Source organism: Pteropus medius, unplaced genomic scaffold, assembly GCF_902729225.1.
Source record: "Pteropus medius unplaced genomic scaffold, Ma_sr-lr_union100, whole genome shotgun sequence".
Taxonomy (NCBI): Eukaryota; Metazoa; Chordata; class Mammalia; order Chiroptera; family Pteropodidae; genus Pteropus; species Pteropus medius.
In genome coordinates, this window is record NW_024340848.1 from 8803481 (window position 1) to 9091838 (window position 288358).

The window sequence follows — 288358 nt, forward strand, 5'->3', positions numbered from 1 at the left end:
CGGTCACAACTTGAGGGCCCTTAAGATGGTTAAGGGCAAGATGTGGCAACAGTGGAAAGACAGGACACTGAAAGTTGTGTTTCATGATGGGGGCGCATGGACTTGCTGGCTTCTACTAGGATTAAAGCAGACAGTGGGAAAGAAGGATAGTGCGGGGGTTAAGAGACAGGCTCCGCAGCTGAACTGAGTTTGCATCCTTGGTGTTATCTTGGCTTGAGAAACTGTGGGCAAAATATTTAAATTACAACTATTTTATCAGTAAAATGTAGATAATTATAGTTTCTACCTCTTGGGTTCATGTAGGGATTAAATGTGATAACCAAGGTAAAGTGACTGGAAATTACTAGGTAGATGCTATCTATGATGAATGTCACTATATTAAGTTCTTTGTCTTCTCAGGCCTTTCTCTATCTATCGACCCTCCTTCTTTTCAAGTGCTCCCTGACCACTGACTCATTCCTCTTGGCATATACACATGCTGCAATTAGTTCCATGTTTTAACACTCCAAACCAACCCTGCTTTAAAATGAAGCTGCTTGAAAGATTCGTCTATATCCTGTCATGTCCTCTGCCCATCACCCTTCAGCTGCTCTTGCCAGGGTCTCTCATGATATAATTGCCAAATCTATAGGCACATCTCAGAAGGTTGCATCTAGGACTCTTTGCCATCTCTGGCACTCATCCTCTGCCTTTTTCTTGGGCATCGCTTCCTCCTTGCCAGCCACTCTACCAGATCACCTCTTTCTCCATTTCATGAGCAAATCGTACCTTCTCAATGTCTTGAAGCTTTTCCTTCACTGTACTGCACTTCCACTGCGTTTGCCAGGAGCGCCTCATTTTTCACCAGCATTTGTCCCTATTGTAGTCATTTCCTCAGTGTGTTATGGCAGAGCCTCCTGAACCTTAGAATGTTAAATCTTCTAGTGCCTGGAAGTACTCCTGCCTTTCTCCACCTCCCAAATGACCCGCAGAGCTTAGTAAATCTACCAAATCACAAATAAGATTTTATTTCTAAAGTATAAATTTATTACGCTCCCTGTCCCACTCCACCCACAGTTGTCCACGTTTCAGTAGACGCCTTCATCACTGACATGGTTATCCAGGCCATAAAGCTAGGAATCATCTGTGATTAAATGTTTTCCCCCATATTCTACAGCAATGTTGTACGAAGACACAAGAGCTCCCTCCAAAGTGTATCCACTTCCTGCCATCTCTCCTGCCACCAGTCAAAGTTCCAATCAACATGACTTTTTTCCTGCACAACTGCCATGTTTGGTCTTCCTGATTCCATTCTTGTCTATCTGCAATCCATTCTCAACCTGGTAGCCAAGGTCATGTCATGTCACCTCACTGCTCACTGCCTTTAAATGCCTTCCTAGTGCATCTTCAGTGATTCAGGGGAAAACATTTGCCCTGAATCAAGGCCTCCTGAGATCCGACTCCTGAACACCCCTCTAGCATCGTCTTGGTTCACTCTCCTCTCTCTTGTTATGCTCCAGCCTCACTGGCCTTTTCATTTCTGGAGCAGGTCTAGCTCCTTGCTGACCTCGGGGTATGGCATTACCCAGAACATCCTTCCAGAATAGTCTTCTGCCTGGAACATTCCCTACCCTGCTCAGGGTACAACTGAATCTTTTTCAGCTTTCAGGTTTTTCTTTTCATAAGAACTCCTTAAAGGGTCTTCTCCAAAAACCCATCCAAAGTCCATTCCCGTGACCCACATTAACAATAAATTGTACTTATTTTACTCAATAAAATTGTTTTTCTTTCAGTGTTCGCCACACCACACCTGCTATGGAATCTAAGTTCCATAAGTACAGGGACCTTTCCCCTTGTATCTTCAATGCCTAGCATAGTACCCCCCTACACAAGTAGGCTCCTTCAATACTTGTTAAATGACCAGATGAATTAAATTGATTATAAACTTCAGTGGTCTCCGGAGATTACACAGCACAAATTAAAGCCCTGGCACACAAAGGCCCTGCCCACCCACCCAGACCCCTCTCCTAATCTACTATCTTGGTGCTACAGCCATATTAATTCCTAGGCAACCTCTAAATGGAACATCCTCTCTCAGAATAGTACTTCTACCTGGACTATTTTGCCTGTGTCCTTGTCCTGTTAGAGAAATCAGGCATTATCTCCTCTATGATTTCAACCATCTCCCAGACCACCCCAAAGATGCAGCTCACACACTCATACCCCCTCGTACTTACTCCACTATGCATGGCTCCCTATTTAGAACTATTCGTCTCCCCCCAGCCCCACTCTTCTGTGGACGGTATGTGCTTCAAGGACACATTATTTATCATTGTATCACTAGAATCTTCCACCTAACATAGCACATAATTGGTGCTCAGAAAAAAATGTCAAATAAATAAATGAATGAATAAATATCCCTCTCTGGAAAGTTTTTAGAATAACTGTATTGGACTACTCATTTACTAGTCTTACTGAAGTCACTACATTGATAATTTTAGAATAGAAGTTCAATATGACATATATGGTGAATTAACATGATGTAAACTATGGTACTAAAATTATATATAATAGCATGATTATACCTACTATCAGATAATTAGATGTGATAAGTGACTTTAAAATGTTTTAGGTGCATTTCCACTAATGGTTGATTCGTGGTAATCTTGGACATTTTTAATATTGCCAATAGACACGTAACTTGGTGATGATCTATTTTAGTTGTGGGAGCCTCATATTCTTCAGCACATTGTTTTTCTCTCAAACGATACAGCAAATGTTCCTTTATACATTCATTACTGGACAGCATCTGCCAAAGGTAAGTGAAGGATAATCTCCAAGGACTTCCATAGTCCCAGCAAAACAAATGTGTACAAGTGGCTGCATTTGCTTCGCCTAGAGAACATTAGTTTTCAAATAATTTTGACCTTAATCTTTCCCTTGCCATGTCCTATGTCAATTTCATAAAACAATAACAAATATAAACCACCTTTTGTGCCTTGCAAGGTTGAAGTTCTGTCTCTCCAGCATCCTCTGGGCATGATAGAAAACCTCAAAGACTGAGAAATTACCATTCTGAGGGGGAGGTGGATCCAGTTGATATAGTAAGCAAACAGCTTTGTACAGTGCCTACAATGCCCCAACAATTTCTACATGAAAATATTAAGATTGCACTGCATTTGTAGTATCTTAGAAGTGTTCTGGGAAACATAAGACAATACAGTCCCTACCCTTCAATTTTTTGTTGCCACTTAAAAATTGCTTAGCACCCTCGTGTCACTTAGGGAAGCAGAATCCAATTTAAATTGTTCAGAAGACCAAATGAGGGACTGTCTACAAGAGCGAAAGCAGGGTAAAGGCAACCTATAAGAGAAGTTGAGGCACCCAGAGATTAGCAACAGTGGGAAGCCATTATCACTTTAGGTCTGAAGGGGAGAGGAGAGGAAAAGTTTTGTGGGGCCATGGAGGAGGTGCCCATGACAGCAGCTATGGAGGGTCTCAGTCACTTCCAGAAATGCAACGCAAAACAGTGAAGGAAAATACCTTCTCCTGGGTGTCCAGGTGATTCAGTCCATAGAGTATCAACCCCAGGGCACAGAAAGATGGGGATGAGGGAGAGACAAAAGGAGAGTAACCAGCTAAATTCCACAATTCTATTTACCATGATCGCCCTCTCTTCCACACACACACACACACACACACACACACACACACACACACACACTTTCTTCTGAACGTTCCCTATATCCAAGACATTTTTTGCTGCCATATGTTTCTGAAGGTTGATCATTGAGAACTAGCAACCTAGACACATGCAATTTAAATTGAATGTTCCTCTAATGTCCCTTTTGTGATCTTTGTTATTCAGATTGTTTACACAGACCAAGGGTCACCAATTACTTTGCCCCTGAGCGCTAGATTGTGGAATGCCAGGAAATTGCTTTCAGTGATACTGCAAATTAAAAAGCAGAGTAACAGAAACTCAAAAGGCATTGATTATCCAGCCTGTTACTTGACTGGGGAAGTCAGATACCTCCCATATAACTCTTATCTGCAAACTCAGCACAAGATTTTTCTCTAGTTTGAATAACAAATAAACTTTTTCTTATGTAGATAAATTGTCTTGATATCATGCTTCTATTTTTATTTAAAAATTACTGTTCTTTGCATGCACAATCATCCTGTCTTATATCCCACACATTTACCAAATCAGAAGAAACTGAAGAATGAATTCATAATCTTTGCAATGGATTTATATTTTTATCAGTGAAATTATTCATTACCCATCCTTGCTTGAGACGATATCTCATATTTCTATTTACCAAGTTCCTACATTTATTATATTAGTGTGTCAAACTTAACTTTATGTTTATTCATTTTTCTGGAATAATATTGATAATCTCTAATGTTTTCTGCTACAACTGGTTTTCTTTTCATTTGCCCTAGAGGTACTATTTCATTTGTTCAGGCGTTTTTTGATTAGCCATTTTTTTTTAGCCAGTTATTCTCATGCTTTCTTTCTTATACTTAACTCTTGATAAAAATTACATGAACAACATATTTCTGTTCTTTGATCTATAAATGCACTACAATTGACAATTTCCTTAATTTTGATTTCAGTAATGTAATGTTTCTCTAGAGAATCACATTAACAGGTATTTAGATTATATTGGGATCTAATTAAACTAGTTAATTTACTAACTCCTTAAATATTTGCCTGATTTTTATCCTTAGTTGCTGGGTTGCTGGTTGTTGCTGTTGTTGTTATTGTTTATTGCAGTTATGTATGGAACTCTTACTTCTATGCTGGAGACTAGAATAGATCCTGCTCTCAGGAAGATTGTTGTATAGATAAGACTCACAAAATTGTGTCTCCTGTCCAATCCTCTCCACTGAACCTCAGACTCACATTCAGCTGCCTTCTCTTGAGTGTCTAATAGATATCTTACACCGAGCATATCTCCAATCAAACCCTTGGCTTCCCTTCACTGATCTGCTTCTCCCATAGACTTTCTTTTCTCAGCAAATGAGAACTCTATTTTTTCTGGTACTCAGGCCAAAATCCTTGGCGCCATCCTGGGCTTCTCTTCTTCTATCACATTCCACAACAATCCTTCAGAAAGGCCCCTTGGTTATGTCTTCAAAATACATGCAGACCTTCCACCCTGATCCAAGCCACCATTGTCTCTTGCCTACTGCAATAATCAATAGCCTAATTGGCCTCACTGTTCCTACCGTTGGCCCCCACTGTCTATTTGTAATGTGTGTTGGATCACATCACTCTTCCTTTCAAATCCTCCAGTGACTTCCCATATGACTCACAGTAAAAGCAAAGGCCTTACGAATTGCTTGCAGAAAGTCCAATATGCTTTTTCTTTGCTACTTCTTCAGACTTATCCACTCCACTCTCTGCCGTGTTCACATGTGCTGGTCGCACTGGTCTCCTTGCTATTCCTACAATGTGACAAGACTCCTTCACTTCAGGCCTTTGCACATGCTGTTATCTCTTCCTAGAATATTTGTGTTCCAGAGCTCCAAGAGTTGCCTCCCTTCTTTCACATCTCTACTCAGGTATTACTTTGTCAGAAAACCCTTCTCCTCTTATTGAAAGAGCAACCCTCTCCATTGCTTCCTATCAATCTTATGTTATCACAACCTCACATATTGCATATGCACTCTAATTTGATGTATCACCACTAAAATGTAAGTTCATAATTAATATTGGTTGGCTGAATGAATAAACATATGCATAAATGGCCATTGTTGCATATTAAATGTATAATTGCTATACAAGACTTATGAGATAAGTGCTGTGCGTGTGGAGATGAGAGATTACTTTTGGCCAGAAATATCAAGGACAGTTCATGCCCCAGGAACCTCTCATCCACTTTTTGATAGAATAGAAGGCTGACAGCACAGTGGTTGAAAGCTCAGGCTTCCTATCAGGCACACTGGGATTCAAATCCCAACCTTGCCAATTACAAGCGAAGGGACCTTTCCGACCCTTCATTTTCTTAACTGGAAATGTGAGTAATAATGCCTGTTTCCTAGAGTTAATGTGAAGACTGAAGGGGTTAATATATGTCATGTTTATCTGATGCAAGAGGCATGCCTCAATGCATGGTCACTCTTATTAGACAAGCAAAAACTGCAGGAGGTGTCTCAGGTGTAGAGACCAGGGAAAGCGAGCAGAAGAGGCAGGGAAGCACAGGATATAAACTGTGGAAAGCAGAATGGTCTGATGTTTCTGAACGTGAGAAGTATGCACAAGGAACGTGAGATAAAGAGGAGATGGTCGTGGCCAGATCATTTAGGAACTTGGATGGCAGCCACAAGTGTGAACTTTATCCAAAGGAACCAGGGAGTCATTGAAAATGTTTTGCAGAGATGTGGCCGGAAATAACATGGTTGGAATAAACTGATTCTAGTCAGTGTGAAGGAAGGATTTGAGATATCCACATGCAAGTTACTACTGTAGGGTGGAATTTATATAATGCGACAAAGTTGGCTTCCAGCTCTGCAACATTCTAGCAAGTTGCTTCCTGGAGGCAGTAATGGTGCCTATATCAACAGAGTTGATATGAAGATCAAGTGAGTTAATACATATAAAAAGCTTAGACTGTTCTGACATATGGAAAGCACCTTATTAAGCTATTTTCAGAGCCTTACTGGGTATTGAGATTGAGAAAGAAAAAGACAAATTCTAAAGACATTTTTCAGGTACATGCAAAACAACTCAGATCTTGTGACTGCTTAGAATTGAAGAGGATTCTGATGTTTTACTCTTATGTGTCTGCAGCAGCCAGGGTTCTGAATTGCAAGTATGTAAGGGAAGCCATCCTAATGGTATTAAACATTTAACCTTGCCTACTTAGATCATAAAATCTTAAGAATGTCCAAAGAATCAGGCTTGAAGACTATTTAACAGGAACAGTACACAAAGCATACTGCAAAGACTCTACTTTAGCCTTGGGGAGCAGACACCACAATTCGCACCTCGGAAGTGGGCAAGGGAAGCCAGAATTTCTATGCTTGCTGTTCTGGAATGTCAAAAGCATCCAATGCCATCATTGACAGAAAGCGAACTCCAAATATTGCCTACTCTATCCCATTAGTCTCCTCTAAATGGAAATCACACCTGGCTGCAGCTTATGGGGGTAGCCTATATCAAATACCTTTACCAGAGCTTCAAGGAAGCCAAGAAAGAAGTGACTTTAAAAGATGCTTGGAGACCACAAATCATGACAAATATCAATTTCTAAAGTTAAGAGAAATTAGGAAGTCAGAAGAGAGACCATATTTGTCCTGTGGATAGGAGATGTTGAAAAGTTGAATTTGAGGTTGAGATTCCAATGGAATGCTTAGTGGAATACATCTAGCAGACATTTGGATGTGGATTTGGGGTTCAGAGTGGCATTATGGTGATGGTCATACAAAAGTAGAGACTGCTGAAGTAATGAAAGTACATGTAATTGTTTGCTAAACTCCTAGTGGGTGGTTTTTAAACATTTCTCCTTGATATTTTTCTTTAATTTTGAGAATTTACTTATGATTGGTAGAGTAAAAATACACAATGAAGCTCAAAAATCTACGATGTTTCATTTTGTTAAGTGACAAATTTATCTTCCCGTAATCTCTCCAATGGTCAAATAATTAATTTAAAAAGTCATTTTTATTTAATGGTCAAATAAGTATTTGGTTAAATAATTATTTAATTTTTATTTAATTAATGGTCAAATTCTTGTTTAATTTAAAAATTAAATAATTTTTATTTAATGATGAAATAATTATTTGATCATTAAAAAACTTACAGGAAGGTAAATTTGGCACTTAACAAAATGAAGTATCATTTTTGAGCTTCATTGTGTATTTTTGAATTATTTAATTTTGAATTAGATTTAAAGTTTAATTATTTTATTTAATTTAGAATTATTTTTAGAATTAATCGATTTTTAGTAAATTAATTATTTATTTTAAATAATTTTTATTATAATTATTTAATTATTTAGAATTATTTGATTTTTATTCTTTTAGTCTTAAGAAAGAGCAGATACAATTTTATACCTAGCATTCAAATCATTAGCCAATTTGGGAGTCTATATAAATTTATATAAATTTTTTTATATAAAAAATTTAAGCACCAAATGAATTTTAGTTTCTGAATAGCTTTCCTACCTCATGGGATTGTTGTATCAGTCTAGGTTTGATTAAGAAGCAGAGTTGCTATGTACAATGAAACATAAGCGATTCATTACAGGGGTGAGCTTTGTAGGCAAGTGTAGGAGCTGGGGGTACAGTCTCTGCAGACTTTTGGCTCTGCGCTAATGTTGAGCCTGGAGCTTTTGGATCAGCCAGACTGGCAGATGGAGGGGAAAGCTGAATGTGGTTGAGGGCAAGGGCAAATGGTAGCCTACACTGATGAACTGGATCCCCACAAAGTCAACTGGAACCTGCAAGACAAATTGGAGCCTGCATCTGTCTCTTACCATCTCCAGCCCTAATACTATAGGGGTCAGGGAGAAGCTGATGTCTTTCAGCACAGAGGTGCACATGCACCCACATCATGCCCTGGAAAAGCTGAAGGAGCAGATCAGATCTTATGGGAGCTGGAGGTAGGATGATTTGGGGCGCTGCATCACACCAACCAGGCCAGCTAGTGGATGAGCCAAGATGTGTATAATCTGCCACAGTGCCTGGAGCCTTCCTTCAATTCTGGAAGGAAATATGGCTGTTGTTTCACTTCCATGTCTGACATCAAATGTCTCTTGTGGCCAGCACTAACCCAGAACCATATAAGGAAAGGAATCTGAGAAAACATAGTTCCAGCTTAGCTAAGTTGACACACCACAGTTGTAAGAATTTCTACTCATAATATTTGCATCTTATAAGTTATCTCTCTGTATAGACTATTAATAGACATTTGACAGCAAAAAAAATTGTTTTGGATTACTTTTTTATGATTTTGACTGCGGTTTTAAATAAATTCTGGCCACATCTCTTTAAAATTTGCAACTTGCTTAATCACTCAAATATGACTTGTATTTGAGAATTTCATTTAATATTCTAGCACCTACAGACAACTAAAAGATGAATGAAGCAATCGTGGAGCATTTCAAACTAAGTAGACTTATTGAATTGCTGTACGTTAAGGAAGCACTTTGCTTTGCCCTCTATTTCTGGAGATAAGATCCATATGCTTTAGAGAGTGGGCTAAATGGTTCCTTAGAAAACCTAGGCTGCCTGACCTTCCACCCGAGGTCCTGTAGGAGTTCCATGCTTTTACTTATTTTCTTTTAAACCCTACCTTTGTTTATGAAAGTTCATTATTCATCATTGATCCTTGTTCTTTTTCCTTACTTTTGACCTCAGACTCTCCCCTCTTTCTTACTCAATTAGCTAATAGCCTAGAAAGAGGGGAGAAAAAAGTTCTTCAAAAGCCACTTCTTTCTTGAAGCCCTTGAGTGATGAGCTTTTAATGATCTATCACTTACTTCTTGATAAAATGAAGCTGGGAAAGAGTCATCTATCCACAAGAAGAAAAGTAGAACTTCAGAGACCACCTTATCTTTAGAAACACATAAGCCCTCCCGTCTGATTCTTATCTGAGCTCGCAATTATTTCTATTTTCCCCCATATTACATAACAAAGCAATCATAATGATAATGTTTTAATTCACATGCTTATGTTTTGTGTTCTGTTAAAAATAATAGTTTCTTTTCATGTATTATAAAAAACTACTTTGAGACATATGTCTTGCTAGATATATAGGTAAGCACATAGATTGATGGATGAACAAATGGATTAGTGGATAGGTAGATGGGTAGGTGGACAGATAGACAAATATACTGAGTGTCGGAGGGGAAGAGGCTATTTGAAATTATTTACCTATTATTCCTTTTTAACATCAATGATTCCACTTTTCAAGTTTAGAAAGATTTTTCCACTAAGGAAATCTTATTTATGAAATAAAATCCTTTGGGGCTTTATGTGTATATATATATATATATATATATATAAAAAAATATGTATATGTTATAAAAATTATAACTTTCAGAATGTTTTAGAATTTTAGAATTCTGAATTATAACTCACCAATAGTTCAAATTCCTCATTTTATATATAGGAAATGGAGGGAGTAAGAATATAAGTAGAAAACTTAAGCATAGAAGCCAAAATTTAAACTGATTTTCTAAATTCCACTGCTTTCTACTATGCCACTTGAAGAAATATATAGCCTAAGAAACTTGCATGTAAAATAGTCTCATTTGATCCAACCCCATTTAAGTGTTAATGCTAGAATACAAATGATACGATTACTGGGTTAGTAGATTTATTTCTTCATTTGTTCCAAATCACATTACACCTATAAGATTATGGCCTTGCAGTTAAATCACAGCTTGAGACTGGATATGTGATGTTTTTGATGAATTATTATTAATATTTTTAGATGCGATAATGGTTTTATTGGTTATATTGTTAACATTTTCTTTTAGAAATACTGAGATGTTTATAAAAGAAATTATCTGATGTTTTAGATTTGCTTCAAAACAAAATAGTGTGTTGGGGGGTAATGAAATAAGACTAGTTATATTTGGTAATTATTGAAACTGTGTTGCATACATAGGTGCTTACTACACTTACTATTCTCTCTACTTCTGTTAATGTTTGAATTTTTTATAACAAAAATTTAACTGAAAAAATTTTTTATAACAAAAATTTAACTGAAAAAAAAAAAATACTGCCACTGGAGCATTAAGGTGATGAGCATAGGTTCTGGAGTCAAAATGAGGGAGATTTCCATTCCAGATCTGCCACTAACTAGCTCTCCATTTGTAGAATTGGTGTAAAGTAGTTTTCTCAGAGGGTTGTAAAATTAAATGAGATAATACATGTAAAACCCTTAGAACAGCCTCTCCTAGCACATTTGTAATTACTAAAATTTTACCTAATATATTATTACTGTTTTCGTCATTGTTTTAAAAGCTGTCTTATCTCCATGGCTCTCTGTTCCCCGCCACGGCTACTGCAATGGTTAAAAAAAAAAAAAAAAGTTAAATAAAAGACGTGAAAACCATTATCCTAGGTTTTGAGATAGAAAGAGTGCTTGCTAAAGTTTTCAGAAGACAAGCAGAAAGGAATTCGAAAGTTTAGTTTGTAGAATGCAGAACGTAAAAAGAAAGAAATGCTCTTGATTTTAAAGATGAACTTTAAGGAAAACCGAAGCAATCTGATATCCTACACTCATCTGAGAAGTGGGCACCACAGGTGACTTTGTTCTGGAGCTGGGTGATGTGCTGTCATAGCCAGCAGATTTTATTCATTACCAAAGCAATTGTACAACATTAACTCCCTTTAGCTACTCTTCTTTCATTTCTTCCTCGGCTCTCCTCCCACTACTGATCTTCTTGTCTTTTCTTTATGGAGAAGTGATATGGTTAGAGTAATGGGTAGACTAGAAGAATTTTTCTGTAGGGGCTATGCCTGAAATGGGAATATTATAGGAATGGATGCCTTTAAACTAGAATTAAGGAACCAGCACATAATTCATAGTAGAGACCACTTTCAATAAAAGGGTTAAGATCCATTGTTCTGCAGAAGATTTTTGGGGATCATAAGTATTTTGCCAGTGCCCATTTTAAACACTGATAAGTGTATAGCTGTGGAAACAAAAACCTGGTACTGTTAATTCACATATATATTGATAAATGCAAAATAAATTAATAATCCTATGAATAGAGGCCAAAGTCTTTAGAATATTAAATGAGTCTATACACTGTCTGGAGCACACTAGCCATCACTTCTCCTTCACATAATAACTAGTCTAACCTCTTCTCCTACCACTTCCATTGCCACCCTCATGTGTTCCAGGAAAGCATGCCCTTATTTCAAGATCTCTGTGCTTGCTTTTTTCTCCACCTCAAAAACAGACCGCTCAGGTATCTCTATGACTTGCTTCCTGAGTGTTTGATCAAACACAACCTTCTTGGTGTGGTCTCCTGTGACAACCAATTAATACTGTCAACCACTGCCTGAATCTTCATTGGTCCATAGAAAGTTTTCCCTAAGGTATGTGATTGGATTTAGTGCCTGGATTAATTATTAAATGTCTTAGGAAAAGGCTTATCTGAAGTAATGAAACATCTATTTTAAATAATTTACAAAATATATTCCAAAGAGGACAATTTTGTTAATTTAAGTACTAGAAACAACTCAAGCTGTTAAAGTATTACCAATAGGAGGAAATCCTAGCTTTGTTTCCTTGAACGCATTTAGTTTATTTACTATGGAAGCATTTATTTGCATAAACTATTTAAATTTACTGTTTAAGGAACAAAAATCTATACTTTCTTAAGAATGTTGAATAATTTTTAAGAAATTATGTAGCAGTTGAATGATGTGTCAACTTATTTAGGAAAACTTTTCTTCTGAGGGAGTGGGAAGAAAATTGCACTTTAGCCTGTCAACCTACTTTAGCCTGTCACCTCATGCCTTCTAAAGGTTGAGTCCCCAAGTCAATGCAGTTATCTATAAAGCAATTCAGTGGTTTCAACAGTGTAATTTTCTGCATATAAAGTAAATAACAAGCACAGTGTTCTCCTTGAACTCTTCCCTTCACCAATGTTCTTACTTAACAATAAGTTAGGATCTCTAAGTCCTGCATTTTATAACACAGTATCCTCTTAAAAGATTCTAAATATGACATTTCTGTTAGATCACAACGTACCAACTTTCCTCTTGTAAGAAGAAAACTCTCAGAATCAGATTTGTCAGAAGGTGACGGCTGTTTTTTGTTAGATGTGGATTTAAGTAAACAGTTAAGACAGTGGAGCTTTTACTAAGATGATTTAATAAAGCTCATTAATGTGGTTGATTTACATAGCTGACCTGAATAGAATATAAAAATTCATCTCTCTGCTGCAGTAACATGTCATCAAAATATATCGATGTATTAAATGCACCACCGATGTTAAATTTTAATTCTAAATTTAATTAAACTTGTTAAGACAAAAGGCAACACAAAGGGAGAAATCTTGAAAATATTGGAAAATAGTTTCCTTTTATTTTCCTTTGTTTCTAACCTATGCAAAATGCTTTGTCTACCTCATCAGGAAAGTATTAATAGCATTTTCACTGTTATGAAAAAAAGAAACAACAACACTGAGTTATTTTTGAGATTATACATCAAAGCTATTATATCAATCAATATAAAAGCCAATGAGTAGTTAGAGCAGGGCTTTAGCTCTCGGCAAACATCCCCTTGTCTCTATCAGCTATATTCACAGTAATGAATCAGCAAGAAAGCATCTGACCCAGCAAAACTCACCCTTATGTCTGAATTGTGATTCATACAATTCTGAGCCTTGCTTGGAGTGCAAGCCGCTTGGCTATTTTTTATTTTCTACTTCCATGCTCAATTCTTTTGCTTTTCCTTCACCATGCAGTGACTGAGGATGTCATACAGCCTGCTTGATAAGTATGTGATTTTTTTTTCTTTTGCATATTAAGATCTCCTAGTCTTCCTTCACCTTTATTGGAAAGGAAGGAGAAGGGGATTATATTTTATATTTGATTCCAGTACTTCCTGACAGTTGATAGTTTGGCCTTGGCTGTGAAACTTGTAAAATGTGAGAATTAAGCTATCAATAGTAATAATAAAAACAACTGGCAACATCTACTGAGTACTTATTTGAATGTTGACAAGAAGAATTCAAAGTATTTTCTGAATACCAATTCCTTTAATCCTCTCAACAATCCTATGAGGATTACTACTCTCCATTGCAGAGATGAGGCATCCTAGGTACAGGGACACCAGGCAAAGTCATATACATGCTAATCAGTGGGAGAGTTGGGACTTAAACTTGAGAACTGGTTGCAGCCTTCACTCAACCATTATAACATGAGGCCTTTTCAATAACAGCAATGTCAAAAATAGTGTAATATTATGACAAATGGGATGAAATACAGGAGCATGGGATTTGGAGTAAGCAATTATGGGTTCAAGTGAAAACTAGAACCCATTTGAATTAGAGCAAATTATTTAACTTAACTAAATCTCTTTCTCAATATGTAAGATGGATTCGATTCAACAAGGCCGGGTAACAGGCTTACCTTCCTCAAGTTCCCTCTGTCACCAATCTGTGGAACCTTTCCCTCTACTCACCTCTGTTTCCCTAGTTCCCTGGATCCCTTCTTTTCATTCCTGCAAGCAGGCCGTTGAGAAGGTCAACTTATTACATAGTGAAAACCTGTGAAGTGATTGAAAAAACCTGTAATGGTCAAGGTTCTGATTAACATTATGGATGGTAAAAACTAGCTAACCAGTGAGGGTGAGATCAGAAAAGAGTTTTACATCATGCAGAGAAACATTGTTTGCAGAATTTATTTTTCTGTGGATTTACATTTCTCAAAGTACATTATTGATATTAGTTAGAGCTACCAAAAGTAAATATATAAGTTTGGGGATGAACAAAATCAAACAGATTTCTTTCTTGCAGGACTTTTCAGAGCCTTTAATATGCGAATGTATTATGTGAGTCTCCAAGTGAACAATGTAATATGCAGCCTTTCCCAAATGTATCTAAAAGAGAATCCTTTTTTATTTTCCCAGATTGTCTTGCAGGACTAGTATTTAGCAGAAAAAAAAATTGGGGAAAGTTTTGAACACTTGTGGCACCGATTAATAAATGTAAGACTCAATGCTTAGGATTGTTTCTGTGATTTAGGGAGTAGAACAATGAGACTACTTCCATACCTTTGATTCCTTTTAGAGCTGGAACTCGAGCCGTTTGAAGAAGCTGCAGCCTGGCCCAGATTGTACAACAGAGCTAGATTTTTCCTAGAACTCTAGAAGTAAAAGCTGATTTATGGATTTATCTTATCAGTTTCTTGGGATATAGAAACCCTGGATACTAATCTTTAGACTATTAGAGGCAGTATACGAAAGTCTCAGGTGTAGATGTATATGGGTCAGAGAATAGAGAATGATTTGAAGAAATAATGACAAGATTACAGAAGACTAGAAAAAGAGTCAGAGAAGAAACACAAAAATTATCTAAAAGTGGTCAGTCTGTAACCAGCCTCTATGAGTATCCACCCACCCTGACCTTAATCTGAGGATGTGAACTAGGCAGACATGTACAGTTAAACAGATTGTGTATTGCATCACTCTAGGGATGCACTTATTTCAAGAACGATGACTATAGAATGGAGATTTGCCATGCGAAACCGCCCTGGTCATACACAAAGGTCCTGAGCATTAACCTCATTGACTAAATAAGCTATCTGAAAATGTCTTCCTACAAAGTATTATCTTTATCAGGCTGTAGCTGGTTAGTCCATTAAGCAGAGTTCTTAAAGGTAGGGGCAAAAAATCCAACAGGCCACCCAAGAAGCTAAAATCACACAAGAAATGAATTCTAAATACCATAAAGATATGATTTGAGTAATCCTGATTTTTTAAATTGGACCTCTATATTTTAGAACATTTCAGGAAGTTTTCTATATTTCCATGTTTCCAAGACAATCTCTTCCCTTATTATTTTCCTCTACAGGAACAAGAGAACCCATCAAAATTTCACTTGCCAAATCCCTGTCAAAACACGTCAACCGAGTATAAATCTTTGCTCAAGTTTCAGGATTAGATTGTGCCTGAGTATTTGTGCCACTGAGGAGCTAAATTTTACACAGAACCTGGGTCCATCACTCACCTCAGCCACAAGGTTCTTTAGAGACCCAAGCTGAAGTCTTCAACCTTCTGTGCCTTAGTTTCTCTACTTGTAAAGAAACCTCCCAGATTGCCTATGAATATAAAGTGATAAATTATTGTAAAGTGTTTTTCAAAAGAGAATGTGCAATGAATGCTTAATAATAAGCTTTCCAATATTGAAGACATAAAGATAAATTAGGCAGTACTTTTGCCTCCTCTGAGAACAATGATAGAATCCTTATTTGGGTGTCAGTTAGTCTAATTAGGGCAATAAGTACTTATTAGTTGATTCAGTATGAAAAATGTGTTCTAATTGCCCATTTGGTAAAATTTACATTTTTCTAGAAGTTTGGGAATCTTTTGTTTTGCTATTTTCAATATTAAAAAGTCCTTTAAAAGGAAGATATTGACTTCTAACCAAAAGCCAATTTCCTCATTATATTTAAATGTGAAATCTTGAGAATAGAGAATTTTATAAAGTATGGTCCAAATTATTAGCTCAGTGATGTTATATAACTCAAAGTATATATAAGGCAGAGTTATAAATGCTTAATTAAGTTAAAAATAACTTTAAGATTAAAAATATCATCTGTGCTTCTTAGTCAGGGATCCAGCAAATTGAGAACTTTTAAAATTACTTTTGGAACACGACGGTTCATGGGTGATGAAAGCCTATGAAGGAAGTCTTTGTCTTTGCGGCATAGCTTGCAGTTTTGAAAGCTGAGAGCCTGATTTGGCAAAAGTGTCATGTAGAGAGTTTTCTATTTCTTGACAGCGAATTTTTCCTGTCAATATAGTCAAATGTTTATTACTTTAAGCATAACTTAAATGATTCTACACAAAAGCCAGTATTTGACACCAAAGCCAGTATTTAAACCTCTAAGTGGTGCAGGAAGGATTTCTGGCTGCTGTGTTTTGGCGACTTGGGGTATGGAAGTTTTGTGTTTGGAGGAGACCGTGGAGGGGACCGAAGGGGCAGGGGGGTAACATCTGATGCATGATCTGACAATGTGTGAAAATCCTTGCTGAAATTTTGAAGAACCACAAACTTCCAGAGGGTTAAAATCTTTTCTGTCTTTATAAAAGGCAAGCATTGTGCTTTTGTCTGTTTCGTTGCCTTCAAACGAGGGGCTAGAATCTAGATGTATAGTAAGATTTCTTCCAGCCCTGGATCCATGAGTGTAATCTCACCATAATCTCATCAGGACTGGACTGCTTTGCAAAATAAAATAATTACATGTGTAAGTGATCAGGCTTGCTGGGGAGACTAGTGATCTGATGAGTTGGGGGTACAGAGAGGCAGTGTGTGGGCATCAGCCTGGGAGATACAAAGGTACAGGCAAAGCTGTAGCGAAAATTGGAGTGAGTAAAAAAAGAACAATTCTCATTTTGTTTTGCTGTAGAAGAGAGACCTGCTAACAGAGTTCAAGATTATAATGACTCAGAGAATATTTAAATATAGTTCTTTCTTTCTTTATTAAGACTTTTAAATGCAGAGATTTATAAAGCTTTGAGATTTTAAAGGTTTGAGATTTTAGAGAAAGAATGCAGTGACATGAGACCAAAATGATGTAAGGTGATGACATCAGCATCAGAATGCTGTTGCTAAGGTGAACCTGTTTTTCTCTCTAATCCAGATGGAAAGCTAAATAATTGCCCATTTCTGGTAAGGAATATATCCATGACATGATTCCTTTTCTGTAACAGATAAAACAAAGCCAGATGCTTTCTCTTTCCACAAATTATTTTTTAAAATAAAGATAAAAATTTTATTATAAAATATAACACATGTTCTTGGAAGAAAATTGAGAACATTTTATATAAATATGATATTTTAATTTATCAAGAATATGTACTGAGATCTAAATGGATAAGAATGAGATAGTTTGATGAATCAACCTGAAAAGAGGAGTATTTTGAATTTAGTGAAAAGGGAGATGGGGAAATATCTAGACGAGAAAGAAAAAATTTGTCAATCTGATGATTGTTGACAGAGGAAAGGCAGCTAGTGGAGTCCTGGGTTTGAAGACAGAGAGACAGAAGCAGTCATTTTATGGCTGTTGACGGATCGGAACTGAATAATGGATTATGCCATTAGTACAGACAGAAGAGGGCATAGCCGAGAAATGCTATTAAAGAAACAAGGGGTGGAACTTAGCAACAAATTGGAGGCCAAAGCAGTTGAACACAGAAGTCCCTCCCACATGAACATCTTCCAGAGTTCTCCCTGGAGTTTGAATCTTCTGCTTGAAACATACTCCTCCAGTGAAGCCATGACACACTTCCTCACCTCTGCAAATCTCTGCTCAAATGGTTCTTTCTCGAGGAGTCCTGTATTGTATAAACAATGTAAGCTGTCAATATTCCCTCCTAACTCCACCTCAGCTTGTCTGATCTCCTTACTGTGTCCTACTTATCTTTTTTCTTTTTTTCCTTAACACTTAACACCTTCTAATGTACTATATAATTTGTTGTTGTTGTTGTATTTACAGCCAATGTGGTATAGTGGTAAAGAAAATGGACTCCAAAGCTCGCCTACCTGGGCAAATGAGCTCTACCACAGGCTAGCTGTGTGGCCCTTGAAAGGTTACTTAGTCATTCAGGTAACTTTTCTCATCCCTAAGATTGGAATAATAAGAGCATATATTTCACAGTGTTGTACTTGACACATAGTAATTGCTATGTAAATGTTTAATAAATAAATGGTCTCTCCCTTTACCCCCCAGAACTATGGAAACTCCTGAGAAGCAGTTGTCATGAGTGGCATTTTGTGGAGGATAGAGATGAGTCACACTTTTTTCAGAAATTGGTGTTTTCTTTGGAACATAGACTTTCTACAGGGTTAAGATTAGGAAAAGTAGTTATGCCCATGGGTCACTATCCAGCCACAAGGGGCCCTCTCACTGGCCAGAAAAACCTGGGCAAAGGTCTCCTAGATTTGACTGAGAAGAAAGGTAGTGAAGGTGTGCTCCAGCCGAGATATCCCGGAGCCGCAAGGACTTCCAGGTAGCTGTGACTCCAAGAAATGACTAGAAAGTAGCATTGAGACTTGGTAGATGCCTCACAAGTTTTGGTGACATTGAAGATCCTGATAAAGTAGAACTATATGGCATCAGATAAATGATGCTGAGTTGAATGAGGTAAGTAGATATGGACATGGTCCAAAAAATAGGAAAGAAAAAAACCCCAGACTTATCTGGTCTAGTGTTTCCCAAAATGCATCCCCTAGAACACCATACCAGTTATATGTTTTTTAAATAAAAAGTCTGTGGTAAAATAAATTACCAAACATGGCAAACTTTGTAATTCTTTTTGGATTTTCACAAAGTATATCCCCAAAATTAAAGCTTTGAGAAGCCTTTTGGCAAAAGCTCATGTTTAATTGGTTATTCTAGAATTTCCCAAACTTACTTGGCTGTGGATACTTTTCCTCAGGAACATTTTGAGGCTAATGTTCATAGATCTTGCTTTTGAGATCACTGTGTAATTATTCAAACTCCTCTGGGTCAGATCCGTTTCTCACTCACCTTCTAAATCTCAGTCAAGACCAACACATAGCAAGTATTTAATAAATCCTAATTAGATGAGTGACAAAATGGATCTTGGTAGAGTGGCAATCCTGGGATAAACAAAAAGAAGTGGTGATGGGAATGAGAACATTGAAAAGAGTCTCATCCAGGAACATTATATTGTAGTAAATCAAAAGCAGTTGCATTTATGGTTTAAATGCAAGCTTGTTATCAAAGCTGCATGTACCATATGCACATGCCATACTTTATTTCCCACATCTAGTTCATACTTTTACTCAAAGATGACAGTGTCTTTTCTAGTCAACGAGCTTACATACTCCCACTGTCACAGAGGCTCACCCATGATCTCACCAAAATCATCTTTTTTCTCAAACTCACCCACTTTTGAATCTTTTTTTAAAAAAAGTTATTCCGATTCCATTAAAGACCCTTTCTAAGGATCTGGGCTGCTCACTGAACTTCAGTGAAACATAAAATTCCAACCTTACAATTGCATATACTATTGGGTAGCACCAAAGTTCACTCTTAATTGTTGTTTTGGACTCTTTCTTGGTTTTCATACATGTGGCTCTCAGGACCTTTGGGAACCCCTTAGGAAGTGCTACTCCAGATTCAATGCTTGCCCTTGTGTCTCAAACACAATTTCCTATTCATCCTGTACCATCTTTCAGTCCTTCCACATTTTATTCATTTATTTAACAAAGAGTTATCATCAGTCCCATGTGTCAGGTACTATAATAGGCACTTGGAATATACTAATGAACAAAACAAAGAAAAAAACACCCTGCCTATGGGGTGCTTACATTCCAATGGAGGAAACAGACAACAAATAATAAACATCAAGTAGATTATATATCATGGCAAAAAGTGGTACATTCTATGGAAAAGAAGGAGCAAAAGTAGAGCAGGGTAACACATCTCCTTTCATCAATCACTATTGGACTCCTGTCCAGTGTGACCCCTCATTTAGAAGATGGGCGGGAGGTAACAGACGGAAAAATCCTTCAAGTAATTCAACGGGAAACAGGCAGAACATGCCAGCCACCTCTAGCATTTTCAGCTTTAGAGGATTATCTTCTTTGTCAGAAGCACAACTGTAGTATAATTAGGTAGAGACAGGGTCTAAGAATACTCATCCTTTATTATAGGTGAAAGGTCAAATTACAGGGAACACAACAATAAATATGAGAGAAACATGGTGATCCCCCCAATTAGCCTAAAAAAAACACTGGGGATGAGCTGCAAGAGAGAGAAGGTAGGAGAGAAGAGAGGAGAAGAGAGGCAGGAGTATATATATATATATATATATAGTTTTAATGAGAGGAATAATAGAAAAAAGACTCATTCCTTTTTCTTTGTACTTATTTTCATAATTCACCATTTTGAAAGGCAAATGATCACTGGCAAGTTCCCCTCCCATGAACAGCTGACAGTATCAGCATCCTCTTTGTCTCGCCATGTTCTGTCTTTGGCCTAAAAACATCTGAAATTCTTAAGGAACATAAGCTTCATCCACATCAGGCCTATCGCAGAAGTTTGTTTTCAAATGACCTCAGTTTCAGGGCTGGGCACATCCAGTAACCTCTGACCTGACCTTCTCTTTGCAACTTCAAATGCCCTTGGGCCTCAGGGCAGGAGGCTTTATGCAACTATTACACCAGAAAAAATCGAGACAGCGGCTGACCAACCTGTTGGGACCCTTGCCTTAGCACCATTGTTCCCAAACTGTGCTATAAGTAACACTGTGTGACTACAGTGAATTCACAGGAGTTCGATGGGATATTTTACATATCCCGAGGAAACACAGCAATACTCAACATTTGTCAGACACTGTGCAAACTACTAATTCAAGGTAATTCTGTTTCAGTATTAGAATCACACTACTTTCATTTTGATGATATCATATATCTTTGCAAAGTTGGATTTTTAGCAGTTACTAAAATGAAAAGCCAGAACTACACAAAAATCAATGTGGAGCAGGAAATGAGTGTTGTAGCTCCAATCTGTTTTCAAGCTCTAGAATTGTATGCAGTGCCCAATAGGCATTCACAATCCATTAATAACTAATTAGGCTTATTTAAAATGAAACAAAAATATTGTTTTTCTTTCAAATATTTTGTATTAACTTTTCAAACAGCTAATCAATTGTTAAAAGATAAACACTAAATTGTTAGGACCTGATTACTTAATAATAGAACAATTTGGTATTTCTTTTGGCCTAGGAGCACAGTGAATAAAAATATTGAACATTAAGAGCACCAAAAACCAAGAAATTTTAGAAATCTCTACTTTAGTCCACTACAACTATTTTGAAATAATAGTCATCACACTTCAGTGACATTTCCCTAGAATTCTAGAAACTAAGGATGATGATGATGATGATGATGATGATGATGATAACAGTAGTAGTAATAGTAGCAGCTAACATATATTGAAGATTTATTATGTACCATATTCCGTATAAAGGATTTCTCAAATATTATTTCATTTACATGCTTTATGCAATTTATTCATTCTATTTTCCTTAACTCAGAAATTTCAGTCCTATTTTTTTCCCAGAGCCTTCTGCTCCTGGACCTGTGGAGAAAATTTAAAAATCAGTTGACCTTTCTTGTGATAAATTCAATTGAAACACTATAACTTTTTTCTGACAATTATAAAACCAATTTTCTATTCCCTGCTGCATTTTCAATAACCCACACTTTTTTTTTTTTTAAATTACCGGTTTCTTCTAAAGTATACAGATTTTCTCAAGAATCTTAAATAAAAATCCATCAACCAATATTAATTCAACACTGTTCCATGCTATGCACCATAGAGGATACAAAAAGACTTCAACGCATGGTCTCTGCCTTCAGGGGACTTCCAACAGGTTTTATACATAAAACAACAAGGAGAAAATTTAAAAAACAACAACAACAACAACGGTATATGCTGAAAGACTAAGTGGGGACATATAGGCTAGAAATATTATATTGAGAGAAAAATGCTGCCGAAGACTGAATTGTCACAGGCCAAAGCCATCTGTAACTTGCTTTGCTGTCTCATTTCTCTCTTGCTGTAAATAACTTTTTCTTTCTAGCCATCTCTTCTGGAAAGTCAACACTTCCATCTATTCTAGGACATCTATCCTTTTCTACTTGAAGGAAAACCTCTGTTTCTGTGGAAATCACCTATATTTTAAACATCACCAGAGATTAATTTTCCTCTTGCTTATAAGCTTGCTAACTTTGCTGTAGCCTATAAAATATATGCTCTCATAATTGCATTTTGACTCTTGGGTTTTATATTATTTCTCCTTTCCCTTCTCTAGTATAATGTGTGTGTGTGTGTGTGTGTGTGTGTGTGTGTAAAATCCTTTGTCTCTATAGCTTCACTATTGATTTTTTGCTTGAGCTCTGCATTTTTCTTTACCACTTTATTACTAGTGCTATTTTCAAATTTGTCCATTTAACCATTCAACAACTATTAAGTGTCTGCTATTATGTCACTACATGTTCTAGATGCTGGAGATAAACTGATGAGAAAGAAAGACATGTTCACTTCTCTCACAGAGACCAGTGAGATACATAAACAAGTAAGACATATTTACAATAGACTGTGATCATTGCTATGATAGATAATATGTCAAGGTGCCAAGAAAGTCATGGTGGTCAGGGAAGCCTTCCTGGAAGAGCTGGTGTGTACATTGATTATTGCTGGATTGAAAGATGTTAGATGGGTATGACAGGAATGAAAGATATTTCGTGCAGAAGGAGTCCAGGCTCTAAATTACAAGGTGCATAACACATTCCAGGAATTAAAATTAGTTTAAGAATCCTGGATATGAAATAGGATGGAAGTAAGTTCAAGAAGTGTAGTAAAAAAATATACTTGAGAATTAGCCAAAAGATTTATCCTGAAGATAATGAGGAGTCATTTTATGCAGATAATAATAAGATTTGTATTTTTATAAAATGTTTGGCTGCAGTGGGGAGAAAAGGATGAAAAGTGAGGGGCAAGGTTGAATGCAGAGAAGTAAAGAAGAGACAAAAGATGGTAGGGACTTGAATTAGGGGCACAGTAGTAAAGATGGAGAGAATTAGATGAATTCGAGATATAGGAATCTATAAGACCTGGGAGTATTTGAATGTTGGTGGTAAGACAGGGGCAGGTATCAAAGATGGTGGATTCCATTCACAGAAATGGGAAACATAAGAGAAATGTTTTTCAATAGAACAAAAAAATGATTTTAGTTTGGGGCAAAGGGAAAATGAGTTATCTCTGATATTCAAATGATTTGGGCCTAGAGGTCAAGAGAAAGGGATGGAGTTATAGATCTTGAATTCATCAACTGATGGACAATAATTGACAACTTCTAATGGACAATCCAAAGGTGGTGTTTTTTGTTTTAATTCCTCTGGCCACCTACTTTACTTTGACATAGTTCATCATCTTCATAACACTTGTTCTATGTTTGGTTTCTCAACCATTCTCCTCTCTATTTACTTTATCATGACTTCAATAACATTAACTTTCTTTTCAGAGTTTCAAGACTTTCAATATTTAGTTACAGAAAGAAGAAAAAGATAAGAAGGAGAAGGAGGGGAGGAGGAGCAGAAGAGGGAGGAAGAAAAAAAAAGAAAAAAATTGGAAAGTCCAGCTTGCCGAATTGATCAATTCATTAATTCAACACACATTTATTATTGAGCATCTCCTCTCATGTGCCAGGCACATACTAGATTAGGTACTGGAGAGACCATGGTCACTTTCGACACTGACAAGCTGGTTGAGAAGATAGATCTTAAGTAATTAATCAAATAAATATATTGCCATACCCTGTAAAAAGTGCTATAAAGTGAACAGCATCTATAAAATCTTGCTACCCAAAGAGTAATCCACGGACCAGCAGTATCAGCATCACCTGGGAGCTTGTTAGCAATCTTAGTATCCACCCAAGAACCACTGAGGTAGAATGTGCATTTTAAACAAGATCCCTGGGGAATCTGCATGCACATTAAATTTGAGAAGCACTACTCTAGAGTGCACAGGGCTATGAGAGAAGACAACAGATTTTCCCTTGAACTCATCTTGGGGTTCAGGGAAGAATTCCCTGAAGAAATGGCCTCTGATCAGGCTACTAATGTAGGCAGAGGCTAAATACCACAGGATTTTGTAGGCCATGTTGGGAACTGTCACCTTTTTTCTAAGAGCAACCCAAAGATGTTTAATGGTTAGATTACTTAGCTCAAGCTACCATAAAAGATACCATATGGATGGAGTAGCTTAAACAACAGAAATTTATTTTCTCATATTTCTGAAGGCTAGAAGTCTGAAATCAGCATGCCAGCATGGTTGGGTTCTGACGAAGGCTCTCTTCCCGGCTCGAAGATTATTGCCTTCTTGCTGTCTCCTCACTTGACTGAGAGAGAGAGAAAAGATCTCTCTGCCCAATATTTTTTCTTATAAGGGCCTCGTGACCTAATTACCTCCCAAAGGCCCTATTTCCAAATACCATCACATTGGGGCTTATGGCTTCAACATATGGACTTGGGGGGGACAGAATTCAGTATGTAGCAGAGTTTTTAAATAAAGAACTTTGGAAAAATCAGAATTCTGTCTTTGAATTTTTATCCTGGCTGACATATAGAAAAGGGATTAAAGGGGTCAAGGATATGTGTGTGTGTGTGTGTGTGTGTGTGTGTGTGTGTGTGTGTCTAAACACTGATAGTTTAGACAAAGTTGCATTGGTAGAAATGGAGCAAAGTAAAACATTTCTAAACATTTCGGTGCTAATTTTGACAGGCTTTGATGATGAATTTCACATGAAGGTTTCGGGAGGCGGGTCAAGAATGACTGCCAAGTTTTTGGCTTGTGCAATTGAATTGGATAGGTATATCAATTCTTGAGATAGGAATCATGAAATCAACAAGTTCGTGCATGGCATTTTGCTAAAAGCAATGAACAGCAGCCATCATTTAATGAACATTTATTATGGCCAGCCATGTATAGATGTTTTAAGTACATTATCTTAATAAACTACACAAACCTAGCCTTCTAAGATGGGAAGATCAACTCATTAAGAGTTTAACAGTCTGGTAAAATGAACAGTTCAGAAAGCTTTCAAAGGAGAAGAATATCAGGGAAGATAATGTGAACAGGGAAGCCATAACAGAAGAAAGGGGATGCACGCTGAGATCTAAAGGCTGGGTAAGATTTTGTTAAGTGAAACTCTTGGGAGTCAGGTCTGTGGATGAAACGTAGGGGCCAGGTCCTGGAGAAATATGCATGACTCCATTAAAAAGTTCACTTAGAAAAACATTGTAGAAGAAGTAGAATAGAAAGGGAGGGACCAAATTTTGAAGGAACTTGAAAGTCTGTAATTTAGATTTTATAGAGAGAAGAATTTAAATATGGAAGGAACATGACTTTACATGACAGGAAAACCTGTCTGGCAACAGGGAGCTTGAACATGCCGAGGCTTGAGTCACAGAAGCCAACTTACTAGTATTTGTGTTACCCAGGTACTAGGTCAGGTTCTAGACGTTAGGCGGAAAACTCAACAAGACTTCATTTCATTGGATGAAAATAGGAGAATGAGCCAAAGATGACTAAAATTTCAGAAATGAAATTAAGGGGATGCTACTTTCAAAGTCAGAATCAGGATCAGGAAGAAGAGATGCATAAGCCTATGATCATTTCCTGACATGCAGTTTAATATTAAATATACTGATATTTAAAAATAAATTTCTACTTGTTTGACCATAGAGATCATTTAAATTTCCAGAAAAAAAAACAAACAAACTAGTAAACAAAGGCCTACGAGTTTTGATATATGTTGGATTTACATTGGGATGAAAAAGAGATTTAAAAATTTGAGTGGAATAAAGCACGGTATTCTATTGAAGAAATAGCCTAAAATCATATGAAACATTCTGTTTTTAAAATAGAATTGGCAAAATCAAAAGAAACCATTACATTCCACCCCACTATAACTTCATTACAGATGCACCGAAGAGTTGCTTATACACAATAGTGCATTGGGTTCAGTCTTTCAGATGAATGGGGCTTTATTCCTGCCTTGGTCAAGTCATGTAATCATGACACAATTTTTTAAAATTCAAAATGTGTTTTGTGGAAGGAAAACGTATGCCTTTTGTGCCTTCAAAATACCATACATTTTTTTTTCAAAGCATGGGGAGTATTGTTGACAGGGAAAATAATAAATAACCCTAACTAATCTTTCCATTTCTCTTTGCCTGCTATATCTCAGGAAACTTAGCACCTCTAGGACAGCATTTGTGGAGTGGCACCTGATGGTGCCCTTTGGATCAAGTGTCGTGTATGTTCAGCAGTAAACACTTTCCTGTATCGTTGTCTCATTAATGACAATGTGGGCCAATACACAGTATATGTCAAATGGTACCCAAGGTACCTTAGGATTAGGTTAAGGCACACCTAATCATCTCATGGATACCTGCCAAGAACACAGAAGAGTAGTGTATGGATATCAATTTTATTGTTCAGAATTCCCTAATTGAAATCCCCAGTGGCCTGAAAACTTAGATGAAAGATATATGGGCTACAGTAGTTAACCATTGCAATAACAGATGTTATACAGGAAAATTGTGTATGCAAGGGTATAATCATGTTTTGACTTTGAATATGCACTTGGGCGTTATAACACATTTTTCCTCACTAATGGAAAATATATGTAAATGTTTTGTAAGATATTAATTTCCATGGCAGACATTGAATTTTTTTCCTTAAAAAAAAAAATATACACACACACACACACATATGCTTCGTGAAATGGGATAATGACTTCAGTTTCATGTACAACCTGGATTTCTTTGGAATCTGCAGAGTTTTGTATTTTCAAAAGTATTTACAGTGCAGCCACAAGCTTTGGGTTGGCTGTCTTCAAGGGTTTTTTTTCTCGAGCAACCCCTCTCTCTGCTCTGCCAATTATGTGCCACTTTGTCTTGGTGCTATGATTGCTTTCTTCTGAGAGGGAAATTCCTCTTTCATCAGTATGGATGCACTGTTTTCACACACTGCAAGTGCTGTGTTGCTGTGTCAGTCATCCTATTAGGGCCAGTTTCAGACGAGTAGGGCTGACGAACTGGCTGTGGATTGGCTGCCCACGGCTGGGAGGGATTTGTCGGAAGGAAGGGCTGCAGCTTACAGCAACAGAGTTTAGACTGTCTTTGCTTCATCATCTGAAGGCAAAATTTTCCAGATACGGCAGACGGCTCTCAGAGTACAATAAACAGGGAACAAGAACTATTTACATGGAAATTTCTTCCTCATGATGCAGGGGAGAAGCTTCAGCCGCTTGATTCTGCCAGATGTTCCTGGGGTTACTGTAGAAGGGAAGGAGAGGCAGAGCTAAACAAGGTAGGAAAATCACCCCCCTCCCTTCTTCTTCTTCTTTCTTCCTTCTTTCTTTTTTTTTTTTTTTTTTGAATGTTTAAAGAGTTTGCTGCAGTATGCTGCATTCCATGTGTGTTGCTTTGGGAAGCCAGGGAAACCGGATTCCACTAATTCAAATGTAATACTTGCAGGGGACCCTGGAGTTTTACGTAACATTTCGATTTGAGAAAAAGAAATGGCAAAGCTTGAATCTATGCCGCCTGTTTGGGGGCGAGGCTTAAAACGAGTTTATTTGTTTGTTTTTTCTAATCAAAAGAACAGATCCATTTATTATTCAACAAAAATATTTGAATTCATGAGAGCATTCTTATTTTTTGTTATAGAAAATTCTCACACAACCATAGTTAGCTCCTGATTAAATAGTTTACGTTGATCCTATTATTTGAAAACAGACTTGTAATTAAGAAAAAAAAAACTTAGTGGTAACTAATCATCAATTGAATGTTTAGCTAAAAATATGTCTATTTATTAGAAATTAGAGACCTACCCAGCTCTATAATGCTATGGCTTTGAGTTTCAAAAGCACATTTTTAACAAGCTGGAAAGAGGTAGCTTTCTGACAAGTTTTCGATACTGTAGTTCAATGTTTACATTTCTTTTCCTGGCATGTCTGAGCCTTTGTTTCCAGCTTAAAAGTGGAACCATTATATTCAAAAGTAAAGCTGGGTTAATAATGCTTACTGCAATTATCTGATCTTTATGCATTTTTAATGAGAACACACAGCCAGCAGAATAATTTAATGAGGGCAGGCTAGCTTTTAAAGCTGTGTTTCCACTATGCCGAACCATATCAACTTTCTTGCCGAGAAGCAGCACTGAGAAATGATGGAGAAGGTTTATTTATAACACACTTGGCCCAAGAGAAGGAAAGGACATATTTGTTAAAGAATTCTTTCTGCCCTTTTCCGTTTTAAATTTCTGCCAGGCATGAGGAAACTGTGCTTTTTTGTTAGGCCTTGGAAGCATGTGTTTACAATAAATGTGTAACATTTTTAGAATAGTTAGCAAGCATTGAAGCGAAGAAAAAAAATCTGACTTGCTTAACCACCACTGTGAGTGTTCTTCAAAAAACATTACTATCCTTTTAAAAGACAAAGGTTAAGTGGAAAGATATTTGTTAATTGAGTAATATGTGCATTTAGGAGATAATAAAGTAACAAAAAAAGAGGACATTCTTATAATCTTTAAATAAATTGAAGTTTCTTCGGCTATCCTGCCTGCTTTGTGAGGAGCAGTAGAAATACTCATTTAAATAAGGCCAATGCCACGTAGATTCTTCTAGACCCACAGTTTTTACTTTCAAGGAGAAGTGCAGGACACTAGCCCAGAACTTCTGACGTCATCTCCCAACTATTTCTGCTGTGTGTTCTTTTATTCGGGCTTGTGGAGAGGAGTATTTCTTTATGTCCTGGCCAGGAACATTCTAACTCTCACTTGGCATGTCTTGAGTTATGCCTCAACCAATCTCCTGCATAAATAGGACATCTTCTACCTGCCTTGCATTGGGCGGGTCAGAGCAGGTTCTCTGCAGGGTTCTGGCTGCATTGGCTAAAAGCAGCAGGGAGCAGAGTACGGCCCAACTTCCCCTTGGTGCAGCCCGGCACTGGCACCTAGGTGAACAGTCCCTGTGGCCCCATTCCCAGTTCCCCTGGAGCCACTATTTAGAACCCAGGTTATGCTACCAAGCTCACGGCTGATCGTGATGGTGGCAACAGCTGCTTTTAGATAAAGAACACCATGTCCTAGTGCAGAAAGAGCTGAAGGAAGGGCAGTTCAATACTGCAGGCTGTTAATCCCTTGTCACAGGTGGCAACCTTGGTTGTAAATATCAGGGGAAGGTTAGTTTTTAATAAGGAACCGTTTAAGGAAGAATTTCCATTAGAACAGAATGGAGTTCTTGGGAGTTCCCAGTTCTAGTTTGCATCCTCTTTCGAACTGCTTGTGTAGCCTCGAGCAAGAGCCCACTTCAATTTTTCTCTCTTAATAGAATTGGATAATACCTGCCACACTTTCCCTCATAATTCTAGCATTTTGAGAAGCCTTAATTGTGTAACAAAAAAAAAAAGTTGTTTATCTCGTGGCAAAATGAGCTATTTAAAGTACAAAAGGATAAAACCTCATATTAATGAGTATGCCTTAGAGTATGAAGATATACAGTCATATATACAAACTCCTTCTCTCTGCTTTGTGCTCTTGTAAATTTTCTAGGCGTATTTATCTTTAGACCAACAAATAAAATTTCCAAGGAAATGAGAGCTTTGCTATTTGCATTTTCTCCATCGATCTAGTGTAATATACTAAAAGCTGTGCAAACCAGACTATTTCAGACATAGGCCTCGTAGTGCCCCAAAGCATTTAGTGCTATTTTTGCTTCGACTTTTTTGCATTGCATTTGTGAAAGTGGAGTGAAGAGAGAAAATAAGATGAAAGGAGAAAAATATGCTTGCAAAATATCCTGGATATATAGCTTTACTGGTTAACAGCCTGCCTTCTCTATGCTAGTTGTTGTAATTTGCTGTTGCTATGGTGAAAACAAATCAATATCACATGGCTACCAGCCAGTCCCGCGCTCAGAGAGTGCCACAGAAATTCAAGATCAGGTACTCAGGATTCCAAGCAAGAATTGAGAGAAGAGGATTTGAGTATTGAGCTTAAGGGAATTCCTTATGGTGGACTGACTAGCTCAGTCTTGCATGCATTTCCTCTTCCTTTCCTCCTGCCCTTTCCCACCGCTAACAAAAGAAGATGAGAAGGAAGGAATATTGATTTGTTTACATTTTCCAAAATGACAAGTCATATCATCAACATAAAAATAGGTTGGTAACATTGCAAGGGGTAAAGGATTCTGATTAATGGAAAGGTTGGTACAATTTCAGGGCCTGTCGGTTGTTGAAACATAGTTTTGCGGCCTTTAAGATCTCCAGGTACAACCGCATCCGAGAGCTGGCAGAGTCAGAAACAGGTACTACTATCATGTCAAGCAGACAAATCTGGCAACTTGGGGAGCAGGTGGGCAGTGAAGGCCAGGGTATTATGGAAAGTAGGAAGGTATGAGCCATCAACATCACCAAGTAAAAAGTCAAAGGAAAGCTACAGGTCCAAGGTCAGGCTAGGTAAGCTCGGAACCCCAGAGGCAGAGTAGAACAGGTAAAGGATGCTTAGTTCTTTTCACAAAATCTGCCTGAGGCCTACCCTGAAGGCCCAGCAAGGAAAGTGAGGAATTGGCTTCAAAGAGAAGTAAAGGTGTTCCATGCCCATCCAGGCATCCTTTCTAGAATGGTCGACTGAACCTAATGTCCACTGTCGTGGAGAACAAAGAACTTGACATTTCATGCTTTGGTTTCTCCCTGAAGAACAAGGCGAGAAGACTTAGTTGGGCTTTGTAAATTAGTTCCAACACTGTTTTTTTCCTCCTCCTTTTAACTCAGTTCAGTTTTTCTGTTTTTTCGTTTGTTTGTTTTGTTATGTTTTTGTTTGTTTGTTTGTTTTTAATGTGTACAAACTGTTAGTTGCAGCTGTGGTAATATTCATAGTAAGGGGTCCGAGGCGACCTCATGGTGGTGTCATGGCTGGATCCGCATCAGGCCTGTGCCTCCCACTCAGCATTGTTTAGCTGAGGTGTTGCTGAGAGTGCAAATAAGTATGAAAGGTGAGTCCCTAGGGTTTCTTTTGTGAACCCGAGCTACAGAGCCAACGGACAAGTTTCCTGCTGCCCTGCTCTCTTCAACATGGCAGAAATGCTTGGTAATAAAAGTGGACCCACCGACTTACCCTAGTGCTCTGACAAAGAATGCATTGTATAGGAAATCCTAGGTCAGTATATTCCATCAATCAGTCAACAAGTGTTTATTAAACACCTCTTTGGTTGTCTGGCTTTTGCTGTTTGGTTAGAAGAAGTAAATTACCCAATACCTGACTTTCTGTGAGTGCAAAATAAAAGACAGAAAAAAATAATGAACAGCTTTAAGTTTCAAAGACTTTAATAATAACTTTATCAACTAATATTCATTTAACATTGATAACTATCAGATACTAACTGTAGGTTTGAGACAGTTTCGCTGTTTCAAGGAAAGTAAGAGAAGGACTTCTGAGTTTTAAATATCTGTATGAACTTTCTTCACCTCTATTATATTTCCCAGCCTAAATGCTGTTTTAAATATATATGTGTATATATATATATATATATATATATGTTATATGTATATATGTGTATGTATATATATGTATGTGTGTGTATATATACATATCTATATCTATATATAGATATATATCTGTATATATATATCTATATATATATATGTCAGATGAGCAACAGACATGGGAGAGTGCTGCAAAAAAAAAAAAAAAAAAATCCAGAATATAAGGCTGCTGAGAGCCATCACCCAGTTTTAGCAAGCTGAGATTCAGCCCTGAAGTGACTGGGAAGCTTGGGCATATCATCTAAAAAGCCTTAACCATCAGTCAACAAAAAGAATTAGTAGAGCCTTTCATACTTCTGAGCCTCAGGGTGCTTGGGAAGATCCTGATACAATTATCTCACCCTTTCCTCCCAGCAAGGAAAGCTGACTCCTGACCCTAGAGGATTAAACTTCCCCCCTTTTATCCTTAAAACGAGTTACTTTTAAAAATCTATTTCCCTCTTTAAACACAAAATTTTTGTTTTGTTTTTTTACCCTAACATCAAAATTAGTGTGTATTTTTTTGTGTGTAGATAAGCTACAAGGTAACAGACCCAGTTTGGGAAGAGCTGGAGAGGAGACTGAGGATGTAACTTCTTTTCAGCTTTGGGCCTCGGCAGGCGGATAGACAGCTGTAAGATTTATGAGCCTCTATGGCCAGCCGGTCTCTGTAGAAGAGCTTTGGGGGTGCTAAGCCACTTCAGAGAACAGGGGGAGGAGGAAGGAAACAAGGAAAACACTGCAGGTTCCTGGTCCTAAGCACTTTGCAATCCACAATCGCTGGGGAGCAAGATACTTACAAACAAGATAAGAATAGGTCAGCACACAAATGTCTTCAGAAGGATAACTAGCATATGTATAGCATCTACTCTTTACAAAGGGCTTTCACAGACATTATCTCAATTAACAGTTCAAATAGAGAGTTAAAAACCAGGAGCCTAAAATTAAGCACTCACCAGGCTGTACTAGGTTAAGCTCCTGGAGGAGATGAGTTATAAACTGGATTTTAAAAACTTTTATTCATTTATTATTTTCAGTGGTTAATTAACTTTAAATGTGAAGAATAGGAAAAACTACAAGTGTCCCTGGTACATGTATGTGTGTCACTATCTCCTGTCCCCAAATGCTTTCTTGGACAACAAGTCCATTTATAACTAGTACAGTAGGCAAGCTAGCTGCCGAGGCAGAGCAAGAAGAGAGGCTGGTTGGTTTCACTTTCTCAGCTCAGAGGCATTAGGGAACAAAAACCTATTCAGGCTTCACACTCCAACCCAGCCACACAGTAGCAAGGTGAGTTTGGCTGTGGATGGCAAGCAGCTGCTTCTAGAACATAAAATTTATTGATGGTTGTAAATGGCCTGCAAGTGGGGGGAAAAACCAAAGTCAGCAATGAAACCAAAATCCAAAGCATTCCATTTGCTCACGAGAGCATCTCATTGAGTTCTCGTGAGCCTGATAAAGGGATGGGGGGAGGAGAGAAATTAATATTTTAGTGACGTGTTATAACTAGGCGCTTTACACACATATCGCTTATAATTTGAACCTTAGAAGAACACATGAAGTTCATGTTATCCCCACAAAGTGAATGTTGGCCAGTAGAAGAGAATTTTGAAAGGTTCTGTAACACACCCATAATCCCACAGCTAATTCTTGGCAGAACCAGGATATAAACTGAGGCCCAATGATACCTCCAAGTTCTATAGGTAGACGACACCGTTTTCACCAAATAAAGTTGAGAAAAGAAGAAGAATTCATTTGCAGGAAGAAATAAAAGCTCAACGTGGAAGTAGGCAGTCAATTATTATAGAAATCTCAGGTGTACTTTATATAGTTTACTTTATAATACATAAATCTTGGATGTTATAATAATATTAACGTCTTACATCATATATCATTTCAGTTAATTTTTGCTTGTCATCTTTTTTAATAGTCACAAAATCCTCTTTTTGTCTCCATTTTATAAATTAAATAAAAACCGAATTTTTTTTGAGGTTATACAGTGTGTCATAGCCAAAAAGTGGAAAAGCTAGTCCTCAAAACTATGGAAATGCGTGCATATGATATTTAATGAGACAAAACCATCTTTAATAAAATTATGCTGCAGTCTGACTTGGAGTTTTCTTGTAATGGATGTTGCATAGTCAAATAGAGCCCGACCCAAGCAATTTTGGGAAGATAGTAATGTTTTTAATTAAGATATTGGATTATTTTAAAAATCTATAAATTTCTGGCATCCTTGTTGCAAGTTTCAATTAATCAACTAAAAAGTATTGGTGAAGCATATATTATATCAGTGATTTACTGCTTGTAATTTTAAATGCTCTAGAAGTTCAGGAAAGTAGAACTCCTTTTGGGCTAAAATAGTAAGTAAAGCTTCATGGAGGAAGAGATACTTTCTCTAGCTCTGAATGGATATGTGTTGTCTAGATCAGTGTTTCTAACATGGGATGTCTACAGCCCAAGCCTAGGGCAAGATCTTCCTCTAGGTAAATAAAAGAAATATTTGAACTTATAGCTTATATATTATTTAGCTTATCCTTTTAAACTGCCAGTTTTCATGTGTTTGGTAATATATATAACATATTAGTATTGTTATGTAAGTATAACATTTATAAATAAGTAACTAGGCTTATAATGGTTGTTCCTGCTTAAGAGTGATTTTTCTGATCAGGGTATGTGATCAAAAAAGTTTGGAGAATACAGTAGTCAAAATTAGAGAAATGAAGGCCGTCTCAAGAAGAAGGAATGACATGATATGATGTAGGGACCAGTGTGAAACTTGACTTGGAGAATAGGGATTAAATGTTGGGGAGCAGTGGAAAATAAGATTAGATAGAGTGGGAAAGTCAGAATATGGGATGCTTGAATTGCCACGTGGAGGAGTTTAAATTCGTTACCTACAACAGCACATCTAATGCTTTATAAAGATTCAATTGAAACTTGTTAAATAAGGTTAGGGGTCAGAGAATTTGTAACAAGTGATGCCACTGGCTGGAAAACTTTTGAAATATTCCAGGCATGATGTGGGAAGGAGTTGAATTAGAATGGCAGTGTGAGGATGGAGGAGAAAGGGCAAATCCAAAAGGCGTCTTAAAGGAAAATAATAGAAGCTAGTGAGAGCTTAGAAGCATTGAAATAATGCTGGAGTTTCTAGCAGGAGAAATATTGATGGGACCCTAACAGAAAATGGGAATAGATGGGAACAAGGGACCAATCAGTAGGAATGGGGTCCAGAAAGGGAGTAAGAAGATGGGTTTGGGTTCTGGTAATGGTGCTTTTAGCTCATGATGGAATCATTCAAGTAGGATATCCCATAGACATTTGATAGTGTGGGAATGGAGAACAGCTTAGACACCAGGCTGCAAATATAAACTGAGACGCGCCAGTGTAAAGCCATAGATGCTCACTACCTCCAATTAGAAGGGAGCATAAATGGAGACGGGCAGAGCCTTGGTGAAGACTTCTGGGGCGTAGAAGAGAATAAGAGCTAACAAAGAATCTGGAAAAACAAATATCCACACTCTCAATTTTGGCAACCCAAAATTGAGCAGCTGAGACTGTTAAGCACCATACCACACTCTCCCTCGTTCCATGGGATGACCGTGCAGTCTCCTGCACTGCATTACCCTACTGCACATAGTTTACCCTCTCTGGCGTGAGTGCTCAGGCTATGTTCCTCTTGAAGGCAAATATTGGTTCACTGAATATTGGTTAAAGCCACAAAATATCAGATTGCTAGGGAGGAGGACTTCGTAGCTCTTTCATACATAGTTGACTTTTTAAAAAAGTAAATCTTAACTAATAACCAAAAGAAAGCATTTAAAACTAATAGTTATGAAGACTCTGGCATCTGTATCTCAAAATACACATTGTGGATGTGTTACTGGTTAAGACAGTAGTTCCAGAATGATTGGAGACATTATTTGACATTGGTTATCCTATTCTCAAAAACCCAAAGGTTCATTATTTATCCTGGATTTAACAAGTCTCAATTGAACACAGGACTACTCTGAGGAAAACGAGAAAGCACTCAAAGTATACAAACGGTCAATGACCTCATACCAGATACCTACAGTGACCAAACCAGACAAGAACTTCTTAAACTTTTACATGTATAGCAGATCACTCTGGGATCTAATTAAAAATGTAGATCCTGTTTCAGTAGCTCTGGAGTGGGGCTCAAGATTCTGCATTTCTAACAAGCTCCCAAATGATGAAGATGCTGCTCATCCGTGAAGATCTAGAATGCAATGGCGGCTTTGCTGGCATAAATGTAGATGGTAGCAGTCCACTGGGTCTGCAATGATTTTAAAGGAGCACTCTGTAGAACTGGGGGACTGGGACCTATCTCCTCAGCACAGTAGGCCTTTTAAGCCGCTCAGGCTCTGAGTGGAGCTAAGCTTGAGTTGACTTATTCCATGAGCCTTGCACCAAAGCTTCTGTGGTTGAGGGCACGAAGGCAGAGACTTCAGCAGTTTCAAGCAGTTCTGTGGCTGCGGACAGCCAGTCTGTGGATGTCTCCCCATGCCCACAGTGGCTGTCTTCTCTGTGGAGGCATACTCTCACCAATTCCTCAGGAGATTTGCTCACTGCCTCCAGGGAAGGCTAGTATGTTTGTTTACATGTCTGCTCCAGAAATTTTTTTTTTTCCTATGAAATATATGTGTTCAAAATCAGCTTTAGAGTTTTTTCTTTAGACAGTGGTCAGAACTAGAGCCTGCAAGTCTGATGTGCCTACTTCATGCCACATCCTCAGTGGGTTCAGGGAACTCTGACAAACTTGCTGTTTCCCTTAAGATGCAGATAATACCATTCTCCTCTCGTTCTCTCCAAAGAATATGAAGAGTATAAAGGAAGTGTTATATGCAATTAAAATTACATTTGTCTAAAAATGTTAGTTTTAAAGTCTTGCAACATGAATGAAAAATTATTAGAAATGATAGCTTATAATGGGTAGCTTCAGTGAAATGTCCAGGCCTGAGTGTTGATAGTTTTATATCTTGTTTTAAGTCTTCCATCTTGTTTGTGTCCATCTGTCTTCCCTCCGCTCAGTGTTTCATTTTTCTCTATGTCCCACATGTGCCCCCTTCTATCCTAGAGCCAGGAGTCCAGCTAAACTGATTTCGAGGAAGTCTTCCCTGCCCAGATGCCTATTTAGTCCACACACAGATGGCTGGTATTTTTATGCATTTTTAATTTACCAATAACCTTTTAGGAATGAAAGGGAACAAGTGTTTATTGGGTTTATTGAGTGCCTACTAGATGCCAAACCCTCTGCTGAGAGCTTCATGTACATCAACTCAGTTAAGCCTTTTTATGAAGACAATAAAGTCCAGGAGGCTGAGTTACTTGCCAAGGTAACACATGAACAAGTGACAGCAAAGGATGAAACCCCAGTAGGTGGTCTCTAAACTCCCAGACCTTTTCCAGTGGTGCTTACTTGGGGGTTGCAACAAAAAAGGGTTTGCTTTTGAAAACCTTCTCCTGCATTTGCACGTACTGTTAGCAGAATTCACTAAATAGTTAAATAGAACACAAACAAGCAATTACCGGCCTACAGTGCAGCCTGTGAGTTCAGTTTAGCTGGGAGGGACTTGGTAAATCGCCAGGGATGGCTAGAGCTTCATCGCCATTGTGATTAGTTGGCCTTTTCCTTACTTTTGAATCTCCTTTGTGTGTGTGCATAAATGTAGACATTGGTATTGAATGTACTTTATAGATACCTTAAATTAATAACATATGCAAAAAGCTCAATATCAACTATGAGGCCTTTACAAAAGTGAGATGTTTTGTGTTATAGCTTTGCTACCCTCTCTGAGAATGCTTAGAAATCTCTTTTCTTCTCCATCAACTTCCCTCTTCAGGTACAGTGCTGTTTTTTGTTTGTTTGTTTGTTTGTTTGTTTTGGACCTGTCACCCCTTCTCCACCAAGGGCATGTGGTTGTTCTCCTGAGCTGCATCTATTGATTATCCTCTCCTTGCAGCCTCTTTTTCTCTCTTGCTCTGTAGGCTCCTGAACTAACCCAGGGTCTCTTTTCCCAGGTTCTGCTCTCTTTACCAAGGCTGTAACTGTCATCCCTACTAAATGGCACACATGGATGCCTGGTGTTTCTGGGTTTTATTCACACCTGCCTCTTAGCTGATAGAAAAGATTATTTGCCCCCTTAGGAAGCCCATCATTTGAACCCTAAAGTATCAACTTCCTGGCAGCCACCACAGAGACCATCCCCTCAGGAAACAAAACAAACCCTATCTCTAGAGTTTCCCTGTTTCTTTTCTTTAAAGTTCCCTGTTGCAACTAGGCTGCAATTAAGAGGCAGGATCAAAGGGACTAGCTGCCTCTGGGGCTGCTGGGATCTGCAGAGAGTTTAGGTCTTTTTAACTCTTTTCTTCCCATGACCTGATACGCCAGTTGCATCTTTGTTCCTCTGGGTGCCCAGGTATAAGCTCTGGGGAGACACATCAGAGCCAGCAGAGGAACTTTTTGCACTACACAAGATTGTGATAGCCCCTCCTCTTTGAGATTCACTCAACCAACAAAAACCACAAACATAAGATGAAAATCAGAAGGGAACCCCAAGTTGGAAGAAGGGGGAGGGCTCACTTAGTACAATTCATGTCTACCCATTACCACAGCCCCGACAAACAGTTCCGAATTACTCCTTGACCACCTCTATTGACTGGACAGTCACTACCCCCAAACACTTATAACCATAACATTTTGTTATAAAATTCTTCCTTGTGCTGAAATGAAATGTGACTCTCCATGACCTTCACACTTCAGCCCTTGTTCAGGCCTTTGGAGTGACTGCAAACAAGTCAAATGCTTCTTAGCAGGAGAGCCCCAACCTCATCTACAGGTAGCAATCAGGCCTCCTCCTGTAGGAGCAATTGGCACCTTCCTTATTCAGGATATAAAACGTTATTATGCAGTCTAAGACACTCTGAGTTTTTTAGCTGTTTTGTCACATTGTTGACCCATATCACTATTATATTTGAACTTTGAACCGGCTGTGTGAGAGAAAGGGGTGGGGCTCTCCATTTTTCCTCAGCTCTGTTTAGGCCTGAGCACAGTGGAGAAGGGGAGGGAGGGGGAAGGAAACTGATGGTTGGAGGTGAGGTGGGGAGAGATAGACATCTTCCCCAACACTATAGAATGCTCTAAAGTAGTCTTCAATCTCAACAAGAGGCTCTAGGCACCTCCAGAAATACTTGGCAAGATGCTGGGTATTGAAATGCAAAACTACTCATAGGATGATTGATAGATATATACATACACACATATAGATAGCTACAAATATAAATTAATATATATATATACAGATGTAGATAGATCTGTAGATAGATACACTGATAGATTTAGATGAATATATATAGGTAGTTATAGATATAGATTGATATTTATATATACAGATAGAGATAGGAATATAGAAATATATATGCACAGGTAGCTTTAGATATAGATTAGTATGTATGCAGATATAGATAGATAATAGATAATCACAGAAGTTGAATACCACACTGACAGTTTTTAGAGGTAAATTAGATGTTTTTGGTTTTGGGTTTTGGCTCAATGAAATGGTGATATTTTAGCAGTAGCTCTCAGTCCTCCTGAGTTTCTGTGTGGCCCTCAGCACAGCCCTCAGCAACTTAGAGACACACTGTGCCATCAGTAGATGCCGAGGTAACCAAAGGAACTAATTAATCCCAGTTCCCGTCCATGGCAGGCTGCACTAACCTGCCCTCTTTCCTCAGAGAGGGAGAAGCCAGGAAGGGTTTTATCTCTCAGTTCCTCCCAGGGCCTGCTTGAGGACACCCTGAGCAAACAAAGGGTGGGTGCGGAAGGGCTGGTAAACCATTTCCCAACTAGCTGGCCTAGTTTTTGTTTTGAGAAAGCTGGGGAAAGCCTCTCCAAAAGCTTTTGAACTTGAGTTGAGACAATCCCTCCAGTTTTTCTCAGGAAAATTCCCAGGTTGGTATTTAACTTAAAGATCCCCAGGCCCTGACTCTATCACAAACTCTGCTTTTTTTTTTTCTTTACTACTAGTTTTACTAATGGCTTATAAACCTAGCCAGCATTCTTTGACGGGCTAAAAATTTGCCTAATTAAAACTACAAATTTTCTAGCTAACCAATAAGAAACATTAATTTTTCCCCCTGGATAAAATTGATATCGTATAACCCAGAACACGTTATATAATTGATCGGAAAAAAGAATTGAGAGGAGTGATTATTTTTGGAAACATCGATGGCCAATAACCCAAGGACTGAAGTTGGAGAGTGTTGCCGTCTAAAACAGTCTGGATACGCGAGTTGACGTTAGTCTCTTAGCCAGATACAAGTTGCATCTTGAGTTAATTGTTCTGCGGCTGTGAATTTTATTTGATGTTCTGATCTCTTCCTTCCAGCTTGATAATTAGTGTAGAGTCATGGAAAAGCACCAACAAGGCCTGTGTGCTTTGTCAGGTCAACAGTATGGAGTCCCTCTCACTCTTAGAGCTATCAGCGTGGTTGCATTTTAGTACATGGCCCTCTGTGGTCCCCACCCCTCTGAGGTCTCTCGAAGCTGCTAAAGCAGGACCGACATCGGCAAGGGAGCTAGTTTCCTGTTACAGTTTGGCAGAACCCAGCAAATCCTGGAGTTAGGTTTGTGACACTCTCCATCTTGCTCACTGCTTAAAAACAGAAAAAAAAAAAGAATCAAAACCATATGTTCAATACAATATCAGGCTTCTAGTGAACACTGTGCTATTAAATAATAACTGTCGACCTATCCACATACTTGAAGGCTGTGGGAATAGGAGCCGACCTGCTCTGGCCGGGGCTAAGGCAGGTAGAGAAGGCGATTCTGTTTGCTTCCTTTCTCAAAATGGCATGTTGCTGGACTCCTTCCAGCTCCTAATGGGGGAAGCAGAACGAGACTGCATTTACTGACTTATTTCCCTCCTTCACATCTTCCCTCTTCCCCGCACATTTTCAGGATTGGAAATTAGAAACACTTTTCTCCTACACACAAAATTACTCCCTCACACACACTTTTTTTTTTTTTTTCTGCTTTGAAACCGCAATTGCTGCCAGAAAAGGCTTCTTGAAGAACATATGCTTTCCTGGCCAGAGCAGTCAAAGGGTTAATTTAAAGTGTAGCCAGCTAGTTAGACTTTTAGACATAGTGGCTAGTTAGGGAGAGAGGTCACCCTTCAGGCAAAGAAGGGTATAACTAGAACAGAACCCCGGGGGACTTCCAGGGTCCTGATAATAGGTTATTTCTCATTCTGGGTGTGGGTAACACAGATGAGTTCACTTTGTAAAAATCCAGTGAGCTGGACACTTAGGATATGTGGTCTTTTCTGTCTTTAATAAAGTTTTAAAAATGTAGCTGGTTACCTAGCACCGTCTATGGTAAGATAAAAGCAAAGCTTGTTGAAAGGTTCTCCTATGTCCTTTCCTAATCTCATTCATGTCTTCCCCCTCCTAACAAACCTCTAGGCTCCAGCAATGGGCTCCATTCCCAATAATAATAACCATGAGGCCCCATCATATCCTACTCCTGGGCCAATGGGAAATTTATGCTTCAAATTCAAAGTTGAGAAGAAAGGAGTCATCACTGTTAAATAATAATGATAATGATAGCAATAATAATAATAATAATAATACCACTTTGTCATGGTGTACAAAACATCTTTACTTTCCATGTTTTTATGCTTTACACACATGAAAATTTTGCTTAAAATGTTTGGGTTTTTTTTTTTTCATCCTATTTGGCAATCAAGACTAGTGGAAGGAATAAACTGGGAACCGTAGATGACAATGCCCTTTGCTCTTTCTTGCTGTATAACCCTGGATTCATGGTAGTCTGTTTAAGTCAAGAGAGTGCAGGTCTCAAAAAATAAATAAAGGTGGCTAAGGATGACAAGAATTCAAAGCTTGCAGGTCATCAATATAGACTTGAATCCTGGGTTCTCCTACTTAGGATGAAGATAAGTTAACAAGTCACTTGGAACTCGACCTTTTGGTTGGCACAAATCAAGATGGTCATGCCACTTCTTAGGATTTTTGTGAAGATTTGGTGAATCGATGTACCGGAAGTACCTCTGCACACAATGAAAATCCCCATGTCGATAAGAAGGAGGCTGACCATTAATTTAATCTTTACCTGCTCTGCCAGGGCAAAAGTGTTCTACTTAGTGAAGTTTTCTTGATGACAGAATTTTGCAGAAAAAAAGAATACTGCGTGAAAGGTCAAGGAAGCATGTCTTAAAATTTCCTCATTTTCTTTCCTCTCATGGAATTTATGCTTTAGTATGATAGATAAGATGTATAAATAAATCTCCAATGGTAAAGGTAATTCATACCACAAGGGTGGTATAAGGTGCCCTGACAGTAGATTACTGTTGTCTAGGTGAGGAACGGAAGGCTCCCTGGAGGAGACAGCCTCTGACATGGCCTGTGATGGAAGAATAAGACTGCAGTGCATGCACTTGGGAAGCATCCATTCAGGTTTCTCTGGAGCATGGGGCAGAGTTTAGGGAGTACCCATGGGGGACGGCTAAAATGCTTGGCATGGACTCAATGGTAGGGGACCCTGAATGCCAAACTATGGCTTTCCGACTTTATTCCAGTTGCAGCAGAGAGCCACCAAATGTTTGTTAGCAGAAGAGTGATGGGGTCAGACAGTACTTTAAGGGAGATAATTCTGCGAGTACAGTTTAGAGCTGAGAATGCATGCATCCAGGAAGTCATGAAGTCATGAGCTGGAATAGTGACAATGAGAATCTGGTAGAAGACAATGTGCCCATGTAGGAGAAACTTCCTAGGCGTGTGGGAGGGACTTAGTGAAGACAAGGGAAATGGAGGGAGTCTAAGATGACCTAGAGACTAGGAACTCAGGTCACAGAAACATTTGTGAGGCCAATGACAGAAACACACAGGAGGTTGGGGGAGATAATGAGACTGTTTTGGGTCATGAGAAGTTTGAAGTGAAGTTGGATCATCCTCATGGAATTGGAGGTCTAGATTTCTGTAGACTGTAGGGCCAGATGTATATTTGGGATTCATCCATAGCAAAGTGGTGTCTGAAATCACAGAGGAGTTGAGATAACTAAGGAGGCAAATGTAATCTAGAAAATGGTTGATGCCATAGCCTTGGGGAATGCTAACATTTAGGGGGATTTCCTAGGCACGCTCCCACTGGCATAGAAATTCGAAGTGAAGAGCATTTCAGAGAAGGCAGGTATTCCTGAGGACAGGTGTGTGGGCCTTTGGATCTGTGAGAAGGGATCATGCTATTCATTATGTCCTAGAAGTAATGCTGATCAGTGATATAATATGCACATGTATTGGGGTTTCCTAAAACCAGTTGATGATGAGAAATAAAGCCAGATCCTAAGGAAAGTTCAGTAAAGGTGAGAACTGAGTCTGGTACCTTGACCTATGGAAGTTAAGACAGCATCCCTGACCTTTCGGAGGTACTAGTGGTGCGTGGCGACTGGGAAGCTGAGTGGCAAGGTACCCGGATTGTGGAAAGTGAAAACGTTAGGGAGTGTGGAATACTTAGAGCAATCAAAGGAAAGATGGAGGTGAGTGGAGAGGAAGCAGGTTAAGATAAGACTTGTGCAAGTTTGAGGAAAAGTGTGCTGGGCTGGCAGATGACGCCTGATGCAGCTTTATGCCCGAGGAAACTGCAGGAGATGGATAGGCTGAGAGCACCAAGGAGAAATGCTTTCTGAAAATTTGTAGGAACAGATCTGATTGTGCTATAACAATAAAGGGTTAAAAACATTAGGTAAATTTGAAAGAAGGTGTAAGTTGAGGTTTAAGTGCTTCTTCTGGGAGACTCCCAGAGGCTTTTGCCTTGAAATGAATCCTGCTTTATTCACAATAACTGTAGCGGGAGGAGGCCAACATACGGCACCAATTCCCAGTTGTTAAAGATGAGCTTTGCATCATTTATGCTTTACTAAAATACAATGACTGCCGCTTCTTTCCAAAGTGCTTTACCAATGTTATTTGTTGTTCCTTTGTTATTTTATAAATTCCTTTAGCTCTTGCCTTCATCTTACTGGGTTAAGCAAAAAGATAATTCATGAGCCTATAGCACCTTCTCCTAAGTAAAAATATATCTGTCGATATAAATGTCATATATGGAATATTGTGAAAGTCTCATTATAGCAATCTTTGTGCATTTTAAACTTGAGTCAATGTCTGGTAAGTAGTAGATCCTCAGTAATTGTTTGTAGAACACAATCGAATGAAGTATCTTATTATTCAGACAGGCATTTCTATAGATGATTATTAGCTATGAGTCATACTTACAGAAACCCATAGTCTGTCATCCACCCAAATACATCTGGAAGTTTCCATTACAGTTGAAGATAGAATTCATTTTCCCCCAAGAGATTGTACATATAGCTATGAAACTGTACTTCAGTATCAAAGAGAGACCAGCTAAGCCCCAACCCCTTCAGCCAGGGCTCTCTTTTGCATTTAAACTTCAGAGAAGAAGTTTAGCTGATGAAGGCAACGGGCAGAGAGAGACTAAGGGCAAAATGCATAAACTGAGGAGTTATCTGAAGTGTCCTAAGTTTTAAAATAAGTTTTAGTTGCTTAATTGCTGTAGGACAGATACTTCTGGTTTTGTTCGGCAGCACAAACTGTACAGCACATCTCACAAAATGGACCGACCTATTTATTTGCCTTTGAGAGCCACTCGAAAACTAAGTAAAAAAACAAGCCTGCCCACAGTCAAGGCCAAAGTGAGCTCTTATAGCCATTGGGACAAGATCATATTCGCTCCCCTACCCCCAACCCCAGGAGAAGAAAGAAGTGTTTTTGTCCCAAACCCATTTCAAAAGCCCTCACTAGTTATGCCAAATGCTCGTTTCATTGGCTGCGCAAACTCTTGAGAAGCTTATTTAAAAAAAAAACAGATGACAGATTTTTTAGGCTTCAGACCTTGACTTGGGGTGTCTTGGGTGGGTCCTAGGAATCTACATTTATTGGGAAAACATAGAGTGGTTGAAACATAAATCATTAATAGACCTCCTGGCACAGGGAGACAATTCAAATCCTGTATTCAAATTCTGGCTCTGCCATAGACTAGATGCACAACTTCAGGCAAATTTTTAAATGTTTGTGAATCTCAGTTTTCTCATCTTTAAAATGAGGGTAATAATACCCACTTCTCTAGGTGATGATTAGGACTAAATGAGATCACTTATGTAAAGAATTTTGTATACTGCACAGAATAAACACTCAATACATAATATTTGGATATATTTCTCTGGGTGAACATGAAGCTGTTGGGGAATAATCTCAATTAATGCTACCAACCCGCTAAACAATTGCAGAAAGAGTGGGGTCTTCGCCATGACTATTTCTGCAATTTCTTAAAGTCTCGTTATCACTCACGAAAACATTACTGTTTCTATAAGATAATTCCATGCCAGGCTCTTGGGAATACTTATATTTGGTAAGAATAATAAGACACTGGAGCATGTTACCCCAGATAAAGGAATGCAGTTGCTTTTGAAAATAAGAGGACTGGGCCACATTTGGAAAGTTTCATACCGTGCATGTGTGAAAATGGAGCCCTTGACCCAGCTCCATTGTGGCTTGAACTGTTTTGGCACTGATAAAATTGATCCTATCCCAACTCAGGCCAGTTTAAGGTGATTCAAGCAGATGGTAACTGGCTCACAGTGGGACCAAACCCCTGAACTATAACTTCTGGAAATGAATGAATGAATGAATGAATGAATTAACGAATGAATTTCCTCTGGGACAGGAAACACTCCTGACATCTGCTAGCCCCTTCTGGCCCTCTGGCTTCTAAAGAAAGGTTGGCCCTTTGTTGCTTTGAGAATAAATAAGCAAGGATTGCTCCAAGGTGTTTCCTGCAACCACATGTTCCTTCCTTCCTGGATGCAGTGACCCAGTTGCCTGTGTTGTAAGACTCAGTATCACATGTCCATTTTGTCCTCTTTTCCCCACCAAGAACCCATCAACAGCAGGGATAGTTCACAAGTTAGATGCTTTCCAGTGCTCCGAGTCGAGATTTGGGTAACACACAAACAAGAAGAAAAAAGTATGGTATGGAGACCATTTGATGAGCACACAAGAAGAAATTTAAAAATTTAAAAAGTTAAAAAAAATATAGAGGGAGTGCAAAGAGAGATGTGTGATACTGTGGGATAGGAAAGCCTCAGTTTCAGCTTTCAGTTGAGGAAGATATCCAAAAGTTTGCAAATCAAAGTATATCTACAGATCCTCAAATCCATTGTTGAACCATTTTCAAAAGGCTCAGTCCATCCATTCCGAGAGTATTGATTAAAATCCAACTGAATGCCTAGTATACCGATGTTATGTAAAGTAGGCAAAACAAAGATGCTTGGTTGCCAGCAATTATATCGAGATGTTAAGATACACATGTGCATACACATCACATACACACACGTGCATGCGCACACATACACATGTACACTGCAAAAGCCAATAGAGAACCCTGACATTAACCCTCTTTGGAATGGGAGCCCCAGACACTTAATGCTTAATCTAAGGCAGGAAGGAGGGAGAGGCCACTGGAGTTAGGCCAGTTGGACTTGACTCCAGTAGTGTGAATTTTGAGTTGAGAAGGATGCCTGGATTTAGATAACTGCAGATGAGAGCGGAAGACAGCCCATATCAAAGGAAACCATTCAAACAAAAACCAATAGGAGGAAATGAGCCTTTATTGTGTGCATACACGGGGTTCCACAGAAAGGAAATTGCCTGATTCAGGATACTTTCGGTGCCTCTTGAAGCTACAAGGAAAGGCTGGGCCTGTGTTCCCATAACCTGGAGAAGGTGTCTTGCTCAGCCTGGGGTTGGCTGTAGTGAAACTGGTAGGATTTTAACAAAACGGATGGTGCATTCCTAGACTTATAGAAACTTTGATTCCCAAATGTGTCCTTGGGAACCCCAAAGGCAATTCCTTATGTTCTTCCTTGTGCTTTAGAGTGCTTACATCTCGGAAAAAGTGGGGAGCGGGCTCTTGGTTGAAATAGTTTGGTCTTTTTATGGGTAAAGCTTGTTCATTCTTCAGGGTACATCAGGCACCTGAGACACAGTCTGTACCCAGCGGGGCCACCTCTCTACAGAGCCCTCGTTGGCTTCCTCAGGTGGCTTCTTGGGATAAGACCCCTTGACTCCTCAGCTAGACAATAGTAGCATCATCACCAATCTTGCTACCTGCCATATTCTATCCAAAATACAATCCTGAACGCAAGGTTTTGATTTTGCAGGCTACAGCCTGGTACCTGCCTGGTGTTTGTCCTGGGCCCCATGTGGAACAGAAACATGCATGTTGTTCCCAGGATCCAAAGACTGTGGGGTCTAGAAGAGAATCATTCTCTTCTAGAGAGAATAAACACAATAAGAAATAGGAATTTCTATGGCCCCTGGAGCCCCTGAGGTGCGGGGTGGGGCACCTCAGAGTTGTTAAAGAGGCGTGCAATGAGCAAGACTTATTTTTTTCTCCTTATGTTATTTGATTGACAGTTTGAGTACAGTTAAGCTTGGATCTGTGGGGATGCTACTTACTATAAGTGGCATGTATTATGGAGTCATTTTCCACTGACATCATCCTCTGAAAGTGGTGCTGGTGAAAGGAAAAATGAAAGAAGACTAAGTAGGGCTGCACGCTCACTGCACAGGACAGTCCCTCCCCCCAGGGCAGAGTGGATGTACTGTGGACGCGTCGCCGTCTTGTTCCCTGCCTCTGCCTCAACCCCAGAGATTTGGAATAAGCTCAGAGCGTTATCACCCCAGTCATCCTCTCCTCTGTCCTCACCCAGCAATGGCCAGTGGCAGGTGTGGACAGTGGATGCAGGAGAGAAATTTGATCACAAGATAATGCTCTTTGAACACATCAAGTTCCCCTGCAGTTTAGGTAGATGGATCTTCAGTTTACTCTGGAGGATGAAAAATTAAGGTCTCAAATTTTCTGATGGACTGCTTTTGGATCATTTATTTATTTATTTAGTCAGTCAGTCAGTCAAAACACCCTAGGTAAGTACCCAGATGCTGTTCTGGGTGCTGTGCTAGAAATATGCATTAGCCTGACACCTGGGCTCAGTAGGCTCATGTTCTAGCCAGACACAACAGCAACAAGGTCAACTTCAAAGGCATGAGGACTAATGAACAGAGGGGCACAGTGGTTGGGGAGGATTACATTGGCTTTGGAGGCAGTGGGAGTAGGGGACAGGGTTGGCAATGATTTTCCAAGAAGGGACATTTGAACTGGGCCTTGGAGGATGCACCAAATGACAGCAAGCAAAGAAAGAGGAGAAGGGTGTCACAATCTCCTAATTAGCGTGCTCCTTCTAATTAGTGGCTTTTGAAGCTTATCATCTCATCTATAAACTAAAACTAATAGGCAGTTAGATTTTTTTTCTTCTCTACCTTTCAAAGGAAAAACACATGAATTAATAGTTCATTTCCCAGCAAACAGCATAATGTGGATGCACAGAAATGTGACTATTTTTTTCCGGCGTGGATAGGACTGGATATTTAGGGAGATTTTTATCTTCTGCATAGATCTTGTTTTGTCACCAGTCATCAGAAGCAGTAGGAGAATGGGTAGGATAAAACTTCTCTTCAGATTCCTATTTATTCTCCTTATACCTTTGTCTCCCACAGCATCCAAAAGGGCAAGAAAAGGTACCACACCCTTCTTCTCAGGCTGCAGTGTGGATAGTATTTTGCTCTCCCCACTGGCTAACAATGACGACATACAGAAACAATTTATCTCACATGACATTGGATAATAGCGGTTTCAAAATTTCTCATAGTTTAAAGGCTAATTTACAGTATTAGGTCACAGAAATGCTTGTAAAAGTCCAATGTGATCCTTCAGTTATGTTTAGTTTATTTCAAATATTACCACATGCTCCCAGGAAAATCCCACTCATGAAGATATTTGCAATGAGTTTAAGTTTGCTTGTAGTTCAAACATCATGACTTTTTAAAGTTGTTCTGAATAAACAGTCAGTAATTTTGAAAGCAACCAACTGAGGGATACAGAGAGAAAAGGAGGCCAGTGGCCGATAATATTGCTGCATAGATCGTGATCAGGAAAGCTAAGGGAAGCATGTCATCTGCGAAGAAAAATATGGAAACTAATAGAGATAAGTCAACTTATATTCAAAATGATACTGCAAACTATTTAAGTTCACTGAGAACCGTGAAACTTTGGCTTTTTTCATGTGTTAAGAGTGCTTTTGTGCCTTTGTTTTACAATGTAGACCAGCTGATAATGTGCCTTGTTCCTCATTGACTTTGCAATCTCATTCTTTCCCACAAATATAATGGCCTGTTTGTTTTTCCGCTGATGCACACTGGCCAAAGAATCAGACATTTGTTTCACAGTGCTTGTTTTGAAGAAATCAGTTCTGGGTACATCTTTTCACTGCCCATAAAAACAGAGGCTCAGCGGAGTGAAAGACACCTCAGGTCTGTGCTGGGGTAGACTTACATTTATCTACTACCACAGAAAATGAAATTGAAATATAATAAAACTTCATTTCAATCTAATTACTGAAGATCCTGAATTATAGACTATTCATAAAGATGTACACTTTTATTAATTTTAACGACATACTGCAATTTGAACTGGCCAAGAGTATTTTATCTCATAATGGCTCTTAAGAAGTCCTTATTAATGAAGAGATAAGAATGATTTATGAGTAGTATTACAGGTATTTATGTCTAAATGAATGGTAGTGAAATGCCTGAGAAGTTTGGTCTCATAAGTAGGGTAAATATTCCCATTAGAATTATGTTAAGACTGTTAATTTATTCAGCAAGCACACCCTCTCTGGCCCCTTTTTTCATAAGTAGTTAAAAGGTAACCTTTAGCCTAGTCTGGGGCTGGTTTCAATTCATAAGGGAGCTCTGATCAGTCGATGGTGGCTGCGTGCCTGGAAACTTGTTTTGAGAAATTTTTGAGTGCCAACTCTAGATTCACAGTAAAAAAGTACTGGGATCAATTAGTCATCCCTGCCATGGTCATGCAAGGTGACAAGGGGGGCCTGAGTGACATCTATTTGCTATCCCTGGCACGGGACTTTCTAAAGTTGGAATTCTTAAAAAAGTCATCTCTGGAATAGACTGCAAAATGATGGTAACTTCTATGATTCTGGTAATACAGTTTCTAGATGTCTCTAAAATCCAGCACTTAAACATTCTTTCCACAAGGGTAGTGAGCTATCTTAATTCACCTAAACTCTAAGTAAGAAAATTAGGTTGAATTTATTAAATGTAGCTATGGAAAAAACCTTATTTTTACTAAGTTTGAGAAACAAAATTATTTTACAACTCTTCTTTGTCTTGAGTGTGATGGTTGGGGTCAGAGTTGGCGGGGGGCGTTACACTGGAAGGACCCCTTTGATATACTATTTTGATATTTTGTTTTAATTTGATGTATAGTCATCATTATGGCAGTTTTTTGGGGAAATAAAGTGAAGAAGTTCTTATTTCTCTCCACTAAAAGGATCCTGAAATTTGGGGCCAAGTCCACATAGCAGTATATTTTTTTCTTTCATTTCGAGGTTAAATAACAGATAATGAGTAGGACAGAAGAGAGGGACTCTTTTCCAGCACCTGTTATGTTCTGGACACCTTGATGATTACTTTCAAATTGTTGGGTTGGTTTTTTTTTTGTCCAAATTTAATGCTCCTAACTTCCCTGAAAGATATATAATATTGTTCCATTTTATAGATAAGGAAAGTGAGGTTTAGAAAGGTTAGATTGTTAGTTTGATGTGGAGCTTAAATTACAAGCAGCCTCTAAAGCTGGCTGAAACTTCTGTTTGGAGTTCAGAATTGAAACGTATACTCCTCATCCCAACTTTTAAACAGGACTTTTGCGGGGATGTTTTATGTCTTGACTAATAAGAATTCTAGAACTTTAATATTTTGAGAGCCCTCAGTAGACGTTGGCTACTAATATTTCTCCCTCACCTCTCCTCCTCTCCCCTTTTTTCTCTTTAGTTATATATATATATATGCTTATTGAACGTAAAATGTTTATTGCAAACCACTTTGCCTTTTTATTTCAAAAAGAAACATGAATGCCTAGTCTTTATGTTAGAAAATTATCTAAACCTAGAAAAGGGAAATTTTTATAGAAGGATAAAGACCGTAAAGTATGCAGTAAAATCAGCAGTGTGTTTAAGAAACCGGAATATCGGCCTGACATTTTATACAGTATGTGAATTGCAGTTCTAATCCAGAGGAAGTCTGCTTTTAGTTAGCACTGTGAATAAACTCCTGTTTCTAAAATTCTCCATCTCTATCTTTTAGTGGGAGGGGGCAATGGAGTTGGCAGTAAAAAGAGGCTTTTTTTTTCCTCTGAGAAGGCTTTTTATTAATTTCTTTTGCTGAATTTTTGACCCTGTGAAGAAAAAGAGAGCTATTGTACTGAACCATAGCACAGGACGGGCTTCCCCAGACTAGATGTTTCCTTCCTGCTGAAGGACACAGATATCAGCTTTATGAGCTGGTTACAGTCAGCTTTATCGCAAAGCTAGTAGATTTTCTTAATATACTTATTGCTGTACTGTAAATAGCATGGGGGCAGTCATGAATCTGAATCATTTTATGGGGTCAAAATGAGACCGATACTGGTAATCTTGGGAAGAAAATGTTGAGTAGCCTAAATAATGAAACTAGTAATTGGAATTCTTTCTAATTGTGCAGGCTGACAGTCTCCAAACCGATCCTTAGAATACCTGTTGTCTACCTCTCAACTTTAATGAGACAGTGAACGCTGGAAGCAGTTTTTTCACTGTATAAAATTCTATATAAATGCAGCTGATAATATTAATGATAATAATTGTATTAAAATTTTAATCGACATAAAGAGAATTCTAAGATTGCTCACTACATTTCTTTAAAAATATGACTCATTAAAAAAAACTGCAGTATGCTTTATTTGTTTCTTTATGTTCAGGAATATTTGGCAGAACGCTTGACTATATGTTAATAATATAAAATCCCCCAGAGAACAAGTGAGATTTTTTTAATGGTAAATTACCCTGATTTTTAAATTTCTGAATTGTCTTTTGATTCCCTTTGAAGGAGGGGCCAGAGAAGAGAGATATTCTAAGGTCTGGGACAGGAGACCGCTAGCTTTTAATTCTAGAAGGACGTTACAATGCTTCTTGCAGAATTCTTAGGGAAGGTGCCATTTCTCTCATATCTGTTTCTCTTGTTTAATGGTTGAAATTAATGATACTATCTGGAACACTAATATGTGGATTCAAATCTAAAGTATCATGGTTATTGAAACAGTGGTGTTGCTTATATGAAAACTGTTAAGAGTTCTTTAGTGTTTTCTTTAGTCATTCATTAGTCCAATAGCTTAAAACCAAAGAGCAGAATGGTTGGTTACTTAACAATGTCACCTACTCTATATTTTAATCACATTTTGTTTTAGTGGCATTGTTTTTAAACAGTCTATAAGTAATTCATATTTGAATCTGCAGTGATTTTTACCCCCAAACATAGGTGTACCTAAGTCTAGAAAACATTTAGTCTGAATCAAATCGTAAATGGCAAATCCTTCATCACACATTCTAAACTTAAAATAATTTATCATCAGATAGTCTCTTTCTAGTGTAATGTTTTTATGTTGCACTAGAAACAATGTTTCTTGGCAAATATGTCTTCCCATATTTATTACCCCAGGATTTAACATGTAATTATTTATTCTTTGTATAACAATTTACTTTTCATAATATTTCATAGTCATGGCTGAGGCTCTTGTATGTGGTTGAATAGCTTAGTTGATTAAAGCATGAAACAGTGATTATAGGTCTTTGATACCACAGACTCATTCTTTATCCCAAACCTTAGCCAACCCTTCTAAAAATATGTGCCATCACATAATATCTTTAACCATTTCAAATACAAGAAGAAACTATGTTCATTATTACTGTTAATAATAATAAAATCCAGATACCTTTTTTCCCTTAGAATCTCCCCTTTTATTCTAAAATCCTATAAACTCAAAGGTAAAGAGAAGGGGAGCCATATTCTAACATGTAGTATTAAAACTGTTTCATTTGGTGCCTTAGTGGTTAATTTTATATTACTTATGTTTTATTATTAGAAATAATAATAAGCAGTTATAATTTAACATTTTATGCTAAGTTCTATGAAGTGTTATGCAAATTTTACTATTATTAGAAAGCTATAATTTGCAAGCCATTGTCACTCTGTTCATTCTTTTATTTAATCTCTTTTCTTAAACGTTGGCCCCCGCCCCAGCCCCCACCCGCCACCACAACCCACTCACTGTGAGCTTGAATTATTCAAATTAACATCCAGTTGTTTAAATATTAAACTGTATTTTACTTAGCGATTTATTTTTCAGTAACATTTTATTATTATAATTTCTGTTGAGCAACTTGGACAACAGGCTATATGATATGCAATGTGCTTATTTTATCATCCAATTGGGCAAAGTTTGCAATATTGAAAATGTATCCAGACTTAGCAAAATAATGTGATTTTCCTATCTTGCTACTTTCTTGAACTTCAGGACGTTCAGTCTGGAAAGTGTATCCACGTTTTAGAAATGAGTCCCTAGATCTTCATAACATTTGACCTATTGTTCAATTTTAAATTAGGAAATAACATGGTTTCCAAGCATAAAAGCCCAGGGTGCATTTTTAGAATTTTTGTCTCAGAATGTTTTTGTTTTATTTTCTGATGATAAAATATTTGCTTCCTGAAGAAAAAAATTATAAAATATTTAATACCTCATGACATACTACATTGTTAGAAAACAGTTTTAAAGAGCTGCTTATGTCCAATAATATGAAAATACTGTAATTTAGTTTAGCATTTTCTGTTACATTGGTTCTAATTGTTTGTCTTCATAAATTACGCTGTGATAACATCCTGATACATAAATATTTAACCCCATGTCTGGTTTTTTTCCCTTTTACTATGTATCCCTCAACGTAGGATTCCTGTTATATTATTAGATATCTTAAATATTTGAGGATATTTTTCATTTTCATGTAGGAAATATGATTGAGTAAATTATTTGGAGTAATAAATTTTTCCCTCAGAATTCTATGGACATTTTTCTATTGGCTTTTAGTGTTTTGTACTGCAAAAGAAAAGTTGGAAGCTAATCAATTTATTGGTAGTTAACTTTTTTTTAGGCAGAAGAGCTAAATAATTTTAGAAATATTCCTTTGTCTTGGCAATTGCTAGGATGTTAGTTCTCAGAGCTTTTCATTGGTTTTGCCTTGGACAATCTTTGGATTTCTTTTCTCAGCTACTTTTTGAACCTCTCAAGATTTCCTTACCTATGTCTTATAATTATCACTTCTATTTCATTTGTTCTTTTCTTTTCCTCTCTCTCTCCAGGTGCATTAATAATTCTTAGGCCGGATCTTTGTTTTCTGACCTCCATATCTGTCAAGAGCTCTCTGATCATTTTAATCTCTTTTTCCTTTTTTTCTATATCGTGTAAATATGTCTTGTGTATTTTCCACCTCATTGATTCCATTTGGTACACTGAGAGTGTTTTACTGCATAAAATTCAGATTTCAGTTCTGCTATTGAAATGTTGGTTTCCTTTATTTTTATTCCTTTATTCCTTTATTTTTTAAAAATTAAAAAAAAAATTTCTGGCTTTAACAAAATCAACAGCAGAAGAAAATGGAAATAACCTCACATTCCTTTCCTATGTCAACCAATTGCCATTTTTATTTCTGGCTATCTCTCAGTCCCTTTTCAATTCGGTCTTTTTGCCTTTTCTTCTCATCATTCCTTTCCTTTTTCATAAGTTCACAGAGAAAAGATGAGCTTTCCTGAACTTTTTTGAAAACACAAAGCGAGATTCTGTCTTAATACTTCTTCATTTTTTTATTGTAAACCTTGAGCTCTCCATCTTGACCCTCTTTTCAGTTTGCAGAATCTTTCCATTGGTTTCATATTGGATCTTTGTTGCCTGTCTTATTTTTTGTTTGTTTGTTTTTTATGCATTTATTCATCATGAGTGTAAAGAGGTCTTTCCAGGCTTGATTCTTTTTATCAAAGACGAGGCAGAGAAATCTCATAGATCCTCACTTGCTGTCTAGAATCCTCTCCTCATGTATTAAGTAGAAGATTCTTTTGTGTAAATTTGATTGAGTTCAGTGGTGCAGCAGCTTCAGTAGGGTGTAGAGTGAATTCTGGCCATGAGGTACCCAGCAGACATATGCCATCTCTCCTCAGTTACTTGTCTTAGAGATTACTTCTCTCCACCCAGCTTTTCCTTTGCTTAGCCTGGATGTCAAGTATACAACTCATTTAAGCCTCCTTGCTGTTGCTATTTCCAGTGCACAAGGGAGACAAATCATTGAACTGTTGGTTTTCAGTTTAATGTAGCTATTGGGCAAAATTTGGGGGTGTTCATTATAACTGGTAGTAACACAAAGACTTCAAAACATGTGGCTGATACATTTTCCTTGTTTCGAACACTGCTTAAAACTCTCTTTTTTCCTTGTTTTTATAAGTCTTTAGTTATTTCACTGGTGAATTTGTGGGGGGAGTTAAATAGCTACCTGTGCTAAAGTTGGCATTGTACTAAGAAATCAGAAGTTTCTAGTTAACATGCACTGAAGCCATTAAAAATAGTTTGACCTTTTAGATCTTATTCTCTGTTTGGCATTCTTTTTTATTCTTAGAAAGACTTGTATGCCTGTTATCAATGAAAGATTCATCTATACATTTTTTGCTCTTTTGTGGCTTATCTTTTTAATCAAATCGATGTGGAATTTATTTGTGGTAATAGTGAAAGTTGAGTTTATCAATTAATTTATTCTCTATTTTTTCCAATTTTTCTAAATAATACTTATTGCATAAGGCATCCTTTTTCCATGTGTAATATTTATTTCTCCACGTGTATACTGGGATCTCTTTCAAGATAGTTTCAGCGAATTCCATTGATTTATCTATTCCTTCAGCAGAAACAAACTGGTTTAATTGTTTTCAATCAATAATATATGCATATAGCTCCTAAGGCTAATTGTATATATTGCAATTCTTTTTCAGAAATTTATGTTCTGATCCCATTATTTCTTTTTTCAGATAAAGTTCAAAATCATTTTTAAGGTCTTTCTCATACTCACAAAAAAGCTCATTCAAAAATGAAAAATTGGAGGGATTTTATTAAAAATTGTGGTGAATCTATAAATTAATTCAGTTAAAACTAATATAATAAGAACTAATATTTTGAAATGATAAAAATGCTAATCTAGAAATATCTCTCCGTTTCATTCAAATAATACTTTATGTCTCCAGGTAAAGTTTGTTAATTTTTATGTCTGTCTGAATATATTTTCAGTTAGCATTATCCCTAATTGTTTTATATTTTATGTAGCTGTTATGAATAATATATTTTTCTATTATATAGTCTACCCAATTATTGTTAGAGAACAAGGAAACTATTGATTCCATTTAACTTTATTTAGTTATCTCATTTCTAGCAGCTTAATAGAACTCATTTTTTTCCTTGTGAGAATTAAACTTAATTCTCTTGAATTTTCTAGGAATGTAATCATATCATCTGAAAAAAACAATAACATTTTCTCCTCTTTTCCAATAGTTATGCCATATATTCCATGTATTGTCTGCACCATTTCTTGACTTTTTTGAAAAATTCGAACAGCTGATCTTCTGAAAATTCTCAAAAATAAATGGTTAGTGACAGAGGTTTCTCTATATTTTATATCCTGCTATGAATGCAAGTTTCTCCAAGGAATTTTATACTAATTATAACAACCAGCAGTATATTTTTCATCTTGCTAACTAAAATCTAAGACAGTTAAGCACCTCATAAATATTAGTTTTATGATATTAAAAACAAAATTTAGACTGATTACATATAAGTTTCCAGATTCATAGAAAATATAACTTTGATATACAAATTTAAAATAAAAAGAACTATTTTTTTGCTCTGTCTCATCCATCCATCCATCCATCCATCCACCCACCCACCCATCCATCCATCCATCCATTTATCTACTAAATGAACATTTATTGATCCCTGTGCTTAAAGCAAAGAAATGAAAAAGTCTAGTCTCAACTCGATAGAAACTCAGCCCAGACTTATTAGAGATGCATAGTTCTGTTCACATAATTGTACCCCAAAATGTTCATAGCTTGAGTAAATGATATCAAGTGAAAAGTTATATACTTAATAAATTCTAATTACATTCTAATTATATTCTTATGAGTTAAAACTTGATCCTTTGAAATAGAAACATCTGTGACACGTGAATAAAAACAAATATCACTTGTGGATCCTGTTCGTTCATTACCAAAGTCCTCCCCTCTCTACTTCTCCAGTTTCTTGTATCTGTAATAAAGGTTTCTGAGTTGAAGAAAGTTTAGAGCTACGTGGATAAATGGAGGGAAATTAAACATGTTTCAAGTTTACTAGTTTTCACATCATTAACAAAATTCATTAGCTAATCTTCCCTTAATGAAATAGTGATACACAAATTTTTTTTTTACAAAACACCATACTTATTATAATATTTATTACAGAAATGATCATATAGTATTCTTTGGAAGTTTACATTTTAGAAAATGTGCTAGATTTTTCTTAGGAGTTTTCCAATTAAAATTTTTCAAGCATATAAAATTTTGACTGATAAATGTTGCAGAGTAAGAACTACTTAGATACTTAGATTAAAATATTGTAACTCTGAATAATTTCCAAATTTGTTAATATTTATGCTTCCTCTTTGAAAAATAAGCTATAATTCATACCTAAAAGTCTAAAAAATTATATTAATCCAATTTTGAAGCATGATGGAGGATTTTCTTACATTATAATGAAAAGGAAGGCATTTAGCAATATTCTAGAAGTAGCTCCTAAAAATTTTGGTTCTAAAAGTTTAAATTAAAACAGAAACCAACATTATTAACTTAGTCTACCATTCTTACTCTAACTTATCTCTAACATGCCCTCTGAAAAGCATTTACCTCCACTTTGAAAATATTTTTTTCAGTCTAAACATTCGATTTGAATGTGCATTTTGATTTCTTTAGATCTTAAACCTAGTTTCCCTTTTACATTTGATTCTTATAATTATAGTGATATATGATGATCTACCATCCCAAATCCATTTTTTAATTACTGTATTATCCTCAGTCATAGTATAAAATTCTAAGAAAAATAGTTAACATGATGTATTTCTTAAAGCAAGATCGACTCTTGTTAAGTATGAGCCAACACAACAAAAGCCCAACGTGTGCTCCTTTTTGGTGGCAGGGACGGCCCAGGTGCTCTTGGCTGGCCTTGATATTGTAGTAAATCAATTGGTACATTATATTTCCCCATCCCAAAAAGCGACACTATATCCAGAGTATACCCCATGATCATTTTAGGCATTTGAATGGTCTGGAGAACCACTGTTTTCCTCTCTGAGGAAAGTTAGTGAATCAGATGAAATCTTTAGCTTTAATGAACTTTGTGTTTCTGCTACAGGGTAACAGATCAAGCCCCAGTGGATCACAGGCATCTCCTTAAAGATCCCTTTCATTAGTAGGCAAGAGACATAATTCCTAGCGTGGCCAAGTTAGAATGGCCCTGAAGACACTGTCATTTAGTATTTCTCAAGTTTTTCTTCCCACTGAAGCATCTTTATAGCAGAGGAGATCTGAATGGGTCTCTTCAGGTCTAGAAGGACTGACAGAAGAAGTCTATTCTAAAGTCTTCTAAGTCTTGCCTTCTACTCCATTATATATGGTTTCTTTAGTATAAAAAAAGTTACAATTACTTGCCCTGTTAGTGACTTGACTTTTCCTTTTACCCTGATAACTTTTTAAGTAAAATTGGTGTTTCCTTAAACTACACTGTGTTTACCTTTGGCTATGTAGCTACTCACGCCTGTGTTTGACATCCATTACTTGGTCCAGCATCTTCTTTTCATGGTTGGGTAAACTGAGGCCTAGAGAGGGATTTTGACTCACCCCAAATCTCCTGGCTAGTATGTGACTTTGCAAAAACTAACACTCAGCTTTCCAACTCCTAGCCCTACCCATTTAATGACAGACAATTAGGCTACTCCCAAAGGGCAGTCAAGTATATTTCAAAGGGCTTTCAGTTTATATGGTTTTACACTTTGAAAAAAGAAATGCTGGTTGCCCTTTCCTTTTAGAAAGTGCCTGTGACCTAAGAACTAAATTCGTTTTTGGTGGAGGATGAGAAGACTGAACCAATTACCAATGAAGCTTCTATAATATACCCCTGGACTTGTCCATGCATCTTTTTTCTGATTCTCAGTAACCAAAGCACTTCTCTTTCTGAAGGAAACCCATTGGGGAAGCCTAAAGCATCGCTTAAGGCAGATAAGAGGGAACCCTTAAAACTACTGCTTTGGGGTCATGGATCTTTATTACCAGCTTTTTGGGAAAACATTGTAACTACCATTTGAGAAGCTAGATGAAACCTCAGAATGTCTGTCAGCAGAACTGATGGCAAGTTGGATATATCAATTAGAACAGTGAAGAACTCGTAGCCAGGCTTAATAAATATTTGCTGCTGCTGGGTCATTCTTACTGGACAAAGTGTTGAGACAGGATCATCTCTGCCAAGTGCTGCAGAGGTTATCAGAATGGCCATAACCGAAATGTCCACTGTCAATGTTGCAATCTTCTACCATGGCACAGTAAGGATCCCAGAAATGAAATGCCTTATACTAGCGTTCTGCCTTAAGTCATCCAAATTCTTTCGTAGACAGTATGTCATGGCAACAACCTAGTATAGATGGGGCAATGGAAATTTCTAGTTATATGGTTTGTAGAAATTGCCTCTTTTAACTTAGCAGTGTGGATTTATATAAGCCATCCATTTCTCATTTAAGTGCATACTTTTGTTAAAATCCTAAGAAAGTCATTTTTATTATTACCAAGGAGACACATTTCAATAAGCAAAACATCATTTACATGTGTACATAGAGTTTTCTTGCAATCATAAAAATTATTTTGCATTTCATCTCTAGTTAAAAAGAGACTACATTAGCAAAATAATGTAGACGTAAAAGCATCACTGTATGGTCAAGTTGCTTTTTCATTCATAGTGTTAATGACAAAACATTTTTGGGGTTATTGGAATATGCAAAAAGTGTAAGTAGGTAGCCATGTGATGATCTGCACACCAGAAAAGGCATTATTCAGACTCTGCCTTTTTTTTCTGTTTCTCATTTTATCTTGTCAGATTTGATTTGATTCAAACCTATTGGTTCTCTTAGAGAAGAAAGTCAAACCAGTTTGAGGAATAAGCAGCGTTTGGAGAGCAATTGAAGTAATGCACATGGGAATACGAGTGATAAAATCATTTTGGAAAATAATGAACAAGTAACTTAAGAGCATGTTGTGAGGGTCGTATCACAGGTTATGCCAGGTTATTAATTTTCTGACTCAGCAGTATGCCTCTTAGAAAAACACTTAAAAGAAAATGGATATGTTTTTGAAAGAAATGCAATTGGAAGGGGAGAATTAAGGAGCTGAGTGAAGTCCACAAGTCAAGAGACATGGGAAAGCAAAACTACTCACATTTAAACAAGAATTGTGTATTTGAAAAAAAATATACAAAACGTAGTTAAGAGAACGTTGTTTAGTACATTAAAATAGATGTCTAAAAATTTCTTGGCTCACCTACCTAATACCAAAGCCCTTGCCCTCTCCTGTGATTTGCTTGTTTGTTTCCCTCACGCTGGATGCTGATTGAAATGGCTCAGTCAACTCCATGTCAGCGAGGGAGCGCAGCCCCATTTGTAGGGTGTGGTCACTAGGTTTTACATTTTACTTCTCCATTCACAGGAATTGGAGAGAGCATCTGGCCTGTTCCTCAGTTTCCCCTTCCATAAAATGGGAAGAAGCGCATTGCCACCTCAGAAGTTACTCGTGACCAGGAGCGGTTCAGCCCTTGACTGTTGCTTTTCCTTTCCCCCAGTTTCCCTGTTGCACTCCTCAAAGTGGTGGCCCTCTGTTGCCATGGTGACACAGCACAGGGTAATGTTGCTTAGAAATAATGACAACTGGTGGCAGCGGGGAAGCAGAGCCCGAATGGTGATTAGCCTCTGAGGAGTGCCCTGTCTGGGCAGAGAGGCAACAAAAGAAGCTGTTTTGGGCATAAAGGAAAGAATGGGAGGCGAGCTTAGTTTAATAAATTGAACAAGGATGCTACCTGTTTCCAGTAATTAGCAATCATGTTACCTAATAACGCTGATATTGATGTTTTACACTTTGTTGCCAGGTTTAGCCTTTTTTATTACTCAGAGCTTGGAGGTTTAAGTGCCATAAATATTTGTTGTTGATTTAGGTTCTAGCAGTTAGCTCAATTTCTTGAAAGATAAGAGGAATCGTTGACTCAGACTCATTTTTGTAGCCTGCTTTATACTTGGGGCTTGAGTCATTCCTTGTCAATGGCGATTAAAAAAAGTGTGGCAGGATATTGATTTTTTTTAACTTTTATGGTGACTGAAATGAGAAAAAAAATAAAAACTTGTCTTAATAGATTGACCTCTCCCTGATCCTGAATTCCTGGGTTCTACTTTTCTGCTAAAGTCAAATGATACTCTGTAGGGAGTTTTTTATTTTGTTAAGTATTAATGAAATGCCATCACCTACATGTCTGACCCCATTGATATCTTCCCCACAGTGTTCAAACAAACAAGTAGCATTTTGCATCCTTCAGGAGTCTTCTGACCCTTTGGAACATCCAACCCACGTACCCCACATCTGGTTCCAAGCCAGAATAGTTGTGTTCTGCAAAGTTAATGGGGCCAGGTTTTTCTCAGCAGGGCTGTATTCAACAGCTGGATTACAAATCTCAAGAAGAAGGGGACATAGCTATAGCCACTGCCTCAGGGGACCAGAACAGAAGAAGACCTGCTGCCTCTGTTCTGACTTCAGAGCTATGTTAACCCTGCAGGGTACCCTGTGTTGAGGGTCCATATGGGTCAAAAATTGGGCCTTGGCCTGTCAGAGAATACCAGGGGCAGGGATGGAGCCTCTTGGAGCCTAGTCTTATCAAGGAAGATATTCACATCCACTTTCAGCAACCTTTTCTGCTGACAGCCTCTAGGAGTCAGTATTGCTCCCATTCAGAAAGCTCAAGACCCTCCTCTAGATCTGAAACCACAGCAGCTCCCACCACCGCACCATAAAGACAGGGCTTCGGGGATGTTGGTGAGCTCTTGGTGCACAGCAGCATTCTGTGTGCTGTTCTACCAGGAGAGAAGATGTAGAAAAGAAGAACGAAACCTTTGGGGCATCAAGCTCCTAGATGTGTGTCCTTTTTGCAGCCTTAGATTTAAGTTTTCAATACCTGCTCCTTCCTGGCTGCCGAGAGCAGAACCCTGCCACTTCTCCCACCTGGATGCCCCCTCAGATCTAGACTCTGGAGCAGGAACACAAAGGACTTCCCAAATGCCACCCCATGCAGAAGCTTCTGTTAGATCTCACAGTTCAAATGGCCTGCTAACAAATCTAGGACAAACCCAGCTGAACTGATAAGAGTTCCTAAAAATACATCTCTTCTTAAATCAGCCTTGCCAATCATTGTACAATCACAGAAATTTAAAAACAGAAGTGGCCTTAGAAATGGTTCCATCCCTATTTTAAAGCTAGAAATCAAAGTCCCAGAGTGCTGAAATAATAGCAAGAATGACAGTGGTTGAGAAATATTTCAAATCACATGATGAAGATGGAACAAAGCAAACAATAAAGGCAGAGGCAGAAGCTATGAGCTGTGCAGTGTATTCATGCATTTATTTGTTCAGTCATTCATCAAATATTTATTCAGTGCTTACTATGTCCTGAAGTTTTGGTGTTGGACTGGATGTCAGGGATACAGACCCTGCCCTCACAGATAATACATTCTGGTTGAGAGAGAAAGTGAACAGAGAAGTAAGTAAATATGCGAACGTCAAACAATGATAAGGACTTTGGAGAGAAGTAAAGTTGGGTGAGCTGGAGTGAGGAAGTAGGACTTATGCAATATTACATCAGGAAAGGCCTCCCCATAGGCTGTCATCTGAGCCTGGTACTCTCTGGGAGAAGCACATTCTCAGCAGAGGGAACAGTGAAGTCAAAACCTTGAGGCAGGCCCATTTTTGGCTGATCAAAGACCAGTTGAAGGCAGGGGTGGCTAAACGGGGGTGAACAAGGAGAAAGGAGGTCGAGGAAGGTGTGGGACTGATCGTAGAGGTCAGTATGATCTATTGTAAGGCTCTTGGCTTAGGCACACAGGAGGTGAGAGCCATCAGAAGTACCTGGGCAAAGAAGTGACATAATCTGATTATATTTTCAAAGGATCAGTCAGAATAATGTGTTGAAATGGGACTGAAGGGGTCAAGGGCAGAAGCAGGGGAGACTGGTAAGGGGGCTATTACATTAATCCAGGTGAGATAATGGTCATTTAGATGCAGGTGGTAGCAGTGTAGGTGGTGAGAAGGGGCTAGATTCTGGATCAAATGTAGGCTATCAAAGAAGGGGAAGGAGGGATAGAGGGAAGAAGAAGTGAGAGAGAGACAGAGAAAGGATTCCAGTTTGGTAGTCATCACTGTCTGGTGGGTTTAAAGCCATGAAACCGGAGGAAAGAACGGTGGTGAAGCAGTGGCCTCGTGGATTTTGTGTTCTACTTCTTCCCTCCGCCTCCACCTTCACCATCCACAGATATGCTAGCAGCCTCTTTCTGTTGTTTACACTGGCCACCAGGTGTAAATTCTGATCTCTCTCATCTTTATTACCTTTCATCTCAAAAACAATATGTCAGCGGTTCTCAATAAATGTTTGTTCTAAGCTGGTACCTCGGGCTTATCTCGCCATTAAAGATGCTAACCCCAGGTTGGTACTGTCGCTCCAGGAATCTGTCAGTCAGCCCAACACACTTGCTTCCTCTAGCACCAGCCTCTTTCCTCTCATTGAGACGTGCCCTCCTTATGGCACCTTTTATGCAGCTGCTCATTCTAATCTAAGGGAAGCCGCTGGCTCCTCTCTCATTTGCAGAGCACATGTGATTATTATGGGCCGAGCCCACGATTGAACCAGTCCCTCATTCAGTCCCTCTTGACTGGGGATACAAGTCATGCCCAGTTCTGAGACCAGGCACACCCATGCACATGCCCATGTTGAAATATTTTATGATACACTCAGAAACAATTATATGATAACAGATACAATTTCCATGAGGAGAGAACAGTGCTTCCCTAACCTCACCTTCAATCAGCTTTAAGTGTATTTTTGTGATAAATCAGACCTCTTTGTTACTTTAAATGGTCCCATTTCCAAGGCCTTGATTTTTGAGATTGGTACCATCCTTACTCACCCCCTGCTCTCGGCTTGCCAAGGGTAGATAGAGATAGGAAGGAAACGATACTTGTTCATTACAGAATGAGTTCATGCAGTCTCACTGAGGTCGTGCCTCCTGGGCCACTTAACATTCTCTGGTTTTATCTCTCCTCTTCTGCAACTGCCCACAGGGGCCGTCCACAACTTCAGGAACGTTCTCTAAGGCCTGAGGCCCACCACTGCCTGTCTGGGCAGGTAGAACCTCCATCTGACTGAGATAGTAGGGGCCACATGACAGAAGTTGTCCAATTTCATTTTTCTGCTCTCCAGCTGAAAGCTAGGCTGTCTCCCTCACTTCCCGCCTCCTAACGAGCATCTTATTTCTCACCAAGGCCAAACCTCCCGTGGAGCTAGTGGTCTGGTCCTGCCCCTCTTTTGGGTGCCCTCCTCTGGCGGATTCCAGCTCTGTGGCCTGCACTGCGATTCTGCCATTTTCCCAAGCTTCAGTTGTGTTTCTTTCCATTCAGAAAAGAAAGGTGGGAAGCGTGATGGGAGAAGCAGATACTCTCCCACATAGCACCTCCTTCCAATCCTGTGAGCAAACCTCAGGTTCGAAAAAGGTAACTTCTCCAAGAGTGCACAGGTAATCAGTGCCCATCTGACTGGAAAGTGTGGAGAGTTCAAAACTTTCCTCGTGGCTACTTGGTGTTCTTGCAGCCCAAACACCCCCAAGAGTTCCAGATGCTGAGCGCCTCCTTTTCCAGCTCCCCTGCTCCTACCCCTGCAGCTAGGAGCTACAGAAACTGCCGCGTGATAAGTCAACAGTGAAGTCCTGGTTATGACATCTAGTCACTACTAATTGTGCCCAAGCCCTTGAATGTTCACTCCTTGTGGTAGTGGGCTTTTTTGGCTACTCCCTCCATCTCGAAACTCTAAACCTCTCTCATGGCATCCTTGATGTTGCAATATTCAGATGATCTTTCATTGCTCATTATTCTTTTTCTGTGTTTTGCTTGCTCCGCTATTTTCTGTCACCTCTAACTGAATGAACTGTCCTTGACCCTGTTCAAGTCTTTTTCTTTTTCCTCCTTTGTATGTGCACATATGTGAATATAAAATCTTAATCTCTTTCTCTGTCTCTCTTTAGCAATTCTGCGGTTTTAGCTGTCCTTTCTATGAACATTAATTCCAACTTTGTATGTATGACCACGACCTCTGTGCCACCGTTTCCAACTGGATTCCACTTCCTGGCATCCTTCCCCCTGGGTAGAGCTTTGGTGTCCTCCTGCCCACACAGGATCCAAATTTTGAAGTCCTCTTTGACCAAACTCTTCCCTGCTCTCCACATTCCCAATCCCCAAAGATGGTTCTTTTCTAATAAATTTACACCAGCCATGATCTAGAATCACCCTCTTCCATCTTCTTCTCACCACTGCAAAATAATTTTCAGTCTAGATTATTCCTTTTTGCTTGGACCATTGCTATAATCTCTAACCAATTTCACCACCCATGAACTCTTCTAATTCAGGTGCATCTTTGATGATGCTACCAGAGAGCTCCCTCCAGCTGGAGCTTTGCCCAGATCCCTCCAGTGCTCTCCAACGTCTACCTTACTAATAATCCTGACATTTTACACCCAAGTCTACTCAAACTTATGTAGCCTGAGACCCTAAGGCACTATTCTCAGTTTTCACTCTTCTCAATACCATCCCCTAAAGAGCCCTTTGGAAATTTAAAGGAGCATTTTTCTCCGTTGTCCAAAGGACTAGGAAGCATCTCTAGAATGTGATAGGCAGGAGTAAAGGATCTTACAATGGATGTGACTCCCTCAGAGTGAAGAACTGGTTTGTATCTCATGACTTTTGAGTGTCCTGCTGGACATTCGCATATATAAAATAGTGATCTGGGTCAAGATCTTAACTCTGTTTTATGTATTTGTACAAAGTGTTTTTTTTATTTTTAATTTATTTTGTATTTTGGGGCAGTCTTAATATGACTGAATTTTTCAAGAATGCAACACTATGTAAGTTGAGCCAAGATTGCGCTTCGACTTTTTAGAAACTTTGACAGGAATTGTTTGGCATTTTGAAAAGCCATATCACTTGTCACGCTGATGTCAATCTGCTTTTGTGACTGTCACACTCAGGATAATGTTACGTATATAGAAGCGTGAGCATCTGGCCACTTCCTTCTTTCTTCTAATATACTTGTGCCTGAGTATTGAAATTTTAAAATATACATTATGTATTTTATAAACAGTTACTTCCTTTGATATATTAGTTATATTTCAGTTATGGCAATCTATTGAATTTAAAAAATATGTTGTCTAGATTATTATTTTCATTTAGTGATAATAAAAGTTATATTACAAAAATCTTGTCCAAAAAAGGGGATATTGGCATTTGTAGGTGTACGAGCAGATGAAATAGCTATTTGGCTGGGGACAATGGAAGAGAGAGAAAAGGAAAAGGATCAGCTAAAAAGCAGTCTTGTCCACAGGAGGCTGTTACCAGGGAAGAAAATAGAAGTTCTGACAAAGAGTTCTCTGGGAATTCAGAGCTAGATTGCAGCCTGCAGCTTGATAATTGTTCTTTCTGACTGCAGCCATTGGGTCCTGGACATCCAGGAAACCGGTAAGTGCTGTCAGTCTTAAATGCTATCAAATACAATTGCTTTTATTCTAATAAGAGCATCTCGTAACTGAATTATAAATGTTTAGATAGAATATACAGATGCAGGGAAAAGACATGATTTGAATACAAATACGTGCTGAATATATTATAACTAACTATATTTTCAGGAGTATATTTAGAAATTTCTCCTCTTCTGATTGAAGATGGGATTTCTTTCTCTGCCCATTCCTGGAAACTACAATGAAAATGGACCAGAAAATTTCACGTGTTAAAACAAACCCTGATTTTATTAATTTTCCACTTGTACTTTAGACACAAAATACAGGAGAAAAAAATTAGTTGGGGGTTTATCCTTTTATTACCGTTGTCACAAACAGTTGACTTATCTGATTCACTGTGTGACCTTGGATATTCCGGTGTTTTATTCCCCCTATGAAAATGTATTTGAAAGTATGGTCAATAGAACAAAGTGCCACATAAAATGAAGACCTCATTATTAGCCATGCTTCTTTTCCTGCTTAAAATGAATATGGGTTTGGAATTAGTCTTGGAAGAGCATCTACCAAAGGTTTGTCTAACTGACATTCTAGGAAAGACTTCATAGAAGGGACCTTTCTACCTTCTTATACTTACACTTCATTTACTTTACAGAAATTTATAACTTTCAGTGAGTAGAAGTTTTTTTCACCTATCATTTGTGTGTGTATACATGCAAATCGATGTAAGGAGTGTAGATAACTTATCTAATGTTGATAGAAGTTAGAGACCATATAGAGTGTACTTATAATATACTATTAAGTATAATTTGGTTGCAGTACATATACTCATGGCTTGGGTATTTTCAATGTCCTTGATTCCAAACAAGGAAACTCATGCTCAGAGAGCTTAGGTGACATTACATAGCCATTCAGGGTAGAGGAGCAAATAGTATACGGGTAGCAAAATTGGTTTTTAGCCCTAAATCACTCAGAAGTTTCAAAGTACCAATACATTTATATTTTCAATAAATTAAAAAGAAAACTAGTTTAAAATGTCTAGAAAGAAAAATGTTTTTAAGGACAATCACTTTCTCTGTTCCCTTCGCTGTTTTTCTTCAAAAAAGTCAATTAGGTTCTTTATTTTTTCGCAGTGAGACCTCTCTCATTTCTGTATTTTTATTGGCCCAATGAAGGACCTCTTCTCAGTGGCTGTGATTACAGGGCAGAATTACACCACTCCTGGAGGTCAAGTGGCTCTCAGCCCAGTACTCCAGCCGTGGCTCCTCTAGGTCCCTCTCCAGCCCAGGCGTCTGCATCTGATAGGTACAGGATGCAGCCGAGTCATTGATCAAGGGAAAGAACACATTGAGAGCTATTTTAAATTAAGCTCCAAAAATAGAGGTGGGATGCCTAAACATGAAGCCACTACAGGAAAGAAAAATCATTTTCGAAAGATATATTTTAAGAATTTAAAAATCAAAGATAGGAAACACAATTCTCAAAATTAGAAATAGGAAACTCAAGGAGAAATAGCTTCTTTATTGTAATTAGATTTATGCAAAATAAAATTAAAGACATCCTATAAATTACTTAATGGATAATGAGTCCTTGACTGTCTGACTCAGAAATCGGTTTGTTTTGCAAGGATCCTTTTATCAGCTCCCTAGGAGGCCAATGTCTGGCAGACAGCTAAATACCATAGATGACCCAAAGTAAACTAGAGGAGCTCTGTGCCAAAGAACTATTTTCCTTAAGGCAGTCTTAAATTTTGAACAACCTCAGTCTCAAGATCGGACATGACGATGTTTTCTCCCTCAACAATGTACAAACTAGCTACAAAACGTTGGCGAGGCGAGGACACCTGGGGTCCAGAGCCCAGGCTTGTCTGAGGGGTGTCTAATGAAGAGGGGTGGCCTCCTCGGTTTACAATGAAAGGCCACGCTTTCCAGACTCACCCTGCTGCATCCCTGAGCGGCTGTAAAAGAATGTGAGAAGCAAATTCTTTTATGCAGTCGAAAGTTGCAGCTTTCTGAAAATATAACATCTAGAAGAGTTTTGAATATATTTTGAAAAATGAGGTGTCATGGAAGTAAAGACCCTAAAAATAGCTTGGGATTGGTTATTTTGTAGCGTCGAATGGCAAGTCCTTTGGCATTTCAAGAAATAACTATAAGAGCCTTGTTTCTTTATCCTTGAACGTCAGTCTTGCCTTTTCTTTGGAAGTGAGTCAAGCAATGAACCTCGATATTCGTTATATCTGGCATTGTCTTCAGAGTTATAGGCACTACAAAGCAGCCCCTCCGTAAAGACTTCCAGCAGTAAAGGATGGAGGACTGAGCTGCTGGTTGCCAAGGACCACCAGCCCCCGAAGACAGTCCCGCTCAGACAAGGGTTCTATAAGCAAAGCCGATCCACCCCCCCAAAGGCCCAAACGAAATCTACAGGCTATGAGTTAGTCTATTTTTTTATTCTCATAGAATGAAGTCTTATCTGGGACAAATCTCTCAGGTGTTTTCTGTTTAGCCTAGTTTTGTTTTGCTTTTATTGACTGGGAACATAATCACTGGGAGAAGCCCCCAGCCAGCCCTCCTGCAGTTGTTTCTGTGAGAATCAGTGAACTCGAGGCCCCGTGATCAACCCGGGGCAGACAGATGTCTTTGTTCCCTTGGCGACCCGCAGGGTGCCTGGCACCCAGGAGGGTGGCAAGAAATGCTCACTACAGTGGTTCTCAAACGTGGGCGTGCTTTAGAGTCATGCCCTGGAGGGCTGGTTCAAAGAGGTTGCTGGGCCCTGTCCCCAGGGCTTCTGATCAGTACCTCTGCTCTGGGGCCTGAGAATCTGCACTTCTGATAGGCTCCCAGGGGCTGCTGCTGCTGGCCCAGGTACTACACTTTGAAAATTGCTGGGCTACGGATTCTGAGTTTTGAAGCTCAAATACTTTATCCCTGGGGCAGCTCCTCTCACTCTCAAGCTACTTGGCAGCAACAGAGTAAGCCAGTGGCACCTGCTGGAATTTTCCTACAAGATAATACTGAAACCCCCTATCAGAAGTCTTATTCCTTTAGGTTAGACTTTGGTTCACATTAAAATGCAAACAATCGTTGGAGGAGGATCAGGAGTTCATTTGACAAACATTTGTTGAGTATATCCCATATACCAGCCACTAACCTGAACTCCAGAGATTTGAAAATCAATATTTACAGTTCTTGCGATTAGGAAATAATGATATCTACTTAAAAATAATTACCAGACAGTGTTAAAAGATGGCCCATAGAGAGGTCCTCAAAAGGAGAATGAAGGAGATCAGGCGGGAGCACCACTCAGGGCACAGAGCTGATGAGGCCTTGTCGTGCCAGCTTAGTGACTCGGCTGAATCTTCAAGGAAAGATCATCTCTCCTGTGTGAGGGGGCTTAGAAAGGCCGGAGGAGGGGAGAACATGAGGTTGCTGAGGGCTTGATGGGCATGAGCAAAGGGATTCCCAGTGTAGCCCAGAAACTTCCAGAAAAGATGAATCGTACCTTGCATATAATCAGGGCCAATGCTGTCACATATGGGACCTTTTTCAGAGTTAGAAAAAGGTGCCCTCTCTACAACAGACGCATTTTAACAGGGGCTCCCACGGGCAGATGAACTAGAAAATGCCACCCTTTTCTCCCCACTCAGCCAGGGCATGAGGGAATGGAATCAGTAGCTGCATTTTCACCAGGCCCTCAAACCAGGCAGGCTCTCTGTCAATGCTACCAGCATATTCAGGCTACACATCACACCCAGAATGACTGCTTGGCCCTAAAACTATTTCGTTCACTTCTGGGTTAGTAGAAGCTGGAGAAAGAAAGCAGACTTCAGGCCTTTGTAGTAACGCTGTGGGATTTGTACTCAAGGAAACTTCGCTGTGGGTTCCTTTCGCCTGCAAAATAAGTCGGTCTGAGAAATGAGAGATGCTCCAGATAAGTGGCCCTGAGTGACCTGTGCAGTCAGCTCTTTGATCTCTAAGGCACTGCCTGCTTTTAGAATCTATGGCTGGAGCAGAGCCGCCACGGATGCAATTCTGGTCATTGATATAGAACTACTGCAAAGAGAGAGGAAGCCTGAAAGTGGATTTATTCAATAAGTATTTATAGAGCAACTCCTTTCATTGCCTTGCATTTGGATAGCACTTTACTGTTTACAAAGTATTTTTATGTTTCCTCTATAATCTGTCCTTGGCAGTACCTGTGTCATATAGGTAGAAAGTATTATCAACATTTTACAGATGAAGAAACTGGATCTCAGAGAACTGACTTACATAAGGTCATATGAAGGAACCTTGGCAAAATGAAGCCTAGAAAAGTTGGCTTTCAGGACAGGGTACTTTCCACCATTCCAGAAAATTCTATGTTGGCTGATAGAAGAAATGCAAAAATCCCTAAGACAGTGCCACCAATAGAAATACAATGTAAGCTACATAGATAATTCTGAATTTGGGAGAGCTAAAAAAAAAGCAAGTGAGTTTAATTTTAGTAATAATATTTAATCCAATTTGTTAAAAATATCAATTCACCGTGTAGTAATTATAAAACAATGACAGGTTTTCATATATTTTTTTTTCATAGTAAGTTTTAGAAATCAATGTGAATTTTACACTTAGAGCACATCTCAATTAGGATGCTGAATTTTGATTGGAAATAGTTGACCCGTATTTAGATTTCATAAAATTTACAACCAAAAAGTAGATTCACATACTCAAGTCAGTCCAAGCACACTTTAAAGTTTTTCAATAACTAAATTGAAAATCAATTTTGTTAAATTTACATTAATTAAAAATAAGTAAAATTTCATAATTTAGTTCCTCAGTGGCACTAACCAAATTTCAATAGCCACATGTGGCTAGTGGCTTCTGTCTTGGAGAGTGAAGCCCTAACATATAACTCTTCCTCTGAGGAATTTGCAGTCATGAAGATCCGATAAGTAATTTAGTCAATGTGTTAGCATAATTTAGTCTTGTCCCTTCATAACCATGTTAAAAGTTGGCCTTCTCTATCCTTACCCATCATTGCCCATCTCCTTGGGTGGCCTCCCCTAACTTAATCAGATCTGCTCTATTTCTCGTTCCCACAGCTGCCTATCTGTACCCACTGCAGAAGATGGAGGCTATGATAGCCCAAGGGAAGCAGTGACTTTGATAACAGTAACCCTACAACTTTTAGTATAGAAACAGTGAACAATCTGGGAGAAAGAGTGGATTTGTGGGAGGTTAGGATAGCAATATATTTAGATGCACCTCCCTTTCGTTCTGGAACACTGTTGACATACACAGAACCCTGGCTATCAGCAAGCTTGGCTCCTCTGCTTTTAAAAGCAAGTTCACCTTGATAGATTCTGACCACCTAAACTTTGGTTGGATTTTCATAGTAACTAAAAATGGCAATCTGTTTCTACCAGAAAAAAAAAATGTCTTTTTTATTTAAAAGCATGAGCAAAAGCATACCCCATTCATTGGACTGGGTTGAGGGCATTGTTTCTTTTTTAGAATACTTGAGTAATTATCCATTTGCCAAATATGCACAAATACATGTTTGCCTGTTTCTTTAACTACGTGTGAAGCTTGGCAAAAAGACTGTGCTGCTGCCTTTGAGGATGTCTCCTGCATCTTTATTTTCCCATAACCTCATCTTACCTTGGTCCATAGGGTTCAGGGACTCTATAAATATCTTGCTAATATAAATTAGACGTGTCCAAGCCATCATTTTAAATCTCCTTATTCTTAGTGTCTCACTCCACTGCATACACAGGCAGAAATGTTTCCTTGTTCCTTGCTTCCTTCATCCTTTGTTCACCACGGGGGTTAGAGGTGGGGGTTGAGGTAATGAAGGTACAGGTCCAGGCTGGTCTGTGAAACCTTACCCAGAGTAAATTTGGTTATTAAACTTGTCTTCTTAAAGGCCCTAAGTTAAGCTAGTTGATGTTAGCTTCTGGGAACACAATGCTGCCAAACAGGCAAGCAGGAGCCTGCCTATTCCCTCAGATGTTTTACAGTTGACATTAGGTATGTGTCATAGCTTTCAAGGTTGCCGATTTCCTTAAATGCACATACTATTAAAACTCATTCAAACACTTCTACTAATAAGTATTAGGATGAAGTAGCATTTCCCACTACTCATGAGAGATGTGCTGCTAAATAAATGCCCCACGATCAGATAAGCTTGAGAGATGTCATTACTTCACTTCCCTTATTAGAGTCAAAGGCCAAAAAAAGCCCTACTGCCAGGAAGCCAGCTAGCTTGGTTTACCTGGAGTTAACTGAACTTAATTGATTGTGGGACCTACTTTTTCAGGGAGCACTTGAGAACCACTGAAGAATTATTGTTCTCTGAACTTATTTGGAACATACTGATTTTAAATAATCTACTTCCAGTCTCTGTTAAGTTCTTAGTCATACACTTTTTAGGATATCAAGGCTAAGCAAGTATCTCAGGTAAACTTGCGGCATGTATAATTTATGAAAATGATCAAATTCTGATATTTAGTTCTTTATTCATGCTTGCCCAATAATGTTAAATTTTAATGTTTTAATAATTTAACAATTTTTGAAAATATTATAAGAAATAAAATATGCTTTTAAAAATCAGAATTTACTAATTATATTTTTGTTGTAGATATTTAACTCCAGCATTCCACAGAACAGAGCATTTTTAGATTCTGACTACATTAAACACTAAACTGAACTAACCTAAAACTAACTTAAATTCATTCAGTCATTGCGTCAATCATCAGTTAAATCAGTCAATAAACATTTTTTGCGAACCTAAGACCCATGAAGTGAGGCATTAGAGATACTTACCTTCCTAGTGCTTACAGGACAGAGGGAAATACCAACATTAAGCAAGTAATAAGAGTAGAGAGAAAGTATAAGAGATCTGAGAATGAAATCAAGAGGCTTCTACCTATCCATCTCTAAATTCGAATCTTTATAAACTAAAAAGGATGTAAAGAAGCCCACACTTCAGCCAAAACTTCAATGTCCTTTTACATAGGAAAGACACATCCCAAATAATTGTTTATAGCATTTCCAACAATAAAATCAATCGCCTAAATGTAAAATTAATTGGAAGCCACAGTTCTAATACACTGTTTTGGCTATTAAGCACATTAGATTGAATTGTTTCAGAATGCATAATTATTGTGTATGCCACACTCATCTCTTTGAGTCATTGCTAACTTTTGGACTGCTGCTTAGATCATTTCTCCGATAGGATTGCAGTTGTGTATTTTTCCTCTCTTTTTATAAATGCATAACTTTCCTCACTATACGCAAAGCGCAAAGCTCTACATTGCATCTTTACAAATTCTAGACAAGACCTAAAGTGCTAAAGAGTTTGATTCTATTGAGTTTGGGTGTCATTTGATATTTTATTGGTGTTTTTCAGGTTCATGATTTAAAAGTGCCTGTGTGAAGTCACTTTTGCTGGAAACTGCAGCTCGGGAACTCTTGTTGTGTTCGTCTTGTTTTTCTGTCAAATACACGTTACCCTGACCTTATGACTGGATGAAGATACCTCAATTGTCTGACTTTGCCAATTGCTTGATTTCAGAATTTTAAAAGGTGGAAGGAAAAAGAAATCTGCTAAGATCTGAATGTCTAAGTGGCTTATTTTCTAGCATCGTCAATAGCTGTGAGCTTCAGAACTAAATATTCTCCCAAGGAGTGCCATGATATTGTAGTCACTTTATTAATAACATTTGTGTCTGCAAAACGGTTGAAAGACTTGGACGTTTACAGCCAGCGATGACACTGAGCATGCTTTTATTTCGGCCCACAGTCCTCAAGTGGGGCATATTGATTGATGAGTGACTGCCTGCCAATAATTATCTCCTCACTGCTTCTTGGATTGGACTTCATTAAGCAATTTATCACTTATCTTCAGACTTACATGTGGGATTTTTCACAATAGTTTTGGAATCATTGGAACTTGGATTGATTTCATCATTTAACAGAAACTAACAGAATCTAAATTACTTTATCATCATGGCTTTGAATGTTGCCCCAGTCAGAGATACAAAATGGCTGACATTAGAAGTCTGCAGACAGTTCCAAAGAGGAACATGCTCACGCTCTGATGAGGAATGCAAATTTGCTCACCCCCCCAAAAGTTGCCAGGTTGAAAATGGAAGAGTAATTGCCTGCTTTGATTCCCTAAAGGTAAGATAATGCATTTTATGTGTACATCAATGCCATATTCTACTTTCAAATGATATGTTCTTCATTGTACTTTTACAGAAGTTTAACAATTGTTTTTAGATTCTGTCTTCTTGTTTGTTGTGACTATTGAGAGATTTTCACTCAGATTTTTTCATATCAGGCATATATAAATTTTTTACAGATCCATGTTTAAATTAAAAATACATGATGGTGTATTTTTGGTCTGGCATGACATTCATGTACCCAAGGGTTTTAAATCAAAATCTGGCTTGTGAAAACTAAAGATAAATATTTTATTAACATTTGATCTTCTGGAGGTTATATAAAGGTGAAAAATTGAATGTGTCACTTTTATGTGCCAGTTACTCTGATTCATCTCTTGAAGAATTTTCTACTCTGCGGATGTCTTTCTTGACCAAGACTTTCTAAAATACTTATTAATATGTTTTTCATTCTCTTTGACAATTTGACGTGGCTCAAAAAAATGACTGAGTACACAGCCAATATTCCTTGAGCGCCTACTGTGTGAAAATTAACATAACACATCACTGAAGAAATGAATGTGATTCAGGATGATGTCCTCGATGATCTCACTGGTAGGGAAAGTACAGCACATCAGCAAATAACTACAACGCAAAACAGAAAGGGGAACGTGCCTAAAGGGAGGAATAGAGAGAAGACTTTGATGGGGGTGGGTCCACTGGCTTCCAACTGACTGTTTCAAGACATGTTTTTGGATACTGTGGCACCTGAGTTGTGTGGAGTTTTGACTTGAAACAATGGAGGAATAATAATGAGAAATCTAATTGAAGGAAATGAGGGTGACTTAGCTCATAATTCTTTGAGGTTTATTTTGCCCTAAAATTATAGATTCTATGAATCCCAGATTATCTAGGACGGTCCTAACATCATCATGACATTGGTTACAGTGGAGATAAGTAAGATGTATAGCTGAAAAAGAGCTTAATGTTTACATCTCTGCAAAATTTCATTTAAATAAGCTTACAAAACATTAAAAAACAAAGTTAATCCATACTCCAGATATATGATTTGGGAAATCACAATGCTACAAGTTTATAAAATAGCCTATTCTTGGGTATTGAAGGGACTAGGTATATTTTGGGGGAGAAATTTCATCTTAAAATAAAAAAAAATAAGTCTTATAAGTCAAAATTAAAATATAAGCCTTCAAATCATATATTTAAGTATACTTTAAAGGAAAAATTTGTCTGTACACTAAAAGCAGAAGAATACATTTATAGTTCAACAGAAGTCTTTTAAGGGTTAAAATTTCAAAAGTTAGATATGCTATTTACCTCAATAACTACCAATATTTTATTCTTTTTTTATCATAAAAAATTAATTAGACTTTAAAATTAAAAGTCATTTTGCCTACACTGAAATGAATAGATTGATAAATCACAATTCATGTAAACAGTATAAGCACATTTTTATATTAGTTTTTATTTTGCTTTTAGTCAAAAAAGTAACCTAAGTATGATTATTACCAATGAAAGCATTCACTATAAAAAGCAGTGTAGATGAAAAACTAGATCATAAGAACTTCAAGATACCAAAATAGGCAGTAATAAGAAATTCATTTTCCAAGTCATCCCCAATTCCTTCATTTTATCAACAAAAGCCTTCTCAGGTTTCATATTAACTATTAAACCAAGATTTTAGCAAGTTTCTTAAAATTTTTAATGTTTTAAACTAGTTAGGAAACATGAGGGAAATAACCCCTACCTACTAAGGGTAAGTATTTCTTGAATATCAACAGGATAACAGATCCTTATAATTTATTACCTCATTCTTGATTCACCTGGATCACAGTTGTTTGGGGATTCCAACTCATGGAGAAAGGATCAAGAACAGTTATGTTTAGCTAGCGTAAAAACATGAACTAAGCCGTGAAAATGTTGAGCACTGTTCAAATGAAAAGGAGCTTTAAAATCATTTTCAGAAGTGTCTAGTAGAACCATTTTCAAGTGTTGAAGCATAGTTATATATTGCCTCAAGTCATCAGTTCCCTTTTAGAATTGTAAATGTTCAGATTATTTAATTTGAGTATAATGTTACATATATTTTTAATTGTCAAACTGTAAAAAATGTGAAAAGAGCCCACAGGCACAGGAGTAAGACCTGCTCAACCACTTCCCAGGCTTGGGTGGTTCATTTATCATTTCTTATCTTTGTTGTCTCATCAGTAAAAAGAGATGCAAAATTGGCTAAAGTATGCACAGTGTCCAGCATGATGCTGGCATATTCACCTTGCAAAAGGGTTGTAAGGATTATGAGTCCTTACAGCAGGGACTGGCAAATAAAAAAAAATCCTCAAAAATAGTAGCTAAAAAGAAAGTGATGATGACGATAATATTGAGGCTATTTAATTTTATTTCATTAAATGTGTTTAAAAAGACAGTGTTGCCCGGTGGAGTCAGCCTACAGTAGAGAGAAGGGCAGGGGTTTTGAAGTCAGACAGGCGAGGGCTTGAACAAACCCTGGCTGGAACACAGGCTTGCTATATCATTTGAGACATATCACTTTACCTCCTTGACTTCAGTTTCCTCTTATTTAAAATTGGTATAATAATTCCTACTTCATAAGATTACTTCAAAGACTAACTGGCCTAAGATATGCCAGATGCCCATCACAGGGCCGGACATGGTGGGGACTGGCAATGTTAGCTTCTTTCCCTTCATAATAAAGTATCACAGTAGAGACATTGATTTTGATGACTGGCTTTATAGGCAAGATGTGTCCAACTTTTAAAGCACCCAACTCTTTGTGGGTCCTAGCTCAAGAATCTACCAGATGAGTTATGATACCTCAGTGATACAAATTAGTCATGACATTAAAAGAAATCCAGATTGAGTCAGACATCATTTTTGTTATTTATTACAAGATATTTTTTTTTCGAAAACCCTGTGGGGTATTTTTATTCACAAAAATAGGTGCAAGGAATTGGTGTCGGCCTATCCATATAGAGACAAGTCAGCTGTGAGCCTGAGATACTCTTTCTTTTGCTTTTTGTTATGAGTTATTCGTAGACATAAGTAAACTTCCATAAGTACTTACTAAACAAGTGTGTGCACGTTTGGAAACGAGGTTCGTTTCAGCCTTTGGGAAGAGAGTTATACATATATAAATACTTTGATAAAAGATGTTTCAGAAAATGTAGCAGAGTTCTTACAGCAACATTTGTATTTTATTCACAAGTCTCGCTGCGTGGCATTTTATATGAAACTGCTAGCATGCAAGATTTTGTGATTTTTTTTTAAGTTATAGTATTATTATAAACAACGGAATTGCTTACATCTTTTCTGAAAGGCCAAGACATTCCAGAACACTGTATTCTACAGGTTAGGTTAACTTAACCAAAATGCAAATTGCTTCGTGAGCAACTAATGTCCCCACAGCAGAGAAGCCTTGTGTTGGCAGAACAGTTTCCCTCGCTGTTGAGATGTTTGAGATTTTTTTCAGGTGCTTCTTGTAACTGATAGTAATTAATCTGGATTGTTTTGTAAATGGAAACATCAGGAAAGATGTAAATGAATTAGCTTTAATGCATATTTACCACTTTCCTCAAATATTTAATATATTTGTTTAAATATTTGAATTTGAATACAGCTTTAAAAAGGAAACAATTTTTAAAAGTAGGTTACTAATGCTTGCAAAACAAAAATAAACCGTCCTAGAGTATTTGGGAAAATTGTTTAGACCTCACACAACTTTTCACAATAAAAATCAGTTCAAAGACAGTGTGATTCTTTTAATGCCTAAATCAGATAATGTCACTCTTCCATTCAAAGCCTTCCAGTGGTGTCCCTTTATAAGAGTAAAGACCTTATAATCCTCACAAGTGTCTAGTGCCTAGGAGATCTACTTTCCACCCTCAATCACATGACTTCAGTCTTATCTCTGTCCCCTCATCCAATTCACTCCAGCCGTCATGCCACTTCGCTGTCCCCTAAATGTGCCTAGCAGGCTTCCACTTTAGGGTGTTTGCACTTGCTCTTTGCTCTGTCTGAAATAGTCTTGCCTCAGTTGTATGAACAGCTTTTTCCCTCATTCCCTTCTGATCAAAAATACCAACAGCAAAGCCTTTCTGCCAACCTTATTTCAAAAAGTAATTGTCCCCTTGCTGAGATCCCATTTCTTCATCACCTTGCTTTACTGTTCTCCCTAGCACTTGTCACTATCTGACAAAGTATATACTTGTTTGATTTTTGTTCATTATCTGTCTCCCTTCTTTACTCTGCCAGAATGTAAACTCCATGTAGATGGGGATTGTGTCTTTTTTGATCATTGTTGTATCCCCAGAGTCTAGAATGGTGTCTCGTGCATAGTAGATGCTCAATAAGTATTTGTTGAATGGCATAGCATGTTCATCAGGAAAGTATTCAAGCCTCTCAGAGCTGCCACACGTAGTTGTACAGGGACGCACTGCACACTAGGGATGCATTTCTCATCATAGCCTGTGCAGTAGGCACCCTCTCCCCCTTGAGTTGTGCAGTGCACAACCTGTGCAGTCATGTGCTATGGCCGGGTTCTTAATATCCCAGTAGATTTAAAAACCAGGGATTGGAAACACAGACATGATTCAGGAAGTATGATGCAACACTGGAAAACTGACCAGGAAATTATTTAATTTTCTCTGAAGCTTCATGTGATGCAGAAACTACTTTTTATTACTTTCCGATTCTTTCTAAATTTCAAAAATGAAAACAAAGTAGATACTGCTCATTTACCTTTGGGATGATGACTATAAGTTGGCTGATGGCAAATAAAATTTTAGTCTTCATATTTATGGATGAAAATTTCAAAATTAAAAGTGGTAGATGTGTGACCATTTTGGACAGTTCTTAAGAACATATCAAAAAAGGTATTAGAATATGTCCTTGGCCTTGACCTTAATTTCAGGTTCTTGAACTGCCACTAGGCTCTTAAATAGAGGCTAATTCCCTGCAGACATTGTTCGAGTGTTTTCTAAGTGATATGCCTAATTTTGGCCCGATTTGAAAATATGATCTTAGACAGCTATTTTATTATCAATAGAAATCACTATAGTCATATAGAGCCTACTATCTGCCAGGCATTTTTCATGCATTATCTATTTCTCACAAAACTTCTATAAGATAACTATTGTTCATTCAACCATTATAGATATGGGTACAGGTTAAAAAAATGTAAGTAATTCACATATAACTTATAAATAGTGAAGAAGAGACCTCATCCCAAGTAAGTGTGACTCCAAAGCTGGCACCATAATTTCCCTCCTAACTCCTCTTAAAGAATAAATCATTGATGTAATTAATTCTAAAACTCCTAATAGCTTAATAATATTCATGTTAATAAGATTACCATATTGAAGCGCGAAAACTTTCTAAAATAGAAGCCCCCAAGAAAACCTGTTCAGGTGCTACAATATCTAATATTTTAAAAAGAGAGAAACTGTGAAAGAAAGCAAGGCACAGATTGTATTTATTTTTGTTCGTATCTGTATACAAATATTATACCATCACTTACTAGGTCTCAGTAACATAAATGGTTTTGGTCCAACGTGTGTGTGAGTGTGCGTCTGTATGTGTGTGTGCGCCCATGCGATTCTGAAATCATGCATAATTTCAGATGTTATAATGTAATAAAATGCAGAACAGGTTTATATTTTAAGGATTCTTGGACCCACCAATTATACTTCTTGCATAGTTTCTATCATCTGACATTTGCCTTCCCAGGTAAATCAACCACTTTCCCTCAACACTATTCAGACTTCCATATAACAGTTAACTCCTCTAAGGATGTGACCCAGTACAAGCTTGTAAACTTCCCCAAATTAGGATTGTGTTGTATTCATCTTTGTGCCCGAGCACCTAGTGTGCCATTTGGCACCTAACAAAAATGCAATAATAACTATCTACAGGCTGCACAAATTAGCAAAGGAATCCCCACAACTTTTCGAAAAGTACTTATTGATGGTTATCAGTTAACTTCAGACCTAAAACTTTTCGGCACGACTGTTCACCATTTTTTAAACATCTCTGTTTTGTTTTGCAAGCCTGGTCACCCTCCTTAGAATTTGCTCCTGCTCTTTTCCCCCATGCTATACTCCTAGTTCTTATACCACTCTAACCTTCCTTCCTATTTTACCTCTAATGCCACCTCTCCCTCCCCTTGCTCCCTAACGTGGAGTCTCTCCAAAATTCAGTACTGGTTTTTCTTAGGTCAGGTTCAGTGATCAGTTCTGAAAGTGTATCTGCATGTTCATGTATTCAATTCCTACCTCTGTGATGATCACCCGCAGTTCTGGTGTGTGCCCTTTCCTTGATAACTTTGTGGCTCCAAATGCCTACTGAACACCTCATATGAATGGTCCATTGCCATCTGCAGTTCAACATATCTAAATCCAAACTCTTCATCCTGTCCTTGCCCCAAGCCATCACCCCCACTTCAACCCTATGCCTTGTTCCCTATGCATAAAACCTTAGTTTGACCCTGACCCCCATGCTAAGGACTCAGTCTTTTTTTCCCTTCTCATTCTCGTTGTAGGGAAGTATAACATCTTTAACAATTAATCAAAACTATGGGATTTTTACCCAGAAAAAGCCATACTTACAGACTATTGCAAACAATTTCAAGATCTCAAGGGTTTTATGTTGGCCTCTAAAAATTATAAACTGCAATTAAGAAACCCTCATCTACAGAGAAATCTGACATATTGAAGAGGGCACAGGAAAATCAGGGGGTCATCAAAGATACTTTTTGTTTTTTTCTCATACTTGCCGAGAGCCAAGATTAGCACCAATTTTTTTCTAATCCAGTCACATTCTTAAGAACAGAGAATTAAGACTTCAATATATCTTGAGGTAGGGGGTGTGTGTGCATATTTCAACTCATAACAATAATATCTAAATCTAGAAAACATTAGAAATCAAACACTAATTGAATGAGCCCAAATTGGATTTCAAAATCCATAATCCATTTCTACCCACTGCCCCAAATACTACTAACCATCATGGGAGCTGGCAAAAGAAGAGGCTTAAAAAATTCCAGTCTTTGAAACTGAGTAGAGAAGGAATGATGATAAACTGGCATTCTAGGAGTACAAAATTCTGTGGTTAAAACATATAAGAATAGATAAAAATAATTCACAGAAAAAAATGGCAAATCTTATAATCTCCCAAAAAACTGTGGAGTAAAATATCAATTTTAACCTTAATAATTACATTTGCTTATTATTCACTTTGCCTTTGGCAATGATGGTAACTTTTGTTAGTCTGTGTAATAGTCCTTAGGAAGCTAATTTTCACCAAAATTTAGGGAGAAAAAAACATTTATATTACAGAATTTGTTTAACATTTTATTTTTTCTAAAAATGGAAATAGTATTTTGTCAGTATACTTCTTTCAATCAAGTGTGTATGTGTGTGTGTGTGTGCGATGCGAGTGTGGTGTGTGTGTGTGTGTGTGTGTTTAGGATGTTTTTAACACAATGACAACTGGGGAGCAAAAATTTTAAGTAAAATCTCTGGCTGAGACTCTATGCGATCCCTGGCTTTCCTGCTTGTAATATATAATTTCACCTCTATGGGCTCTGGGTGCCTCATCAACAAATATTCATTCATTCATTCCCTCTTTCACAAACAAGAGGTACAAACTCAAAATCTTCAATAACCAGCAAGTAATATGAATGAGTGACTCAGCACTCACTGTTGGCAAGACACAGGCATCATTGGAGACTGCAGAAAATTAACTGAAGAGCACATAACCCCTCTAAAGAGGGCAGCTGCCAACCAGCCACAAACAGCTATTGCCTGCCTTGTGCGAATCCTGGAGTTTTTTTTTTAAAAAAGAACCAGAGATACTAATTTTGATATAAAGTTTCCCTATTTTTATTTATTTTTATTTTTTTATTTTAGAAACTAATTCATTAATTAATTTGCAATAACATTGGTTAATAACCTTGTATAAGTGTACATTATAATTCAATATCTATATTCACTGCGGCATGCTCACTTCCAATAGTCTAGTTTCCACCCATCATCATATATTTGACCCCCTTTACCCATTTCATCCTCCCCGACTCCCTTCCCCTCTGGTAACCATCAATTTGTTGTCTGTATCTATGAGTTTGTTTTTGTTTTGTTTGTTTTTTGTTTTTTGTTTTACATTCTTCATGTATGAGATCACATGGTATTCGTCTTTGACTTATTTCATTTAGCATAATACCCTCAAGGTTCACCCATGTTGTTGCAAATGGCAATATTTGATCTTTTGATGGCTGAGTAATATTCTATTGTGTATATAAACCACATCTTCTTTATCTATTTATCCCTTAGTGGACACTTAGGTTGTTTCCATGTGTTGGCTATTGTAAATAATGCTGCAACAAAATTGGAGTGCAAATATCTTTTTTAGTTAGTGTTTTCATATTCTTCGGATAAATGCCCAGAAGTAAAATAGCTGGATCATATGGCAATTTTATTCTTAATTTTGGGGGGAAACTCAACACTGTTTTCCCTAGTGGCTACACCAATTTACAATCCCACCAACAATGTGTGAGGGTTCCCTTTTCTCTGCATCCTTTCCAACACGTGTTGTCTTTTTGATAACAGCCATTCTAACAGGTATGAGGTGATATCTCATTGTGGTTTTGAAGTTTCCCAATTTCTAAATCTTGGCAACCAATTTATTTTTAAACCCTGAAGTTCAAAACAAAACATATCTACAAGATAGATTCAGCATGTAGACTGTCACATTTAACCTCTGAAATAAATATTGATCATGTGACAGGTGCTGCTAAACACTTTTAATAGAACAGCATATACAGCTTCTTCTGTCAGTAGAGATAATTGAGGGCAGAGTGAATTTACAAACTGCTCTTAATCATTCTCGAAAGACTTTATTTACATTGCTTTGGTGATTCACACTCTGGTTTTCTCCTTACTTCACTGGCCACTCCTTCTCTCCCTTCCTGAGTCTCCCTCCTCCTCTTGACCTCTAAATGCTGGCATCTCTCCAGGCTTGGTCCTTGAACATCTTCTCTATGTTTCCTCACACCCACAGTAGATGCCTTACTCTTCTTATAACTCATCAAGCATGTGCTTGCCTCAGAGCCTTTGTACTTTCTGGCCCAAACTGGACTCCCTAATTGGATGACCTCGTTCAATCCAATGACCATAAACATTTTCTATATGCTCACTATTTCTTAATTTCTATCTCTAGCTCTGATTTCTCCCCAAACTTTGGACTCATGTATTCAATTGCCTACTTGAAATTTCTACCTAGATATTTAAATGACATCTCAAATTTAATATGTCTGCTAAGAAGTTTTGATGCCCTTCAACCTACTATTCCCATTGTACCTGTCCTCAATAGATGGTACTATTCATTTAGTTGATCAAATAAAACATTTTGAAACCCGATTTAAATCTTTGTTACCACCGTATCTACTCCATCAGCAAGTCCCATTCTCTCTATGTTCAAAGCTATCCTAAATATGAGCACTTTTCAGCACTATTTTCATGACCACCCTGCCCCAAACCATCATTGTGTCTCATGTGAGCTATTATAATAGCCTACAGTAGCTCTCACTTTTGCCGCTCCCTGCCGCAGCAGACAGAGTGACCTATAAGTCATGTCACTCTCTTATTCGAAACTTTCTAATAGATCTTAATTTCACTTATGAGATCCAAAGTCCTGAAGGCCCCACGTGATCTGGCCCTCTGCTGCATTTCTGCCCCTGTAGATTGACCCTGCTCTCCCTCACGGCCGTCTCCCATCACATTGGCCTCTTTGCTCCCCAGGGACTTTGCAAAGGCTGCCCCTTCCACATGGAATGCTCTTCCCCCAGATAACTGCAACACTCAGTTCTTTACTTTAGTCTGGATTTTGCTTAAATGTCACACAAAATCACCCTCAGAACTTATCCTTAAGGAATGTTCTCTATCTACATATGTCTTCCTCATCTGTCTCCACTGCTAGAAGATAAAGCTGTAAGGCAGAGGGCTCACTGCTTTATCCCTGTATCTGGCAGCTGCTGGTGCTCAATTATATTTGTAAATGCATTAATATATCCATAAATCTTATACTTTTAAATATCACTGTTCCAACAAAATTCAAATCACTTTTTTGGTAATCTATTGCTTAAGTTTTTCCATTAATCTATAGGCAGAAAAATCATCAAAGTTAAAGGCTTTGTACAAATAAGTTCTTTGGTTTTCACCCCAAAAGGTGTTTCTGAGTGATTTCATGTTTTTGGCTGCCCTGATAGGCAGGTCACATGGAGACTTGCCAACAAGTGTTAGCTAAGAGCTATTAAAATCCGTGGAATAGCTTGTTGGGCCACGGTCTGAAGCCTAGCCATAGACTGAGGCCGGTGTTGGACAACATTTCACTAATCCGCTTTAAAATAAGGACACTGAAATACCTTTGTTTTTTATTTTGTTTTTATTGTGTAAAAACAGTTAACATGAGATCTACCCTCTTAATAAATTTCTAAGTGCACAATGCAGTATTGTTAACTGCAGGCATTATGTTGTAGAGCAGATCTCTAGAACTTATTCGTCTTATATAACTGGCACTGCGTTAATACTTTTTTTTTCGTGAAGGTGAATTTTTCAAATTTAAAGATTGCTTTTTCATTCTAAGATTGTTTCCTTCTTATTTTTTCCGATTAGCACAATATTCCTTTCTTTACTAAAATAATTGCTTAATAAATGAGTTTTGGGTTTTTTTTTGCTTGATTTTCTTAACTCGGCAAAAGGAAAGTGGGCAATTGTCTATCAGTTTCCCATTCTTCTTATGAAATATTACTGCTCCATAAAATTTCAAAGGTAGGGACCTACCTGTCTGTGCTATGTGGCCTGAAACCCCACCATGAGACTCATTCCTGTGAGTCATACACACAGGAAAGTCTTTGTCATTAGAAAGTCACTGCTGCATCCGCATGTTACCTGAGAGGACCCTGGAAGTTCTTCAGACCTTTTCCTTTTAGCAAATGAAGACAGCTCTATCCATCGAATAAACTAATTTTCATTCGTTAGGTAAGGGAGGAAGAGCCTGACCAGAGATCTAGAACATGTTAGTTCCAGTGTAGAGGAGCAAGTCCCCAAACTACAACAGGGGGCGCACCCCTGGGGCTGGGAAGACCAAGGTAGCTTCACCAATGACAATCTTCACTGGTTTTATAATTTTCCATGAACTGACTAATACTAAATAGCATATACTTTCCACTTGGTTTGGTTCGATATCCTCTGGCTCAAAGATTATAGTCTAGTGTATATTACTGTCTCAGTATATTACTGTTGCGGCCAAGAAGACTAAAACTGATAGTCAAAGGACAAATTCTCCCCCTGATCACCCACCTCTGAGATTCAAGGAGTGTGTGGATTTGACATATTTATTTGTGATCAACCTTACCTCGCCATCCTGCCTAACCAGCCAGCATTTTGGGGATATGACTGGTGAGACCATTTCCTATGACTTAGGTTGTATACTCATAATGAATATGTAAGCCCTGTTGAACAGGGGTACCCAACCCCTGGGCCACGGACCAGTACCGGTCCATGGCCTGTTAGGAACCAGGCTGCACAGGAAGTGAGCGGAGGGTGAGTGAGCAAAGCTTCATCTGTATTTGCAGCCGCTCCCGTACGGCATCAGCGCCTCAGCTCTACCTCAGATCATCAGGCATTAGCTTCTCAAAGGAGCACTGGTCCCTGGGGCCAAGAAGGTTAGGGACCACTGCCATAGAAAATGAGATATTGCCAAGAGAAAGAGGAAAGGAAAATGACTCAGATATTTTAACCTAGTTAAAACCAAACAAAATGTCTAGATTCAACTTCAGGCATGTTTATATTTCATTTATATTTCATCTTACTGAAGCATTTCATATCCTTAAAAAATTATTACTTGTAATTTTTGACTGAATAAATGATATGGATACCAAGGTACATTAACAATCAATATTAACATAAAAACGTATGTGTTGAAAAGTAGAGTACAGTATATATAAGCTTTTATAAAATGCTCATCTTGCCACATCACAAATCTCTTTCGAAAGAACATTTCAAGTGCTCCCAGCCTTTAGTAAAATCATTAATTACGACACTAAAGATATCATTTCCACACCTGCCATGAAACTAAGTACTGACCCAGATGCTCAGGATCTAAAATTAATTAGCAGAAGCCTCATTTGAGAAATTTAATTCACATCGCTTCTCTTGCATTCCCATTGGGCACTTGGTTGTTAACAGGAACTATGATATCTGGAAAATATTGGGATAGCGGAATTCTTAATGAAGAATTCTAGCAGATCCAGACATTCTGAGTGATAAATAGAGCTGAGGAGAAAATTTTCATTTCCTAGAAAATTCCAGTATGGTTATTCATTTATTTATTCTATAAATAGTCATTGAGCAGAGCACTAGTTTGGGCTTCTAAATAAGACACAGGAACCTTGTTCCAGTTAGAACTCAGAGTGGAGGAAACAACAAGAGAAAAGTAAACAAACTAATCAAATAATCACAATTTATCAGGACTGCTATTTATTCACGAAATTCTGAGTGCCCATAGAGCAGCAGGCATTTGGCCCAGACACTGGCAATAAAGCATGTCATAAAAGGAGACAGTTTTCTTGACCTCGTAGGATTTTCATTCTAATGTGAATGACAGAAAACAAATGGGCAGGAACAGTGTCCCCCACCCTAAAAAAAATTAGTTATTTCCAAGCTGTGAGAAGTGCTAAGAAGTAAAAATAAACAAGGTTCTTGGATAGAAAATGATGCAGCTGGGGAAGAATTGAAACAGAAAGGGTGGCCTGGGACGCTTTCTCCAAGGAGTTGCTTTCTGCGCAGAGACATGAAGGATGAGAAGGAGGCAGCCATGTGAAGAGAAGAGCTTCCCTAGACACAGGGAAAGAGAACTCTGGAGCCCTGAGATAAAAGCACTTGCCCAGTTTCTGCAAACAGGAGGCCAGGGTGACTAGAGCATGCTCAACAGGTCAGGGGAAGAGAGGCCTGAAACCATGAATAAGAGAAACTATGTAGGAGTTTGAATTGTATGCTCCGTACTAAGATTTAAACAAAAAGGGTGACATACTCCAGTTTGCCTTGTGAGAAGGCCACTCAGCCTGGAGAAGGAGTTGCAGGAGGAGGCCAGGCCAGGAGATCAGTTCGGGAATCTTTGCATCATCTAAATTACTGCCAGTGCTGCCTGGCTGGAGTGGTGATGGCAGAAGTAGAAGTGTGTAGACTTAAATTTTGTGTTGGACGTAGAATTATTAAGAAGGGTACGTCATGACAGGTTAGTGAAAGGACTGATCAGTATGCATCCTGGCCCCTTTTGGTCCTTACCTTTATGTTAACTAAAACTGATTGTTTGGAGGAAATTACCTTTTCTTAAGAGTGTTTCTCCTGGCCCTTTTTGCGCTGCTGGTAATTTTATTCTTAACATTCTCTAAGGTTATTCTCTCTGTGGTCACTCAGGAGCTGGGTGTAAACCAGAGCTCCAGGGAAAACTTGGTTTATTATCTGAGCAGATGTACAGCTATGTAAAATCAGACTCCTACTCCTACATTTAGAAAATCCTTCTAAATGTGTCTTGTATAATTGAAGTTCCTATTACTTTTGGGTTTTCTTGGTCAAGTCTTGAGATTGGCTTGAATCTCATGAACTTTCTTTTTAGACATTTTAAACAGAAACTTCTATTGAATTAATTTGTTTCTCAGAATTATTTTTTTTATTTCCAGCTTCAATCTTAAATTTAAAAAGCTAGATTATTCTTACCCACTTTTTTAATTACATTGTAAAAAATGTTGCCAAGATCCAAATTCATCTCTCAGAGAGCCTTATATCCTCCAAATTTCTAAAATCTTTAATTGAAGTAAAAGTAACTTCTTGATAAGTTGTACAGTTTCTTTTTTATTTGTTTATAGGTTTTCTTCTCATTAAGTTCATCTCAGTGTACATTTTTCTCAGATAATTATTTATTTCACCAAAGCTTTCAATTTAATCACTCAAAATAATTTATTTAACTCTGTTATAAGCTTTAATCTTTTAACTGTAATAAATATATTAATACATTTATTAATAAATTTTATAAATTATTTGTTTTCTTTCTATTTCTTCTTTGAATAATTTGTCAGATTTGTGAAAGGTTTTTCTGTTTTATTTGAAGAACATTTTCTTGCTTTCTGCTATCAATTCTATAAAAGATAGATTTCTTTTTTCTCATTATGTTTCTTTTATTTTTTTAAATTTCTATCTTTATTTTCTTTCTCTCCAGCTTTCCTTAATTTCTTCCATCTTTTTTTTCTGAATTTCCATGTATAATATTTTGTTCTCATCTTGCAATTCTTTTCTTTAAAAAGCATTTAGGGTTGTGAGTCTACTACATAAAACAGCATTGGCTCTATCTCATAGGTTTCTGTTTGATAATGTTCTCACATTTTTTATTTTCTAGTTTGCTTATCTCAGTTATTATTTATGTGAATATTTCTAAGTATCCAAGTAATTTGGGATGTTTCTTTTCTTTAAAGTTTCAATAGTCATTTCTAGTAATATTTTATTATTGAAATAATGAAATTGTTAAATTTCTACTTTAGAAATGCATTGAAATATTTATGGTCCATATTACGATCAGTGTTTGTAAATGGTACATGATACTTGAGAAGATGCAGGTCCTATTCTTAAGCATAAAGTTATATCAATGCATAGATATTTATTCAGACATTAAAAAACTCATGTGCTTTATGTCATTATTTATTTTTGCCTTCTTGACTACCAGGGAGTTATAGTAATGCATGAAATTTTAATCCTACTCATGATCCCTTGAATTTCTAACAACCTTTGCTTTTCATAGGCTGATGCAATTATTCTGTGCTTAGTATTTCATGACTCTCTTGGCTTTGTTATGGTTTACCTTGTATCATTATGCAATTAATCTTTCGTCCACTTTATTCTTTAATATAAGTGTACCATTCCTGTTTTTCCTCTCATGCTTTCCAAATATATTTTTATCATTCTTTTATTTTCAACTTTATTATAATTTTTTAATCTCATGTCAGCATCATTTCTTTGAATTTGATTTTTAATTTGAATTAATTTTAAAATCTTATGTGTCTTTTATATAAAAAGAGTCTGTGCAACTATTTAATAGACCCTTTCATCCTTATTTTAGAACTTATCAGAGGCCTACAGTACCCTCACTATAGACTTCACACCAAAAGAGAGAAAATTCATTGACTTCTGGTGTTCAAGATGGGATAGTAACACAGGAAATAATAGACCTACGGGCCATATTTATAAAGATCAGGTTTGCTGGAAGAGGAGAGATCAAGCATCCACCAGGACTTCTATTATTTACACCTGGTAGCAGGCCACAAGCACAATGCAAAGGAAACTTCTTTCAAAAGAAAAAGACTTCTTCTATTTCTCTAATCTTAAACTTTTCCAACTAGACTCCTGTATCTGTCTCCTTTTTGGTTCTAACTTCTTCGTCCAAAACTCCTCACCAGTCATTTAATGACTCTTCAATATTGTGCCATATTCTTGGGAGACACATGGAAATGAAGGTTCAGTTCTTACTCTGAGGGATTTTGTAAAATAACTGAGGAAACAAAAAGCCATGCAAAATTAACAATTAGATACTAAACCACTCAATATTAATTATTAGTGAAAGAGACTGTTTTTAAAAAAGAAAGAATTATTGGCTGTAATAGATAGTCAAAACATGTCACAAAAGGTCGCTTTATAGGCTAGGTAGAATTCAGCTTAGGGGAATGACTGATCTTCATGTTGTGTACACTATCTCTGTGGCTCCCAAATGCTTTTCCTTCGGGGACTTCTGGAGACATTTGTTCAGTATATCTGGGTAAGGATCCCAGGAATCTGTATTTTTAGAAGCTCTCCAGTGGTTCGTAGGCATGGTCAAATTTAGAAAATAATACTTTAAATGATCTCATCACACACTTTGAAACTGTTTGTTCTTATGCTTATAAATCTATTAAGCATCCCTGAAGGTCTTCCTTTAAAGCTTCCATTTGTATTCCAAGGTTCCAATAAGGCACAAAAACTATGATATCTCACAGAATAAAAAAGGCATCTGTCCCATACCCTTTGACTTCTTATTCCTGTGACGAATTGTAGTGTCCAACAATACTACGGCCTGTAAGTCATTAGCCATCACTGTAAACTATAAACAAACAACAACCAATCCCAGTTGTCGCAGCTTAAAATATTATGGTGCCACTGGGGAGACGGGGACAGAGCCAGGAAGTGAAATAATGAGAATGAATAAGTGAATGAGCTAGATATGTTTACTCTGGAGAAAGAAAGATTCAGAAAGACATGATAGCCCTCTCCAAATATTCAGAATTGGCATATTGAAGAGGAAGTAAACTTGCTCTATGTAAAAAATGGAGCCAGTGCATAAGGTCTATAGACAGACATTTGTTCAGTATGAGGAAAAAATATACAAACACCTGGAAGGATAAAGAGTTCTCATCTCAGGAACTGCCCAAATAATGCAAGTCTGGGATTTGTATTGTGTCCTTTAAAAAATTCTTTCTATGCCAGAGATACTAAGAGACAGTCCCATGCAGACCTATTAAAATGGCCAATCATAGCTCAGCAAGAGAAATTTTTCCTAGAGTCAGTGTTGGAATATTTGGTTGCCTAGCAACCAGTAAATATCTATGATGCAATGGAAAATCATTAGTTTGTTGTCTGAGTTGATTGAATAATTCCTAACACCACACTTGATTCATTTCATTGATGATAAGTATTCCCATGATAGTTTGTTACAAATCAAGATGGTGTTGAGCTGTAGCTTGCACAGTTCTCATCTTTATCAAATGCTAGCCAGCTGCATAACTTAGCCATAATGCACACAATAGAAATAGATGTTTAGTCCATGCAGGAGGTGAGAGGATAAGATAATGAGAACAAAATAATTGGGGGGGAGAGGGTCTATAAAACTGTTAAATAAAGTTAAATCTAGCAGAGTTCTTAGAGTGAGACACAAGTTTAGTCTTGAACTCTTCAACTTTGAAATTCTGTGGATTTTTAATAAGTGACTAAAACCAGCGTTTAAGGTATAGAACAAAGTTTAAATACATAACACATTTTAATCATAACTTTCCATTCACAGTCTCCTAGGAAACTGACAAAATATATCTGGGTAGTTTAAAAGTTTTTATCTCATTTATAAAGGGCTGCTTTACATTATAAAAACCAAAGAACTGTTTATTTGTCAAATTTCCACATTAAACATCTGCCAAGATATCTTATTAGTTTTTCTTAAGAATGATGACTTGGTACATAAAATAAACCATGGAACCCTGTCAAATTCTGTCCACATTAAATAGCTGAGATACTCATTTCTCCTCCTTTGCTTGATCTTTCAAACCCAAATCATAATTTTAAAAAGTGATTGATTTTGATTAATTTCTCTTTCTCCCTGAAAGATTTAGAATTGCTTTAGGTAACTTTTTATTAGCCAGTCCAGGACATTTGTACAACAATATAATTAATAGCATTTTAATGAAAATGATGGCATATTAATTGGCAATTTTTGGATGAGTGTTCTTCCTAATTACTTATTAACCTTTAAATCAGATATGCACAAGGGAATGGAGAAAGATTCATGTCTTTGAGTAATCTGAGAGCTTTTTCAAGGTGCTTTATATAAAAAGAATCCAGAGGAACTGTTTTTTTCCCCCCAGAGGAAACTCAAAATTATATCAGGAGCTATAAGTGTGGTGTGATGCTTAACACATTAATACACTATAGAAGTTTTCAGTGCATCTATTCTTGGCACTCCGGTGAATCATCATTAATAGAAGTATGGTTTAATAAGATAGTAAAGATGATACCATCTATTTTTCTTTAACATTTGAATTTGTAGCTAGGTGCAAAAGGTGCTGAAAAGAAAAAAAGACTTATTAATTGAGATGGTTTACTTGAACACACACACACACACACACACACACACACATGCACACACACATACACTAGAAAATAAGGAAGGCTAGACCCACAGAAAATTCCTGGATCTTTGGCCTCAAACATCAAGTCTGACTTCATGGAGCTGAAAAAGCTTTATAGATAAGGTATGGTGAACCTGTCTCATTGCCATTTAAACAGTAGGTCCATTCTAATGTTTGAACATAAACTAGATGAAAAGACAAATAAGTGGTTTTCAGAGACCAAGAGTCCAATTTAATTTTCTCTGAAGGGAAAAGACATCCCACTCCAGGGTCTTCTCTGTGACCCTGCCTTTCTCTGAGTTCTTGTTTTGCCTTTCTGAATGAGAGTTACTATTTGAAGGTGAAAGTTGCTTTACACTCCTTTCGGAGATTCATTTTGTAACTGACCCTTACCTCTAGGCCTTTCCTCCTTTACATTTTTTACTCTCTTTCTATCTCTGCCTTAATTTATTCATCAAGTGTATCTACGGAGACCCGACATGCTCCAGGTTCTATCTTTGGCATAGACGATACAGTAATGAAGACATCATACCTGCCTTCAAATTGCTGATAGGCTGGGTGGAGAAGGGAGTCAGAGATGAGTATTAGGCCACCGCCAAACAATGTGATAAGCACCAGGGAGTGTAGGCCCTAGAGCATGGCAAGTTCTGGGGCATGTGCTCTGGAAGCACACCGAGGGTTAGCAAACCCAGACCGGCAGTTGGGGGAGGTCAGGGAAACTTCTCATCAGACTTGACTGGGAGAATGGAGGTAGTAATGGTAGTAAGAGGGTGATAGATGTCATCTCTGAATCGTCCTTTTCTAATTCCATGAGGCCACCCATTTTCTCAGTTACCCTTTCTTTGTCCTTTTGCCCAGTTTCCTATGTCTATCTTCTACGTCTCCCTATTGGATCATTATCTGCTTAAAGAGTATGCCCTGTGAGGACCATCCATCAAATCATTATACAACAATAAAAAAAATAAGACACTGCTTAAAAGTCCTCTGCAGACTGGAGGAGGCTGCAAGTTGAGAAAGCGTGAATATTCATTCTCCTACAGTGCTTTGCCTCCCAGTTCCAAGAGGTCTGTATGCAGTTGCGGATGAAGTTATAACTGTGGCGCTCTGCTCACCATTCCAAAGAAAAGATAACTGCCAAAAAGCAAGATGAAAAGACAAAATGCTAAACTGTAGAAAGAAGAGCAATAACTACATACATTCAGAAATAAATTTAAAAATGGATAAACAAAATATTTCTTGAAAGGAGAACAGACAAATTAAAATAACAATAACAGCTGGCAGTCACTGAGCACATACTATACATTGTCAACTGTACCAGCCATTTTCAGTATATGATATGTAATTCATGAAACAATTCTGGAAGGCAGATTCTAAAACAAGTCCTGGAACAGTCTTTGTTACCAAGTATGAGCTTAGTAACTATTTCTTGAATAAATGAATAAACCGATATTTCTATTTGCTTCGTGCCCATCTCTCTCCCTCATTTCTGGAGTATAAGTTCCTTGAGGGCAGGAACATTACTTTGCCTCTTTCTGTATCCCAAGCACCTAAAATGGGGGCTGACACATGCTAGGCGCTTAGTAAATATGCCTTTTTTAAAAGACGTGGCAATGGAGACTTAGCACAATTTAGTATTCTATGCAAAATCACACTTAAACTGGGACAATTTGGGACTTGACCCAAGTCAATCCTGTTCTTCATCCCTCCACATCACACCAATCTGTCTTTTCTTTCTGCACAATCATTCTCTAATTATCTTAGGCCTGCTCGTATTCCAGAGCAGATACTTTTCTGTCTATAATTCACCAGTACAGACTTAGCACATAGCATGTATTGGTGAACACAGTTGATCCTTGAACAACACAAGAGTTAAGAGTGTCAACCCCTCATACAGTCAAAAATCCCTATTTAACTTTGTTTCTCCAAAAACTTAACTAATAGCTTACTATTGGCTGGAAGCCTTACTGATAACTTAAACAGTCAACTAACATACATTTTGTATGTTGTATCACATACTATATTCTTACAATAACATAAGCTAGAGAAAAGAAAATGTTATTGAGGGAATCATAAGGAAGAGAAAATACATTTACAGTATTTATTGAAAAAAAAAGTCCACATATAAGTGGACCTGCTCAGTTCAAACCATGTTGTTCAAGGGCCAACTCTAGTTAGCACGTACACATTTATAGCAGCAATCACTGGATTTCCTAAAAAATCATTTAGGAAGGAAAAGGGATGGAAAGTTTTATTCTTCCAGCTTGTGCTGAAAACTCACTAGAGAAACACAGAGGTAGAATAAGTTGCTTGTCCCCTGCACTGACAGTGGGGCTTCCGCTATTGAGACTATATACTTGAGTCACCTCATTGGAATTTATTTACATTGTTAAAAGATAAGGACAAACTCACTGATACATTACTGCTCATCCTCATAATTACCTACGGTCATTGTGGTAACCTAGGTTGTGGGGTAGGCTTTAATCTCATAATACAAGAGCGTAGTGAGGTACATAACCTGTAGTGAACCTGGCTTATTTGAGAGAAAGGCAGAAGGAAAGCAATGGGGTGTTAGAAATTACAGAATTAGGATTGACAATTTTTATGGTCATCAGAATAGTCCAAGTGTCTCAATTTCACAAAGTGTGATCATTGATAGTTTTGGTAGCTTATCATACTAGATTCCAGATACTTTCATTTATCTAGTTCTAGATTTTTCTGATCCTTTCTGTGGTAATCTTTTCTCTATTTTTTTCCCCATTAGCTGGCAAACTAAAGATTGCTAATATTGACAATGTTATAGGGAGTTATGCATTCTCATATACTATGGAAGTATAAATTGGCTTGGACTTTTTAGAGGACAATTTGGAAATATAAATTATATCCTTATATGTTCATACTATTCAACTTGGCAACTCCATGTCTAGATATGTATACTGAAGAAATATTTATGTATGTGAACAAAGAGGCATATACAAGGGTGTTCATGTTAGTAGTATTAATAATAGTTAAAAGTAAAAACAATCACAAAACTAATCAATAAGGTAATCCAGAGAGGGAATTAGTTAAATAAACTGTGGACCATTCATACTATAAAATACATGTGACATTTAAAAAATAAGGTAGAATTAATCTATCTATCTATCATCTATATTAAATGCCTACACATCTGACTTAGAAAAATCTCCAAAATATATTATTTAGTAGGGAATATATTAGTTAGTTGCAATATTGTATATAATATCTGTATTTAAAATACATTCCAAGAGATATATTTCTGTTAGATATATAATGTACCTATTATGTATGTATTATTTATTATATTATAACATCACATGTTATAATGTATATTACAATATACATATGATATATTTGTATGTAATATATCATAATGTATAATATTACATATATATACGTGTGTGTGTGTGTTGCGCTACAAATAGATTGCAGCAGCTAAGCTATAACAAGAGACCCAACAATCATATGGCTTTTAACCACATGGTATAGACCAATGAAAAAGAAGCTATTTCTCTCTCATATAGAATGTGGTGGGTGTTTCTCAGTCATTCAAAGCTGGGGTTCCTTCTGTATCATGCTTCTGCAATTCTTTAAGCCTTAGAGTCTTAGAATCTGTATGGTCAAGGGTGGGTCACTGCTATATCCAAGTTCCAACTAGCCTTAAGGGAAAGGCGAAAACATGGAAGATGATCACTCACTAATCTCAGGAGTCCCCATTTGGAGATAACACACATCACTTCCAATCACCATCTGTTAGTGAAAACTTGGCCAAACATCCCCCAAGGAGGGTTGGAAATGCAGCCCTTGGCTAGATGATCACATACCCAACCACATATTATTATGGTGGAAATAAAAGGAAATAAATTTTGGTGGACAGCTAGAGGTCTCCTCCATCATATAGAGAGCACAAACATAAATAGAAAACAGAAGGGAACATGAAGTTTTGCTCCAAAAGGAAGATGGAGCAAGGAAACCTTTGCTTTATCAGTGTCCTTCGAGTTGTTGAATGTGAGTGGGAGAGATTATGACTGCCTCGGATCCGGTAATGAGGTCAATTGTTTAATCTCCTGTCTAATTCTGAGTGCAGCCCATTTGACTTCCCAACTGACCTCTCCTAACTTTTGCAATACTGCCTTTCTCTTCATCTTACTCTTCACCTTGAATATCTTTACTCCACTATCCCTCCATACTAACCGCCATTGAAACACTTCAAAAATTTGGATGCTCAGCACCTACTGGATTGTAATTTTATTAAAAAGGTGGGTTGCCACTGGCCTTTACTCTTGCACTGGAATTTTCTCATTCACTCTGTAACTCACACAAATATTTGGAGCATTTATAACAATATTAGATACTGTAGGAAGTTGGAGTGATGAGACAGAATTTTCATTGACTCTACCATTCCCCTTCAGAAAGGCCAATCTAACTGGCCAAACAAGACATCAGCGTCTGAATAAATGAGTAACAGTGGCAGCTGATGTACCCAAGTTGGTGGTAAAGCCATTAAAATAAAAACTTCAGAATGGTAAATGATCACTGAGAAAGGAGGTTTAAGTGAAAATTCCTCAAGGAGGTAAGACTGGAATTGGGCCCCCGGGCATATGTGGTATTTGTCTAGACATAAAAACATTAAACGTGTATTGAGAGGATGGAGTGAACACTTATTTATCGCCTGCTATATACTGTGTACTTTGCCAGGCATTTTGTATTCATTATTCGAATTATCTTTATAACATATCATTAAGGTAGATACCCTAATATTACAGATAAAGAGAATGAGGCAAAGAGAGCTTATATTAGCGATTCAGGATCCCAGAGCTAGTAAGTGGAAGAGGTAGGATTTGTGTCCAGATCTATTTATTTTCTGGATAAATCGAGATCTATCTGATGTCTTTCTACCTCACAGTGTCTCAGGGTATTTCAGGCAGGAGGAAAAGCAGGAGCAATGAATTGGAATGGAGACGAGTTTGGTCTGTTCAGGTGCAGGGAGGAGAGCAGTTTGGGTGGCAGGGTGTCATTATATATGCTTTGGGGTTGAGGTCACCCTGGTGTCTGAGTGCTTCGGTACAAGAGGATTGAGTTACTTGTAGGAAGTGCTGTATCATGCTTCACTTGGCACTGAGTTCTCCCCTAGCCCTGGGGGAAAGAAGCTCTACGAGTCAGGCCAGCTCCACTGGCCCAATTTAACAATTTAACCAGTTTAGGAAAGGGTTTATTAGCAGAAAATACCCCCAGACTATATTAGTTCATCAGTAGCAAATGGTGATGAATCCTGCATGGCTCCAGGTTATTTGTGGTCACTAGGAGAGAGCAGGAGGGCTCTTCCTGTCCCAGACCTACTTGGTCTTGAGAACAGTAAGCTCTACCTGCTCCCCTCAGATTTCTTCTGGTTGGACCCTTTGTCAGTTCTTTATGAGATATTGCAGTGTTTTCTCAAAGATTGTGCCCTTTAAAGCCCCTCCAAATTTCTGCAGCAAATCTTTAGCACATCTTCGGTCTTGGAGATTGCCCAGCTGTTTCTCCCTGGTACCGGAGCCATCTTCATTTGCTTCTTCCTCGTGAAGCCCCTCTCACTTGGAAAGCCTAAGCAAATGTTCTCTTCCTAGGCTATTTCCTCTTCTTTGATTCTCTGATCGAAGCCATAGACAATTCCCAAATGCTGCTTAAAGAGCTTTCCTCTAGAAATGCCTCATTCTGACCCGTCAAATGGGAAGAGAAAAGAATCTCAATCAATTAAAAATAGACAGGAGGAGTTTCTTGTATTCTGGAGAACCTGAATTCCAAAAGGAGTAGTTCATACTTTTTTCTGAAGCTAATTTGGTTGCGTGGTGTGATCAAGTGGAGAAAGCTTTGGAGTTCCTTGAGCTAGAAAATGATTGGATAGGATAAAATTGAAGTTTACAGTGTGTAATCTGGTAATAGCACATAGGCTAATTTCAAATTGAAAAAGAGATTGTCTCACTACTATTATCGAATATTAATATATGCCCAGCACTATGCTGAGCTCTTTAAAAGCATCATTTCACTTACTCCTCACAACCAACTTTATGAGGATGTGCCCATTTTGTGGATGTGGCAACTGAAGCTTAGGGTTTTGTTTTCCCTCAGTCTGATACTGATGATTTCAGTCCAAATACAACAGGCGCAAATGTGTCACTAGAGTGAAGACAGAGTTGCTCCCAGAGGCTAGTATGCAGTGTGTACTTTATAAGGGTCTGGACTCTGTTGGCTCCAGGAATAGAATAGGAAGGAAGGAAGAGAGAATTCACAGAAAAAGCTGGCCAATTGAGAGCAAAAAGGAAAATGAAGAAGCGAGGATAAAGGACACAAAGTGAGTACCTCAGGCATTTGTCAGTGGTTATGTCATCAATCCCCACGATGACTTTGTAAAGAGATCTTATTTTGCCCTTCTGGTGGTTGTGAAGACATGTTCAGAGATTTGAAATGACTCTACGGCTCCTGAGGCAGAACAGGGATTCAAACCAGGCCCTGCATGACTCCCGAGCTGGTGTCTTTTGCACCTCACTGCAGTGCTTCAAACACGGCTTCGAGCTTAAGCCTAAGGGATTCCTCCCCATACCATTCCAAGAAATAGGGAAATTGTCGGAGATAAAAACATGTGAGCATGTGCGGGGACGATAAGTTTGTTAGGGGTGAGGTGGCAGGAGTGCATTCTGATACAAATCTCTTGATATCTGGTGACTGGGTTGGCGATGCCAATTTGGGTGGCAGAAGTTATGAGGCCGATGCCGGCCCCTCAAGGAAAAACAGGTAGAGTCAAAAGAAGGTGGGGGGCGGGCAGTGCCCACACATAGGGGCCAGGAGAAACCACAGCCTAGGCACCAGCAAAAGAGATGTAAGAAGGACAGCACCAGAGGGGAAAATAAGAGGGAGCCATGATCAGAGACACTCGGCATGGAGGAGAAGAAGTCCTGAACCCAAGCGTGTCTCAGCCGATTGTACGTCAGTTTGCTCTGACCTGCTCAGGCTGCTCTATGATATTGTGAATCATGTCAAATTTATTAAGAATATATTACACTACATTAAATTCTGTAACCACGAAGGACAGTGAAGTATTTACTCTCTCAGGCACCACTGCTTTGGGTGGCAAAATGCCCTGTTTTCACAGCAGTTCTCTCTAACTAGTTATTGTTTCCCAATAAAGTATTTACTGAACATTTGCCTTATATAAACAAATAGAAAAATAATAACATATACTCCCTCTGAACATTACAGGAAAATGTAGGCTTTCATTTAATGAGGTTTGGAAACAACATAGTAATTTTGATGTCTTGTCAAGCTCGTTAAATTGTGATTCTACCGGAATTTTACACTGAGTCTGAACCAGCACATCCCAGGACATAAATTAGGCATAATTGGATGTGCACCAGTTCTTCCGGGTCACTGGGATATAATTTAATACTATAATTAAATAAATGATACTGTTGTGGCCTGAAAGTTTTCTCTCAAAAGTTCTAGCCCCCTCTTTGGAAGTAAGTGAGAAGATTGAGTCTACTGTTTGATTTATACGTATTTTACGAACCTAACCCTACATGTAAAGTATAGCTCCAATCCAAATCTATTGGTTTATATTTTCAATTGAGGGCATAGGAATTTGCATTTTTAAAAAGCTCTCTGATTAATTCTGTTGGAAAGTCATGTTAAGAAAACACTGTTCATGTTATTCAGGGAGGAGAGCTTTGTCACATATTTTATGCACTTAAACTTTGTCAGGATTGACCTAGTCGGGCTAAGTAGGGAGGTGTTTATTGGATCATAGCCTATACCAACTATGAGTTAAAAATTAATGTTGAAATTTATGTACCTTTCTACATAGGTCAAAAATATATATATATAAATTTAAAAAACAGATTTCTTTTTACTTTTTAATTTAATGATATTTACTACTGTCCTTTGGTGTGTTATCCAAATTGGCTAATATACCCTGACTTTGCCAGGAGTATAATGATCTGGAAAGTGAAGGAATTTATAGTGTATCAAAATATAAAAGACCTAGTTTTGCATCCCAGATTTATCATCGATAAGCTAGCTGACCTTAAGCAAGTTATTTGCAAAGTAGCAATAATCCAATATCTAGTCTGCTTAGCTCATAGAATTTTCATAAACATCAAATGATGTGATAAAAGTGATAGTGCTTTGCAAATCATTAAATGTTTTAAAATAAATGCATTACTATTTAAAATTAAAATAATAAGCTCTATGTTGTTACTTCCAGGACATTCCCTGAGGGGAGGGATTCTAGCTCTGCTTAGAGCTCTATTTGACTTTTCTGCCTTATATTTTATGTATGTTTTCTACATAGACTTCATTGGAAATCTGCTGCTTTAAAAAAAAAAAAATTTTTGAAAGTCACTCTTCTGTGCCCTCTTGGGCTTTGTGCCCAAATTCTTTCTCCTTTAATTGCCAGCCACCCTTAAGCAAGTAACCGCTCATTATCGCCTTCATAGAAATTTTTAAAAGGTAAAATTTCAATTCGCTTCCTTCTTCGACTTATCAGAAGTTCTGGTTAAATTCTTCAGTTGAGTTTAAAACTAATGGTTAAAGCGTGTTTTTATATGAATTACTATTATTCTCAAATTTTCTTTCTACTATACTTATGCATAATTAAGAAATTACTATAAAAGGAGAATTGCTTTTTTACTAATTACAATCTACTACTTGGAAATAAAAGTGAAATCTTAGCCTTACACATCTATCAGGCAAAATAAGCAAATCAGGAAACTGATCAGTCCCTAATGCTCAACTAATGCTAGGTTAATATAATTTTAGTTTAATGGCTTAAAAGCCTAAATTACTTCAAAATCTCAAATCATGTATTTTCAGGCTTTCTATATTTTTTGTCAGAGTCTTATGGTAGATTTCTCCTGAAGAATTCAAGACAGAAAGTTACCCAAGCAATCATTAACATTTTTAAGAGGAACTGAACTAGAGAAGAAGTGGAAGAAGTGATAGGAAATGGGAAGGAATAGAACAAATGCATTCTCATTCATTCTCTCTCTCTCTCTCTCTCTCTCTGCTAATACACACACACACACACACACACACACATTGCTAGTGCCCTGGTTGAGCAGCTTCTCCCTCTCGTCTGCACATATTCCCTTTGTCTACGACACAGAGGAAGGTGGAGAAATAGAGAAATTTTTTACAACCACTTCTCAGCCCTTGTTCACAGCATTGCAATCTGATTTTTCTTCCTAAAAATCTACAAAAACTGCCCTTGATGACATCACCAATAACTACTTAAGTGTCATATGAAATGATCATCTTTGCAATTCTTAATTTTACTTGACTGCTCAACAGTATTTGACAATATTGGACACTCTCACTTTTCACCAGGTAATAGAACCACTTTCTCCAAGCCTTACCTTCTCTTTTCTTTCCTTTCCTTCAAGACCCACATTTGTGGAGCTTTTAATTACCATCTGAGACCAAACTAATGATCTCTTCTTGCCGACACTGTAATTTAAATGATACATATTATATTACATTGCAATAATTTGTTGACACTATTAGGGGGCTGGCCTTTGGCCATAAGCGTAGGACACAAAATGGGAATCTTACCCCTTGGTGATCTTCATTTAACTTGCTCCCTCTGAGCAAGGAACAAAGCAGCAACTGCTTCTGGAGAAACCTGAAGGGATTCTCAACCACAGAAAGAAAGAGGAAAAAAATAGGTGTCTTACTTATTGACTCATTTTCTACGTGGAAAAAAAAACCATGCCTAGATTGTAGAGAGCCTTTGGACATTGGTCTCCTGGGCTCAATAGAGCCTGATGTTGGTTGCCAGGCAACAAGAACAAGGGTCAAGGACTAAAAGTTCTTATCTAGTTGGAAGCAAATTTAGATGGGTTCTCAAGATTTCTGGAATTTGTAGAAGGCTCAATCTTGGTTAGATCACTCAGTGTTCATGAGATCCTTTAGCATGCCTAGCCCTGTAGACTCTTGATTATTGTTGTCAAAAGAACATGTTATTCATTATTGTTCTGTGCAGATTCCTGTTATCTCCCTAGTTAAACTGAAAATGCTTTTGAGGGGTCGAAAGGATGGCTAAATCTTACAGGTCTTACCTCTACAATATCTATAATATTGTCTTCGATAAAACCTTATTGATTGATTGATTGACCTGCCATCCTAGTTGGTTGTCAAAGATCCTCCTTTTATTTTTCTTAGTGGACACAAGTTTAGTGACACTTGAAACGGGAAACTTTGACTTTCAACTTTTAACTCCCATTGATTTTTCCATTGTGTGTGCCAAAGCTTTAAATTGATTCCAGTTGCTTAAAAGAGATGTATATTTTTCTTCTACACATTTTAAGGAAAAAAGACTTGAACATATTCTTCCCTAGACTAAACCAAAACCAGATAGTTTTTCCAGAACTGTATGAATGAACAACAAAGTGGTTACTTTGGAAGCTGACATGGCATTATATTGGATTTCAGAGAAGCAAGTAATCCCATATTTCACATGACTCCAGGTGAAAGAAAAAATATTTAGTCAGCAACAGGAAAGGGAAAAATAAATCCAAAAGCCCTCCTTGTGCAGATTTGTGGTATAAAAACTTAACAATTTAATGTAAAAGCAATATGGCAAATTATATTACCCAGAGAATCAAATCGCTTTTTAGACAAAAGAATATTCATGACATTTCTGCTATTTAAAGATAAAATAGTTCTCTTTCTTGATCATTGAATCATAAAATCTTGGATCTGGAAAGACTTTAGAGGATTAAATTAAATTTTCTACCCAATGCCAAGACAGTGACTCCTTTAGGGCAAGGATCATATCTTCTGCTTCCTCTTCAAAATGTTCAGAGTGCCGTCAAGAGCTGTGCACTCAGTTCCCTTAAATAACTGTCAATGATATGGATGCTGCTCATTCGGGGCAAAAAGAAAATCTCATCTTCACTTTCTAGAATTGTCTTTCTCTTTGATGACGACACATTTTGAGCCATAGAGCTATTATTATAATAGGGATTACATCTTTGGGATTTTCCCTGTGTCAGTCATTAAAATGTCATGCAAAAAGCTACACTGGTGCTTTTGTTGCCTGACAAGCATTGGCCAGCTGCCATATTGCCTGCAGGCCCTAGTTTATAGAGAACCTGCACATGACCTGCACATTCAAATATTGTTTTGAAGGCCTTACCTTTATATCACCACAGTACAGTCACTGACAATGATTCCAGATCAATACCCCTCTCAGAGTTGTCTAAGAGGTCCTACCAGCTGTCACTTAAGGATAATTAACACATCTCTCTCAATTATGCATGCTGGTGGAAGAATTTCAAACATGTGGCTGGATAACAAATTCATCCCCTCCATTAGAGAAAGGTCATTCTTCTGACCATCTGGATATTTACTTTTCTTTAGAAATGAACTTCATGGAATTTTCTGTTGGGAGGGTAAAATGATGAGGACAAAGGGAATATCCTAGTAAAAATAATTTTCTCCCATTCAACACTGGCCATGCCCACATACCAACAATCTTAGAAATGTCACATTCAACCCTTATTTTATTTATTACACTATTAAATACATCATGCTTAGTCTGCATGATGTTATGACAAGAGCTATCTTAGAGGACCCTGACATGTTGTTATTGATCCCTACAGCAGAATATCTCTTTCAGCTCCTATGTGTTTATAAAAGGTACCAGCAACCACTCTGAGTGAAGTTGGAAAAGAAAAGACACTGGGAAATGTGCAGAGATGAGTAAGTCCTGACTCTCAAAGAGGACGCAGGCTAGCAGGAGGGAACACAAAGTGATTGCAATACAGTGATCATGATCTTTAACTGCCAACAAGGTACCAGAAGAAAGCCCTGTGAGAGAGACATGTCTGAGTGGCACTACAAAGGCATAGTGGAAGAAAGGGCATCTGAGATGGGTTGTCAAGATGGAGGAAGAAGGTATTCTAGGCAGAAAGATCTGCATGAGCATGGGTGCAGAGACAGGAAAGTATAGGATGTTTGCAATTCAAGAGTAATGCAGTTGGATTGCAGTGTAGAGGATATGGGGGCATGTAGGGAGATAAAATAACAATGATACATTAATACAGCATTGAGGGAGAGCTTGGATACCAAAGTGAAGAATTTGCATTTAATTTGGTAACTCAAGACAATGAAAGACTTTGAGCAGGTTGATGAAAACTTAGGAAAATGACCTTGTGATTGTTAGAAGTTGAATTGCATCCCCCCAAAATTCACATGTTGAATTTCAAACCCTCAATATCTCAGAATGTGGCCTTATTTTGAGATAAGGACCTCACAGAGCTGATCAAGTTAAAGCAAGTTTCTTCAGATGGGTCCTAATCCGTGTGACTGGTGTTTTTATTAAGAGTTAATTTGGACACAAAATATACATAGAGAGAAGACAATGCAAAGAGACACGGGGGAGAACATGGCCATCTCCAGACCAAGGAAAGAAGCTTGGAATAGATTCTCCCCTGGAGCCTTCAGAGGGAGTGTGGCCCTAGCAATACTTTGATTTTGGACTTCTAGCTTCCAGAACTGTGAGACAATAAATTTCTGTTGTTTAAGCCTCCCCATCTGTGGTGCGTTGTTAAGGCAGCCCTAGCAAATTAATACAGCAACAGTGTGTGAGATGGAAAGAGCGGATGGAATCTGGGTTCTAGGAATGAAATAATGCATGCTGCAGATGGTGGCAATGGGAAATCAAAGGGAGAGAGAGATGAAAAATGTCATGGAGAAAGACGCTTCATGATTGAGCCCCTGGCTGAAATGTCAAGGTATAATAAGGTACAACAAATAATTAGTTCCTTATGCTTTGTTCAGGGTTCAGATTGAGCATGGAAAGGACTGAGTTCTCGTTAGTTAGAGCTCTAATTCCAAACAGTTCTGTGATAGCACACAAGTGCCATTTCTCTCTCTGGCCCAGTGTCTTTATCGTAAAGGAAGGGATTGCACAAGGTCATCTTATAGAGTCCATAACCAAGAATTTTGATTTTACAATGGTAGTTCCTTGAAGAAGTTTTATGTCAGATATAATAAATACACGTTTGTATGTATGTTTGTGAGTAAGCTTTATTTTATAATCCACCTGTTTCTAAAAGGAATTTGAGAGAACTTTCAAAATTCAGCATCATAGTTTTTAAAAAGGACAACAAAGTGGGAAATTGATCCAAAGGAAACAAGAAACATATCACGGGTCACCTGAGATGAACTCATTATTAGATTTGAACTTTAGCTCTGAGTTTCCTGGCAGTGAAGGTAAAAAGAAAAACATGTGCTCATTGTCTGATAAAAATCAGAGTAATATGATTAGTTCTTGAGAAAAACATCTAGATATGCTGAGTGTTCAGATAAGATTACACTTAAGAATATGCTGATTCAAGATACCTTAAGAGCCATGCAAAAAATCCATACTCTTTAATCCAATAATTCCACTTAAACTGAGGAAGTAAAAATGGGAAGGCAGCTGTGTGTATAAAAATGCTTGTCACAGAGTTATTTATGAAAGTGCAAAACCGTAAAGAACCAAAATGGGAGAAATAGGTAACTTAATTGTGGTGCATCCATTCAGGGGAGTACAATGCAGGCACGGGGAACAGAACTCTCAGGCACTGACGGGAACAAGCTGATGATAGGCTCAGTGAAAATAATCAGGAGATAAAATTATTTATTCACTAAGATTATAACTATATAAAAATGTGGAAAACATCAAAAGGAGCCCTCAAACATAGTAATGATTATGATAGGGTGGTGCACTTAAGAGTGATCTCCCCACACATTTCCCGTTAACGTTGTTTATAATCAAATTTAAAAGAGCAAGCCAACTCACATACTTAAGTTTTACTTTCTAGCTATGCTTTGTGGGATTACATTTTTTTTTTTAACTAAAAAAGAAAAACGATTTCAAAAATGCAGAAATAGCAAGCTGAAATTGTATTACTTGGAAAAAAACCGGCCTAGTGTTGGGTTGGGTCTACCAGTCCCCTGCCCATAGCCCCTTGGTTAAATCTCTTTCTAACCAATGCCTCCACACCTTAGTTAAATCTCTTCTAGTGAACTTCCCAGCACCTATATGCCTCTTTTTGCATAACCTACCCCATAGTTCATTACAGATAATTCTTTTGTATGCCATTCTCAATCTTGTTATTTCTTTGAAGGAAAAAAGTTTTTACCCCGGTATTAATTAGGATGAAACTAATTATGACCAAGAACTAACTCCTAGTGTTGAGTTGAAACACTGAAATGTTTTTAATTTTTAAATTCCCATGGCATGTGAGAGCATTCTAGAAATGAGCCAGACGAGGCAATAACTTGAAAAAATCGGTTCATAGAAGAAAAAAAAATTGGTTCATAGAAGAAAAAAAAAATAGGTGCACATGTCACAGGCTGGTCTAGCCTTTGGCAAAGTGCTTGCAAACATGAAAATCAGTCAATGTATTACACCACATTAATAGAATGCAGGGGGGAAAACGCATCATTTCAAGTGGTGCAGGAAAAGCGTTTGTTAAAATACAGCTGCCTCTCATAATAAAAAGAAGTTTCTCTTCTATTTGCAGCACTTCTCCCACTTCACCTCTCTTTGCTAGGTTTTTCCTCAGTTTCACATTTTTCATGACATCAACCATTTTCTTTCTACTATTTTCTTTTGCCTGAGCAAAGTGATTAACAAATTACTTCAAACAAAAGTTTTAATGATTTCAGGGTTGTTTTCATTGTAAGAGCCTGAACCAGAAAGAATAGGAAATATCTCCAAGAAATGAGTCTATAATGATGTGGTTCAGAGACCAGGTGACCCTAGGAATGCTGCTGCTTCTCACTGGTCTCACCGACTCACAGACTGCCCTAACAGCAGCCCCTGAGATTAGAACTGAAATGTCAGTAGCCCACGACTTACATACATTTATTATCATTTAGTCCTTATTGGTTTTTAAAAACTTAAAATTTCTTCTTTAACACTGAAAAATTTTCTCTGAGCCCCTATACCACTAATTATGTTTTTATTACCCATTGATTGAGAACAAACCTTACAAAAGGTATTGTGAATTCAGTTAACTATTGTATGTTTAAATCTGCATTTTATTCCTGACAACAGCATTTTATAACTTTGGAAAATTGTACTACATGTATTTGCAGGACACTATGTATTCAGTCTCTAAGTAGTGTTCGGTGGCGCACACATCCATGTTCCCCTGGCAGTAACTCTCTTCCACTGGAATGGCAATGCTCTACAGAGGGAAACACTGATAATTTCTGAGTACAATAAGTTCCAGAAAACTCTTAGAAGGAATTGCATGTATAAGTGCCCAAAGTAACTAAATGTCCCAGTACCTCAGGGCCATGAGCTTAACACAAAGGATCCCAGTGGTACAGCCTAAGTTCTAAAGGACCAGTGGCTCTTAGTATTCTAACATTTGCCGGGCTAAAGGTTGGTCCAATGTATTCACTTTAAATCCTAAAAATAGAAACTGAGCTGCCAATTTGGTTATTCTGAGGCAAATTTTCAGTGGTCTTCTCTGCTTTCCTTCTTTGCCACTCATCTAGCTGCACTCAGCCCCCTCACCACACATTACTAGGCCCAGTCCCTTCACATGGGGTAGAGCAGTAGAAATTCATGTTCTAATCAGCCAATGTTCTCTTGGTGGAAGGCTCATCAAATTAAAAAAAAAAAAAAAAAAAGACCTTATTGAACAGAGGGTGAAACTGGGGGAAATGAGATTTGAGGAGTACTTTATATTGTAAGGTGTAAATTGGGTTGACAGGAGTTTGACCTGGACTTTTCTGTACTCTGTCATAAAGACCTTTTATTCTCCTCTTGCTGTTCTTTGAGGAGCATCTGCAGCCTGTTGCTTAAACAGCCTTTGATGGATGGCTTTATCTCCAGGGTGCAGCTCTAAGAGGTGATAGCAGACACTGCCTGATCCGTTTCTAGCTGTTTGAATTTTAAGTCTGAGGTGGGGGCTGTGGGGATAGCCACCGATCTTCTTTCAAGGAGGAGAGCAGGAAAGATCTGGGAGCTGGAGTGCTGGAGATACAGTAGCCCCCCACATCTGGGCCTCTCACATTTAAGCTCTGCATGCAATCCCAGCCTCTGGCCTGCTCCCTTATCACAAGGGCAGTGCTAAATGGAGATCTGTATGAGATCAGCAATATTTAGTGATTGGGAGTCTGACATAATGCATTTTCTCATAATTTATTAAAGTTGCTAATACATTTTAAAAAATATGTGAAGAACATAGAAACCTCTGGGTAATATCGTCCAATGCATTAACCCTCCATTGATTTTGCATCTCAATCAGAGTAAAAGCCCAAGTCCTTCTGATGACCCGGAAGATTCTCCACACTTTGGTCACCTCACTCTCCTCACCTCGCCCATCATAGTTACTACTTTAACCCTTGCTCACTCTGCTCCGGCTACATTGTCCTGGTTGCTATTCTTGAATAATTTCAGCTCACTCCTGCCTCAGGACCATTGCGCTTCCCGAATTCTCTTACGAGGCTTACTCCGCTGCCTCTTTCAGGTTTCAACTGCCATCTTCTCATCGAGACCTTCTTTGGTCACCCTAACAAAAATTGCAAAGTTCCCCACCCACACACTTCCTATACCCCTTATATTTTTCTCCCTCACACTTATCACCATCTTACTCACTATATATTTTATTTATTGATCGTGTTTAGTGTCTATCTTCTCCCATTAAAATGTAAGCTCCCCGAGGGAAGGGATTTTTGCCTGTTTGGTTCATTATTCTATCTCCACAGAGGAGGTGCTCATTAAATATGCATTGGGTGAATAAATTACTGAAAATGGTAGTGAATTCTGTCCAAGGACATGATTATTGGGAGCATCTTGTCATGATAGCTTTCCTCTACTGAGATAGTCAGCGGTTTGGACACTAAGACCAACTCTAGGTCTGAGGGCTTCCAAATGGAAGGCAGGAGGCCACATGACAGGATGCAAGGAATTTTTGCCCTTGGCTTTCAAGAGAGCTAAGTTAGAATCCAGACTTTACCACCTACTAACTCTGTGACCACTGACAGCTATTTAGCATAGGTGAGTTACTTCTCTCAATTTGCTCAATAAGTAAAAGAAAGATAATAATACAAAATTCCAGGGTTGTGAGAATCGGGGTCAATGTATGTAAAATGTCTGTTGTATAGCAAGACTTCATAAAAATAAAAACTATTTTCATGTATAAATCATTTATATTAATTTGTAGTTGTTTGCAATATTGGTAAAAGTAGGAATTCACATACTTGGCATTTTCATTTTAGGAAACACATTGAGACCATTTAAAAATTCTTTGCAATACTATTTTTTGTCCTTATAGAAAAAAAAGCCTGCTACGTATACTTTTATTAGATTCCAGCATGTATTTGTACTATTTAGGGATCTTTAAATAGGAAGAAATAGCCTCCAAAGCAGTGAAAATCATCTTCGAGTTATATTTGTTCACCCCCTCTATCTCATCTCACAAGGTTTACAAGGGTCTTGCCTTGCAAAGCCTGTGTCTTTCAAAGATTCATTTGTTAAGCAAACATTTACGGCATATATGTTCCCTACCAAGCACTGTGTTCTACATTATTGGCTATTTGGAGGTAAATGAGAGATCTTCTGCTCAGGAGCAGCTCACAGTAAAGCCCTGACTGAGATTGAGTCCGGACAGCCCTAATGATAAGAGCAGGCATTCGACGTTATGCATCGCCCAAGAGGTGCAGATTGCTAGAGAAATACAGGGAAGGCAAAAATGCTTTCTCATTGGTGAGTGGAGAGAGGTTAGAGAATGCTTCATGTGGAGGAAAGCCTGTTAAACTGGACCTTGGAAGGGACTGAGAATTTGGACAGTTTAAATTGGGAAGAAGGCAGAGGAGTGGAAACAGCTTGAACAAAGTCATAGAGGAGGCAGGAAGGCATCAGGCCTCGGGTTTCCCAGCGCCGACTGGACTTGGATCAAGGTTGCATGAGAACGGTGCTGAGACTAGAAAGGAAGGAAGCTCACCATCTGACAACACCGGAGGCCTTGCTCACAGATAAGGACATCTGTACACAATTCAGGAAGGAATAACTGTTCCGTAAGGTTTGGAGAGGGAGAATGATGTACCCAGGACTATAACTGAGGAGGTTTGTTCATAGCTGTCATTATCTTTCACATGCCCAGGCCTTCCAACTTACATGTGATCTCCAGACCACACCTCTCTCTTCAGCTTGAGGTTCCTACATCCAATTGCCTACTTGACACACTTACTTTGATATGTTATAGGCATCTTAAACTCAATACGTTCAAAATACAACTGCTATTTCCCTAAACCTGTTTGAACCATGCCTTCTGCATCTCAACTGATATCAGTTCCACCTTTCCAGTGGCTCAGGCCCAAAACCCTACTGTCCCCCTTGACTAATCTTCCACACTCCTTATCCAGTGTGTCAGAAATCCTGTTGAGTCTACCTTGAAAATATCACCAAAACCTACCACTCCTGACCACCTCCACTGCCACTAGCCTGGTCAACGCAATTGTAGTTCCTCCCTTGGATGACTGCCATTGCATAACTTGTCTCCCCATGCCTACTCTGGCCCCCACAATCTATTCCTAACATAGCAACTAGAGCAACCCTTCTAAAATATCAGTAAGATCCTGTCACTCCTCTGCTCAAAATCCCCATTTCCTTCAAAGTACGGAAATCCTTACAATGGCCTATAAGGCCCTCTATAATTAAGCATCTGTTACTTCTCTGACATCCCTTTCGACTCTACCCTGGCTCAGGGTGCCCAAGTGCACTGGCTTCCTGGTACACCTCCAGGTTTACTGGCCTTAAACTTGCCAGGCATACTTCCTCCTTAGGGCATCTGCACTGGTTGTTCTCTCCTTAAATGTGCTTCTTCTGGATATAGGGCATGCCCAGCTCTCCACCTGCTTCAAGGCTTTGCTCCAATATTACCTTCTCAGTAAAGTGGACCCTGCCTACCAAATTTAAAAGGGCAACCCAACCCTACAGACACCCCATTCTACTTGTCTCACTCTTCTTTCCCTATAGAACTTGGCACATTCCGCCCTTTAACTTATTTATAATACTTACTGCCTGTCTGCTCTAACTAGAAGCTAAGTTCCATGAGGACAGAGTATTTGTGAATTTTGTTACTGATATAGCCCATATTCTTAGAACATTTCCTGGCACACAGTAGCTATGCAACAAGTATTTGTACAATGAATGAATGATGGAATGCTGCTAGAGGGGAGACTGGTGAGGGGTCTCTTGTCAGCATCAAGCTACATCGATAGCTTGCACTGGTCTGACTGTGGCAGTGGGAATGAAAAGTGAGGGATAACGCAGGAGACAGAGTGGATATGTATCCGGGGTCAGATAACTCCATGTGGGAGACATAGGGCTTTGTGATAAATGAAGGACCAGTCACAGGGTCTATCCTGTGTGGTCCTGTAAGATTCACTGTGCTCTGGAGCCAAGGACTGTACACTTCACCCCGCCCAAGTGTCTTTATTTATCACGGAAGCAACCAGGTAAAACAGAGTGGATAAGAATGAACAAAATATTGGTCCTTCAAAAACAGTTCAAAACAGATTACAAAAACTGCTTACCCTCCCAATGGATCCCACAAAGTGTCAGACTCTGACATGCCCAGGACAAGCAGATGTTTCATGCTGGGGTCCTCTAAATGAGGTAGAGAGTTCCCCACCCCCATCCCCACCCTACTCTTCCTGGGGAAACTGCTTTCATCTGAAACTTTAGGTCTTTTCAATAAGCAAAGCATAGATATATGCTACACAGTACATGCATAATTCTTAAACTGTAGTTTGATATATGTATAATCCATTCATCTCCCTGAAATCCAGGGGCCTCACTTGCAGATTTTGAAAGAGTTTGATCTCCCCATAACAAAGTAATCCCTAGGGCTGTTAGTGGTGCTTCCTTCTGCTCTAATACCTGGAAATATGCTGAGAGTGGCCTACTTTGTTCCCATCAATCATTAGTTTGATGTATTAAAATTCAACCGTATTTATAAAATGTAATCAATCACTTTAATTGGATTTGTAAGCATATATGATTTATGAAACTTTACATGGACCTTTCTGGCTAATATTGGACTTATGTATTACTTATTACTATGATTTCTTGCCTTTCTTCTATTTGTGTGTATATGTATTGCAGATCTACGTATCTAGAGTTTTTCAAAGATAAGAACAATTTATTTTTCATCTTTGTATCCACTTGGGCCAGATATATGGTAGAAATCAATAATTTATATTCTCAGAGTGTGGCAGTTTTGGCTGGGCCAAGTTGGCTGAGTAAGTTCAAATCTTGGACCTTCCCCTTACTAGCTGTGTGACTTTGGGCAAGTTACTTAACCTCTCTGAGTCTCGGTTTTCATATTTGCAAAATGGGGATAAAAATAAGACCTACCCCATAGGCTTATAACAAACACAAACATGATTATTCTTCTAAAGTACTTAGCATCATGTTTGGCACATCACAAACATACAATAAACGATGTTTTTATAATTATATTAACATGTGAAAGAAGCATAGTAATTAAGAGCAGTGGCTCAGGGGTCACATTGCCTGTGTTGAAATCCTGGTTCTTCCTCTTGCTACTCGTATCACCAGGGACAAGATCGTTAATCTCCCTAGGTCTCAGTTCTCCCATCTATCCAATGCAGATGTTAATAGAGTCTCCCTTTCTCATAGGTTTGTCTGACACGATGCATGTAAAACACTTAGCACAGTGCCTAACCTATGTATAATAAGTAGTCAGTGATAATACTATTGAATTTATTTGTACTCAATAAACATTACTAAGTATTATTACCATATATGTAATTCTCTTTTAAAAATTGGACTCTTTAATAATGGATTGATTCAGTTTACAAATAAATTCGACCAGCAGTTTCTGGACTATCAGGAGCTTAAGTGTCCAACCAGTGGCAATGAACGGGGAACATTTGAGGTTTGCTGAGGGAAAACATTTCTTCCACAGTTTATGGGGAAGTCCTAAGAAGCAGAGAGAGTAATGTCATATCTCAGTGTTTGGCTGGATCTGACTGGAGCCCAGAATCTAGAGTTAGTTCTACCCACTGGACTGAAGAGGTGCTGACTGTGAGCCCGAGTGCTATCTCAAATCTCTAAGTCTATTTTGGAGAAATGTTTAGCCACAGAAAGTCTGAGAAAAATTAACAGGTAGGTGACAGTGAGGATAAATCTGGGAAGATAATCCTTGATGGATCTGTGGGTAGGCAATAGCTGTCTCCAGTGGGCCACAGGGCCCAGCCTGTGGGCAGGCTTTCCGGATGCAGAGGCCAAGCAGAGCTCCCGTCTGTGAAGGAGCCTAGAGGGAGGCAGATTCTCAGACCTTGAACTTGAAGGCGAAGCAAGAAACCCTATGGTACCCTAGAACATAAGAACTAGAACACCCAGTGGGAAAACAAGGTCAAAAGGAAGGCAGAAATTTGGGGATTTGGGACACAACAGCTACCTAGCCATTAAAACCACGGTACTGAGTTGGTATCAGCCAGGGGCAAAGACCTAGCTTCAGTTCAGGATTTGTCCTGGGAACCTGGGGAAAAAAAAAAAAAAGGGTGAAGTGGTTGGGAGGGTGGGATTATGGGAAACCTGAGCTGAACATAGAGGCCTCTTCTCTGTACCCTCTTCTCTACCATTTTCCTTTGAGGTGTCAAAGTGCCTGTGAAGGTGACTGAACAAGACAACAGAAATGCATATCGAACTTTGTAAAAGCAACTTCAAAATGCTGGCCGAATTTATACATTTTTTTTGGCTTCCCTCTTGCTTAACTGAATGATTGCACCCCCACCCCCATGCAATTTTAATATCGGACAATTTTTTCCAGTCTTTCTCTGTAATCAGGATATAAAAATTATCTCAACATTTCTCTTTGAAAATGAATCTTCGGAGACTCAGTAGGCCTTTATGCATTACTAATAAGTTCTTTAGTGAAACATTTTGTCTTTTACTAAAATAAATCTCTCCTATTAAATCTTCCATATGAAAAATCTGATAGCATTTAAGGTGACTAGTTTCATTTGTAGAAAATCATTGTCCTTGTTAAGGATTTGGGAGTTGTTGTAGTTTATTTTTGACCAGACAGAGGGATCTTATTACCTGAGTTCATGAAAAAAAAATTAGATGCACATTCATAAAACCAAATCATCACGTTAGAAGATAGCATAGTTTTTGGCTGGTGTAGCCTCCAGCCTCATGAAAAAATACATTATCTCACATTTCTTATAGGTGACTGTAATAGTTTCCTAGGGCTGCTGGAACAAGTACCACAAACTGGGTGGCTTAGAGCAACAGAAATTTATTCTCTCACAGTTTTGGAGGTCACAAGTCTGAAATCGAGGCATGAGCAGGGCCCTATTCCATCAGAAGGTCTAGGGAAGGATCTGTTCTAGGTCTGTTTCCCAGCTTCCGGCAGCCTCAGATGTTCCTTCTCTCTGTGTCTCCTCACATCGTTTTCCCTCTGTACATGTCTGTCTCTGTCTGAATTTCTCCTTTTTATAAGGACACGAGTCATGCTGGGTTAACACCTGCCTCATGACCTCATCTTAACCTAATTCCCTCTGTTAAAATCCCATCTCCAAATAAGGTCACATTCTAAAGAACTGGGACTTAAGACATCAAAACACCTTTCCATGAAGACACAATTCGATAACACTAACCATCCAGTGTACCCTCCCCATCACTCAAGGCTGCCCATCTGTTCTAAACAAAACTTTCATACGTTAAGCCAAAAATCCGTTCCCCATAGCTTTTCCCACTGACTGAAAGTGGCAGTGCAGAGGGCACGTTTTTCAGCAGTGGGGTACCACAATTAGCCCTGCTCGACTTTAACGACATGGCCTTGGACAGTACCTTCAGATCTCTCTGAGCTTCATTTTCCTTACCTTTAAATTGGGGTAACAGATTCAAGAATGTTGTGAAGCTATAATGGGATACTGTGTGTGAAGAATGCTTTTCAAGGTGTGATACTAATGTTCTACAGGATTTCAAGTTTCTTAATAATGGCTCTGCAGGGGGGTGACAGCCAGACTCTGCAGCCATTCTGCCTGGGTTAGATGCCCAGTTCTGCCACTTACTATCTATATGACTCTGGGAAGTTATTTCCCTTCTCTATGCCTTCCTTTTTATCCCATAAAATGAGAATATTAAGGGTACCTCTGTTAAGATCTTATATTGAAGATTAGAATATCATCTATGAAAAACACTGAGAAACTGCCTAGCACATGGATTGGTGCACTGTTACAGAGGTCTTAGCTACTTTTATTGAGGGTACGACCATGTCTTAGTACTCTGTTTCTGGCATAGAGAAGATGCTCCAAATATGTTTGTTAAATAGAGGAATAGAGGCATGCAGATTCTGCCCTCAGGAGACAGACATGGTGAGCCTGATACCTCCTCTGTGTAATGCTGCTTAGCTTATCCTTCCCCAAGCAGCGCATCAACTCCCACACAGTGGTGCAAAGTGCCATGTCCTACACCTTCCTACGCTTTTTTTTTCCTGACCAAATGAAGCTTCTTGCTGCTGCAGTTCAGTTTGCAGGTCAATTTCAAGCTACCAAGAGTCTAAACCAGCCCAAGAGAAATGTTCTTTTCTTGTGTTACCAAAAATGATTGTACTCTTAAAAAAATACTCTAGCTTTCCATCTTCTTCCAGTGCTTCTTCACCAGTCGTCCTTGTTTTCCTGGTCTTCTTCCCAATCTTTCTTCCCTTCTGCCCACCCCTTTCCCATGCCTCTATCTGTACTTCACCAATCCGTTCTCTCTTCTCCTGGAAGCTTTCCCAACTTGGCACCAACGACCAGCGTACTCTGGCTTTGTCACAAGCATATTTATAATCGGGTGTGACATGCAAAACATTTTAATATAAATATCTCCCAGGTGGGCAGCAACCAATCAGAATGGGCCGGGTCAGGGAGGGCCCCTGCTGTGCCAGGTTTAACTCTTTGATTCTTGGGATCCGGGAGTAGGAAGTGGTGGGATTTGGGGGGAGGGGTTGGAATGACCAGACAATTAGAGAAAACACCTGAGACTTGACAGGCTTAGGATAGTGGCTGTTTTCTAACTGGGACAGAAGTATTCCCATTATTTTGATAAATGACACAGCTGTACAGGATCATACCCATTAAACGTCCGACTTTAAGGCTGGTTGTCTATCTGCGTCTAAATTCCAGAAAGCCCCCTCTGAGGGTAGATCATCACTACATGATTTTCAAATCAGACTGGAAAAGACTATACAATCACAGAAGATATATAATAAAATTCTGTGTCTTTGGATAGATTTCACTTATTTAGAAAATGACCAGCTTCTGGAATTGCTAACAACTGATGTTAATAAAAATAGCAGCCAATATTTACTGAGCATTTATGCCAGAACACTGTTCCAGGTACTGCGTGAAGGCCTATAAGGCTTCAGGAGTTTAACCTCCACAGAGTGGTTGTGAATTAGCCTGGCTTGTTTTAATTTTCCAAATTGCTAACTCTTACTCCCCACTCACCTCCCTCCACATATACCCAACTAGATAATCTAATAAAGGCCTTAGTTTAAATGTGAAATGTCTCTTCCTCTGGAATCATCCCTGGCCCTAAATGAGGTAATGTTCCCTGCAATATGTTCACACAGCAAACTGAATCTCCCTTATCATGGCATTGATCATTCTGTGTTTTAATTGCCCATTTAATATCACAGGGTTTGATACACAGAAGGGGCTTAATAAGATTGCTGAAAAAAAGAAAGGAGGTCAAACATTTATAGCGTGCATTGACTGCCCACTATAAGGGTCCCTGTACTGTGGGCTTTAAGGGGAAGTATATGACATAGAAAGGCCTGCCTTCCCCCACAGGAAAAATCCTAATGCTGTAATAGTAATATTTCATAGAGCTTCTGTTTCACCCATGGCTGTGGCGATGCTCACATTATGAACATGATGTTAGGAAACTAGACCCTGTGAAGTCAAACAGCCACTATGCCGGTTTTGTATGATGTTGCTATATCATCACGAACCACACTAACCAATGTACTTCTATGACTCAGAAGACATTTATCTTCTAGTTAAATAAAATAATTTTCAAATGAAGCATCTGATGCCCAGAAATTAGTTTCCATAAGTCTCTGGAGAATGGAGGGACTATTTTTGGTTTCACCGATTTCTCTTAACTGGCACATTTTCAGTTAACATATAAAGTTAACAGGATAAATAACCCTTACCGGCAAAGACAGGACTTGGCCCCTTAATCAAACTGAAGAACAGCTCTTTCCAATCGTAAGAAGCAAGTAGTAGGAACAGCTAAAACTGCCTGGGCAACCAAAATCCATTAAGAAAAAAGAGATTTAAACATGCTTCGAAATGGCAAACTACAAATAATTGACCCTCTTTGCCTGTCCTCTCCATTTATTAATTTTATGTTTTGCCCATTTAGAATGGTCACAAAATTAAGTCTTTATGGCATAGGCCATTATAGTGCTTGAAGGAATAGGGCAGTTTCATTGGCATAATAATAAATGAGTCACAAATCTATTTACAAAGCACTGGTGATGGCCCCAAGGTTTTCCCAGCCTCTCTGGTGATTATACACTGCCCCAAATGCAAATCTAGAGATGGGAAGACTCAGAAGCATTTGCAGCTCCCTCTAAGAAAGGTAAAAGCACTAGCATCAGAGGATAGCTCTGGGCATCACCTCCACCATCCAGGTGTGGCAGTTGATTGATATGTTATGCCTATTCATATGGTTTTCTGGGGAGAAATGCAAACTAAACTAGAGTTTCCATTATGATTTAGGCCATCCATCTGCACACCTTCATCCACGTTTTTCCTTATTCTCCCCTAACTTCATAGTAGTTCAAAGATTGGTAGTATGTGAAATTGAAAGTATTAGTAATTGCTACCTATCAGCATTTGCAATTTTCCTTAGTTTACCCATCCAGCAACTTCTCCAATCTTCTTTATATCTTCCTGCATGTTTCCTCTATCATGGAAGCAACAGAGAAAAAAGAACACACCCAGAAAAGAGAAGATTGTAAATATTACTTTATTATCTGTATTCAGTAAGTATATTTTATGCAATTTATCAAAGGAGTATTACATATATAGACTATAAAAGATGAATTGTACTATACATTGAACTAAATTACTAATAAACAGAAAGCGTTTATTATAAATTCATACATAATATTGATGATATGAGCAATTGTTCATTTTTATGAAATTTCTGGTTATCATGTCCTTGTAGTGATTCTCTGAATTCAGTTTCCTCTAATTCTGATGCCCTTATGGGGTTGTATTTTATTTGCTTTATTATGTAGTTGGAACTAATAATACAAAAAGTTCATGTGGTTCAATTCATTTATTTAAATTCAGAAGAAGCCTAAAAGCCTAATCTGTCACTTGCCTCAGAGTAGAGCTATTTCAGTTGCATAGTTAGTTAATGCTATAAACTAAGCCCCAGTGTAAATAACCATGTCATTTCCCTATACCTTTACTTGCCTGTATCTTTCCAGAAAGGCTCTGGAGAAGGAAGAGAGAAGGTTCAGGCCATATGTTAAACTCAGCCACTGCCACCTGACTTAGACCCATAAAAATGATGAACCAATATAAATCTGCTCACCTACTCAAATCGAGGCCTTAACTTTTCTCTCACTTCCAAAAATTTTGAGAGATTTTGAAACTGTAAAGAAACTGAGGCTGTGAGCATCTGATTCACGCAACCAGATTAGTCACTTAGAAAACGTCTGCTAAACAACTTATGAGTCACAAGGACCAAAACAGTGGTGTGTGTGATTGAATTTTTCACTTTCAAACTGTGTACACTGTAGGTACTTAATAAATTCTCCTAGACTTAATCAACTTTGATTTAATTTCCCATTTCTGCTGGTGTGCCTCATCATGCAGACTTCTTATAATTCTCAGAACATATTGGAACAGTTGCCAACATGTATCCCGAATGTCACTTTTTACTGTAACTTTGATTTATGTAGCTTTCCCCTTTTACTATATCAGGAACATTTGCAGGGAAACAGATATGCAATAGACAATGTACAGTAAATTATGATGTTTTTCAGAGGAAGTTTTGCTTTCTTGAGCTCTCATAACCATCAGAAGGAGTTGAGATATCGGAATATAATCACCCCCATTTGACAGATGAGAAAATCGAGGCACTGACTATTATAAATTATTTGTAAAAGTTCATATAACCATTTTGGAATGAATTCACAACCAGAATTCCAGGATTTTCCCACTATAATGCATAGGTGCTTTAAACTCTACATTAGTAATGCCACGTTAATCAGCCCTGGCAAGTTTCAGCAGGAAAGATATCAAAGAAAAACAAGCCTGAGGCTCTTTTTGAAGAGAGAAATGGCATTGTTGACAATTGATTGTGAGAACAAGAATAATAAAGGGTTAAATAGCTTGGTAGGCAGGCCAGAAAGAAGCGCAATGATAGAGAAACTGATTAGTAGTATTAGGAAGTTTGTTTTAATACTATGTATGTATTTTTATCTACTATTCAGAAAAGGTGTTAACAGCTGTAGTAATAATGAGGATGATGATCATCATAATAATAATACTATGAGCCAGGAACTGTTCAAACACTTTACATGTGTTAACTCGAATCCTTACTAAAAGTCTATGAAGTAGGAACTATTGTAATCCTCATTTTACATATGTGGCAACTGGAGGCCAAAGGTCCCACAGCAAGGACAGCAGAGCTAGATTTTGAGCCCAAGTAGTTCAGTCCTGGAGACTATTCCCTCTACCACTAGTTTAAACTGCTTCTCCAGGAAAGGTTCCAAGACAGAACAGGTTTCAGGAATGTAATTCCAGGACAAGAGCATCTGTCATGACATCAGGATTTCACTAAGTTGGTTTCACATGGGTGGAATGCAAGGGAATCTGAGAGTTTCTTCCACGGCTCTTCCATGGCCTACTTTGGGGTCCAAAGCAGGCTGCTTTCAGAGCACGTGCTATCTGCCCTTAATCGTTAGAGTCAGCATTCTCCATTTCACAGCCTGGCCTGCTCACTTGAAAACACCATCACATGCTGAAAGTAGCAAGTGGCCAAGACCCAAATGAAAGAGGCGGAATTGAGTAGGTCAGGCTGTGACCCTGGCCCTAGACCAGAATTGTTATCTCCCCAAATGGCCTTTTCAGAGTCTGCTGATCAATGACCTGGCCCACACCAAGACACAATTCAGATTATCCCCAATTAATACATACAGCAAAGGCCTATTAACTATTTGAATTGTAGATCATATAAAATCCATTGCTTTTCCCTTGGAAAACTGATGGATATAACTGTTTATTAGCTATTCTTATGGGCAAAAACTCCTATTGATAATCCCTTTAACAATCTCCTAATTAATGTTTTCTTTTCTTTCCACATTTTAATTGACTTTTTCAATTAGGAGCATACTAGGAAAAGATTCTAAAAATTACTTGTTTTAAAATAAGCAATTAGAAAATCTCATGTTCCAATTATGCTTTTTCTGTCTCAGACCGACCTGATTCTGAAATCTTTTCTTAGCCAAAGCTGAATTTATTTTATCCCACATCATGTAATGGCCATGTAATTCTGATAGCTCCAATCTGTTGTTCTGCCAAGTACATATTACAGTTATTTAGCATTGTTCTTCATCTTGTTGAGAATCAACATGGGTACTCTGTATTAGAATTCTCCATGGTTGCTTATTTTAATAAACTTAATTCAGTTTACAATTCTTGTTTTTAACCATCTTCCCTCATCTAACTATTCCTGGAATACAGATTATTTGGGGAGGTAGAATAAACTGCACAAATCTTATGTAAACTCTATGTTATTTTTGAAAAATAAGTGGTCTCCAAACAATGCACACTATAATAAAATTAGATATATAAAATCTAAGTAATCAGGGTAAAATTTTACATGTGGCGTAAAACATAAATCTGATCTTGGTATTCTCCTGCTTAAAAGGTTGCAGTGTCAATGACATTCGTACCCCTGAACTTTACTCTTGAAGTTGTTATCTAGCTCTAGTCCACTACTTCCTATTTCATCTTTTATCATCCCTCCCACCCCAACCCACATCCCTTCTGTACTTCAGCCTTGAGAAACCTCCTTAAAGTCCCCAGATGATATATTCTCCTAGCGCATTCTCTTCCTCTTGTTCTCATTTTGTGTTTTCCCCTTCAAGACATATACACATGCATACACTTCAGCCGCCACTCACTACCTTGTCAAGTTCGTTCTCATCTTTTGGGTCTAAGTTTAAATGTCACTTCATCAGAGACCCTCCTTAACCCAGCAGTCTTAATTTTGACTCTCTCCCATCATCCTCTCTTGGCATTCTCCTCCGTGACACACATAGCAATTTATAATTATACATTTATCTGTGTCATTATTTGGCTAGTATCCATCTTCACCACTAGACTGCAGGCTACAGGAAAGGAAGCAGCATATCTTGTGTTTGCTCACCTTTGGTTAACTAGCACTTAGCACAATGCTTGACACATAGTAGGACCTCAATAAGTACTCGTTGAACGAATGAATGAGACTCTAGCCTGGAAATATACCAAGAAAATGGTGTGATCCAGACCACTCGTTATTTCCATACCTGGTATGTCCCACCTGGGGTAAGCTGAGACCCTGAGGGCTTACTTGACTCAGGAGCTGCAACCTCCACATTAGTCTCTGGTGTGGGCCCATTTCTCTGGCCTTCACCTGGGCTCCTGTTTTTTGGTTCCATAAGACTTCACAAGGACTCTAGAATGATGCCCTCCTGTCTCCATCCCACAGAAGTTGTGCCAGACCCCTTCGCTGGTGGCTGGACTCCACCTCTCATATCTAACCGGAAATAGTGTTTAACCAAGAACTGAAAGAAAAGAAGAGTTAAAATAAAACAAGCCATCCTAGCAGCCACAGGAAGACTTTTCCAAGACATTTTTATCATTATGTCTTGGACTAAAATTGGGAAACATTATTTTTGACACTTCTGTTTTGTTTCACAGTGATATACAAAGACACTTTACGTTTCTGTACACTGCCCTCTCCCATTTGGTTATGACAACTTCCTTTGATAATCAACAGTTTTTGGGTGATGATGTGTATCCTGACAAATCTTATGCCTTAAAAACCACCTTACAAATTGTTTACTGTGTCAGATAGCTTGTTTTATTTTGACAAGCAGCTTTTCCTTTAGGGTTTTAGAACCCTATAAGATCCCTTACTAAAATTCTGCTGCCTAGAGTTTCTCAGTGCTTGAATTAGTATGCCTCAGACATCTACAGTGCAACAAACTTCAAAATATTAATACTAGATTGAACTATATTTCATGGATGTCTCTTTAAATATGGGTACTTACAGAAATATTCTGTACAATTGGAAATAATGTTAAATATAAGATACTTAAATAAGTATAATTAAGTAGCTTTTATCATGTTTTGAAATGAAAGTTTATTCTATAAAAGAACCAAAAAGCCAATCAAAACACAACTAAATCTATGATCATGCACTTAAGTCATATACAAATATTTTTCTTTCTTTGGTAGTATTAACAATACTTACTCTGTGCTTACTATGTGCCAGGCATTTTCATACACCGTTTGACCTTTTGCATGTATTAACTCATATAATCCAACAACAGCCCTTAGAGTAAAACATAGTAATTATTTTCATTGTACAGATGATAGTAACTGATGTACAAGAAACTCAAGTAATTTGCTCAGAGTCATGCAGGTAGGAAAGGGCAGAGCCAGTGTTATGTGCCCCGGCCTCTGCCTCAGAGCTGGTGAGCTTAACCACACCTCTGTCCCCTGCCAAAGGACAGACCTAGGCAAATGATCATTTTCCATTCCCAAATCTTCCTATATATTTTATTATATTTTAAATTGTGTTATGCACCCTATTATATTACGAAGGAGAATGCTAAATTTTTATCCTCCCTGGATTTTACCTATTGCTAATAAATAGTTTGGTATAGTGATATAAGTGAGTCAAGTAGACCTCAATTTAGAATCCAGCTCTACCACCTACCAATTATATGACCTTGAGAAGGTCCCTTAATCTTTCCAAGTCCATTCGCTATTTTGCACAATAGGGATCGTTACAGCTGTTGTCAGGAGAAAATGATGTAACCATGTATAAATTGTGTGGCATGTGGATGCTGAATAACATACCTTACCCCAAGTGAGTAAGAACCTTAGGAAGTTATATTAACTCTCATGATAAAGAAGGTTCCATCAATAAATTACTACTTTGATATTGTAAATTGTCTTCTATTTGCTGGAAATAGTTTATACAGTTCCTTAAGAATCCTAGTTGTATCAAGAGATAATAGCATTTACAAAAAAACCCATATTTTTTCTAGTCTAATTGAAACTTTATATGCAGCTACAAAGCATTACATTAGAAGATGAGTGATAAATTGACAATTATTTGAATAAGCAAAATATAATAGCCAAACTGGTAGAAATGTGGACATTTCACAAATTCCATCTCCATTCTATGCAACTCTGCTTTGCCAAATCTTCCCATTAGGCCTATCTATACATTTGTATACATAGGTCCATAAGGGTACCTTGTATACGTGAGCCTTTCCGTGTCAGCTTCCAAGTGAAGATATTGTGACTAAACAGAGTTTGGACTGAGGTTGTCAGAGACAAGCCTGGGGCAGCTTAGCCTCTGTACAAGAAATGTCATTCTCTTTAGTCCTCCCTGACCCATGGCCACCTCCCATCATATGCATTTGGGCACCTGACATAAAGGCAGACAATCCAGAGACTGGTCACATGACATAAAGGCAGACAATCCAGAGACTGGTCACATGCCTTTGTTGTAGGAGCTGTCCCAATCTGAATGCTTCCTTGGAGATTTGGTTTTAGCAAACTGAGAGACTATAGCAATGTCTAGGGAGGGCAGAAGGGGAGGTAAAATAAGAGATGCCTGAAGCAAGTTGGTAGGGATAGAGAGACCCTGGAAAGTCACAAAACAGTGAGCAAAGTAAAGTAAGGATAAAAATTTTATCCCAAAACTTGCCGAGAGAAGTAAGTGGAGGGAGAAAGAGAAGTATTCCTAGACAGCTTTGCTTTAGCCTATTTTTAATTGTGGTCCCACTTTACTTGTATTTTTACAATAGTCCTTCCAATTCTTGACCATAAAAAGCAGAATGAAGCACCCACAATATAAACTGGAGACTAAGGAGACATGCTGACATTGCTCATTGTCATAGAATTTTATTAGCAGAAACCAATTCTTTCTGATGCTCCTAGTACGCGTTTCTGTGTTCTCCGTGCAGAGGGTGACACAATGTCTAATGCTGCTGACAATGGGGCCCCAGGGCAGGATTGGTTAATGAGCACAGACCACCAGGACTGAGCCTGAGACGTGCCTGCCCTTCTTCTGGAAGATTCACAGCTGAGAGGGAGCCTGCGCTACCAAAAATGCAGCTGAAGTTAGCGGGAAGCAGAGTGAGGGCTCCAGATGTTTAGAATTAGGATGACTGTAAACAAATTTGTATCCCCAGATCCACCGAGCCTGCTTTTTAAAATTATTTTTGTATCTGGTAAACAAACCCATATTCTCTTTTCTTGGTCGCAAATAGACTAATTCTTTAGGGAATAATACTCATACTGGTTCACACAGTTTGCTATTCTTTGTCCAGAAATTGCACAATTCGCACATCGACATGATTCTCTCAATTAGTGATTTTGAAAACTTGGGTATTCACCATAAACACTACCATTTGCAATTACTCTTCAAGACTGGTTTTATGTACACATGTCACCTAATTAATGTTTTTCACTTTGCTAACTTCAATGTCCAAATGTTACCTTAGCCATAAACACTCTTCACTACGTCATACAGTGACATTAAATTTGATACAACTGTCATGGGAGTGGGGCAAGGACATGAAGTAGCAGCATTTGTGTAGCAAACTAATCAGTTGATTATCTGAGTTTATGCCTGGAAATATCGCCTATGCATCAGTGACTAAGAAATGTCCACGCCTATTCTGCCATTACCTCTTCTTCAATAATTTGAATTATGGATGTCTTCAGCCAACCTGGAACACATATTTCAAGAAATTATTATTATTATTCCTACTTTGTCATCACTTCAGCGTACACAGACCAATGTATAGCAAGTTCAAAGCCTCCTTTTCATAAGCCACAAGAAATATGCTCCTCTGATTGCCTTCCACATTGCCTAGGAGAAGGGTCTGTCTTTACTCTCAACAGTCACATTTCTTTAGAGTCTATTTTCAGAGATAGAACCCATTAAAAACAACAACAACAACAACAAATCTCAGGAAGCTTCTCTACTAAACAGATTTGGGCAAGTTAGATAATCGCCCAATGCCTGATTCACTCCTTGTATGTTCAAACTCTGTTGAGTGTTTCAGTGTATTCGTGCACACACACACACACACACACACACACACACACACACCACAGATACACACGTGCATGTGCATCCTTGCCTTTGTATATATGGAGTGTTGCAAAATGATTGACAATAGAGTTGAAAGCTACTTAGAGTTGAAAGTCCTAAACCAAAACTTTCGTTTTACAGGGCCGTTGTTCAAGAGAGAACTGCAAATATCTTCACCCTCCAACACATTTAAAAACTCAACTAGAAATTAATGGGAGGAACAATTTGATCCAGCAAAAAACTGCAGCAGCAATGCTTGCCCAGCAGATGCAATTTATGTTTCCAGGAACCCCACTTCATCCAGTGGTGAGTACATCGCATCTCATGATCGGCTTGATGATTAAAGTGTTGATACAGGCATTGCCATATTGACCTAAAACATCCCCCACTACTTTGTTTCTGGCAACAATTAAAACAAGTAGCTTTGAAACTAAATGGATGCTGAAAATAGGGTTTTTAAAAATTATTTAAATGGAAAAATGTGTATGGAAACAATAGGCAAAGACAATTTCTAATCAATATCTGGGAAATCTATGTCACTCAGCTCTTTCTCACCAGTAAAGTCTATATTTAAACCATAAAATAGTTCTACATTTTCATTTAGAGTATGAATTGATGATCTATGTAAAGAAGTTTTGATGCCTAAAACTTTTTTTAGCCATGTTTAGCAAATAGATTATTTAGTTCAGTGGCATCATTTTAAGAAAGAGGAAATTGAGAAACAAGAGAAGTTAAATGATTTAGCTAGTGTCATGAAGCTAAGTGGTGAAGCTGGGACCAGAGCCCTTTGTACTGGCTGCTCCATCTGGAGCCTGATAGCAGCCCAAAAGAAGGAGGCCTTATCCACCTAGACCTTCTACCTCTCGGAGGCCTGCAAGGGGTGTGGCCGTTGTGGCAAGGGCCACAAGATTAAGTGTACTGTATTGTGTAGTATTTTCTCCCTGATTTCATGGTATTTCAAAGTATTTCCTTAAGGGTCTGGAAATTGTTTAAAGAATGAGGCCCTTGGGGAACGGACTGCATTTGGCTTCAGTGGATTTCATTTATATTTGTGAATTATTTGTCAAAAACAAGCTAATTTTTTAAAAAACAAAGCTAGTGAAGTGAGTGAAATTTGTTTTTTTTAAGTACACATACAAAAAAACTATTGTTTAAAAATCAGCTTTTATTGTATGAAAAGTCTATGTTATCAAAAGCTGCTAAATTAAAAGGGATAGCTACCAGTGGGTTAAATTTTCTTATTGTGTATCAGTGAGATGAGATAGGGGTGGTGGGGATGGCTTGGGAAGAGGAGAAAGAATCTGGGGAGATTTTTAGCACTTCTGCTCATCTCAAGGTTTCTTCTGCTCAAGAATTTGTGGCACAAAGTAGCCAGGAATCAGCTGGCTCCAAGATAAATAAGATATAGTCTTTTGGGGGTAGACAGACTCATGAAAAGGACTATTTGAATCTTATTTTAGATTCAAGCACAGAGAAGTATGATTTTGGATGAAGCAGGAAAGGCCGCTTGGAGGAGGTCCCAAATAAGTGCATCCTAAAGTATGAGTAGAAGTCAACCTAGATGTGAGGACAACACAAATAGAGTTCTGAACATATTTAATACCAAAAATAGACATTTAAGTGAATCTGTTTAAAACCACACACGTATAATTTATCGTTCTCTTCATTGATGCACAGATATAAACATTTTTATTAAATTACCTACATGCTAAAATAATTTGGTGATATGATATTAAATAATGTCTATGGGAACAAATTTACAACCACCAAGGTCAGCATAGTAACGCTGCATTATATATCTAACTCATTTTAATCACTTACTTCTTATTTATTTAGAATTCATAAAGATTGACCCTTTTACTCAATACTGGCAATGTTAATAAGAAAATCCCATTCCTGTTGTTAACTATCAGTTGAACTTTTTTTGAAAATTGTGTTTATGTATTATCTCAAATATTAATTAGAAATTAATACTTATGACTTTGAAAAAGAAATATTGCATTTCAATATTTTAATAGAGGTTTTAAGATCACTAGAAGTATTAGAATAAAAAGTGTGATAAACTTAAAAATCATTAACTCTACAAACAACTTCAGAGTCTCAGGAGTTAATTAGTGACTTAGTACAACATAGTAGGCCAAATAAGGGCCTTCAAAAATAAAGTACCTGGAACCTATAAATGTCACTTTGTAAAGAAACAGGGTCTTGAGATGGGGAAATCCCCCTGCGTTAAATGCAATCACAAGTATACTTGTAAGAAAGAGACCCAGGGAGACATGTACAGACATGTACATGACATGTACAGAAGATGAAAAAGGCAATGTGCCCATAGAGGTTGAAACTGGAGCAATGTGGCCACAAACCAAGGAATGCCAGCAGCCCCCAGAAGACAGTAGAAACAATGAATGGATTCTTCCCTAGAGCCTCCAGCAGAAGTGCAGTCTTGCCAAGACCTTGGTTGGCCCATTGAAACTGATTTCAGATTTATGGCCTCCAGAACTGTGAAAGGATAAATGTGTGTTGTTTTAAGCCACCAAGTTTATAGGATTTTGTTAGACCAGCCACAAGAAACTAATACATTGCTTAAGACAAATAACCTGATGAACATAAAGTAAAAAGTACCACTCCAGTTTTAGGTTTCCTTCTAAACTAACCTTCTCTAAAGAGCTGTGGATATTTTTCCACTCTCCCTATCTCCCATCCACCCTTAATCCCTTCCACGGAAATCTCTCACCAGTGACCTTCGTATTGCTAAACCAGTGGTCACTTTGCCTTCATTGCATTCGTTTGACCTCAGCAATATTCAACACATCTATTCAGTCTCCTTTGTGGAACACTCTTTCCCTCTCTGATCATTCCTTCTTCCTCTGTCTCCATTGCCCATTGTGCTTCTCTGCTGACTGTTGAGGCTGTTAAACATTGAGATTCCCAGCACTAGACATCTCTCGCATCTTCTCTCTCTTTTCTGGTCTCATTCATTCCTGTAGCTGTGAGTCATCCACAGGCCAAATGTATGTTTCCAGTCCAAACCTTTCCTCTGAGCTCCAGGCTCATATGCCCAACTTCCTGCTGGACGCACCTTTAAATTTCTCACAGGAACTTGACACGTTCAAGACTGAATTCTCTATTCCACTACATTCCCATTTCAGTAAATGCAGCCAGCAGTTTCAAACCAAAACCAACCAGACTCTCTCGTGTACACTTTCTTATGTTCGGTTCATCAGTAAGTGCTGGTACATCTGCCTTCTAGTCCATCTATTTCTCTACCTCCCGGCACCCTCGTCTGAGCTATCGACCTTTTTACCAAAATACTTTATAAGCATTTCCTTTCTAATCTTTTAATTTCCAGTGTATCCTGAATACAGCAACCAGAAGAATCTTTTTAACACATAAAGACATCATATCACTCCCTTACTTAAAACCTTTCAATGCTTTTCTATTTCACTGGGGACAAAGCCTAAACATGTAACCTTGATTATGATCTATAGTGTCATCTGTGATCTGGTTTCCACCCAGCTCACCAACTCACCATGGCCCACTCTTCCTGTATCCACTGAGACCAACCAAACTTTCAGTTCTGAGAACACAGAAAGCTCTTGCATTCCTCATAGCCTTTGCTTTGGCTGGAAGTATTCTATTACTTTTTACATGTTAATTTCATCTCATTCATAAGGACTCCAAATCTGTCCCCTGCAATTTACCACCAATCTCCTTCGCTATCAGTGAGGCCTCCTCATTTCTACTTATCCATAAAAATGATTTGTAATTTTCCTTGTTCTTGCCCATTAGGGTTTCAGTTCTATAAGTATACACAAAGTGTTCTGGCACAATGTCTGTACTAATAAATATTTATTGAATGAATGAAAATGCAAATCATTCTTTCCTCTCATAACCGTGTCTCAAATTCACTGTATTTGAAATTTTCCGTTCACCTTGTTCCTCCCAGCAGTTTTTCTCTCCCCATTTCCTGATAGGATATAACATGAATTCTTCCTTTCCTTTCCTTCCTGGCACACTGTCCCCCTCCACCACCACCACACACACACAACCTTCATATCTTTACTCAAGATAAAGAGCGGGTGGGTAGCCTTTAGTAGAATAGAGATTTAAGAGCCCATTCGATCTGGTCCTTGAGGATAAGGTCTTACATTGAATATTCTGCCCTCCAGAGATGCTTCTGGGAGTAAAGAGAGTAGATTTAAGGGATGTCATGTTTTAAGCCTTTCAGTTTGAGTGCCAAATACCTACCACCCTTTGAAGTCAAAGCTTTCTAAATGTATGAAATCTCACGCTCTTGTTTTTAAAAGTCAGTCGATTAAATTTTAGAGCCATAAATATCCCAGGCCACTTAGTCATTACTCCTCAGCACCAGCCCTTCCTTGCCACTACTAAATATCAAAGAACACGTGGGCAAATGTGTGTGTGTGTGTGATTGTGTGTGTAATCTTAGAATCTGGATCTACTGATGTCATGTACTGAGAAAGAACAGTGGAGAGTGAGAAGCTGGGGACAGAAACACAGAAACGTGGAGTGAAGTACAAAGGAAAGAAAACATGACCAGCGTTTCAGAAGCAATTTTCTTCCAGAACACTTTCTGTGGCTCTTGGCCTCCAGCCTCTCTAACGGCAGTTAGTGCTGAGAGATGATGAGGACCAAATGGATCCCATGTCAGACAGCCTGGCAACAGCCCTGCAGAAACCAGGGGGCCGATTCTGCCAATCTCTAGCTGAGATGCTTCCAGGAACAGAATCATTTGGAGGTGCTGCCCTTCTCTTTTCTCAGCTGCCAGCTAAGAACAGAATTCAGACACCAGGATACACTGTCAGCCCGGACTCAACCTCTGGAGTTTAATTTGAATCTGGGATCTGAGAACCACTTTCCCGAGGCAGCAGCGCCCCACACAGCTGTTGAGAGCAGCCCTACACCTCTTATCTGTAGAAGACCCTGGATGATTGTGGGACACAGCTGTCCGCCAACGTTCTCTCTTTACGCTCCAAAAACATAAGGGCAGCTGGTGTTTTTTTTACTCTTCTGTTTTAAGAAATTACCAACAAAATCTAGTGAGTGCAGAGGAGTGAAAATAGCCCCAGACTGGGAGCTAGGAGTCCTGGGTATTTTGTCCTGACTCTGTCTCAGCAGCATTGACCTTGGGTAATCCATTTAGTCTCTGCTTTAAATTGCTTTCACCTGTAAGACTGTGCAGTTCTCACTGCCACACTTGTTCCTCATGGATATTGACAAAAATTAAAGAAGACAATGTGTGTGAAAATGCTTTGAGAACAGCTGAATCTTTCACAGATGTAAGGAATTATTGTCGATAACAATAACAACAATAACAATAATAATATAGTGCCCATCTCTGAAAATTACCATAAATGTATTTTTTTACTAATTAACTTCAACCACAAAATAAAGAAAATATCCAATTGAATCTATTTTTATAAGGCCTATGAATTTTTAACTTTCAGTTTCACATGAAAGAAAAAATATATAAAGAAGAACATATTTGCTATATTTAATAAGATTTATATCTCTATTATTATATCACTATACTGATTACATTCCTGTTATAGAATCAATGGATAATTTGGAGGAAAAAACTTTAATACTAATTTTTTGTACTACTAATGATAGCTGCTATTTACTGAGTTCTGACCATGAAAAGCAGGAGAGAAATAGCACCAAGTTAAGCCTGACTCTTTAAGCTACATAGTTTTACTTCCCTTTTGCAGACAAAAGAATTAAAACTCAAAGAGGTTTATTTTCTGCCCAGGATAAAAATTAACAACTGGCAGAGCTCTGGACTTGAACTCAGGTCTAAAATTTGTGTTTTTACTTGTAAATAATACTCTCTGTGAACTGTTACAGCTATCATCAATAAAACAAACTAAAACATTCATTTGAGATAATTAAATTAGATAAACGAGTAACTTATATTTTTGAAAGCTAAATTTAGCTAATTACAGTAGATTTGTTGATATTCAAAAAGGTTTTGGAAAATGAGTTTTGAGGTTCTCATATCCTTATTGACAGGTACAACCTGTATTTGTATCATCATACTAACTCTGGCTTCAAATGATCCACAGGAGAGAGAGTTGGGAATTTGCTTCTAAAGAAAGTCAAAAATAAAAATGTAGTGGCAGACTCTTTTCTCTAAATGTTTATTTTGATAAATAGTCTCTGGGTTAAATTACTCATTTAGTACAATATTTTTTTATATTTATTTTCATTCCTCATCTTTGACAGTTGTCCTCAAACTGGGCCACACATCAGTCACGTAGTAAATTTTTAAAATGCAAGTTTCAAGGCCTCTGCCTAGACCTATTGAGTCAGAATTTGTATTTCTATTTATGAAATTCTGCCCCTCCAGGCATCCCTGATATAGCTGGTTCTTTCACTGATCTCTTGTGATTTATGACCTTTCAGAATTGATTTTTTTTAATCCTAACATTATATAGTCCTTATACCATTTAAATCACTTGGCTTTTTTTAAATAGTACTAAATTACAAAAGCTATAGTTACTGAAAACCACAACTTTCTATAATTATGACTCAAATGGGTTGAAAATGGAAAACATAGACATAAAATTTTAGAAAGTCAAGGAAGAAGAAAATCCTAACTGCCAACTATTTCCTATGTTGAGACCTCATGTTGCAACTTCCTTCCAAAGTGAATTTTATGTCTGAGCCATAAAGATCTAAGAGCCCCTCGTGGGAGTACTGTAGCAGCAGCTCTCTAAGACCATTAGATTCACCTCTTTCAGCCCCCAACCACTTCAGTAAAGACCTTCAGCCTCTCCAAGAACTCCGTGCACAAACTAGCAATAATTCACTGTTATCTAACATGATCATTCCTAAGAGATATTTTTATTATTGCTGTCAACGAAAATTTTGTTTAATAAACATATATTGTTATTTTCCCCATATGTTCAACAACTCATTAAGAGCTATACATAGACAACAAAAATGTTGCCAACAATGTATAAATAGAGAAGAAGCGTGATGTGGCCAACAGCATAGTTCAACATCATAAAATTGCATTAATATGTCATTGCAAATATTTGAAAACTCGTTCTAAAAATAAATAGGTTAAAAGTCATCTAATAACTAAAAAACAAACAAACCAACAAAAACCATTCAAGTCCAACTCAGTGTAAAATTTATTCTAAGAAAAATCTTTATCATCTCAAATTTTTAACATTTTTTTTTTAAAGTAAAGTTTGTTGTTCTCTTAAATGTACATTGTTTCTTTTCTGAAAGACATATTTTTAGGCGGGGCTTTTAAAAATAATCATCTCATTAAACCCATAGCATATTTCTTCTTGTCCCCGCATAAGGAGTATAGTGATAGAGAAGTTTACTAAGGTACTGTATGCCTTTATCACAGCTGCGTTGAATTTGTAACCTAGGAAACCAAACCAGCTTTTAACAGCCAATTGAAGAAATTGGCCAGTTGAAAAGTTCAAGATCTTCCATGCAACCTTTCGGGAAGGGAAGGTTAGATCTAGACATACTTGAGCTAGAACAAGAAGAAGCAGGTCTATAGAAAAACTGCACGTGAATTTTGATAATATTCAGGCTAGTGATAGAATATGGAAACATACTGGTAAGTCTGAGCAAAATAAAACCCCAAGTAATACCCACATTTTGAGAATGTATAAACTTGGTCAACTTGAAAATCAGACTATAATCAAGGTTTTTCTTTATCCTTCTCCCATTGAGAAACATGTAGGAGGAATCAAAGATTAAGAGTCAGAGGTCCATAGATTTTACTACATTAGCATTATAACACTCAATAATTTGGAATGATGTACAGTTAGAGTGAAAATTATTTTCTTGAGAACACTTTCATAGAAATGAAGTTTAATCTGTTCCATGTAATTAGGTTTGTATGACGTTCTCCTATGATTTTGTATGGTTTGGGGAAGAAAGGACCTATATGGATTTCATTTTTTTTTAAGCAAAATAAAACAGGGAAGTTTAATAAACTTTCATAGTTTAGTATTGATTTATGCAACTAACACAAAGAGTCTTGTATACAATGAATGAATTTTGCTCAAATAACACTTGCTGGTGATTTTTAAGTTTTATTCTAAAGATATCTTTGTCCTGTGTTGTCTTCCTTTAACAGCCCACTTTTCCTGTAGGTCCCGCAATAGGGACAAATACGGCGATAAGCTTTGCTCCTTACTTAGCACCTGTAACTCCTGGAGTTGGGTTAGTCCCAACGGAAATTCTACCCACTACACCAGTTATTGTTCCCGGAAGTCCACCTGTCACTGTCCCGGGCTCAACTACAACTCAGAAACTTCTCAGGACTGACAAACTGGAGGTACTTCAATTCTATTTGTGGTTTAAAATGCATTTGTGGTAGAAGTGTATTTCTATGTCAGTGAATGCTTGTAAGATATTACGTACATATTTATCTAAAAGTCATACATTCATGATTCTTTGGTTTGAATCCAAGGTCAAGTATAAAGGAAATTAGTCAGTGGGAAATGAATAAGTTTAATACAAACAAAAATCAGGAGTAAAATATTAACAACCAATGGAACACTGAATTAAGCACTGTATGGGCCATAGCGATGGCTCCTGAAGGCATCCAGCTGTGCCAGGCGTTAACCTTTGCTAGATCCTGAAAACGTCTGGCCAGTGGGGGACGCTCAGAGACAAGGGTAGGTGAAAGTAGGACTATGACTATTGATGAATTGGTATGACCATATTTCAATATTTTAAGAACTAGTATGGCTGCTCTACAATGTTGCAGAATATCAGCTCTAATTCTGTTGTTGATAAACAGAAGGAATTGGAAGCTGGGAAAATTTATCGATTGAGATAATTTCTTTAACTCAAATTCAAGTGTTTGATAAAAGTTAAGAAAATAAGTACACATACTTATAAAACATAATTTTTAAGTCACAAGTCAAGTCAACCCATCTGGACTTTACTGGGTAAAATTTCTCTTTAATCAAAATTAGAGGATTCATCCATTGATCTTACCTACTATATCCTATGACATTTATAGGATATTTTATATGGGTGTGTAAGGATTTTAATAGATTTTTTAAAGAGCTCCTTTAATCCCACTACCAATTAAAGTTGTTAGGTGATATAGTTATGGTTAGGATGTATGCTGAGCTTTGTACTGGATCCTTCGAGAGTGTTCTTTTGTTTAAATATTTACCCAATAAATCTTGAGGTCAATAAAATGTTGCTGCCTAATATCAGCTTCAGTCTAGAGTATATGAATCTCAAAATGAAAAGACTATAGACGAATCACTACTGTTTTGATCGAGTCTGTCCCTGTGAATGTTGAGTAGATCTTTCAGGGACTAGAAAAGTGTTCAGGGCTCCACCTGCTGGACTCATGGAGATGTATAGTGTTTAGGAGGTGACCCTGTGGTTTAGAAAACAAATTAAATCAGCTGAGCTAAGAACAAAACGTCCTTTCCAACAGGACTGGTGGACAAAGACATATGTAAAAATGATTCACAATGACTTAAGCAGAGCGGCTTTATTTCATTTCAAACCAGGATTGAACTCGGCTGCACACAGCCAACCCTTGGTAAATGCTTAATGGCTAGTCTACACCTCTGATGCAGGCTCAGACTAAAATCATTCCATTTATGGAGGAAGGCTTACTCAGAATCTATGGGGACATCTTAGCAATTTTATTTTGTAAGTTTCATGACCTAAAAATGGAATGTTGGCTGATATTCAAAGTAAGAAAAAGTAATTAAAATTAACAATTTTGTGATTTATCTGTTTACCCTTCAAACTTTCCCAAGTATGTTTACTTTCATAAGGCTTGAATGTCACATCAGTGACCCTTCATATAGTGTCACTGGTAACCAAGATGTGAACCACCACTTAAGCATATCAACTTTTGATTTCGAGCCTAAAAAGAAAATAACATAAAATTTTACTAGTAATTCTTCCCTGCTAACGATATTTATAAATATAAGTATTGTGTATATATGTTATTCATGTTATTTTATGTTATCAATATTCAGAGCAAAATTAAAGAATACTATATACATTCTACAGAAAATTTTCTTTATACAGTAAACTCTTGATCCACCAGAATTCTCAGAGCATGGAGCATTCTAGTTACTTGAGATTTCAGGATAACTAAAGACTAAGGAATAAAAAAAGGAATAACAACACACCAACACTTCAAACTCTATTCTCCTTCCCTCATTTATTTCTTTCTCTTTATCTCTTCCCATATTTCTCTCCTTTTTGTCTTTTCATTTTTATCTTTTCTATGTGCTGTCAAAAACAATAATATAGTAACCTTAAATGAAAGTTTCGGTGTGTTAGATATTGTAGTTCTTCTGGTTTATGATTCTAAGTTAAGTTATCTTTGCAGAGCAGGGGAGACCTGGGGAAAACAGTATTCAGCTTTACCCCATCCCAATTTTCCATCCTCAGAGAGAAAGAACAAGTTTGTTATTCCCCTAGCTTCTTTTCGGAGTTGTATGTATATCTATGACCTGGTGGCTTAAACTATGATGAAATTATCTCTCTATGCAAAAAAACTTACAATATCCCAGAGCTGTCAGGGTAGGAGATTTGCATATATATAGATGTACATAGATGTCAAAACTACCTATCTATCGTCTATCTATAATCCCCCTATATATAATCTCCAAATTATTATGTATCTAATATACGTATACTAGATATATAGAGACAATGGAGTCCTTGTTGGTCTTATTTTGGCTAAACTGCAGATTTTGACTTATTTTCTCAATGCAGAGACTCACTCCAAAGCAAAACTCAAAATAGTGGTTGTCAGGGATTCCGGTTACTTAAGTTATGGATAATCAAATTTTAACTGTAAATGGTACAAAAGCCACCGTTAAAAGAAAGAAAAAGCATTTATTCCTTCAAACAACAACAACAAATGGCTGTGCTTGCAGAGGTAGTTTTCGGTGGCCATCAGGCTTTCTTCTGCATTGTCTGCTCTTGTTCCCCATGTGTCCTAGGTATGCAGGGAGTTCCAGAGAGGAAACTGTGCCCGGGGAGAGACCGACTGCCGCTTTGCACACCCCGCAGACAGCACCATGATCGACACAAATGACAACACCGTAACCGTTTGTATGGATTACATAAAGGGGCGTTGCATGAGGGAGAAATGCAAATATTTTCACCCTCCTGCACACTTGCAGGCCAAAATCAAAGCTGCACAGCACCAAGCCAACCAAGCCGCGGTAGCCGCCCAGGCAGCCGCGGCCGCGGCCACAGTCATGGTAAGTGGGGCGCGCCCGCCGCGCACCTTCCTCCGCCCCCGGAGCCGGGGAGTTCCGCTGCGCGCGGAGGCGGCGGCTCCCGCCGCTGGGACTTAGACGCTCTCCCAAACAGTTGGGGATTGGGGAAGGCTGCTATTCCTGCTGCTCCGCTGCCTAAGTTCTGTTGTTGTTTCCCCTTTTTTGTTTTGTTTTGTTTTCCCCTCCTTCCCTTCTTCAGCACAATAAGTAAATCCCTCAGGTGCGGGTAACCAAAGGCGATGTGCCAGTGCCCTCTCCCAGGTCCACTTCTGCTCTGACACTGGGCTGTAACCAGCGTCCGTTCTTCCTCAGAGAGGGGCTCAGGGGCCTAGCTTAAGACGGTAGAAAATAAAGCTGAAGTAGTGCAGCTGGGAAACAGTCGGCGGCCCCTCAGAGAGCAGCTGCAGGAGCAGAGGAGATAGCAACAGGTGATCAGTCAGTGTCTGGCTCTTACCTATTCCTAATTTTTTCCCTCTTTTCTTTTATTAATCACAAAGGCGATGCTTCAAACTTTCTTGCCCTAAATGAAATTTCTTGCAAAACATCAAGTCACGAAACAGATGAAAATGGAGCTATACTGGCTGGTGCTTAAAAAAAAAAAAAAAGCCTCGAGTGCCTGAGTCATTGTACTGTCCTTTAAAGACCAGCAACAGCCTCCTCATTATTGTTTGAGAGCCTGTTACAGCTCCAGACTCTCAGGCTCCACCCCAGACCTTTGGGATCAGAATTCAGATTTTAAAATATCCCCGTGTTTTGTATGCACATTAACACTTGAGAAGCGCCTGTCTAGAACACTAGTTCTCAAACGTGGCTATATTTTGAAATTGCCTGAGAGGTCTTGAAGGGTTCTATCTAACACCAGCCCCTTCCCCCAAAGTTTCTCATTTAACTGGTCTGGGTGTGGCCTGGGCAGTGGCCATTTTTTGAAGCCAATTCCAATGTACAGCAAAGTTTGAGGACCATTGCACTAAGCTGCAGAACTTCCTAATTAATTCGTTTAATGTGAGATCTCTGGCTTATCAGAAGTCTATTTGAATATATGACAGGCACTATGCATTCATTCAAAACATTTAATGAGACTTGCCACGCATCAGGCACTTGCTGGGTAGAATAAGTAAATTAGGCAGATTTCCTTGCCTTGGAGGAGCATGGAGTTTAGTAAGTAAGAGTGACAATGCTGATGATGGAAATGCATAATTGGGTCCAGTGGGGCATGAAAGACTCAGCCAGTCCTTCCTTGGAAAAGACAGATATGGCTTTTGAGATAAAAGGTAGAATTTAAAACACAATGTTCTAACTAGTGACCATGTACCTCACACATTGATAACTGATCAAAATGCAAGGGTAGCTGTTATACAAACAGGTTCATATTATTCAACATTCTTTCCACAAATGTTTACAAATGCCTGGCCCCGTGATAAGCAACAGGGATACAGAAATAAAGGCACAGAGTCTGCCCTTTGTGACTGCCACTTAGTGTGGCACGTGTGGCTATACAGACCTCTCCAATCTGAGCTTCTTTCCAAGCTTCTTGAGCACTGGGTCCTTCATCTCTCTCACTGTTTCTTCTCAGAGTCTCTGTCCTTTTAGTGTTCTTCCTGTGTCTTTTTCATTCTTATGTCACTGGACATAACTGATTTTTCTGAATATACGAGTTTTTATATATCTGAGGATGTATGCATCCAACATATGAAAGTTGTTACAACATAGAGAAATTCTCCCTTTTTTTGTTCTAGTAAAAGAGTGGTTTTCAAAACATTATAATTGGGAATGGGAAGTGGAGGGAAGATGAAAGTAAATTGGTTACTTAATGCTGATGAAAATGGAATTCTTTTATATATTTTTCCAGTATGGACTCTGTTTTACCATCCTCTTAGTGAAGATCTCATTCTATGAGAAGTAAATTTTTTTCATTGTAATGATTCTTTAAGTCAGCTCCAATTTATCCTAACTGGTATGTTGATTGTTGGACATAAAGAACACATTTTTCCATTGAACTAATATTATAAATCATCACTCGGTATCAAGAATGTCCCCAAGGCTAGTCAGGACTACGTTAGCAAAAGACAAAAACCCAACTGAAGTAGCTTAAATTAAAAAGTTGGACTTTACTAGATCATGTAGTACCCTCCAAAAAGAGAAATAAAATAGGGCTCAGGGGTGCCTGGATTCAGAAACTTGAAAACCAGTAGATATCTCTCTTTGTTCTCTTTTCCGCTTCTCTTGGTATATCAGTCCATTCTCTAAGACAGGCTTCTCCATACGGCACTGACCATGGCTTTGGACATCTACAGGGACACATTCTTACATATTTGAAGGAACAATGTACCTACTATATGTCAATGGTAGGTGACCTGGATTAATGAAGATAAGAGAAGAAATGGCCATTTACACATAAAGGTCATTCTTCAGCCTCATATCTCTTTACCTTTCTGCACATTTTCATATCAGATTCATCAAGGTGCATAGAGGTTATTGCAGTGGATGTCAGTATATTTAGTTACCATAGTTTCCTGGATTGTTATACTGTGCCCAAATTTGGAGTTCCGATATTTTGGGGAATCTTGCAGCATCATCAGAGACAACCCAATGGAATGGAGTTTCAGAACAAAAGCCAGCTTCTTTCTGACAGTGACATGAAAATTACTGAATCTGTCATGTCTTTTTAGTTGAAGTGAGAGGTTCATTTGAAACTAGCCTAGGTTCACTTGGATAAAGCCAAAGTATTCTTACTCTAGTACCAAGATTACTCAGTACACTGAAGAAAAACTATTATTTTATTTCCTTGTTTAAAAGAACAAATAGAGTAATGATTTTAGTCAGTAGATATTAATATTCCTTCCATTCACCTAGGTTTCATATATGAACACAAAGAATTTCTGTAGTGCAACTTTTATTACTGTCCAGGGATTTCCCCATTGTCTTGATTAATTGGACCCTGAAAATGAATTTAAAGCTTTGATTCCAGAAAAAGAGATACTTATTTCCTTTAGAGCCTTATTTTTTTCTCACAATACCTCTTAAAACATGAGCATCATCTTCTCCAGAATTTTTAAAATGTGAAAATAAGCCAGACAGAGCTTCTATTTGGTAATTTTAACTCAAGGGTATGTGATCTTCAAGCAAGCACTCTTTTTTCACCCACACAAAAACAGAGTTATACAAGGAGATACCTACTTATTACAACATGTATAGGAACTTTGAATTCCCTCCTACTTGTCCATATCCTTTTCTTCCATGTTATAGTGGCAGCTCTGATCGTTGTTGTCAGGGTTTCCTGACTCCTCAGATGTGGCCCTTGCCTGTAACGCCTGGCATGGGCCTTGGTTTGCTTGCCTCAACTCACAGTTTGATGGTTTCTTGATCCAGAAAAAGAAAAGCTTTGCTTCATGTACACAAGCTGGAGGAGGCCCAGAAGGGGCAGAGGATCAAAAATGTTCGTAAGGCCAGCAAGAAGGAATGCCGAGTATCTGGCACATCTAGGGTCTCAATTAAAGAGAACTTCTTTCTCTATATAGGTGCCTAAAGTAGATTCCAAGATGCACTGGGCTTGGCTATCTCTAAAGTCTGTTCTAAGCCTGAAGATCTTTCAACATAGGTAAACATAAGCCAGGACTCAAATAATATCCTCTAAGCAGAATATCTGTGCACTACAACGCTGTATTATAACCTAATTAGTCATCCATATAGGTTTTTTAATGTGTTCTATTCATGGGCCTCAAAGTGTGAGGTGTGTAAGATGTTAATACAGATGCTCGATCCTCCAAGACTTTAGTGTTTCCTTCAAAGGGAAAGATACTTGTGTCTAGTAAAGATAACCCACAAGATGAAGTGATAGAAAGTCACTGTCCAGCTCAGTTTAGAGCTCTCGGTTTCTTTACATTCCTAGATTATTGTGATTTCTATGGAAATTAAGTTTCAGAAAACTAAGATCAGAAAAAAGCGAACATTAACCTTCCAGCCAATTATCTCTGGGAGAAATATTTAATATTTCTTTTCCTACTTTGAAATTTCATTAAATGATTCTTTGTTAAATCAAAATTTTGTTCAGAAATACCAGCCTTTGGGGACATAATCACTGTTCTAATTAGTATATCAGAAAAAATCAACCCAATAGTAGATTTGTTCTATAACTACCAAGGACTGAAAAAGTGAAAGGAAGAGTTGAGGCCAAAATGATTTGGAGTTTAAATATCCAATTAATGTTCTCAACGCACTCTATGAGAACAGGCTATGTAGCCATATATAGGTAGATTAAGCTAAAGAAAATGCATTATTTAGCAATATAAAATTACACAGGAATGAAAGATTTTAAATGAAAGTCGTGTCATGGAAGTTACATAACAGCAACTTGCATTTGAGAAAAGAACATCCAGTATAAAGAAGCTTTCTTATTATAACACTTAGTTTATACAAATGTTCACAATTCTACTTTAAGAATAATGATTTCACAGTATTTGATGGCTGCTATCAAGACTGCCATACAAAACAGATTCTCCACTGGCCATTCTAAATCTCTTCTCTACCTATGGTCCTTTCCACTTTATTTCTAGTCTCCATCCTCCATAGCGCTTCTATGAAATGATCTCCTATCATTTCTATACTTTGAATCCTGAATCATCAAATGATGATGACCAACTCTTTATTTTCCAAGGAAAATATCATTTACTATTTCCCTTTTGAGGGTTTAGTACTATCCCATTTTATTTCAAATGCCATAGTTCTAATTCAGAACTTTAGAACATAACATTTTGTATTTATTATATAAACCTTAGGGGTTTACCTATTGTGCTAAACATAAAAAGAGGGTATTTCATTTTTTATTTGCATTGGAGCTATTCCTTCAAATTTCTTTATTTTCACAGATTTCATTATAGCATTTTTAGGTCTTTTACAACAATTACCAAGGAATAGGAAAATTTTTTCATTGTAGTCTAAATCAATATTTGTTATTATTTCAGCTGTTTAAATGAAACTATCTGCCCAAAAGTATGGTTATAAGTTAAAGATATTATTTTACTTCTAATATTTCAAGCAGTTCTTTGCTATTTTTTAGCTGTTTGCTATTTTTAGCTATTGTACTTGTTCTAGTCAAAATTTCCGCATCTAATTAACTGGGTTGGTCACTGATCATAGCTAAAAGTACAAATAGAATTATTAAATATAAATTATTTTGATACTTGAGGACACTAACTACCTTATTAAAGGGTGTTTTCTTAGTATAATCCGGTAAGTTGTTAAGATAAATTGAATTATAATTTCAGATGTAGTAGAGATCATAGAATGGATGATAAGTTAGTCATTAGAAACAGTACAATGGAATAAAAGTGGGAAATTTGAGAAACTTACTGTTCAAATTCAAAACTTGTTAAGTTTGGAACCTTATTCTACATTGTCAAATCCACACTAGCAGAATGAAGAAAAAAATTGAGACAATTATCCATGATTCAGACAAAAAATTAAGATCCAAACTCAAACAGTTTTGCCTAAATAATCTTGTGTTTGAATATTTTTTTGCCTGAATTTTTTGTCTCAGTTGGCCACTTCATTTTGTTAGGCTAGATTATCATTAAAAGTTTTTTTAATACAAGTTAAAGATATAATCTTTTTTTTAAACTTGGATCTTATATACTTAGTGCATTGATTATTTTATATTTGAAAACTAACTTATCAGAAGTTCTTCAATCCTATGGCCCTTAAAAGTTTTCCATTTTTTTTCTGAAGCAATATAAAAAATGCTTATGGTTTGTATGCAAGCTGCTGTTTTAATTAACTTTCCTGAATTTCAAACATCTATATTTTACTCTCTTATATGCTTTTAACTAAGGTATAGTAGATGCATTTTTGCTTCAATACTAATTTAAGGTGTAATATTCATTTCTTTAGAGAACATTTTTGTTGTTGTGCATGCCTAGTGTTTTGTACGTTGTATATTGCATTCAGAATATTTTTTTCCTTCTCACCTATCCACAATGCAATGCCGTTCCCATGATGCACCTCTGCTTGCTGTTTACCTGTATGTTAATTCGCTTGAATCCCATTGGCCCACTGCCATCATGTGCTCGCTGCCTGTTATTAAAAGACTCAGTCGACTGCCAAAGCAATGAAGCGACCTCTCGAAGCATCTGTAGACCTGGTACTTTGACCTTTCACCTTTCGCTTTGCATGTAGCTTTTCAGAGAACCATCTGAGATTTGTATTACTTGTAAAGTATTGGTTGCAAACAATCATTTATTATTAAGTAATGAAAAAATTCAATAAGGTGTTTTGCCATCTCATTTTCATATGTAATATGTGAAATAAATTAATCCTAACAAATTTTAATACCTTTTCCAAAAGAGTGAAGCAAATTTAAATTACTTGGCTCGGAAAATAATTCTCATTAACCTTTAAATTCAAGAAATTGTCATTTAGTTAAAGACAAGAATGGGTACTAATAATAACACAAATGCTTCTTTTCCCCCTTAGAATAGTTTAACTCATTTTAAAAGCTGAAGCCATTTTTGTTGTTGTTGCTTGATAGTTTTTCTTTTCCTTAGTTGAGATGCACCATTTTGGGTTACAGAAATCATGCTTTTGCTCTCAATAACGAATTCTCACTCATTCGACATTGCTGCTATTTAAATTAAGGTGCATGGCAGAGGCATCTCCTTAGCTGTCATTTTTTAAAAGAATGTTGCAATTGATGATCTCTGTGGACACTGAAGGTGTGTTTACTTTGAGTTATACATATCTTATCCAATTCTTCACTTATAGGCCTTTCCACCTGGTGCTCTTCACCCTTTACCAAAGAGACAAGCACTTGAAAAGAGCAATGGTGCCAGCACGGTCTTTAATCCCAGCGTCTTGCACTACCAGCAGGCTCTAACCAGTGCACAGTTGCAGCAACACACAGCATTTATTCCAACAGGTATGTGCCCTGACAGTTCCAAGTCCTGTGTCTGTGTGCCCTTCTGGTCATGTGCTTTCTTCTCATTCCTTTAAGCTGTTCGGTGGCATCTAGTTTGCTTTTAAAGGTACAGTAACTACAGCCTGAAACTCAATGTCCTAGCTATCTAGATATATTTACCTTGCTTGGAATGATAGCTAAAGACTGTTAGGATTCTAAAGCCAAATATTTTATAGAGTTAAGTGACAGACTGAACCCATGAGAAGCAAATAGCAGTTAGCCCTTTTGGTTTCTTGTATTTACACATGCTATGTAAAACTGTTTATGTAAATAAGATCTTTTATGTGTGACAATTGAAATTTGTCATTAACCCTGTATGACCTAAAAATAGTAATTCCCATAAATACTAACCTTTTTTTTTTCTATTCTTATTCAGAGTACTAAAAAGTGAGGTTATTCAAATTAAAGCAATCCTCTACTCATATTTTTTACATCCATTCTGTCTCTCCTGCCATCCTTCTCAACTTCCAAGTTCACAAATATAGAGAGCTCTTATGTCTGGTTTCTAAGCCAATGCCTGATAATATCGAATACTAAGATACATTAACTCTATCATTCAACTAAGAGATGAATTATCTTAATCATAGAATCTCGAAGTTCAAAGGATTCTTAGTGATCATCCAGTTAATTGTTTTACAGATGAGAAAACTGAGGCCCCCTAAATGCGAAGTGACTCCCAAGGTAGCATAACTAATGAGAAAAAGACCTAGAACCTAGTTTCCCTGTGACTAGTCCAATCTACATGACATGACACAACCCGGGCCTCCATATGTGGAGGCCACAGAGTACTTTACAGCTTGGCATAAAACAGCAAATAAAGTGAAAAAACAAAAGTACAGTGCACGTTAACCCTCCTCCATTTCTTACTCACTGCCCTGACCATAGACCTACATACACCATTTACAGACACAAGAAGTCACCCTAAATTGACTGTGGTTTCGACCTTTGGTCTGTGTTAGAAAAAGGGATAGTATTCTCAATATAAATAAAATTTGCTAGAGTGTCAAACAAACAAACAAAAGGAACCAGAGAGTGACTTAGGCTGTTCATTGTGTTCTTAGTTTCAAAGTCAAATTTTCATCGCATGATAATGACTTAAAGGTAAATATAGATGAATAGCAATTTTTATCAAAAAGAGCTTGTTTATCCTAATCCACATGGTTGTACTTTTCACAGGCTTATTATCCATTTCCTTAAATCTCACAGCATATCAGGAGTTAACAAAGGAGAGAGTTAAATAACTATTTCTATGGTATTTTTTCTATAAAATCTATACTTTGAAATGAATTATTTACCTGTTAACAACATTTATTATAGGAAAAGTATAAATTACATAAGTAAATGTTTCTTAGTATTTTGTGTTTTTTTTTTTTTTTAATTTTAGTTCTGCTCTACTCTTAAAATAGACTTGTGGAGTCAGTCTCTAAATCAATACTTATTGGGGCTTAACTCTTGTCTTATTACAACCTTAATTAGTGACATTTCAGTGCAGTTATAGCACAGCAGTATTGTAATCCACTTGACATAACATATTTATAAAATAATTACTAGAAGATAAACTTACCTCAAGTCCTGTATGATTTCTCCAGGTGTCTTATTTTATAAACTTCATCTTCATGTTTTAAAATAAAAAAATTAGGGACGAATATTCTGAGGGGGAAGCATGAAAGGACAAGTCTGTTTCTGAAGACTGGGTGATCATATGCCACTACCATTCCCTGGGAATGCCTGTGAAACCCTGGAGCTAAGCCACGAGAAAGACCGAAGGCCTCTAACTCATAGTTAACACTTCCATCCAATAATAATTGACTTTTTAAATCACTGAAAGAATCTTTATTTTAAAATATTCCACCTGGAAACTGTTTAAAGACTTCCAAAGCAAGAACAAATATCGTCCCTTATGTAATGACGATTATTGTCGATGAAATGCATTGTATTGAGGACTCAGTCTGTACTGGCTGCTGTGGTTGTGCACTTCTGCCCTCTGCTGGATTCTTTAAGAACTGTTCAGTGTGTCCAGCAACCCTCAATAGAGTGGGCTTTGGGAGCCAAAAAGTGGGTCCTAACCCGCTTAATTCTGTGAATTAGAAGTGTTTCCATTTGTAACACGATATAAATATCATAGTAAACAAGCATGTGGATCTCGTGCTCTGAAATGGTATTTCAACTTCTAAGAAATTTTCATGTTTCTCAAATGATGAAAGAGAAAATAATTTTATGAAAAGGAAATTAGCATAATCTTTCCCTTTAAATCCACAACAGAAATTTCAGAGTTTATTTTGGCTGTAGTTTTTTATTTCACGCTTTCTTTCTCATACACAGCATTTTGAGCCTAATTTTAAAGTGATGATGATAATAATCATTCATTATTAATCACTGTTATTTTAAACCTCTGTAAATTAAGTGAAAATGGTGGATGGTGGACTCATTATTTTTAAACATTATTTTTCTATAAATACTTTAATGATTATCATAAATATAAAACAAAAAGCATTTTATGTTTTCCCAGAGACCTTTATTGAAAGGTCACTCATAGTGAAGTTTTGGTGTGCTATTAAAATTCTTCCAATGACACAATGTGAATTTGGACTTAGATTCTGCCTCCAGGCTGTGGAAATATTAACATAAAATATTAAGCAAAATATGGAATTCTTATACAAAACCATGCTAATATAATTATCACCCTGGTTGATGCCTTGGCACATTTGCAGTGGGTGGGAGTTTTTCTTTTTTTTCCTTTTTTGATAGGGATTATTTTAACCAAGTAGATATGCTTTTTTTTTGGCTATGTTAGGAAAATGGTGGAAACCACTTACAAAAATAGCAGCATAATAGTTCCTGGCATTTCTCTGACAGGTTTATTCTGAGTTACTGTAAATGTTCTTATAGACATACTTGCATTATTCTTCAAGATAGTTCTGCCAATGGCAGGAATAATTATTTGCCTTTTGCAGATGGAAAAACTGAGGCTGTGTCTATGCTGCAACGTGGAATATATAATTAATGGAATTATTCAGATAATTCTGACTCACAGTTTCTAGAGTTAAAATATTTGTGCAACTGAAGCAAAAAAACATTTGAGGCTCTGTTGATAGCATTAGTGCCTTAGTGAAATGCTTTAGCTAGTCAGAACAGAGACAACCCAGTGACTCCCTCCTTGAATTATTTCATTATATTGGAAATACGAAATAGGTAGAACAGGGAAAAGTGCTAACACAAATATTACCTAATGATCGGAAACCATAATGTTACATAAGGTTATCAAACACCTTCATGAAAAATTTGTCAGTGTTTAATGGAAACTATGTCTATTTAAAACCACAGTAAAATTTATGTATCCCATCCAATTCAGCAGATAGTAATTGAACGTATAGTGTGTTCTGGCTTCCAGAGCCAGTAACGAGACTACAGAGGAGTTCAGAAGTAGGCGAAAAACAAACATAATTGAAAGCATTAAGGGCTAACTTAGGATATGAGTGAAACTATTTGAGTGAAGAAGAAAGAGACAATGTATTCGGCCATCAGCATGTGCAGTGTCTGGTTGAGAAAGTATATAGAGAAAGACAGACTTTCTAAAGGAAGAGAGATTTGCTTAGGACATTATAAGGAAGATCTTACCAATGAGGGAAGAGCATCTCAGGTAGGTGGGACAGCATGGGTTGGGAAGAGTGTAATTGTATAACTACAATTATCCATTGTAGTTATAGGGGAAAAAGCTGTTTTTCCAATATTCATATCACTTTTAAGCTATGTAGAGACCATGGTTCATCAAAGTAATTTGGTAAAATATTGCAGCCATATCTTGAACTGAAGCCAATGTGATATGTCCAATCCTAGACCATTGTGGCTGCAGGAGCTGCTGTTGATGATTTGCAACCCAGTGACATTCACATGCATGACACAGGAAAGGTCTCCAAGAAAGCCCCTCCACATTAGCATGAAAAAGAATAACATAGAATTTTTATAGGGATAACTTTGAATCTAGCCATGGTTGGCTTTAAAATGAAATCATTCACAAGCTGGATATTTTAATAAATTTTAGGGACAAACTGCTCCCAACACACACTCAGTAATGGCTGAGAACATTTATTCAACCAACTGATCACCTACTATGTGCCCCGTAGACCTAGACAGATATGATCCTTGATCCCCCAGAGTATACAGTAGAGAAAGGGAGACAAGATGTTCAATAAATACTCATATAAATATATAATTAAATTTTTTTCTGAGTACTATGAATGAAAAAGGAGAGTTAATAAGAGTAAAAATAGAAAACTGATCTAAATGGCATGTGGAGATAGGTAGAAGAACAATTAAATAGTTTTCTAAGAAGTGACATGCACCTTTAGACCTAAAGGATGAAAAGAGTAGGGTAAAGTTTATTCCAGTCAGAGGGGACAACTTGTGGGAAGCCCAAAAGTAGGACAAAAGTGTGCTGTGTTCAGTTCAAAGAAATGAAAGGCTGACCTGGAGCATAGTGCCTGGGGAAGAGTACGAGCTGGGGAGATGGTCAGACCATACATGGTTTTTATCCAAAAGCAATGAGAAAGCAATAAACCATTTCCAGCAGAGAAGTGAACAGACCTGTATATGGAAAGGTTTACTCTGCTAGCAGAGCGGAGAATAGACTAAGGTGGGGGGCAGGGTGAGAATGGAAGCAGGAAAACCAGTTAGGATATTATTGCATAGCTGAGCCTAGAGATGATGGTGATCAGGAATTGAAAAGTAGCTGTAGAGATGGACAAACAGACAAATACAAGGTACATTCTATAATGCATGCATTGGTGAGTTGGGCCAGTGCTGTCAGGCATAACTTTCAGTTTAAGCTAAAGCTACTACATAGTGATGTCCATATAGAATTTTATGAAGTGGATAAATATTCTGTGGGAAAGATTGTTTGAACATATTAAATTTGAGACCTTTGTCAGATATCCAAGTTGAAAGGCCATATGAGCAGACAGATGAAAGGACCTGAAGTTTAAAGGAGAAATCTGGGCAGGATACATAATTTGGTAGCGTTGAGCTCATAGACAGTAGTTAAATACTGGATTGAATGATATTATGTATTGAATGATTCGCCAGGAAAAAGTATAGAGTAAATGAAAAAGAACCAGAACTGAGTCCTGAAAAACTCCAGCATATAGAGATATTGGGGTGCGTGGGGGGAGGGGAAGGAGGGATGGAGAGAGAGAGAGAGAGAGAGTTAGTTATCAGAAAATACAAGAAAAAAAGAGTGGTTTATTATGGAGCGAGTGGCCAAGTGCTAAATGTTACCAATACTCAGAAAGTTAGGTGAAGTTAGCTGAAGATGAAAGAGCTCCTACTGATTGCAGCAATATGAAGTTCTTTGGTGACATTAGCAGGTTGAGTGGAGAGGTGAAAATGAAAGCCAAATTGGAGACAATTGAAGAATAAATGGGAGCAAGGAAGTGAAATTTTATGCGTAGGTGACTTTCAGGTAATTTGTAAAGATTAGAAAGATAGGGCTAGAAAAAGATTGGGTGTCATGAACAGGATTTTGAGGTGTTGGTGTGTGTGTGTTTTAAGTTGAAAATAGTAGCACATGTTTGCTGAAGAATCCAATAGTAAGTAGTCAAGTTAAATAACCTCTTGTCTTGACTAGTTAATGTTAGCCTGATCAAAACGTACATCAGGCAAAAAGTCTCCCTCAGGTGTGAACAGTTCAGCAGAGAGAATAAAGACCTACACATCACAAATTCTTCATCTAGAATCTCAGAAGACAGTTCTAAAACCCTAAGTGGATACACTTACATTCATTAAAAACTAATTCTCTGGCACCCACATGACACTCAATCTTCAGTCATCTAAATCCTTATATTACTTTGATTTTCATTCTAAGGAACTGAACCAGAATTAGATAATTCCTTTCAATATGGTTCTTTTTTCAGTCCTCCACAACATAAATTAGTATTCATGGTCAGAATTTTCTGATTCAAGTACCTTAATAAGACCACCTATAGGTAAGGTGACTATTCCAAAAGAAGGGCTGAAATCCTCCCTCCTGCCTCCCACCTACCCACTTAAACATCAAGTTGAGATTTCCTAGGAATTTTGCAAAGGTCCCCCTCAAGGATCACCTAACAGCAAGCCATGACAAAATTCCCTAGCCCTGGTCCTAACTCAGCCCTAACTCTGCACTACTTTGCTTCTATAGTATTTAGACTTTATTGTTTAGGCACCACTCCTTTATCATAATGAACTGGTAGCATAAAATAGAACATATATTCATCCCAATCATTCTCACAGGAATCTCGGTCTTTCTACATTGTAGGGCTTTCGATAGTAATCTAAAATTCACGTGACCTGTAAGCCTTTGATTTGGAAGTTCCGGAATCTTAATTACTATTTTTATTATCTTCTGTTATTGACATTGAACATTTTAGAACCAAACAAGCAAAGCTTTAATGCAATAAGGTCAGTGTAATCCAGTGAATACAAAATCTGACCTGGATTTAGGAATAGAATTCTATTTCTAGCCTTAGCCTTGAATCACACGACGTATGACCTTGGAGTAGTTACCATGCCTCAGATTTTTCATCTGTAAAATACCCACTTCCTACCTTGGAAAATTAACTTGATAATATCTCTCAAGTACTTTGAGGTCTTTGAGGAAGGACACTCCAGCATTATTATCACATGTCATTCTTATTAGAATCATGTCGATATATAGGAATAGAAAGTTTGAAAAGTAGTCTAAGGAGTGAACTTTGAATAATATTGGCTTACAATAAGTCAGATATATTTGTTTCAGTACTGAAAATGTGAATGACTCTAAAAGACTGTGTTAACTAACCCTACTTATTTCTGGTTGTGCTTCAATCTCACTTTGAATGTTAACTCTAAACCGCTAACCTGTTTCTTTCCCTTTATTCACTTTTTCCACCTACCATTGCATGACATGCAGGGTCAGTTTTGTGCATGACACCCGCTACCAGTATTGGTAGGTTTCAACCTTTTTTTATTTGTCTTTTATATTATGTACAATACCTTCACTTGCTTGAAATTTATTTCAGAGATGGTAGAAATGCTTTAGGAAACGGTAGATCTGAAGGCTTATTTGGCTTTAGAGTTAATGTGTAGGTTTTTAAAATGTACTTGTATGTTTAAGAAAATGACCATTTTAATGTGACTAGAACAACCACTGTGCTAGAACAACCACTACAAAACATAAAACCACAAGCACGAGTCTGCCTTTTAATGATCTGTATTTTATTCTATTTATAGTTTTTATGGTTTGACAGAAGGAAAAAAAGCTTAATTTATCAGAGAGGCAGGCTAATTTCATCAGTGTTTTAAAGTTTCATAGTGGTGTGCCTTTATCTCCTCTTTGCTGTGTGTTAGAATTATCAGAGTTTCCCAGAAGTATTTATTTAAAAAAAAAAATTATAAATGGATGTATTTTGAAAACAAATATCTGACTTCTTAATACTCTTTTTAATTTTAAGTGTTGATTTATTTGCAATGATTATTTGTACCTTAGCATCTCCTTAGATGTTAACTTTTAATAGCATATAGCTATCCCCATACATTCCAATGCCTTGGTACAAAAGTCTGTCTTTAGGACATATGAATTTGTTCCATTTAGAATCCAGAAAAATAAACATTGGCAAAATTTGTCTGGCTATGTCACAGTTTAACTGTGATAGAATTCACATCAAGGCCATGATTTTTGCTCCACCATTTATTGACCCAAATAAGCCACAATCCCTGGTAATTTCAGTTCAGACCAGCCCCACATTGACAAAAGAAATTCAACTTAAAGACAATAAATTGTAAAAAAATCCTACCTAAAATTAGGCTTACATATCAGCCTTTGATGTTTTAGAATTATGATTAAAAATGGATATCATATACTCTTACTTAACTAGACATTACATTTTGTGTTTTTAGAAGCAACAATTATTACATACACTATAGACTCTGAATTGGGAATGATCTATTGTTAGAAGTAAAATGTTTGTAAATACATCAACCAAAGTAATCTGCTTTGGCCTTTCTGGGAATCACTGATTATGTTTTAAAACTTCCTTTAATTGTACTTGTAATAAGCTATTTTCCCTTTTTTATTTCTCTCCCATGCTTCCTTGCTTTGCATTGTGATTGCATGCCATCTGCTGGTTTAACCCATGATGGCTTGCTGCTCTGATATTCACCATGCCAAAATACCACTTCTATTACCATAATGCTACACCCTCCTGTTCATTGCTCCCATGGTTCCCCTCCTGAAAGTACCCATGATGCACAGCGCTACGTCAGCCACTGTCTCTGCAGCAACAACTCCTGCAACAAGTGTCCCCTTCGCAGCAACAGCCACAGCCAATCAGGTTTGCTCCTTTTAAAGCTTTCTTTCACAAATCCCAAACTCTAAATGAGTGCTGATATTTAAAAAAAAAATTCTCAGTGAGAATTTTTTTTTCATGTTTATCCATCAAATTTTATTTTTTTAATTAGTTTACAGCAAGCATTTATGGACAGGTTGCACTTATTTAGAGTTAACATTTACTGCAAATAATGATGTAGCTATGTTTTGTGTTGCACTGTTTGTTTTCGTACCTAATATTGTGTAATTAACCTGACAGGCTTAAATTCCTTTTAGTACAGCATCACGTATCCAGTGGTTTGTGAATTGCCACAGAGAAATTACAAAAGCTCGCCCGTGGGTGCTTCCAAACTGGCTAATTTTGATTCATTTCGTTCAGACCCTATCATCTATTGTGGAGGAAAAAAATTCTCCTCTTAGAAAAGTTCTCCCTTTTTCCTTAGTATCAAATTTGAGGTCTGAATGATTCTTGTTAACATCTCACCCTGGTCATACGTGCTCCCAGACTCACTTGGTTCCTGCTTTACAATCTGTTCAGATACTGGAAGAAGAGTTCTTAGGCACTGAGTTCACAAAGGCTGGATATAACTGATTTAGGGATGTTTAACTCTGTTGGTTTAATGCATGTGCCAATAAGACCATCGGTGTACTATTTCTCAGTGAGGGCCAGTTGGCTATTTCCCCCTCTGTAGTCACAGGCTGATGGTAACCCTAACCCCAGCCAGCCAGCTTGCAAACATGTGCTCCTGGTTTGGAGATGCACATGAGGATGAGTGAGCATAAACTCTTACCTCACCTAGAAAAACACTTTATTGCGCATGCCCTTCCCTCATAGAAGAGCAATTTTGGTTTTGTTTTTAGCTTGTTTTTTTGTTTGTTTGTTTATATTTTAGATAAAATCAATTGTACTGATAAACGATGGAAAGAAATACAGGAGTAGGCTGCAGGGAAGGTCTGAGCTAATGAGAGAAATTGGGAAAAAAAATGTGTTAGGGCATAAATGGCAGATTCCAAAAAGTATTCTGCAGGTGGGGAGGGCTGATTCACACTTCTTTCTATGTTCAAGTGAATAAATGATTCCATAGGTCTAAGCACTAAAAAGATAGGTATTAATGCACTTGAATGAAGGAATAAAAGTAAAATCCTGTGCAATTCTTACTGTACTGTCCAACTTGTGATAAAGCAAGAAAGCATGAGGGAGGGAGGAGAGGCCAAGAGTTAAATATAAACCACTGACAATTCTTCATCTCTTTACTCACCATCTCAAAAATGCCAACTTACCTCTAAGGAAAGCTTCCAAACAGACATAACAAAAAACAGCAAATAAATTTCTTAGGTGGGAAGTTTTTTTTTTTTTTAACGATGGGATGGAAGAAGGGAGAGACAGTTTGCATCCTCCCATTATTATGTTCAAAGCACCCCTTTTCACTTGCTCAAGCTTCTTAATAGGAAAGCTGGATATTTATTTCTTTTATGTGTAAATCCTGCCTTCTTGAACCACGTTTTTGAAATTGTTAACAGAATTTTTGTTACAAATTCTCTTCATAAGAAAACAAGTTTCAAATATAATGGAGTAGTATTTGTTACAATGGAATTTCCCGCTATTTTACAGCAAGTTAAGCATGTCTAATACAGAGAGATCTCTCCTAGGAATGGAAAGGAAGTCAAGATAAAGAAATACTTTAGAGTTTTAGGATAAATTCCTTTATTATGACAAATATTTGATCATTATTATAAATATTTTTTCCAGCCTAGTGATTTTTTGGCTCTGCTTGGTAGAAAAATTTTGAGAGGTTGCATACTTATGTGTAGGTTTATGTATAGATATAGGAAGGCAGAGGTAAAAAGTATGAAATATTCAGAAGCTAAAATATATCACTTCACAGCAGAGTATGATTAGTAAAGGAACTAACAAGCTTAACTTCAATTAAATCCAAAGAAATCTAATTAAAAGAGTCCCTGACAGTAGCTTCAAGTATCCTAGGTTCTATGTTTTGCGGTTTGTCGAATGTAATAGTTGCTAGATTGCACTTGAATAATGAAGAAGGGAAATCCTTTAGCAGCTCTTGATGAAGCTCTGTTTGCACATGAAAAACCACAGAAAAGGAAATAGTAGTAAACACAAACTTTCAGATATAATATTCTTTATGTATTTTCAACAAGTTTCAGAGCTAGGCAGCTACCAAAGTACTTGGAAATTCTTTTAGGGCTGAAGAATTTGGAATTTAGAGATTGTTGATGACCCTTAAATGACAAGTTATCTATCTTAAGATTTCACCCTTTAAACTCAAATTGAATCGTATCTATGTGAATTATATGTCATTTTAATGTAATAAATCTCAGTCTCCTCATTTGTAAAAGGAAAACTAGAACTAGATCGCCTCTGAAGCCCCTCCCAGCTCTAAGATTCGACAAAGGTTCCTTAGCTGATATGCTAGACCCAAAGTATGAGATTATAAAGGTAAACACAAACAGAAAAACATTCAGAGTTCAGTGAATGATAAGCATCCTACCTTCTTTTCTTTCATTGAGAGATCTGTCTTAAACAAAAAACATGGTAGAGTTTTGACAGTTTTTCAGCTCATTTGATCAGTTTAGACTGTCAGTTCTAATAGTTCAGATCTCATAGGTATTTATAATTAGATACAGGTCATTCATAGAGAAGATAGACCGAAACATCCCATGACAGATCCTCCAGTTCAGTGTTTCTTTACAGGTTACCACTGTTACCCCGTGGTGAGCCAAGATGAGCAAGCACCAAATCCATAAGTGCTACTTCGGGGTTTAATCAAAGTGCTAGCAATGAAAGCTTTAACTGAACTTAGATTAGTAGTTTGAAATTATATGAAGACAAAATCCAAATACTTGTGGGAAATATGAAATAATTTTTTAGATGGTTAGCTCTGGGAGTAGATATGTAAACAAAAATACAATAAGCAAATTTATTAACAGCTATTTCCTGTTTCAATTAAGGTTTTGGGCCTTTATATACAAATTAAACCTAATAATAATGTTATTATTTACAAACCACTTATTATGTATAAGATACTATTATAAATGGTTTCTCTCATATACTGCGTGTTATGTGATATCGCGTATTTTATATTACATGAGAAAAGATACATATATATAGATATACTCAATCCTTACAACAGTCTTATAAGTACGGTTATCATCATCCCCCAGGTAAAAGTGAAACAAAGTTTAACTACCTTAGGCATCACTAAACAGCTAATACATGGTCTTACTGGAATTTAATCCCAGGCAGTTTGACTCTAGAGGCCTTGTCGTTAACTACCATGCTATACTGCCTCTTTCTATAATTACAAATACACAAAGTCACTTCTTCCACATGTAAAACTATTTTTTGAATGAGAGCCAGTAGCAACAAACTCTGTTAGTGTAGGGGAAAATGGAGTCTTGCTAATGCAGCTCAAACAAAGGTGAATCCTAAACTAGGAGATTAATTGAATTTGAGCATAACTTCAAGTTAGTTATGGAATAGCCAGGGCATATTTAGAAACCAATAGTAGATATATAGTAATTATAATATATAACCATGTATTTATATTCTATGTAATACTATAACCAGTGAGTACTATAACCACTGAAAACTATGAATAATTTCTATACAAGTAAGATAAGAAGTAAGAAAATATAAAGTAAAAAAAAATTAGTCATTCGTCTTAGTGAAGCCAAGTATATGGGCTTCTTTTGTGTTAATCGTTGTCCTAGACTTTACTCCTAGTCTCTACCAAACATCTCACAAATAGCCTGGTAACAAGGGAAATCAGAATTGAAAATGAGAATACTATATAAATTTAAGACTACTAACAAAAGGTCAGACTGTATAAATCTATAGATGCCTAGATTAAAACAAATTTAATCTCAGAGTATACATTAAAAGAGGTAGAAGTAAACAGCTTAGTATATAGGTTATCTAACTTTTATCATCTTATAAGGAATTTTATTTAATAAAATGAGAGTGCATATTGGAATTCCTGTAACTTAAATTGTTATAGTACTCTTTGCTTTCATTGCTTTATTATTTTTTATTTCAAAACTAAATTTTATTCCAAAAATGGAGAAAATAATTTCCAAATATATATATTGTAAGTCTCAATTTCTTCATCATGCACAGAGATTATTCACTTTATCTAATAACATCCTTGAAGGCCCAATTAAATACAATTTATACTCTGAGTCGTTCCCTGAACCCCTGCAGCTGGAAATGCTTTTTCTCTCTTCTGAATTCTACAAGCACTTTATCTGCACATTCTTTAAAACATCATTGCTAGATAGAAAGAATGACAGGCACAAATGTACAAAGTGGGAAAGTGTAAAGTTTAGCAGAGAAGAACTAACAATAGATTGGTTAGAGCTTTAGTTTGCAGGAGCGGCTACAACATAGATTTGATTCTGATTGTGCAGGACTTTAAATGCCAGGTTAAAGGGTTTGGCTCTCATTTGGCCACTGAATGGTTTTCAAGCAAGATAGACCTCTAGGAAGACTGAGCAGATGGATTCCAGGCGGGAGAGTCTGCTGAGACCATTAGGAGGTTTTAACAAGAGCCTAAACTGGGATTGCAGCAGCTGGCAAGTGGCCCACTTTGTCTTGCCTTTGCCCAGGACATAGGCAGAGTTACTTTTAGCCAAAGAGAAACATAAAAACTATTTCATACTATGGCAAAACCTGTTCAAACAAATGTCACATGGCAGAAATAGAAATTCGGGCTGACATGGAAGGTTAACTGCAGGAAGTTGCCTGAGCTGACTCCCTTCAGTGGTAGCAGCTGGGTGGACTCGGTGGTCGAATGCCTCCAGGGTGATTACCTCTAACACGCAGCTTCCCACTTCCTACCTCAGTGAGACTTCAGAGCCACAAACTCACAACGACCTCCCAGGCCTTTGCTCGAAAGAGAGTCCCTTCAGATTTGGAGTAAATATTACTCCATGTTTCCAAGTTACTCCAAGTAAGTATTACTCCATGTTTCCACAGTTAGAGCTACGTGGACAGTGAGGGCAATTATTCCACTAATTCATTCTGGATCATCGAGTCTATGCTAGGAAGAAAAATTCTTACACATTGGATATTAAGAATTTTTTCGTAGAACACCCCATCACTACCTTTGAAGCTGGTAAATCAAATTATATTTCTGGAAATATGTTAACCAACACTTAACCACATCTCCAAAAAGTGATGATTCATCTTTAAAATTATGACCTTGAGGGCTCTAGGAAGGGCTTATTAAAAATTTATTAATAATATACATACACAACTTTTTACTTTTTATGTATTGGAATATTTGATAAGTCAGAAAATCCCATTTTCCAGACATGCCTGATATGTTTACTACAGATAATCAACTTCAACCATATCTTATCAGAATTATAAAATAACTACATGCAACCAGATTCATATATTAGGCTTTATGTGATCTGCTACAATTACTAAAGAGGGAAGAGAAAAGCAAATGATCGGATTTCAGTTATCTCTCACATATAATTGTGAATACTACTTCAAAGCTATTTGTATATAGTATTAGGTATGTAAGTTAGCCTATACAAACCAAGAAATCTAGAAAGGTAAGGTTATTGTTTACTTAAACTCTCATCTCAAGGAGTTGCATAAAACATCTGTTATTCAAAGCCATCTGTCAAGACTATATTCAGACAAGTGTAGGAGGCATTAAACATTCCCCGCTATTCACCATTTGACCAGTTTGGAGCCTGTGTTTCTTCACAAGAAAATTCTCGGTTCTGCAGAGCCCTCATATGGGAGGAGTTGACTCCCGTCAGATACCTGTCCTGTCATGCACAGTCAAGTGGCTGGTCTCTCGTATGGATGATCAAACTGAGAAAGACTCCTTTCTTGTGGTTTGCTGATTCCTGGGAACAGGTTACAGAAAGCAGCTGTGCCCCAAGTACATTGTGCTCCAAAAAGGCCGAGACAGCAAGTGTCAGAATCCAGCCCTTGTGAACCATACCCGGGCTGAAACATCTATCTCAGCATTACATGGCTACGGTTGTTTAGCCACTTTTTACTTTTTACTGATACTCTAACTGTAGAGGTATTTCCATTTCTGTAGTGGATCTGGTTGCTTCAATTGAGGCAGAATTGCCACGTCAAATATTTGTGGAGAGATATAGGAGTGAATAAATGTGCGTGTATGTGTGTGTGCAGGGGATGTTATTGTGTGTGTGTGTGTGTGTGTGTGTGTGTGTGTGTGTGTGTGTGTTGGCAGGAGTGGAGAGACAGACAGAGAGAGGAGTCTGCTGTATCTTTTAAAGTAAAAAAAAAAGACTATTAACATTGCAGTATTTACATTCAGTTAATGCTATTAGTTAAAACTGCATGGCAATGTGAGTCTAAATTTCATGGTGCTATGTGGCTGTGGCATTGGAGTCCAGACTTGCTAGCATGGCCAAAAATTTTTTAGAGGAGAGGTGGCAGGGGGACTCTGTCATTAGGTCAACTTGGATCTATGAGATCCCTATAGAAGCAGATTATATTCTCTTCAAGAAAGCAAAAAATAAGAAGACAATAGACCTTTTATTTTCCTGCCTCGGAAGCAGCTGCTTTGCAGGACTACCATGAGGTTTAATTAATAAATGTATTAAAGATTCTCTAAGGAAAGGCTAAGTTATATAAGTGTAATCTAGTACATTTCATTTTGCATAAATAATTTACACCTCACAGTGAGAAACTTGGGAAGAATTCTTTTGTATATAGCACCTAAAGACATAATATCCATTCCAGTTTGGTGCAGAAAATGTCAGGGGTTCTTATGTGAAACTTAACTGCCTGGTGGATTGTCCTACTTAGTATACTTCAAATAGCATCCTCTTCGCATGTCAGTGGAATTTGAGGGATTCTTTTTTAGATTGAAAAGTCATATTCCCTACAGTATTTTGACTTTTGTTGATGGTAATAAAATCATGCTCAGTTTTTCTAATTTCGGAAGTTCTCTTTTGAGAGGAATGAACATACAGTTCATTCTACATATGTGTTTATTTCCAGCTCTAGATTTGTAAAGAAAGAGAGACTAGCTGTAATGCAGGAATTTAGATCCTTGTCAAGGGCTAAAAGATGAATGGGGTCTCATTCTCAATAAAAGTTGCTTGAACAGAGTAAAATTTTGATTCATAGGCACCTATTTCCCTAAGTTCTGCCACTGCTGCCTGCCTCTTCACACTTTTACCTGTGTGTTTAGGGAAGCTGCCAGTCTTTCTGTGGGTAGTTGGAGAGGAGAGATCTTAACTGATTCCCAAGAAGAACAGCAAGCTAACCTGACTGTTGCTTCACTTAACCAGATATGATGTCACCACATGTCAAAGACACACTGGCATTAGGTCTGGCCTCTCAGCCCCTTCTAGCATTTCCCCTAAGCCACATTGCTGGAAGCAATGGCTTCCAAGGTAAGACCCTGTTTGAGTCTGGTGATCATTCTAGAAACCACCAGTATGAGGAGATGCAAAAGATACCTAGGAGTTTACTGCCTAGTCAAAGAGATGTAGAACAATCAGACAGAGTCACAAAACTAACAGTCAGATGCTTAAACATTACTGCGTGGGAAGTAAACTCTGTGGTGGGGCCTTATCTCTAAACTGGGTAGATGAGTCTCGAAGGATATGGAAGAGTTAGACAGATAATGAACAGCAAGATTGTTCCTGACTAGTGTGAAATTTAAAGAGTGAAGATAGGGGTGGGGTAAGGGGAAAAGGGAATTAGCATGGTAAATAGTCTAGCATTCTGCTTTACATGTGGTCTCACATGTAACCTGATCAAACAGGTCCTATCCTTTCTCTTGTATGTGTGACGAAATCAAGACTCACATGTGGCCACATGACTTGTTCTAGGCCACGCTGCAGTGAGTGGGAGAGTGCAAAGGGGAAGATGCATTTGAGCCATGCTAGAAAATTCAGTTGAATAGATGGGGAGAGGTTAGGTTCCTGAGGGCCTGGAATGGCAGGTTAAGAGCAGGACAGAAACTTAGAAACACTGATTTACTGGAAGCAAGTAGGTAGACATGAGCTGGGACAGGCTAAGTGTAGGTTAACTGATGAGGAAGTTACTTCTTTGATGAATGATGAAATTGGAATAGAGAGGAAAAAATATATAGAGGCGGGGTGGATAATCTAGAATCAGGAAAATTCAGGGAAGCATTCTGATCTTTTGCCCTCCCAGTGACTCTTCTCCAGCATCTATAGTAGCTGTGGATTTCACGGACTTTCTCGTCCCCACATCAGCCTTCCACAAGACAGCTCTCTCAACGAATTATATAAAAAGAATGGTTCTTATTGACACATCTTCACTCTTATTTGCACTATAATGGACAAATTTGTTGACTGACATTTTCTGATACTGATTTACGAAAAACTATAGCTATTCTAGCAGTTAGATTCATCTCCCTTCAGCATCAGGTGTAATAGGCTGGTGCTTTTGATCTGTCTGTTTTACTTTAGGTGATCAAATTATATTATTCTTGTCATCACTCTCCTTGCTCTGGAGTTTTCAAAGATCTCAGAGTTTATTTGATGAGTTTCCTGTAATCAAATACAAACATTCTTCACTATTCACCACAATGTATTTCTGGAAGCAGCATTATTAAGCTGGTCGTTGTAAAATATCACCCATTTTCCCATAGTCACGGTTACATCAGCCTTTGCAGGTCTGCCCCAAGACCTGCATCAACTACATCATAGTTATTAAAAGCAACAAATCATAAGAGCAAATTTACCACAAACATGCCATATTATATTTTATAATAATATAAAAAAGGAAAATGATGATGCAAGTTCTATTATAAATTGGAACAAGAGCCCAGATCAGCAAGGTGGCTTTCCCAAGTCACATAAATAATAAGAGAACCAGGACTAGAAACCCAATTATCTGTGTCCTGTCTAGAGTAGTTCTTTTTCCTTTTCGCCACACTGCCTTCCTGAGAACGTGCTTTAAACGATCATTTAATGGGCCCCAAGGTACTATACATATGCTTACAGACAGCATAAAGGTAACTCAAGAGTTCTTTATTAAGCACTTACCAAGTGCCAGACATTCTGCTAAGCCTTTTATGTGAATTATCTCATTAAAACTAAAAATGAGCTTGTAAGGGACTATTCTTATCCCTAATATACAGATGAGAAAACTACAATTTCAGTAAGCTGAGAAACTTGCCCAAGATCATCTATTAAGAAGCAATGCCAGATTTAGAACTTTCCCCAAGCTCCTAACTTTCTATTTTACAATAAGAGGAAGGACCTAGAATGGTTAAGTGACTCATTCAAGGTTACATAAGGGTTAAAACCCATCCCCTAATACCATGCTTAGTCCTCTTTCCCACCATCAAACCACAATCCATCATGAATATTCAGCTATAAGTTTTTTGAACAATCAATAGCTTCACTTCCTCCTTGGAATTTAGAAAGGTTTTTGAGGAATCAAAAAGATACCCGGGCTGTTAGACTTGATTTATTCTTTTTCTCCAAATTTTTTTCAATAATAATTTCATAGATCTTCCACTCGTTAATCTTTAATATTTGTCATTGTTACACCGAAATATTGAAAGGGCCAGAAAATCACTTTTTAGTTACGAGGATTCAAGAGAAAAGAAATTGCTTGAATCGATTCCTATTGTTCATCTTCTTTTCTTTGGTCTTCTCTGATTTCCGCAACATTTGGGATGGCCTTGAACAAGGAGAGAAATTAAAATAGGGAAATCTAAGGAGTGTATAAAGAATGAGGAGAAAACTCCACTGCATTCCCTTGCCTTGGAAAAAGGTGTTTGAGTTGCTTTTTTTTTTTTTCTAACGTAAGCTCATAACATAAGTTTCCTCATTCTTTCTGTTATGTATGTGGGACCTTTGTGAAAAGAGATGAAGACTTGAAAATTGAAGTATGGATGTTTATTAGATAAGATTGGGTGTGCAGAAGTGTCCATAAATAGTGGCTTGCCCTAAGCACAGTGATCTAAGAATTATTAATAAATTCAATACCTTGTCAAAATATTCATGTTTCATGGCTTAGCCTAGAAAGTTAAAATAGATGAAATATTACCATATGACAACAGTAGCATTATGTACTTATTATCACCAGGCACTTGTTGAGGGATAATGTTTAATTCCCATTACAGACATGGGTTTTAACCAAGTCTAACTTTAAAGACTGGGGGATTCTGCCTCTCATGGGATGTTAGTTTCTACTGCTTGACACTGATCAGCATGCACTACTGGCTGTTAATGATTTCATGATAAAAGATTTTCATTTGAAAGTGATTAATATGAATGACAGTCAGGACTTTCATAAATAGAGAAATTCAGTCGATATTTATGTAGTTGTCAGTGCCAAGTCAGGAAATTCATATAGAGAAAAGAAAGTAAGTGTATTTGACATTTTGAAAAATCTTATTAATCTCATCAAAATCAAGTTTATTACCAGCTTATATGGAGTGCCATACAGATCACACAATATTTAAGTGCATAATATATTATTATTTGAATGCCTATTAAATAGAAGCTGAAACAAAATTTTGTTTAGTATTATGAATCTTAAATAAATTAAGGGAGGGTAACCAAGATCTATCAAAAACATATCAGACAGTTTATGTACATTATTTTATTTAATATTCAGCATAATTCTGTAATGTGTCTTATCCATTTTCCAGAGGAGAAAAAATCTTAAAGAATAATTTGCTTAAGATTCAAGTCAGAGGGGAAGGGAGCTGAAGGCTTGGAGAATGGGGTGAAGGGTTAAAGAAGTACAAATTAGTAATTGATAGATGGTCACAGGGATGGGGAACATGGCATAGGGAATGCAGTTAGCATTAATATAATGGCTATGCGTAGAGCCAGAGGAGAGAAAGAGCAATTAGGGGGATCGTTTTATAAACTAAATAAGTGTCTAACCAATGTACTATATACTTGAAACTAATAAAATAAAATTGAAAAAAAAAAAAGATTCAAGCAGTAGAAAGTGGCTGGACAGTTTTAGAACTCAAGTTCACCTGCCTCCAAATCTTGTCCTCTTGTGTCTCTACCACATTTGAATTGGATTGGAGCCCATGGTCAATGTAGGATTGCGATGAAGCTCTTTATAAGGTTCCCTTAAAAACTTCTAACACTGAATTCAACTATTGATTGTAGAAGTTTTAATCATTTAAGAAGAAAGTTGTAGTTGAAACAAATCTTTTTAAAGTCCAAGTGCAATATCAGAAATGGTCTGAAAATACGGTCGGTTGATGAGCCCAACAAGGAAATTGAAATTCCAGTCCAGTAAACGAGAGTTGGAAAGCTAGTGGGCAAGGGCACCATTTCACTTTTCCCAGGATGGTAAACTCTCAAGTAACTTCTGGCCGAATAGTCTTCCGAGATGAGTCTTCTCATCCAGGACATTCATTTTTTTAAAAAAACAGTAATAATTTTTAAATAGAGATACTATTATTTTCTACTGTCTCCACAGAACCTTACCTTATACCTATCTCAGGTTAATTGAACATCACTAGTTGAGAATGAATGTCTTGGGCAGCCTGGAGGAGGCAGCTGTGAAAGGAATGACTTGAAGGTTAATCTGAAGTAAAGTTGTAAGTAAAATCATAAAGCTAAATTAAAAAGTGAGCCAAGGAATTTAATGATGAGTCAGATGTACACACAGAAAGAGCCAGGGATCCCATTTTGAAGCCAAAAATAGAAAGGATAAAAGGAAGGGTGGGAGAAAGAGAAAGGAAGAAGGAATTAAGTGTTGGCAAGAAAGGGATATAGGGAGTTATTGTTTAATGGGGTCAGTTTTGAATGCTGTAAAGTTCTGGAGATGGACAGTGGTGATGGTGGCACAAAAATGTGAGTGTACTTAATGCCACATAAAAATGGTTAAAATGGCAAATATTATGCTACGCTTATATTACCACACTTTTTTTTTTAATTGGGAAAAGGATCTAAATAGATGTTTCTCCAAAGATGATGGGGTTAGGATTGAAAAGAAAGATGTCTAATTCTACTTAGTTTTTTCTTTTATTGAGTTGATAGTATAAAATTATCCTTTCCACATTAAAAATTCTTTAAAAGTTTTTCTTTAAAAGTTTTATTTTCATAAAGCAGGTAACAGTGCAAACACAAATTCTTCCTCAGTGAAACACATCTGTTAGAAGTTGGATCTATTCTGAGATGCCAGGTCATAAAAATGCCCACTGTTTTCTCAGTGGCAACATATCTTCATACCCTTTCTCAATAAGTGTTTATTAAAAGCCCACTATGTGTCACATAAAATTCAAAATTCTATGAATATACTATTGAATAAAATAGTCCCTGTTCTCCTAGATCTTACATAGTAAGGAGGACAGACAATACACCAGCATGCAAATAATTACAGTCAAAGTAATTATCATATAATAAGGATCTTCTCAAAAAGCAGAGATGCTGAATGAATGGGCCTACCCACAGAGCTTTGAGGAAGGGCAGTTAGTAATAAAGAAATAAAAGAGAACGTAGGAGCTTTCTTTCTTTGCATATTTTCTTCCTTTGGTTTCCATTTTGCCATCTATTATACCAGGATATTTTGACACTTCCTGAGGCGTTATTAGGGAGGACAGATGGTAACCTGGTTTAATTACCCACCGTACTACAGAGGTGCCAATGCGGTAAAAGCACAGTGAGAAACTAAGGCTTAGGAGGGTTACAGAGCTGGTTGGGGGCACAGACGAGCTTCCTGAAATTCCACTCCAGGACTCCTTTTGACTTTTCCTTTGTGCCATGATTTCATACACAATTGAGTGGTCTGGTAATCAGTCACCCACCCCCCGCCCCCACACAAATACACAAATATACAGGCAAAGAACTAAAAACAAAATAAAACTAATTTTGCTGGAAATTTTGTTAGATGGCAGCGTCATCCTACCAATTTGAGAAATGTGTGCGAGATGATTAAAAAACGTACTTTATGACCTGTACGTAACATTAATCTTACCATTCTTTTTACTGATTCTTAGCATTCGGTTACTTTTCTGCCTTAATGTCTTAAAAGCCAGTTCTTAGCAGACTGAATTATATATTCTGCTCCACTGTTCAAATGAATACTATGGCCAAAATGTGCCCAGGATTCTAAGTCTAACATAATAGTAGTGATACAAAAGCAAGGCATTGAGCTGGACTGGGGACTTGATGTTGAATCCAACGAGATCTTCTTTCTGTGATTTTTCTTGGCCTGAATCTTCAATTTATTATTGGGAGCAAAACCCCGTATTGAAAAGAGCAGGTATAAATGAATGCTTTTGAAATTTCTTTTCAGTTGCTATATAAATTGTGTTTTAAAGGATAAAAAGTTTTCTTAGATTCTACCTTTGCGTGCAGAGGTCATCTTGAATGAAATAAGCTCAGATGTGGGCAGCCTATTTAATCCCAGATAGCTTCACTTGCTCTAAATCGTGCTGTAAATCATTTCATTATAAATAATTTAATTTATAAATATTCTAAATATAGTACTTTTAGAAAAGTATTTTATATTTTTATAGCATTTTAGAATCTTTTATTCTAAAAATATGGCCCAAATACTATTTAGCATTTCCTGATATAGTAGAGGAATTTAGCCATTTTTAATATGCAGACAATCTCTAATTTTAAAAATGTTTGTTTGTTCAAAATTTCCTTTGTCACTTGGTTTGGAACTCAATTGATTTTTCTATAGAGACAGTGACAGACTTGATGGTTGAGTGTCTAGACTGGTCTGCAATAGTTAATTTAACTCATGACATTTCTCAAGGATAGTACTATGCTGACAGCGTGGAACTGGCCAAATACCATGTTCACAGATGTTTCTGTATCTTTTGAGATTCAAGAAAGATGCCAAAAATGTATGCCTAACTTAAACCACCAGACAGCTGTGTCACAGGAAAGCCCTTCACTTCCTCCACCTGCTGGAGGTATAGGAACCATTATCCCTGATGAATTCTGTGATTGGCATATCCACTGGGAAAATTCATGGAGTACTAATGTTATATACATTGTAAAGTAAAAAATGTCAGGTGGTGTGGCCCTTCCAATCTTCGATTTGGTTTTGTTTTGACCTCTGGCCCCTGCAGTGCAAATGTGGTCTCACAGCTCTTCACTTCCTGAATAATCACACAACATTCCTGAAATGCGTTTTGTTTTAAACACATCTATAGCATCAAGGCGAAGCATGCGGAATAAAGGGTCTCCTTTACCTTCTTCCTCCTGTATAGTCTGTAGGAGAAAAGGTCACCCTTAGATGACATTTGGATGTTCAGATGATCTGAGGACTAGATTCCCATCTCACTGGAAAGCAACAGAAATGGTCCTCAGAATTCCCTCAGGGGAGTTGAGATTGAAGGGGACTGGGTCTGGAGTAGAGAAGAGTATCATAGTCAAAGTCTCACTACAACACTCATGAGAGTCTAGATTTTTCCACATGTGACATGGACTCATGTGAGGAGCGAAATTTTATTCAAATCAAGAGTTTTCATATATGTATTTTATAAAAATAATATAAATTATCAATGTGGACTCTGGTCAGTAAGCTTCAACGAGGCCAGTGTTATTGCCTTTGATGCAAAAATTCAATTATCAATATTTTCAAATGATAATTTTTCATATATTAGAAAATATATGTAAAAAATCATTTATTAAAATACCACAGAATGGAAAATATTAGACAAGAATGAGTCATCAATAAAATATCTCATTGAAAACAGAATAACAAATTAGGGCTTTGAATGTAAACTTTCTATTAGTGACAGAAGGCAAAACAATAATCCTAACTAAATACTCTTTAAGGTCTGCTAAATATTGTGGATATTCCAGCCAACTTTAGGGTGCCCTTCTCAAGAGTGAAACTGATTTTCATATTTGAAAATTTTCTCTCACAATCCCAGTTTTTGCCTTTTCTGTATAAATCAAAATCTCTTGTAAAAACAAGTCAAATATGGCATAATATACTGCCCTCCTTCAGAACAATATTCCCCCCAAATAATAAATACAACTGTTTTTCAAAATGTCTCTTCACAATGCCACTAATGACCTTTAAACTTTTTATATAACTAAAGTTTATAGTCTCGAAATAAGCCAAAGTTCTTGAAATTATTTATTAACACATATCATTGTAATTGCTCTGATTAACTATGTTCATAAAGAGACCAAAAACATTTGATTTTGACTTTAGTAAACTATGATTTAGTTCAGAATTATTTTGCAGCCAAAAATGTAAAAACGTCCCTCTGCCTTTGTACCATTTGCCTCAAACAAAATAATTCACAAGTTTCACTTCTCAGAGTTGGGAAATTTCAGATAGTGATGGCCATGGAGAAGTGTGTGGAGCAAGAGGAAAAAGATGGAGAGACTATTGAACCGTGGGGAGACCGAAGGAGGGAGGAATGCCAGTGGCGAATGGTGAGCAGGAGCTTGTGTCACAGAATGAGAAGAAAACTATTACCAAAGAAATAGATATTGGGATGGTGAGCGACAGGCAAGCCTCCTTAGCCTGGTCATATTTTTAGGAATTCTGTTCGGTTTTCTGTTTTAAAATTAATAATTCATTTTGTTTAAAGAGACAGCGAAACATCTTTTCTTTAATCATCTCCTGAGAAAACAGGGCCTTGTAACCGTGGAAAAAGATTTCTGAGAAATCAACCAAGTCTAAAAGTTTTCTTCAGGTGGCATTTTTGTTTACCTGCTGTGTTTCCATCCTCTGTGAGTGCTGCTGCCCCCAGCCTAAAATATTTTTCCTTTCATCTATATATAACAGGGGGCAGGAGAATGAGAAGGAATGTTTATTTTCTTGGGTATTCCTGAACTCTTAACCGCCCTGATAGGGACGACATATGTATATATACAATCATATATATACACACACATACATATTCCAAGGGGCTCTTTTCTTGCCTCCATTGCCACATCTCCCTTGTGAAGGGCCCATTGGTCTTCTGTTGATGTCAACGTTGTGGCATCGTGTCCTCAGTAAATCCTTATCTATTCAGCCCTCTGTGCAACCAGCAGTTAATACGTGCCTCCTATGAACTAGCCCTGTCCTAGACACAAAGGATAGGAAGATGACTTGGACATTGCCCTGTGCTTACGAAACTCAGTTTTGCTGTGGACTCAGTTAATGTGGCAGCCTTGACTGGAAATGTCTATTTGATCTCCCATGCTAGTGGTATCCATTGCAATTCCTTCAGATTTCAGCAAGGCCACATAAACATTTTATAAGGTATATTTTATTTACCTCTTCAAACTCAAATTACAGAGACATTACTGGATGACTTTTCACAGGAGAATTTAACTAAAACATCCATTATTCCTCTTTTCTAATTTTTTGTGGTTTGCATCCATAGAAACAGTTTGTCTTTTCACCGAAATGTTTTTCCTATCAATTAAGCAGTAAGAGTTCTTAATGAATTTAATATTGAGCTAACATTTTAAAAGATAACTCATCTGACATTTCTGAATCTTTGCAATCAACATATTTATATAAGAAGTGTGAACATTTCTAGAAGTCATCTAGAAGCTCACAGTTTCCAAAATTATTCATGTGTTCAATTCCTGGATATCAACCACAAGGTAGAAAACTCAGAAAGTACTAATATTTTGAACCTCCGAAGCACCGAGGATATTCTACGTTGATTTGGCCTCTTTTGCACCCTGTTGCGTGAGAGCTAGTTCATTCAGCTACTGAGTTTTTGATGCTAATGCACTCAAGTTCAGTGTTTCAGCCTCTGCAGACAATTTTGCTTTCAACCAAATGCACCTCTCACTCTGGTCTGCTCTTTTTCAAACACCCATGAAGGGTAACAGCATATCGATGGCTCAGCCTAAATCCGTCATCTTGGAGGAGAGAAGGCAATGTGCATATTTCATATCTGGTGAATCAGTCAAAGGAGGAACAGTATTTTCTTCTTAGGTAGAGAATGCTGTTGGTCAAGTACCCTCTTCCTTTGGATGAAAGGCAAATATCTGAAAGTTGCAAGATTAGCTTCCCATTAGACCTGCTCTCCTGATCCTGCTCGGCATTGGTGACTGCTGCCTCCCTCTGTGTTGCCTGTAGCCTTGGCTGCTGCCTGGCCCAAGAAGCTAGTAATCCAAGCTTGGTGGTCATCTCTTCCGAGAAAGTAAGGCTCAAAGAAGACACAAGCCAGCAGCTCATAGCTGCATTCAGCCCAAAGATATGTTTGACCTACACAGCTGTTTTCTATAATGTGAATTAGTTACTGAATTTCCAGCTTCTTCTGGAAAATGGAAAGGTCAAGCAATGTAGAGCCCAGGTTTCTGCAGGCAGCAGTTGCCTGGAGCTGAGCAGCGGCTACTCCATTCCTTCTAGGCACAGGCCCTGCCATCTGACCCACTTGCTAATGTACCTTTCCTGTCTAGTCCGAGTAGGCTTAGTATTTAGGCAGTACCTAACCTAGTCATCTTTTTAATAAGCATAATTGACATTGCACTATGAGTCTAGGGTATGTACTTCATTTAAGATGCAGAGACTATTAAATGGCTGCTCATAACACATTTGATGGGGGAACGACCCATTTGATGTTGTTCATGCTTTGTCTTCAATAAATAAATATGACACTAATTGTGTTCTGTTTATATAGAAGTAACTTAAGGATGTAGATTATGCAGAATCATCAGATTCTTAAATCCAACCACCTGGAAGAGATGCTCATTGATAAGCAGACTCTATTGCAGCTAACTGATATTTTTGCATCACAGATACTCTTGTTAAAACTAGAGGGTCTACTAAAGATTTATGAATGCTCTCATGATTTGAATCAAGTGCGCCTTTGTTTTAAAAATAGAATTGCTGATTTTGTGGGTATCAGCTATTCTCATTTTTGTGTGTTCTTCTTTTAGTAGAAAAGGAATTGAAAATAATTTTTTCAGTTCAAGATTTTGATTTACCACATTAGATTGCCTAGTCCTATTTAATATTTTAACTTCCTTCTTTGTCATGGTTATGTTATACAAAATAATATTTATTTGAGGGACTAGTCTATCAAGGAGATAAACAGAAATACATCTTGTTCAACATATTTGATTTCTTCCCTGTCATAAAGCTTGCCAGGGTTCCTCAGAAGTGGAAGCAGTGGACCTGTGATTGGGTAGGGGCTTCTGTTGTTGTAAACAGACACATTTACAGCATCCATTTGGAGCAACCCTGGGGTACGATGAAGCTGGCCACTCAAGCAAGGATGTCCTGAGGAGTGAGCTAGCATTCTTCCAAGTCTCTTATCAGTTTCTCCCCATCTGGCTTCTCTAGACAGTCATTGCTGCCTCACACCCACTGCTTTGGGATCTATTTGCTCTAGGCTTCATCCCATTACCTAGCTTTTCTGTGATTCCCAAACTTCCAGGAGAATTCTTCTGAGCACTGACCTCCACTGGCACCATAAGAGGTACAGACATGCTCTTTGGAATCACTGTTGCCCCTGGTCCCATCGCAGACTGTCACTACACCCTGGAGGGGACCCCCATGCCAGGGAGCAGAGTGAGCTAACATCTCTAAGCTCATGCTGGCTTGCAAAAGCACTTGGTACATCATGCAAGCCAGTTAAAACTGTTTGTGGTGTCTTTTCCAAGTCTACAAAATCTAACTGGCAATACCAACCTAGCTCTTAAGGCTCTGGTAATAATTTCTCAGCACCTTCTGGAAAATCAATCTATTAAAATTAAAAGAAAGACAATAATGGTGCTTCAGAGAAGAGACTTTTAGTGAACAAGTGTGATGGCTACCTCTCTGAGTTATACATACTCGAGCAGACTCCCAGGAGTCTGTCAAATACAAGTTCAAAGCACTTGGTCAAATACAAGTTCAAAGCACTGTTATCTATTGCCCTGTCCAAGAAAACATGGCTGCAGTGCTTGGAGGTTGAAGAAAGAGCTTTGGATATCAGGCTTAGCTTTGATGAGTACAGGGCAGGAAGGATACCACTGGCAGCCAGTCTATCAAGATCACTTTGGTGAACTGCGATTTAATTAACCATTTTTTAAAAAGAATAAGCTCAGGATTAGGGCTTGTCAGTATTAGACTTATAGCCTGTGTTCCTAGGCCATGTATAAATGTGTTCTTTTAGGAATATGTATTTTGTACCTGTATTGAAATATTCAAGCAACTTCTCAAGCTGTTGATCCTCCTGACCATTAAAACTGCAATTTAAACAAATAAATTTTTTAAAATTGCAATGGGGATTGAAGAAGTTTTTATGTAAATATTAAACTAGTATAAAAGAATATCTCTGAGGAGAGGCAACAAGGAAACACACAAAATGTACCTATTCATTTTATTTTAAATTTTGTTTCTTTGGTGTGAATTAAAAATATAATCTGACTAAAGAAAGCCATATTAAAAACTAGACAGAAGATCCCTCTTTCCCTCAGAATGGCTTCTCCACACCCTTCCCCCCGGTACACACACCTGGCTCTCCTCTTCCTTCCGAAGGTACAGGTACGTTTCCAGGTGGGAACTGCCCTGCCTTCCCCCTGGGCCTCAGTGCCTGTCATGTCATGTCATATGTCTTCTAACATCAGAAGCAATAATCAGATGGGCAACAGTTAAATCAAAGGCACTCACTGTTCTTCATCTGGATGCCTGTTCTGTCTATGTTTCCAGAATGTATTTCACCCCCTAGCACACTTAATTCAGACTGTACCAGCAAGCCATATTTTTCAGAAAGAAGATTAATAATCAAATGATATTTTCAAGAAAACATTGTCACCAAAAAATGAAACATTTAAAACTTTCCTACCTTCTAAGATCAAATTTCTTGAACCTCTTGAAGCTCACAGCTGCTAGGAACATAATCTACTTTTTTTTTTATACCACATAGTCCACAAGATAGCCAAAGACATAGACCAGGGTATGATCAGACTTTTCTGGCCTAGATGCCAGACGGCAGTTATAGCTGAGAGTTCTTATAATGGAACTCTCACATAATGGATCGTGTGTAGGCCGGGGCAGAGGGGAAAAGCAGTCTGGGTGAGTTCGGTTAACGCTTTCAGTTAACTTCAAGGCTGATTTAAGTTCAATTAAGCTTGGGTGGTCATACGTGTCTCTTTGTCAAATACAAGTTCAAAGCACTGTTGTAACTAATATCTATAATATAAATTTACTCATTGCTGGGCTCTCTGTAAAATACTTTTTTTCCAGGTGATTAAAAATTTCATTCTCTATGGAATTTTAGTTTCAGTTAATAAGCAAGAATGTGAATATATTCTAAAATATATATCATTATATCAATTTAGGAAACTACAAGATTTTTTCCATAAATATTTTAGAGATTCTTGCCAAAGTAAAAGGAAAGAAGAAAAAAAAACAGAACATGATTTGATATCCTGGATCACATTCTTATTTGGAAACCTTACAGGCAGCATTGAAGCTAAGGGATGAAATAGAATAATTCCTTTATTATAAATAATAATAAAATATTTAAATCTAATAATGAGGTTATAATATGACCATCTTAAGAATTTGAATATTAGCTATTTGCAGTGACTATTCAAAAATACTGCGATAATATTTACATGTGAAATCATATCTCATTTTTATTTGTCTGTTATATGTGAGACAAGGAATGCCATTTTTTCCAATTAATTTTAAATTCCTAAAAATTTTTTAAAAACAGAATAATCTCATCCGAAGTTCTGAGTTTCCATTTGTCAAAAATATTTAATATAAATAAATTCTTCCATTTTTATTAATTCCATACACATCTTTATATTCCAATAAAATAAAGGCTAATCATATATATTTCATGGAAGAAACTATTTAAGTGTATTTACTAAAACTGTTTTATGTAAACTTCAGGAAAATAAACACATGTATGAATTCTAACATAATGGGATAAGAAATTATACTTATAGAAATGAGGCTTTTGTTGAGAATTGGATCCCAGTGTGTAGGAATACTAGTTGACCTTAACCATAAAGAATTTTTACTGGTCATTTCCTAAACAAAGTCTCTTGGCTGTTTAATAAGTAAATAAGTAAAGATTTTGTTTATTCATTGCACAAAGTTTGGTGGAAGCATTGCACAAAGAATAAATATTTTTGTTAGAATGTATTAAAAGCTTGGGTTTCAAGCTTGACATTCAGTGGACTGGGTCACACAGGGAAAACTCTCTGTCCTTTGCGAAGGTATGGAGTTGGAACCGAACCCAGAGATCATGGCCCTTCCAGGGCCCACGGTTTGCATTTGATAATTTGGCTTTATCTGTGCTTTTGGATTTATTAAGAATGTTTTAACTGCCTTATTAGAATGTTATCCCTGTGTCTCTTTAATCTGGAACATTTAAACATTCCCTGAATTTGAAATGGGTTTTTCTTATATCTTGGGAATAAAATTACTGTTGATGGGAACACATCTTTGAATTATAAATGCAAGCTAGTAAATATAACTTATACATTTAAAAATATTTACATTTAAAATTTATAAACAATTTTCATATACAGATGAATTATCTCATTAGACTTCCTTGATCAGCTTAGCAAATATTATTTGAAGGGTAATGAGAATATATAATAAAGAAATATGAAGCAAAAACCAAAAAAGAAGATTAGAGTCTAAATCTAATCTTCAGTTTTATAGAAAACACTGTGCATTTGAATCACCATTCTTTACAGTGGCCGCAGAGCAGAAGTGCTTAAGGGTAAAATTTTTCAGTGTGAAGAGTGGGGATTGTGCAAAATTATAATTGCATCAAAAATATAAGAAGTTGAAGAAAATTACTATTTCAAATGTTTATTTTCAAAGAGTAGAACTTAAACTCATTGTTTTCCCTCAGAAAAAGATGTCTAAATCACACTTATCTTTTTCTTTAACAGATAATTCTGAAATGATCAGCAGAAACGGAATGGAATGCCAAGAATCTGCATTGAGAATAACTAAACATTGTTACTGTACATACTATCCTGTTTCCTCCTCAATAGAATTGCCACAAACTGCATGCTAAATAAAAATTTAGTTCTTCTGGACAGACCACAACTCTAAGAAGCTAGTGCTGCTATATCATATATGAGTATTAAATATGGTATGCTTAGTATATTCCAACCTAAGATAGTTAACTACCTGAGACCAGCTGTGATGTTTAAAGACATAAAGGATAAAGTTTACTTTTAAAGGGTTTCTAAACATAGTTTCTGTCCTAGGAATATTGTCTTATCTCCATAACTATAGCTGATGCAGAAAGTCCAACCAACTTACTCATTTCGACTCAGAATATTTCAAAGTTAGCAATAAACAATTAGCATTAGTTTAAAAACCTATTCCAAGGGCAGGTTCAATTCTAACTTCAATTACTGTCATTTCATTCACCCACTGGATCAAAAGGTATGTTTCACTTCTTGAGAACATGAATGCTGCAGCAAAGATGAGAAGTGAAGTAAAACTGATACCTGTCCTGCAGGTCTAAAATTTGAATGGAAATTCAAGCACAAGTACTGGGGACACATCAAAGTGTGGTATTTGGTTTGCCTGGAGATGCCACATTGAATCATGTGATTCTAGAATAACATTAACTAGATTGAAAAAGAAACTTTGCACGGTATGAGCTTCATACCCCACCAAACAAAGTCTTGAAGGTATTATTTTACAAGTATATTTTTAAAGTTGTTTTATAAGAGAGACTTTGTAGAAGTGCCTAGATTTTGCCAGACTTCATCCAGCTTGCAAGAATGAGAGGCCCATGCCAACAGTCTAATCTAAGGGATTAGTCTTCAAACTCACCATCCATTTGCCTGTTACAGAATAACTCTTCTAAACTGAAAACCTAGTCAAACAAGGAAGCTGTAGGTGAGGAGATCTGTATAATATTCTAATTTAAGTAAGTTTGAGTTTAGTCACTGAAAATTTGACTGTGACTTTAATCTAAATTACTATGTAAACAAAAAGTAGATAGTTTCACTTTTTAAAAATCCATTACTGTTTTGCATTTCAAAAGTTGGATTAAAGGGTTGTAACTGACTACAGCATGGAAAAAATAGTTCTTTTAATTCTTTCACCTTAAAGCATATTTTATGTCTCAAAAGTATAAAAAACTTTAATACAAGTACATACATATTATATATACACATACATATATATACTATATATGGATGAAACATATTTTAATGTTGTTTACTTTTTTAAATACTTGGTTGATCTTCAAGGTAATAGCGAAACAATTAAATTTTGTTCAGAAAGTTTGTTTTAAAGTTTATTTTAAGCACTATTGTACCAAATATTTCATATTTCACATTTTATATGTTGCACATAGCCTATACAGTACCTACATAGTTTTTAAATTATTGTTTAAAAAACAATAGCTGTTATAAATGAATATTATGTGTAATTGTTTAAAACATCCATTTTCTTTGTGAACATATTAGTGATTGAAGTATTTTGACTTTTGAGATTGAATGTAAAATATTTTAAATTTTGGCATCACCGCCTGTTCAGAAAACTGTATGCACCAACCATATCGTTTTTGTTTGAGAAAAAAGAAATCCACTATTTTAATTAACGTTGGTCAAAGTCTAATGACTATTTATCTTATATCATAGATTTGATAACCCTATCAAAAGAAAATCACATTCTAAGTGTAATCTTACATAGTGCTTGTATCGTTGCATTTGTTTTAATTTGTGGACAAGTATTGTATCTAACTTGTATTTCTTTGGTAGTTTCATCTTTATGTATTATTGATATTTGTAATTTTCTCATCTATAACGATGTAGTTATGCTACAACTTGCCTAAAACATTCAAACTTCTTTTTTTTCCTTTTTTCTTTGTTAATTCACTTAAACTCATTGAAAACATAGTATACATTACTAAAAGGTAAATTATGGGAATCACCGAAATATTTTTGTAGACTAATTGTCATAACATTGTCTTTCTTTTTTCTTTTGTTTCATGACGTTGATGTTAAAATTATTAGCACACAACTATTTTCAGCCCTTTAATAATGGATCATCAAAACATCACCTGTAACCCCAAGCAGATATAGAGGACTGTATTTTTACTAAGATATCCATTTTCCAGAATTGTGATTATAATATGCAAAGAGTCATAAATATGCCATTTACAATAAGGAGGAGGCAAGGCAAATGCATAGATGTACAAATATATGTACAACAGATTTTGCTTTTTATTTATTTATAATGTAATTTTATAGAATAATTCTGGGATTTGAGAGGATCTAAAACTATTTTTCTGTATAAATATTATTTGCCAAAAGTTTGTTTATATTCAGAAGTCTGACTATGATGAATAAATCTTAAATGCTTTGTTTAATTACAAAAACAAACACACCAATATCCAATACATGAAGATAGCAATTCAGCAAATATTGTAGTTAAGAGACGAACTCGCCACTTGTATGGGAACTACATTTCACTCTTGGTTTTCAGGATATAATAGCACTTCACCGATATATTCTTTCAGCCATACCACTGGTAACATTTCTACTAAATCTTTCTGTAACACTTAAAGAATTCCCTCATTCATTACCTTACAGTGTAAACAGGAGTCTAATTTGTATCAATTCTATGTTTTGGTTGTAATATTCAGTTCACTCACCCAATGTACAACCAATGAAATAAAAGAAGCATTTAAAAGAATTTCTAGTCTTCCTCCTTTTTGTGTCCAGACAGATTGATAATTAGCCAAACAAAAAGAGTTTTACATTCACGAAGAGAACATTTGGTAACTTCAAAGAAGAGCAAGCTCTGGTCTTCAAATGGGAGATGACGGTGTTGGTTTTTGATTGCGGCTTTTTAAAAGTAAGAAAAAATTTAAAAGGATCATTTTCGAAGCATTTTTAATATTCTTTGAAATCAGAAGTAAAAATAAATCCTGCCACTCAGCCCTCTTCTTCGGCATTCTGCCTGAATATGAAGATAAGAAAATCAGTAATCAAGTGGGGAACAAAATGCCAGTTTCATTAACAAACGAAGACGTGCCCATTAATCCATACGACTGAGCCCTGGGAGAGCCTGATTGGACAACAAGGCTTAGACCTGAGGCTACAGAAAGATCCAGGAGGGTGAATCCTGTTCTGTGCAGACATCCTGGCCAGGTAGACCAAGGGAAGAACAACAGCTGAGTATTGCTCAAGGAAGGTGATACTAACTTTGGGGTGAGAACGTTCCTTGTCATGCAAGGGGTTGCAGAAATTGCCTCCTCTGTGGGCCAAGACAGGAATGGAGGGGAGGTTTTCAATGTGGCTAGTTTAAAGCTTCAGGCCTTCTGAGTGGTTATGACATCCCTTATGAGGGTAGAAAACACAAACATTCAACAGATCAGGTATATACAAATGAAGGAATAAAGGCACTTGTATCTTTATGCCATCAGGATTTCCAAGGGTAAAAATACTTTCGCACCTTTGTGGGTGTTTGAAAAACTGGCTATGTGTTTGGATGAGCAATTTTTTTACTATAATACAGCAGAAAATGTTGCTATTCTATCAGTTGCTCCTTACAAGAAAACATTCTCTGTTAATAGTGAGTTCAAGGTGCCAACTTCAGAGAATAAGTTGTTATTTTAAGTGAAAAATCTAAGAGAAACTGTACTTAAAATTTTTCGCACCTGACTTTATGTAGTGTAATTTTCATCAGTAGATTGACTTTTTATGGTACTACATCAAAATCAAAAGTGACACTTAAACCTGAAAGGATAAAACTGGTTTATCTCTTCAGCATAGAAAATATTTAAATATAAAATATCCATTATTCTATAATTATCTTCCAATAGAAAAGTGTTACTTCAGTTTTGGGAGGCCCAAACTAAAAATAATGTTTCAAACCCAAAAACATACTCTTTTTATTATTAACCAAAGTTCTTTTGCAACACTTTAAAGATTTTATAAGCAGCTAGGCAAATCAAAATATAGTTCAATATTCTGATATTTGTGGTAGGAAAATACTAGGTAGCTAAATATTGTCTCTGAAACATGAGGCTATCATTGCTATTGGACCAGTCTAGCTCCACAGAAATGACTGAGTCACTAGGAATAAGTATGATTCATACAAAACAAAACATAATAAACTTCTCTGCGTCCTCTTCATAGACGTGGTAGATGGCAGGAATGGAGAAGGGGTGGAATTGAAAAGGTTCACTAGGGATCTCCTTATGCGCCAAGCCCTATGCTAAATAGTCTAAACAGGTTTCTAACAGGCCTGTCTTGTGTCATTGAAGAGAATTACTAATAATTGTTTAAGTAAATTCTAAACGCTACAAAGATTCTTACTCAAGGTATATAAGAGATTCTGCTGTGAGACGTAGCTTGATTCTAGATCAACACGACATTTCAGTATCCGCCCTCAGCATAGCTAGACCCACGGCTCAGCTGAAAACCTTTGGGTGATTTCAATTGCGTGACCAAAGGTCATGTGGTCTCACTTTCTCCCTCTGGTTCAGCTACTATGAAAAATGACAGCCCACCCATTTGAGGCGTCCCTTTAGTCCCCCAATGTAAATGCCGTATGTGCTACTTAGCCTGTATCTTGATCATACCATTTCATATATCCCTTCCAAATTTGTTGAAAACCATATAGCTATTTTCATGAAATAAAGTATAACCAGAAAGTAACTTTGTTTTGTTCATGTGCACTTTACATAATCTTTAATATTATGAAAGAGCTCTTATACCTCCAATGTAGATGAGAAATCAAGACTCATAAAAATTAAGCAACTCTTTCAAGATCACATACATAGAGCAGCATAACTCTCAAGCCCTGGCTTGTCCTAACTCCACGGTCATGTCGACATGAGCTTTATTTGTGGCATTCTTCAGGTCAAAATTTTATAAAAGAATTCAGAGTAAAGCATTCATCTAGGTTTAAGGTGAAACTATAATAAGACTATCACTAGGTTAAGTGAACAGGGTTTCTTCCCTATCACGAGAATACGATTTATGAAATATTTTGAAGCTATGGGCTACGAAACACTATTCTAGATTTAGGACAGAGCCTATTCTTTATTAAGACCAGAGGCAACTAGAAGAAATGTTACATTGAAATAAAAATAATAAGAGCCATTGAATTTTTCCTAATAAAGATATGTCATTAAGTCACAATGAAGCCATCCCTGAAAAGTTGTAACGGAGCCAGAGAGAATGAATTTCTGGATAAAGGTCACATGGATCACATACCCCTAAAATCCAATTATGTCCAAAGAGTGAGAAATTAGATTTGTTGTTGTTTTTTCTCTGTTAACTTTACTGTGGGTCTTTGTAGGACTTTGGCTTAAATAAACAAAGGGAGAAGTTTATCAGTCCTCATGTATGAACTAAAATGATCTAAATTAGGAGAGTCTAACCTTTCTTTTACCAGAGAACCCTTCCTTCAAACAAAAAGTCACTTCCACAAAAGTACACAAGAAAAACAATAGCAAAGTGCTGTAGTTCCATGAGGGCTCTCTATTCCTGAGTTACAGCCTCTAATTAAGCTCTGCAGTACAGAGATAGAAACCCACTCTCTGAAATATAAAACCTGTGGCTTCACAGAAAAAGAAAAGTATATCCGAAGTAGCATAACAGCTTAGGAAAACCTGGCTCATAAACTCTAAATATGTCTCAGCAAATTGATTGGATATATACAGAAGTAACAAATATACTACAGAATAAATATATATTCAACATGTACACACTTATTTATATGACAGCAATCTATACACATTCATAAACACAAAGTTACAGATTTTTCAGTTCTACAGAAAGGAAAGATAAAGGTTTGCATTTCACAATAGTCTAGTGGTTAAGAGCTAAGTTTCCGGTCATATTGCCCAAGTTTGATTTTCAACTTTGCTTTATACAGCTTCTAAGCTTCAATTTTTGTTCATCACTAAGCTGGATCTAACAATAGGCTCTGCCCCACTGGGACATCATGAGGGTTAGATGAAAGAATATATACTGACCACATACAACAGAGGCTGACACTGAGTGAGCTGTCGGTGAGTATTAATGTTCTTACAGAAATGTTAAAATAAGCTCTTACGCTTCCCTATCAGTATTTATTTTCTCAGTCTATCTAAATATCTCTTGGCAACTAAGAGACACCTCTTCTATTTCTTCAATGGTAATTAATGTCAAAAGCTGACAGGCAAATTATAGGGAATTTATCATAACAAATAATGAGACGCATTATTTCTGTGGAAGCCTGCAATTACTTCAATTCAACAAATGCTCAGTGAGTCCTGACTAAGAACTGGTAAGCTGTTCAAGGGACATGAACATGAGCAAAGTCCAGTCCCTACCCTCAAGAAGCTTTCCATGTGGCAGACAAGGAAAAATAAACCTGTGAAAAATGGAGAAGGGATGAAGAGTACTATATTAGTTTCCTAGGGCTACCCTAATAAAGCACCACAAGGGTGGCTTATAACATTAGATATATATTCTCTCACAGTTATGGAGGCTAGAAGTATGAAATCAAGGTGTCTGCAGGGCCACGCTCCCTCTGAGACTCTGGGTAGATCCTTCCATGCCTCTTCCTAGTTTACTAGGTGGCCATCAATCCTTGGTGTCCCCTGGCTCACAACTGCATTCCTCCAATCTCTGCTTCCACTATCACATGGCCTGCTCCCTTTATGTCTGCCTTTACACTATCTTCTTATAAGGTCACCAGTCTTATGGGAGTAACATGCATTAACCCTAATGACTTCATCTTTACTTGATTACATCTGCAAAGACCCTTTTTCCAAATAAGGTCACATTCACAGGTACCAGAGCTTGGTATGTCAACATATCTTTTTGTGGTACACAATTCGACCCACAATAAGTAATAGCAACTTAAATAAAATCTGTTTCTATAGTTATCAAAGTATTAATGAAAGGATTTCTACTGCCTTTTCAATAAAGAGACCCTACCTACAGCCTATATGATGGCCAAAGTCATGACCCCTCCGGTCTCTTTCACTCGTTTAGTTTGTTTTGCTTTTGTCTGCAGAGCGAAGAAGTCGGACTATAAGATCTCTCATTTTCATTCTAGCTGCGACGTCCTGTGATTCAGTTAGCAATCTAGCATCATGACTGGTCTCAACATTTATTTTACTTGGTAATTTTGATTTGTAAATATAATTTATTGTTCATAAGTTTTCATTGATTGTATTAATCTCACCTGGTCCATGCTGCAGGGACAGGCTTTTTCTTTTTTTCTATCTGCACGAGAAATTTCAGTAAAATCCTTCACGAGTGGTCTTAGCTCAGCCTGGCCAGGAAGACCAAGTGTTCTAAGTACCACGAAAACAATGAGATCTAACACTTTTTGTGCCTTTATATCCTGATAACCTTTTGGCATGAATCATCTCCTTTAATCTCTACAATAACCCTCCATGGTCAATTCTATTCTTAGCATCTCCATTTATAGATGAGAAAACTGAGGACTGGAAAAATTAGATAACCAAAGTCACAGCTTATAGTAAAATGGTCGTTGAAACCCAGGCAGCTCGACTCTAGACCCACGGTGCTTTACTACCTCACTACACAAAATGGGTCTTGAATGGGATGTAGGAACACCCGGAGACTTGTTTGAAGTGCAGAATCCCAGGCTCTACCATAGACCTGCTTAAGCAGTATCCACACGTTAACCAGATCCTCGGGTGATTCATAGGCACATTAAAGTCTTAGAAGTGGTAACCAAGTCCAACCCTCCTCTCAAGGCTCCGTTGACTCTAGAAAGCAATGAAGGAAGACCAATGCCAACACTTGACCAGTATGATATCCCTCTCCAGTGACTAACCTCAAAGGAATCGTGATTGACTGAATATAAACTGTGGTGTCTCTGATTTTACTCTTGTCTTTTCTAGATCCGTTCTCCGTATGGCAGCCAGTAAGTACCTTCATAAAATAGAAATCACATCATAGTACCATCCCAATCAAAGTTGGATCCACTTCAGGTTGTGTAGGGTTTAAAGGTTGTAAAATCTAGGGGAGGGGTCTTAAAGAAAAAGAATCCAAAAAATAAATATAAAATTAAATATGAAAAACATACACAAAAACATGCCATTTCTTTGAACTGACCATTTGACACACTTCTATAAAGTGTTTTGTTTAAATTTTTGACTCTATCCCCCTTGAGTACATCCTCATATGATAACACTTTTGTAATATGATTTGCTACACAGAGACAGAAAGGTTATGCAACCCCCTAGCATAGTTGGCTAAAAAAATTTTTTAGTATCAATGTTTTTGTATTGATAATAAACAAATTGACATACAACTTTATGCACACACAGACACACACACTGTTTATTGTACTTTTACAGATTTGTACTCTACAAACAAGAATTTTAATAAGTTCTATATTTCATAATTCTGATCTAAAAAGAAGAAAAACTATTGGGCATTTACAATTATCCTAACAGATAAGCATCAATAAAGATGAGATCCTCTGCTTAAAATTTTATGCATCTGATATCTAGAAGAATTTTCCACAGACTAGTTTCTACCACATATACTTCAAATCCTTTTTCCTCTTCTACTGCCTGCTTACTTCCAGGGCTGTGCTAGGATACATTCACTCTGCAATGCAAACCTCTGGCCCTGCCACCTTCATGTCATAATATCATGTGACCTGGTACCTACACCTAGATGGCTAGCCACAATATAACCATATGCAGGAATGGCTATAGATCATATAACTATATTTCGTGAAACCAAAGCTATAAGTATTCCCACTCAACTTCTTCAGAGCCAGGTCCCAAAAATGACCATGGCCACTACAAAGCCACTCCACAAAAGCGAGTGTGACAGAAGGAACGTTAGTATGGAAACTGACAGTCGTTTTCAACAATTGCAAATTTTATAAAATCATGACCATAGAATACATTGCTAGGGTTTTACCCAGGTCCTTGAAAGGGCTGCTGCAAGTGAGAGGTCCTAACGTGTAAGCTTCACTAGCTTCTACTTCTACTCCCTATTTAAAACAAACAAACTCCAATATTCACTGGTTTTCCACTGCTTTTATGATAAAAATCCATACTCTTTACCCTGGCCAACAACATCACCAGCCTCATCTGATATCATATTCCACTGTGCTAACTACTGTCACACCTCTTTTTGTTTCTCAAATACAGAGTCCTTTGCAGTTCCTGAATTCCTATTCCTTTTGCCTGAAATGCCATCTTCTCTCTCTGGGCATAACAGAATCATTTTTTTTCTGAAGAAAATATCACCTCGTCCCAGCTCTATAGTGGCTGATTCCATCTCACCAATATGTTTACTACCTTCATAACACCTGTCACACTGTATAATTACTTTTCTCATCTATGTTTCACTTGCATTATCTGTTCTTTCAGTGGAATTTAAGCTCAATGATGGCCCCTAGAGATCCATTCATTTAACAGATATTTTTGTATTACAAAATGTTAGAAAACTTGAAAAACACAGAGCACATATTTTTTTTATATTGTTAACAATATGAAACCATCACAACCTAGTTACAACCTAGCTAGAGAAAGAAAAACATATGGATGAAAACAAAATATATGTATTAAAGTATTTAATGAAAAATTCCAAATTATTAAACAATCAATGAGTGCCATGGGAGATTAGTGAGAGCTGGAGATGTCACAGAAGGCTCTCTAAAGCAGGAGTTTCTTGAGATGGACCCTGAGGAGTAGTAAATACAGTATTTGACAAAGTAAGAAACATGAGAAGAAACAGGGATGAGAATAAAGTGGTCTGTGATTAGAATGGATGGAGATTCTACACTCAAAAGAATGAGAAGAACACAAAAACAGAAAGGGGAATCACTGTTACAAGACAGCCACACTCAAAAAAAGGGTAACATAGTGGCTACTGCAGCGTACTGCCATATCCTCCTCCAGAATGAAGCACTTACTCCCCAGCGTCTAGGAGTGCTACTGCAGTTGGTCCTCAGCTGTTAGCCTTCTTCTGGAATTGCACTGACTAAAGATTGCTGTCTCATCCAAAGTCTCACACCCTCACCCAGCAAGCTCTTGTCCATTTGATTGATAGAGGAGTATTAAGTCCCACAGCTATGCCCAACTGGAGGCAACTCTGAAGGGTCATCCCCAGCTCCCCATGGGGAGACCTGAGGCCTTTGTTGAGAATGCATCACAGCTCAACTTCTCCTTCAGCCCAATCATGCTCCGTCTCCTTCCACATGGGTTGGAATGTCCACCTCAGAGTCTGCTTCTCAAGGAATCCAAACTGTGATAGAGAAGCAAATCTACTGCCCATTGATTCATTATTCAAGCACTTGATTACCTTTTAAACTGATGCAAGAAATATATTTAAAGTCACAATTTGATTCTTTTTGACAAAATTATCTACCTATAAAAGTGTCTTGCCTGAAAAAGTACTAAATTAATCATAAAAGAAAAAGGAGAATGATAAGAAAAAAAATTAACTATTTTTTAGTTATCAATTCCAAAAAATGGGAAATGTTCACATATATTAAGGGGAAATACAGCTTTTACTTTTAAAAGGCACTAGTGAGTCACGTTTCACTTTGTCGAAATTTTTACACTTAGGCTTTTATATTTCTGAGCCCTATGTGACTACCTCTTTGAAAAGAAACTAGAAAAATGATTATGTTGGTTCTCATGGAAGCCAAGTATCTTCATATAAAGTTAAAACAAAGTGTATTAAGTTTGCATTTGGTAAAAACAACCTTGGAGCCAGATTTGGCTGTAGAACACGAGGAGTCTAAAACTTCAGAATGTAGTCTTATCAAAGCATCGAAGCCATTTCAAAGCTAACTAAAGTGTTCTATATCATTCATACTGTTTGCATTTGAAAGGAGTCACTCTTGGGAATTAATGCAGTTTATATACATTATTGATTAAAAAAAAAAGCCTCCATTAAGACAACAAGAAGTAATTAAGGAAACACACAAGCAATGTTGAGATTATGCCAACTCCTCCAAGAGTCATCAATGTTTTAAATAAAAACCACATATTTTGTGGTTTTGCTCTGGTAAAAATCTTTTCAGAGATCAATTACCATATTTAGTGCATGAGTTGATGACCTGCTGACACGGAGACTATAACTTTCATTTTTCTACTGACAGGAGCCACTGTGAAAGATGGAAAACTGGATCAACATGGGGGCCCTTTGCTGATCATTGGTCTGGACAAACAGTAACTACACTTCATTCTGCAACATTAAAAGGCAGTATAGCAGAATGGTTAAGAGCATGGCATTGGTAGCCAAACTAGCTGTGTTTAAATCTTGGCACTCCACTTGCCGTGTGGCCGTAGGCAAGCGAGTGAATTTCTAGTCTTGTTTTCTTTTTCTGTAATAATGAGCTGATAATAATAGTATCTACCACATAAGGTGGTTGTGAGCATTAAGTGAGTTAACACACAAGAATATCTCAGGACCGTGCCTGGAACATAAAAGCATTAACTGTCTTTGAAAAATGAATGAAACTTTAAAAAATTTGCCATTTGAGTTTATGTGAATCATTTCTCCAGTAAGTTATCCTCTCAGCACTTCTCCTGGTAAGGTTAACTGGGACAGTCTGGTTGCCTCACAGTGGAATTAGGTTAACCAGTGGCTACTCATCAAAGGGCAGCCGAGCTCAGGAGAAACTCGTCTTTTTATATCTTACAGTAATGAACCTTCCAGACTTCCATTTCTGGGGACACAATAGAATAAATACAATGAATGAGTCTCTGGAGGAAAATAACAAAGACAGCCAGATAAAATATTTAAAAACATCTCTTTAAATGCACTATGGATCTATCAAGCAAGTAAGAAATGCTCAGAAGCTGAAAAAATGGGAATACTTTAACATGAGCTAGCATTAAATCTACCCATTGCCTGGGGGCATGTGCTCAAGTCCATTAAATTGGGAGTCTCCACAAGGCGCAGGAGACCAAAAGCAAGACTGGCTCTGTCCCAGGCAGAAAGTGGGCCTGAAGCTGGAGCCGCAAAGGCCTACACGGTCAGCTGGGCTGGATCGTTGTTCATTCATCCTCCTCAGGCACCAAAACACCCAGTAATCAAGAATATTATTAACGTAACATAAAAAACCAAACTCAATGGGGAAAAGTCTGTGATGAGCGAAACATTAAAATTTTGAATAAAGACCGGCTGTTGCTGTTCGTTTGACTTGCCACTCTGTGTCACCGTGTAACAGGAACTGTCCTTTCTGATTGGCACACACATTCCGCGTAGGGTGGGCTTGTGAGGGTTGACATCGGTTGGATATCAAATTGGGCAACACGGGGCTTTACATGCAGTAATGTTTTTTAATTGTTAAACTTTCATTAACTTTTTTTTTTTTTTGGTCCATAATATAAGAGGATATTTTTAAAAGTGTACATATTTTGTACATGAGAGGATATTTTGAAAAGTAAGTGCACATGTTTTTCCATTTGCTTCAGATTCCAACACGGTTCTACAGGGTCCTGCTATCTGGCTATATTTGAAGGCTTGAAACACATACATATATATGAAAAACATTGTCATGGAAACAATATTTTCTCTAATTAGATATTTACTATTTTATTTATTATTACCTTCTATATAATTTTTTAAGTCCTGGTCTGTATCCACAGAATTGATTTCACAAGCCCCAGATCGAAAGACAATGTTCTGGCTTCACTATTAAGAGTAAGCACAGCGAGTATAACTTCCAAATGGAAAAAATATATATTAGAAAAAAAAATCCAAAAGAAGGTGGGAAAAGAGAAGTAAAAAGAGAGAAACTTAAAAAATAAAATACACAGAGATCACAAAATAAGATAGGAAAAAGAAATGCAAACATCATTAATGACAGTAAATATAAATAGACTGAACTCTCTAATATATTATTTCCAGACTGGATTTTTTAAAATCTAGGTATATGACGTTTATTACAAGCATATCTAAAATATGCTTGGAAAGCCAAAGAATGAAAGAGGAGAAATAGGAAAAATTAACCTGTAAAAAAAAAACGAGCAAAGCTCATTATTTTCAAATGATGTGATTTTTCTGCAGAAAATACTAAATCAACAGGCAAGTATTTCAATTAATAATTGTGCTTATCTAGTTGCTGGAATTAGAATTAATATGCATTAATTAAGATAATCTTCTTTGTTGTAATAGACACGTCTCAGTGGCTTAACAAAATTAAAATTCGTTTCTCATCATGTAAAGCTAATTAACTGGGAGGAGGTAAGAGATGAGGCTCAACTCTACCCAGTCACTTGAGGACCCAGCTGTTAGAGAGAGCACCCTGTTGAATATTTGGCTTCCAAAGTCTTCCTGGCATCATCATCAGCAACTTCGGGAAATGTAGTTGGGGAGGGGGTGGCTGTAGAGGAGGTTTTTATGGGCCAGACCTCAACGTGGGGTACATCACAGCTGCCCACATTTCATTTGTCAGAAGTCAGTTCCATGGCCACCTAAATGGAAGGAAGGCCAAGAAGAAAGATATGTGTACAAGAAAAAAGGGAAATACCTTTAATGAAAAACAAGGTTGTCTCTTCCACATAACAAATAAAAACTATATCCAACAGCAGTTTAAAAACTAGTTTTTAAACAAGACCTGTGATAATAGCAACAAAAGTATAAAATGCCAAGGCATTAATCTAACAAACAATGTACAAAGCCTTCCTGAGAACAAATTTCAACTTTTTTGAAACATCTTAATAAACGGGGATATCTCATGTACACAAATGGGAAATAAAACAGTATCATTAAGATGTCCCTTTTTCCCACATTAATCTATAGCTTTAATGCAATCCAATCAAAATACTAACAGAGTTGTTTATGGTACCTGAAAAAATGATTCCAAAATGTATATGGAAACGCAAAGGACTAAAAAATTCCAAAAACACTCCCAAAGGAGAATATGGTAAAGGATTTCCTAATCTACATCAAGACTAATAAACTGTAGTAGAAACTAAGACTGTGTGGAACTGATATAGTCTTAGCCGAGGCAGACAAATGGAACAAAGTAGAAAGGCCAGAAACAGTTCGATTTATAAGAAAATTTGACACATGACAGTGACAGAGGGACATGAGAAATCACCGGGAACAGGGAAAGGAAACTATGCAATAAATGGTGCTTGGACATTTGGCTAGCCAATGAATAAAAGAAATTTTTTAAATTGGATCTCTATATCCCACCATACATGAAAATTATCAGTTCCAATTTCAATTAAATTAAAGGCTTAACTGTAAAGAGCAAAACTATAAATTTTTAAGAGGATAATACATAAAAATATCTTTACCATCTTAGGGGTGGAGCAGGATACATTAAATGTTTTTTTAAGCTCAAAATTATAAAGGAAAAAGATTGATAAATTTAACTCCTTTAAGATGAAGAACTATATATCAAGAGGATCAATGAGAAGGTACAAACTAAGAAGATATTGGATATACATATAAGAGGTAAAAGGTTAACATCTGGAATATTTCAAATCAATATGAAAAAACACAAACAACCCAATATAAAATGGGCAAAAGACATGAACAGATATGAACAGAAGAGGAAATATAAACAGCCCAAAAACATGTGAAAAACTGTTCACTGCATTGAAAATCAGGGAAATGCAATTTATTTTTTAATTTTTTTTATAATTATTTTATTTTTTTGGTGACTTTAGTTAACGAAATCCAGTAAGTTTCAGGTGTACAATTTAACAGTAAGGCAATTTAAAAGCACAATGAGATACCATTTCACACCTATCACATCAACAGAAAAAAATTAAACAGAACAAGAGGTATTTTTATACAATGTTGAAAGGAGTTAAACCAGTATCAACATTTTAGAAAACTATTTGGCATTACCTAATAGAATATGTGTGTGGGTAAACAGCTGGGGGTAAAGATCTAAGCCCACACTTACCAGTGACAATAGCAGCCAGAGGTGTTAACAGAAACTGTGATTAAAAAAACTGCCAATATCAGTAACTCATACCAATGCCCTGGTTTAATATCTTCAAATATGGCAAGAAATGTAGCATGGCTGTTAAGCTAGTGGCTTTGAAACAAGATCTCTTGGGTTTAAAGCTTGACTCTGGCCACTTATTAATTGTGGGCTGTTGCAAAACCCTTAACTCTCTGTCACTTCAGTTTTACCATCTCTAAATGGGGACAGTAAGATTGAACATTTAGTGAGTGTTATTATGATTATTAATTCTTTTAAAATTTCATTGGAGACTAGAATAAAAGTGTAAGGAGGTGGGGATGGCCCAGATTGAGACAGCACCTGCTGAGAACACTTAAAGAGTTTACTTATCTTCTGGGTTTACTGTCTCCTCAAGACTATTCTGCAGGTGCTGTCTTAAGTGAAGTCTAAGTTTGATATATCTTTATGTTTCTTAGCTAGAATATGGCATATTCTTAACAATTTCATGCAAGTCAGGAAAAGCCCGCAAATTCGTGTCCAGTTTTCAGGCATAAATGAAGAAAATGAAGTGCTGCTATTTTAAAAGCTAATTACTAGTAAAATACTTTCAGACTCACATTTCCTGTGGAATAAAATTCTGCCTTTGAAATAAAGGTCTTTGGCAGAGCTATTCAGCAACACCTTTGTTTCAAGCAGGGGTTTTCCTTTAGCACAGAACACATTGTACTCTACTCAGAAAAATGAGTGATTTAGTTTTAAAAGGGAGACAATTAAAGCATCTAATTTTTATCACACATTAAAAAATGTCACTAAAAAGATATGAATGTGTTGGTGAGTTCTTTCATTTTTCAAAGTTCTATGCTGAATAAATGAACTAAATGTGTAAAGATACCTCGTTTAGTGTCTGGACGTGAAAATGATAAACAAATTTAATCACAAACAATCTACATTTGTACCACCGGTTTTAAGAGACCTGCATAGCATCAAATTTCAGTGTCTTTAGAGGAATATTCTTCCTATATATTTTCAATAATTCAATATTTTCAATTTTGATCATTTTTGTACACATATACTATTGGTTCTTCTCAAAAAGATATATTAGTTAAAGAATAAGAAAGACTATAAAGAAAAAACCATTTAGAGCTTTTTCTTTCCTAATGATTTAATTCAACATAATTCCAAACCATGTAAACATGATTCAGACTTTGTACCTGGTACCATTCCGATAACAAAAATCATTTCATAAGGTTGAAAATATTGTGTTTGAGCTTACAATCCTGCAGTTTCACTTGTCAGTTTACCTACAAAATTGCACAAAGTGTTGAATTCCTCCAAATCGTTTGGCATCAAGAAATAAAATTCATTCTTTTTTCTTCCCTTCCCAGTAAAAAAGGATGAAAAGAATGGTTTTCTTCTGCCATTTCCATTCCTTGATCTCTGATTTACTCTTTTCACTTAAAAAAAAAAAAAAGCATTATGCAATATTTAAGACATAAAATAAATATACAGAATAAAACAACAAATGACCATATACCTACCTCCCAGCCTTATAAATAAAATTTACAACACAAAGGAAATGCCTGCGAACCCTCCTAGATCATAGGACTTTCTCTCCTGAATCTGAACTATACCATTCTCATGCACCTCTCTGATTTTATCATGTGCATATCCTTAAACCACATATAATAGTTTTAATTTTTTAACTTTATATAAATGATGTCATAGAGCATATATTCTTCTGCAACCTGTTTTGCTCACTCATCATTACCTATGAGAATTATCCATGCACATATATATAGTTTATATTAATTCATTTTCACTGCTATATAACGTTCCACTGTATAAATGCACTATAATATGTCCTGATTCAGTGAATACTGTAAATATTCATTCACTACTGTGAATGGACATTAGTTATCTCCATTTTTTAATGCCAAATCCTCTATGACTTTTGATATTATCAATATACATTTTTACCATGTCTGCTATCCCATTGTGCTTTAATTTGCATTTCTCCAATTATTCATACAGCTAAGCCCCTTTCTTACATGTTTCTGGGCACTTGAATTTTCTGAAAATTGTTCTACATACCAATCTTTTTTTTTCTGAGGGGATTTCATTTTTAACGTAGTCAAATTTATCAAGCCTTTTCTTTATGGTTTAATACATTTCCCCTTACCCTAAGTTCATAAAGATACCTTCCTATAGTTTCTTCTATAATAATTTTTCCTTTCAAATTATTCTACAGTGAATTGATTTTTGTATATAGAGTGAAGTAGAGACCCAATTTCATTTCGTTTCTCTCTTGAGAAGAATGGAATGTCCCAGCACCATTTATTGAGTTGTGTATCTTCTTCCTTTGGTCTGTGTGCCCACTTGGACATAAATCAATTTTCTATATATGTATGAGCTTCCTACTCCTTCCTTTTGAGTTCAGTTTTTTTAGTTGAAGTGAAGTCCCTAGCAGTTCTTGCTTTCAGAGTTAGTGGGTAGTAATCTTTCTTAGAAATGTATACAAACATTTGCCTTTTCTTGAATGACATTTATGTGAATAAATAATGTGATTGCCCCCTAAGCATTTTGAAGATATTTCATTGTCTTCTGTTATCTATGATCACAAAGATCAAACACGAGAAGTTAACTGTCTATTTGATTTGTTCCCTTATACATAATCTGTCTTACCTCTTATAGCTTTATATTTTTTCCACTTTATCTTTGATGGTCTGTCATTTAAATATGTTTCTAGATGCAAATTTGTTGCATTTATCTTGCTTGGGGTCTGTGTGCCTTTTCAAACTTATGATTCTTTTTTTGTTTAACTCTAAAACAGTTTTAATAATTCCTTTTAATATTGCTTCTCTACCTTGCTCTTTACTTTCTCCTAGAACTTCTCTTAGCTGTATATTGAAGCTTCTCATTTTATCCTTCATGCCTCTTCATTTCTTTTTTAATATTTTCCATCTTTTTATTTCTCTGTTCTGCATTCTGTGGGTTTCATTAGGTATAATTCGACAATTCACTAATTTTCCCTTTATCTGAATCACTCTATAGTTCAATCTAGCTATAGATCTTTATTTTAATGACAAAGTCTTTCATTGCTTAAAACGACTGTATGCTTCTGTTTTTAAATCTGCATACTCTTTCTTCCCTAATATGTCCAGTTCTTGAAGTAGGAACCCTATTCCTTCTTTTATCCCTTTGAACATTTTAAGAATTTATTTTAAAGTCTCAGACAAATTGCATAATTTTGTTTTAAAGTGTCGTTCCCTGAGTCTTCTCAATGCTTTGAATTTCTTCCTCTGAGCTCTTCCTCTTCTTCAAGGTCAGTCAGTATGTTGGGATTATGTTCAAGAGATTCTTTTCCCTCCCAACATCCAAGGCAGATGAGCAATTCCAGCTTTCTTATGAAACTGGAATAACTTATGGAGTTATTCAGGGCCTCTGACAAGATAGTGCCTTTACTGGGTCCTGGCTTCTAATAGACAAGGGGATTACAGACCTGATTCTGGCACCAAGTTGGCTTATAACCCAATTACTAAGTAATGTGTCCTGTCCTGGAAGCTGAATAAATGCCCTGTGGCATCTGTGACCTTCTCATATTCATATTCTACATGCTCACCCTTGGGATATTCATTTACTTCTGTGGGATAGATAGTGTTGCTAATGTGTCGACTTCTGTTCACTACTTCAGCTGAGTTCCTTCCTGACAGGCAGAGAGTATCCCTTAGAGATCTGCCAGGTATTTAGTAAAATGTGTATTTTAGCCACCATTTCCATGTGTCTAGATGGAGAACAGGTATTTCTCAATTCAGCTCATTCAGCCATTCCTAAACAGGAACTCTCCTTCCTCCATTCGTGGCTTCGCCAGTTTCCAGGTTTTCCCTCTGTCTTACGCTCATAGCCTTTCCTTCCAATTTTTTGGTGCTTTCCTCTTCTCCCCACCACTCCACCATAAATCATACTCTTAAAGTTCTGACTTTGGCTCTCTTATCTACATATTCTACATGCTCACTCTTGGGAAATTATATTCAATTCTTTGGCATAAAGAGTATATTCATGATCATCAATCTAAGCCACATATATCTCTTGACTTCTAATCCCATGTGTCTTCCTTCCATTGTTTGTATACACACTTAAAAACTTCAAAGTCGCTTTAGTCTTAACATATCCAAAATAAATTTATGATTGGTCTAATAAAAATCTTTATTTACTCTCACATTCCCCATCCTTTGAGTGGGACTTTCATCTATCTCCTCAATCACTGAAGCCAGAAACCTGGGTAATATTGCAAATTTGCGCTTTTAGCTCATACATCCAATCAACAATAACCTCTACATACTCTACCCCTTTGGCAAATTTCATGTCAATCTTCTCTTCTCCATCTGGCCCAGAGTCTCTCCCCTCTGGACTACTATAAAAGTGGCCTAGATGATCTTCCATCCGCCCCACCTTGATCTCAGATTTTTGTTTGCGATCACAAACGAGAAATATATTTCTTGTTTATTAAATCATTTATTTATTTATTAAATCATTGAACCATGAAATCAACCCCCAAAACTTCAAAATATCATGTGCTCATTTCTGGTCTAAGATGACTTCTAGATAGTAGCCTAAAATTCAGCCTTTCTAAACTTTACACTAAAATATACATAACACTCAGGGGGGGATAAAAGAAATGAAAACAAAGACTATCAGCCATCCTATTGCCAGACTGTGGGAGAAAATTACAGTAACAAAATTTACAAAGCTGAAATGAATTTCAAAATCCATGGGCAACACTTGCCTGTGTGTGCTTTGAGTCTTGAAACAGAGCACATGCAGGCCTGCAAGGCAGCAGAAAGAGCCATTGTTTCTCCTCCATCACCCACCTTGGGGCTCAGGGTCATCACCAACCAGAACACTGGGCAGCTAGCCTCTTTTGTAGATAATATGTTTTGATGCAACCTGAGTATTATTTTAACTCCCTACCCCAACCTTCCAGCCATCAAAGCCCATGTACCCATCTCAAGCAGATTAAAGCCAAAAACCCATAGAGAATAACAGGACAAGAAAAAGAACACTAGAAACTAGGTAGCTCCCCTGCTTATCTCTCACTACCTCATAAGAATAGAAGTCCAGCTATCTTACTAAACCATATTGAACTAAAACTTACTAAAATTCTGATAAAAGTGACCTTTCCTGAACAGATGCTATCTACAGAATAAAGTCCCAACTGTCTTGCAGAGTATTCAATGCTTATTCTACAGATTTAATCTACATTTATAATCTTATTTCTCGTTATATTGCCAAACATTGGGAACTCCAGCAACACAGTATTATTGTATATCTCTAAAGCATTCACTGTGCTCTCCTACCTTCTTGTCTAGGTTTCCCTTTTTTTTTCTGCCTAGAAGACCCTCTTTTTTTTTTTTTTAATCTCTGAACTCATTGAAATCTTCCCCATTATTAAAGATCCATCTTCAAACTCCAAATCCTTCACAAAGTCTTCCAAAATCCCTAAATTGGAATTAATCTCTCCCTCCCCTGTGTTCCCATAGCATTTTCTTTGCACTTCTATTTTAATACTTATCACCACCTTTCTTATATTACTAGTTACAACTTTGCTTCTCCCATTAGACTGAGTCTTTTTATTAGCTAACACATATCATAGTGCCTTCTGCATCAAAGATATGAATTAATTGAAGATGAGATGAAAAGGAACCACTGAGAGCTTCTCACTCAGATCTCATTTTTACTATTCAACTTTATATTTATCTTTAAAACAATAGCTGAGTTTTGTCACTAAGCCAAGCAGCAAGCTGAAAAGGAACTAAATCTTGAATTGCCTTTGTAATTTTGAAGTGGAAACCCACAGGTGACACTTTTCCTGACAAAGGAAAAAGGAAATAAAGGCCACAAAGATGGGGGAGGGGTTGCGGTCATGCAACAAAAGGAAGTCCCATTTTCTAATCTCCACGAGATAGGTTCCTGATCTCTCCTGCTGCATTAGAGCAATAACATGTCATGGAAGGTCAACGGATGTTACAATCATAGAAAGAGAAAGAGTGATGCATTTATAAGAAGCCAAGGTGCTCAGGAGGTCCATCTCAATTTCCTCTTTCCTTCTTCTAACCAAAATATAGAAAATTAATTTTAAAGCCAGTTATGTATTTGTTGCACAATAATCAATCAACCATTCAAACATCTTTCACTGTTATTTCCAAATTACCCAGATAGCCTATTGCAAAGTTGTTGTTCATTTACAGTCATCCCTGAACTAAAATACTATGAAACACTTGTCCCTTCATATTAGTCACAAGAATACTGATCTCATATTGGTTTTAAAAGGTACAGAAGTTGTGGTTTGCATTCCTTTTCTCACCAATTCAAAAGTAAAATTGCTCTTGCTTTTCAGTCAGTTTTTCAACAAATATTAATCAAGTTCTTGCTATGTTTCAAGCACCGTGCTAAGAACTAGAGGCAAAATGATGAGAAATAGCAGGCATGGCCCCTGACCCCATGGAGCTTACTTTCCCTTAGTGGGGACAGAGATCAATAAAATAATTTCATGACAAATATAAATTTTACTGCTATGAAAGAAGGTCTTGTGAAAAGTGTATGAGACTCCATACAAAGAAATCTGAGTTAGCCTGGAGAATTAAAAGTTTCCCTAGAAAAGGATTGTACACTGAGATTTCAAGGTTGGATAAGAGTTAAATAGGAAGGGTGCAGGAAGGATGAGGAAAAGGGATGTTCTAGGTAGAGCAAAGCAGGCCTTGCTGCCTGAGAAAAGATGTTTATGAACACTGAGGAAAAAACAGCCTTAAAAGCCAATTATTGTGACTACAGCACACCATTCTTTCTCTATCTGCAATTCTACTTAGTGGGCAAGTTCCTGGGATTCTACATAATGTTCTGTTTAATAAAAGTTAATTATTTAGCTGCTTAGAAAGCTTAAAATTGCAGACTGTTTTAAGAAGTGTGGTGATAAATGCAATCATCATATGAAGTAGGGGGGAAACAAGATATGAATACCTGAGTGTGTCCCGAAATTTTTGAATTCAATTTTTCTTTTTTTTTTTCTGTTTTCATTTTTCAATCCATTGTCCTTCCTCCTCTCGCTCCTTGAGCTTGGACGCATAGTCACAAGGCCTAAATCTTCCCTTATACTGCACTTTTCCTGTCAAGTGAAAGACAGTCATAAAAAAACCAACTTAGAAAGAATTTCATTACCAGTTTCTCTGGGCAGTCTGTCACTGGACTTAGTGACTAAGCTAATATAACATTCCGATACATTTTGCTTGAGGATCTTAGGATAGAAACCAACATTATTTTTTAAAATTATAAGATAAGAGGAAGCTGACAGGTTTTGTACATCTGAAAGTTCATTTCTTAAAATTTCCAAAGTTCGTTTCACTGATTCAGAACAACATTTGAAGCCATTATGTCATTTAATGTTTTTACCCACTGACCAGTACATGCTGATTTCTCACTTGGCAGGGGCAATATATTAATCTTCTCCCACAGTCCTGACATGCAAGATTGACATAGCATTTATTAATTCACCTTTCACTTAAATTGGTTTTCTTTTTGCCTTCACTGCATCCAACATCTTGGACTATGTCTATGTTTTTAGCATAATGTAAAATGGGGTTAAAACTCTACTTCTTGAGCTGGTCTTAATAAATAAAACTAATAGCTGAGATTGATTATCCATTTAAACAGCAAATGACAAAACCTAAGATGGATTGTGTAATTTGCAGCTCTATGACATGTATTAAATTTCCAGACATAAGATAAATAATTCATGTAAATAACCAATAGAAGATACCCAAGAATGAAGTTGTGTGGTTATCCTTTTACAGCAGGTGAAATATGCCAAATTTCATTAACTCTTGACTTAGGATGTCCTATAAATGCATTTTAACTAACCACTGCCTAATTGAAACTGGTATATACATCAAGAAAATTATTTGTCCTTAGCTACAGGCTTTCTTAATTAAATATCTAGACCATTCAAAAAATGAACTCTATGCCTAGAGTTTTCTTACACTACTCTAAAGTCTACCTACCACTTTATGATTTAGGAAATAGAAATCCCTCGGATAACTACTGATGGGGTGGTGTGGGGGGGAGCAACAAGCATAAAGGATACGTGTGTTAAATTCTTCTTTGGTGCCAGGAGAGTAGAACCCAGTAGATAAAATATGAAGCACTGAATTTCGTTTATACTTCCCATGCTTAAATAAGTAAATTTAACATAATCACTTAACCCCTTAGGTTTCGTAACTTGTAAGATAGGGATAAAAAGTCTGTTCCATAGGGTGGTTTCATGGTTTAATTAGATTTGAGGAAGCCAAAATAATCCTGATATCCTCCCAGGGAGATATATATATAAGGGATAATGTCATTGTTTTCCAGAGCTTTTAATGAAGAATTGTGCCCATTGGCCCTGCCACTGGGACATTCCAGCCTGGGATTAGAGTGGTTAGATCGCTAAACTATCAAGAACAGAATTTGTGACTACGCAAGGTGAATCTCCAGATACTCAACAGCTCAGGAAGTACTTCAGTGCTGGTGCTAAGTGCTAAGCACTGGGAACTGCTTTGGCCAGCGAAGTCCTCCCTGGGTATCTATAAGGCAGCAGACTAGATTTTTCTGGAATATTCTAACGATGAAGAGAGTCACTGCTTTCCAAGAGTTTACAAGGGTGTTTATAATGGGAGCCGTAAGCAATTAACGACTTTTTTTTTTATCTTTGGAAGAAGCTTTATTATTATCATTCCCATTTTACAGATGAGAAAACAAAAGAGTTCAGTCATTTGTCCAGTGCAACAAAGATAGGACGGACACAAATGAGATTCGACCTCCAGCCTTTGCCTCACTCTCTACTCTATGTTTATGTGCCTCGGGTCCTCTATTGTGTTAAACTTTATTATTCTCACTGGATTAAAAGTTAGCTAATCTCTCCCAGGGATGACAGTTTGAATTATAGGAATTCCTGGCTTTAAGCTCTCGTTTAAAAGTGAGAAAATACTTGTATTTCTGAGTATGAATACTCTCCAGGAAGCATTTTTACTTTAGATACAATTACCTGGTTTGCTAGGTCTCTATATGCATTGTACTGAGCTACAATAACTAAGGAGTCCCTCACTACATAAGATATCAAATCAGTCTTCGAAAATTTTCTAGGAAAATTAGAAATGAGTAAAAAGCTAACATTTTGAATACATTTAGATTAAAGCAAAGGCTTTGTATTGTTGAGTGAGAGGGTAGTTTAGGGGAGTTGATGGTGTCTTTAAGAATCTTCCAGCAAGTTTTGCAGCTACAAAAAGCCCTAGGCCTATTTAGGAGCATTAATTAATTGACAGTGTTGTGCAACCATCACCACTATCTATCTCCAAAATTTTTTCATATTCCACATAGAATCTCTGTACTCATTAAACCATAATTCCCCATTCCCTCCTTCCTCTAAACCCTGGTAACCTCTAGTCTATTTTCTATGTCTGTAAATTTGCCCATTCTAGATATTTCATGTAAGTAGAATCATACAATATGTGTCCTTCTGTGTTTGGCTTATTTCACTTAGCAAAATGTTTTAACGTTCATCCATTTTGTAGCATGGGTCAGAATTTCATTCCTTTTTATGGCTGGATAATATTCTATTGTATGGACATACCACATTCTGTTAATCCACTCACCTACTGATGAACATTCGGGTTGTTTCCTAACTAGCCTTTTGACAAGGTATTGCTGAGGGCTAAGGGGGAAAGGGAGAAGTACAGTGTGTGAAAATCTCACTTTGGTTTGCCCTAGTCCCTTCTTTCAGTTCTATTAGAGGCAGCAGGACACAAAGAAGCCTGACTCTTAAGATACAATTCTTGGCATCCTGAAATAATCCTCAGCCAGCCTTCCTCTAGGAAGCCTGGGAACTTAAGTAGTTGGCAAAGCAGTGCACACTTACTTTAATAACCTTCCAATATGTATTTATTCTCATTGTAATCTGACACTTTTCAAATGCCAAAAAGGGGGAAAAAAGAATATTGTTAGTTTCTGCACATCCCTGCTGCTCCAGGCTTCATCAGTCTCTGTCAGAGCAAAGCCCTGCTCAGACTTCCCAGCATTGTCCCTGAGCACCAGAGAACCAGCCAACCAAAACTGCAGAGAGGACAGAAATGGGAAAACCCCACAGGAATGTGAGTGTTTGTGTTCAAGGAAACAAAATGCTTTTACATCAATTTATATTTTGTTGGAAGACACAGTTAGGGTATCGAATACTATAATTAAGGTAACCAAATAAAAACCTTGCTTAAAGACTTTAGAGCCAAAGAAATCTAGAACAGTGTGACTTAACTGGTAGGAACTTTGACACTACTAGGGTAAGCATACAGATCTATTCGGACTGCACTTCACGTTCTAGGAGGGTTGCATTGATGCCTTGGGGTGACCACCACATACCTACTTAAAAGTGAACACTCCACAAGTACTATCTTGAACATTTCACAAATACTACCTGACCTTTTATATCTATTCCTAGTAAAATAAATTAACCCAGTTACTTCACAAATTTTAAAATTTGCAGTCTCACTGCCATCAGAGTTTAAGGTTTGTGGCTTTTATTTCAAATATTAAATAATTAAGGGTAGAAGACTCTTTTGTTTCATCTTGTTTCGTTGCGTTGTGTTTTGTTTTATTATCCCAAATGACCTTCCATATTGTGATGGGCTCTGAGATTTTAGATCCTGGTGCTAGTTTCCTCATGCCAGTTCTTTACATAACAAACATTAGACATGGCCTTCTTGAAGATATGAAGGTCAGAAGTTAAATCCTCATTTATACTGAAATCTGGAGGTTAAGCTGATGGGCCCTTGGTCCCATTCCAAACACTTATAAATGTTGGATAAATACATATAAATTACATCAAAGCCAGAACTGGAAGATGGAATAAGAAATAACAAAAAGAAAAGATACAAAAAGATACAAAAAGAAAAGAAATTCAAACCTAGAGTGGAAAATAGGAATCAAGGTTTAGGCTGTCTATAGGCCACTGGACCCTTATATAAATTCTGGTCCTGGGGAATGAAGGCAGGTTGGGATTTTAATATTCACTTGGTTCCCATAGCTTCTACTTCAGGCAGGCATAGAGTTAGGACAAAGCCAAGGACCTTAAGGAACTACCAAATCTATGAATTGGGGACTAGAAGTCTCCAATTACTAAATTTAGATCCTTCTCCTCAAAACGAATTGTATAGTAAACTTTAGACTCAGTTGAAAAAGGGCCCAAGGAAAAGGTCTATTGGCATCAGAAAATTCAAACTCTTTACTAAGCAATGATACTTTTGACTCTTGTCTAAGTCACACATTTTTTTTTAAATTAGGATTAATTGAGATGATGCAGGTAAAATCAAGTTGTCAGTTCTGTTTCTGATACACATTAAATGATTCTTCATCATCGTCATCATCCATGTTGTCTGTCCTCATTAATATCACAGCTATAATTCTCTAAATGTGATCATTGATAGTCCATATTAGATTTCTTATCAAAAAATTGTAAGAGTAGGTTCCCTAAAATAACAATTACAAGAGAAGCGAATAGGGCTCAGGCAAAATTGGTTTATTACTAATCAAACTGCTCTGTTTTATCAATAAAACGATTAAGAGCAGACTTAACACTGCTTGCAGAGTTCATTGATCCAAGCTTTTGATTTCCTTGTCAGGAGCCCAAATGGGAAAACAAATCCGCAACCCTACTGTAAATGTGAAGCTATTAGGATTCTTAGGAGACATACCATTGTGGCCACTCCATGATATATGGGTAAATAATGACCATGAATGAGATTCTGCTCAGTAAGAACAACACAGTGCTGATGAAGTATCCATGGGTTTGTTGTCTCAGCTGCCATTCTTCACTTACAGACACTTCTGTAGTCTACATGCATTACATAAAGTTGTTTTAGAAACATCTCTGTTCCCCACTTTAAATGTAGACTTTGACTTCTGTTCTCCAATATTATCTTATTATAATAATAGTAATTATAGTGTATATCGTTAACTATAAACTAGGACTTGTACCATGTGATTTATATACATTACTCATTCATTATTTACAGATGAGAAAATGGAGATTCTATAAGCCTAACTAACCTTTCCAAAGACATATATTGAGAAAATGAGAAACAGTATTTGGGCTCGGATGTGTTTGACTCTGATAATGCATACAATTAGGGATGTGCTCTTATCTAGTGTAATTACTACTTCTAAGAGTAAAAGCCAGTATTGGGAACAGAGGAATCCACTGGCAGCCCATATTTATGATATGAATATTCTATAATGACACTAAATTTTAATAGGAAAAATACTACATTTATTGATTGTATACATCTATTGATCTGGTATATAGTGGGTACTTTAACATACTACACATCATTTAATCTTCATAATATCATGAAAAAGTAGCTGTTCTTATTCCCATTTTACTGTTGAAGGCATTCAGCAGGCTCAGGATAATTAAATGACTTTCACAAATTCACAGAGAAAATAAGTGGCTGGCTTCTAGTTTGGGTACTTGATGCTACGCCATGCTGCCAATGTGATTTTATAAATATGGAATTAAGATTACTTTCATACTACGTATATGTATATAAAACATATTTACAATATTATTTCATGGACATATACAGTCCCTATTTTGTACTAAGAATTGGCCTGAATCAAAATAATCAAAACATTTCCAAGAAAAGTAAAATTCTTAGATGTATATAGGCTGTAATTATAGGCTGTTAAGAACTGAAAGGAATTTTAGGCTTATGAAATACAATCCACTTAATCTTAAAGGTGATGAGACTGCTGCCCCAAAAAAGCCCCAGTTTACAGAGCTGGTGATTAGTGGTGGGACTATGAACAAGTCTCCAAAGTGGCAGCTAAAATTTGATTTGTTCAGAAATCATGCTAACTATGAAGATAAAATAAATACATGCACTATGTCTAGCATATAACAATGTTAGCTAGATTATTATTAGTAGTAGTAGTATTGTTACCCACATGACTATATTAAAATTAAGAGATTGAATCTAATGGCCCCCTATGCTGGTCAACCTTCTTATATCCATAAACATGTGGCCTTTGTGTGCATTGTACAAGTGACATTCTCCACTAAGTGATTTGTCTAGCCGCAATCACTATTCATTCACCTACCATATAACCTCTTGTCTGGTTTCAACTGAGCATATAATCAGAATATTTTATAAATTAAAAAAAAAAAAAACCTGCCTAGAAACTTTGGGCTTCTCAATACATGTCACTCAGAAACTGTGACTACAAAGCCTCAAGAGTAACCATCATCCAGTTCACCTGTGGCAGCCCCAATTTATGCTTGGTATCCTAGCTTTATTATTAATAGCACTCCTTTTTACTCTCAAAAGTGTCCAAATTTAGACGATGAATTGTATGGTCTAAGAGTTTGATTTAAAAATTAAATATAAAGCTATTTTAGTGATGATGGCGAGTTTACAAATGTGACCTAGGCTACAGTCCAGAAGCCCTACATGTCTCTTCACTGAAGGCAGGACAATAAGGAATTCCCTGTAGTCACAGGAGAAATGACACTGTTTTCTGGGTAAGGTAGGTGCTGTCTTACAGAAAAACTAGATGATTTCATATTACTTTTTAGTTTCTCCAGAAGACAAGAACATTACCTATACAATAACAACAAATCGTAAATAGAAGTAAAACATCTCCTTCTATATAAATAGCTACAGGAAATACTAAAATCCTCCTGGACTACATCTACTCTTGGAAGGCTAACATGAGGCTCTATGTCTGGATTTGTGAGATAAGCTGCATTCCAGGCCTCAAGTTGCATGACCTGGCCATTACCTGGATATTTCACATTGCACTTTGTTATTAATGCAAATAATAACATGCATGAGAGACAATATTATCATCATTACAGAAAGGACATGTTATATTCTCCTGGGAATATAGCAGGATCCTCTAAATAACCATCATGAAGCAGCTCCAAAGGTCATTTATCACAAGCTATCTGCAATTAGGTTCTGAACAACACTTGGGCCATAACATATAATTAAGGCTGATAAACTGATAGCAGAATGCTGTTCATTTCCAATATAAACCTAACAGAGTTTAAGAGAACACATCCTAATGGAATAACTTTGTCTTTGTCAGGAATATTCTGGTTATAAGTAATAGAAATCCAATGATATTAACTTAAAGTAAAGGAAAATTTAGTATAAGGTTGTAGTGGGAGAGACAACTCATATGCAATGGCAGAAAATGCAACTAGATCTCCTCCCAAACAGGCAAGTTCTCAAGAACTAAATGGGCCATCACTTCTTTTCTCTACCTCTCTGCTTCATTCTTTGACTTTTCTCTGTAGATTAGCATTCTCTGCTGACATAGAGCCCAAAAAAAGCCTCCCAGAGTAGCTTTCCCACACTTCCTAGTTCAACTGCCCAGCTTTCTGGGGTCCAATTCTAAATTCCTAGGAAGAAGCAAATCTGACTGGCCCATGAGCTAGAGATGGTATACCAATGAGCTACAACCAGAGAACTCAAACACTAAAAATATGGGTCCTCAGGAGCCTAACTTGTGTGAGCACTCCCAAAGGAACCTATAATTGGATATAAAATGGTCATGTGCATTTTAACTAGATCTCTCTGGTACTAAGGAACTCTATTTTCTATTTTTCCCAAATAAATTTGAAAATAAGTTGGCCATATAGGTATGCAGAAACATGTTCTGACTGCATAGGTAGTAAGCCCATTTTAGCACATTTCAGCTATGCCTTTGAAAACTTCTTTATAGAAGATCAGATTGTGCAATTCGTGAGAGTCATGCCAAGGGCGCCCCCAACCAAGGCTCCCACTGTGAACTCACCATGAGGAAATGGTATTCATTATTCTCTATCCTGCCCGCTGTCATCTGGCTATTCTTGCCTGAGCTTCCAAGGAGATTTTGTGTCCTCACCATCTCTAAGCTTTCCTAACCTGTCTATACCAGACCTCAAGCTGAAAAGAAAAAGAGGGTCTTTAATAAAGAAATTAAAAACATAATAAATATTTCCTTAGGCCATTTTTCCAAGTACTGCTGATGCAGGTATCCTTGATTTCTAAGAAACAAGAAAAGTTCCTGAAATTTTAAGGGGACACAGACAAAACTGTATCAAAGTCTTGTTTAAGTTTTTATAAATTATCCTAATATTTTTTTAACTATGATGACACGATCTTTTAAAACTCATTTGCCTTGGTAATTTGTTTTATAACAGTTGACATATTTTTTACCGGATTAGAATTGTCTTACTATTTTGATTGAAATGGAATTTGATGTGATTTCTTTTTAGAATGAATTTACATGCAATAAGATAGAAAATGGGAGCTTTTCTGTATTTTCCACTATTTTGTTAGACACTGAGTTTGATTATATTTTAGTACTAGGATTTGATTAGAAAATTAACAAAGAATTACCAAAAGTATGTGACTTAGCTGTGGTTCTTATGAATTAAGCCTGTATTACTGCTCTCTGTAAAATTACATTGTTTGAAAATTCCTACTGTTATGATTTTACCTGGTATAGAGTTTAAGTTCAAAGTTTAAAAAAACCATTGATATTAAATATTATGAGTAGAAAGAACATCATTTAATAGAGAGGATAACAGAATTTGATAATTTAGAACTTGATCATAATTTTAATACCATTTAATAATTCAGTCAACATTTATTGACTAGCCAAAGCATACTATTGACTAGCCAAAGCACTATAGGGATTAGAAAGATGGGAGGAAACTCATAGCTTCTCCACCCTTCTCTCCCCTGCCCCAAACATCCATGAATCCATGGATGTTTATGATGAGAGATTAATTCTCATTTAAGGGACACATAGGAAAGTGAAATTTAAACTAGGTTCTGAATTTGGAGTAGGTAATCTAGTTATTCAATATCATCAGTGGCAATTTTAGAGATCACTTAAAGCATGGTTTTTTTTACTTCAGAAAATACAGAATTCATATTGTTAAATTGACTTTCAACATGGGGGTATGTCAGAATTATCTAGAGGGTTTTGTTCAATATATATATATTATAAATAAACACACATACACCCCTCTGTCTCCCAGATTTTTAATTAGTGAGGCTTGGATGGGATTTGAGCATATTTCCATCCCCCCGCCACACACATACACATACACACACGCACACACAGAAAGCAAGAAAAAGTGTGAATGCCATAATGAAAACTTTTACATAGACATAATCTAATGTGAAATACAGGGTTTTTTTGTTTTATTTTTTTGTTTTTGTTTTTGTTTTTTTTTCGAACAAATAATGTTAAGGTTCTTGGAAAGATTTCATCTGATTCTTGAAATCAGAAAACTTATGGCTATATAATTTTTATTTAAGGTTATCTTATACGTATTTATGAAATGTACTTCAGTCCTTTCTGGAACCTAGTGGAGTTAAAAAAAAAAAAGGTAGATGACAGATGTCTAGATGGATAGCTACTGATCTGAATGACTTAATGCTCCTCATTCCTACTTTTGGAGAGCCAGGGTTTAAGGAGTACTATATAAAGACCCATTCCCAAGCACAGGTGATTCACCAAGCCATGCTTAAATGTCTTACAGAGCCTCAGGCCCACCCCTATCCCATTGGTCACAAATCCAGATAGAAAAACCCCCAGGCTTAAGATAGTCTGTAGCCCTACTGTATAGATAGCATTGAACCCTTTAAAGCTTTGTAATTTTAGTATAAAAATCATAGTAATATATGCTATTGATTGGTGTCCTCTCTCCATGATTTTACTTCTATTGCTTCTTTTGAACACCATAATCATAACCTCACAACACCATAAATTGCCCATTTTACCTCCTATGACTTTGTCAGTGTATAGTACAAAACTGACTTATTCAATTTCAGTCTGGGAGTTTATTGTTGTTCATATAATCTAATTATGTCAACAGATTAACATTTTTAAGGTAATTTACATATGTTATACATTCTTTTCATTGGAAACAATATTAATTTGCATGGGAAATATCCAAAATCTTTACTTAAAAAATCCATAAATACCAGAGACCAGTCCCCACTAGAATAGAATCAAGGCAACTTGCATTACCAGCGCCAAAATCTGGAAAATTCTTACAATTGCTTGAAAATAAAAGAGTATTTGAATCAAATTTAAAAATCTAGTAATTGTGAAGGCTTGTATTGTTCATATTATACTATGCGAAGAGATTAATCTTACCATTAAAAAAATTAGTATATGACACAAAATACAATGGATTCCCAAGGCCTACTTATATTCACTCTGGGCACGCACTCATGCAATGACTTATGCCCTAACTTACGCTCTGATTTAACTTATTTTCTTCCATTTTATTTACCTTATTTTCTTTTTCTGCCAGGTAAACATAGCTAAATGGCCCAAAGTTGATAGAATAATAATGCAATTTAACTGCATAGCTCCCACTTACATTGTAACTGGAAAAAAACTTTAACATCAAAAGACTAAAACTATAAGTGTAGCATTTCAGGGAGCAGTCACTTGATAAAGGAGCTGAAGCTTTAAATCCTTCCTGGTACTTAGATTAGATTGATACCACTCTGCCTACTGTAGACCTACTCTTTTTGAACTTGAAGTTTCTTTGGGGATAAGGCCAGCTTTGAAGAAACATTTATATCTCCCTCTCCTTGATGTTGAGAAAAATCCCCATTCTCTTCCCTTGTTTTCATCTTCTTTGTGTGCTAAAAGTGGGATTTTTAGAAGCAAAGTTATAGTCCATTCAATCATTTATTTGCAAACATATATGCATCCCCAAAATGTTTTATGCAATGTGCCAAATGCTGCTAATATCCAAATGATCAAAACACTGTCCCTGTCCTCAGTCAGTACAGAAGACAGTGCAATTATGTGCTATTGATGTTAACAAAGAAGTCTGCTTAGGGGTACACTAAGGGTTATGAGCAGTGAGAGATAAATTCTATCTTCAGTACCCAAATCTATATGAACTGATCAATCTCTGACAAAAGAATATTTCCCCCACTGTGTAAAAAGATAGACTATTGTAACCCCCAGCAAGAAACTAGCAGTTGCCCTTACTTCAAATAGGAAAAAAGTTATTTTGAAAAATTATGTTCTAACTCAAAGTCATCAGGTTAACCACAGAAGTGTGACAAGAATTGTGAAATAAACAACCTAAACATAAACCAGAAAAAAGGACATTAGAGAATAGAGAATAGACAATATGTGGAAATGTACCCTAAATACACTTCTGTTAACCACTTTTTCAAAGCAAAGCCTAATTTTTAATAATATAGGTTTATATATACTTATGATGAAAGAAAAGTCACCATTTATTCCTAGCATAGCGCCTTACACATAGTAGATGATCTAGAATTATTCCTTGAATGCTAATGTTAGAAACCAGTAGCATAATGTGAGTTGTAAGAATTTGCTTTTTACTGCCTGATTATCTTCTTAGTTCTCTTTTGACTTTTGGAATTTTCATATTCTATTTTGATCTTTATAAGTTTATGGTAAGTGTTATAATTTGCTTATCTAAGTTCCTTTTATTCAAGAGATATGTATTAACCATGTGCTTATAATTTTGTCAAACTGGTATAAAATGGTATCTAATTGACTTTCTTTGACCACTGATGATGTTGAAAATTTCTTCATATGTTAATTGGCCACGTGTGTTTTGTTTTCTGAATAGAAATGTCTATTCATGCTTTCCCTGCTTTTTCTATTGGGTCATTTGTACTTTTCTTATTGATTTGAAGAAATTCCTTCCATATTCTTGATATCAATATTTTACTGGATTTTATGTGTGTATTGTGAATATCTTCCTCCAATATGTACTTTATCTTTAATGACTAATGTCCTTGAATTTTATATAATCACATATATCAATATTTTTTAAATCAAGATTTTTATGTCTTTTTAAAGAAATTCTTTTGTACCACAAAGTCTAAAAAGTATTTACCTATATTTCAACTAACAGTTTTTAAGTGTCGTTTTTGACATCTATCTGCAGCTGACTTTTGTATATTGTATAAGGTAAGAATTCAGTTTTATTTTTTCCTATAATCACTTTTTTCTACCTCCATTTATTGAACAATTCTGTTTCTCTCACTGATATGACATGTATTCTCTATTAAATATCGATACTCCATACATAAATAAGAATAACATTTCAATATATATCTCTGAAAGATAAGAGTTATTTTCAAAAGCCATAAAGACAATACCATTACAGCATCTAAAATAATTAAGAATGTATCATCAAATAGCCAATCGACATTCAATTGTCTTGTCATTTTTTTAGTTTGTTTAAATCAGGATTCATATAAGCCCCATAGATTGCAATTGGTTGATATTCAAGTTTTGATTTCTTTAGTCAGTTAACAAGTTATATATTTGCCCATTTTGTGTAAGTTTTCAAAATCTTTGGCACAGTTGTTGACTATATTCTTATTCTTTTTAATCTCTAATTTACCCATAGTTATATTCCCTTTTCCCACAACATTGTTTATTACTATTGTCAGTGGTTTGCTTATTATTTTTAAAAGGACAATTTTTTGGCTTTGTTGAGTTTTTCTATTGTATCTTTACCTTTCATTGATTTTCTCTTTTATTTTTATATTTCTTTCCTTCTATTTTTCTTGTTATTTTCTAATTTCTAAAGAAGGCCACTTAGCGAATTAATTTTGAGATTCTTTTCCAATATAAGCATTAAAGCTATAAATTTCCAAAAAGAACCACAGGTTTTGGTACAGTAATTTCATTATTTTTTGGTTCCAAGTGTCTTTAAATTTCTTCTTTGACCCATGAATTATTTAGCATAATAAGTTTTTAAGTCTCTAAATATATGGGCTCTTTATTTGTCTTTTTGCTATTTATAAGGGTCTAACATAATTATGAATTTAGGGTCTGTATACCTATTCATTGAAATATATTGAGATTTTCTTTATGATCTAGCATGTGATAAATTTTTGTGAATGTTCCGTATGTGTTGAGGAAAAAAATGTGTGCTCTTACGGAGAATTCTATATATACATATATCCATTAGTTCAATTTCATTAATTGCCTATTCAAGTTTTCAATGTCCCTGTCGCTTTTGTCTGCTTAAATTGCCAACAATTGAGAGAGGAATATGCACTGTGAGGGCAGATTTATCCATCTCACACTATAGTTCTATTAGTTTTTTTCTATATATAATTCAAGGCTATTTTATTAGTGCATACCTACATGATAAAAAATTCCTAGTGTATTGAATCATATTATCATTACATAGTAATTCTTTCCATTACTAATAATACTTTTGACTTAAAATGAGTTTAGTCTGATATATCACTACATCAGCTTTCCTTTGGTTAATAATTTGCCTGAAATAATTTCTAACATACTTTTTCATCCAATTTTTGTATGTTCTTATCCTTTAGGTGCACCTTTTGTAAATAGCACATAAATGGATTTTTTTTTTCTTTTAACCAATGAGTTTAGTTTTTTAATAGTTAATAATACCTTAGGATCTATTTTGACTATCTTATTTTTTTCAATATTTAAAAATTCTATTATTTCAAATACTTTTTAATATTATTCTTCCTTTTTCTCTTTTTGTGAATACAGTTATATAAAATATCTCCCTTATTAAGACAAGAACAACTCTGGCACATTCTCAATCCTCTCTGTGCACTCCCAAAAATTATGAACACATTTTCTCTATTTTCTTTGTCTTAAATGTTTTTAAAGACAATAACAGCTATATAAAACAAATATATTTTATCATCTTTTTTCATATATCTTAAGCAACAACATGTAGGTTTTTTTACATCTTTTCCTCAAGTACATGCATTGTTTTCATGGGTCTCTGTGTGGCAACATCGTTGAGGCCTTCAGTGCCAGAAAATATTTGTATCTTATTCTCATTCTTGAATGACACTTGACTGAATGTTAATCTTTAGTTTCTAAGTTCTTTTCCATTTAATATTTTGAAAATCTTACTCTATTGTTCTTGCTTTTATGCTGTTATTGAAAAATCTGATGTTAAATTTATGTTAATTTTCATACTATAAACTTTTAGAATTTCTCCTTGTCTTAGATATCCCAAATTTCACTATAGTTTGTGTAAGGGTGGATTTGACATATCACTCCCCTTTGATACTCCATTGGCCCTTTAATCTAAGTTCTTTTATTTGTACATTCATCCACCCATTCATTTATGGGAAATTTAACACTATTATTTTTCTAAGAAGTCAACCACCTATTTTCCTTCTCTTTCTTTTAAGAGTTCCAATTATCTGTATGCTACCATTTCTATTTCTGTTCCCTATTTTTGTTTTGTTTTGTTTTTTTTCCTGTTTCTATTCCTTTGAACTTCTCTCTTCCTTCTGAAAGATGACTTCAATATGATCTCTGTGTGTTCCCAAACTGTGTGTATCCCTTCTGCTATCTTATCCAATCTTTCTTGTTCTTTATTTTGACTATTATATATTTCATTTGTAATACGTCCACTTGGTTACTTTTGGTTTGTTACTTTGTTTTCATATGGTTAACATTATCCCTTACCTTTTTAAATATGTTTATTATGCAATTAAAAAATTTTGGTTCCATTTAATGTTCATGCTTCTGATAGAATCTATAACCTACTATCTTTTTTATCTTTTGAAATCATTGTACTTCTCAAAATATCTTGGCATGTACATTCCTTTTTCTCTAGAAATGTGTATGAGAATAGGCCTATGGAGACCCACTAAAACTGAGGGGTCTTCTGGGATGCTGGACTAAAACCAAGAAAATCCCAGGTAAACAAGGATGTTTGATCACTTAACTACATCCCATTCTGGGTCATGCTAGTTGCTCAGCAGGTAAGAGTAAATGAGCTCTAGAGCGGAAAATTCCCAAACTCAAGAAAATCACAGCCAATCATTCCTTAAAGATTAAGAGTTTACCTTCTACCTCCCCAGAAAGAAAGAACATCAGGAGCAGCAATCCTTAGGTTGTACTCCACTGGCCCAGGGAAGTTAGAGCAGGAGGTGTATGTAGGTGAGGGACTATCCTAAGTTGGTTAGGACCTAAGGAATTTTTTTTGGCTCCTCACAAGCACAGGGCTTTTGGGCAGCCCTGATTTTCTTCTTGAGCCCACATAGAGCAGAGCTCAGAGTCACCACAAATGTAGGGGCAGGCACTGATTTTCTCAAGGCAATAGTGAGTGAGAAGCACAAGTAGATTTTCAACAGTTCTTTTCCTATTTTATTTTCCCACAGCATGGTTGGCTGTTTAATGCCCAAGGCCTAAACCACCACCCTATTTTCTGGGTCCTTTTACTAAACAGTTCAAAAAAAAACCTTCTTTACTAAGGTTTTTTCATAGTTTTCTTCATTTGAGGGTATTTTACCCTTTAAATACTCCAGTGATCTTAGAGTAGTAATAATGCTAGTTAAGCATCTTCATATCACATATTTGTGTAGTTGCTCCTAATTTTACATTTTTTATTAAAAAACAAAAAGCTTCTTAGATGTGTGGGAAAGGGCTTTGAGAAGGGTAAAGTGCTAGAAATATTAGTTACATTATTATTAATAATATCAAGATATGTTCACATGCCTACTGTAGCTTAATTTTAAAATATTCTTATATTTATACAGAAAATAGCATTAGAAAAATTACAACTACATTTGATCAGAAATCACATGTCTAACAAGTTTCTGATTTTTATTACAAGTATTTATTATTGTTGCAATACTATTACATTTGGCACATCTATTTTGTTTCCAAAACGTGTCACTAATTTACAACTTATTTCTTATAGCTTTTTTTTTACTGGAAAGATTTTTCTGACAAGGTTTAAAAAGGTATCCTAGGGAAAACATTTTAAATTACATTATTTATCAAAAAGATTATCTTTATATGTTACTGGTCTGTTGAAATTTTTCTTTTCAATCAAATTCCATTCATTTTTACATAATGAATATTAATAACAACTATCATAGAAAAATAACCATAAGGAAAAATGTTTTCCTGCTTGTCTTCATTTTTGTTACTCCTCATTTTTCTTACTATGTCTATTTGTGAGTTTGAATTCCTTTCTTGATGCCCTCCAGTACATAATTACTTCTTATGACAATTCTCTCATGATGCCCGTATTATAAATTATTCATTATTTTGAATAATGCCTTAATTTCAAATGTACCCTTATAGTCTTTCTACTTTGTCTTCTGTATTATTTTCTCTATATTATTATACCTTTTATAATCTTGCTTTGAGATTTCTAGCTTCTGATTTTTTTCTCCTGATAATTCTCCGTAGAATGGCATTGCTACAGGGAATTAAAGAATGAAGTGATTCTGCATTTCCCTTATTTCACTTTTACTTCATTCCTGCTTTCTTCCTTTGCTCTTTTGGTTCCTTACATCTGGAGTACACCCTTCTGCCCCATTAAGTCTACTCTTTGGCCACTTTCTTCAAAACATGGCTCCATACTAATTTCCTTCAGACAGCTTTCCTTGACTAAACATATTCCAATTTACTCCCTGTATCTCTTGACCTATAGGAACTCATTACAATATAAACAATGCATAATATTATCATGTACTTGATGTTTTTGTAATTTGATTCAGTCACGTAGTTATATATTTCATAATATTTTATTTCTATTTTATTATACACCCCTGAAACCTGATTAATTCCTGCATTAATTATGCTGTTACTATGTAATGTAAATGTGTAATCAATTACTTAGTGTCTGTCTCTTCTGTTTATAATGTCTATATCAACTGTTAGAATGTAAGCACTTTTGGCATATTGTATTTTGTTGTATCCTCAGAACTTAGAGTAATATACATAGTAAGTGTTCAATGAACATTATAACGTCTTTGAAATACCACTCTGGATATTAATAGAATAAAAAGTGTTTGCAAATTCTTGCTAATTTTTTTAAACTCCATTTTGTCTCAAATCCCTCACATTTTCTGTAGTTAGGAGGTATTTGACTGCAAAATGCAGAAAATCTAACAGACTTACACCAAAAGACACTAGCTATTCACCTAGCCATAGTCCAAAGGTGGACATTTCTAGTATTGGATTGGTAGTTCAGTGTTGTCATTCAGGACCTAGGTTCTTCCTATCCTTCTCCTTAGCTATCCAAAGTTTATTGGTTTTCAATCTCAGCCATAAGGCATTACAGCCCAAAGACGGTAGCTACATTTTCATATTTCAAAGTACAAAGCAGAAAGCAAGGGAAGTGACATCAAAAAATGAGGATATCTACTCACTCTTGTCAGAATCCCAGAAATCCTCCAGCCCCAGTGGCCTTCTTCCCATTCCAATGGCAAGAATTGAATCATGTGCCTAATTTTGGACTAACCATGGGCAGAGGAGAAAGCATTGCCATTAATGATCAGTCCTGATTCATCCCCTCATTTTTTTCCCCAAAAATAAAGGGAAACTGCTGGGTATGCAAGCAACATTGTGCCTGCTCTTCTGTTATGTTAAATGAACCACACTAATGCTCTATCTTCCTCAGATCTTCAAGCTCTTAAGATTCTTCAGTCTTTTTTTTCTCCTGATATTTTAATCATTAACCCTTTTCCTTCAGCAGTTTTTTTTTTCTGCTTATTAAAATTGCCTATTGAAACATTACTTTCTCAACCAGGGGTTTCTTTCATTGACTTTTTTACTACTCACTTAATTTCTGCATTCTAATTCTTTTTCTTTGCCAAAGTGCTGAGATATCATATTTTCAAAGAAAAACACATTTATTTTGCCCTTTTCTGTCCACTCTTCATATGTACTTCTGTTTCTGAACTTGTCCCCTCCTTCACGCCTGGACACACACAGGGACACTATATTTTGGACTGACTGCCAGATACCTCAGTCCCAGAGGGACTCCCCCATGGTTTTCCTACACAAGCAGGGACGTTTGCACCTATGGATCAGTCCAACTACTTTTTATTTTTAGGATGTCTAAATCTCATTTTGAACTTAATGGGGGAAAAGGTTTTATAATTGGAAAAAAAAAAAGAGGCCGATAAGATGTCTTTTGCTCTCTTCATAATTGCCAGGAGCATTTCATAGGTGCTAAATGTACTTGACTTGTCCTTTCCCCTTTATGGTTAAGCAGAGCTATGTAGGCTTTAATAGGAAGCAACGGGAATCAGAATTTTATAGACAAGAAGCACTAGTCATATTACAAACAATCTCTATCAACTTGTTTATATTAAATTCTTTGCATATTTGCTTCTTGCTGTCATCAGAATATCACAGAACAGTGTATTTCATTCCACCTTTTCTAAACTAACATTTTTCAGAGAAGCAAAGAAAGGAGCTAGGTTTCCATGGTAACACAAGTGTGACAGTTGAGGGTATCTGGGCATAAGTGAGATAACTCTCAGATTCAGTGGGGAGAGGAAAAATGAAGTTTTTCTCTCTTGTTTTCTCCCAGCTGCAGAGACCTTGAAATGTCCGTGTCCAGTGTTAAGTTTTCACTATCATACAGATTTACAGCTCTTGGGGAAAATTCAATTTCATTTTATCTCATGTTTATTTTGTCTTTCTCATAAACAAATGAATGGAGACATAAGTTTTTATTTCTAAAATCACTCTCAGAATAGATAATTCATGTTGGAATGATTAAGGCATCAGGAATCAAACTCGCAACTCTCACCCAAATCTTCAAAATTCTCTACATGTCCTGACATCCTTTCTTATATCAGGTAATCCTTCAACCAGCAATTCACGTACAGCTTCAAATTAAGTAAGTACCACCAAGATGTGAGAAAATGTGTTCCTGTTTATGCTTCTTTTGCCTCTTAGTCATTAAAAATCTACTTTTATGGCAGCATTGAAAATGAAAATTGAGGCCTGTCAATATGAGACACATAAATTAGGTACAAATATGCCAAGATCTGCAGTCTCTTCACTTATGTGAAGAAAGTCAGCACTGACGAAAAGTCAGAGAAAATAGCCTGAGAAATGTCAAAAAGCTTTCTTATTCCCTAATATGCTAGGGAACCAACTCAGTGTGTGTGTGTGTGTGTGTGTGTGTGTGTGTGTGTGTGTGTGTGTGTGTGTGAAGACTATCAGATGCATTCCAATCCAGAGCTTCTCAACTTCTAGGGACCTACGCAATGAAAACAGTTGTTTAAGGTTACATTCTGGACGCACAATCCCAATACAAATTTCTAAAAAGAAAAGTCACTGGACCTTTATTCCTTGCAAAGTGAATGGTTTTTCAGCTCCATTGTTATGCAAGGTACTACACAGGTTGTAATGATCTACAAAAGAGAAAGTTTGATGCTTCTTGACTCTATTTAACCCCCAACAAGCCTAGGAAGTTCTTATCACCACAATACACAATTTGGATCTTAAGAGTCTGTCTCCTCTGAAAGAACTGTAGTCGTCATTAAGCTAAAGTAACCACAAATAAGCATGTGGTTTTACACAAAATGTGAGACTTCTAAAAAGCTAAGTGAACACGGTATTCACCTACAACATCCTCTTGAAACATCACTGACGAAAAAGCTCAGATAAGGAGTTTCACTTCATATCTATGTGAGCTCTCTTAATTTTAATTCGCTTATTCATATTACTAGTTTAGAATGAAATATCAGATCCTCTTTGGTTTCAATTCTCTTAAAATATTCCTCTGATTCTTAGTTCTTTTGCAAATTACCTTCACTGCTAGTTATGGAAGTTCAGATATAACTTCTCATACTTTGATATGTAATCAAGAAATTACTGAATTATATTTTACTACATATTTTGACAGGACACTTGCCCTTCATTATTTTAAACATAAACTTGGTGTGTGTTATACTATAGCAAGATAATGAAAATGTAAGTTATCCATTCTAATATGGAGTGACAGAGCTGTAGGACACCGATAAATTTGATCACATCTTTGTAGTAGTTTGATAATTGACAGAAAATATGGTAAAAGAACACCTGGTTTTTTGAGGAACTCAGACCAAAATCCTCTCTAAATAATGATCTTGTGGGGAAGAGAAAGGGTGACGAGGTATGCCACGATTAAATATCAGAACTATAGAAACATTCCCTATAAATGTGGGATAGTAATGAATGGGTGTAGACTAGTTCGAGGACATAGTTTAAGGAAGGTAAATCCAACTACCAGTTATGACAAAATATAACTCAGAAATATTTAGGGATATAACTTCTAAATTTGATGTTATGGGTAGGAGTGTGTGACTATTTAATGCTACACAGAAACAGATCATAAGTTTTAAAACTGAGTTGTTAAAAACATTTTAAGAGGCACGCACGGAAGATCCGTGCAACTGCTGCAGTGTCTCCTTAAAGACCAGAAAATGTCTCATCCTAAAGACAAAAGTCCCTGTTTTCTCCATTCATCCCACGATTCGGCCCACATCCCTTAGCACTATTTGCATGCCCATCATTTAGGCAGAATGCCAGGGGGACGAAGTTAAAAGCAGAATTCATCTCTCTCGCCTGAAACACATTTTGTTCCTTTGCCAGAATAGGGTGCAGCGACTGGCTCTTCAATTTCTGACCCCTCCCAAACCCCAGCATCCTGTCCCTGTCTCCATACTACCTGTCCTTGGTGGCAAAGGAATCGCGAATTCTAGTTGGTTGAGCTCGAGCCTTCCTTCGTCAGCACGCTTACGATTGGTTGGCAGAGCGGGAGCGGGAGCAAACGCCCAGCCTGGCCAGACAGTGGAAGGTGGATTGGCTCATCCTACAACTAGAGTTTTTCCCCACTGGCTGGTGGATTGGTGTCACGTGATATGAAACAGCTCTTTATTTGCCGAGAATGGTGCCATGGGGTCCAGAGACGTGGTCTGGTTGGCTGGAGTGAATCCCAGCTCCCTGCTAGGTGCCCCAGCCGGCTGTTGCTATGTGTCCCTGGGCCCTCTGGTGCTGTTCAGGGCTCCGCTCTCCCGGTTTTCCAAGCGCCCGTAGCTGACAGGGCGTGGGAAGAGCTCGACCACTGTTGGGCACTGAAGAAAGGCGGGACTGGGGGAAGATGGGAGGGACTCTCGGCGACGTTACCGGGCGTGGGCCCGGCTTCCAAGGTCTCTGGCCTTTGCCGCCTGCAGTGTCCTGACGCTTAAAACAAAGATTCATTTCGCTGTGTTGATGCTCGGTCCCTTAAGCAAAGCTTCTCGTTCTGCTTATACAAGATAAAACCAAAGCTCTCGGGAATGCTGACAAGCAGGGTGGTGTCGGGCAAGACCCTCATGTCAAGGCCTCTTTTTGGACCTTAGCCGTATCTTCAGGGATTGCTGGCGATTGCTCTGGTCTCTATCTCCGCCAAATTCTAAGCGTGGGATTCTCAGGTTGACGTGGTCCCTGGCTCAGGCGGACAAACTGCTCATTCTCAATATGCAGGCACTAGGGTTCCACGGGGCGTATCGTTGGGTGGCCAAGGAGGTTATTTGTCCAAACGCGGGCAGAAGCTTCCGCGCCGCGCGGAGACTCCCGGGAGCGCGCGCGGCCGGTCGCCTAGGCGACTAGGGAGCAGAGGCGGGGCTATGCTGCCAAGACCCCGCCCCAAGCCTCCGGGCCCCGCCCCCGACAGCGCTGCGGCTCACGCTCGGGCTCGGGCGCGCGCTACGGCGCCAGGGAAAGCCGCGGCGGCGGCGGCGGTGGCCGCCGCAGGAGGGGAACTGGGCGTGGAGGCGCGAGGGGCGGGGCGGGCGGGCAGCACTGCGGGCCCGCGGCTCGGGCGGCTCCGGAGGCTTCCACTCCCTATAGCCCTCAGTGCCTGCCGGCGCCTGCGGGGCTGCACTGCCGCCCAGATCGGCCCATGCCCAGGGCCGCTGCTGCCTCCGGCGGCGCCCGGGAGGCCGCGGCGGCTGTGAGGTGGGGGCAGCCGCGGAAGGCGGCGGTGCCGGCTGCCGGGGCAGGGTCCGGGGGCTCAGCGCCGCGGGCGTAGGTCTATGTCGCGGGCGGCGGCGGCGGCGGCGGCCGCGGAGGGACGATGCGCGAGTACAAAGTGGTGGTGCTGGGCTCGGGCGGGGTCGGCAAATCCGCCCTGACCGTGCAGTTCGTGACCGGCACCTTCATCGAGAAATACGACCCCACCATCGAGGACTTCTACCGCAAGGAGATCGAGGTGGACTCGTCGCCGTCGGTGCTGGAGATCCTGGACACGGCGGGTACCGAGCAGTTCGCGTCCATGCGGGACCTGTACATCAAGAACGGCCAGGGCTTCATCCTCGTCTACAGCCTCGTTAACCAGCAGAGCTTCCAGGACATCAAACCCATGCGGGACCAGATCATCCGAGTGAAGCGGTAAGAGGGTCGGGGGCGCGAGCAGGGGGTTTCGCGGTTCAGCCAGCAGCCACCGTCCTGGAGCCACATCTTCTACCCCGGTGCTCTGGGGTGGCCGTGGGCAAGAGGAGTTAGTGTCTAGGGAGATGGCTCTAGGGTCTTACGCTTTGTAATATATATATACATACACACACACACACACACACACACATATATACACATATATGTATATATATATGGTTTTTTTTTTTACTAGCATCACCATTATCATCATCTTGAATCTCAAATTGAGTGCTTTGTTTCACAACTCAAATTTGGCATCCAGTGAACCCAACAGCACAGCTCTTTGTCTCTTAGATGTTAGTAGCGCTTGTGCAGTACCCCAAAAGAAACAAAGTTTAAAACTTGCGGAGGTTTGTGGGGAGCGGTGAGGAGTGGGTAGGTTTGTGTTGGAAAGAGAGCGGCGTGCAAGTATAGTGGAGACATTTTCAGACTGAACAAAAAAAAAATTTACCTTTGCAATATTTGAAAGCAAAAATTGCTCACACATATACGTACTGAAAAACGTCCAATAGAGAGGAAAGAGACCTTTCTCATCTCATGAAAGATTGGTGCCAAGGAGTTTCACAAGACGTTTATGAACTCTTTAAGACGAAACTTTAAAGATAGATTATCAAATTATTTGAAGACATCATAACAGCTCAATGGGGTGGAGAGAATATTACCAAATAGGAGCACAAATATGCCATTCAAAGAATGCGATTTAACTTTTCTTTTTTAATCTAGCAGCCTATCTCCCTCAAAAAATGAAAGTGGGGGGAGACATTCCTGGAAACAACAGAAGTTTCTTCAAAGCTGTAACTTAAGTATGTTATCTAATGTAAAGTTAATGCACATAAACTCTTTATTAATATAAACTCTCAAAAGTATGCATTTTGGAAATGGGCTAGTAGCTTAAATGGCTTAAAATGTTTTCTCATAAATTGATTATTTTTTTCTTATTTCAAGCAGTAGAAATGTAACATCTTCAAAGTTTTAGCACATTTTTCTAATTATTTAATTACGCATTACTGTTTCGTCTGGTTCTTATAATTAGTTAATAATTGCTAATAATTTTTGATCTGGCATTATTTTCTTTTTCCTACATAATCCTACCTACAGCCCTAAATTGCAAGACATTTACAGAAAGATAGTTGTAAATATACTGTAGACACAATCGCATTACAAGTCGTTTTGAGTCTTCTCATTGGGGAAGAACAAGGACCAAATCACGTGTACTCGGGATACTCAAAACTTATTACCCGAGCTGGATTTTTAATGCAACATATGAGATCAAAGGGAGGTCCTCTCACCATGCCTCCCACTTAACTCATTGAATATTCACTGTAGTAGCTAAACTAAAATTTTGTATATTTTTCTTCTGTTAAGTTTCAAACTGGACAGAAGTGGATATTTTCATGGCCTTTGCTGCAGTTCTAAGATCTGTGAATCTGGTAGCTTTTTACTTTTCTAGTCTCATTTAATGCATTTTATTTAACCCGCTGTATCTAAAATACATAATCAATATTCAAAAATTATTGACATATTTTACTTTTCTGTACTAAATTTTAAAATCTGGTGTGTAATTTACACTTAAAACACATTCCAGTTCAGACTAGCCATATATTAAGTGTTCAGTAGCCACATGTGGCTGCAGACCACCGCATTGGACAGTGCAGGTCTAAGGTGTATCTATTTTAGGAAAATACGTCTCTAAGTCTCAGTTTCCTTATCTGTGAAATAGAATATAGCATGCACCTCTTACAGTCTTTGCTAGGATTAAGTGAGATAATATATTTTAAGGTACCCAACACAATATCTTGAACAAAAAAATTTCTCCATAATTCCAGTGTTTCTTTTATTAGTAATAACTTAGTCACCCTCTGCTTTTTAAATTTTAACCTTAATATAAATGTAATAGAGGAAATAAATTTATGATTGCATTTTGAAATTCGTTAACTAGTGTATACAAATGAGACTAGAAAGCAATTAAGATTAAAACAATCCTTGGAAAAATTTTGTTGATGTTCTCTTAAAATACTTTCCTTTATTAATGATTTGATGGGAAAGGGTAGGAAAATGAATATTTAACTGCAAGTCTAACATTAATGCATGGCCAAACACTGAATTGGAGCTTTTCATTGGATTGTTATTGTATGGAATGTTTTGTTCTTAAAAAAATCAAATAGGCCCATACTCCCTTAAGTAGTTACACACGCATATATATACACACAACCTCATGTCAAAGCCAAGTGGACCAACTGAAAATGACTGTATATAAATAAATTCATATGCTTTCTTTAACTTTACTTTGTATGAGATCACACACAGAAGAGTGATAGGGATACAGAAAATGTTTCAAGTGAAATAAAACTAAAATTCTTTCCAATTTCATAGTTGCTTTTCTCACCCCTCTCAGGGTAAGCCATGGTCCTGACTTGAAGTATTGTGGAGCATGCTACCCAAGGCCTGTTCTTAGGATAAAGCCCAGGAATCTTGAACATGACCTTCCCAGTCAGAGCGTGCTCTTGTCCCTCCCTGCCTTTGTAGTCTCACCTCTTGCAAGCCTCCTCATATCTTAGATTCCAGCACTCAGACTTTTCAGTCTCTTGAAAGCGCCTATCTCTGGGTTTTCCTTCTACCTATGGAAATGGTCTACCCTTTCACAGAGTTCGTTCCTACTCTTTTGCTCCTCCCTACTTCAACAGTTTACCCTTCAGGGAAGTCTCATCCCTGACTGAATTAATTCCTTGCCATCTTCCCACACTAGATTAACTTCATGCCTCACCCCTTCTTTCAACCATCTGTACCTTAGTGGCACTTCAGTGGTACCGTACTTCCCTCTTCTTGTAGCACTCATGAAAGCTGAATTATTTGTGGGGTAGTTTACATGCAGTCAGTTTTTCTCATTAAACTATAATCCCATGTGGCTAGCATAGCTCCTGGTACATAGGAAACAGTCTAGAAAAATATGTTGAAAAAAAACTAGTATTCAAAAGAAATATTTTTTATTATCTTTTGGCTTCAGTTTCCCCAAACATTTTAATTATCTAAATGGAATAGATCAGTGGTCCCCATACTTTTTGGTACCAGAGACCGGTGCTTCGATGAGAATCTAATGCCTGATCATCTGAGGTGGAGCTGAGGCGGTGATACTAGTGCTGGGGAGCGGCCGCAAATACAGGTAAAGCTTCCATCACTCACCTTCTACTCACCTTCTGCTGTAGGGCTCGGTTCCTAACAAGCCACAGGCTATACCAGTCTACAGCCCTGGGGTTGAGGACCCCTGGAGTAGATGATCCTTTAAAGCTCATTTTGTGGGTGGAGTAGATGATCTTCCTTTAGCTCTAACATTCTATGAGAGTTCTGTCTCATGAATGGGGCAGTAGGGGAAGAGATAAAGTTTAATATGAACCTCAAAATATTAGGAGTACAGTGTCTTCCTGATAAGAAATGACATAGGAAATGCATAGAATATGTTTATTAACTGTTAAATAGACCAGATTGGCTAAACCAGGAATTTATATAGAAGTGTGAGAGGGGGTAAAACTAAAAAAATGTAAAGTTAAATTAGAAGGTTAAACACTTTGGATTTGATCTTACTAGTCTAGGACCGTGATCAAAATTGTTATAGAAATAATAATCCGGTGGTGATATGAAAGATGGCTTAGTGGCAATAGACCATAGTCAGAAGAAATAGTGTGATAATCTAGTTCTAATGAAGTATAAAAATTCTGAATTAGCATGATGTCTGTAGGAGCACAAAGAAAAGAACAGATTTAAATAATGTTGTAAAGAATGAATTAACTGAGTGGGAAAGGGAAAGGTCAAAAGTAACCTTGACATTTTGACACGAGTGAATAGAATTATGGAGGAATAGCTGGGGGAAATTATTTTAGCTTTGAAGATGGTAACCATCCAGATAGATGCAACTAATAAGAAATTAGAATATTTGAATAAAGCCTGAAACGTCAGTTTATGTGTGAATATAAAGACTCAGGATGATCTGCGTAGTTCAGATTTGGAGAGTTGATGAAATCTTTTGGGTAGAGTATAGAGAGATAGAAATGAATGGATACAGCCGGGAATAAAAATTAGAAATGAATATGGCCAAGGATAGAACTTGAGAGCTATAAGATATATAGAGACTTTATACTTTGCAGTAGGCTAGAAGGCATGGGGCATTTTAAGATTGGGAAAAGGAATTTTAAGATTGGGAAAAGGGTGGTCAATTTGTACTACCCAAAGTAAATAAGTTGCTATTGTTGTTAATATTATAATTAATATTTCTGTATCATTTAAGTGATCACTTTCTAATGACACAAATGATTTGCACTTTTTCTCCTCACGATAAGTTGCCATATAAAAACCTACTCTAAAACAGGGGCACATTGCCAATTGCTACACATAAATCTTGACCCTTAATAGACTGATGCTGTGAGCCCAAACCAGGGAACCCATCAAATGATATTTGTCCCAAGTAAGTGAAACTTCTGGATTTTGCCATCATTCCTTACTCTGCAAACACCTTCTTCCCCAGATTGACACCTCCACTAACCAAAATTGTAATCAAAATCTGGGCCTCCAAGGTACAGAGCGTAATAGCTATGAGTCACTTTTTATAGCCCAGAGATTTTTTTCTGAAAGGGGAACATGTTTTTGCTGCATTGTAAAACTAGAAAATTACAGTGTAGTTTTCTTTTAGCTATCCCAAGACTGGAATTTTTTGTTTACTTTGCAGATGGAGTCGATGATCTCCCTTTAGCTCTAACATTCTGTGAGTACATCTATCTAGTTGGCTCAGTGAGGGAAGAGGTAAAGTTTAATATGAATCTTGAAGAATCAGCAGCCTGTGATCTGCAAATCTTCTCTAGTTAAGATTTGGTAATTCTATCAAAATCTATAATCGAAGGAATCATTGTAATGATTTTTTTAAGGGAGAGAGGGCAAAAGTAATTTAAGTAGCCAGCCAACCATTCTACTGCACACAGATAAAAGATATCAGCTGTCCCTGCATATTGATAAATCAATCTTCTGACAAGAACAAATGGGTTATTTGAAAGATTATATGACTGACCACTGAATGAAAAATATTCAGACCACCATGCAATTGCATGACGTTGACTTTCTAGCTCTCCTTTAGGAAAAAGTTAGATAATTAATTAGCAAGTAAACATTAGAGAGAAGGTACAGAAACTAATAAAATGTCTCTATACAACCAATGGAAGTGCCAACAAAGTTGTGTTACTTCCTTTGTGTTACTTGAGTAATCTCTACATGCTATCTTTTATGAAATTATGTATGGTATATTAAAATGCATAGATTATACATTTATACACATTTCTAAGGAATGATCTTTATATAAAACCATATATAGCATACTTAATTTAAGGAATTTTTTTTTTAAAGATAATGTTTATTTTACATAGTTTTTCTCGGCCATTGTCTTCAGAGCCTAAATCCCTGGGGAAAGATATGTGATCACACTGTAGGGTTTCCTTTGCTTTTGTTTCAACTTTGCCCTGTTATATGTTCTTACCTACTGTTTTCTTACGTGGTTATATTTTTCTGGCCTATAGTATGTATAAAAAGTTGTAAGATCTTTAATCCTTTTTTTTTTTTGAAAAATCTAAGTATGTATATGAGTATACTTTCAAAGGAGATCAAACTGGTAGATATAGAATAGTTACAAAAGTAAAAATGTAGAGATGATATTTCTGTAAGAAATGTATCATGAAATTTTAATGGTGTGCAGAAATATGCCATATATATTTGCCTTTTTATTTATTTGTTGCTTTGATGGTTATTGTTTATTATATTAAATTTTTTTCTTTGCCTAACAGGGAAAAGTTTCTTAAGCATACCTTTATGCCTTACCAGATCAAACTGAGTCTTTTAGTAGAATAATATCAATAATGGTAATGCTGTGCTATTAGACATCTGCATTTTAACGTGTATAAGAAAACTATAAATATATCGGTAAAGTTTAAGGTAATCAAAATATTTAAAAATAGCTTATTTCTAGTTGGTAAGATTTTAAGATGGTACATACTAAACATACTATTTAAATAGATTTAACTTTATATTTTTAAAAGATTGAAACCTCTTTGAAAATAACAGATTTAATAGTCCAACTGTTTTGCCTTTTATTCTTATGGGAAAACTCTAATAGGAAACACCTATATTACCCTGATTTTTAATAAATTTCAGTTTAAATTAAGGGTCACTGCCATGAAATAAGTTCTTTAAAGCTGCGAGTCAATATAAGGTTACTGAGTATCTGAATCAAATATCAACAGCATATTATATTGAAGTCATGGTTTGGGAGGTCTAGCAAGAAAGCAACAGTTGGAAGTCTTTGGAAGTTTGATGCGTTTAATTACTTAATGTTGGAAATGTACTTCTCACACATGGCTGAAAACTATCTGAATAAGCTACTTAAAATAGATTATAGCTTGTAAATTAAGTACACTTGTAAATCACATATTCTGTTTTACTCAGAATGCTGAAATGTAATCACTGGCAGAATGGGATAGGTGGTTGTTTTTTGTTTTGTTTTTGTTTTCTCTAATATGTTTTCTTTATTTTAAATTTTTTAAAGTGATACAGTTATACAAACCATCAAGTGATCCCCCGATGTTTTTTGATGTTTTTGTTTTCTCTGTGCTTAATAAGTTTTAAGGTTTGAAAACATACCAAAATTGATATTTTAGGGAGAAATACAACAATGATTTATCATTTTTGTAGGTTTTTAAAATTTATTTATTTGTATTAAGATATAATTGGCATATAGCATGGTATTAGTTTTAGATTTTTTCACTTAGTAAACCTATCCAAGAGTAACATTGTAAACCTTTATTTAAAACATTTAGGAGTGTTATTTTTCATGAAACAATGATTTTATATATGTATATATTGCAAAATGATTACCAAAATAAGTTTACTGATGAGAACTTTTATGATCTACTATCTTAGCAACTTTCAATTATACAACGCAGTATTGTTAACTGTTGTCACCATGGTATATATTACATCCCCAGTACTTATTTATCTTATAACTGGCTGTTTGTACTTTTGACCTTCAGCAGTTCCTCCTTCCCCATGCTGAGACCTCACCCCACACTGGCCTCACCTCTGGCAACCACCAATCTGTCCTCTAAGAGTTCTTTTTTCTTTTTTTTCCCTCAGATTCCGTACATACGTGAGATCAGACAGTATGTGTCTTTCTCTGTCTGACTTATTTCACATAGCATAATGCTCTCAGGGTCCATCCATGTTGTTGCATATGGCAGAATTTTCTTCTTTTTTACAGCCTGATGTAATTCCACTTGTTTACTTTGCTTTTGTTGCCTTTGCTTTTGTTACCAAATCTGAAAAAATCATTGCCAAGACTGATCTCAATGAGCTTAGCCCATATATCTTCTAGGAGTTTTATGATTTCAGGTTTTACATTCAAGTCTTTAACCCATTTGAGTTGATTTTTGTGTAAGGTGTTAAGATTGTGATCTGGTTTCATTCTTTTGCGATGGCTATCTAGTATTCCCAGCACCATTTATTGAAGAGACTGTCTTTTCTCCATTGTATATTCTTGGCACCTTTTTCATAAATAAGTTGATGATATATTCATGGGCTTATTTCCAGGTTCTCTGTTCTGTTCCATTTATATTTGTGTCTGTTTTCATGTCAATATCATACTGTTTTGATTATTATAGCTTTGTAATATAGTTTGAAATCAAAGAGTGTCATTCCTCCAGCTTTGTTCTTTCTCAAGATTACTTTGGCTATTTTGGGTCTTTTGTAGTTCCACACATATTTTAGGATTCTTTGTTCTATTTCTGTGGAAGATACCAATGGAATTTTGAAAGGGATTGCACTGAATCTGTAGATTGCTTTGTGTAGTTTGGGCATATTAACAATATTCTTCCAATCCATGAGCACAGAATAGCTTTCCATTTATTTAAGTCTTCTTCAGTTTCTTTTATGATTGTTTTACAATTTTTTAAATTGTTATCTATAAAAATATTGAAATAATAACACATCTCCATCTACTTCTGTACATTCACTCAGCACTGGCTTTCACATTTCCTTAATCATGGCCCTCAGTAACAAACACATTTTACATTGTGACACAGTACATACACAAGCATAAATACACATAACTGAAACAAAGTTTCATGAAACAATAGTTGCACTTGTTTTGTTGCTTGTATTATACTATTTTTATTGTTTTTTTTATTTCATTTTTAAATGCTCCTCTTGATCCCCTAAATTGATTTTCACACCCAATTTGAAAACTATTATCCTAAAACATTTAACTCTAAGCAAAGTAAATTGAACTATCTCTTTAATATTTTGAAACAACTTTTCTCTTTCTGCTTTTCCAGTTTCCATCAGTGCTATGTAAGTGCTATGAAAATGAAATACTCCCCAACATGAGTTAGTAATGCTACTCCTTAACAGAGAAAGATAACATGGAAAAAAAATAATAAAGTGTATCTTTTGAGGAAGCATTTATTACTATTGTGCATATTAGAAATGTGAGGACGTACTTCTGTAATTTTGTTCATTCTGATTAGGCAGGGACCTCCCACAGAAGAAGCAGAGAGGGAAATTGGTATCTACTTAGCTATTTTAAAAGTGCAGTTTCCTGAGCTTGGGCATAAATTTAGGAAGATAATAGCAACACTTCTCAAAACTGAAGATGAAACATTTTATTTGACCCATACTTCTGAACCCTGTTGCAACAGAATGTTGTTCCCTCTCAGCACATTTTATAAAATGGCATTTGAACCGCTTGGTTCAAAGCAGTGTGGTGTGAAGAGCCTCTGGAGGGGGGCCGCCCAGGTTTGAAAAAAGAAAAAAGGAATTAGAAAAGAAATATGAGGACGCACTTCTGTAATTTTGTTCATTCTGATAAGGCAGGATAGCTCCCACCTTGTGAAAACTTAGAACAGAGATAGGGGCTCTTATAGTAGGGTTCAGACTAGAATGTGATTGCAAGGATTCTCCATTACTACAACAGGTTGCTGAGGAGGTTTTGGAAACTGATCTTTTTAAGAGGTTTGCTGCATCTGTGCAGGACAATATTGATTCAGCTCTCCCTGTAAGATAGTAAAAATAAATGAAGATAACCATAATTATAGATATCTTAAAATCAATTAGTAAAATTACCCAAGAGAAACATTGTAAACCTTTACTTAAAACATTTAGGAGTGTTATTTCTCGTTTTCCTAGGAGTAACCCCTTAAACATTAATAATTCATATGCGGAAATCCTACATATTAATAATTTAGTACATATTAGTATTTTCTTCTTTACTAGGTGTCTTTACAGCTCTGCATAAATGAAATCTTAGACTGTTTTTCTTTGTTTTTGGATGGAGCATTTGTTCTAAATACATCCATCCTTAGCTTTTCAGTGAGCATAACAAATACTATATATTGCAGTAATTCAGTATTTGATTGTGCATACTAATCTGTTCTTCTCGTCTATGAAGACAGTAAGTGTTAATCTCATTAAAGCTGAACTCCTACACTTATTAGTTATGTATTTAGGGGCAAGTTAACATCTGCAACTCAATTTCATCATCTGTAATCTAGGTGTAATGTAATAGCTAATGAGGAAATGAATGTAAAGTGTTTCTGTACATGATAACTGTAAAATCCTTGATGTCTGAAGTGCTAGTAGAGTATGTTATAGAACTTAGAGCATAGACACTGAGTGTCTTTGTGTCTTTGCTTTCCCCTGGAGACTATGTTGGCTATAAATGGTGACAGTATATTTTGTGGCTCATAAATAGTTGTGATTTTTAATATATTTTGAATGTAAAAAATACAAAACAATCAGGCATATAATAGTAAATATTTATTAAATAACATTTAATTAAAGATAATAATAGACCTTTATATAAATACTAAAAAACTGCATGAGGTGAAGATAATTTTAATAGTCTTTGTAGATATATATAATAAGGTGTTGACAGAGCTTTTCAGTAAATTAATTCCAGAAGTTTTATCTGTCACCCGTATAAAAGTCATCACTGTCAACATCAAATACTCAGGTTTAAGCCACTTCATTTACATAACATCGCCCTAGGCATTATGCAAAATAAGTACAAGATACTATCTTTGTCCTCCTGGTATGCCAGAATGTACTATAAATGAATATATATTTGACAGTATTGATCTATAGCAGCATCAGTATGCACAATCAAATAAAATACTGACTTACAGCAATTATATGTAGTATTTGTTATGTTCACATATGTAGAAAGAGAGAGGTTTTTTAAAATTTTTTGATTTCTTACGTTTCAAAATATTTTTTCACCAAAAACATTGCTTTTACCAGGCTATCTTTTCTAAGGAATTTTGCATGCATTCTAACTCATCATAGAAGGTAAAAAATTTGTAAGACTAATGCCAAAAATCACGTACAAAAGATCCCTGACTTATAGTGGTTTGACTTCATATTTTTCCACTATCTGATGGTACAAAACTGATATGTACATTCAGTAGAAACCGTACTTTGAATTTTGAATTTTGATCTTTTCCCAGACTAGCAATATATGGTACAATATTCTCTTGTGATGTTGGGCATGGACAGCGAACCACAGCTCCCAGTCAGCCATGTATTCACAAGAGTAAACAACCCATACTTTTCAGTGTATTCATTGTAGTAGATGAAATTGCCCAATTGTAGGCTAATGTAAATGTTCTGAGCACATTTAAAGTAGGCTAGTCTGAGCTGTGATATTTGGTAGGTTAAGTGTCTTAAATGTATTTTTGACTTAAGATATTTTTAACTTATGATGGGTTTATCAGGAACAAGTTGAGGAGCATCTGTATATATTTTGTTATATTTAGTACATTTAGATCCTCCTTGGAAATGAAATCTTATTTTCTATTTGTATTTAGTTATAGAATTGCTTTAGCAGAATTATTTTAGAAAGCATTAGAAAAATAAACTGGTTTATGAAAAATTGAGAAAACAATAGGTTAGCCCAGTGAAGGTAGCTGAGGTAGTTTTTTATGCAGCAATAATTATCTATAATACTAACATTTTAAAAAAATATTTATTAAAAGCAAGTGATAAGCAAATGAATAATTGTATTTAACTCTTAAAAGGTGGCAATTGTTACAAATACCTACCATCTGCCCTCACAATTTATCTGTCCTGTGTTATTTTACTGTTTCTGTCCACACATGACTCACTGCATTTGTTAATTTAGGTCAGCAATTTTTAATGAACTGGAAATTTTGTTCAGTTTTTAAAAGATGACATCTTTTTTAGTACGCATGCTGGAATAAAGACAGCTGCAGGTTCTTTGACATAATTCCCACCGAGAAGTACGATCTATTTCTCCTCCCCCTGGATCTGGACTGGCCTGTGGCTACTTGGGTCAATAAAATATGGCAAAGGCAATGCTAAGCCAGCTTTGGGCCTAGTCTCTAACAGGACTAAGCACCTTCCACTGTGGTCTCCTGGAGCCCTGAGCTGCCATGTAAGAAGTCCAGCTGCCCTGCTAGACAACACATGAAGAGACCCTGAGAACTACATGGAGAAGAAGAGGGAGCTACCCTTTCAACAGTGCCCACCAGGCCTATGGTAAAGCCATCTTTGACCCCCGCCCAGTCCAGCCCTAGCTGAACACCACTGAGTGAGCCCAGTAAGTGCCAATGGGAGCAGAAGAATCACTTAACTGAGCTCTGCCCAAATTCCTCACCCACACCATCACAAATAGATCACAATGGTTAAATCATTAAGTTTTGGGGTAGTTTTGTATACAGCAATAGTTATCTGGAAAAATAAAATATTTTTAGGTCAATGTTGTTACTTTAGAAACTATCTTGATAAAAGAGTACTGTTGGTCCATTAGATTTCTTTGTGAAGATCTTTAAAAATTATTTTTTCAAAGTAAGTGATAAGTAGATGAATGTATCTTAACTCTTAAAAGGTGACAAATTCATGCAAGCACCTACCATCTGCCCTCACAGTTTATCTGTGCTGTGTCGTTTTACTGTTCCTGTTCACATATAACTAACTGCACTTTGAAGATCACATTTAATTTTATTAAGAATATAATGTTAAAGTTTAGTTTCAGCAGAAAATCTACACACGCCCTTTGCAACTACTTGTAATAATAGTCTGCACTGCCTCCTCCCCCTTCACTCTACCCACAGTGTATATTGTTCAAAAAAGTAGTTTACATATGCCATCTAATTTATGTTAACAAAAAAAGGTACGCCCATGTATTTGGTGGTAATTTGCTTCAATTTTGACATCCAGCACCTGGCACATAGAGAGCACCCAGTAAATGTTGAATTTATGAATAAAGGTTCCTTCAGGTCATTACATTCTATATTTTGGCCATTTTTCTCCCAAATTTCTGGAAACCCTATAAACTGCTAAGCAGTTTGAGCATTTTTGCATCTAATGCAAGGCATGATAAAGAGTCAAAAATAAAACACCATAGACAGTTTATCCAAAAATGCTTTTTCAGCCAGGTCACCGTGGACATGTTTGCATTGTTTCCGTGGCATTTTCACTATGGGCTGCATGGGAAAACTGTCCTTTGAAGATCATCACTTCATCAACTCATTCTCCTCTTTTGTATGCCTGTAAGTGTCAAGAATTGATTCCAGCACAAGAGATAAACAGGTACATAGGAAACATACACAGCCCTTGCCTTCCTGAGGTCCCGATGTAACTTCAGAGGTAGTACAGCAGCTGGCTTAAGGCAGAAACAAGACCTTATTTCAAGACTCCTGGTTCCGTTAAGAGTTCTTTATTATTTTTTTTAATCCAACATTGTCTTACTAGGGCCTCAGAGCCATGGTTCCTATCTAGTGACTTAACATTTGGCACGAGAGCATATGAATAGGATAAAGAAAGATACTTCTGTTTAAAGAAGATGGTAAATTGTCAGCCTCTAATTAGAGGGAATAGTATCTGTCCTGTGTTTCTCATTAACAAGGATTAATGGTCTTCACGCTAGATGCTTAGAGTTGGCCATCCTTGAGGATGGAAGCCTCAGAGATAAGGGATAGCTCAGAGATAAGGGATAAGATATTAAATAAAAATTTTCATACTCTTTTACCAATATGTCACCACAATTAAGATTCTAGAACTGACTTACAGATGGTTTGAGAGAACTTAGAATAATTAGCATTTCTGTAGTATTTTACAGTATCTATATACTTTAATGGGTAATTCATGTTAGCTGCTTAGCATAGTATCTGGCACCTGTTAAACCCTCTGCTGATGCTAGCTAGCTATTATTAGTAAAGTCATCACCATCATCTTCCTTAATACCTAGGTATCACTAATATTTCTGTTTTGCAAAGAAGGAAACTGATGCTCAGAAAGATCACATGATAAAGCCAAGGAAGCAGAGCTGGGACTTACTTCCAGATCCTCTACATCCAAATCTACTTCTCTCCCTGTTGTAGTTCATTCCATCTTGATTTTACCCAGTGACTAAATTGTGGTTGGCCTTGACTGTTAACATAGGGATAGACTTGAACTAGTCATTGTAGAGCCACATATTTTTCCGAGGTGGCAGGTTGGAGAAATGGGGAGAGGACTGTGTAAAAGCAATGTTTTAAGATAATTATTGTGGAGATGGGGCCAGTTAGAAGACTGTTGCATAGCTCAGGTATGATTTATTTTGGAAATGAAAGGGTTTTTGTTGTGGGAATGAAAATGAAGGGACAGATTTTCAAGACATCCAATGAATTCTTGATCTGCTCATCCCTTATAATCACTACTATACTAGACTTGTTACAGCTTCTCATCCCAAACCTAAGTACCACTAGAAACTGTTGAAGACTTTTTGCTTTCCACTCATTCTTCCTTGCTCCCACTATGATTTTCTATTACTTTTCTAACTTCTTTTACTTCTGTGTTGGCTAGAATCCTGTCAGAGTATCTGTAGCTCATCATTCTCCATTGGCTGTTACTGGGTACCATAATGTCTGCCAATAATGACAGTTTCCAGCTCCTTTCTTCATTGTGCATTTGTTTTGTTTTGTCTTTTCCATCTGTCCCTTGTTACTTCTCCTGGTTCAAATGAAAAAATCTTTTTAGTAAATATCACCAATTAATTTTATGCCAGTTGAACCATCCAGTTACAGCATGTCATGTGTAATTGATGTGTTCATCTCCCCAACTTCTTTATTGCTGGGAAAAAATGCTAATTCTATTGGTGTGATAACTTGAGCTTTCTAGAGAACTGATAGAGATTCAGTGTTTTTAGGTTTTGTTTTTAAGTTTTATTTGCTGCTGTTTATATTTAGTTATTTGGAAATAAGAAATATTTTAAGATCTTACTACATGAGTTGAAAAATCTCCTGGGACAAATACTCTTTGTTAATTTTAAAAATTCCTAAAAAGTCTTAGCTCTTTATAGCTTTGATGCGTCTTTAAATCTTTATTCAGAAGTTGCTTTAAAAAAAAGTATTTGTAATTGAACGTTAAGTACATACCAGATACATATGAATTTTAATTCATAAATATTTTTTGCCAAGAATTCAGAAATGAGAGAATGCTGAGAAGCATATCCTATAATCCAGATATGAATTTAGCTAGCAGTACAAATAACTTGCAAATTCCTGAACAATTAACTCAATTTAGTCTTCTCAAGTGTAATAGACCTATTTCTTAATGCACAGGTTTCAGATTTCAACTCTCACTAAAGTTAAAATGCATATTTTCTATCTGAACACCTTTTTTCCTTTATAAATGAAACCCACGTGTTTCTCATATATGTGTCCAAACTTGAATATTCCCTGCTGTTTAAATTATTAAGAAGAATCATACTTTGTTTACAGATTTTAAAATGATATATTTTTGGTGACTGAATGTACATTAAAATGCAGATTGAAATTTAGCTACACATTAAAGTTTCTAATATCAGTGGCTGCTTTTTTCTACATTATTCTGGATGTTGTACTTAAAAAAAAAAAATAAGAGACTCAACTGGCTTATTCAGAGAATTTTTGCAGTTAGTTCGTAAATGACAAGGTTTTAGGCTTCTAGTTGCAAACACTTCCTTACAAATAACGCAGTACTTGCATAGATAATCTCTATTTCTAATAAATAAAAAGCCAGGTTAAATATAGTCATCGTTATTAAACATCATAGGACTTGCATAGAACTTTAAAATTGATTAGCAGTGTTTGGCTGAGAAACTGACCGATCGATTTAATCATGCCCTTATGTGACATAAACCCCATAACCAGCATGCGTGCTCACTCACTTTTTGTCTTGAAGGTTATTTTATGACTATTTTAATGAGGAAATCTTTTAGATAATTATTTATTGATTTTTTTTTTATGTTTCAATTTATTTTTTATTGAAGTGCATACACTATGTAACCAAATCCCAGATGAAGATGTAGGACAGACAAATTTCAAGCAACACAGCATATTCCTGGATGTTCCATCCCTGATACTTCCATGCTCAAAGACCAAGAAAGATTAGTTTTACCTATAATTGAGCTTCTGGCTTCTGTCCTTCAACACTGTCTTTGTGAGATTCATCCATGTTGCTTGAGCAGTTGTTAATTCTTCATTGAGGTGCAGTCGTCTCCTTGTGCGAATATACCATGATTTTATTATCTGTTTTGTTTATGAGCATTTGGATACTTTCTGGATGGAGGTTATTAGTGTAATGCTACTATGTACATTCTAGTACATACCTTTTATATATACACTTTCTCTTGCCATATACCTAGGAGTAGAATTCTTGGGTCACAATTGCATATGTTCAGCATTAGTAAATACTGCCAAATAGTTTTCTCAAGTAGTTGTGCCAGTTTACTCTTCACCAGTGCAAGTTCCAGTTGTTCCACATCCTGGCCAACATATGATATTGTCAGTTTTTAAAATCTGAGCTATTCTGATAACATTCTAGTAGTACCTCATTGTGATTTTAGTTTTTGTTTCCCTGGTGTACAATGATGTTAAGCACCTTTTCATATACTTCATGACTATTTGGGTATCTTCTTTTAAGAAATACCTACTCAAGTGTTTCATACATTTAAAAATTTTGTTTCCAAAAATATATTTTATATAATTTCAGTTCTTTTACATTTGTTACAATTTTTATTTATAGCCAAAAATATGGTGTATCGTAGTGAATGTTCCAGGTACACTTGAGAAGAATATGTATTCTGCTTTTGTGGAATAGAGTGTTCTGTAAATGTTAATTAAGTAAAGTTTGTTGATAGCCTTCTGCACTGCCACATGATTCTCACCATTGGGCTCATCTTTCTGGCAAAGGGGGCAGAGAAAAAAAGAGAAGGAAAAACACTGGGAATTTCTTCTATCCTCTTTAGACCTTAAGGAGCCCTTTTCCTATTTTCTATAGATAAAAAGATTTCTAATGAAATTTTAGCTGCTGGCACTGCTCATCATACCAGCTTTGGTAGGAACCCACTCTGGGTGAGCTGTGAAAGAAAAAAGAAAAAGGAGGATTCACACCTACACACACTCCAGCTCACAGGGACCGCTTTACCCTGATCTTCTGGTTAGAAAGATGGAATTTCTCCCAGAGTTTTGGCTGTATGCATACCAATGAGTGCCTACTTTCAGCATAAGGCCAGAGAGAAAAGGGAAAAGCCAAGAAACTAACCTCTATATGGGTCTTCTGTCCAGGTGTGTTTGACTCTCTTCCCCAATCTGCCTGCTTTAGTTTTCAGAGTTCTCTAATAGTTGTTTTTTTTATTTTGTTTTCAGTTTTTAATTGTAATCATTGGGTAGTAAAGGCTTTAGTGGACTTAAAGCATCTTGGCTACACTACTAGTTCTCATGTGGCTTTTTAAAAGAAGAATTTAAAGTAATTTTAGGTTTTATAGCAAAATAGAGAGGAAGATGGAGAGATTTCCTATATACCACCTGACCCTACACATGCATAGCCTCCCCTGTTATCAACATCCTGCACCAGGGTGGAACATTTGCTACAACTGATGAACCAACACTAACACAGCATAGTACCAGAAGTCCATAGTTACCTTAGAGTTTACTCTTGGTGTTATACATCCTGTGGATTTGGACAACTGTTAAATAGCATGTATCCATCACTGTGGTATCATAAGGGGTATTTTCACTGCCCTAAAAATCCTCTGTGTTCCACTTATTCATCTCCCCACCTCCTGGCAACCACTGATCTTTTTACTGTCTTCATAGTTTTGCCTTTTCCAGAATGTCATTTATTTGAAATCATACAGTATGTAGCCTTTTCATACTGGTTTCTCTCACTTAGTAATGTGCCTTTAAGACACTTCCCTGTCTGTTCATTGCTTGATAGCTCGTTTCTTTTTAATGCTGAATGATATTCCATTGTCTGGGTTTATCCATTCAACTACTGAAGCATATCTTGATTGCTTCCAAGTTTTGACAATTATGAATAAAGCTGCTATAAACATCCCTGTGCTGGTCTTTGTATAGACATAAGTTTTCAACATAAATACCAAGGAATTCTGTGTCATATAAGAGTATGTGTAGTTTTGTAAGAAAACACCAAACTCTCCTAAAGTGACTGTAACATCTTGAGTTTTCACCAGCAATGAATGAGCATTCCCGTTGCTCCACATACTCCTGAGTATTGGTGTTGTCAGTGCTCTGGATGTTGGCCATTCTAATAGATGTGATGACATATAACGTGGAGCATCTTTTCATATGCTTATTTGCCATATATGTATCTTCTTTGTGAGGTGTCTGTTAAAGTCTTTGGCTCATTTTTTAATTGGTTAAAGTGAAGTTTCTTATTGTTGAGTTTTCAAACTTTTTTTGTGTATTTTGGATAACAATCCTTTATCACATGTTTCTTTTGCAAATATCTTCTCCCTCAAGTAGCTTTTTAATACATTTAACGTGTCTGAGTTACATTGTCATGATAAGTTGGTCTCTATACAATCAAACTATTAGTAGTTTGTTCTTCTAATACAGTGCCAGCTCTTAATATCTATGAAAGCAGATTATTTTTCTTTACATTGGTATGGAATATCCCTGAAGCTTTGAATATATTTTTAGCATCAATACTCTCCTTACTTAATTTTTACATTACATTTACAATTTCTCTGTTCTTCAGTATGCATTCTGAAACCAAGAGAAAGTCAAAACAAAGAATTGTGGGTTTTTTAATCTATTCAAGCTAAATTAGCAGAAATGCCCTTTTAAGATGAAATATTTAGTCATTTCAAAACAAGTCAGTTTAGAGGAAGAGTGCAGCCATATTCAGGTCATGTTTTCCTTACAAGAAGTATTGATGTTTCATGCTAGCATTCTGTGGTACGAACCTTCACCTTCCAGCCAAAAACAGCCCTCTTTCTTCAGAACTGACATATTACTGTATTGAAAGATTAACAATATCAATCTTAGGGGTGGGAAACAGGCACTCTTAAGCACTATTGGTTTTATTATAAATTTCTAGAAGTCTGTTGAGACTGTGTGTGTGTGTGTGTGTGTGTGTGTGTGATAACACATATACATGCACACAGCAACCTAATGAACGAACCTAGAAATGTGATTTTTCTGGTTCATAGGGCATGCTACACACACAAACATGTTATACATACCTCTGAGACAGAAATCACATTTATAGATGTAGTTCATCAGATTGCTGTTTATGTTAGTGAAAAAATGAGGGGCTGGGAACCCTTCATATACATTAATGAGGAAAGAGTGATTAAATATGGTAGTTACAATTATAGATTCTATAAGATAAAATACTACCTAGCCATTAATATAATGTGTATCATATATTTAAATGGAAAGCTCCATGATATTCAATGAAAATTGAAGCTACTGAACAAAATCGGTATGTTCTTATAAAAATTTATGTCTATGTTTATATAAATATGCATAGGAAAATAGTCTGAAAGTATATACACCAAAATAGCAATAGTAAATATTCTCCTGGAGGTGAAATTATGAATGTTTTTCCTTTTCCTCTCTACTTATTTAAATATTGCCAGCGATTTTTTAAAAATCAATATGTATTATTTAATTTGAGGAAGGAGAGGAGGAAGAAAACATTTTTATTTTGGAGAAAAGATTTCTATGTTCTAAAGGGTAAAAGAACGAGAACCTATGAGAAGGGACAAGATGTTACAGGTCACAGCTCATTCATTAGACAGGGATAAATTTAACACTGATTTTTTTAACACTAACATTTAACCGAACTGACAAAAAGGACAAAATGGGTTGTCTGAGATACGAGTTCTGAATCACTAAAGATGTGCAAACATAACCATTTAGTAAGGTTGTCATGAAAGTGATTGACATTTTGCCTTAACTCTCTTGGTAGATGAGATTTTTAACAATGGATGGAAAGTTGAACAAGGGAACCTATAAAAATCTTATAGATTCTCATTTTTGGATTCAAAGAGAATTGTATTTGAAGCTGCTTGTGAAAAAAGTGACTAAGAAAACAGCGTGATAAAATGCATGTGAAGGATGGCCTTCTCTTAATATGCTATAATACAACATCCTCAAAAGGAAGTTAAACTGGCAGTAGTTGTATCTGTCTCCAATTTACTGGTGAATAAGTGAAGGGTAGAAGGAATTGATTCTGGACTTGCTACAATATAACATCATGATTTATACACATACGATTTTGTTTAAGGTCACAAAGTAGTAGATTAGGCCACTGATTCCTAAACTTTGCCAAATTTCACAGTTAGTCTTCAGTGTTTATAGACATAGATATATTATATAGTTTTAATTGGATCTTAGGTTCTCATCCCACAAATTCAGATTGAGTAGCTCCGGAGTAGGCCCTGGGCATCTGTACTTTTTTAAAATTCTCAAGTTATTTTGATGATTAGCCAAGTTTAGACACAACCAGAATAAAATACACATATATACATATCAGGATAGTTAACAAAAAAGGAGGAAACAACATAAGATTTATTAATAAATACATCAAATGCTTTTAACTATATTTACAAAGCTGCCTCATTGAGAAATCCATCAACATTCACAGTGGGTTATTCCAGCCAGTATTTCTTATGTTTTATTCAATGCATTAAGCAGAGCTGCTTAAAAGAACTGGTTTTACTTATTAATACATTATGTAATCATGCTCATGACTACACTAAGCAATATAAAAATTCATGTTTCTAAAACAAGTGTTTGTCCACAGACTATAAACAAATATAAAGTTATCTGTGCTGCGGGAGCCACTATATGGCCTTCGTCATGCTCTTATGGATTATATCAAGGAAGAGATGCTAAAGTTAATGAGAAACCAGCTGATGTTTAAGATGTGAACAAGGCGGTATCCTGCTCATTATCAGGTTAATAATACATAAATTGAATATTTTTAGAATTTTATATCTTCATCTTCATTTCCAAATGATGTGTTTAGGAAAGGGAAAAATACGAAGACATCTCATAAAACTATTAATAAATATAGATCATGAAATGAAAGTAACTGCCATCAGTAACCAAATGCCTAGTCTTCCTCAACAATATAGTTGGCCCTGTCGTAAATGCCGCATTTGCCTTCTGAGGCCACTTCTGCTACCTAGATTCCTAAGTTCTAGTTAGCCTCAAATGAGCAAGTTTCCTACACTGCAGGATTTCTGGCTCCAGGAGTTGCAGTAGGTTATACAGATGGAACCCACAGGCCATTTGCTACCCCTTGAACCTTTACCCACATTCCCGCCAGCTTTCATGTCGTCTCGTACGTACCTGCCTGGAATGCTCTTCCCCCAGATTCCTGCTTGGCAAATTCCCTTACTCCCTTCACGTCTTTGCTCACGTGCCACCTTCCCAATGAGGCCTGCCCTGGTCATCTCATTTCAAATTGCACCTGTACCCCCAACCCTCTTCCTGATCTACATTTTTTTCTGTTGCACTTAACACCTTTTAGTAAACCTGTAATTTACTTATGTTTGTTTATTGTCAATGCCTGTCTATTTCCACTAGACTATCATCACTGTACAGGCAGATGTCTTTGTTTAATTTATTGATGTATCAAAGGTACCTAAAATAATATCTAGTGCATAGTAGGCTCGTATCAAATAAATATGTTAAATGGATGTGATACATTGCTTGTTTATTACTAGTTATTTATGCAGTGGCAGGCAATTTTCAGTAGAGCCTTTAATATTCACACAGTTAAAACCATTCCTTCCCAGGCAAGAAAAAGCTAAAGGAATTCATCACCACCAAACCAGTATTACAAGAAATGTTAAAGGGAGTTCTTAAAAAAGAAGGAAAAAAAACAAAAAATATGAATTATAAAATGGCAATAATGATTTGTCAACAATTTAAGTGGATTAAATACTCTAAAGACATAGGGTGGTTGAATGGATGCAAGGGCAGGGTCCTTACATATGTTGCCTACAAGAGTCTCACTTTAGATCGAAAGACACATAAGTTGAAAAGGATGGAAAAAGATATTTCATGAAAAGGAAATGAAAAAAAAAAGCTGGGGAAGCAATATTTATACCAGACAAATATACTTTAACATAAAGGCTATATAACAAGAGATGAAGAAGGACCCAGTAATTCCACTTCTAGGTATTTATCCAAAGAAACCCCAAACACTTAATTTGAAAAGACATATGCAATCCATATGTTCATTACAGCATTATTTACAATAGCCAAGATATGGAAGCAACCTAAGTGTCCATCTATAAATGAATGGATAAAGAAGTGGTACATGTATACAGTGGATTATTACTCAACCATAAAAAAGAATGAAGTCTTGCCATCTGCAACAACATGAATGGACATAGAGGGTATCAGGCTAAGCGAAATAAGTCAGAAAGACAAATACCATAGGATTTCACTTATATGTGGAATCTAAAAAAATCAACAGAACAGAAACAAAACTCCATGGATACAGAGTATATTTTGATGGTTGCCAGATGGGAAGATGGTTGAGGGGACAGATGAAAAAGGGGAAGAGATTAAGAAGTACAGGTTAGTAGTTAAAAAATAGTTATAGGGTATAAAGTATAGCATAGAGAATATAGTCAGTTATATCATAATGACTATATGGTGTCAGATGGGTACTAGATTTATCAGGGGGATCACTTTGCTAAATTATATAAACGTCTAATCACTGTTGTACACCGGAAACTAATATAATATTGTATGTCAACTGCAATCGAAAAATGAAATGTAAAAAAAAAAAACTGCCACGTTTTTGTGTTTGAACATTATTGTCAGTGAAATGGAACTACCTCGTCCTGAGTACTTTCTTTCTGCCTGTGAGTCAGCACTCCAGCAGTACCTGCTCTGCTGGTAGAGTCGAAAATCTCTACCGCTTGATGTTTTGGCCCCACGGAATCTGATGAGATTTCCCCCTGTGTTTTCACCTTACTCCTAATGGACACGTTAATATCTCTTGTAAAAATCAGCTTGTTGGATGTTGTTCTTAGAACAGTGCTAAGCTTTCAGCATTTACTCAGTGAAAGACATGTGTTGATTATGGGAGTGACCCACTATGTTCTCATTTTTAACTTCAGAGTTTAAGAACACCTTAGAAATTAATCTAGTCTGGTTCATTTTATAGTTCAAGAAACTGAGGAACCAAGAGATGAAGTTAATTTTCTAAATTCACAGAACTAGCTAGAGGCAGTTCTGGGCCCAAGTACTTGGTGTGGGTTTCTGTTTGGTTATTTGTTTGTTTGTTTGTTAATATACCATATTGCTACAGCAGAGAACAAGACCAGTTCCCTCATGCTCTCTTCTGTTCTGTCATTACAACGCTTTGCTTCTTCCCTTTTCCTTCTGTCTCCTTAATGAGGGTCCAGGTTTCTCCAAATCTTCACCTCCACATATAGGACCTGGTCCATAATCCCAAATCAAAGCCGCTTCAGATGACCTTCCCCACAGATATCCGCATTTGGAGAAGGCAGTTCTGCTTTTCTTGTTCCTCATTACTGTGATGTCAGCACCAGGGACTAGAGAGGGATAGGCTGACGTAAAGTGGCTGCTTTATTTCTTTTAATTCCATCTTTTTCTCTTTTGGCTGTCTGTACCCCGAGCCTACCAGCACCCTGACTTGGTTCACTTCTCCTTAGGAGCACCCCACCTGCCTTGATCAGTTTCTCTTGCTTCTTGACACTTACTGAAGCTGCAATCTCAAATCAGTGGGCAGGAGGGGAAAGAAACACTGCCCTGCATTTATCTAGTAATTGTTTTCTTCTACATTATCTCCTTGGACCTTTTCAGCAACCTTGAGTGTTAGGTGGGGACAGATATTCTTATTCCCTTTTTTACTGACAAGCAAATGAAATACTAGTAGAGTAAATGATTTACTCAGTCTTGCAGCCTCTCCGTGGCAGGAATAGAAACAGCCTCCCAATCCTAGTTTAGAGTCTTTTCTACTGTCCCATAGTTCAATGTTAACAGAGAGACAAAATGTATCACCGACTGGTATTCTGAAATATATGTAATATCTTCTTTCCTGAAGATCTCATTGTCTTTTAAAGTCTTCTGAGGATATTAATCTGGATTTCTCTAGCATCTTTAACATCTTGGTTTCAGAAAAGACCACTGACTGTTTAGTGATATGATGGACGGATTCTCTGATAGTCACTGCATTGTCATTTAACAATTATTAAATGCTGTTACATGTGGACCTATGTTTGCAGTGTTTTGTTACCCTTTTGAGAATCTATTAGTAAGATAATGTATTCAGATTCTTGATTCAAACAATGTGTTGTACAACTTAATGATTTGATATTTTTATAAATTTTGAAAATCTACCTATTTGTAGTTTTTAATTAAAAGTGAAAGAAATATTTCTTTACATATAAAACACAATACAGTATTTAAACTGAAAATATTCATTAAAATATTTATTGCTTAACTAATAGTACAAACTGATGTTTTATTACTTCCTTTTTATAAAGTATTGCAAACAGATTGAAATTAATGTTTAACTTAATTAAATTCAACCAATACCTTTTACCAAATTGTATTAATGTTCATGTTACTTCACTGCCAAACAAAGCTTTTTAAAGCACATTGTGATATATACTTATAAGAAAAGTGAAATGCAGTTATACCTTTATGAGTAAAACAAATGAGGAATGGACATTGTCCTGACGTGACTGGCAGTGTCAGCTCCTTGCTAAGCTGCTCTGTACAGTTGGTCAAGGGCGCCTGTATGCGAAGCAGCTGATGCGTAGTGTTTATAACGCAGCTTCATTCTCACTGCCATTTGTCCACCCAGAGGCCTAGGGGTACACTTAATAGATTGTATGTAAGAGTCCTGGAAGATATGTAAAACCCTGGTGTCATATGTCCAGAGCGCTCAGTATAATCTGAGCCCAGAAAGTATAAGGCCCAGTTGACATACAGTAAATTCGTATAAAGTTCTTTGACATAAATTAGAGTTGTCCAAATCCATTTCCTGTAAAATGGTAATATCCAAATTCTAGATTTACTGTAGATTTGTTATCTCCAGCCATTTTTAAGTTATTTTTATGTTTCGGATTGCTAAATGGCACACTGCCTGGAGTATGCCCTCATGTTGAGACCACTCTCAGTTTGATCTAGTGCTAAAGAAAAAACTGAGACTCTGTTGGTTTGCTTTACGAGTTAGGGTGAGTCGAGAGAACGGTCTAGACAGGATGATGAAATTGTGGAAGTATTGTTGCAAACATTGACTATCTGCCTGTTATTGAGTTTCCTGAATAATTCTGTATGAATCCTGCCTCGGTAAAGTCCTGACAGTGTGGTAGCCTCCTAACAGATTAGCTATGTCCAGTCACATTTGTTACCACTTGTGTGCAATTTTGCAATTTCTTTATAAATTAGAGATTCGTTCTGCTTAGGGAAAGTACACACCTGCGCTTTTTACACACACACACACACACACACACACACGTTGATTTATAATAAAATGACAAAAAGCTTTTTAAATGATTAAAGTAAAAATGATAGCCTTATGAAAATATAGTATCAACATTTCTTAGAACCAGCATAAATAAGAATAGTAAATATGTAAAGTAGCACCATGTATTTTTATACTGTGGGTAACCATTGTAGAAAAAAAAATCATCTTTAGGTTCCCAAATGATTTAGGATCTTCTTTCTTTGTTCTTTGTTCTTTTCACATCATTTGTTATCTTTATTAGTTGAGCTTTGTCCAAACATTGTTTATTCAGAGACACCTTATCTTAGTCTGGTCTGGCTGCTATAACAAAAATAACATAGACTGGGCAGTTTAAACAACAGAAATTATTTCTTATAGTTCTGTAAGCTGGAAAGTCCAAGATCAAGGCTCTGGCAGATTCAGTGTCCGGTAAGGGTGTGCTTCCTAGTTCATAGACTGTTATCTTTTTTCTGTGTCCTCCATGGCAGCAGGGGCAAGGGGGTGTTTATAAAGGCACTAATCTGGTTCATGACTTAATCACCTCACAAAGCCCTGACCTCCTAAATATGACCACATTGGGGATTAGGTTTAACATGTGAATTGGGGGGCGGAGAACACAAATATTTAGTCTATAGCACACCTATTGTTAGAAAGGAAAAGAAGTGATGAAATCAAATAAAGCTAATGATTAAAATGTTTACTCTTTGTCAGGCTGAAAAGAACAATAATTGTCTTTTAACTGCCTAACAGTTTTATAAAGGGATAGAGTGTACTTTTATTTAATGATTTCCATCCCAATTATTTCTACCAACTTTTTTCTTATTTAAGAACTCTTAGAACATGACCATTTCTGTATATTATAGAGCATAGTAGAATGCTGACAATTTTAAATTTACTCAGTAAGGCTATTACCTCATCAACTGAAATTTTGAGTAAGCATCTCTTATAATGAAAAAAAAGTTTAAATTAATTCATCTAAGAGGATTTACTCAGAATAATTTTATAAATGTATCTGGAAAGGTAAATTGATTTTAAAAGATGCATAATTGATGAATTAAAAACATCATGTTGAAAAATCCATTTGCGATCCACTATGAGAGCAGCTTCTGAATGCCCTCAGGTAGAGGTCAAGCCAGTGGAGCAAATAATTTTTCATGCAACTAAAGAGAATATTTGTAGTAGAACATAGTGAAAAAAAGAGAAAATACATTTTACTTGTTGAACTTTGTGCTAACTTCTCCAATATATGTGTGTTTTGTTTATTCTCTCATAGGTATGAGAAAGTGCCAGTCATCTTGGTTGGGAACAAAGTGGACCTGGAAAGTGAGAGGGAAGTGTCATCCAATGAAGGCAGAGCCCTTGCTGAAGAGTGGGGCTGCCCCTTTATGGAGACTTCTGCTAAAAGTAAAACCATGGTGGACGAACTCTTTGCAGAAATTGTGAGGCAAATGAACTATGCTGCGCAGCCTGACAAAGATGACCCATGCTGTTCTGCATGTAACATACAATAGCATTCAAAAATGGCTATCCTGGACAGGATTTGACCAATATCATAGGTGATACAAACCTCGTCTACTCGACTGCGGAGTTTGCAGGATGTGTGGTGTGAATCTACAGTGAAATAGCAGCCCTTATTCAGAATTCAGCAGTGATTGTCAGTTGATATCTCTGAGTAACATTTGGGTTCAGTAACTACAGTTTTCACCATTGTCCTCAGTCTCCTATGTGCACCTGCGACTTTAAGGCATAGCCAATCGATCTACAGGGTGATCTCCTTTGAAAGCTGTAGTGGCATTGTAGCTGAGTTGACAGAAGCAACTCTTGTATAAATTACAAATAACCACGAGAGCGAAACCAGAACAATTCCTATGACCACTTACAATTAAAATATTTTGTCTTCTTTAAAAAAAAATAGGTAACTGAGAAATATTTTCCTACGAGAATACTGAATTTCAGGAGTTAAGATAGTGCTTCTAACCAATGTGTTCCATCAAGTAAGATAATAATGGCTGACCTGCCAACAACAGCATTACAGGGAGAGATTCTTTGCTCAGCTGACACATTTCTGTTTTTCAAAATTGATGCTTAATTGTAGATGTTATCCTAATTTGTGACATGGAACTAACTCATGCAGCAGTCCTTAATAGAGCAAAAGTCAGATCAGGTTGTGTAGAAATACAGTCTGGTTTTAGAATGTGTTAAATCACCTGCTTTGTCACAAAATGGAGGCTCTCACAAGGGTTTGATCTGAATTAAAACCCCATACCCACCCTCTGTTAACCAAGCAGGTGTGGTCTTTATTACTTTACTGAACAAAAAGGAAGCAACACTGATGCAAAGAGATTGCCTAGCCTTACTAACAAGACATGTTCTAGTAGATTAACCAGAACCATCATGTAAGGAAAATGAAGCCATGTTGCATCCACATGTTCCCGTTTGCAGAAACCTCATAGGACAGTACAAATATCTTGCATTTTGATGTTCATTAAAGCAACAAATTCCTTCTTGCCTTTAAGGGCTATGGTTGTGGTGTGATTCTTGGTTAACCTGCTTTCAAAATCAAGTTTTCTGTAGTGGAGCTTTATTGCAGGCATTTTTTAAAAAATTGAATAACCATGTGATATAATTTGGGCTTTAAAGTAGAATATAAATCATAGAATGGAAGGTAAGGGACAAAAAGAAACCTTTTATCTTTAATTTTCCTGGAGAATTATATAAAGATTTTCTTATAACAATTTTTCCCTGATTACTGAAGTGGCAAATAAAACGAGAATATTTTGTTTTGAAAAGGTGCTCACGCTCTGATATTTTTGGTCTTTATAGCCGTGAAGTAGTTATTATTTGCATGAGTAATGGCACAGGAAAAACCTATTCATAAGTTTTACAATCAGGTGTAGAAGGGTTTTTAACTAACTTCAGAGTTATAACTGCTTAAGAGAGAGTATCTTGAGCAGATCCTCTGGAGATAAATTTGGCCTTCAGAACTGCAGTATCACTGAGCCTGTGATCTACACACCGCCCCACACTTTGTTGGTTTCACACTCTTGTGCAAATAACTTCTGGTCTTATGTGTGTAACTGAGAAGAGTGTATGTGCACATGTGTGTTTATTGTTCCTAAGAATTTGGCACAAGTTGGAGATAATTGCCTACACTGAGAATCTGTACTGAAGAATATAGTGTATCAAGAACATCTTTTTCTTTTAAATTATTTAAATGTTTATTTTACATTATTGAAATCATTGGTAGCCATTAAGTGTTTAGTAAGCTGGCATTAAGCTTAGAGGATAGAAAAAAGGCAGATAGTAACTTTTCATAGATGAGAAAACTGAAATGTGGGTGAAAGCAGGCCATGGTTGTCCCAAGTCTTCGAATTGTGAATATTTGCATTCTTCAGTATAGGTTGTTTATACACCCTAATGATGCAGCACCTTGTTTATAGGACAAAAAGTTCTAACCAATTTTATTGAAACAAATTTCATTATGTAAAAATTGATTTGATTCAACATGTAGAGAAATCAAAGATTCAAGAAGTATTTCTCTATTGAAATAGAAATATTTGTTAGTGAATTGGTTGAGTTTTGAAGCCTCTAACTTCTCAAAATGATTCTGTTTTTTAGAATTCCATATTTAAGCAATTTATGACAACTAAAATATATTAGAAACATCTATAAAGATTCTACAATTTCACATTATAGATTGCTATACAGACAAGAAAAATAATATGAAAGGTATGGCAAAAATATAAGGTGGAAAAGATTGTCTTAAAATTGGGGTTTTAGTTAGAAGTGTTTGTGTCAGACAATATATTGGGCTTTTACTGTAAAGATATTAATAACTGACTTGGCTGCTTAATCACAGTATTTCCACACAGCCCTACATATTTAGTGACAAAGCATCAAAGATATCCAGAAACGGGGAAACCCTTGTGTGCTCTTACTGTTGGTATTTCATGTGGTATGAATATAATTCAGCTTGAATGAATGTGTTTGTTGAGATGTTAATAAAAAGCTTAAGAACAGAAAGATTGAATTTGTTGGCACATGAAATAATAGTGGCTACAGAGAAAAGTTGGTGACCTTGTGTCGCTATTTATTTTATGCCCTGATCAGACTAGCAACTAGATAAGTGAAAGTTTTTCTAACATGCCTTAAAAACATTATGGTTTGATCCAAAGACCCACTTTTTTTTTTTTTTTTTTTTTTAGCTATTATGCTAAGGTTTTTGTTTTGTCTTATTTTACTTTTATACAAAGGCAGCATTTGTTAAAGTTTTTTCTTTTATGTTGCAACTTTTATTTTGGTTCTTTTAAACTGTGATAGTGATGGTAACTGATGCCTTTAATTTTGTTCAACTTACACAAAACGAGCCAGCATTTGATCAAAAGTATTACATAAAATCTTTCTTAAACTGTTGAAAGGTGCTTTGATGATTTTCTCCTTTGGTTTGTAGAATTAGGACTGAACTTGACTCTAATTGCTACAGTTGCCATCATTTTTTTGTGGTAAAACTACTGATAATATTTTGCTTTTCTACATAAAGAAATGTTGCCTAAGGAGGTCTATTTGTTTTCAAGAGTTGTCCGCTGGGAATGTTGTCTATGTATGTATGAATATGGAAATGTTTGTTTTGTTTGTTGCTGTTTTTTTAGTTTTTGTTCTTCTCAGTAGTCTTGTCTTAGCACTGAGTAAGCTTTAATTGTCTCCTTAGCCAATCAAATGATAAAGACTATGGGGGGTCTATTTTTTTTTTAATTAACATGTCATTGTGCATCTATTAAATCTTGATCAGGGTTTCAAGAATGACTGCGGTGGGTTTTGGATACAGATTTATCATTATTGATTTGGGGTTTCCCAGAGATAAATATAGTTCACAGTTAATTGTTGAGCTCTAATACAACTGACCATTTAAAATTGAACAGCAGTTTATTGTTTTGTAACAATGTCAGCTGTTAAACCTTGACATTTCAATTAAAACACAAATTGTAGTTATAACTCAATGCAAATTCAACAGTTGTATTTGGAGTTAAATTATTTTAACAAATAAATTTATTTAATGAAATTTCCTCTGGATTTTATTTGATTTTGTACGTATGTTTGTGAGTGAAGTATATTTAATATATCCAAAACAACTAGAAATTGCCACCAAATGAATTGAATGCTCCTCATATGGAAATATTCAAGCCGAATAAAATTTAGAATTTGTCATATAAAAAAGGAAAGTTAGTAGATCATTTTCATACCCTTTAAAAATAAAAACGATTTTAAAATCACAAATATCACAAAATCACAAATATCAACCTACAGTTTTTTATATTTTTGAAGATAGCCTACTAATTTGAAGTCTCAGTGCTAATGTTAACAGAATTATTCTAGATAATAACATTAATTAGCAGTTGCCTTTTGGTGCTGTTAGTATCTCTAAAACATATCAGTGCCCTTCTAGTGATGGCTTAGGGCTGTTTTTTTGATTCAGGTTTTGTGGAGTTTGAGGTGCCAGAAGCTGGAGGTTGCTGCTCTGTATGGCTGTAGGGCCTGCATGTTCTGTATGGGGCCCTGAATGTTGACAGATGCTGTTAATTATATACAGCCTCAGCTGCTCTGATAAGGAGCCCTTTCATTCCCTAAGCCAATTTATACTAGGCCTTCGGTTATGTTGCCTTCAAACTCTGTTGAAATCCTCCGGCAACATTCCACCAGTCTAGAAGCTTCATTGTTTTAGAATATAAGAATAATTTTGAATGAATATAACAGAGGCACTGTAGACAGAATCCCAAATATTTAAAAGAAAATGTTCCTATATTTTAGTATAATAGGTAAAAGGGTGCTGCTTAGCTTTATAGTCTCCTTTGAAGCATTTATAAAGTATTTAAATTGATCAAATTCTAATTTCACTTAGGAGAATTTCTTTGTGGCTTAAAAATAGTATTTTGAAATTCTCCCGTTACACTGTTTATTTGATTGTTAGAAGTCGATGAATTTGGAAATATAAATAGCTGAAGGAATAAAGTGCCACCCCATGTGGATCCCATCCGACCTCGGACCTGTGAAGCAGAGAAAATTCTCACAAACTTCCTAAAAAACTGCTGACCTCTTATTTGTTTCTTAATATCAAATATTTGTGTTTCTATGTAAATACTAATAAAACATAGTGGCTCTTTATTTGTTAAATGGGTAATTTAAACTGGTTTTACATTTTTCAATATTAACTTTTTTTTCCTGGTTTTGGTTTGGTTTGGTTTTCCTTTGAGAGTAATAAGTTTTAAAAGATCTGCTCTTCCAAGTAAGGTGATATGTTATTTCTTTTGATATTTTCTTAGAACAGTTTTCTTTATGTTACCTTCTAAGGGTTCTTCCAAGACTTATTAGTGGAGAAGAAGATAGAAGACTATCTGCTTGAAAGATTAAATACAAAGACCTATTTACACACAAATTAGGAGAAAAGAAACTAAAGAAATGATACTTGGTTTATGGGAATTTTTTATAAGATCCTCCACTCCAAAAACTCAAAACTATCAAAGATTTAACATTTTGTTTTGTTTTTCCCATTGTAACCTCATTTCGTGGAAGGGAGAAGGCAGCTCTCAGATCTCTCTCATGAAGGCACTAATCATATTATGCGGGCTCCACCCTCAAAACCAAACCACCTCCCAAAGGCCCCACCTGTCACACTGGGGATGAGGTTCCAACATATGAATTTTGAAGGGATTCAAACATTTCATATGGCACTATTGTTGCCTTTCCCTTTACCTCAAGCAAATACAAATTAGCCTACCAGCAAGAAGTAATTCATTTGTGCCTTTCCTACTTTTACATGCCAGTATTTTAGTAACCCAGGCCAAGCCAAAGTCCTGGGCACAGCTCACAGAGGCAGCTGCTGACTCAACTTCTTTGCAAGACCAGCACAGCAAGCCTGAGCTCTTACATCCGGGAATTTGAGGCATCTATATGATGAGTGGGGGTGGATGGCAGTGCACAGGGCTCCAAGGCTCTGCTGTTACAGCACGTGTCTACTTCCTAAGGAAGTATTTAGGCTAATCATAGGGTCTACGAGGGGCTAGCTCATGGAGGGCAGGCAGTGGGAGCAGTGAGCTAGTTTGGGGACAGTAGCAAAGCTGATTAGTGCAGAGGGATCCATATACCAAATACTACACTGAAGAATAAATGTTTGGTACATGCCTACAGTTAAATACTAGACATTTTTATGTTTTAGTGAGAAGTATAGTTAAAAACATCAGGATTAGAAAGCATTTTCTAAGACCCTTCTACAAAATGAGGGGTGAATGATTCACATATACTTAGAGCAATTGAAATAAATCATTGTAGGGAACTACTAAAGCCAAGAAATTATATACTGTTAGTGGAAGGACAATAGAATTTCTGTGAAGACAGACAAAATCTGAGTAAGACAGCAAATGAAAAACTGTGAACCAAAGCGACTGAAGGCTTTATTTACTTAGTCCTTAGTCATGTCTGTGTGGTAAAAAAGTGAGAAGGCCATGGCCTAGAATCTGTGAGTCCAGGTTCCAGAGGGAGATCTGCCCACGGAGTGTTCCAGTACATGGACGTTACACATTTCTTTGGAAAAGATTTATCCCAAGTGTGTTCCGAAGAGGTCTTATTTCATGAGATGTTTTGCAGGAAATTATTCTAGAGTCAAGTAAGTTTGGAAAATTCTTCATAATACATCTTATATCTTGTAAAAGGCCCTGAAAAATTACACTGTTATTTCCAAAACTAACCTGGTCCCAGGACATTTTTTTCACATAATATGTAATAGTATGCTCCGGACCAAAATTTGAGAAATGTTGCTATTGGATATTTGCCCTCTAAACCCTGCTGTGGGAACTCTGTCCAGGTGAAGGGCCCTGAATCACTTGTGAACGTAAGAACTCGAGAGAGAGGAAGAGGAAGAGAGAGAGAGATTGAGAGAGAGAGAGAAAGAGAAGACTTGTGGTCTCTGTCCACTTTCCTCAGACCCATACTTAACCTTGGCCTTAAGAGCTCACCTTTTTGAGAAAGGTAAAAAGAGAAGGAAAGATAAAACCAAGAAAAAACTAAAGTCTAAAATAATGAGTTTTCTCCTTAAACCCTATATGTCTACTCCTAGGCCAACTCACAGCAGAGAGTCTTTTCTTAGCAGATAGCAGCCTGGACCTTGCTCCTTACACAAAAGTACCCACCCTGTTGCGTTGTGACTCACCACTATTGATCTTGACCCCTATCAGGAAATGATGAGTTGGGATACTGTTAAGAAAACATTGGCCAACATCCAGGAATCCATGAATCTTATCTTTAATCTCCCAATGTCATCCTTGATGGAGGTATAAGCTCCTGCGTACTCACCCTCACACAATGACACACACGTGCACCCTAAAACACCACAATGAGGGAGCAGCAATTACTTGCTGGAGCTTTCATTTTAAAGCTGAAGTGCAGAACACTAGTGAGTACACTGACTGGACCCCCACAGACTCAGGTTGCCAGAGGAGCCTAGAACGAGAAGCAGACCCAAAGGCTTCTGTGTACTTCTGTCTTGGAGCCTGAATCCAAATTATGAATATTGTCTCTGCAATGCAAAGAAAACCCAGAGCACCTCTGCTGGTTGAGAAGAACCGAAAAATAAGGAAAAAGTGAGTTTGATCCAGTATCTAGAAAAGAACTCCCCTAAGCCATCTACCCAGTCCTGATGGGAGGGTGGGAGGAGGGCACACAGGCAGAGGATGCTCCTAGGAGAGCTGCCTCTGGACTCACCTCACTTCACAAGGGAGAGGAGAGAAGAGCAGAGAAACCTTGGCCTTTACTCGGGGAGAGGGAGCATCTGGGCAGCCTGCTACTCTAGCTCAGGAGGCGCTTAAAGCACACATCCTCCAGCAGCCAACCTCCTTTTGGGAGTGAAATAGAGATAAAAGTGAGGACAAATATAGGTGGGAGGATAGCATTTCCTACACCAGAGACCAACAATACCTTTCTTATAAGTAGAGTTTCAATTTATTTTGTTTGCAGCCTTACTACCTTTCAGTTCATGTACACACTCTAGATGAGTTATTTATTGCTATGTAACGAATGGCCCCCAAACTAAGCAATTTAAAGCAGCAAACATTTATTACCTCATAGTTTCTGTAGGTCAGGAATCCAAGCAAGGCTCAGGTCACTGACAAGGCTGCTTGCACAGGCTGGGCTTTCAGTCACCATAAGGCTGGACTCGAGGTGGATCTACTTGCAAGCTCCCTCAGTGGTTACTGGCAGGATTCACTCTCTCTAGGGCTGTTAGACTGAGGACCTTGCTTCCTGGCTGGCTGTAGGCTAGAGGCTGCCCACATGGGCTTCACTATAGGGCAGCTCACGATGTGGCAGCTAACTTCATCATAGTGGGCAAGTGAGAGAGCAGGAGAGGAGTGTGAGCAAGACAGAAGTCACAGTCTTGTATTTTAATCTCAGAAATGACATGTTACCACTTTTGCCTCATTCTCTTAGTTAAAAGCAAGTCACTAGGCTCAGCTCACACTCAAGAGGAGGACATTACACAACAAAGTTTCATAATGGTTAATTTTATGTGTCAACTCAACTGGGCCATGGGGTGCCCAGATATTTGGTCAAACATTCTGGGTGTTTCTGTGAGTGTACTTTGGACGAGGTTAACACTTAAATAAATAGACTGAGTAAAGCAACATTTCCCTTCCTACTGGGAGATGGGGGAATGCTTCTCCAATCCATTGAAGACCTGAATAGTACGAATAGGCTGACTTTCCTCCAAGTAAAAGTGAATTCTTCCTGCCTAACAGCCTTCAAACTAGGGCATTGGCTTTTTCCTGCATTTGACTCAGACAGAAATACTGGCTCTTCTTGGACCTCAAGTCTGCCAGCCTTTGAACTGCAGCTATATACTATTGGCTCCCCTGCTTCACAGGCCATCAGACTCAAAGTGGCCTTACCATATTGGCTCTTCTAGGTCTCCAGCTTGCTGACTCACCCCGCAGGTCTTGGGACTTGCCAGCCTCCATAATCTTATGAGCCAATTCCTTAAAATAAAACTTTCTATAGAGAAATAGACAATAGGAAGGAAAGGAGGAGGGCAGGAGGGAGGGAAGGACGGAGAGAAGGAGGGAAGATAGATACATCCTAGTGGTCTGTTTCTCTGGAGAACCCTGACTAACATAGGCATGAATATCAGGAGGCAGGGATCGCTGGCACCAGTTAGAAGGCTGCCTACCATACACTATTATGAATTTTGTACCATACTATCTCTCTACTTAGAGAATTATATCTACAGTCTAAGGATTTCACCGTGTACTCTTTTTCCCCATTTATCTTGATTTTAATTCCTCCTCTACCATCATGTATACCACAATGTCTAGAAAACCTGTTCAGTGCACCACAGACATGCGGGAAGTCCTCATCAACCACAATGGTAACTGAAAAGGCAGGAAGTGGTTGTGTTTAAATATTGAATATTAAATAGGCATAAGTTAAAATTTTTTTATTCATCAAAGCAAAACAATTTTCTAAATATCCATCTACTATACCAGTACAGTACTCAGATTTATTCTACAAACTAGTTAATCTGCAATGGGTTAATAAAGAATATACTACTTTGAGGTTTGTTTTTATTAACTGACCTATAAAATACATATAGTAAGATGACCGAAACATCAGTGCACCCCTCAATTAACTCTTACATATGTAACCACCAACCACATCAAGACATAGAACATTTCTGTCACCCAGAGAGCTCCTTCATGCTCCTTCTCAGTCAATACCCACACCCCAGAAGTAAGCACTGTTCTGACTTCTATCACCATGGGTTAGTTTTGCCAGTTCTTGGGCTTCATATCAATTATATCATACTTAGAGTGTGTGCTCTATTGTGTCTAGATTCTTGGCTCAGCATTATGTCGGGACGATTCACTCATGCTATTGCGTATAGCAATAGTTTGTTCTTGTCACTCCATAGTATTCCTGTATATGGACATATTTAAATTTATTTATATAATCTACAACTGATAGATATTTTGGTTGTTTTCAGTTTGAGTTTATTATGAATAAAACTGCTATGAACATTCTTATAGATGACTTTTGGTGGAGAGACACAATGCTCATTTCTCCTAGGTAAACAAATGCCTAGGAGTGGAATTGCTAGGTCACAATAGACAGTTTTCTCAAGTGGTTGAACCAATTTACACAATAACAAGCAAGGTGTGAGAACTCCAGTCGTACTGCATCACAGGCCAGACCCCCTGGGAAGCAGGCCCTGCAGCAGAGTTTAGTGTTTAGAATGTTTATTATGGCATGCCCTGGGATCAACTCTCGTGGAAGGGGATAGCAAGACATGAGACTGGACAGAAGAAGACATTGAGCTACAATACAGGGCCAACAACCTGGAAGTGGAGGTGAGGTGTTAGAATGGGCCCTCAGAATCATTCCACATTGGGCCAAGTTGGTTCATCCTTTGTGCCCTCCATCCATCAATCACTGCGACCTTGAATGAAATGCAACCGAGGCAATCTCTGAAAGATTGGAAAGAGAAGCTGTCAGCACTCTCAGTAGCTGGGGCAATAATCACATCATTGAAAGGAGATCTAGGTGGTACCTCACAGTATCTGTCAACTCTACACACTCATACACATACCTAGTGCTGTCAGTGTTTTCCATTTTAGTCATTCTAGTGGGTGGTGTGTAGTGCTATGTCATTGCGGATTTCACTTTGTATTTCTCTGAGGTCAATAATATTCATGTGCTAATTGGCCATTGGTTATTCTCTTTTGTGAAGTCCCTGACATTTGCCCATTGTTTAAATGGGTTGTTTGTCTTTCCTGGTATACTGGCAAGAATGCTTTATGTTTTCTAGATAAGTGATTATAAATATACTATCCTAGTATTAAGTTTGCCTTTTCACACCCTTGTTGGAGTCTTTTACTAAACAGAAATCCTTAATTTTAATGAAGTCAATGTACCAATCTTTTCTGTTATGGTTAGATCATTCTTTTATTCTTTTAAAAAAATCTTTCCTTACTTTAGAGTTCTTCTTCACTTCCAGTCTCTCAATGATAATTTGATCTATACATAGAGTAATTTTAGAATAATTACTTTAGTCATACAAGTTTGTTGAAAAATTAACAGCTACCATTGTGAATTAGTCTTTGTTTCATATTATTGATGAAATAGTAAAACATTCCACTGCAGGTTGTACTCCTCTTGTTTCCTGTGGAGAATCAAAGAATTAAGTAAGGGCTTTTCCTTGAACAGAAGTAACACTCATATTACTCCTGCTCAAAGAGCTAGACTTCTGATTTTGGGCTACCTTTATGGCTGACCAATACAAAGTAAAGAGAGCCCGAGTACTACTGCCTTGCACCTAAGCGGGAGCAAATAAGTAATTATGGAATTTATCCCGTGAGACCTGACATTTTGCTTCTCGGCAATTGTCACCAGGCTTGTCTCAAATAAACTCTTATAAAAACTGTCTACAGGTTTGGACGTTTCTTACTTCAACAAGTGGTCGCTTTGGTTGTTTTTTTCTAGCAATAAATCACCTCACTTCAGCAACCCTCTGGGTTTTCATTCACTATTCAGGAAGATGTGATTTGTAACTAAAACAAAACAAAATTAAAAATCAAAAAACCTTTTCATTCGACATTCGATCGTACCACTAGTATTCATTATATAAGTTTTTTAATGACAAACTTTTTTTCCACAAATATTACATAAAACAAAACCAATTTCTCAGCATTGACTTTAAACCAGAACCAGGGCAACAGTGATTGTTAATGTTTGTCATAGTGTCTATTGGGACTCCTCTGTTAGAACCTCCAAAAGCTGCCCAGGGCCATCGTCTTGGGCTGGATGGAAAGGGCAGAGAGAAGCCCAGGGCCCACAGGCAGGATTGGCTGGGATGCTGGAACCTGGCTAGACAACCAGGGCAGATGCTTCTTGGGAATCAAGGGAGAGTCTTTCAAGAGTAAGTCCTAGCAGGAATCTTCGATGGGGAAGTGTAATACTAAAAAGCAGAAACCCTAAAATAATGGCTGGCCTTCTCATCATCACTTGAAGGAATTCTAAAGAATAGCAAAAGAATATATTTTTTCTTATTATTTTATTCCATCTGCACAGTTCCTAATGTTCCTTCAAGATGGCTGCGTCATCTTTTCTTTCTTCTTACAATGACTTGTCAGCCTCAGCCCAGGAAAAAAAATATTGTCTGACATATTAGCACATCAGTGACTTAGGAAAATACAATTAAAGGTAAAATGTACTGGAATTGAACAATATAAGATACCCTAGTCACTCACTTTTAATTACATTTGGATGGATTCTTCGTTGCCATAGAAACCTTCTATCCTTAGGAAATTTTGGAGGCAGGGATCTCCTCCAAGTTTCACAGTTCTGCATCTTAAAGAAATTTCTTATTCTATTTATGAGTTTAGAAGCTATGCTACAACTTTCCATTGGTATGACATACAAACTTAGCTCTTGTCAGTTGCTCAAAACAGTTAATAAAAAAGGCACTGTTTGCTTTTCATTGTTGTAAAATGTCAAAAAACTTTATTGTTACAAAATCTTTGTATATGGAACCATTTTCTTTATTATCTGTAGGTTGGTTTATTCATTAAACTTGTATGTTCAACATGGCAGCCACTAGCCACATCCATGTGTAGCTATTAAAATTTAATTAAAATTAAATAAAGTTAAAATGTAATTCTTCAGTAGCACTACTAGAATTTCAAGTCACACTAGCCATATTTGAAGAGCTCATAGTCTTAGGTGGTTACTAGCTATGTATTAGACAGTATAGCTACAGACCATTCCCATCATCACAGAAAGTTCTGTTGAATGGCATTACATTAGAATAAAAATTGCTTGTATCAGACCTATTTCATTTTCTTTGCTCAGAAACAACAAGATTATGAACACACATGCAAAGCTAGTTTTACAAGTGTGCAATCTTTGTAGTCAAAATGGCCTTGCACTTAAGAAGGACCCACACTTGATTTAATGTTCTGTTGTCCCAATCTAAAATTCTTAATAATTTTAAACAGAAGTCTCTGCCTTTATGCACTGCGCTCCTCAGATTATGTAACCAGTCTGGCACATATGAGCTAGATCTTTCATGCTGAGTTCTTTGTTATCCTTTCCTTGTAATTCATTCTGTTCCCACTTCTTTTCCCATAATCTTTAGAAAGTAAGAAAGGACAATTAACACATGGGATATAATCTGAGTACCTGGAATCCCTTACACCAGGGGTCTCTAACCCCTGGCCTATTAGAAACCGGCCCCTCCCCAGCACTAGCATCACTGCCTCAGCTCCACCTGAGATTATCAGACATTAGATTCTCATAGGAGCACCAGTTCCTGGTGCCAAAAAGGTTGGGGATCACTGCTAGACCCTCTTGTTAGAGACTCTCATCGGGCATTCAGCTTTGAATAACATCCGTTCCCAGGAATTCCAGAAGCCCAAAGCTGTATATTGGCACCTCTGATATTAAGGGAAAGTTGGGTTCTCTTTTGAACAGGTGTTTTACAACCTGGATTCTGAATTGCCCATAGTGGAATTCCTTTCCCTTAAACAGCCTTGCCAGGGCTCGCATTTAAGCTTTAGCCTGATTAATTTTATTCATCATCCATTCATTCCTTTATTCACATAATCATTTATTCAACAAATATGAAACATCTGTTATATATGAGACACTGTTACAGGTCTGAATAAAAAATTATATGACACACCTACTGTTGCCATCTGGTAAATTGGCTGCTGCAATCAACCCAACATTAACAACAGATACAGGAGAAAAAATCAAATGCAGCCTGAGTATCATCAAAGATTTATTAGCTACTCTTCCTGTTTCCATGGTCACATCAAAACAAAAACAAGAAAAACAGGATGAATGTAGAACCAATTCTGACTGATTCATGTACTACGTTATGAAAGAGAAAGTTTTCTTCTAACTAAATTTTGGTTAGGTGTTTTTTTTTTTTTTTTTTCAAAAATATGTACCTACTAGAAAAAAAAATAGCACAGTAATAATAGCGTTAGTAATAATAATACAGTAAATGCCAGTCATTTTCATTTATATTAGGGATTCATTGCATCAGGTGCTTTTCTGAAATTTTTCACTTTTAATTATGCTTGAGTTAAACTAATATTTGCATTGGTGTTGCATTCTGTGAGCTTGTATGTACCAAATGACAGAGGAAAGACAGTATGTGATTAAACTGGCCAACAAAAATTTGCAAAGCTGGAGACACTCGTGTTGAGAATTGAAATGTCATTTAAAAAATTATTTATCTCTCCTTTCACTATTTTAAGGGCTTGCAGGAAAGCATAACACATAAATTGATGAAGAAATAGGGCAAAGGAAATATAAAGTAAAAAAACTAGGGGAAAAAAATAACTCAAGGGTAAAGTTGTTCATAACACATGCCAAAATGCTCTGTATTTCTGAAAGCTGAGCTCTGCACACTTGATTCTTAATTCTCTGGCAGCCAAAGTAAAGAGGAGAAGAAAACTATATGATTTAAAATGTCCTTGAGATAAAGATAACCAACCCTGAAGATTTCTTCCAGATGTTCCCATAGATGCCCATTAAATGGCACGCCGTATGATGCAGCAAATAATACCTTCAACTACATAGTGCAGACTATTCTGTTGTTAGTCTTGTGATCCTTGTCACTCATTCTTATCCATTCTTAATGTTTATAGAATAATTTTCTGAATTTTTATCAAAAGGGCAGATTTGGAAATATTCTAATTCGAGTATTTTCAGATTTCAGGCACAGTGGTAATACCAGTTGATGGTAAGTGAGCTTTTAAAAATGAGGTGAATGAGGAAAGGACTCTTGTGAGATGCCTCAGAGTTTAGGGGTCAAGGTTATTTTACAGAACAACCTTCCTCAGATCTCTCATTATAAGGAGAATGGTGTAGGCTGAAAGCACAGGAATAGAAAAAGAAACAAAAGGAGAGTGCCACAGGAGGACACATTAGGGAGCAGAGAGCAGCCCTGAGACATTAGGCCTGTTGGACTTAGAATCCCACACAGTGACAGTGAGAATGTCCTGCGGGAAATGCTAGAAATTCAATAGAAGCAGAGATGGAGTGCATGGGCTCTCTGGGCATGACACCGGGGCTATTAAACCCATGCGTGCGTGCGTGCGTGCATGCGTGTGTGTGTGCACGCATGCGCGTGCGCCTGTGAGTTTCTTTTTTATTATTATTTTGATATAATTGACATATAACATCGTACTAGTTTCATATATTTCTTAACAGCCTGAATTTTTTAGAACAGTTTTAGGTTCACAGAAAAAATAAGCAGAATTACTGAGAGTTCCCATATAACCCCTGTCCCACACATGTATCAGCATCTCACACCAAAGAGGTACATTTCTTACAATCAATGAACCTACATTGACACATCATTATCACACAAAATCCATAGTTTATATTAGGGTTTATTCTTGGTATTGTACATTCTATAAATTTTGAAAAATATTTAATGAATGACATGTATTCACCATTATAATCCCATATATATATTTTAATTGCAGTATAATTGACATATAAATTATAACGATTTTAAGTGTACAACATAATGATTTGATATTTGTATATATTACAAAATAATCACCACCATAAGCCTAGTCAACATCCTCACCATGCACAGTTAGGAAATTTTTTCTTGTGATGAGAACTTTTAAGATCTACTCTCAGAAACTTTAGTAACTTTCTATACACAATACAGTATCATTAACTATTGTCACCATGTTGTACATTGCATTCCCATGAAATATTTATTTTATAACTAGAAAGGTTTTTTTTAACCACCTTCACTCATTTCATCCACCCCTAACTTCTGCCCCTGGCAATGACCACCCATTTCATCCATCCCTAACTTCTGCCCCTGGCAATGACCAAGCTCTGTATCTATGAACTTGGGTTTTCTTGTTTTGGGTGGATTTTCGTGTGTGTGTTGGGGGAGGGGTGGTTTTGGAGGGGGGTAGGGAATTTCACATGAGATCATGCGGTATTTGTCTTTCTCTGCCTGACTTATTTCATTTAGCATAGTACCCTCAATATCCATCCATGTTGTCATAAATGGCAAGATTTCATTCTTTTTACCACTGAATAATATTCCTGTATGTGTGTATCATATTTTCTTTATCCATTTATCCATCAATGTACAAACACATATATTTTTGTCCTCAGGAAATCTCAGTTCTTTATAATCCCTTGGCTAGACTTGACCATGAGATTATCAAAAACTCAGCATATGAAAATAGCCAAAATCACGTGCTCCCATTCTACAGCAGAAATCAGTGGGTTCCAGGGCACTAGAGTAGGGTGGATGGTGGATTTTCAGCTCAAGAGCCTTTTTCTTATTATCTACAAAGTTGACTTTCTCTATTCCTGGTCTGGAAAACTATACATTCTAGTGGGATAGCATGTATAATGGAAAATAATGGAGTGTGAGATAAATCTAATTAGGAAAAGCCAATTATAATCTTACCTCAGAGGACTGAGATGCTTAGGGATATGAATTGATTTTAAAGTTAATTAGGCAATAATATATTGCGCCATTTGTTGAAAATCTTTTAAAAATTTATGTATTCATTACAGAGTTATAATAGCAGCAAGTTTTGGGGTCCATATATATGTTTCCATTAAATGACCCATGAAAATAATGAAAACTAAAAACTGACAAATTGCCAAAGTCAAGGTGGGATTTCCACTAACTGCATTATCCCACAGTTTACCTACATTTATCACAGTTATACTACATTTTACCACAGTTTAAAAACATATCCATATATCCACAATAACTTAAAGGCACAATACCAGAAATAATTTCAGTATGGTAAAGGACAAAAAAAGAGTTCCTTACAATTACCATATCATAAATATTTAAATGTGCTATGTTTTACCCAATTCAATAAAAAAGAAAAAAAAGAAATAGTAAAAATTAAGAAAAAAAATTTCGGATACACAGGTATCTATTTGGAAAATCTTAGAAAATCAAGTAGAAAACTATTTTAACTAAAAAGTAACACAAATAAATAACACAAATCAGTGCCAACTGCTATAGTGAATAAAAATATAATTAAAAAAAGGTATCACTCACTGAAAAAAAGAAAAAAATGCAAACAAATAAAAACCTTAACAGAGGTGAAGAAGCTATGTTGAAGAAAACCACAAAACTAAGTAATATAACGGACATCGTAACAATGTTGCTGGAGGAGCCAATACTATTAAGATGTTATTTTTCTTGAATTCAGTGTATACCCTTAATGCAACATTAGTCAAAATGCCAGTTTGAGAGAATTGATAAAATAATTGTGTAGTTCATCTGGAAAATAAATGGAAAAGAAAGGATCAGACATTTTAATAATGTAGTGAAATATTGGGGAGGTGAATCTTGGGTACTGATCTTAAAGTGTCTGATGAAAAATAAATAAATAAAATTTTGTGTATGTTTCAGAGTCAGACCTGGCTGAAGCTATACCAGCTCCTAACTGTGTTATCTTGGGCAAGTCGTTAAACTTTTCTAAGCTAATTTCTTCATTTAAAAAATTATTATAGTTATATATACCTAATAATATATAATTATATAGAGTATATATAATAAATCATGATTAGAATTAAAAGAGATAATTTTATCTTATTAATACAATACCTGCCACATTTTTACTGTATTGTTATATTAAACAACAGAACTTTTAGGGAAATATGTTCCATGAACCAAAAGGGGTCATTTTCCAAACCTGATAAAGCAAATAATTTACAACATAGCCATATTGTAAATAATTTACAATGAAGCCATATTATAAATCTTTACAGTCTATAATAATATCTAGTGCTGGTAATGATGTGGTGAAACCATAGAGTGAAAAGTGGCACAAAATTACTAAAAAGTAATTAACAATACTTATCAAGAGCTTCTAAACATGTTTCTACTTTTAGATGCAATAACTCTATTTCTAGGAATCTAACCTAGACCCTAGGTTAGGGAAAAAAAAATGGATAGGAGCCAATATATTAATCGATGTTATATAGGACAACTCAAATATGCAACGGAGAAACTATTAAGTAAAATATGATATACTCTCATGAGAATATTTTAGGCTATGCACATTTATGGAAATAAAGAACTGCAAATGACACAGTAAAAGCTCACAGCAGAATAAAGATGGCATATACAGTACAATTTCAATTTTGTAAGTTAAAATCAGGTAGATATCTATATTTGCATATGACAGAAAGAAAATGTAACATGTTATTTATGCATTGTTGATATTCTTTGTTTTTCTGTATTTTCTAAATATTCTACAATAAGCAATTATTTGTTTTATAAGAAACAATATGTTATTTAAAATAACGTATCTCTGAGAACAGTCAGGCCACTGTAAATCAAGAAAGTTTTTAAAAAGTATAAATCTTAAACATTTTTTAAGTGAAATAAAATACATAAGTTTACTTCCTTGCCTTAACTAGTTTACTATGTTGGCATTGACTTATTTAAAAGCCCTGAGGTTCTCTGAAAATATTAACCATTCTATAATATTTACAGTCTTAAAGAGTAGTTACACCTAATGTACTTTAGGGGAAGGACAGAATATTCCCTGGAATTGTATATATACATGTTTATGTTTTAATTACTGTTAACAGAGTTACCATTCTTATCATTTATTTTTCTCTTTAAAAATTTCATCTAAAAAACAGTTGAGAGTCACAATTATTTGGATTCTTCTTAATGGAGAGTCTTCTATATAATGAAAGTTAGGGAGTACCTATAAATAACAACTTCCTGTCTATTGAGGAAATAAGCATGGACCCTGGGGTATGTCAAATCTTAGTAAAAATTCCAATTTAATCACTTGCTATGTCTCGACTTTGTCCAAATTATTATTCCTCTGTAAACCTCAGTTATCTTAACTAAGCAATGAGGACAATTTTAAAAGTTGTTTTGAGGTAATTCCTGACACACCTGTGGCTAAGATTGGAAAAGCCAGGCTTTGCCCAGAGAACTAAATCTAAGAGTCAAATTTTTAAATGGAAAGTTAGAAAACAATGTGCAATTTTAAAAATTGTTGTTTTTGTAAGATAAGAGCATGCTCTAATAGGAGCACAGAAAAAACTAAGTTTAGAACAGAGATAGCAAAAGTGAATGCTAAAATCAGAATAACAGACCAGAGGATATATTTGAAGCTAGATTTGCTGCTTTGGCTTCCTCAAGGCTTCCGCACCTTGCACCCTCCACCCCTTTCCTCTATGTCCAGGATAGTTAGAAACTGAGTTTTCTGGCAAATTAAATTTTCTGATTCCCCTATATTACCATAAAGACAAAGGCAGCTTACATATTCCCAAATAACTAGAATCTTTCAATAAAAAGTACTTCTTCTGAAACTGCTCTGAAAGTAATCATAGACGTGGATCACAAATCTTATCTAAGTCCCTGTAGACTCAAACATTAACTGAAGATCTTACAGTGCCTCAGGGTGTCAATTTAAACATCATTTGCATAACACAATAAATAAAAGCCTGGTTGTTTTCACTTTATGGACTTCTGTGTACTTTTTGAACAGGAGTTTGTGACAACAAATGTTATAATTATAGCTATTGAAAAAAAGATAAATTACAATACATTGGGAATCTCCTGTGTTGGATCAGAAACAAATTGAGGCAAATTTTGCTGAGCCCAGGGATTGTGTGGGAATACACAAAAGACTTAGATATTTAAAATGACTCTGCTTTGGACAGTTGCCTTAAAAAGTGAATAAAAATCAAATACTGTGATATTTTTATTTTGGTTATTTGTGTTGAAAATGTACACATTGACCTTTTGAAAGTCAGACATCTCCAAGTCCCAGGCAAATAAATAGAACATAGCAGAACATATTTTATATTCATACCCATTGTCTTTAAAGTATTTAAAAAGATAAAAAGCAGCTCTAGTGAGAATTCACGAGAGAAAAAATACTTAACACAAATAAAATATTCAGAAGTCTGTAAAGAAATTAATTTTAAGAAGGAGAGTCAATATGAAAAGCACAGTACTATTTGGCACTGATCTCCCTGAATATTTGGCCCTGGGCAGAGGGACAATGTTGATAGAAGAAGAGCTAAAACATTGATTGCTGGCATGTAGATGTATATTTTGGTCCAAGGTAGAGTGAGTTAATTGTCTAGGAGGAGAAAAGAGATAGCATTTGATTTTGGCAAAAAGAGCTATAGAGTTTGCAAAATAGTGGTCCTGGACAAAGAAAGCCTTGGCCCAGTAGAAACGGAGATTATGAAACCAAACAATCCAAGGACTGAAAGATTTAAGAGATCCTCTTGTTTATCCATTACAGGTGGGTGTTACTTAATTGATCCACTATTGTGGCCTGCCGTGATCAAAGGATTTTTCAGAAGCCATTCTCAACCTCTCTTAGAAATCAGTCACAAAAATTAAAAGAAAAACTTCCAGCCTAGGTTTTGCACCATGTTGGAGTAATATCTCAAGAACTATCTGCTAAAGATAAATCAATTTGAATTCACTTTAATTTAAATGTAAGTGGTACATACTACTGTAAAGAAGGTACCAGAAAATCAAACATTTTTAAAAATCCAAAACCCAGTTTCCTTCTTGCTGATATCAGAACATTCCCAAGTTTTAAAACCATTCTTCATTCTTTTTCATTATATTTAGTATCATAGAACTTGAAGGTTACTTGAAAGTCACCTCATTAATCCTTCAGTTTTATCCATGAGGATATTGAATCCCAGAAGCTTACAACTGCCCAAGATTTATAGATGTTCCACAGAGCCCAAAATGCTTCATGTCCCAAAATGAGTTAACTGTGGTACAACAAATTTATTCATTTTCCTATATCCTCTATTTTAAATAATAGTAGAAGTACTTTCTTAGTTACCTTAACTCTTTTAACTCCAAATTCTATTATCTTAATTCATCCATCCAACCATCCACCCATCCATCCATCCATTCATCCATTCATCCATCCATCCTGCCACCTATTTATCCATCAGATGTTTATTTGGCATTGACTACATAATGAGACAATGCCTGGCTCTTTAGACATAAAGATTAAGTCAAACAAGTCTCTTCTCTCCAGATCTTGGACAAGAAGGAAAAAGGTGGGTTGAGGAAATCCAGATAAATCAAGCTTGCCTACTATCCCTTTGGTAGAAGCAGGAACTTTGTCTTCTGCTAGAAAATAAGGGTAGAAGAAAAATGGATCAAGTTTAGTTAAATTATAAGTTATGACTTCAACTTTCTACAAGGTGTTCCCAAGCTGAGCAAGTGACAAAAGATGTTGTCATGCAATTTTAACTGCATTTTCTGTAGGTCTTATGGTTTGATATAAAAACAAAAGTATTTTTGCTGACACCTTAAACTTTTTTGGAGCTAGTCTTACGTCTTATGTATTCCATGCCTAAGTAGCCTTCAGCAGTCTGCCTCTTCATCCTGGAGCTCCCAACTTAAAGTTGAGAAGAAAGATGAACACTTAAAAATTTTCCTACTTGTTTTCAAACACATTATTTAAATGTGATCAGTGAAAATTTGTGGTGTGTCTTATGTACGATGTGTTTCACAAGATGTTAATAAGGATATCTCCATTGTAAACTGTGACCATTTTTTAAATTAAAAAAGCTTTTGTTTCCACTAGAAAAACAGTACATGTTCATTGTAGAAAAAGTAGCCAGAAGTTCTTTTCCTTATAACAAGCACTTTAAATTGAAAATCTGCTCATGCTACCAAAAGGCTCTTCCAGAACAGAAGTGCTAAGGATCTGTGATATTCTATTTACTCTTGTGTCAAGGGAATCTCCAGAAAGAGCATAAGAGTCTTGACAGGAAAAGTCTGAGTAAGTCACAGCTTGCTTTGCAGCTAGCTGCCCTGTGCTGAAAGAGGTAAGAGAAGGCCAAGTCTACAGCTGGATTTTCTCATGTGGCTTGATTTTAAATTAAATGTAATTGCGAAGATATCCAACTCCCAGCCCGAGCTGTATCTTTCTGTAGCACTTTCATGAAGGTGGGGGACCAGGTTTCTGTTGTTCATGTCTGCATTCTGCCATACCTAGCATGATGCAAGACATGGCGAGGATGAGCACATTCTGCACTTGCTGACTGAGGGTTGAACTAAACTAGGAAATTATGACCCAATATAAAAATCTCTGCAAGCGTAGCAGGTTGCTGTGCTTTATAATGGGGTCTTTTTAGAAAGAAAGAGAGAGAAGGAGAGAGGAAAGGAGAGGAGAAGAGAGGAGAGGAGAGGAGAGAAGAAAAGAGAAAAAAGAAAAGAAAAAAAGAGTGTCCGGGGCATGGGATCTTTCTTCCAAGAGTAATAAAGTGGATTCTAACATGAAAGATGTGAAGGAGAGTTTTTTCTTCAATAGCAGTAATAGCTAATGCCTACAGTACTTACTGTGTAACAGGCACTGTTCTAAATATTTTACAAATATTAGCCAATTTAATTCTCACAGAAGCCCCTATGTTAAAGAAGTAGAAACAGAGATCTACAATGATTAGGCCATTTTGCTTAAGGTCACATTACTGGTGCGCTCTCAAGGTGACATCTTCAGATCTCTTGCTAGAAATCCTCTTTAGCTACCCAAAACGAAGCAAGGGGGATTGAGATTCCTTTAATATAGTCCATATACTCAGCCTTCTGGGGCAGAGAATAGTGGGAGAAGAGGGAGAGTAGATCTGGAGAGGAAAATGAAGAATATCTGACTCAGGAGTCAACTAGACCATTAATAGACCGAAGCTGAGGTAGAACCGCAGAAGGTAAAAAAGAGACCTAGCACAGATGGGGACATCAGAACCATGCACAAAGAACCATGACAAGATGGCCTTGTTCTCTTTATGCCAAAATAACTGTAAGCTGAGGGTGGCTAAATAGCCATGCAGTGTCAAGTTATAAATACAGCCTGAGACTAAGAGTCAGTCGGTCATTTTGTTCTCTGATTATTGCACTAAATTATTACTCGCTGGTCCCACCGAGTAATCTTGAGAGCCCTCTGAGTACACATCGTGGTCCCTGCTATTCTCCCATAGATTGTTGCCCTTTCCCACACTGCAGGCAGAAAAAAAATTCTTTCTACCCCTAGCTTCTTGCTTTCCTCATTTCTCCTCTTCTCTCCGAACTTAAATACAAGTTACCTTAAATTGTACTTAAGGTTTTAAAGATGTATATCAACATCCCCCGGTTAAACAGTCTGGAGGTGACCCTGCCTGTGTGGGTCATTTGGGCTACATTTGCCCTGTTTGGGAGCAGTAATGACTCCAGCCTTCTTCCTGTACTTGTGCCAAGACATACTGTATCTGAGAAGGGTTGAAATTCCCCATGGCATTTTCTTTCTGATGTTTTAAATATTTTCTTATTTTTCCCACAGGAAACTTTACAGTTAGTGTGCATTCCTAAATCAATCATTATTTTCCCCATGTTTCCCTCTTTAGCAAATCCTTGGGCAGCTCATTATGGACGTTTCCCCTAATATGACACCTCATAGCAGTGCAAGACATTTTCCTTTGCATTGCATAGTTTGATCAATGGCAACTAGTTATCTTATTTACTCAGTAAATCTCGGCTATTGCTTGGTTCAAGACTTCTTGTCACACATAAGACGCATCTCAAAAAGCCAGTTGGACTCCATTATTTTTTAATCTTTCCTAGATTTAAACTCACCATTGTCCCTTGACAACAGGTTCAAGGGCTCCCTGTGGGGTTGGCCATCTAACGCAAGCCCCCCACCCCAAACACTCAAAACCAATAACAGATTGCCAGATTGTGTTTCCTAGTTTTACATGAAGCACAAGAAAAGAAAGAGAATAGGGACTCAATGAAGATAAACCAGAAGTGGTGGCTGATGCCTGTAGAACACTCCAGGGAATCATTTTACAGTGTTTATTCTTTCTTTTGCGGGGCGGGGAGAGGAGCATGAGAGGACCAGTCAGAAAATATAAACAACTAATTTCTATCTGCCTTGTCAACCATCAGAATCAGCCAATGAAACATATCTCTGCTGAAATTCCTAGCTTCACATTATCATCACAGGCAGTCCTGTAATCTGAAAAATGGTGCAGAATATCTTCAGAATAGATAACAAGTAGAGAGCATAGCAACAAGAAAGCCCTTTGTTTTGAGGAGTCTAAGGCTACAGGAGCCATTTTCAAATCTTGGAGAGATTGTCAACAGATTTTTGCTGTGGATCCAGGATATTGCTGAACTAAGGAGAGAAGTTGTAATCTGCATCTTTCCCCTATGATTATCTGTTTTCATTTAAGATCAGAGTGGAACTCCAGGTTAAAAGGTGGGGATTTTAGTGCTTCAGAAGCACTTTTCATTGATTTATCTAAATTGAAATTCAACTGAATTCTGTGAGCACTCATACAGATTCTACTCTCTGTATGCCACTGTGCTACATAGGGGGAGCCAATCACCACCCAGTCTCTAAGAATGGCCATTCCAGGATTGTGTTGTCCAAAGCCTGCATGGCTATATGTGGTGACCGCCATGCTAAATGCTGCACATGTGTCAATGTTCGAGGAGGACTCTCTCCACCCTCAAAGAGCTTGTAATCTGGGGGAGGGAAAGCTTGCTGCCGAAGCAACAGTAATATCAGGCAAAGCAAGCTCCATAGAAAAATTGGAAGTAAATACCAAAAATGAACTCAGAGATAACTCGAGATGTAAGGAGTTGGCTAAGGAAGAACAATAGTGAGGAGAAGAGGCTGTTGGATTGTCTCATGGGAGCCTCCTATGCCCGGTCTTAAATTGATACATTGTCAAAAATTGTGCTTTAGGAAGATAACACTGATAAGAAAAAATGGCAAATTTTTCAGGATCCCAGAAGCCAGGTAGAAAGACATTTCAAAGAGTCTAGGTAGAAGATCGGGGGGCTTGAACTAATATGATAACAGTCAAATGTAAGAAAAGGCCACAGATTTGGGAGATGTTTTGAAGTTCATAAAAATTTGTTTTGATTAACCATAAAGTAAAAGTGAGAAAACTAGTAAAAAACAAAGTAGTAATTAACCCCAATTTTAATAACAAGAAACAATATAGTTAAATATATTAGATCAAACAGTATGAAACTATCATTTTTTAGATAAAAAAGATGATTGGCTATGGGTAATTCATGCAGTTCAAACTTTATAAGTGGTACCCCTAAATATCCCATTGTAGAAACAGTAGAGCTCCAAAAAAAAAAAAATAACATTAAAAGAAATAAAAATTAACCATGAATATAAGATAGCAGGGAGTCGTTTACCTAGCAGCGGGATGGGTGAGGGCATGTTTTCAAGAGTAGACATGGTTCTTAAAGGAGATTGCCTGGTAGAGGAGGCTTTCGGCCTAAGGCAAAATTCCAGAGAAAAGCGGCTAGGTCAATGAAAGCCCAGTGCTTGTTTCGAAATTAAAGAAGGACATTGTCACTTATTCAATTTACAGCCTCCTATATATCTTCCTTCGGGGGTTTTCTTAACAGAAGATTTATTCCAGAGTTATTGGCAAAGATTGAAAATATCTCCGATGAAATTTTCTCTGAGTCCATTTTTCACCCATGCTCTCTTTACCATAATGCATACTGAAGATAGAGTTTAGGAACAAGTAGAGAAAACTTAACAAGAAAACATAGCTCCATTAAGCTAAACGTTAAGCAAACCTCCAACTAAATGAGCATGTCTCTAGATTACCTAGTAAAAGTTAATGATTACCCAAAAGTGAATGCCGTGAATTCCATTCAGAACGATGCAGGCTGTAGAATCTCCATAATTCTCACTTCCAAACTCTGAACCTCATCAGTGTACTTCTAAGCTTTTGTTTCCACTGGTTCCTTTTCCTAGAAAGCTTTCTCCTCTCCTCTATTCTTTACTGCCTGTGAATGCCGATGCACCCAAGGAATTTATAAACTCTCATTACATGCTTTTAGTTCCATTGTATTGAGTTTGGTTATCTACCAATCTAAGTTTAGTTTTCACTCTTTGATTCAATCAAGAAAAGTAAGCACAAAAATGCATGCTCTTTGTTGACCAGTAAAATAAAGAAAAATAAATTTCAAGGTTGTATGCTTCATATGTGTCAACAAGTATGCAAATTTTATTTGTATATGAAATATACATGAGTTATGTATAACAGAAAGATGTTTGCAGAGGCATACACAGAAAAATATTTGAAAGGACAATCATTGGTTTTTGCTAGGAGATAAAATTGGGAATGATAGAAAGGTTAGGGACTGCCACAACATTATTTAATTATTTCTTCACTGCTTGATTTTATTTAGAAAAGAATCCTTTTACTTGGAACACACACACACACACACACACACACACACACTTCTGCCATACTGGGTCTCAGAGAACTATGCTTCATTCAAGATCAGCATCAAAGGGGATCTGTCCCAGGAGCCCACAATACCCACTCCCCAAATGAGACATGTCTTCAGGCATGTTCCCCAGTGCTTTCCACTAGAAAGTGTCTGTCATACTACAGAGTTACCTCTCTCTCGCCAGACACAGCCCAGGTAACTAGGCTGCACTCCACAGCCTTGAGTAGTGATACTTCGGGATGAATGAGGAACCCTTTTAGTTAATTTTGTAGTAAGAGAAAGGGATTGTTGCCCAAGAAAAACATAAGACTGGCAAAATTTTTAAATGCAATATTTGACAAATTTGTACTAAGAATTAAATGGCTATTTTCCAGACTAGAGTGTTTTTCACCGTGCATATGAACCCTTAGGTCTGAGCTCACTGTCCTTTCCTTACCTCTCTTGCTTCTTCCAACATCTCTTCCATTTTCTAGCTACCAGTTTTCAACCATCAAATTCCTATTTCTTTATTATGTTAAACTTTCCATTCCTTCAAAGTAAGCTTTAGATTTATTTACCTTAAAATATCCAATAATGTCAAAAATTGTATTAAGAATATCCTGCTTAACAAAGGACCTTGTATCCAGAGTCTCTTTCTGTAATAACCAAGAAATAATCAATTGACTCAGCATCAGACTCAGGCAGGGCTCCTAACCAGATCAGTCAGAACCCATTCAAAGCTGGGAGTAGAGTGGAATAGAGGGAAGGTCTCCCTAAAACAGCAACAACATAACAGTGAACATGAATCAAGCACTTTGTATGGACCAGGCACTGGACTAAGGCATCTTTCCCGTTATATCTCACTTAGTCTTCACAACAACCTTATGAGGTCATAATAGAAAAAATTGTCCCAAACTTAGTCTGTGCGATGTAATTTATAGCCTCCTTCTGAAAAGAAATTAGGGTTTTACCGATCCTATGTTTAAGCAGGTTTCTGACTAGCTTTAACGAGATTAAGGCTTACTCTGGGAAATCATCACCATCCTACAGCTGACTAAATCAGTCAAGAGCCTAGTGACTATTTCTAATGACTTATTTTATCGTTTAATAATCCATCTAATAAGGATAATCTATTTATTCTCTTTTTCTATAAAATATCTGTACCAAAAGTGAATCCTCCCTGATCTGTAAGATATTGTTGCAAGATTTTCATAAAATTTTGACATGTGCTCATAACCAAATTGCCTCAAAAAACCTTTTAACTAGATACTTCTGTGTCTCCATTTAACACATAAGCAGTCATAGAACCAGAGTAACAGTCAATCTGTCTGACTCTGAAACCCAAGCTTTTAACTGTTCCATTTTACCTCCTCACCAAGCAAATTGGCTTCTACTTCTTTCAATTCTCATACCACAAAGTCTGTGACTGTCAATCCCACTTGGCCACTAAAACGTTTCTCTCAAAATCTCATCAGTCTGGATGTCAAGCAAGCCATTGATAAAGCTACACTCTAATTTTCCAATTTTGGCTGGTGATAAAATCTCTAAATGGAAAGAGAGTTGGATTTGCAGCATTACTTTGTGTCTTCTATAAATTATCCTTCACCTAAAGTTCTCCTTTACCTCCATAACTGTCCCTGCCACCATTACAGAGGCCTCAGAGAGTACAATTGCCCCTTAATGTCAGTTCGATGGAGACCAAGAGTTTCATGCCCTTATCACAGCTAAGAGCTGGCCATGAACATTTAAACTACGCTTTACACAAGGCTGTGGGAGAAGTAAGACGTACACACTGAGAGCAAGATGCAGGAAGATGGTATGCCATGTAGACCTCACAGTTTAGGCTCCTTCGTAAGTGTCTGTACTGATTAGGGTTCCCTGGGGGCCCAATGACAGAGGTTATCTCAACCTATCATCCAGGAGCATCTTTAGGTTTGTCTAGAATCCTTAAATTACAGACCCAAGAGATTGCGGTCACAAGGTCTTGTTTGCCTGCCTAAGAATTGCCGTCAGAGCTTCAGCTTCTGTCCAACCTATATTAGACAAATTACCACAAACTAGGTGGCTTACAATAGAAATTTATTCTCTAACAGTTCTTGAGGACAGAAGTCTAAAAGTAAGGTGCTTGCAGGGCTACACTACCTCTGAAGGCTCTAAAGGTGGCTATTTCCTTGCTTCTTCCAGCTTCCGATGGTTGCCAGCACCCGCTGGTGTGTCATTCCAATTTATGTCACCATCACCGTGCAGCCATTTTTCCTCCGTGTGTCTTTATGTCCAAATTTCTCTCCTTATGAGGATACCAGTCATTGGATTTAAGGCCCACTCTAATTCAGCATGATTTTGTCTTAACTTGTTTACATCAGTAAAGACTTTATTTCTAAATAATGCCTCTTCACAGGTGTTGGGATTAGGATTTTTTGAAGGACACGAGTCAAATCTACAACAGGAGTGGAGAGGTTATGGGCTTCAGAGGGATTTTTTTTTTTTCTTTATAGAAGAAAAACGAATAGATGCTAAATCTTAATTGATTAGATTTGAAGTAAAAAAAATACATAGTGTCTACTGTACATGGAATATGCTATCAACCCAAATACGTGAAAACAATATTAATATAGGGCTGTGTAATAGAGGCCATTCATCTGTTTAACCCACTCTGTATACAAAAACCTAAGTGTAATAAGCAGGTAGGCTCCATCCTGCTCAATGCCTATATACAATATTTAGAGGAATTTTTTAAACTCAGTACTGTATGAAAATATCAAAGTATTTTTTGAGAATGATTGAAATAAGAATTACTTTATATAACTAAACACGCATATATACATACATTAATACATATATACAATATACACACATATACAGAGATACATATAAACATACATCTTTGAATATTATATACAGTTGAATTCTTTTATAAACTTTCAGTTCTTACTAAGAACCTAAGAAGAAGAAGACTTAAACAGAATGTTTTGGGAAAGGTCTCTATTCTGGTGTAGCCTGGAACCCTTTTCCTCTGGTATTGTCCTAGTTCTACCAATTCTCTTCCATGTGTTCATAAATATAAAATAAAACACTTCATTTTATTATTTTTTAATTAATTTTTTTTTTATTGAGGTATAATTGACATACAACACTGATGTCTTATTTCATGCCATTCTGTACTAGGTTGGGACTTTCAAACCGTTGTTACTATTTCTAGATGCTTTTCAGTCACAGCCTGTTCAGAACAAAATTTGCATTGAATGGAATCATCATGAAGTCTTTATTTCCCTCCTATATGCTCTGCAAAGTGCTAATGCTTCTTTACATGTTAGTTAAGGAAATAACATTTGACTCTTTACTTGACCCTGCAAGTTTTTTTTAATAATGAGCACAAAGTCCTTCCGACATTCTCTCCACCAGTTACACTGTCTTTGGGACCAGCATCTTACATTCATTTCATGGGAGGAGGATGTTAAATTTCTTTTGAAAACAAGAGCCATTTCCTGCTTAGCATCTGGACCTATCTACAGCTCACTCTGACCAGTTCTGATTACCAGTGTGTTATAGTTAAACACCTTAAAGTTGAAAAGGACTATCTTCCATCACTGAAGTTGCCTGGCACACGTAAGTTCTCCAGAGGAGTTTGTCTGGAAGCTTTTCGTATTATCAGATTCATCATTATGAAACTCCTCCATAGAAGAGTTATAAGTAGATTTATTTTTTCCATAAAAGAAAATCATGGAATTGTGTTCCTTATAGACAATCTTTTAGTTAGTCAAAACAGTATTCAATATATCCTTTAATATTAGTAGATTAGAAATATATTATAAGCGACAAATGTAAAGATAAAAAAATCAATCACCTGTGTGTACTCTTTTTCAATATAAGACGTAATGCCTACCTCTTCGCCTTTAAAAAAATAATCTTTACTGTTGGGCTTGTTTTCTCTAAAGGGAGCTGACACTTACAGACCAAAATAGATTTGTTTACAATAGGTAGTCCACAGTTCCTTTCCACATTCCACTCTGGGTTAATAGCATTCTGTAGAAGGTGATAAGCAGCCTGATTCAACTTTTCCTGAAGGAAAAAGAAGTGCCACAGCTGTTGTCTTACTGAAAGTCACAGTTAACCTCAAAAGCTAAGCTGACCAGAACTCGAACCCTATGCAGGAGAATTTACATTAACATTCCCCTGCTAACACAAATTTCCTTGAATTGATCTTTGGCTTGATAGTAACACCTTCTACTTAAGTGCCAGATGAATGTAAGTGATTTGATGTTCAATTTACAGCCAACAACACTTTTCAAAATGGCATTTTAATAAGGTTGGGTATCTCTCCTTTGTGTAACAATAATGATTGAAATGAGAATATTATATGTAATTGAAAATTGTCGTCACCACTTAAGAATTTCTAAGTATTGTTGATCACTTAACATCCTAATTTATGGACAGACTTGAAGGCTGCTAATTGGTTTGCCTGAGGTTGTAGTAGAGTAAGAAATAAAATGTAGGGTCTTATTATCTGATTCACTGTCCCATTCACAAATTAATGTCCTCAATTTAATATAAATAAAGAATCTCATAATAAAATGTCATAATCGGGGTAGAGGAAGTAAATCAGTATATTCCAGACTTCTTTCTACCAGGGCAAAGAGAGGAAATTGGCTTTAAATGTACTATATAATAGGTGAAGCTCTTTCTACCTGAAGATGTCAGCAATCTCGAATAGCAACAATCTAACTGAGCACTTTGTTTAATATAACCAAAACCCCTCCACGCACGATGCATTATGCTATGCAATTAATTTATTCAGCAAATAACCTAACACTTTATTTAAACCAGGAAGCTGATGACAGATGAAGTAAACCCTATTCTCCAACTCATAGAGCTTACATATGAGTCTGGTAACAAAGAAGAAATTAAGAAGAAATTAAAGAGGTTTAAGAACTATAGCAGGTGAAATGCAAGGTGTTGTGAGGTATCTGGGAAGGCTTCTTAGAAGAAAGTGCTTAGCTGAGACCTAAAGGATGAGAAAGAGTCATCTAGATAAAGCAGGGGGTGGAAGGTAAATATTTCAGAAAGAAGACTAGCAAGATCAAAGGCAGAGATGAGAGCATGTTGGGTTTGCTGATTGAATGAATGAATAAATGAATGAATATTCAATGATCAGACATTTTTAAACAGGGGAGAAATATGTTTTAGGAATAGTCTCTGATATCTTTGGAGTATAACTTGAAGTGTTCCTATGGATGGTGAGCCTTGGTGTTCAAGCATAGTTCGGAAAAGAGGAGGCAAGGACCAGAGCCCATCCAAGATGTAATTTAATTTAAAAAAAAAAATCATAAATTCTGGACCCCGAAGGCTGTCCCCTAAATGTAGAGCCTAGAAATAAATTTATCGTCTGCCCCCTTGTCACTGAGTAGAAGAGAAAATTCTCTCAAGAAATTTTGCAACCACATGGTAGCCTTTACATAGTTTGCAACCCAAACTCACACAATCTGTGCTGTTCAAAAACAAACAAACAAACAAACAAACAAACAAACAAAAACCATCTTCCCAGAAATTCCACTTCTAGATATTTATCCGAAGAAATCCAAAACACTAATTCAAAAAGATATATGCACCACTCTGTTCACTGTAGTGCTATTTACAATAGCCAAGATATGGAAGCAACCTAAGTGCTCATCGATAGACAATTGGATAAAGAAGATGTGGTACATATATACAATAGAATTTACTCAGCAATAAAAAAAATGAAATCTTTTGCGACATTTGAGACAACATAGTTGGACATAGAGGGTATTATGCTAAGTGAAATAATTCAGACAGAGAAAGATAAATACCATATGATCTCATTTATGTGTGGAATCTAAAGAACAAAATAAACGAACAAACAAAACAGAACAGACTCATAGATACAGAGAATGAAGTGATGGTTGCCAAATGGGAGGGGAGTTGGGGGGCTTGATGAAAAATGTGAAGGAATTAAGAAATACAAATTGGTAGTTACAAAATAGTCATAGGGATGTGAAGTACAGCATAGGGAATATAGTTAATAATATTGTAATAACTATGTATAGTGTTAGGTGGGTACTAGACTAATCGGGGCTGGGGGAGGGAATTGACTTCATAATTCATATAAATGTCTAACCACTGCACTGTACACCTGAAACTAATATAAAATAATATTGAATGGTAACTTTAATTGAAAAAAAAAATAAAAAAAAGTATAGTTTAAAGTGATCTCAGAATGGTAGTACCAGTTGCCTGGCAGAACCAAATTTCTTTCCTGGAAGAACTACTTTCATTCCAGAAACAGATAATAAAATTTGGCTTGAGAGAGAATAGTAAACTAGTAGAGCTGAATAAACTAAGCAGAATGAAACACAGAGAGATAAAAAGATGGAGAATATGAAAGAGAGTTTAAGACTCATGGAAAATAGAGTGAGAAAGACTAATATAGGTTTAATGTGACGGCCAGAAGGTGAAAGAAAATCCAGTAGAAACAATATTTGAAGAAAGACTAGCTAAGAAGTTTTGAGAACATCCATCGAGAGATTCAAAAATTTCAACTATGTATATAAAGTAGGATAAATACAAAGAAATTTACTCTTAGACACAGCAAAATGAAAACTAAAGAACCATGGTAAGATGCTGAAAGCCTCTGTAGAGAGAAGAGACATAGCCTTTTAAGGAGTGAGGCGAATTTGACAGCTCACTTCTTAATGGCAACAATGGAAATCTGAAAATAACAGATATGTACAACATACTGAGAGAAAATAAATGCCAATGTAGAAGTCAAAATCCAGCGACAGCTCTCAAGAATAAGGGCAAAATAGAAATTTTCAAACAACCAAAAACAGAGTTTGCAACGTTTAGATCTCAGTAAGGAAAATTCTAGAGATATTTTTTAAGCAGAACAAAATGATCCCAGATGGTAAGTCTGAGGTAAAAGAAGGATTAAAAAATGGAGGATGTGGCAAATGAGAATAAATCAAAGCTAATACTGAGTGCATAAAACACAAAATATGTGGAGTTAGAGAAACATGATTAAAATACATGGCAATAATATAAGTTGGAAGTGAATAATAGTCTAAGTTTTTTGCTATAAGGGAGGAGGATAAAAATAGTGATTTACTTTGAATATAGTATGTATAACTTCAAAATAGCAGGGAGAAAAGACAATGAAAATATAATGATCAATCTAAAAGGTGAAAGAAGAAATAAAGCATAGACTAGGGAGGACAAACAAGCACAAAATAACCTCGTCAAAATAAATCTAATGTATAAACCCAGTAGTTATAACAAGCGTAAATGGACCTAATTCTTTCATTATGAGTCAAAAGATGATCAGATTGAATTTATAAAACATGTGCTTTTTACAGAGGTGCTCTGAAATACATCATTAAGATTGAACACAGATAGAAAAAGATGTGCCAGATAAACATTAACTGAAAGAAAGTTAGTATAGTTATAGTAATATTAGCCAAAATAGATTTATTATTTAGGCAATGATTAACATTTTGACAGACACGTGTGCTTCCTTTTTTCTGTGAAAAGTCAGCACAAAACCTCATATCCACGGCATTTGCTAAATATCTTCTCTATTCTTTGATAACTCTACACAGTTATTTTACCCTCAGAAAATCCTAACCTCTCTCAGAAATTGCTTCAAATTCTTTTTTTTTTTTTTTCATTTCCTTTTAAAACTTTTGTTAGCATTTATGCCGGGGAAAAGTCTTTTATGCTGAAAGCAAGTTGTCATATCTCCTTAATATATTGCTTAAATTTATAATCACTTGGCTTTGTGGCAACTCAGTATCATCTATATATTTCATTTCCTTGCCTGATTTATTGTAACAATACCAGCAATGTCTTTCTTGATTTCCACAACATTCACTTAGATTCCGTGGGTTTTCTGTAAATCTAATTCCCATTGTTTGGAGTCATGATGTTCACTCACAATCCAACTCTCTCTTAGAGTTTAATGCATTTTCAGGTGAAATCAATTACTTTTTGATTAGCTCCAAATGGATTCATGGTATTTTAAGTAACAACCATGGCTTCAATTAAAGCTTTAATTTTTTTTAATATACACCATTCGCCTGAAATTCAGGTTCCTTTAAGCTAACCTAACTTGACTTTGTAATCTCACATTAAGTCCATATTATTTTTCTGTTGCAGGTTGGACTAATCTCTTTGAGCTTCTTACTCCATTTGTTTTCTCTGATTCCTCAAAGGTCAAGCATATTCAATTGTTTAATCAGATAACAGTTTCCTCTATCTGATTTTTACATCCTATATTATGGGGTTGGTAACCTCATTCAAAGCTTTACCCAACAGTGTATTATGCATATAGCTGACTGCCTTGTTGCGGCTATCATCATTACCAACTCTGGTTTATCAAGCATTCAGTACTTGAGGCACTGAGGAAATAATGAGATCAGCTTTGGCCAACAAATGTACCTATGAGGGAGCCCAACTCTTCCTCCTGGTGTTCCTAAGCGCTGTAGAAAGAGCATGAGTTTTAGTACTAAAGGCTTTGGATTGATATTTGGATTTTGTCATAGACCAGGTAAGTGAGTTTAGGAAATTATTTTACTTCTTCAAGCCTCAATTTTATCTTCAGTAATATGGAGATTATTATTATCATATTCACTGTTGTGGAGACTAAATGTAATAGTGCATGGAAAGCTCTTTGCAAACTGCAATCTGATAATTAAATGCAATCTGATTAATTAAGTAATCGCAATTCTCTTTAAAACTGAAATTTCCCCCAAATTAAGACCATCCTATTGAGCCTCAAGGGGACCAATCCTTCTGATCCTTTCAATTTGATGATCAATAATTAGATTTGGGCTTTGGCAGCACTCTGGTTCCTATATCCAGGGGAAGAACTGGGGCAAACTATTCAATCTCAATATATGACAACCCTTGTCTAATAGTCTGAGATATTTTAGCAGATGCTTTTAAACAGAAAAGAAATACATTCTTTATAAGTCACACAAATAAATAAGGCACACTGTGAGAAATGCACTAGAAATAAAGACATTTTAAGTTGCTTTTTCTTATTGATTTTTGGACAATTAATTTAACGTCTACAGATCCTAGTATTTACTGTTCTAATCTCCAGTTTTCCCATTCACTTAAAAGAATATTATGAGGGTTATAATAAACCCAACAGACACTGAGCATTCCATCCCTTATTACTAATAATGTACATCAGAGATTGTCTTAATAGACTCGAGCTACCATAACAAATATCAGAGATTGGGTGGCTTAAACAGCAGAATTTTGTTTTCTCACAATTTAGGAGGCTGAGAAGTCCAAGATCAAGGTGCCAACTGTTTTAATTCCTGCTAAGACTTCTCTCCATGAGTTGCAGTTGGCCACTTTCTCATATACTCATATGGCCGTTCCTCTGTTCATGTTCATGGGAAGAGAGAGAGAGAGAGAGAGAGAGAGAGAGAGAGAGAGAGAGAGAGATTCCTCTTTTTATAAATGCACTAATCTCATCACAAGGTCCCCACCCTCATCACCCAATTTAACCCCAATTGCCATCGCACAGAGTTAGGGCTTCAACATATGAATTGGGATGGGCATACATTCGATCTACAACAGGGATATAAATTTTTTTGTTACTGTCACATTTATCATGATATATATATTCTTCTTTTGTGATTTTTAGACTGAGGTCAACCCAGGTATGCTGAACACCCTTCTCTTTCCATTAAGAAGAATCCATTTTCAATATAAGAGTAGGTCTAGGAAATTTTGATAATACATACAGTAAGCACAATTTAATATCAATATATGACACCTGAAAATATGAGCTAATAGTGATGATCAATCAGTTGAATCTAGGACCCTTTCAGATGAGCTCTGTGTCCCTTGAGTCTATAAAAGGCTTGGTGAAGTTGCTTTCTGTGACTCTAATCTGATAACTCCTATAGAGATAAGTGAATCTGCATATTGTTTCATTCAGATGTTTTCAACTGCCTTGAAACATCTAAAGAGAAGTCAGGCTGATCAATCAAAGAGTATATAAATATTGGTTCCGTGAGGGGACAGCCCATGGCACCTCTGCCTGGGTCACTTAGTCTGCAGCCCCTATCACATGACAGAAAGGCCTGTGGGGCCTGGCTGAGACCAGGACATCCAAGGCAAATAGCTAGCTGTTGGATCAGCTGAATCATTAAGCACATGAGACATACTAATTGAACATAAAGAACCAAATCAATAGTCACAAACTTGAGGGACCCACATATTTCTCTCCACATCAATATTATATCTTATGTCTTTCGATATTCTAACATGATTGCAAGTGAGAAGGGCTATTGTGACTCATAACAAACGACCCAAAAAAGAGATATTGGCTTTTTATAATTGGTTCAAGACACACTGCCATTCTAGTGACTATGAAATTAATCAAAAGAGTCTTTTTGCTTTATCTATACATTATAACCTTTAACATCCATTACTAACAATCAATATTACATGTTGAAGTAACCGAGGAGGAAATGAACAAACATTTAAATTTTGAAAATCCTCAGGCCCTATATTTGGTCCCTTTGAACTGTTTGCCTGGTAGATTGCACTATCTGTGCAGAAACATCTAAATTTTCTCTGTTATTTTCTTTTTAAGGCCTGCAAGATTCCAGCTCCTCAGACTTCCACACTCAGGCAATACTTTTAATGAAGGTAAATGATAAACTCAGACAGCTGTTGCAATGCTTCCAAGGCAGTAATGTTTTTAGATGTGTATCTGTGCTATTTAAAAGTTGAAAATACAGTTTGTAAAATAGTTACATAAATCAGAATTTTACTTGTGCAATAATTTTGAAAAGCAACTTGATAATGCATATTAAAGTCTTTAAAATTATCATACCTGTTGCCTGAATAACTCTTTAGGACTTAAACCTATGTAAATAATCTGAAACGATACAGACAAGCTTTAATCACAGAGATCTTCATCACAACATTATTCATAATAGTAAACAATAACAAAATCCTAAGTGTCTAAAAATAGGAGAATGGCTAAGTATACTATAGTAAAAAATAGCCAAGTAAATAATGCAATATCATGGAGCATAACCAATTATGTTTCAGGTCAGTCTATCTAACAAACATTCATTGACTGCTTCAAATTCTAGCCCCATTTTAGCAGCTCATGATCCAATAGACAGGAAAATATAAAAGAATATTTAAAATAGAATGTGGTAAGTGCCACACAAACATGGAGGAGGTTCAGCTATCCCAGGAAGGGAGAATGGAGGGTGAGAAGGTTTGTAACTGCTGGTAGTACCCTAATGTGGTTATTTTGTTTAATATGGTAAATTGTTTTTTAGCGGCAATTCAATGTACATTGAAGAGGCTTCTAATCAACCCCGGGAAGAATGATTGAGATGAAAACTAAGGGATGAATAAGAGCTAGCAAAAGAACAACGGCAGGTTAGGAAAATTGTTCTAGATAGAAAGACTGACCTGTGCAAAGGCAGGTAGAAGAGAAAAGGAGGTTCCTGGGGCATCATAATTAGTCGGAATGGCTGGAGCCTAGAGCGCCAGGGTTGTGAACGTGATGATGTAGGCCCACAGGACCTGAGGTTCTTGGAAAGCATACAGAGCCTTAATTTTACTTTGGAGGTGATGGGAAAGCATCGGAAGTATTTATAAGCAGATTTAGGGGAAAAGATGATTAAGTGGGGTTTAGGTATGTAGAATGCACTACACCAGGCACTTAGATACAGAGGACTAGGCATCAGAAGAAAGAGCTGGACTAGACACAAGAATTTTGGAGTTACATCATTCAGATGAGAATTGAAACCAAGGGGATAGATGATATTGGAAGTGGACAGTGGGTGTAAAGGGCTTAAGAGAGGCACAGGCAGAGGGATAGGAGTCCTCAAAGGATATTGAGATGGAATGGCTGAGGCAGTAGAAGACAAACAAAAGTATAGCATCACCACAGGGGAGAGGGGAGGGGGAAGGGGAGAGGAGGGACGGAGATGGGGTAGAAGGGGTCAAATATGTGATGACAGAAAGAAATCTAACTATTGGAGGTGAACACACAATATAAATATATATACGCCTTGCTGTTAAAATGTACAGCTAAAACTTACTTGATTTTGTCAACCAATGTCACCATAAAAAAATTAATTCAAAAAATCATCTAAAAAAAAGAAAAGTCTACTGTTACAAAATACAGGGAAGAAAAGTCTACTGTTACAAAATACAGGGAAGAGGTGAATGTGTTTCAAGAGCTACTGAGAATCAGGTAAGATAAAAACTTGAAGTATTCTAAGGAAATTAGCAGCAAGAGTGTCCCTGGTCTGAGCAAGAGCAGCTTTAGTGGAGTGTTGAAAACAGAAGCCACCTAGCAGAGCACTAGAGCATGTGGCATGTGTGGGTGGCACAGAAGCAGAGGAGAAGAGAAGCAATCCTTTCGAGAAGTTTGGCTGGAAGAAGGGGCGAGTATTAAGGTGGCAGCTGCAAAGGATTGTGCTGTCAATGGGTGATTTTATTTTTTGTCCTTTGAGATAGAAGATGATCCATACTCATGACTGGATGCTGATGGGAACCATCTATTAAGGAAAGTGAGGGGTTAAGGATAAAGGTGAGAGAAGGCATGACTGTTATAGTGAGGTTCTTTGGGGGACATGGGTAGGAATGGGGTACAGAAACAGACTGAAGGAAGGACACATTTTATTGTATTTTTATTCTGAGAAGAAAGAGGTGGATGGGATGGATATAGGATAGTTTGTAGGTGTGGAATTAGGGAGCTGGAGGAGAGATTTGTCTGATAGCTTCTATTTTCAATAAGTGAGTGGGGAAGGGGGGCAGGACCTTGCTGATAGTGAGTAAGAGAAGGGGGAAAGAAGGGTGGAGGGAAAAGGAGATTATAGTAGCTGCTATGGAAATTGGGAGGATTTATCAGGACAGAGAAGAAGGCAGGGTAGCCTGGAAGATGGCAATGATCAGTACAGTTGTGTGATTTTTTCTTCAGCAGAGTCAACAAACATCTTTCCGATTTTCTTTTTTTATCTCTAGAAACTCATATATTGAAACAAATCGAACTAATTTTATTCCAACTACTGAAATGCAAGCCTGGTGGGATTTACCATAGGGAGATCCAAGTTAGCCAGGAAACTCTTCTTTGTTTCCCTAGATGTTTGGAGAAGCATGATGAAAGCTCTGGTGATAAAGTAATATAATATAGCCAATAACATTGTAATAACTATGTGTGGTGCCAGATGGGTACTGGACTTATAGTGGTGATCACTTCATATGGTATATAAATCATTATGTCATATACCTGAAACCGATATAATATGTTGATTATAATTGAAAAATAAGTTTTAAAAAAAATTTAAAGCTCTGGTGGGAGAAGAAGATGACAGAAAAGAAAAAAATTCCACTGAAAATATACTATTATACATAACAACATGATGATAAACCTTAAATATCGTATAGTGTTTTTTGAGTTAAAAAGAATTTTCATATCTATTAATTCACCTCTTCTTCCCAATAATTTGCTCGAAGTCATAGAGCAGGTGAGAGCATGTTGAGAGCAGCCCCAGGTTTCCTGAAATCAGAACATTTCTCTTTTCGGTAGACCAGGAGCCTTTCTAACTCCACCAGAGTGGTGCTGAAGTAACATAAGAATGATGCATAGCATCTGACCCAAGGATTACTCTACAGCGAGGGTCCAGGATCTCGTCTCACAGACACCCTCGGATCCATGCTAAACACATACACACACTCATTGTTACATTCAACAAGAAGTGAAGATGAATGCTCTGCAGTTGACTTGCAGACTCAACTGGCTACTTGATTTATTGTCAAGAGGAGAAACAACATTGGTTCCCGCCTTCTCTGGACTAAGCGCTATCTTGACCTAGAGAGTAAGAGTAACAGGAAATAACTTCTTTACGAAGAGCATATTTCCACGTAAGCCCCTTTCAGCTAGCTATCAGCTGGTATGAGTCTCATATCCACTTCTCCTCTCTCTCTCTCTCTCTTGCTCACTCGCTCACTCGCTCTTTGGTTCTATAACTTATTAGTTGTATGAACTTGGTTACTAATCGTCTTTGAACCTCAGTGTTCTCTTGTAAATTGGGAGAAATAGCTCCTTCGAGTTTCAGGAGGATTAAAAGAGACACGGCCAGCGAAGCACACACTAGACCTTGAGATATTGGTCTCCAGCCCTTCCCTTTTCTTAGCACTCCCCTGCTTCCTCAAATCATAAGTAGTCCTTCACAAAATTTTACTTAAAAGTTAAAATATTTGAAAAAATATTAAATACTTGGTATGAAAAATAACTTTGCAAGTGCCAGTGTTATTTTTATCCTGCTCTGTGAAGACATGACAAGACTGGACAATCTTTCCCCAAAGCCTCATCAGAGTTTTTCCATTACTGTATTTGTGTTTGTTTTTGCTTCTTTTGTTCAAGTTAGGGATTTAGGCGGCCAAAATGAAATGCTCGCCAAAGAGTCATCCTTTGTAGCAGTGATGACACAAATTACATTGTTCTCCAGGGTTTAAAACACCCAGCCATTAAATTTAACTATGTGAGCTTGGCAAATCTTTTCAAAAACAAAGCAGCTGTTTCCCTTTTGTTCATTTTTTTAAAGCCGTGCTCAACAGCTTAAAGATGTACACACTCCTATTATAAACCCAGGAACATACTGTGAAGTAGGCAAGTGCATTTACTGGTAGGAAGGCTCCCAATGATCAAAAGAGAATGAAGTGCTAAATTTTATTTTCAAGCAATTCAGTATTCTATTTATTAAGCAATTTGATGCTTATGGTATGTCAGGCACTATTCCAACTCTTTATGGATAACAAGTTGCTTAATCCTCATAAGGTAGGTATTATTATTATTCTCATTTTACAGATGGGGAGATCGCAACATAGAAAATTTAACAATTTGCCCAAGATAACGCAGCTTTAACAGGCATAACAGGGGTTCTGTACCTAGGCAGACCAGCTTCATGGTTCATGTTTTAGCTAGGTTCTTCCACCTCTCTCTTGCTATTTATTCTATTTATTTCATTTCATCCTTAAAGTCCCTTCATTGTTCCTGTCATTACAGTGAAATCCCTTCTTTCATTATCATCTGGTAACTACTTCCCTACTCCAACAAAGATGGCATCCCTTAATTGGTCACCATCATTGGACCTGCGCACTAGCAAAACTCTCAATGGGGAAGAGAAGCCATAGGACACGACTCTGGTCAGTAATTCATAGGGCAACATGAAGCTCAGATTTTGGCAATGTAGTTACAGCTGGAAGAGATTTGGCAAAGAGCCACAGGCACAAAGCCTGTTTGTGCTGCCCACAGTGATCATCGTCTCAGATTCCTGTGCTGAGTCCTTCCTGTGACACTCTCAGGCCCCAATCTGTTCATTGTACACATGAGTATGGGATTATGCCACTACTGCCGCTGGCCAATACAGGGTCTTTCAGTGAATTAGAGAGAGGAGCCCCCTGGGCAAATGTCTTGTGAGAGTGGGTGTGGTCTGTGGGCAAAGAACATGCTCACTTTGGGATATGAATAATCAGAGATTACCTGCTGTGGTCCTAGCTCAATCACTAGTTCCTCGAGGTGCAACAGTTCAATCCAACAAAACATTGTCTGAGCATCTACTGAGGACCAGGATCTAAACTAGGTACAGGAGAAACAAAGAGAACTATGGCAGGCTCCCTGACCCCTATGATCAATGTCAAGAGCAAATGTCAACGTAGCAATATGCATCAGTGATAGAGTTATATCTGGTACATTAGAGAGCAGGTGGTACAATAAGTCACCTATTCTAGTGGAGGCTTCTTAGAGAAGGTGCCTGAGCACAGTGCTTGGCATATAGTAGATACTCAATAAATTCCATATAGACTGAGTAAATAACTGAATGAGTGAATGAATAAGGGCATCCATGAATGTCTTAAAGAAAGAGTAAACATTAACAAGACAAAAAAAGGAGAAATAGATCGCAGCCAAAAAGAAGAGTATGGAAGAAGCCCAGAGACAGAAAACAGCTTTGAGTATCTGGGAATTTCAGTTTAAATCTCAAGAAGGGAAGTGGCAGGAGTTGAAGTGAAAGAGCCAGGAGCAAGATTTTATTCCTTGAAAAGGAATGGGAACCTGATCCAGTAGATCAGTGCTTTTTTAGGATGTATACAAATGACTTTGTATGGATACAAATTACTTTGAGATCTGATTCTGATATAGGAGGTCTGGGCTGAGGGCTGAGATCCTCTTGTTCGAACAAGCTCCCTTGTTGTAACAAGGTGATGATGCTGGGCTGGTCCATGGACCACACTTTGAGTAGCAAGGCAATAAGAGATGATTGAAAGCACTAATGGATTTGAAGAAGGAGAATGACATGTGACTGGTCCCTCATAGGTAGTCAGTAAATGTTAAATGAATAAGAATATTAAAGTATTTGAGTGTGCAAACAGTGATTAATTAAAGTTTATTTCACAAAAGTAATGGAACAAGCAGTTATTGAGTACCTTTTATATACTAGTCACTGCACTGGGCACCTGACAAACATTATTTCCTCTAATAATAGAAATAAAACCGCTAGTTCAAACTGTACATCTTTTAACTAAATGACTAGTATAATCTGATGGCTTTGAGTAATTCTTAAATAGAAATAACTATATTTAAATGGACTCACAACCAAACATTTTTAGAATTGTGTAGACCGTGAATGCCATATATTTTAATAACAATAGTGTTTTTCTTTTGAGTCATGAGTCCAGGCACATTTTATAAGTTGACTAAGCCATTCCTCACATCTTTGATACTTGTTATTGGAGAAGAAAGTAGCTTAAGCTTGAGTACTTGGTCACCACCCCACAACTACCAATTCCTAAAATAGACCCAGATCTCTAATTTTAAATTCAAAATTACACTTTGCTCTCTTTCTAGCTAGCCCTAGAAGCTACTGTGGTTAGTGACACAACCTAAAGCTAGGTTTTCTGGAACTATTATGGTCAGAGAGGGAATGGCAGCTAGTCAAGAGGAGAGAAAAATGAGGAGGGAACAGAGAGAAGCACAGAGGAGGTGGGTAGTTCTGCTCCCACCGTGACGGCTGAACTAGAACTGTTATTCTCCGTGGGCTTCCTCCTTTGCTTAACCGGCTTCCCCCTCAGCCTGGCCAACTGATTGATTCTTCCTAACTCGTTTACACTGGGAAAGAGGTTTGCAGGGAGTGGAGCAAAGGAAATAAAAATTAGTGGAAAGCAAAGCAGAAATGCATGA

The 288358-nt window shown here is 36.9% G+C and overlaps 2 protein-coding genes and 1 long non-coding RNA gene across 9 annotated transcripts; 2 read left to right on the forward strand and 1 right to left on the reverse strand.

Moving 5' to 3' along the window:
- The first annotated feature begins 27340 nt into the window (after window positions 1-27340).
- MBNL2 (muscleblind like splicing regulator 2) lies at window positions 27341-177506 on the forward strand. 7 transcript variants are annotated; one of them, XM_039837978.1, is made up of 9 exons: window positions 27341-27594; window positions 74170-74942; window positions 126499-126663; window positions 134489-134689; window positions 137349-137612; window positions 143713-143766; window positions 144387-144540; window positions 152830-152924; window positions 174734-177506. In XM_039837978.1, the coding sequence occupies exons 2-9, from the start codon at window positions 74769-74771 to the stop codon at window positions 174746-174748; spliced, it is 1122 nt and encodes a 373-aa protein (XP_039693912.1). In that variant the 5' UTR covers window positions 27341-27594; window positions 74170-74768; the 3' UTR covers window positions 174749-177506. The 7 variants fall into 7 exon arrangements, with proteins under 7 accessions (XP_039693912.1, XP_039693916.1, XP_039693915.1 ...); XM_039837976.1 differs by lacking the exon at window positions 152830-152924 and having other exon boundaries at window positions 27342-27594; XM_039837980.1 differs by lacking the exon at window positions 143713-143766 and having other exon boundaries at window positions 27342-27594.
- A 12730-nt stretch (window positions 177507-190236) lies between these two features.
- LOC120582552 (uncharacterized) lies at window positions 190237-218172 on the reverse strand. The gene is made up of 3 exons (XR_005647590.1): window positions 217255-218172; window positions 196707-196851; window positions 190237-191146 (listed from the first exon to the last, which is right to left on the reverse strand). It is a non-coding gene; the product is annotated as an uncharacterized LOC120582552 (long non-coding RNA).
- A 199-nt stretch (window positions 218173-218371) lies between these two features.
- On the forward strand, window positions 218372-248877 carry RAP2A (RAP2A, member of RAS oncogene family). The gene is made up of 2 exons (XM_039837983.1): window positions 218372-218957; window positions 245092-248877. Exons 1-2 carry the CDS (start codon window positions 218644-218646, stop codon window positions 245327-245329), a joined length of 552 nt encoding a protein of 183 aa, XP_039693917.1. The 5' UTR covers window positions 218372-218643; the 3' UTR covers window positions 245330-248877.
- The last annotated feature ends 39481 nt before the right edge of the window (window positions 248878-288358 follow it).

Excerpts from the sequence above, each read along its gene's own strand:
- MBNL2 (XM_039837976.1), top strand. The coding sequence starts at position 74,769 with ATGGCTTTGAATGTTGCCCCAGTCAGAGATACAAAATGGCTGACATTA. Across the intron at positions 74,943-126,498 it reads CCTGCTTTGATTCCCTAAAG|GGCCGTTGTTCAAGAGAGAA; the intron begins GTAAGATAATGC and ends TTCGTTTTACAG. Across the intron at positions 126,664-134,488 it reads GAACCCCACTTCATCCAGTG|CCCACTTTTCCTGTAGGTCC; the intron begins GTGAGTACATCG and ends TTCCTTTAACAG.
- RAP2A (XM_039837983.1), top strand. The coding sequence starts at position 218,644 with ATGCGCGAGTACAAAGTGGTGGTGCTGGGCTCGGGCGGGGTCGGCAAA. Across the intron at positions 218,958-245,091 it reads CAGATCATCCGAGTGAAGCG|GTATGAGAAAGTGCCAGTCA; the intron begins GTAAGAGGGTCG and ends ATTCTCTCATAG.